At 41.2% G+C, this 288358-nt stretch overlaps 8 protein-coding genes across 9 annotated transcripts; 6 read left to right on the top strand and 2 right to left on the bottom strand.

Moving 5' to 3' along the window:
• Positions 1-2051: 2051 nt before the first annotated feature.
• LOC137272191 (echinoidin-like) lies at positions 2052-6168 on the top strand. Its single transcript, XM_067804544.1, has 5 exons — positions 2052-2136; positions 2720-2808; positions 3535-3625; positions 4873-5098; positions 6097-6168. The coding sequence occupies exons 1-5, from the start codon at positions 2079-2081 to the stop codon at positions 6122-6124; spliced, it is 492 nt and encodes a 163-aa protein (XP_067660645.1). The 5' UTR covers positions 2052-2078; the 3' UTR covers positions 6125-6168.
• A 1063-nt stretch (positions 6169-7231) lies between these two features.
• Positions 7232-16369, top strand: LOC137272190 (neuronal acetylcholine receptor subunit alpha-6-like). The gene is made up of 6 exons (XM_067804543.1): positions 7232-7537; positions 10399-10505; positions 11465-11509; positions 12538-12638; positions 14060-14616; positions 15329-16369. The coding sequence occupies exons 1-6, from the start codon at positions 7486-7488 to the stop codon at positions 15577-15579; spliced, it is 1113 nt and encodes a 370-aa protein (XP_067660644.1). The 5' UTR covers positions 7232-7485; the 3' UTR covers positions 15580-16369.
• Positions 16370-28741: 12372 nt separating this feature from the next.
• LOC137273139 (uncharacterized) lies at positions 28742-57037 on the top strand. The gene is made up of 24 exons (XM_067805610.1): positions 28742-28885; positions 31339-31427; positions 31649-31705; positions 35853-35982; positions 36596-36699; positions 37240-37299; positions 40659-41001; positions 41892-41978; positions 42976-43067; positions 44048-44104; positions 45546-45675; positions 45884-45987; positions 46391-46450; positions 46775-47093; positions 47268-47417; positions 49191-49244; positions 50717-50820; positions 51622-51678; positions 51980-52112; positions 52810-52913; positions 53257-53319; positions 54740-54836; positions 55860-56033; positions 56837-57037. Exons 1-24 carry the CDS (start codon positions 28843-28845, stop codon positions 56986-56988), a joined length of 2763 nt encoding a protein of 920 aa, XP_067661711.1. The 5' UTR covers positions 28742-28842; the 3' UTR covers positions 56989-57037.
• Positions 38952-39646, top strand: LOC137273633 (uncharacterized). Its single transcript, XM_067806400.1, is given in 4 exon segments — positions 38952-39096; positions 39099-39348; positions 39350-39441; positions 39444-39646. Coding segments are annotated over 4 exon segments (690 nt in total).
• An 11488-nt stretch (positions 57038-68525) lies between the features above and the next one.
• Positions 68526-97033, top strand: LOC137273140 (delta-aminolevulinic acid dehydratase-like). 2 transcript variants are annotated; one of them, XR_010956123.1, is made up of 14 exons: positions 68526-68596; positions 68913-69102; positions 69883-69959; positions 71419-71471; positions 71847-72068; positions 75550-75697; positions 86871-87006; positions 89200-89283; positions 90947-91091; positions 91572-91659; positions 92527-92613; positions 93000-93129; positions 94227-94973; positions 95062-97033. XR_010956123.1 is itself a non-coding variant. In XM_067805611.1 (9 exons), the coding sequence occupies exons 1-9, from the start codon at positions 71956-71958 to the stop codon at positions 94280-94282; spliced, it is 987 nt and encodes a 328-aa protein (XP_067661712.1). In that variant the 5' UTR covers positions 71879-71955; the 3' UTR covers positions 94283-97033. The 2 variants fall into 2 exon arrangements, 1 of the variants encoding a protein (XP_067661712.1); XM_067805611.1 differs by lacking the exons at positions 68526-68596; positions 68913-69102; positions 69883-69959; positions 71419-71471 and having other exon boundaries at positions 71879-72068; positions 94227-97033.
• A 1231-nt stretch (positions 97034-98264) lies between these two features.
• On the bottom strand, positions 98265-118962 carry LOC137273141 (parafibromin-like). The gene is made up of 14 exons (XM_067805612.1): positions 118805-118962; positions 118002-118107; positions 117150-117279; positions 116449-116510; positions 116045-116130; positions 108812-109034; positions 107684-107788; positions 103792-103861; positions 103294-103464; positions 102866-102953; positions 101963-102100; positions 101161-101252; positions 100440-100581; positions 98265-100128 (listed from the first exon to the last, which is right to left on the bottom strand). Exons 1-14 carry the CDS (start codon positions 118933-118935, stop codon positions 100092-100094), a joined length of 1581 nt encoding a protein of 526 aa, XP_067661713.1. The 5' UTR covers positions 118936-118962; the 3' UTR covers positions 98265-100091.
• A 168-nt stretch (positions 118963-119130) lies between these two features.
• On the top strand, positions 119131-136562 carry LOC137273144 (6-phosphogluconolactonase-like). Its single transcript, XM_067805614.1, has 5 exons — positions 119131-119280; positions 120282-120482; positions 124936-125078; positions 132851-132991; positions 133524-136562. The coding sequence occupies exons 1-5, from the start codon at positions 119154-119156 to the stop codon at positions 133641-133643; spliced, it is 732 nt and encodes a 243-aa protein (XP_067661715.1). The 5' UTR covers positions 119131-119153; the 3' UTR covers positions 133644-136562.
• Positions 136563-145075: 8513 nt separating this feature from the next.
• LOC137272192 (beta-1,3-galactosyltransferase 5-like) lies at positions 145076-155348 on the bottom strand. The gene is made up of 2 exons (XM_067804545.1): positions 155130-155348; positions 145076-147609 (listed from the first exon to the last, which is right to left on the bottom strand). Exons 1-2 carry the CDS (start codon positions 155302-155304, stop codon positions 146624-146626), a joined length of 1161 nt encoding a protein of 386 aa, XP_067660646.1. The 5' UTR covers positions 155305-155348; the 3' UTR covers positions 145076-146623.
• Between the last annotated feature and the right edge of the window lie 133010 nt (positions 155349-288358).

Below are 288358 nucleotides of genomic sequence, written 5' to 3' on the forward strand. Positions count from 1 at the left end.
CACTGTTACTGGGGTAACCACACTTGCTTGTGGAAACACTGTTACTCGGGTAAACACACCTGGTTGTGGAGACACCGTTACTGGGGTAAACACACCTGGTTGTGGAGACATTGTTACTGGGGTAACCACACCTGGTTGTGGAGATACTGTTACTGTTGTAAACACACCTGGTTGTGGAGATACTGTTACTGTTGTAAACACACCTGGTTGTGGAGACACTGTTACTGGGGTAAACACACCTGGTTGTGGAAACACTGTTACTTGGGTAAACACACCTGCTTGTGGAAACACTGTTACTCGGGTAAACACACCTGGTTGTGGAGACACCATTACTGGGGTAAACACACCTAGTTGTGGAGACATTGTTGCTGGGGTAACCACACCTGGTTGCATCCTCGATGTCTCCAGGGTTACGTTCCGAAAAGTCTCCACTATACCCTGGACGCATCTATGGGTCGGCCCGATAATTTTATTACCTCCCTTTGCTGACTCCGCTTTCTCACAGTAGCCAATCAGAGTGGTCGCCGTTATAACCGAATTTGCCAGTGTCAACAAAGGTAGCAGTTGCAACTGCGAAGGTTTGCTCGCCGTGCAACACACAATTTGCGGAAATCATACATGCAACTTTATAGGTCCGAAACCTTTTTTAAAACATATGCAAGAAACCCATCTAATACCTTCAGAGAACCTACGCATGGTTTGTTTGCCAAGTTTAATCGGTTAGAGAATTTAAAAAGCGAAAGTGAGTTGTGACTGGTTCGCTCAAATTCCCAGCGTAGACACCTGATTGGATAAAAAGCCAGCCAAGGTGAGGTAATAAATTTATCGGGCTGAGCCGTAGATGCATCCAGGGTATAGTGGAGACTTTTCGGAACGTATACCCTGGAGATATCGAGGATGACCTGGTTGTGGAGACATCGTTATTGGGGTAAACACACCTAGCTGTGGAGACACTGTTACTGGGGTAAACACACCTGGTTGTGGAGACGTCGTTACTGTGGTAAACACACCTAGTTGTGGAGACACCGTTACTGTTGTAAACACATCTGGTTGTGGAGACACTGTTACTGGGGTAAACACACCTGGTTGTGGAGATACTGTTACTGGGGTAAACACATCTAGTTGTGGAGATACTGTTACTGTTGTAAACACACCTGGTTGTGGAGATGGTGTTACTGTTGTAAACACACCTGGTTGTGGAGACATCGTTACTGGGGTAAACACACCTAGCTGTGGAGACACTGTTACTGGGGTAAACACACCTGGTTGTGGAGACATCGTTACTGGGGTAACCACACCTGGTTGTGGAGACACTGTTACTGGGGTAAACACACCTGCTTGTTGAAACACTGTTACTGGGGTAAACACACCTGGTTGTGGAGACACCGTTTCTGTTGTAAACACACCTGGTTGTGGAGATACTGTTACTGGGGTTACCACACCTAGTTGTGGAGACACTGCTACTGGGGTAACCACACCTGGTTGTGGAAACACTGTTACTGGGGTAAACACACCTGGTTGTGGAGACATTGTTACTGGGGTAACCACACCTGGTTGTGAAGATACTGTTACTGGGGTTACCACACCTGGTTGTGGAGACACTGCTACTGGGGTAACCACACCTGGTTGTGGAAACACTGTTACTGGGGTAAACACACCTGGTTGTGGAGACACTGTTACTGGGGTAAACACACCTGGTTGTGGAGATACTGTTACTGAGATAAACACACCTGGTTGTGAAGACACTGTTACTGCTGTAAACACACCTGGTTGTGGAAACACTGCTGGTGATGTAATTATGAATGGTTGTGGAGACACTCTTAGTGATGTAACTTCAACTGATTGTGGAGACACTGTTTCTAAGGTAACCACACCTGGGTGTTAAAGATATTGTGAGTGGGGTACCCGTGTCTGGTTGTGGAGACAATGTTACTGGTTTTAGCAGGCCACCACTTGCACTCAGGGCATGCACGGCACTAGCACGTTATCTGTAAGATAAAGAAGATAACCACTCAGAATGTGTTGTTGATATCTTCAAAACATACGACATTTCCCATTCAGCGCCTCTCCATGCAGTCATGGTGTATAAACCGGTTATACTTCGTGTGTTGACAGCAGTCATTGGGCTTATTATTGGTAAGTTCTTCCAGTTCATCATCAATTTCGGATGTTGATGAACATTTCCACGTCACTCTACATTAGGTTTCGTTTTGTAACAAGATAGTGTAAACAACAGTACAACAACCAACCAACCAACCAACCAACCAACCAACCAAACCGGAGATGAAACTGAACTTAGAGTGATAGATATATAGACTGCAATAATGATCACAAAAGCTTAATGGAATAAACTAGCTTTGTTATAAACTGGACAGTGTAATCTACAACAGGAACCAATGTCATATATATACATTGTGAAATGGTCACAAGCAGAAAGCTACTTTAAAAAGTTTACATAGATGTGACTGTTTCCTCAAACAGTTATTGACAAACGTTCCAAGATATAGAATGACAAGAATGGCAAGTGTTTTTCTATGTGTGTGAAGCAACATGGTGACAAATCGTTTTAATGTCAAACATCGTAAACATCATAACTTTTCATCATATATGATAAAAGTCACAGTACTAAGCCTATGTTCGCCAAAGGCTTGTATATATTGCATATGATATTTGTTATTAGAAAACTCACACACCTAGTAAACATGTTTTCTCCTTCAAGTGAACGGCTCCTGTCCCGACTACTGGACGTCGTACGGATCAAGCTGTTACACTCTCATCAAGAACCCGTCAACATGGGCGGGAGCGGATGTGAGACGGACAAAACTTTCATCTTCTCTACTTTGATAGACCCGTGAAGATCCGGAGAAGAATAGCTCTTCAGCAACCCATGCTTGCCATAAAAGGCGACTACTCTTGTCGTGAGAGGCGACTGTGCTTGTCGTAAGAGTCGACTAACGGAATCGGGGGGTCAGACTCTCTGACTTGGTTGACATATGCCATCGGTTCCCAACTGCGCAGATCGATGCTCATCTTGTTGATCACTGGATTGTCTTTCCAGACTAGAGAATATACAAACTTCCGCCATTTTGCTGGAATATTGTTGAGTGCGGCGTAAAACTACACTCACTCACTCTCTCTGCATTGACACGTCAGAAAAATTTTCTGTTTTGCCTCTGAAACGTATAGCAAAACCACTTGCACGTTTTACTGTAATATTGTAATTTTACACCAACAATGTTCACGACCACGACAGGTGAAACGCTTGCACGACATTCGCAAGACGTTGTGAATGAAATAATAATTTCGAAACAAGTCAAACACTTTAGGCACAACACAGTATGTATTTCTCATGCAAAGTCCTCGATCCTCGGTGGACACAGACCATATAACTAAGTCAGGCCTTACTATGGTCTCAGACGGTCTTACATTAGCCTGCCATGTCCTTTCCTTTACATCAGATGTTCCTCCTATACTCAGCTGTAGTCCGTGGTTTATCTATAGTTTGTCAACTCATTCACTGCCTTTTTCTTCCAGGATATTTGCAAAGATTTTGATGCCTTCCTCGTGGAAGTCGACACTAAAGAAGAAAACGAATTTTTGAAAAGTTATCTGAAAAACAAAAGTTGTGAGTAACTGTATGTTGACATACGATGCATCAGGAACTGGCATATGGCGGTGCTTGGTCTTGCGTATAGAGCCTTGGCCACAAGTCAGGCGAAGCTAGGGTACGGTGATCACCGGCAACCTTGGACGGCTGATCATGTGTGACAGCTTCGCCCATGAACCATTCTAGCACTTCAGTTGGGCGATAGGGTAGCCTAACGGTTAAAGAGTTCGCCAGTCACGCTAAAGACCCGGGTTTGATTCCATATATAAGCCCATTTTTGGTGTCCCTCGTCGCGATATTGCTGGGATATTGCTAAGAGCGGCGTAAAATAATACCCACCTCATTCAAGGATTTCAGTCCTGCCCCAACCGAAACACGCGTGATACATGTGGTCTCACCTTAGGCAAGAGAGTTTATTCACAAATGCGTCTGTTCACTCAGCAGTGAATGGGTACCCGGTGGGAGTAGTGGTATGACTGATAACCTTCTAGCGCCTCACAGTCAGCTTGGGTTATAATTCCTCAGAACTGTGACAAGTGCGTAGATATAGACGCTTAATAAATGTACGTTATTATTATATCCACGGTCAAAATAATAAAGATAATTCTGTCTGAGAATCCGGTGACTGATTGAGTAAAAATTCCCATCGTAATGATATGATGACACACACTGAGTAAGTCGCATCTTATGACCAACACAGGTCGAACCCAACTGACCTTGTATTCCTTAAGGGGACGTCCGGTAGCCTGTTGGTCAAATCGGCCGCACGATACGCTGTTCGGGTTCGAGTCCACATTTTGGCGTCTCTCGCCGTGATATTGCTGGAATATTGCTAAAAGCTTCTATGACTTCAACCATTAGACTTTCTGGTGAAGATTACACTTCTATATGCCTCCTTCGTATAGGTGGAATATTGCTATCTACGAGGCACCTTGATATTCCTCTGACAAGTTGTATTGTCACCATTTTAACTTTTTTACCCGTAAACACCCGGGTTAGTACTGGTCTTCAGTAACTTGTCGCAAAAGGCGACTAACAGGATCGAGTGGTCAGGCTCGCTAACTGTAACCGTCCTCACATGTCATCGGTTCACAGTTGCGTAGATCGGTGCTCATCATCATGATCACTAGATTGTCTAGTCCAGACTCGATTTCACAGACCGTCGTCATATAGCCAGAATATTGCTAGGTGCGGCGTAAACAACACACCAAACAATCAAGAATATTGATTTTAGAAACAGATGAAAGTCTGTGTCGTCTTGACAGTGACAGTGAGGGCGGTGTGGCTTGGAGGGAACGACCTTCTCAGCGAGGACCACTGGATGTGGGCACATAGCAAGGAGCCGGTGACGTTCACTGACTGGGCACCCACACAGCCAGATAATGTTGCCAACACAGAGAATTGTCTCGAACTGGCCATAGAAAATAGATTTGGCTACAAGTGGAATGACAACGTTTGTTCCGCGCGTCAGTATTTCATCTGTGAGCAACCGTGAGTAAATCGATTTCGTTTCAAATCAGCTACATGAGAACTATGCATCCCCATGTAGAAAACTATAACTTAGGATATATTCGGAGTCATACGCTCTGTTTTTCGCAGAGAACAGCTATGATTATTCAAAAAGTCTTTTTTCACTTTCTCTATTGTGTTGCCAACAAAGTGTTCACCACCTGAAAGACCTGATGCCACTATGTAAACCTGTGTAGTCCTTAATCTGGTGGCGGATATGTTCCACGTGATCTTTACTCTGACATGTTGCACGGCGTACAAGCTAGACACTGTACCCGATCTCCCTGAATCACATCTCACTGTAACCAGCCTCATTGTAACCAGTCTCAATGCCTCCCATCTCACTGTAACCAGTCTCAATGCCTCACATCTCACTGTAACCAGTCTCAATGCCTCACATCTCACTGTAACCAGTCTCACTGCATCACATCTCACTGAACCAGCTTCAGTATATTCGACTTCACTGCATCACATCTCACTGTAACCAACCTCACTATATTCGAGCCCACCCTATCACATCTCACTGTAACCAGTCTCACTATATTCGACCTCCCTCTGTCACATCTCACTGTAACCAACCTCACTATATTCGAGCCCACTCTATCACATCTCACTGTATCCGAGCAATCTGTATCACGGAACCTAATCTCTCTATATACCTTCCATATCCCATCCATCTGTAACCATTCTCACTGTATCTCACTTTATCTGAAATAACCGCTGTTGACTGGACCAAAGTCCGATGTACGACACCCATTGTTCTGTGTGGTGTTGTACATCTACTTCCGCCAGTACTGGTTATAATGCTCCCGAAGAAAGGCCAGTACAAGAGTCATGACGCACTCTGACGCAGCTCTGCACAAACACTTGAACCTCTTAAAACAGATGACCTCCGTGCTTTTGTTAGTGTCCAGGTTATGAAATACCCCAAAGTCGAGCGTTTAACATGGACTTCATTTGTTTTTATTCCTCCTTTTCAGTGATTCAAGGAATGTTATCATTGGCTAGACTGGTGACAACGTTTAATGAATAAACTAAGTAAACTATTTAAACCTGCTTGTTTTCGATTCGAGCTGGTCCTGGTGGACCTAACGTTAACGGGATCGGGTGGTCAGACTCGGTGATAGGTCAACATGTCATCGTATCCCACATCGATACTGATGATGTTGTGTGGTCCAGACCTGATTATTTACAGACAGTTGGAGTATTGCTGGCTGCGGCGTTAAACAACAATAAACAAACAAAACACCAGTTGATGTCTTGTAGGTTATTAGTCAACCAAACAAGCTTACAAGTTCACCTCTGAAAGACATGTGGAATGGTCACATTATTTTAGCTTTCTGACTTCAGGAAATCAATGGCACTTACAGCAGTGACTATTATGCATTTACCGTTATCTGCTATCTAAATCACGCGTGTGAGTGTGAGTGCGTGTGCGTGTGCGTATGCGTGTGCGTCTGAGTATCTCTGTGCGTGCGTGTGTGTATGCGTGGCTGCTTATATTACTCCTAACTAATGCCGACTGCGTTAACGAAAAGGGATGCAATAGCGCAGTTTAAGGTCCACACTGCAGACAGTGTTTCTGGGATGACAACCACCAGACCGGGTGACACAGAAATATCTGAACGCTTCCATGGGTTTGAGGTATGATAATTTAGGTTTGATATCAATTATTCACTAATGATCCAGTTTAACTCGCACGTCATAGATGGCAGTGATGGTCCGTCCATGAAACATTTGACCGTATACCTATAGAAACTGCCACTTAATGACGTATTGATTCAACATAAACAAACGAAATTCGATATCAGGTAATTACACTTATGCACATTATTCTTAAATACCGAGAGGCAAGAATCAAAATAAATAAACGTTTCAGTTTGTGCCGATCATTATTCCGAAGACTGCGTTAGAGATTGCAATATCAACAGAAGGTGCAAAGTGATATAGTTATGTAGCGTTCATACAATCTTAACCACATCCTGCCTTATCATAATACCCATTGATCCCCTTCATTGATGATCAATATCTCCCAGATCGTGACTGATCACAAGCTCTCAACAAAGCCCATGTTATGTCTTAAGCGTATAGCAGGCGCCATCTGGCGGCGGAAACCTTCACACCGGTAAAACTGTCTACCACTAAAACCACAAGACGTAAAACATATCGATCATGAAGAGGTCTTACAACGTGCGCGACAGCATCGTGTATTCAGTTACAAGAGTCTATATCGTCTCAGACCAATAGAATGTGACTTGATATGATTTTATTGACATAGGTGAGTATATTATCTTGCGTCACGACATTAACGCTCAACCTCCACAAAGTGTTCGCTGCACGTGGAGTGGGGGACGGACGGACTTGCTACAATGTATATAGGGAGAATACACTGGTATTCTGCGTTCATGTTGATAGCATCAGGCAAGTAAAGTCTGTATTTGAGCTCTGAATGGATGTACTTAACGATATTTGACTTTTTTTTTATTTGAACGCCATATACAAGTGTAATCTTGAGATACAAACACAGGAAACTGTGTTGGCGGAGGTGAAATGGGATTCAATATCGCGTTCACATTAACACTCATGAATAGCAATATGAGCCATCCTGTCCTTTTCCCACTTCGTTAGATCGCCAAGTGTGCACTTACATGACCAGGTATTCATATTGTAGTCTTTTCTGCCAGCGTGTTAAACACTTACTAACTTTGATTGTAATGTACGTTACGACATCTTACCCCGCACACAAATGTCACTTTCTGATTGGCTGAGCACTGTTCTATCATTTTCAATGTACCCTACTCACAAGCGAGCTGCATTGCAGTTTACACCGCTGCTCATGGTAACTCATTCGGCACTTACACTGAATCACGCATGATGCACGGAAACTACCGATGTCTTGCGAATGGATGGGAGATAACTCTAAATCTGTTTTTCTTGTGTTGCCTGCGAAATCTAGCGATGGCTACGGGAAAAAAAGCCTCGCATTCCAATAAATAAATTTTCACAAAACGTTCAAATGTAGTTCCTGTGTATATTATGAAGGGGAAGTGCACCACGGCGATTTTACTAAGACAATACCTGAGAAAAAAAAAAAAGCAAGATGCAAGATTCGAAACGTTCGATTCTCACAGGTCGGCTGAAGTGAACGATCCGATACCCATGCTACAAACAGTTCAAAATCGACATTAAATATTGTGTGCAACGCTGTCGAGGACGGAACCAAACAGAATGATGGTATCCGGGTTATATTTGTTCGTGATGTTATATTTGCAGCATGCTCGGTTAAGAGACACGGGATCCTGATATTAATTTGGTAATGGTGTAATATTTGCAGTATACCTGGGACAGTAATGGTTCAGATTATTCTGTTCATTGTGCTATATTTGCTGTATTCTCTAGCAGAGTAGTGGGATCCAGGCTATATGTGTTCATTGTGCTATATTTGCTGTATTCTCTAGCAGAGTAGTGGATCCAGGCTATGTGTGTTCATTGTGCTATATTTGCTGTATTCTCTAGCAGAGTAGTGGGATCCAGGCTATGTGTGTTCATTGTGCTATATTTGCTGTATACTCAAGCAGAGTAGTGGGATCCAGGCTATATGTGTTCATTGTGCTATATTTGCTGTATACTCAAGCAGAGTAGTGGGATTCAGACTATATTTGTTCATTGTGCTATATTTGCTGTATACTCAAACAGAGTAGTGGGATCCAGGCTAGATGTGTTCATTGTGCTATAATTGCTGTATACTCAAGCAGAGTATTGGGATCCAGGCTAGATGTGTTCATTGTACTATATTTGCTGTATACCCAAGCAGAGTAGTGGGATCCAGGCTATGTGTGTTCATTGTGCCATATTTGGTGTATACTCATGCAGAGTAGTGGGATCCAGGCTATATGTGTTCATTGTGCTATATTTGCTGTATTCTCTAGCAGAGTAGTGGATCCAGGCTATGTGTGTTCATTGTGCTATATTTGCTGTATTCTCTAGCAGAGTAGTGGGATCCAGGCTATATGTGTTCATTGTGCTATATTTGCTGTATTCTCTAGCAGAGTAGTGGATCCAGGCTATGTGTGTTCATTGTGCTATATTTGCTGTATACTCAAGCAGAGTAGTGGGATCCAGGCTAGATGTGTTCATTGTGCTATAATTGCTGTATACTCAAGCAGAGTATTGGGATCCAGGCTAGATGTGTTCATTGTACTATATTTGCTGTATACCCAAGCAGAGTAGTGGGATCCAGGCTATGTGTGTTCATTGTGCCATATTTGGTGTATACTCATGCAGAGTAGTGGGATCCAGGCTATATGTGTTCATTGTGCTATATTAATTTTGCTGTATACTCATGCAGAGTAGTGGGATCCAGGCTATATGTGTTCATTGTACTATATTTGCTGTATACTCAAACAGAGTAGTGGGATCCAGGCTATATGTGTTCATTGTGCTATATTTGCTGTATACTCAAACAGAGTAGTGGGATCCAGGCTATATGTGTTCATTGTGCCATATTTGGTGTATACTCAAACAGAGTAGTGGGATCCAGGCTAGATGTGTTCATTGTGCTATATTTGCTGTATACTCAAACAGAGTAGTGGGATCCAGGCTATATGTGTTCATTGTGTCATATTTGGTGTATACTCAAACAGAGTAGTGGGATCCAGGCTATATGTGTTCATTGTGCTATATTTGCTGTATACTCAAACAGAGTAGTGGGATCCAGGCTATATGTGTTCATTGTGCCATATTTGGTGTATACTCAAACAGAGTAGTAGGATTCAGGCTATATTTGTTCATTGTGCTATATTTGCTGTATACTCAAACAGAGTAGTGGGATCCAGGCAATATGTGTTCATTGTGCCATATTTGGTGTATACTCATGCAGAGTAGTGGGATCCAGGCTATATGTGTTTATTGTGCCATGTTTGCTGTATACTCAAGCAGAGTAGTGGGATCCAGACTATATGTGTTCATTGTGCTATATTTGCTGTATACTCAAGCAGAGTAGTGGGATCCAGGCTATATGTGTTCATTGTGCTATATTTGCTGTATTCTCTAGCAGAGTAGTGGGATCCAGGCTATATGTGTTCATTGTGCTATATTTGCTGTATACTCAAGCAGAGTAGTGGGATCCAGGCTATATGTGTTCATTGTGCTATATTTGCTGTATACTCAAGCAGAGTAGTGGGATCCAGGCTATGTGTGTTCATTGTGCCATGTGTACAGTACACATGGGGAAAGAGTAATGAGATCGGGGTGTTAATTCGTCCATCGTGTTATACTTCCAGTATACTCTGGACGACTTCCCGATGGGTACGAGAAAGAAGAAAGGCCCAGAGACACCACCCCGACCTCGATCAACGTCACAATGGTGTTCACGTCTCTGAACTACTTCGTACGTATCCTAAGTTCGAATCCCCGGTAGTTTCTGACACGATGGAAGCTCTGTGGTATTGTACACGGTTGTGAAGAGAGTGTCGTACTTGACGGTGTCAGGGTATTGTGTTTCATTCATAACTCTCGGAGTTATTTTCTCCTTCACGTGATCGTTATGTCATACGTAAAGATGTACATCACTGATTATACCCTCTTGTTGTGCTGTGTGTGCAATACAAATCCCGGTATGTCTTTATTTTGTAAGCCCTGATTCTTCATATTTGCGGGTCTTAGTTCTCTGACAGTGTATTTTTTCCATGTCTCCAGAACGATATAATAATTGATTATTGCAAACTATGTAACACCGTTTTCTCCCTTGGTGAAGAGACTATCGGATGCACCGTTTGCACGCAGTACTAACTGGGTCACAGAGACCTACTTTAGCGAATGGTGACATAAATGTTCTCTTAGAGTCACAAGCGATTGCTCCTTGGATGTAGGCCTGATAGTGACATATGGATGATCGGAATTAGACTTTTAAAAGCGTACCGACGTTTTCGGTGTTTCTTTTAATGTGCATATCCCTTTGTAATACAAACCAATGATAGCTATTTGAATCCATGATAGTTTTATCCTTACTGGAATTTATTTCTGAGATTTCTATGTTCACTTGGCAAGGTAAACTTATGATGATTCACAATCTTAATTTCACTTTTTGTGTTTAAATTGAAATTCACCGGCATTTTTAAACTGCAAACTGGCTGTTACCATGTTCCACTTTCATGATACTTCCCGAAGGACCTGGTAGAATAAGTGTTCAGCAACTCATGTTTGTCGTCAATGGCGCCAGTGTTACAGACCGACGCCATTATATCTGGAATGATGTCGTCTCGGCGTTATACAACAAAGAAACCAAACAAACCTTTACACTACAAACATTATTTATACATGTATACAGACGTACTTCGTTATTTTCAGGATGTGTCCAAGGCGACTTTATCGACGACGTTTCTTCTACACATGGTGAGTGAATGGTTTGGAGTAAGACGGTTGAAAGGTGACAAACCTTGAACACTCACTCACTCACTCGGCAACATCTTGAAGGACGGCTTGTTGTGTTGTAATCATTGCCATATGAGTAACTGACGAATAAAGGTCATCATAGTACACGATAACATTCTGCAACATAAATATTTTGTTAAACATTGCTCCAACCAAGCTTGCAAAGATTTTCTACTTGGCTGAACCGGGTCCACGGTAATATTGTTGACAACGGCCTTTAAATGGTCTAGTATGGACCAGTCAATCCGGCGACTGACACTGTGAAAAACGTCCCTTCCACAACCACAGTCATTGTGAGTGGACACGCTATAAAACCCGGTCGCTTCTGACTTGGTGACTTGGCTGGCACATGTCCTTGTATCACAATCTGTGTGATTGATTGCTGAATCACTGGAACGTTTGCTCCAGCGAGGAGTATGTTTCTGTGCAGACTGCGTCCTGTCACTGGAATATTGAGATGCGGCATGAAAACACACATGGACAAACTGACTGTTCTGAATGCAACTTGTCATCAAACTCATGACTCGTGTATGAGTGAGTGACGTTAGTTTTTAACAATACTCCAGCAATATCACAGCGGGGGACGCCTGGAGTGGGCTTCATAGACACACATACTTTGTAACCATGTAGAGATTTGATGCCGGGTCTTCATTGTAACGAGCTTCAATAGGCCTGACTAATGTATAAGGGATTTGACTTGCGTAATAACTAATGTTCAAGCTCTGACTTATTGTCCACGAATGCTTGCTGCAGTCAAGCCATGCTTAGCTGTTTTAACATAACAAACCCTGTATAAGCTCTCACTACTACACACATTGTATACAAGTATATTTTATATTTAAATGTATTTGAAACGTACACTATTCACAGGGCTAGTTCAGTTGCCAATCCCGCTGAGTACAGCCTGATGGAGACAAGTCCTATCCTTAACACCCCACGGAGTTCAGGTTCAATACACTGTAATGAGTTACTCCCATGTATGTTCCCAGAGTTGGTCAGACAAACGCATGGCGCTAGCTAACGGTACAGAGGATCACCGAGTGTTTTACGCACACGAAGTCTGGACTCCGCCTCTGGTCATCAACAATGCGTAAGTCTAACATATGCCATATTTGGGATTACACTTAGCAAAGTATAAATGGTACTACTTTTTTGGCAGAGTACCTTCCGGGACTCGAACCCGCAGCCTCAGAGTCAAACACCTAATCGCCAGCATACAGATTCAGCCGCCTAGCGCAGTGAGACGCTGTGTAATCACTGCGCAAGTCGTTATTGCGGTAAACGTCCATAAAAGACAGCTATCTGATACTTGACAAACCATACGTTCAAGGATATTATTTTATGTCTCTTCACTCACTTTACTATTATCTGATCGCATGATTTGTACCATGGGGTTGTGGTCCCCTTCATCTTTGAACAATTCTTCCAAGAATTTGCTTTCATATTAAAATCCAAGAGAAAGAAAACCGAGGTGGTAATTTTCCTCCATTATGCAAATTCATGCAGGGAAAGTAGTACAATATTAGTGCCAACATATGCATGTGCGGTTATTGATTGGCCATTACGTTCAGATATGTCGAACACTATTCGACAAGGGTAATTAACCAATCAGATTGCAGCAAACATTCACCATTGGTTTACAATACACAATTAGAATTTCACCTCATAAAGGAAGACGTACATGACTCCCTGTGCTTGGTGCACACTGAACAACAACCACTTTGTGTAAACACATTGTAAGTAATATATACGTTAGGGGAACACACGCTCTCTGCCTCACACCATTCCTCCACCGGATGAGGGATACAGTAAGCATGAGTAAAGATATCCTCCGCAACACTGTGTTCCTCATAATAAGATGGCTCACATTCATACCACCGTCACCGTTATGGGTATCAAAAGATATAATCATATACCCGATGAAAGATCACGTTATTTGTCCTCTTCACGTATATGCATGTTCTTGCATATGTTTGGAGGTGGGATGTCCTTGACACATCAATTAACTTAAAATTCAATTTGAAAAACTATTGATTCATCAATGAAAAAAATGTTTATGATAACAAGATTATGTTTAATAATAAAATGAATGTTTTACATAGTAATATTTAAAAAAATATGAAACAATGTCATCAGAGGGTATCAAAATTATTTAATTCGATATGAAGAGATCATTCGTGTCCAGGTTTACCTCGGGATAAATGCTTTTGTGGCCAAAATATCATGCAGTATGATTAGAAGCAAGATAAAAGGAAATAACTGCGTAACATAAATACGCGCTCGTAACATTACGTCGCACGTGGTATGTGTGCAAACCACACAAGTAAGCTTCTCTTCTCATCAGTATTGTGTAGACTTATTCTTCAGGCGGTCTCCAATACATTAACATGCACTTTCTCGTTTTGGAACGGACCAGTGTTTCTTTTTCTTAACTAAAACCTTTCTGTTTGTGAAACCAGACCAGTGTGTTAAATCATGAATAAAAGTTACAATCCTTTTCCCTCCACACAGGGTCGGCATGTCAGCAAGTGTTCTCCAGGGAGATAGTGTGCCCCTCAAAGTGTTAAAGGACGGAACAGTGATATGGATACCTCGAGTCGCGCCCAGTACAGCATGTGGGTTCGACATTCGATATTTCCCATACGATATTCAGATTTGCTATGTGGAACTCGGGAGCTGGGTACACCCAACTTCAGATGTGACACTGCAAAGTGTCAAGTCACGTGACAAGGAAGTGTCTCTGGATCTGTACACGAGAGACCGACAATGGCACATGATGGAGGAGTACCTATCAGTGAGGTCCCACAATGTGGTGGCGGGTTTGGGCTTCAACTACTCCAGTCTGACATACACCTTCGTCTTTCAGCGTCAGAGACCTTTTTATACATTACTGATGCTGGTGCCGTTTTGCTTCCTGTCTTTCCTGTTGAGTGGAGTGTTTCTCATACCATTCACAAGAGCAGATAAGTTGTTGTATTCCCTGGCCATGCTGCTCTCCCTCAGCGTCTTTCTGTTTCTCCTCTTCAGCATACTGCCTTCGGTTTCAAGTTCGGACGATTTCCATTTGGGTAAGGTCCCCTATATCACTCGTCATCTGTCAGATTTAAAAGCTTCCATTTCTCATTGCAAACAGTTAAATACAAGCCTTCACGTTGATGAACAGCATGGAATATACTGGAAAAAACAACAACTTTATATTGCTGAGTGCTGCGTAAAACTAAACTCACTCACTGAGAAACCTTCAAACCGGAGTTAAACCCTACAAAGTCACCCGTACACGCTTCTCTTTCTTAACCTATGGTGGAACAAATGATCAATATCAGTATGAGTTGATGTATAGTCATCTGGAAACTTACTTTGGTCGCACTTGTAGCTGGTTACTTCAGTATGGTTATGCTACTCAAACGAAGATAAGGACATCCCAGTCATTTACCGATTATCTCAAGAAGTATGACAGTGTGGTCCTTGACATATTTTGAGTATAATATGTTAGTGACAATGTAGCATCTGTTACCGTCAAACCTGAACATACAAACACATGAACATGTACTGGGAAATACCTTGTGAACAAAGCCTAGAGTAGGAAACCATAACACATGTAAATGGGGAATGTGAGGAATCGAACCTGGTTTTGCGTCTTGTCGAGCCAACGCTTTAAGTCTTCCTCGACCACCCATTTCTATACAATGAATATTTATGCATACATCAACTGTCTATCTGTAGTCTTTTTTTCAGACTGGTGTTCCTGGATCAAACACGGTTGATATTGTTTTGTTTCAGGGAACTATATGGTGTCAGTTGTTACCCACGGACTCAGTGTGATTGTGGTGAGCGTCATCCTTCTGAGTGTCCACAAGTACAAGGAGGCAAAGGAGGACAAAGGCAAGCCCAGCAGTTGTACCTCCCTACCAGCCATTGACTTGGTTATGTCTGCCGTGTCGGCTCTCGTCAACGTTGTCCTAGTGGCGTTATACTCTACAAGACTCGCGGACGCGAATTCTGTGGTTTCACATCTTCCACGGGTCTCCTAGAGTAAGTGAGCGAGTGAGTTGGGTTTTACGCCGCTTTATGCAATATTCCACCAATATCTCGGCGAGTGACACCAGAAATGAGCTTCACTCATCGTATACACATGTGGGGAATCGAACCTGCGACTTCAGCGTGACGAGCGAACGCATTAACCACTAGGCCAGCCCACTGACCTGGAACTCCAATAGCAACAGTTACATGATCATTCCAACCACCCTGGAACTCCAAGAGCAACAGTTACATGGCCATTCCGACCACCCTGGAACTCCAAGAGCAACAATTACATGACCATTCCAAGCCAAAAGAATATGTACACTGTCGAGGACAGAAGGCCGTACCGAAATCAGCATGCGCCACATATTTTACTATGAACTAAAGTAACATCCAAATGATGGGACTAGAGTGACTGGTTTCCACATCTACACTTACAAACCATCCCCATGAGAAAAACCCCTGACGTGATTTCTGTATTCACTCATCAGAGAGGTGATGACATAAATACATTCTCTCCTTTATGTGTAACTTACGTTCAAAGTGTGTCCGTACATAAGAATGTGTTGTGTGTGCCGCGCTCTCTCCAATATTTTATTCATATTGTATACACTGTGTTCATGTCACCATGGAGATGGTTCGGTAATCGGAAGAGGTCGTGATTGACAGATGTGTAACCAAGGTCACAGTGAAGATTTCAGGGGAATCCCCTATGTTATTGGAAATATGCATGGTTGATGGTCCACTTATTTGCAGAGAGGGAATGTATGAATGGTATGAATACATATGTCTGTCACTTTCTGATCCTTTTCTTATCTTTGAAGTTCAACGCCACTGTAACGCTTGTATGACGACGGTCCACGAAGAATCGAGTCTGGACTACACAAGCCAATGGCTGACGTACAAGTATTTCTGTGGCATATACTCCTTTCTTACATTGACATACGCATCACATGCAAAGAACACTTGATATTCGTCTTCGATAGCCGCTACATAAATAGGGCAAAATCTTACATGTTTGGCTAGGAACTGTTCATGACCAGTATGAACCATTTTATCTGTCACCCGTGAAGGTCTACCCGGGGTAGAATGGGCATTCAACAATCCATGATTGCCATAAAAGGCGACTGTGCTTGTCGTAGGAGGCGACTAACGGGATCGGGTGGTCAGGCTTGCTGACTTCGCTGGGACATGTCATCGGTTCCCAATTGCGGAGATCGATGCTCATGTTGTTGATCACTGGATTGTCTGGTCCAGACTCGATTTTTTACAGACCGCCGCCATATAGCTGGAATATTGCTAAATGCGGCGTAAAACTTACTCACTCAATTATTATATCTGTCAACCCAAATCTAAATCGAAAACCGGATTTCTATGTTTCTTGCATATAAGATCTACTCACATCAAATCTTGACCTCAGGTCATTCATCCAGTTCTGACGAACCACATCAACAACACTTTCGTGAAGTTCCTCCATGCAAACCTCTCATTATCAACACCTTGGAAAAGCCCATGGCCATCATCATCCAGAGCATACATGATTTAAATGATATCATATTGTAACAGCTCATATGCTTCGTTTTCACAAGTACATCTGTCTATGGCCTTGTGACTTCATTAATTGTTTGTTTTCTCATCCAAAATATCGGACTGTCCTCACAGGTGTCCAGGAGTGACCCGGGGTTGTTGGCTTTCATAAATATTAGTATTGCCGTCAAAATATGTTAACATGGATGGTGTATATAGTTTACCTTATGACATACTGATCTGTGGACCGGTAGTGTCGAAGCTGTGTTACATTTACGTATCATGAGATGAGCTTGTAGTCACAGTGAATACATTTAAGTTGCGGAGGACGTTAGCGATATCAGTGTGTACCAAATTATGTCACCTTGACAGGCACGATCACGGTAGTTACTATCACCGTAGTTTCTGTCATCTAAGTTACTATCACTTTAGTCACGATCACCTTAATTACGATCACCTTAGTTACGGTCACCTTAGTTAATATCACGATGCTTACGATCACCTTAGTTACGATCGCCTTAAATAGGCCACCTTAGTTAACATCACCATGCTTACAATCACCTTCGTTACGATCACCTAAGTTACGGTCACCTTAGTTAATATCACCATGCTTAAGCTCAACTTAGTTACGGTCACCATAGTTACTTTTACCTCAGGTACGATCACTCTCTTGCAGGATAGTCATTGTGTTAAATGTTGTCATTGGCGACTGTACACAAACAAGTAAAGGACTACAGCATGGAGACCCTGTCCATAAATAAAAGTAATGAAAGTAAGTAAATTAAATTAGTTTACCTTTTTTGTCCTCCGAGGAGACTTGATGGATTAGGTAGTCACATGACTTGGTTGACGGTGTGCCCCCTTACCCTAACACTGCCCCAACACTGTTGGATCGTCGATTGTTGTATAGATGACTCATTTAACGTCTGACGGTAATCTTGTGTGTACGTCTTTTTACACTGGTGTTAACTGTAATATATAGACGGCATGTGATCATTTGCGACCAGTCCACCGTGAACCAGCAGGAACAGTGTATGGTTCAATATCACTGGATTGTAACAAAACTACACTGGTACACCGACCAGGTGAGCTACATGTGAACGTCATATCCATGTAATAATATCACTTTGTTACACATATCAATGTCAGGACGTGCATCAACTTTTTTATTCTGTGCTCTTGTATTTGTGGCCTGAACTTTCATAAATTATACATTTGATATACTGAGTTGCTATATTGGTTGTAACTGCATATGCATTGGCAAATCATCAACAAAAGGAAGGATACAGGAAATATATAATTAATAGCACGTATCTTCCATATATATTTACCACATACAGTATATATCACCACATATCACCACATACAGTATATATCACCACATACAGTATATATCACCACATACAGTATGTAACACGCCATATCGACTCTTGACCCTGGCAACAAACTCAATCAATCATGTCTGGTTTCGTTAGTGAGGTGTCAGTCACTGACTAACCTCATACAGAAGACATTTGTATAACTCCCATAACACTCCTTGAATGTTTTACTGAGGCTTTAAAGGCTGGACCCTTGCTCAGTCTGCTGGGATGTTGTTTAAGATAAAGAGAAAGTTGACGTAAATACAAACAAGAACATTTAACGTTGTCTTCACTGTGCTTACTTCATTCTGCATAGGTCACGTGTTGCTGCAAGTCTACAACATTTCCTAATGGCTCTAACGGAATGGCTATCTCTACACGAAAAACTTAATTAAGCACCCCCTGTATTTTATCCACACCAACATAAAACTTTCAACACGTATATAAAAAACGACAATATGATTAGAATCCACGTTGATTTGAAAAACAAGAAAACACGCACCGATTTGCATACAAAATCATGTCTGTACATGCATGTCATGTTTAATGTTGAATTTATTACATTTTGTGAAAGTGAGCATTAAAAACATTTTGCGTGTGTAACACAATTCATGATCAATACCGGGTGTAACGTCCATGTGACTGTATGACAGATAGCACTCTCCTCCTCATACCCCTGTTGACCCCCTGATCCTCTGAAGGGGCAGTCTACACTATAAAGTGTACACGAGTAAAGCAGCTTCCAAATGGGGCAGGTTCTGTACGACGAAAGTCATGTCCTAGATATGCACCAAAGGGTTACGATCAGGGCTCATTCAACCGTGAGATATGTCAAGGGGAGCTCAACTAAGGTCTGGAATCATGGAACACCAGCCACAACTCTAGTTGTGTTGTCAAAATGAAGACCTGACAATAACTATGACCGGAGATGGTGAAACAGGTCTGGCCATTTTAGGTATTGCAATCTTGTCTGGATTAATCAAAGGAGATTCCATCAAGTCTAGATTTAATGTTAAACTAAAGCTATCATCCAGCGTCAGCCGTTCAGGGCAACAGTGCTTCACGTGAGATATATCCCCGTATTGGCCTCAATAACTGAAGATATAACACGTGAGTTTTATAGTTTTCACACACATTCTTAGCGACACACTATGAACTTGGACAATGTTAAGTACGTGGTTTGCAAATTAGGAATTTAAACAGCATTCTATTTTAGATTTTGATGAAACACTTTTGTTCTTGAATTCAGAGTTGTGTGGTCATGTTGACGTACATAAACCGAAATCGATTCTCTATTGACATTAATTCTGCTTTGTTTTTATGGCGATAAGTATGCGGTCTCGCATACATATGCACTCCCTGATGGCTTTACTCCAGCTGTTGTCTTGCCACATTCCAAACGTTGCCAGTCACTTCTCCAGATATTGTCTTGTCCTGTTCCATCCGTTGCCTTGTCCGTCTCCAACTATTTTCTAGTCCTTCGTCAAGTATTTTCTTGTCCTGCTCCAACCGTTATCTTGTCTCCTAAAAACCGTTGTCCTGACCTGCTCCACCTGTTTTCTTGTCCTACTCCAAATGTTGTCCGTTCCTGCTCCAACCGTTGCCAGTCTTGTCCCAACTGTTGAGTTGTCCTGCTCCAACTTTTGTCTTGTCAACTGTTCTTCATAGAAACGCTTTACATTCAGAATGATTCTGAACCATGTTGTCATATTTACGAACATCATCTGTGGGAATATGACGGCGGATAACATGACTTCGTTATCAACCCTGCTGCCTCTTGTACAAACCTCTGGAAGGAAGACACACTATCAACTTGCATTTCATCGTCAGCTAACCACGTGCGTCTGTAAAGGGACTGAACACAGGTCCCACGAGATGGAGAAACACATGACTGCTCCGTATACGTGGACTCAAGGTTAGACGTAAATACAGTTCATGTTTAAACCCTGTTAAGAAATGACCTTTGGCAATTACATTTAGTCATATAATCGGTGTGCGCCTATTTGTACACACCATTTTAAACTTGTTCTGTGCAAGCTGTACGCGTAAGCCTAATCTTAATTACAATGTATATCATCACTATCCGACTTGCAGGGATGGGAGCCAACATATCTATTATTTACAAGATGCATTTGTTTGAATAATTAAGCGATGCATTTTCCTATAAACATACAAAAAGTAGTTAATTCCCACTAAGCTCTTGGAATCATTGCTGTGGTATGCATTGCCATCACTTCATGTAAAATTGTCCTCCAAGCCATGATGATGTAGCCCAAAACCTAATATCTTCACTCAACGATTTCACAAGCATTTTTTCAACAGAGAAAATACTTTTGGAATCATCATATATGCATCTAACTCCACTGTCAGCCACGATCTCTCCACATGTAGAGTATGCTGCTTTGATGTCTGGTTGTCTACAGCTTTAGTGTTAATGAATATATAATTCTTTTCTTTAATGCATACATAACTATTAAATATGGTCTTACATTCACTGGAGGAAGGGGCTTAAACTGACGTCTCTCCTTACTTCAATCCTGATCATTTACTAAGTGATAAAATATGGATAAAACACATTGGACACGTTCTAGCCATGTCAGTATTTATCAAATATGTCGCACAATAACCCCCCAATATGTTTGCCTTTTTATATGGTATTTTTCTTCATATTATTTTTTTCTAAGATTGGTCGACATTTTTTAACATACATGAAATCCTGTTAGTTAAAAATGCCTGTTACAAAAGATTTTTAATCTTATCCATTTTTATATTTATGCGCCCAATTGTATTGAAGACTCTGACACGGACGCCGTTGTTAGGTAGTGGGGAAATCTGGGATCATGTATTTCAGAAATAAATGGAACGTCATATGAAGTATAAAAAGAAGCTGTCACCGATAAACGTGTCATTTAACCTAAAGATGTGTTTGGATCAGAAGTGTGTGATTAACACTGTACTTCAACTATGGTCCTTGACAGTTTAATATGCAGCCTGGTGACACAGGTGAGCTACAGTACATTTTGTTTGCATTTGTTTTTCCCGTAGTCAGTTATCAATCACATGTTGTATACGTGATATGGTTGGGATATGTTTTTTAGTCGTATGTTATAGCCTTTTGACCCATGTCCCGTAATCAGTTCAAGGTTGATGTAACTCTATGAGAGGAGCGTCTGTAAAATTCGCTGATTTCGTTCCCCGAGGAAAATACAAATCAGTGGATCATATGACCCATTCACTTGCCATGTCGTCAGACGAAACAGATCCCGAGCCACTAAGAGTTAGTAGCGCTACGACATTCGTAAGTTTATGGGAAACTGTAGAGTTACAACAGGTCGTAACGATACGAATACTTTGTGGATCGGGACCCGGAAGTAAAGGTTCAAAGAAAGGTTAAATTTCAATTAGCCGAACCTTTTTTAAACGAACCAGTTAGTTAGGCATGGGTTGCTGGAATGTGTGAGGTTAGTTCTACGCCACCTTCAGCAACATACCAGCATATGGGGCACCTAGGATCTCCATTGTCCACAATGCAATATCTCAGACAAATATACGTCCCTCGTGATTTGGTGTTCCGATGGGATTAGGCTTATACTGCAAGGGTAAACTTTCTCTTTTGTTTTATCTCGTTCTCAGACAAAGGGGCACACGCGTTTTATGAATATTTGGCCTTTAACCAGAACTGATGCTTCCTTTTCTGTATTGTACAGTGACCGGTCCGGAACAGAAACCCAAGGAAGCACATGAAACAATGGAACAAGGCGTGAGATATAGTTACAAACGTAGGTGGGAAGTACCTAAATTAAGCAGGTCTTATCGTTTTATATACCCTAAACATGTGAAGCAAGTGCAATGTGATGACCACTATACACAGATTATCAAATGGTGCTGGTGTTTTTAATTCACATTTTGTTTAATGCATTTCAATGTTTGAAAAAATGTTCCCGCAATGAATTCACGAAGAAACAGACTGTGACGTCGCTACCATTAAATGAATAAAATCACTTGAAATGGTATTTAATTTATTTCAGAGTTACCAGTTTTGTTTCAGGAGCTGATCTATCTTTTGATGACAACAGCGCCAGCCGGGGGATCACAGCTTACAATGGGGTAGTAAAGAGATCGTGGAGACGTACAAGATTAGCGACCAATCCACTTCCCTACCTCTTGTGCGTCATGGCCAACAAGGAGCTGAGTGGGCCACAAGCGCTGTACTTTGTCCTTGCCGCTACAATGCCAACACGAACGAGTGGCAATGCAGAAAAGCTCTTCAATGTCGTCTTCTCTCACAAAAATCTTATTACAGTGAATAGTAACATACGATCTTTAATGCGAGCTGATAAAGGTAGTTGTTCAGTATCCCTAACATTGGATAGATTCGGCAAAATATCCTTGGCTGCTAGGAGATGGAAAACCAGGAGGACATTTGCAGGAGGCAAAGATTACAAATTCATTCACGATCCTGTGCCTGCTGTGAAGGCACGAGTCACACAATGGACATTCTATATTGGGTTTTTGGTAGATTTCTTTGGGAAACAGATAACGGCCATTGACGTGTATGAGGCCAAGGCTTATATTTCCTTTAAAGGTTATGACACAAGTAAGCCATTGTCTATCCTTCTCCAGATGCACACTGCCAAAACAGTACAAATTCAGCCTCACTCACATCTTAATATAAGTACCGAACTGGGCATTTTCCTGAACGACTTGTTAGTCTCTAAAAGAAATTATTGATGCACGCATGTGCTGGAGGTGTGGCTCATGATGGAGCAGCTCATGGCATCCCTAGCAGCTCATGGCATCCCTAGCAGCTCATGGTGCCAATCAGCAGCTCACGCTCGACCAACTACAGTCCCCCGACAAACAGCTGGTACACCGCATGGTAAAATATAACTGGTTTGTCTGGAAGAGACTCGACCAATTACAGTCCAGTGTCAAACAGCTGGAACAGTGGTTAATGGAAAACAATTTTCATATTTCCCTCAACGTCTTTATAGCAGTCATTATTTAATGGGTACACGTAGAAAGTAACCACAAATCCCCTTTTTGACCGTTGGAAATCTGTACTGAATTCAGTGACTACCGTAAACTGAAACTCACAAGGAACAGAATATCAAAGAGTGTTGGCGACAGGTGCTCGAGGCGATCCTGCTTCACCGGTAACACACGCACATTGACAGGACAAGTGATCCAAGACAGATGTCGACTTCTCATGTTACTTTACCCTAGAAGGTCCTCCCTAAACGGATGGGCAAAATCAGAAGAGTTTTGTTATGATGTTTAATTTAAACTTCAAGGATATGTAACAGTTACCCGGGTCGCAGACCGTGAAACATGTGACATGGTTAACATCTGTGTTCTAAAACACAGTTATTCCAGCGGCGGTATACGGTCATATTCCAAGGAAGGGTAATGCACAAGTAGTGAATGTAGCAATATACACATTGTGGAGAGATCAACTTTCCCAAGTATAGGGTTAGGAGTAGCACTCAGTGCAAGCGAGATCTCCAAACGACTGCTGCACAGTCGACAAATGTACCAAACTGAACTGCCAAGTTCTCGACAGTTCCATCCTTTGTGATGGTTGGGTTCGTGATGGGTGGAATAGGCAGAACAGTCTCACCATTGTGCGAGCACCTGGGAATCTATAGCATGTTTTCATTTTGTATTGTCATCTAATAATAAAATGTTTAACATTTAATCACTCGTTCTAAATATACATCTGTGCTTATGATAATGCCGAATTGTACGGTGGACTATTCCGTATGATACAGGAATGTTTTTGCTGCTTGCATTGTTAGCTGACGCAAACCCCTTGAACCCCCGTGTTAAACTTTATTTTCAGTTCACCCATGCTTGTCGTATGAGGCGACTAACAGGGTCGGGTTTCAGGTTTGCTGATTTGGTTGACACGTGTCACCGTGTCGCATTTACGTAGATAGATCCTCATGCTGTTTGTCACTGAACTGTTTGGTCCAAGAGAGATGCAACACAGGAGGATACACCACTGTATGATGCAAGACAGGAGGATATACCACTGTATGATGCAAGACAGGAGGATATACCACTGTATGATGCAACACAGGAGGTGATGCAACACAGGAGTATATACCACTGTATGATGCAACACAGGAGTATATACCACTGTATGATGCAACACAGGAGGATATACCACTGTATGATGCAACACATGAAGATATACCACTGTATGATGCAAGACAGGAGGATATACCACTGTATGATGCAACACAGGAGGTGATGCAACACAGGAGTATATACCACTGTATGATGCAACACAGGAGGATATACCACTGTATGATGCAACACATGAAGATATACCACTGTATGATGCAACGCAGGAGTACATACCACTGTATGATGCAACACAGGAGGATATACCACTGTATGATGCAAGACAGGAGGATATACCACTGTATGATGCAAGACAGGAGGATATACCACTGTATGATGCAAGACAGGAGGATATACCACTGTATGATGCAACACAGGAGGTGATGCAACACAGGAGTATATACCACTGTATGATGCAACACAGGAGGATATACCACTGTATGATGCAACACATGAAGATATACCACTGTATGATGCAACACAGGAGGATATACCACTGTATGATGCAACACAGGAGGACATACCACTGTATGATGCAACACAGGAGTAAATACCACTGTATGATGCAACGCAGGAGGATATACCACTGTATGATGCAACACAGGAGTATATACCACTGTATGATGCAACACATGAAGATATACCACTGTATGATGCAACACAGGAGTATATACCACTGTATGATGCAACACAGGAGTATATACCACTGTATGATGCAACACAGGAGTATATACCACTGTATGATGCAACACAGGAGTATATACCACTGTATGATGCAACACAGGAGGATATACCACTGTATGATGCAAGACAGGAGGATATACCACTGTATGATGCAACACAGGAGGATATACCACTGTATGATGCAAGACAGGAGGATATACCACTGTATGATGCAAGACAGGAGGATATACCACTGTATGATGCAAGACAGGAGGATATACCACTGTATGATGCAAGACAGGAGGATATACCACTGTATGATGCAACACAGGAGGATATACCACTGTATGATGCAACACAGGAGGTGATGCAACACAGGAGTATATACCACTGTATGATGCAACACAGGAGTATATACCACTGTATGATGCAACACATGAAGATATACCACTGTATGATGCAACACAGGAGTATATACCACTGTATGATGCAACACAGGAGTATATACCACTGTATGATGCAACACAGGAGTATATACCACTGTATGATGCAAGACAGGAGGATATACCACTGTATGATGCAACACAGGAGGATATACCACTGTATGATGCAACACAGGAGTAAATACCACTGTATGATGCAACGCAGGAGGATATACCACTGTATGATGCAACACAGGAGTATATACCACTGTATGATGCAACACATGAAGATATACCACTGTATGATGCAACACAGGAGTATATACCACTGTATGATGCAACACAGGAGTATATACCACTGTATGATGCAACACAGGAGTATATACCACTGTATGATGCAACACAGGAGTATATACCACTGTATGATGCAAGACAGGAGGATATACCACTGTATGATGCAAGACAGGAGGATATACCACTGTATGATGCAAGACAGGAGGATATACCACTGTATGATGCAAGACAGGAGGATATGCCACTGTATGATGCAAGACAGGAGGATATACCACTGTATGATGCAACACAGGAGGTGATGCAACACAGGAGTATATACCACTGTATGATGCAACACAGGAGTATATACCACTGTATGATGCAACACATGAAGATATACCACTGTATGATGCAACACAGGAGTATATACCACTGTATGATGCAACACAGGAGTATATACCACTGTATGATGCAACACAGGAGTATATACCACTGTATGATGCAACACAGGAGGATATACCACTGTATGAAGCAACACAGGAGTATATACCACTGTATGATGCAACACAGGAGGATATACCACTGTATGATGCAACGCAGGAGGATATACCACTGTATGATGCAAGACAGGAGGATATACCACTGTATGATGCAACACAGGAGGTGATGCAACACAGGAGTATATACCACTGTATGATGCAACACAGGAGGATATACCACTGTATGATGCAACACATGAAGATATACCACTGTATGATGCAACACAGGAGGATATACCACTGTATGATGCAACACAGGAGGATATACCACTGTATGATGCAACACAGGAGGTGATGCAACACAGGAGTATATACCACTGTATGATGCAACACAGGAGGATATACCACTGTATGATGCAACACATGAAGATATACCACTGTATGATGCAACACAGGAGGATATACCACTGTATGATGCAACACAGGAGTATATACCACTGTATGATGCAACACAGGAGTATATACCACTGTATGATGCAACACAGGAGGATATACCACTGTATGAAGCAACACAGGAGTATATACCACTGTATGATGCAACACAGGAGGATATACCACTGTATGATGCAACGCAGGAGGATATACCACTGTATGATGCAAGACAGGAGGATATACCACTGTATGATGCAACACAGGAGGTGATGCAACACAGGAGTATATACCACTGTATGATGCAACACAGGAGGATATACCACTGTATGATGCAACACATGAAGATATACCACTGTATGATGCAACACAGGAGGATATACCACTGTATGATGCAACACAGGAGGATATACCACTGTATGATGCAACACAGGAGTATATACCACTGTATGATGCAACACAGGAGTATATACCACTGTATGATGCAACGCAGGAGGATATACCACGGTATGACGCAGCACAGGAGGATATACCACTGTATGATGCAACACAGGAAGATATACCACTGTATGATGCAACACAGGAAGATATACCACTGCATGATGCAACACATGAAGATATACCACTGTATGATGCAGCACAGGAAGATATACCACTGTATGATGCAACACAGGAAGATATACCACTGTATGATGCAACACATGAAGATATACCACTGTATGATGCAGCACAGGAAGATATACCACTGTATGATGTAACACAGGAAGATATACCACTGTATGATGCAACACAGGAGGATATACCACTGTATGATGCAACACAGGAGGATATACCACTGTATGATGCAGCACAGGAAGATATACCACTGTATGATGCAACACAGGAGGATATACCACTGTATGATGCAACACAGGAGGATATACAACTCTACGATACAACAGAAGAGGGTATATCACTGCAACAGAGGAGGGTTTATCACAGTATGATGCAACACAAGAGAGTATATCCTTTTATCAGTGAGTGAGTGAGTGACTGACTGAGTTTAGATTTAACTCAATATTTCAGCCACACTTTTGACTAAAACTAGTGCTAAATGCACAGTAGATATTCATAATATATGAGACCCTATCAACGAAGGACGGTGAAAGTATTGGAGGATCACAAAATAATTTAGAACAAGCAAGCAAATATCTTTAAAAGTAGAAATCTAATTTTGCACAATACAAGGTAAAACAAGGCCATTTATCGCCATTAACTGAAGGTACATCACCACTAGGGTCCATGGGGACTTACATCACTATTGCTACCTGCATAGACCCCGGCCGGATTTACACAATCCCTTCAGTCACTGGCGATTTGGCTGAGATTTAGCCATGCAATAAAATTACATACATACTAAGATAAAAAACCTGGTAGAATTAAATTTACATAAGATATTTTAGGACATACATATCTTGTCAGGGTGAGAATGATTTTATCACTATATGATGCAACACTCGAGGCCTTGTGGCTGTCTGATGCAACACAAGAAGGAATATCACTGTCTGGTGCAACACACGAGGGTATATCACTGTGTGATGCAACACAAGAGGATATACAACTGTATGATGCAACACGAGTTGGTATATTACTGTGTGGTTCAACATACGAGGATATGGTGCTGTACAGAAGAATATGTGAAGCATAATACAAAACATGAGAGTATGTCATTGTACTGTAAAAAGAGGGAGAGGTGGATACGTCACTGCATTGTACAATGGACAAGGGTGTATATTATTGTATAGGGCCGGGTGGTGGTATGTCACCTAGCTGTGCAAGGGCTGATGGTACATATTACTGTATTGCTCGACAAGTAATGGTATATCTCTCTCTTCGCTGTATGTCAGCTCCAAATGCTAATGCTATCTTTCAAAACATGGTTGTTCCCACGGCCATTTGACCATTAAGACTATCGCCCACGTGCCATAGTTGCCTTTCTGATTCCGTTCACTATGGGATTCGGTGTATTTTTTATTTTTCTGTTCATCGCTGTGGGTAAGTACGATTTTGCCTAATAGTGGTGTGCAGTTTGAGCATCGATCTCACCGAAACAGGTTCTTTGTGTCATGATGGGACTCAGGTGGCATTACTGAGTACTGACAAATGGCCTTTTGTTGTGTTGTGTTGTTAGTTCAAAAGTCCAGACCCTGTCAGCTCACAACCCGTCAGTTCAGAGCCCGTCATTCCTCTACATGATCAAGCAATACCCAGTCAAGACAAGACGCAGTCAAGCCAGACAACGTTAATCTCGACCTCGTCAAACCAACAAAAATATTGTAATACCTGTCATTTGAAAAATGTGAATGAGTATGATTTTACGCCGCTTTTAGCAATATTACAGCAATATCACGACTGAGAACACCAGAAATGGGCTTCACACATTGTACACCTACAGGGAGTCGAACCCATGTCTTCGGCGTGACGAGCGAACGCTTTAACCACTAGGCTACCTCATCGCCCCACCATTGAAAAGCGTATCGTGTAATGCAGTCCTAACTATAACTGATTTCCTGTGTGAATTAATGTAAGTTTCGTGAAAAAACATGTTTCAATATCAACATGGTTAAAAGTTAATTGTCTTCTTAACAAATGGCGATCAAGACAGGAACCATAGTTTATATAGATAGTGCTCAAGACTTAACTACAGAATACATCTATTGCCGAGGTGTGTGGTATGGGTAAGTTAAGTACTACTGAGGAAGCACTAAAAAGGCAAACAAGCGATTTCTAGGATTTAAACTCATCATTCCAAATAAAATGGGTTTATACGGTGATGGGTTTCCCTCTATTTTTCATCCACAGGTAACAGTGATAAACTACTGGTTGCAGTTATTACAATCATCCTAAGATATCCTCACAAATATCGCTGTCAAGTAAACTGGGCATTGTCTATAAAGAAAACAATTAATGAACTGGTTTTGAGTATAAATGGAGACTTTGAATGTCCCGATTAGTATCTGCCTATATGTACTCAAACCGTAATACAGACTTATATAGTCTTATCAATGTCCCAGAAGCTATTAAAGCTTATTAAAGTGAATACTATTATCACAGTGTGTCTAACTCCTACAGACGGGGCGCGTCATGGCAAATAGCTGACTCTACCAATACGAGTTGCATGACATGCTTTATCTATTATGTATTTAAGGAAAATGCCAGTTTGGTGTGCCAAGACCTAGGTGTGTACTATCATATGAGGCATAGTACGGCCTTTCTTCGAAAGCAGGCTTACATTGAACAGGGTGGTTGATAACTGAACCACTGCCAGTTATGGCATGTTTACCACTGGATAGGACTGTCTCCACAAGAGTTTATAATTCGCTTTTTGAAATTTACCACCACCTGTAAACTGAGCTAACACGCAACACAAGAACAGTTTGGACAATAGGAGGGAACATCCGAATGTATGACGCTTGTCACCAGGCGAATGGCGTTCCCATGCACACATGTGTGGTCTGTCTAAGAGTGAGCAATAACCTGAGCGTGGATGGTCTGAGATATGGTCGTTTTAAACGTTTCTGTACCAGACCAGACACCACGATGATCGAATCCACACAGTATACGAGTTTCCCCTGTGTAGTAAACGTCATTTTGTTCGACAGTGAGTGGTATTATTTTCTTGTTACTTCATAGCGGAGCATAATGACGAGTGGTGATTTACATGGCCGAGGAAAGTGCGAGAGCAATCCTCTGGATGCAAACTGAGGACGATTAGCGTCAAAGTAAAACATGATGGCACTGACCGATCATTTTGTACCCTTTTGGGCTATGCGTCTTTCTTTTTCAGAATGAAAGTCGATTCCATCTGTTTCGACTTATGAGTTTATGTTTTAAAATACTGATGTTGCCCTACCCTGCTGGTGTCCTACCTTTTTGGTGGTGTCCCACCTTAATGATGTTGTCCTACCCTACTGTTGTTGTCCTACCTTACTCCTGTTGTCCTACACTGTTGGTGTTGTCCTCCCGTACTCCTGTTGTCCAACACTGCTGGTGTTGTCCTCCCGTACTCCTGTTGTCCTACACTGCTGGTGGTGTTCGCCCGTACTCCTGTTGTCCAACACTGCTGGTGTTGTCCTCCCGTACTCCTGTTGTCCTACACTGCTGGTGGTGTTCGCCCGTACTCTTGTTGTCCAACACTGTTGGTGTTGTCCTACACTGCTAGTGTTGTCATAATTATTTGAAATGTAAATACAAAGACATTTGTCAGTCAGGAGGATGTAATTGTGAATATTAAGTGACTGTTAACTAAACCGCCCTTCATATTTCGTAGGACGATGGCCAGCTTCGAGCAGCTTGATGAACACACGTTCAAAAACGGCTGGAAAAGTGCGAAATGCGTCTTACAGCCTATTAGCTCGCTCGCCCGATCACTCAATCACATGTACAGTAATATTTTAGGCGACAAAATATGCTAAATGTAATGATTGTCTTGTCGTTTCATTACACAGGCTATTGTTTGGAGTGTCCGAAATGTCATTTTGCAAGCAACACCAATGAATGTGTGCGCCATAACGAGACCTGCAGTAACTTCGAAGATGTAAGTAGCCGATATATGTAAAACCAGGACGTTAATAGGTCAAAGCTGTTATACACATGTCCAACTGTCGCCGTGCAATACGGTGGTTCAGCGAAAGTATAATTGTGTGGCTTTGTCGGTTTTGGTATTTATAACGCTTAAACTGCAAATGCGGAAGTCCATTCTTAAATGCACTGAATGTCACTGACGGCCCGACCGGTCGTACCCTTCTCTGCCTGCAGGAGTGTATCGGGATAGTGAACGAGTGGAAGATAACAATGGGATGCGGGACTCAAAAGGTGAGTGAAGCAGTTAGTCTGAAGGTAAGTGAATCAGCTAGTCTGAAAATAACATTAAACAGATCCCATGCTTTGGAAAGGCTCTGCGTATAATTCCAAATTATATGTACATTTAACGCTGGTGTAAAAGCATCTCTTAATCCACAATCTAAGGCACTCCGTACATGTCTTGTTTCTTGTTCCACCAATGGAACTCGGCGATAAATAAATAATATGACGATGGCTTCAAAATCCCCGAGTCTGTGACCAAACAAATTTGTTTTAATTCCTGAGAAAAGGATTGGGTACAACTTATACAACTTATAACACCTTCTCCGTAGTATTTAAATAATATTATTTACATTCATTATACAAGACGGACAGACAATAACAGAAAGATGAGAAAGATTGTGGCAATTGCAATAATTCAGAAAATCTTTTTGATCGACAAATATATGTTTGAACAATTTTAAATATGTTTTGATTGGCATGATCAGTCAGGTCTGCATTGCCATGTATCAGTAACTCAGAGTTTATAGTACCATTGGTAACACTGCGTAAATCAGCCATCATGGCAGATCTCTGTTGAGTATATAGTTGACAGTCAAATAGGTAACGATAAGAATTTTCACAAACATATCCACAAGAACATTTGGGATTATCTGTTATACCAGCACGGAATAGATCGTAATTCAGTTGACTACACATGTAAGGTAGTATTGTAAGGTCCAAAATCAAAGTATTTGGGAGTTGTGTTTTGTGTTACAACAATATTTGATTTTAAAGAATTCAGTGACACGCTTGTTCTAACTTCAACTTGAAATTCATTCCACATTCTAATTGTGGATGGAAAGTACGAATTATACGAAAAGTTTAATCGGGAGAAGGGAGACATCGTCAGAGTTACGAAGATTAAAGTTTCTTTTAGACGCTACCTTCCCAGGAACAAGATCATTGGCGAACGATGGTTCCATATTATGCTGTATAACAAAGGGACAAAACACGTCCTCGTGGAAGTGATGTCGCAGTTACAAATGACTTCGCTACCTACTTCTATGACAAAATTGTGAAATTGCGTCACAGTTTGGGGAGTATGTGTGACGATGTTTCATACAAGGAATACAGTGATCATGATCTTGAAGCCTTCCGATCTGTCAGTGAAACAGATTTTCTAAAGCTCCTCAAATCGTCTAAGCTTACTGCATGCATATTGGATTCAGTTCCAACTGATTTCATGCTTCAAATGCTTGATGTACTTCTGCCATCCATAACCCAAATAGTGAACCTTAGTCTTCTCAGTGGTGAGGTACCTACATCATTCAAAGCCGCTGTGGCGAAACCTCTGATCAAAAAGTCATCTTTAGACCCGCAAGTACTAAAGAATTATAGACCTGTGTCAAATTTAATCTTTCTGTCGAAGATATTGGAGAAAATGGTAAAAACACAGCTACTTGAACATCTTGAAGAAAACGACTTATTGGAGAAAATACAGTCCGCATATCGAGATGGTCATAGCACAGAAACAGCTCTGAGCTATGTCTTGGATAGAAACAGAATGTCTGTTGATTCTGGCAAGGTTGCAATGCTTATCTTATTAGACTTATCAGCAGCGTTCTATACTATCGACCACCAGAAGCCTATCGATCGTCTACAACGCCTGTATGGAATAGGTGGATATGTTCTTTAATGGTTTTGCTCATATCTGACAGGGTAGACACAATCCATTCTTATCAACAAGACAATGTCAGACAAGATGGATCTCTTCTGTGGTGTTCCCCAGGGATCGGTGCTAGGCTCAATGATGTTCACCATGTACACCAGGCCACTGGGACAGCTTGTCCAGGATTATAACACAGATCACCATGTTACGCTGATGACACTCAGCTGTCTGACAGTTATACTTTAAATCAAGATAACCAGAATTTGACATGCCTGAAAATGGAACAGTGTCTTTCAGATGTCGGATCATGGATGATATCAAACAAGTTGGTGCTAAATGGTGATAAAACCTAGGCTATCCTTATTGCTCCGATTTCCCGACTACAGAAATGTCAGGTTCCTAACATCAGGATTGGAGATACAAACATAGCGTTTTCTTCCGTGGTAAAGAATCTTTGGGTCTATCTAGATTCAGGTATCAGCATGGAACAACACATCACTCACGTAAGTCGTTCCTGTCACTTCCATCTCAGGAACATTGGCGCCATCCGCCATCTCTTAACAACTGATGCTGCCACACTGGCAAGAACCCTCATCTTATCCAGACTGAACTATTGCAACAGTCTTTGTGCAGGAATCACTTCTGAACAACTAGACACACTTCAGAAGATCCAGAACAGCCCAGCAAGAATTGTCACTAGAACCAAATCCGGAAGTCACATATCTCCCATACTAAAGTCACTACACTGGCCTCCCATTCGAGAAAGAATAAAATTCAAAACATTGTCTCTTGTATGTTCAGCACTAAACCGTTCATTGCCCTCCTGCATGCAAGAACTTATACCACCCTACACTCCAGCATGGTCTCTCAGATCAGAAGACAAAGGTCTTCTCAGTGTCCCAAAATACAAGTTGAAAACTTTTTGCGGCAGATCTTTCAATGTACACGCAGCTTCCCTCTGGAACTCACTACCTCTTCATGTCAAGTCATCGCCTTCTGTCAAGTCATCACCTCCACATCCATCTTTAAATCAAGATTCAAAACATTCTTGTTCAACCACAACTAAAACTTGCAATACTTCTTTCTGTATAAAGTGTACATATTTACTGTTGCGCAAAGAGCATGTCCTTCAGGTGTGGAGTTATTAATGCGCTCTACAAATGTCCATATATATTTTGTAAAAAAGACAAAGTTTTCGCTTTCTCCTACGCTCTACTAAAGATTCCCAACCAGTTTCATAATACCAATGTTCATGATGTGTATATATGGGTAAACCTGTTACAATTCTTGCTGCTTCTAATTGCAGTTGTTCTAATCTATTGGCTTGGTATTGAGCACACCCACCCCATACCTCTCGCTTCCATATTCGAAATGGGGTCTTATGAACATTACATAAATTCTATTCAATACACAGCGCAGTAATAAAAATTGAGTTTACGTAGAGATGATATCATTTTTGAAGTTGTTTTTGCAATATTATCAATGTGGTCATCTTTTGAAAATGTTAATCCCAAATGTTTATGATTTTCAACGGTTTTGACCCTGACCCCGTTGAAGTAGAGATTGAGTGCCTCAATATTCTTATGCAAGGTGAAAATAATTGCCTCAGTTTTATCAGGATTATATGTTATAAGCCACCGCTTTGCCCAAGCCCGCAGCCTTTCCAAGTATAAATTCTGTCCTCTTTCAGTGAATAGATGATCATGAGAAGATAAGTCTAACGAATCATCAGCAAATAATCGCGTCAAGCAGTCTAAATCATCAGCAATGTCATTGACATAAACAAGAAATACAGAAGGACCGAGGACTGACCCTTGAGGGACACCAGCTTGTAAATACCTCGGCTTGAATAGGGCTCCATTTACCAAGACGCTTTGTGAACGATTACTTATGTAATCAACTAGCCAATTTAAGAATGAACCATTAATTCCGTACTTTTCTAATTTCAACAATAAACCTTTGTGCCACACACGACCAAACAAATCAGTGATCAATAGCATGAGGCACGCCCAGGGTCATGATAACATGATACGAACCAAGTAAAGGAGTCTGACCACCCGCCATATGCATATTGTAGCCAAATAATGCAAAATATGGAATGCATCGTCACGCACGATCTTTAAGTTAAGAGTATACCAACACCTTCGTATCACGATAACAGGAAATATGCTGACATCAACACAATATACACCGTTCCTGTCTGTACCTGAATGGGGAAGCATGTACCAATTCTGACGTACCCTCAACAGTGATGGACCGACAGGTTACTGGCATGTCATGCTGGACATATAAGTCGATGAAACTGGCAGTTTAAGCGGAATGTGTGACATGTGTCATCGATAATGTGTGTCAGACTTATTTAGCACTCACTCACCCATGGCCATCATAGGCGGATCCAGGGCGGGGGTGGGAGGGGGATGCACGGGCACATACACACCCGCCCCACACACCTGCAACCTTCTCCTTTGTGTGCACCCGTCCTTTCTCAAAATATGTATCATGTTTCAGAGGTGCGCATATGAGGCTCTCCAGGCCAACGTGGACTGTCGTGGGACCAGGCCATTCGGCGCCAAGGACAAATGCGTTGTGTGCTGTACCGGAGACACGTGCAACCAGCGACTGGACCATGTGCAGAAAGGTGAAAGGTCACTCCCGGTTCCTTTTGAAAACGACACAAAAAATAACGATACATTCTACGTTACATGTGAACATGCTGGTCAACAACCCATATTTGTTGTTAGAGACGACTAACCTCACTCACCTGGTTACTGCATGCAATTCCGAATGAGGAGAACCAGTCACTGTATTGCCTGGTCCAGGCTGGGTTATTTAGAGACTGGGACCATACAGCTGGATTAGAGCGGGAAGAACAAATCCCCAAATTAAAGGGGCCTTCTTTCACCAAGCACTAATTGTAAGTCATTATGTAACCTTTGTGCAGTCTTAACACTGGTACCGTACAATAAAACCACTTCTTTAGCGTAGGTGTGTGTTTCATATGTGAAAAACTGAAATGTTGAAATCACTTATCTAACAGAGTATCATTCTCAATGAAATTTAGGTTGTGTCCGCTTACTTGCACCTTACCTCATCGCTGACGTTACAGATGAGAAATATATGACACAATGACCGTGAAACATGCTATGTTGAACAGTGATTCACTGGAAAATTGATATTTTATGGATTAAAGATTTGTTTTGACAATCAACACCATCATTCTAGCAGTACTCACTCAATCACTCGTGTTTCAGGCCTGGATCTAGTGCCAGAGGTCCTACACTGTCCAGTTTGCAGTGACGAGACAGACCCACAGAAATGTCTAGACAACATACAACCGTGCCATTCAAGTTCCCTGGTACTGTAAGATGATATGCAACCAACCCTGTCAATAGAGATCCCTATTACTGAACAGATAATATATAGCCCTGGCATTCAAGTTCCCTGGTATTGTAATATAATACACAACACTGTCAATCGAGGTCCCTGGTACTGAACAGATAGTATATAACTGTGTCAATCACGTTCCCTGGTATTGTAAGATAATACACAACACTGTCAATCGAGGTCCCTGGTACTGAACAGATAGTATATAACTGTGTCAATCACGTTCCCTGGTATTGTAATATAATACACAACACTGTCAATCGAGGTCCCTGGTACTGAACAGATAGTATATAACTGTGTCAATCACGTTCCCTGGTATTGTAAGATAATATACAACCCTGACAATCGAGTTTCCTGGTACAGAGCAAATAATATACAAACCTGTCAACCGAATTCCTTGGTACTGTGCAGATAGTTTACAACCATGTCAGTTCATATACTGAACCTCCTCGTGCATATGGACAGGAGGCCTTCTGTACGCTAAACTGTCTTGTTATGCTTCTTCTTACAGACATGTGAAATAATCAAGTTGAAAGGGAAGTACACTTCAAGTTGTGCAATAAACAGCACGGTAAGGATGCCAGACGATGGGTGAAGTAAACAAAACTAAAAGAACATTAACCAGTAAAAAAGACCATAGGAGTAGTAAACACCACAACACAAGCAGTGAGCGATAAGAGCGATGAGAGTAGCAAACAGAGCGATAAGAGTAGCAAACAGAGCGATGAGCGATGAGAGTAGCACTATTAAAGCAGTAAACAGCCCGATGAGAGTAGCAAACAGTACGATAAGAGTAGCAAACAGAGTGATGAGAGTAGCAAACAGAGCGATAAAAGTAGCAAACAGAGCGATGAGAGTAGCAAACAGAGCGATGAGCGATGAGAGTAGCACTATTAAAGCAGTAAACAGCCCGATGAGAGTAGCAAACAGTACGATAAGAGTAGCAAACAGAGTGATGAGAGTAGCAAACAGAGCGATAAAAGTAGCAAACAGAGCGATGAGAGTAGCAAACAGAGCGATAAGAGCGATGAGAGTAGCATTATTAAAGCAGTAAACAGCACGATGAGAGTAGCAAACAGTACGATAAGAGTAGCAAACAGAGCGATTAGAGTAGCAAACAGAGTGATGAGAGTAGCAAACAGAGCGATGAGAGTAGCAGAGCGATAAGAGTAGCAAACAGAGCGATAAGAGTAGCAAACAGAGCGATAAGAGTAGCAAACAGCGCGATAAGAGCGGCAAACAGGGCGATGGGAGCAGCAAACAGAGCGATTAGAGTAGCAAGCAGCATGATGAGAGTAGCAAGCAGCATGATGAGAGTAGCAAACAGAGCGATAAGAGTAGCAAACAGCGCGATAAGAGCGGCAAACAGGGCGATGGGAGCAGCAAACAGAGCGATTAGAGTAGCAAGCAGCATGATGAGAGTAGCAAACAGAGCGATAAGAGTAACAAACAGAGCGATAAGAGCGATGAGATTAGCAAACAAAGCGATCAGAGTAGCAAACAGAACGATAAGAGTAGCAAACAGAGCGATGAGAGTAGCAAACAGAGCGATGAGAGTAGCAAACAGAGCGATAAGAGCGATGAGAGTAGCAAACAGAGCGATAAGAGCGATGAGATTAGCAAACAGAGCGATAAGAGTAGCAAACAGAGCGATGAGAGTAGCAAACAGCATGATGAGAGTAGCAAACAGTGCGATAAGAGTAGCAAACAGAACGATAAGACTAGCAAACAGAGCGATGAGAGTTGCAAACAGAGCGATGAGAGTAGCAAACAGCATGATGAGAGTAGCAAACAGGGCGATGAGAGTAGCAAACAGGGCGATGAGAGTAGCAAACAGAGCGATAAGAGCAGCAAACAGAGCGATAAGAGTAGCAAACAGAGCGATAAGGGTAGCAAACAGAGCGATGAGATGATTACACGATGCCATTTAGAAAATGGTCAAATGCAACATATGTCATATTTGGGATTTCACTTTCTTAGTAAAGTACAAATTCTAGTACTTTTTTCGGTTGAGTCCCATCCCATAGGCCCATAGACTACCAGTTGTCCGACTTTCATTTTTGTGGAAGTCGCGGTGGCTGAGCGGGCTAGGCGGCTGACTTTGTGTGCTGGCGATTAGGTGCCTGACTCTGAGGGTGCGGGTTCGAATCCCGGATGGGACTCAACCGAAAAAAGTACTAGAATTTGTACTTTACTAAGAAAGTGAAATCCCAAATATGACATATGTTGCAGAGCGATGAGAGTAGCAAACAGAGCGATGAGAGTAGCAAACAGAGCGATGAGAGTAGCAAACAGAGCGATAAGAGCGATGAGATTAGCAAACAAAGCGATCAGAGTAGCAAACAGAGCGATGAGAGCAATAAGAATAGCAGAGCGATAAGAGCGATGAGAGTAGCAAACAGAGCGATAAGAGAAACAAACAGAGCGATGAGAGTAGCAAACAGGGCGATGGGAGCAGCAAACAGAGCGCTGAGAGTAGCAAGCAGCATGATGAGAGTAGCAAACAGAGCGATAAGAGAAACAAACAGAGCGATGAGAGTAGCAAACAGGGCGATGAGAGTAGCAAACAGAGCGATTAGAGTAGGAAACAGAGCGATGAGAGTAGCAAACAGAGCGATAAGAAACAAACAGAGCGATGAGAGTAGCAAACAGGGCGATGAGAGTAGCAAACAGGGCGATGAGAGTAGCAAACAGAGCGATGAGAGCGATGAGAATAGCAGAGCGACAAGAGTGATGAGAGTAGCAAACAAAGCGATAAGAGTAGCAAACAGAACGATAAGAGTAGCAAGCAGAGCGATGAGAGTTGCAAACAGAGCGATGATAGTAGCAAACAGCATGATGAGAGTAGCAAACAGAGCGATAAGAACGGATAGCAAGACAATAAGAAGCATAAGCATTTGCCATCACAAAAGGTATAAGAAATCCCCTCAGAACAAGCAAAATGTATTACCGACAAGTCTACAATCTTTAATTATTTCATATTGAGCAAACAAAAGCAAGATACAAAGGTTCACTATAGAGGTTTCATGTACAGTGCAACAGAGTCAAAGCTAAAGTAATGGGTCATAAAAATAATATCAACTCACCAAAATCTTGGTTTGAGAGTGAGAAACAGTTATACTAAATGTAACAGGCAGCGGTCATGTAGGTCGAGAGATGACAAAAGCAGACAGTTTGATGACTCCAGTTATCCGTGTGTGTATTCATCCGTCAACACAACCATCCTTTATATACTCAGTCACTGATTCTTGAATATTCGAACACAAGTGCCACCATCGCGATTAAAGTAGAATTTTCTCGTAGTCTTCCGGAAGTAAAGGGAGGCAACTCTAGAGCACTTCGAATCCTTAAAGGCCTGCAGCTAAAATGCTAATAGCATTCAACATTAACGATGCGAAAGGTGACTGATAATAACTATCACTAAAAACGCTAAACATTGTGACCCAATAGTAATTATCACTTAATCAATAATACAATTTACAAAAAATACACTCTCGTAACACAGATCACTGGTGACTTTAAAAAAACACTTAGGCAATCCAGATTCTCTCATTGTATTAATATCCAACTTCATTGGAGGCAATAGGTGAGTCTTTTTCAACTTGACATTTCCTATTACCTAATGTCTATTCCACAAATCTGATGTTATAGTCTTATCATCAAGTGTTGGTTGTTCCCGAGTCTGCGACATTAATAACCCGCCTGTTTAGGTTAGTGGTCAAGTGAGTCTGTGACATGGACTGTCTCAAGTATCCCGCCTGTGTAGATTGGTGATCGTACTATCAACCACTGGTCTGACTGTTGCGGAATCAAGTAATTCCAGACCCCTTGGCATAATTGGAGGGTACAAAATTACGGGTTTAACAACATGTCCTCACTACATAAAGTATAGCTAATGCTGTGTTCTGTTTGCCACGTGATCTGTTACAGTGTATGCACGACCACAAGCTGCATCCCGGCGTCCCTGACTGCCTGCACGACCCCCGCCCATGCAGCGTGTGTTGTAACGACTTCTCCTGTATCGACTACGTCCTTGGGGTTCCACCAACGGCTCCCTATATCACCCCAGGGATTGTACCAGGGGGAGATAACTCTTCTACCATCAGCACCACCACCACAGCAGCAGCTGTTTCCAACAATCCATTGACAGCTCCGCCGATGACGACATGTAGGGATGACACGTTGTTCCCGTGTCATAAGGCAGTAGGGGCAGCGTGTACTGACCCAGACATCTCCATCAGGTTCTGCCCCCTTTCTTGCGGAGTGTGCCAAGGTACAAGAACATTTCGAAAGCGCAACAAGCAGACAGACAAATATTGTTTCGCAGTTCAAGTCAGTGTAACTAAGCTTAGCCTCAGTACCTTTCGTTACACTCCACCTTATGGGAGGTCGCGTCAGGTAACCTTTCAGACTGACCAATCAGAGCACAGCTTACCAAATCGTGAAAGTGGATATTCGCACATACCTTTTGAACTTTGTATCTTGAAAAGGTTCGTACTCGAACGATTCCGAATGCTATTTAGCGTACGATCACTTCCAGGTCCCACACGGCCCACTTTACAACCATGACAACAGTGAGTAAAGAGTCGCTGAAAATACTGTTTGGGGCAATATTCAAGGATATCATATTGCGGAAATATTAACTAATGATAACCATGTCAACAGAAACCCCAAAGCGTGTATACTGTGTCAGTGACCTCAGTATTTTGTAAGTCCCTCCAATCCCTAGGTAGTAGCTGTTCTCTGATTGGTTAAATCTATTTAACCGTCTCACTTTTGATTTGACAGTCATAGGTCGCTCAAAGGTTACCTGACGCGACCTTCTACTAGGGTTTGTTAGTGGTGGAGTGTAAGGAATAACACTGAGACTAAGTTTACTTAGACTGTAGTTCAAGTGTAATACACTTTTGGATGTCACCAACTACTCACGACCCTTGTAGTTTTGGACTATCTTTGTGAGCAAATATATATTTGTAGATATCATGTCACATGGTTTGTCAGCAGTCTACAAGTACAGGTGGCTCCATCAAAGACGTAACGGCTAAGATGTCTTGAGATTCGCCACCCAGAAGATACTGAATTTCAACTGAAAATCTGCCCAAATCCACCCTACAACAGTCTTATATGGCAGCGTGTGGTATTCATGTTTGTGTGTTTCTGCAGTATCTGCTACACCTGCTGCAATGACGGCTGTGACCACAACGACACAAGGGTCAACCTCTGTGACAAAGACAGCAACTACACTAAGCCGTAAGTTTAGTTACAAGCAGTACAGACAAATATTGTTTCGTATTTCAAGTGTAATACACCGTTGGTAAAATCAAAGTAATGAGCGCTGTCTAGGGCTATTCTTCCCATATCGTACAGGCATATACTGACAGAAACAAACATCATTTTTGTACTCACATGTTCTTTTCCCCTTTCCAGAAGGTAGAATACGGATTATTGGAATATTTCTTTTGAAGACTTATGAATTGGTGGTAGAATCGTGTAGGCAAGTTTAGATCTGCTGAGCTAAGTGATAGTTCTATATTTGTTTGCAATGGAAGGAAACTGGTTTACTGAATGTCAGTGGTGGTGTCTATAGTTTGAAGTAGTATGATCTGTTGAAGGATTATATGCAGTGTGTGGTGGGGAAATCCGGATATTTTGTTTTGCAGAAAATGCACCTGGAACACCATGAGGATCATTAGAAAAATAATGATGGAAGTTTGAGATGTATTACAGATATCACGAGGGTGAACACGGAGGGTGAAACTGACTCTCACCCATTCCAAGAGTGAATCGATGACAGAATTGTCCGCCCAAGTACATTAGCAAGTTTGACATACTGAAAGGATGTTGGTAGATTCCACTGACTCACCATACCAGGCAGCTCTCAGTTACTATGACCCAACGTGGAATTTCTCAATACACAATTATGGTAGTGGGGCTCATTACAGTCAGTACAGCATGACCTCACACGCCTTCTGTAGAAAAGATGTTTGTCGTTTACACATTACATTACATTACATTACATTACATTACATTACATTACATTACATTTCAGTACATTACATTACATTACATTACATTACATTACATTACATTACATTACATTACATGTCAGTACATTTACATTACATTACATTACATTTCAGTACATTACATTACATTACATTACATTACATTACATTACATTACATTACATTACATGATAAAATAGCACTAAGACGGATATCACCAACCTGGATACCTTCTTTTTCAGAACCACGGCACCTTCAGTGCCCTTCATGCGACGACGTCAGCAACATACATGATTGCCTCACATCAACAGAAACCTGTCACCATAGCAATGAGGTAAATATGTTAAGAAAATCTTATCTTTCTTGATTCTTTACACTGACATTTCATTTTTCTTAAAACTTTTGGTCGATACAGAATTAAGCATAAATTTAACAGCGACTGTAAGGGTGTGTTAATATTAGTTTCCCCATCGAATGCTTATGTTTGTTAGATATGAATGGAATAGTAAATGTTTTATAGAAGGATGAATGCAGACACTGCCTGGAGCAATTATAAATAGGAACAAACTGGATGAATCATCATAACATCGACACATAAAAAATTCCCAAAAGGACTACACAAGTAGGATACTTTATTACAACCATACAAGAACTACCAAGAAAGATATTTTAAAAGAATAGCGTGTGACGGGCATCCACTGTTCTTATTGTCCCGTTGCTTAGGTAGAAGAAATTCAGCCAAGGTGAACAGCTGACCAGTCTCCGTGTCTGACAACCTGACATAATTACGCTGTTGGCGTGAAACATCAATTGCTCTGTGTCAGTTCCATTACACCTACTTACAGCCTTATCATTTTATTTTATGGCTGGTTTGGGTCTTTGTTAAAAGAGACAACAGTTCCAAAAAAGAAGCAATAAATAAATAAATAAATAAATAAATAAATAAATAAATAAATAAATAAATAAATAAATAAATAAATAAATAAATAAATAAATAAATAAATAAATAAATAAATAAATAAATAAATAAATAAATAAATAAATAAATAAATAAATAAATAAATAAATAAATAAATAAACTACACATATATTTGGTCATCACTCCATGTCTGAACAGTCTTCAATTTATTTGTTCAGTTCATGTATTCATTATTCGGTGTTTTTGCTATATGGAACACTCTTCGTCAGTCTTTACTATGGTGAGTCATGGTACCCCAGCAATATTATTAATCTTATGAATATTCTACTCACATTTAACAATCAGCCAGAACTTCGAAGGACTTCTTTTTCGCAAAATAACCTTCTTTGTTTCAGGTTTGCCAGGTATCCGTTTCTAAATGGCACATCAAAGCAGGATGCAAAGCTCAGTTGGTATGTATTAGCAATGAATCCTTTATACTTTGTTTTAATTTGAATGCACCAAGGGATACCCCGGGGCTTTAGACTCACAGTAACAGGTGTCCTACAAATCCATATTTGCGTCACAATGTGATTGTCATCTTACAATGCCTGTGTTGAACAAGCAAGATTTCTACTCATGTGCAGAAATAACAGCATGGCCCTGAACATTGCAGGGTGGTGTAAACTTTACACAGAGACTCATAAAGATCTGAGACGTTCTGTAACTCATTTTGCTGTGTAATCTTAGGTGCTTTGCCATGTTATCTATGGTGCTATGCACTGTTATGCAATGCGTTTTGCAATGTTATCTATGGTGCTAGGCAGTGTTATGCAATGCGTTTTGCAATGTTATCTATGGTGCTAGGCAGTGTTATGCAATGCGTTTTGCAATGTTATCTATGGTGCGAGGCAGTGTTATGCAATGCGTTTTGCAATGTTATCTATGGTGCGAGGCAGTGTTATGCAATGCGTTTTGCAATGTTATCTATGGTGCTATGCACTGTTATGCAATGCGTTTTGCAATGTTATCTATGGTGCTAGGCAGTGTTATGCAATGCGTTTTGCCATGTTATCTATGGTGCTAGGCAGTGTTATGCAATGCGTTTTGCAATGTTATCTATGGTGCTAGGCAGTGTTATGCAATGCGTTTTGCAATGTTATCTATGGTGCTAGGCAGTGTTATGCAATGCGTTTTGCCATGTTATCTATGGTGCTAGGCAGTGTTATGCAATGCGTTTTGCAATGTTATCTATGGTGCTAGGCAGTGTTATGCAATGCGTTTTGCCATGTTATCTATGGTGCTAGGCAGTGTTATGCAATGCGTTTTGCAATGTTATCTATGGTGCTAGGCAGTGTTATGCAATGCGTTTTGCAATGTTATCTATGGTGCTAGGCAGTGTTATGCAATGCGTTTTGCCATGTTATCTATGGTGCTAGGCAGTGTTATGCAATGCGTTTTGCAATGTTATCTATGGTGCTAGGCAGTGTTATGCAATGCGTTTTGCAATGTTATCTATGGTGCTAGGCAGTGTTATGCAATGCGTTTTGCCATGTTATCTATGGTGCTAGGCAGTGTTATGCAATGCGTTTTGCAATGTTTTCTATGGTGCTAGGCAGTGTTATGCAATGCGTTTTGCAATGTTATCTATGGTGCTAGGCAGTGTTATGCAATGCGTTTTGCAATGTTATCTATGGTGCTAGGCAGTGTTATGCAATGCGTTTTGCAATGTTATATAACCATTCGAGTAGCACTGACATGCATTTGTGCAAATGACAGCACGTTTGTTAACTGGTGTAGTCTTTGCAAAAGAGACGAGCCTTGTTAACCGGAGTATTCTCTGCAAAGGGTACGACCGGTACATAATGTTTGCAAGGATAGGAGCCTTGTTAACCAGTGTATTGTCCATCCCAGGAATGCACTGCTGACGGCAGCCGCTCCACCATCAACTGCACGGGCGGGGGCGCGTTTGGCCCTTCAGACAAGTGTAGCGTCTGTTGCACCGGTGACGACTGTCGCACCTCACTGATGCAGGTTCAAAAAGGTGAGCAATGCATTGTACAGTTTCAATCATTTGGAAGGCACCTGGTGAATCCCAGGTGAAAGGTAAGCAGTGTCAATGGTAATAATGAAGCTATAATAATACTGTATGTTTCACTGTCGAGGAATACCGTTGTGGTTTCCCACTACCTTAATAATCCAAGCAATAACGTTTGGTTTCAGGAGACTGTTGAGGAGTGTTTTCGTTTCAGGTTTCGACGCTATTCCTCACGTCCTCCATTGTCCGACGTGTCAACAGGAAGCAGATCCTCAGACATGCATGGCAACATTTGGACCCTGCGACAGTCATCATGGGGTGAGTTGGTAGCTTAATATACTAAACAGCAAAACAAACCGCAACTTTTTGTTATCAAGTTTGTAAATAGAAGACATAAACATGAACGCTTACTTTTGTGACACTTAACTGTTTCGAAACCTCTTCTTTCGTTTGCTGTCTCAGTATACATACAGCACAGGAGGCACCAGCTGTCTCAGTATACATACAGTACAGGAGGCACCGGCTGTCTCAGTATACATACAGTGCAGGAGGCACCGGCTGTCTCTGCATCAGGAAGAGACTTCTTACCAGGGGCACGCTAGCCTGATGAGGATTTGTGAGGGGGAGCTGGCGAACTGGCGAAAACAAATTTTTTTTGCAAATAATAAGCCAACATATTTGATTTGAACAGTGAATAATTTCTTACTATTTACAATTTCAGACGTGCAAACTAGTCCTGGAACATGGGTTGTTATCTGCAAAATGTGAGCAAAGTGATCATGTAAGCAATAAAATACTCTGTATATTTCTGAAACCATTTTATCTAGTTTCTTATTTTCCATGGTATTATGCCTATGACCTATGCTGGCCTGAGACCGACAGTATTATTTATTGGATGGTTATATTCCCGACTTGTCTGCGATGACACCCCGGCGGCGTCCGTCGCTCATAATATTAACCACTGGTTTCTCTTGGCCTGTCTCGATTATTTACGGGACATCGTCTTAAAGCCCGTTCATTGGTGTCTGAGGCGCTAAATATATGCTATAAATCTACGTTTGTATTTTTACATGTTTCTCATAATGATGAATTTCTCTGTGTTTAGTGTCTCCATCACGACGATAGAAAACCCGACGTGGTAGACTGCGACAACAAAATGGAGAAATGTATAACCTGCTGCCAAGACTACGCCTGCATCAATCGTACATTAAGCTTTGACACCTCGTCCCTTCCACAAGCACCAGCGACAACAGTAGTGACACCTTTGCCACCTTCAACATTGACCGTCGCGACGACGCCGACACCAGTCGAATCATGCAAAGACAAAGACCTGTTCCCGTGCCATATATCTGCCACTGTAACTGCATGCAATGATGCCCAGTTTGCCAGTGAATTTTGCCCTCTAACCTGTGGTGTCTGCAAAGGTAATCTCCTTTTTCATGAAATTGTTCTTATATTGATAATCTGCATCATGCCTGATACATGAAACGTGCATTAAATAATTATGGCCTCGTTGTGAAGCCCTTAGTCAGAACTCCATTTCATGCATAGCTATCCGAAGTTCGTTCCGATTGGTTATTCGATAATTCTGTCGACAGGTGCGACTACCACAGCCACCACTACACGTGTCCCGAAAGTGAAGTGTAAAGACTCCAGCCTGTATCCCTGTCTGCTGAACGTGGCTAGCACTTGCCCCGACCCAGACCTAGCTCTGTTGTTCTGCCCTTTGACGTGTGGCTTGTGTGAAGGTGAGCGTTTAACGTGCAACTTGTAGCAGGTGAGCTTCGTACCATTTTGTAACATGCGTTTCGTGTGGTGAGGTCACGTAGTCACGTATTCAGGTAGTCACGTAGCATGCACTACTAATCTGGCTTAAATGCAGAGTGTTACATAGGTTACGTTACCTATCAGTGTCCCTACGTACTCCTGTATTCCAGGTACACTGCACCTCAGACATTTACTCTCATGCCTCTGGGAATGGCTTGTCTAGTAGTTAAAGCGTTCTCTCGTCACATCGATGACCCGCGTTCGATTCCCCACATGGGTACAATATGTGAAGCCCATTTTCTGGTACCCCCCGCCGTGATATTGCTGGAATATCGTAAAACTAAACTCACGCACTCACTCCGTGATGTAAATGTGACTGTGTGATCCTGTCATTGACACGCTGACAAACTGACAAACTTGGTCATAAAATGCATATTTTCACCCCGCACCTTGTTTGTGTGTCACCTGCTGGACAACTGAAGGTGTACACGTGTGTGTTTGTCACCTGCTGGAAAACTGAAGGTGTGCAGGTGTTTGTTTGATGGAGACTGAGATGAAACAATAAGAAATGATTATTCCATGTATATGCAGGTGTTTGTTTGATGGAGACTGAGATGAAACAAATAAGAAGTGATTATTCCATGTGTATGCAGGTGTTTGTTTGATGGAGACTGAGATGAAACAAATAAGAAGTGATTATTCCATGTATATGCAGGTGTTTGTTTGATGGAGACTGAGATGAAACAAATAAGAAGTGATTATTCCATGTATATGCAGGTGTTTGTTTGATGGAGACTGAGATGAAACAAATAAGAAATGATTACTCCATGTATATGCAGGTGTTTGTTATTCCATGTATATGCAGGTGTTTGTTTGATGGAGACTGAGATGAAACAAATAAGAAATGGTTATTCCATGTATATGCAGGTGTTTGTTATTCCATGTATATGCAGGTGTTTGTTTGATGGAGACTGAGATGAAACAAATAAGAAAAGATTATTCCATGTATATGCAGGTGTTTGTTATTCCATGTATATGCAGGTGTTTGTTTGATGGAGACTGAGATGAAACAAATAAGAAATGATTACTCCATGTATATGCAGGTGTTTGTTTGATGGAGACTGAGATGAAACAAATAAGAAATGATTACTCCATGTATATGCAGGTGTTTGTTTGATGGAGAGTGGGATGAAACAAATAAGAAATGATTACTCCATGTATATGCAGGTGTTTGTTTGATGGAGACTGAGATGAAACAAATAAGAAATGATTACTCCATGTATATGCAGGTGTTTGTTTGATGGAGACTGAGATGAAACAAATAAGAAATGATTATTCCATGTATATGCAGGTGTTTGTTTGATGGAGAGTGGGATGAAACAAATAAGAAATGTTTATTCCATGTATATGCAGGTGTTTGTTTGATGGAGACTGAGATGAAACAAATAAGAAAGGATTATTCCATGTATATGCAGGTGTTTACGGAAGCAGTAACTCTTCTTAGCCTCGCAAGGCTTGTGATTGTTGCCAATAAATACAGTTTCAAAACTTGTAAACTTTTGTCCCACAGTTCATCAGTTAATGTAAATTAGTCAGTGTATGATTTATCTAATAACTCATGACGTTTTGTTGTGTGTCTATATTGGAGGGAATCAATAATACAGTGTTCAGTGCATTTTACTACTCGTGCAGATTACTAACATTACCGTTATCAGATATACATAATTTATACATTGTTGACAATTCTGTTTTAGCGGGGACTGACATGACGCCATCAGTGACCTTACCTATGGCTACTGAATCAACAGGTGAGTGTAGGCGATGTCGTATGTGTGCATTTACGCAATCTCACTAAGATCGGATCTCTCCAACATGTAACCTACTGTTGTGAAGATGTGAAGACACTTCCGGGAGGTCAGAATCCCGAATACTGACCGCCAAATATGGCTGGCTTGCCGAACCAGTGGCACCCTTTGTAAATGATTATCGATTTCAGTCAGGTTATTCTCTGCAAAAGAAGCAGTCACATAATTATGTGCTCTCGATATATTTTTGGAGTAGATGACACAGGGCTTCGATGTATATGTGTTTGCAGACGGAACTCGAGTTGTTTCCGAGACACGGAGATGAGATATGCTCGTGTAAATGCTTAACTCGGTCGAATCAAGAATTTCCATTGTTTATTGGGTGGTTCAGCTGGTGCTGTCTGAATGTTTACGCAGAAAATCTTTGTATCAGAGAATACGAATGCCAGTCAGTAGAAGATTGTTGTTAAGAATGTTCCACAGTGATGCTGTTGATAGTTTGTACTCAAATTCGATTATCGCGTAAGAAGTGTTATTGACACTATCTAAACTCTATCTCACTATAGAGGACTCGATGTGTGTCAGGGAAGTTAGTGACAAATAAGTGAGTCAGTTAAGAATACTGGTAAAATAACCCTACCCTCATTCTCTTTACAATAAAGAGGCGGCGGGGTAGCCTAGTGGTAAAAGCGTTTGTTCGTCACACAGAAGACTCGGGTTGCAATGTGTAAAGCCCAATTCTGATGCTGTAGTATTGCTATAAGCGGAGTTAACCAGATTCCTTCCCTCACTCATTACACTATACAACTGGTGGGAGTTACAGCATGTTAGCCAACCGGCCCACATGCAGTGTTACAGCATGAACGGCAATGTGCAGCAACAATCAGTCCGGATGTACAATGTGATTAATGGCTTTTTCGTGATTATTTCATACCTTAAATAAAGTTCAAATATCGCATATAAAGTACAAATATCGTAAAATACAATACACATTTCGTAAATATTGTAAAAATATCTTAAATATGCCTATAGTGAGAGAGGTAAATGTAATTTTAGTTTATTGGTATTGGGTACAGGTTGAACTCTGTACTTTCTGTACCTTGTATATCTTTCTACGTTAATTTATAACAGATTCTGACAAGGAATGTTCCATATGTTTGAACGATAGTCTCGATTTCAAGAGGCCTATTTAGCGGTATGATCCATACCGTGTACTTTCGTTAATATTTAAATGCCACTTCTAGAAATTGTATCCGTAAACGATGGGAATATAAGTGAGATGTATGTATACTGAACACCAAAAGAAACGTAACTCTGTCTTTTTTTGTCAAGTTTTTAAATAGAAGACCTAAACATGAACGCTTGCTTTTACGAGATTTCATTTTTCGAAACTTGCGTTTCTTTTACTGCCCAGTATATGTCTGCCGTACAAGTCTGACAAATGGACTGACGACATTTTTGTTTCCCGTGGTCAGTTGTGCCCAGCGGTCAGCCCGGTGTGATGTGTCCAGTCTGCAAGGACGCCGCGAACGCCAAAGAGTGCCTGGGAGTGACACATGTCTGCAAAAGTTTTAACGATGTAAACAGCAGTTTTATCATATAATTGTACTCATTTGGAATGATTCTGGTAAGACATGTAATGTAATGCCTGTTCTGGGATATAACAGGTAACCCCGGACGGTACTGTGACATAGTAGGTAACCCATGATGGTACTAGGACATGATAGGTAACCCATGAAGGTACTGGGACAGGGTAGATAACCCATGACGGTACTGGGACATGATAGGTAACCCATGAAGGTACTGGGACATGATAGGTAACCCATGATGGTACTAGGACATGATGGGTAACCCATGAAGGTACTGGGACAGGGTAGATAACCCATGAAGGTACTGGGACAGGGTAGATAACCCATGAAGGTACTGGGACAGGGGAGGTATCCCAGGACATAACTGGGGTAATGTAGGTGTCCCTGGACGGTATTGGGATATGGAAAGTGAGACAGAGGACACATTCATGCCGAGATGTGTATTTTTACAATCAAACAGCAATGATATAATATAGCGGTGTTGATAAGAAACCGTAAGTGTCAGTTGTCTAACTTCCTAATGAACTCAAATGTATACATTCAAATGTCAGAGGGGCGGTGGGGTAGCCTAGTGGTTAAAGCGTTCGCTCGTCACGCCAAAGACCCAGGTTCGATTACCCACATGGGTACAATGTGTGAGGCCCATTTTTTGGTGTACCCCGCCGTGATACTGCAGGAATATTGCTAAAAGCGGCGTAAAACTCACTCATTCAAATGTCAGTGTGCTCTGGCAGACTGACAGTGCCATGACGATATAGAGAGTCGCGCTGTGCATGCTTTCGTTGTTGCAGGTATGCAAGGTGACGATGACAGATTGGAAGGTTACTGCGGGGTGCTCCCACACAAGGGCAAGTTCAGGTTTTGTTCAGTGTCATCCAAATCAGATATAACTGACCTCGGCAAAGTACTATCAATGTTGGTCACTGGCTTTTTCTGATCCAAACTCGAGTATGTACAGACTGATACCATATTGCTGTGTGTCGCGAAAAACTTTCACTCACTCACTCATTCATTCACTCACTCACTCACTCACTTACCTAATGATCAAAGTGTATATTTTTAATCCCAAATAATGAAAAATCTACACCCAATATTCGAGACAACTATCAATTTCCGGAAGATTGAATATTATGAATACCGTACTTGCAGTACTGCAGATTCCAACGCGATCACCAGAGCACCATCAACTGTACCGGTGGAGAAGCATTCGGTCCCCACGACAGCTGCAGCGTGTGTTGCACAGGGGATGAGTGTCTGAACGACTTGAACATTATTCAGAAAAGTGAGTATTTTGTTGGCAAGTTGGGGGAGTACGAGTATGTATTTGGCTTGTTGCAGTATTCCAATGTTCCAACCTCATCTCTGCGGTTCTGCTTTGTGTGGGAGTAAAGCCCGAAGGAACTGCTGCTGGTCCTTCGGATGGTTGGCTGGTTGTTGTTTAACGTCACACTCAGCAATATTCCAGCTTTATGGCGGCGTCTGTAAGTAATCGACTCTAATCAAGTCTGGACTAGACAATCCAGTGATCAACGTCATGAGCATCGATCTATGCAACTGTGATAAGATGACATGACTGCGTCAACCCGATCCTTTTAGTCGCCAGTTACGAGATGCGTGCATTACTTTGGTGTAACCCATGAGCATAAGTGTAATGCTCACAGACATTTAAACACAGTCTGGGTGAATCGGGATTCGAACCCACCGCCATAGTTTTCTGTTTTCTGGTGTGCCCAAGGAAGGAATCTCTGGACAGAACATTGCGTCTCCTTGGACGACTGAGTAGTTGTCCTCTAATCCATATTATGCGTGTCTCCAGACAGTAAGGGGCGATTCTTTGGACTGCGTGAGACCTAATTGACTGTTGTGTATCCACCATGGGTTAGAATGTAGTGAGAGTTATCGGTCTCTTGGTGGTCTCTCCGTGATTATGATATACACAGCTGGATTAAAAATCAAACAAACAATTATTCGTCTTTCAGACCTTGAGAGCATACCTAACGTCTTGCACTGTCCAGCCTGTACGGATGTAGCAGATCCCCAGCAGTGCCTCCTTAACGCGGTGCCTTGCTCGGCGTCGGCCGTTGTAAGTTGTGTGCCGCATATTCTCCAGGGATAAGCTGTATGTTGACATATATATCTAATTGTTTTAGAATTAATTTCAATTTGCCACGTTTCTTAACTTTGGTTCTCATACAGAAAACAATCACGTTACTATTTGTTGTCCTATAGGACGGAGAACAGAAAGAGTGAGGCGTTGCAAATCGCTGCAGTGTCGCAGTGTTTGTCCCTGCGAGGAGTCGCCTGTTCTAACCCATGGTTCGACCCATATGACCCTTTTCACCACAGCCTTGACCTGCCTCATTCTGACAATAAACTGACGTCACTGAGATGCTAACGTACCTATATTAAGTCTTGTTATCCCACAGAATTGCCTCATCAGGAAAACTCACGGTCTTTATTCCGCGGAGTGTAACGCCGATCAGAACAAGGTGAGAACACAGACTGGAGGTAATCCATCAGTAGCCATCCTTTTCTTATTACACACTGCCGCCAGCCCAGCAATATGGCAACGGCAGGTAAATATTCGAGTGACTGATGTAATAAATACCTACAGCCGACCACTAAACAGTCTCTAGACATTCATGTACCTACTCGGTACATGAATGTACCGATACCTTTCTGGGATAGGACCGGGGGACACCTGAATGGAGGCCACGTCAGATGAAGCTAGAGCGAATTTGGCATCAGTCTAAGTAAACTTATCCTCAGTACTTTTCGTTACACTCCACTACTGAGTCTAACAAAACCTTATGGGAGGTCGCGTCAGGTAACCTTTCAGATTGACCAATCAGAACACAGTTTACCAAATCGCGAACGTGGACATTCGCACATACCTTTTGAACTTTATATCTCGTAAAGGTTCGTACCCGAACGATTCCAAATGCTGTTTAGCGTACGCTCTCTTCCGGGTGATGCACACGGCGTACGTACAACCATGACAACGATGAGTAAACAGTAGCTGAAAATGGTGTTTTGGACAATGTTCAAGGATGTCATAATTGCGGAAATATTAGCTTATGGTAACCATGTCAACAGAAACCCGAAAGCGTATATACTGCAGGTCAAATAATTTTGTTATATGCGGATTTTTTTTTGTGGAGGGATCTGTGTTAGTGACCTGAATATTTTGAAAGTCCCCTCGATCCCTAAATAGTAGCCGTTGTTTGATTGGTTAAATCTATTTAACCGTCTTGCGTTTGATTGGACGGTCATTGATCGCTCAAAGGTTACCTGACGCGACCTTCTACTAGGTTTTGTTAGACTCAGTGGTGGAGTGTAACGAAATACACTGAGACTAAGTTTACTTAGACTGAATCTGGCATCTGAATGAAATCAATATCAAGACGCCTGTGTTTTTCATCCAAACAGATGTCAGCTTTCTTCAACGATTCGACCTTTACCTGGAAAAGTGCAATTCGTAGAAATGTAAACATAATTATAACCGCTGCCTAGTAAATCCACCAGCTGGCGGTGGCAGAACTGCACGCAGTAAGGTATCCCCTCGGAGTAAATATCTCATTACAATAAGATAACTCGAGAGGATGTGGGTGAGAACTGGTCTTCAGGAACCTATGCTTGTCATAAGAGGCGACTAACGGGATTGGGTGGTCAGGTTCGCTCAAATGGTTGGCACATGTAGTCGTATCCCAGTTGCGTAGACCGATGCTGATGTTGTTGATCACTGGATTGTCTCGTCCAAACTCGATTATTTACAGACCGCCGACATATAGCTGGAATATTGCTGGGTGCGGCGTAAAACTAAACTCTCTAGAGATCGGCATAATTAGTCAAAGATACATACCACCAATACATGCTAAGTGACAAGCACCCACTTAATGTCCCTTGCAGTGTAGTGCCGGTAACCCGGTGACCGACTGTCCAGATAACAGCACCCAACCGTGTCAGTCCTGCTGCCTGACTGGAGACTGTGTCATTCAGTCGTTATGTAAGTAGTATACCTTTAACACACAGTCGTTACGCATGTAGTATACCGCAACACACAGTCTGTAGGAAACTAGTATACCATCACAGTCGTGAGGTATGCAGTATACAGTAACACACGGTCGTAGTTAATAGTATACAGTAACACACGGTCGTGGGTAATAGTATACAGTAACACACGGTCGTGGGTAATAGTATACAGTAACACACGGTCGTGGGTAATAGTGTACAGTAACACACGGTCGTGGGTAATAGTATACAGTAACATACGGTCGTGGGTAATAGTATACAGTAACACACGGTCGTGGGTAATAGTATACAGTAACACACGGTCGTGGGTAATAGTGTACAGTAACACACGGTCGTGGGTAATAGTATACAGTAACACACGGTCGTGGGTAATAGTGTACAGTAACACACGGTCGTGGGTAATAGTATGCACGTAGTGGAGTCAAGCGGTAAGAAGAGGTGCATTTCATAATCTTTGGGCGGCTGATGTATACTCTTCAAGTCTATTAGAATTATTTGACAGTGATTACGTAAGCTGTATATTTTCTGTCAACGTTTCAAGAAAAGAAAGTGGACATTTTCTCTTGACAGAAGCAGTTCGATTTTTGTTGGGTTTAATTGCTGATCAAAGTGTAGCAGGACGTGGGGCCATCCCATAGGCGACCTCTTTGCCTTATCAGTTTGCTGAAGAAGGGGGTTACTCTCTTCAGATCAGAAGGTCTGTGGTTCACGAGACTTTCAAATTCTGTTGCCACTACTTTGGCGGCAAGTGTAGGACAGAACGCATTTATATCAAGAACACAAACGATCTGACTACCCTTCTATGTGCCTGTTGGTGACGGATAGAATCTAGCTGAGATTCCAGCTTCATCATGATTATGTTCCCAGGTATATTCTCCGGTATCCTTGATCTGAGCCTTGATACGACCTTTCCAGTAATCATATACAGCGTTATGACTGGAATACTGTTCCATGTCGTGAAGGTGCGTCATCTATTATACATTGGTATCATTTGTAGCCAAGCCGTCGACAACAGACCCTCCCATCACGGTCGGGATAGACTGCAACGATGACCCCACCTTCCCATGTGCCCAGACCGCCGGGTCAGTATGTAGTGATCCCGACTTCTCGGTCCAGACCTGCCCCAGAACATGCGGACACTGTGGGGGATATACCATGTCCTTCACGACAGGTGCGTGTCTCAAGGTGAATGTATCATCTGTGCTGGCTTTACAAGCCATCTCTTGACTCAGATATAGCGCTTGAAAGGGAGTTACAATGTCGTAACAGTCCACGCACCCGGACTTTATCTTATATACATATATCGCACGTACAACACGAAGACTGAGTTTAGTTAGTAAATCAGTAATCTTCCAGCAACATCAGGGCGGCGACCATCAGAACTGTTTTTCTAACCTTGTGGGAATCGACTTGAAACACCAAGTGCTGTATTACAATTTAGGGTAACTGTGACAGTCAACATTGCACATACGAATACTTCACATGAGTCTTTTATCGTTAGGACTAGTGTTTACCTACGGGATTTGCCTAATATAGGACAATATAGCAAAAGTTTACGAATCGCCATGAGTAAATGAGTATTGTTTTACGCCGCTTTAGCAATATTCCAGCAACATCACAGCGGGGGATATCAGAAGTGGGCTTCGCACAATGGACCTATATCGGGAATCGAACCCGCGTGTTTGGCGTGATGAACCAAACCATTAGACGTTGACATTCGAGAGACACTCGGACGCGGGGATGGTGTTGACCCAGAAGGATGGAGATTCACGATCAGTGTTGCCGAAACGCAAGGTGTTCTTAAAGTTTAGCAGAAACATATTTCACACCATTGAAACCTAATTGTCGGCCACGAAAAGTGAACTTGACTGCAAAATACTTGCTAAATGTCTGGTTTGTGCAGCTTATAAACACTCTCGAGTCTCCATACAACTTCTGAAGGTTGTGTGATCCTGAGTTGAATATGTGTTGCAGACGTGACCAACCCCGATTACTCTACGATCCCGCCCCTCACGATCAAGGTCGACTGCCATGACGACCCCACGTTCCCCTGTTCCACCCCTCACATCTGCGACGACGTGGACTTCGCCACACAGACGTGCCCCAAGACGTGTGGACATTGCTAAAGTCAGCTGTGATAAAATAAGCATGTATTAAATGCAACATAATTTTGTACACGCCGGTTTTTGTACTATGTAACATCTATGCTATGACGTTCCCGGGCGCTGCCGTAGCTGATGACCTAGTCTGTGTAAAATGGGGCCACTAGTCAAATATGTTTTTCTGTGAAATTTAAGTAGGTTTTAACTTGCTACAACTCATGGAATATGGTGTGCATATTAGGGAACACTCATTAGGGAACAAGAATAGGGAACACTCCCATGGTCCGTTACAGTCTTATGAAGATGCAGACATCTTTCAAGCATTGTAATGTAACGGAATAAAAATCTGGAATATAATTTTGACTTGTACAAAATGTCATCCAGTACTGACCAGAAATCAGATGAGGAAACAGAACTACGAGAGACATAACATTGTTGGGAATCTGCGTTAACCCTCATTTTACGGTAGCTCTGTAACTGACGATACACTGATTATCATAAACTGTTACAAAACGAACATTATGCATAGATGAAGCAATACAAATAGACGCCATGGAAAAAAGCGAAGTATTGCATTATTAGAAGGTGTCCGATAATGTTAAAAGCGTTCACTTTAGTGTAATTACCAAGGTCAAGACGGTTTGGGAACATAACCTAGCAAATTCATCAGCTGGATTTTGTATAATAAATATTGGATTGTTGATAGGTATTAGTTGTATATGAAAAGAATGCATAGTAGCTGCCAAATGGATCATATCACATTACCTATCTTACATTACGGAGATTACATTTACGTGTATTAAGTATCACAGTCTATGTGTATCATCTGTGACATATTACTGTAATTTCCTGCATCCCGTTGAAGCACTTGTCTCGCTATTGTCGGTTATGTCCAGCATCTTATGTATATTGATATGTGTGGGTCATGTAGATTACATCCTTAAAAACTGAACGATATAAAAGTCTAATTATGCTTATATTTTAAAGGCTCTTGAAGTAATCGACTGTTTTACTTCAACATATGTTCCCAAATACTTCTTCAGCTATTTCACCTCACTTACAAAATGTTAACAAGGTATTTGCGTCTTCTAGATATTCTTAGGAGACATGTACTGGAGACAATGTAAAAATGGTAATCTATTTTAAAAAAAATAATAAATATAAACGCCATTCTTTACTTTCTCTTGAGAGAACGACGTTATAGAATATTTATAAATGTTATTTCAAGAACATTTTCAGGATTCTCTATCGTGGGTTTCATTGTAGAGTGTGGTACTCCGTCTGGCGTCAAGCGTTTTATGATAAAACCAGTCCATATGAACGTCTGTGGATAGTCAGATAAGCACGAAGGCGTGCCATTTAACTTGGCTTGCTATGCCCTTGGTTAATGATTAATATCGAACATGTTTTAAAGGCAAATCTCAACTCCCGAGGCTGCAGTTTAAGTGCGACAACCATATTAATAAATAGCTCCGCTTCACAGACAATAAATAGCTCCGCTTCACAGAGAATTGGTGTCATACACGAGTTTGTTTCCATTTCAAACGATTAGTTTGCCATTACAGGGGGGGTTGTTTCGGTTTCAAATGATATTGTCGCAGTTGTGGTGATTTTTGTTCTGATTTGGTGCATATGAGTTCAGTTTTGGTGATTTGTTCACCGTTTGTACGGTAGGCCTGAACATTCATCCTGATCCACCGGGTGAGGAAAAACTGGCATACATGTAGTTTGTCGACGATCTGACAGTTGTGGGGACCTGCTGATGTAGAGTGTGTCGTTGTAGCCGGTCAAGTTGTCCATGCTGTGGTAACAACTGGTGTTCCCGACGTTGTGATCATTCACTAACTGTCATTTGAAGACGCTGATTTGCTATACACTAAGAGTAGTGATTCAATAAAGTTTTATTAATACCTAAAACCCAATCAAACTTCAGATTTTTAAAACGATCCGACCTCATTTCGTTACCACCACCGTTATGAAATTATGACTTCCACAAAGAAAATCACCACAGAAAACAAATGTACCCTCGGTGATATTAGAATGCGATTGTATATCTTTGCATTCGGAACAGTTATGTTTGTTATCGATTTACAGGACGGTCTCAGTATTCCGAACATTTTCACCATACATATTACTGGCCGGTTACTCGTTACTTATACTATCAAAAATATTAATAGTCTTACTCTTAGATATCTGTTCACAGCACTTACTGAAGTTATTAATTGTTTGAAGATTAAATTAGACCCGCGCAGTCATTTCGTGCGGTGCGGGTAGAGTTAGCTTCCTTACAACCCCTCGCCTCTTCTGATTTGGGAGTCTGATTTTAATATTTACGTGGGGTAACAGATGTCAAGTATACTTTTCTTCGTGTACTGTATTTATTTAAACTTTCGGGGGCAAGAACCAAACGCCATGGTGGAAAGGTTCAATGATAGTGAAACTCTCACAGATAGAAGCGCCATATAATCCGCAACAACCTGTCACAATCTGAGTGCAGAGACAACATTGCGATGGCGTCACGAACTGCCCAAATATGCGATGGCGTCACGAACTGCCCAAATATGCGATGGCGTCACGAGCTGCCCAAATATGCGATGGCGTCACGAACTGCCCAAATATGGTAAGCGGTCGACATGTTCGTTTCAGGTAATGGCACGTGTCATTTTAATGACGCACCATCTAAAAACACAGATCCTGTGTAATATGCAAACTAAAGAGATCGTGCATTTTGTGCACACGAACTTGTGTATATAAATAAAATATCTATATACGTCGAGAATCACTCTCTCATTGTGTCTGTGTCTCATTGTGTGAAGCATTCTTGTTATATCGGAAAAATATATGCCTTTAATGAGATCTTTTATCTTTAAATGCTTGGTAATGAACGCTGTGCATGTACACACTCAATTTATTGTCGTGTTACTTGGCAACGGTAGCATTACCGTGAAAGAGGAATATTGACAACATCTTGAAATTACTCCTTAAGCTCAGACTTGAAATAAGTAACGGAAATATCCGAAACAGACCGAGGTAATAAATAAGCAGACACAACCTGCCGTGTCATAACAGTGACACATTGTGACAGAATATGTCCACAGACAGAAAAATACAACGTAGGTACTTTGCTCCCCATTCAATGTCACAGGAATCCATTCGAATGCAAAACAACATAAAAGCAAAGGAGGCCTTCAAATCACCAGTATACACTGCACCTGTCACACATAGGCATTTCGTGTACACGGACTGGCATATCGTGTCTGTGCTGGATCGTTATGTCAGACTTCGGCATGGCATAACAATGGCCCAGCACTGTAGAGCTATCGTTAGATGGTTGTCCTAAGCATCGGTGATTTTGAAATGGATTAAAATGGCAAATTCCTTTAAATCATACATTTTAAAACTTGGGGTTAAAGGTCTAAATGACATTTCATGTGATTTCTTAGGATTTCATATAAAACAGTGAGTATGCCTTGATGCATCTTATATAAGCACTCAGCGTTTGGGAAGGCTAGTTGACTCGTCACGCCGAAGACCCGGGTTCGATTCCTCACATGGGTACAGTTTGTGAATCCCATTTCTGGTGTCCCCCGCCGTGATATTTCTGGTGTCCCCCGCCGTGATGTTGCTGGACTATTGCTGAAAGCGGCGTAAAACCAAACCCACTCACTCAAACAAGCACGTGCAAGTTATATGACCATGTTGAGATTTACCCTTACAACATCAAGCCAAGTGCCAGATAACCGTCTGAATGGGTCGGATGATCCTACTTTCGTAGTGTGGGCCATAAATTGCTGAAAATGCAGTGTATTGCTGAAAATGCAGAGATTTGACTTATAACTATCAGAGTTCATGCTCCCGCACAAACCGACTGTAAAGTGATTAAATCTTCACTACCTGGTGTATATTAGCGAGCATTATTGGCAGTAACGAGGGACATGTTAGCGGTATTTTCATGTCGTTAATAATGCTTTATACACTTGTAACAAAAGCCTGTCGAAACGTTTATATCCAACAGGCTGTCAGTGTGTTTCAGCTACCCGAGATAATGGTGTGGCTTGTTGTGATGCCGACAGACAAGCGAGGCTGTTAACAATGGCTTAATTATCATGCATGTCGCTCATGCAGTGACGTCCCGGAATAATAAACTGTCGGTGTCGACGCCGTTCAGGGGAAACGCTTGTTGATATCTGATCATGCGAAATATTAAAATTCAATGGACTTTTGTACATCTGCGTTATTAGACTTGATAGTTAGGCCATATCCAATATATTCAATGATAAACGTTTTTAGTCAGATGAAAGATTTTTTTTCAAAACACAAAAACAAAAAAACAAAACAAAAACAAACAAACAAACAAGCAAAAAACATCCGTGTACACTGCAGTTATATTCAAGAGTTTGGATGTCAAGCAATGTTTATCGGGTACGCAGATGCCAATATTTCAGTGTTTTTTCGTTATGTGTTCGCATTATCATGCTTTCCATGTGAAAATCCGTGCTATATATTGTCCAGAGCCGTGTTTCCAAATGTCCAGAGCCGTGTTATGTATTGTCCAGTGCCATGTTGTATACTGTCAAGTGCCGCACGCGTGTTATATATTGTCCAGAGCCGTGTTTCCAAATGTACAGAGCCGTGTTATATACGTATTGTCCAGTGCCATGTTATATACTGTCAAGTGCCGTGCTATATATTGTCCAGAGCCGTGTTATATACTTACCACTGCCGCGTTATATATTGTCCAATGCCGTATTATATATTGTCAAGTGCCATGTTATATATTGCCCAGTGCCATGTTACATATTGTCCAGTACCGTGTTATATGTTTGTCCAGTGCCATGTTATATACTGTCAAATGCCGTGTCATATATTGACCAGTATCGTGTTATATTTTGACCAGTGTCATCTTACACATTGTCCAGTGTCATGTTATATACCGTCCAGTGCCGTGCTATATATTGTCCATAGCCGTGTTTCCAACTGTCCAGAGCCGTGTTATATACTGTCCAGTTGTCGTGACATGTATTGTGCAATGCCGTGTTCTATATGGTCCAAACTTTATTATGTGGAACACAGCGTTTCGAAGTATATACTTTTCATTCACTCACCAAGGAGTAGGTATTGTGTTCACGTTGTGTTCGTCACACTAAACACATTGGCATCCATTTGTGTGCTGGCGATTAGGTGCCTTACTCTGATGGATGTATTCGCATTCCGGATGGGACTCAACTCAAAACCGTACTACAATATGTACTTTACGGAGAAAATGTAACCTCAGATATAACGCGTTACTTTTGACCACCTTCTAGATAGTATTGTGTATTTCAGAGTCAAATTAGAAGCTCTTTTTTTGCCACAAAATAATAATACCATTAATGCGGTTGCAACTAAATTGTTCTTGAAAGTAAGAAGGTGATTCATAAATAGGTTAGTTTCAATGTTTTTTTCTCAATTACATATTCAATAAAATTGCAGATTAATATGGTATCATTGAACGTATGTTCACAGTATACAGAAATATGCAAAATGGCTGACTTGCAGAATAAACGCAGAACTAATTATTTTTCAGACTTTCGATAACTCAAATTTCTAGATACTGTTGACGTGACAGTTTGCCAAAAGGAACGCGCAGTTTAATGTATTGGCGTTGTTTACCTTATCACCATTCCGAAAATACACATGCTAACAAACGCTGGAGATTGTCCACCTGTCTCCCACACACAGTAGAATGCTGTGTAACAAATGTGCTCAACTGTACTTTCTTGGCAGGATGTGCATGGAACCTGTTCGGTTATTCGGTTATTATTCACAAAAAAATGGAAACAAAGAAACAAGCTAATACAACAACAACAACAACAACAACAACAACAAAAACCAAAAAAAACCCCAAAAAACAAACAAACTGTTTTTGATCATTGTTACGAGGTGGTCCTGTGAAGAGGTTAAGGTAAAACGCCCCGAAACAATGGTGAAAAGTCTCTCTAAAATACTGAAACAATGGTGAAAAGGCTCTCTAATACTGAAACAATGGTGAAAGGATCTCTAAAATACTGAAACAATGGTGAAAGGCTCTCTAAAATAATGAAACAATGGTGAAAAGCTCTCTAAAATTCAGCGTTCGCAATGGAGGCGACTGTTGCGACAGCATCGATTTTGTAGTAGCGTGTTGACAAATCAGGACATGCAAAATGCCTTAAACAGAAGAGCTTATGACATACAACGGATATGAGTCATGAGGTAATAGAATAAATCTCCTGAAAGAAATCGGTATAAGGTGAATTGTCTGTAATAGTTTCTCATCACGACTTTTACTGGGATCAAGATAGACACATGACATATTGTGGGTCGGGCTCGAACAGTTTACAGATAGTTTTAGTGTTACGAGAGTGGTGTGCTTTAGTCGAGTGGAACCTCGGTCGTTCCAGTTACGCTCTTCAGGGTCCAATCAGCTGAGCATTGACAGATGGACAAGTTATTGCAAATGTCAGGCCATGAGCTGTGTTAATCCATGTTTGTGGTGAGTGGGTGTGTAGGAAGAAAAGAGTAATGGTGCTCGGACCCCTCAGTCCTGGATTCCGGGAGCGAATATAGTGTTACGCCGCTCTTAGCAATATTCCAGCAATACATGGCGAGGGAAATGAGCTTCATACTCTGTACCCATGAAGGAAATCAAATCCGGGCCTTCGGCGTGACGAGTGAACGCTTCAACTACTAGGCTACGTCACCGCAACTGGTGACGTGCACATGACGTCCCTGGAAACATTAGGTGAGTGAGTATGGTTTTAAGCCGCGTTTTACCTTATCCCAGCAATATCGCGACAGGGACACCGGAAGAGCTCGTTCGCACATGCCGGACATCCACTACAGCGACAATGACCGCCACGAGTACCAGCGTTCGTTCAGACTCATCCCGCGGTGCAGCTTTAATCTGTGGTGACAATCAGACAGTCCTGATGATCCCACTATTAGCGTTCAAGTCTAGTGAGCCAGTCATGTTCACAAGTTCACGTTGTCCGCAGCCATGACATCATGGGCGTCCCTCGTGTTGTACTGCCGAACGAAATAATGGTCTTCCCTGTCTGCTGTCGGCGAAGGAATGGTACCACGACAGAATAAAGAACGTCGTCACTGTAAATCTGGCCGTGCAGGGTGCGTCCGATGATGTTTGAAATCACTGGTTGTCTCAGTCTTCTACTAAAGCACCTCGTCTCTATGGTAACAGTTGCGTATCTCTTGGCTAGTTTGCCTAGGATACTTTCGGTAATTATCCATTGCCTTTGATACATATCTGTACGTGCAATTAACGAATCACTACAAAATGGCTCAACAATGTTATGTTGTCGCAAAACCATTATATGCAAAACCAAAAGTTTTCAGCCAGGAAATCAAGACCGATTTGACAGATCTGAAACATACGACTGAAAACAATGACGTCTTGACAGCACAATCCAGTGGCTGACATCATGAGCATCGACCAACTCAACCAGGGCACGATGACATACAATAACCAGGTCAGCGAACCTGACCACCCAGTCCCGTTAGTCCTCTCTTGAAACCAGTTCTGGTTGCGGGAGAATAGGTTTGACCGTCGCCTTCGACATTAATCCTCTTGTATAGCAAGGTTTTCTGTGAATGTTGGTTGATCAGTGGCGGTGTTACAATGCTACCCAGATGCCATGAAAACAGACAACAGGGCGATAATTGGGACAAACTTTAACGTCTTTGCGACGCAGTCAGCAGATCGCACCTTTCAGTGGTTGAGTCGACACTCTATCAACTACACAGCGGAGACGGTAACATCGTCTTGCCCAGATAAATCAGTGGTTGATATCTGCTGACTATGTCGGAGGGGAACTCGTTAAGAGACAGCTCATAATTAATAGCTGAAGGGATGGTGATAGTCATTGAGAAGCATGTACATTGTGACCCTACCCTGCATGTCGTGTGCAGAATCAAAGTCAGCGACGTTCACAGCAAGGATGCCGATGAATTTTGTTGCTCAGGACAACATTAACGTTCTTTCATGGCCGTCTCTTTCCCCGGATGTGACTCCCATTGGACATTCTGAAACGACATTGGACTTGGGGTTGCTGCAGGTAGACAGCCACTCACACTTTCACAGTTGAAACAGAGACTGGTGTTTGAGTGGAACCATTTTGCGTTGAGGGGTATCTCCATTTGACGAACTGTGGTAAATTTGAACTTAATGCAATTCAATATCAACAGCAACTTTCAGCTGTTACATTGACAGAGTTTTCTGCAGAATAAATGATTAGACAAAAATTTGGTTGTCTGCTCTTTACAAAATTGACAAAAAGCCAGACTTGCGTTCCTACTGCTGTTCAGTATACGTTGGATCGTTGGATGTACAGTGGTACTAGTCACGGCCTTGACCCACGGGGCTGTACGGTGGTCTGTCACAGGGTGACCCACGTGACGTGTAGCGGACACAGCGAGGACAGGAACCTCGAGTTGAGGATGATGAGGACAAGATTTTATTGAAAGTTTGAATTATGTAACTCCACTGTCATTCATTCACTCACATAAGTGCAGGTCACAGAGTGCACGTGTGGCAATGACACGGAAGAAGGCTGTGACGGGACATACAGTGTGTGTGTCTCTCTGTGTGTCTGTGTGTGTCCGTGTGTGTGTGTGTGTCTGTGTTTGTGTATCTGTGTGGGGGGCGGCGCTATTCAAAGGGGTTTATAGGGCGTCCTGGGAAGCATGGTTATGGAAGGGTATGTGGCGTCCTAGGGTGGGATTCTGCTGGTATCGAAGGGCACGGCGGTCAAAGGAAGGTAGGTGTTGGGATCGGATATCAAGGAAGAGGGTTGTCATGGGATAAGCTACATCCAAGTGAGGTTATCATTGGGTTAACGTATAGATAATGGGAAAACAAGGTTGTCATACTGGCGACTCACTCATTCAGTCTTCTTTCAACAATGCGGAATGGGCACACACCCACACAAACGCACACGCACCCACACGCACACACATAAAGTAGGCGAGAGGGGTTAGTATGTTATTGGTCTGATCGCCTTCTTTATTGCAGGATGAGATCTGTACGAGTGACAGAATGCAGTGCATCTATTCATACGCACTCAGGGCTAATGTTACAGTGTGTGAGGCTTGTCTGAGAGGTGACATATGGGGACATTACGAATTTAACAAGGTCAGAAAGTCGGATCTGTAGAAGGAATTAGGTTACCTGAATATGCACATAAAAGTGAGGCCCGGAGATAATATTTGAGTTCAACACGCATATATAGAGAGTAACTAGATGTAACTATTCGTCGCTTTGCATAATTTCCATAGACTTGCATGTTTAATTGGTGCAGCAAGAAAAAATGTCTTGATTTTATTTCGTTTGAACTTGTTCATATCTTCCACGTGTGAATCATCTCAGCTGCCAAGTCTGTCGGTCTCTCTGTGTGTTGTCTCAAGTCTTGCTAGGGATTCATATTTCTGTGTGTTCATATGTTTATTCTGTCCACGGTCTCGTAATGTTACTCGCTCACAAGATGGGCGCAACCCTCCCGGCGTCCGACCAGCAGCGAGGAAGTGTAGGTTCATTTTACTGCGCCAGCGTGCCTCTATTAATCTGCGTCATGGTGTCTCAGTGGACAAAAACTGTAACACCGACATTTGCCAGGGCCCTTATTCTCGAAACGTTCGTATCCCTAGGAATTCTTAACTTTGACCATAGCAGGTGTGTTAAGAATGGGTTTAAGGAGTTCGTAGGGCTACGAACGTTTCGAGAGTACCTAGCCAGGACACACATATACAAGTACGCACGCACACGCACGTACACACAGACAAATGAGTTTCACTCAAAATTTAGTCATTAGAGGAATGTAATGGTTGGTTGGTTGGTTTTATTGCCGCTTAACGCCACACTCGGCATCATTACAGCTATATGGCCGTGGTCTTTACCTAATCGAGTTCGGTCCACACAATCTAGTGATCGACTGTATGAGCATCGATCTAGGCAATCGGGATACGATGACATGTATCAAGTCAGCGAGTCTTACCATCCGATCCAGTTAATCGTCTCCAACGACAAGCAGTGGTTACTGAAAACATTCTAACCCGGTTCTCCACGGTCCGACTCGGGGTCCAGCGAATACTTTAACCACGTGACTGAAATGAATCGGTCGTTGGGGTCCAGTGACCTTGACCTGCCACCATATCCCGACAATGTGCTCATTATGCCAGTCGGGTTGGGGGAAAGCCTTGTGGTGAAGGGGCCGCCTGTCACGCCGTAGACCCGGGTTTAGTTCCCCATATGGTACTATTTGTGAAACCCATTTTTTGTGTGCCCCATCGCGATACTGCTGGAATATTGCGAAAAACGGCGTAAAACTCACGCACTATGTTAACACGTGCCGGATAGTTTCTATTTCACACGTTTTAAGACTCCGACAAAATGTAGACGCCATGAACATCCAGTTAACCTGTGATTGGCACTCATTGTGCCCGGTGATGGTGACGTGGCTTGGCGTTCACGCCCCAGTGACTCGCGCTGTTTATGAAAGGCGACACGAGACGATGAGTGGGCCCGTGAGAATGGGTAGACGCTTTTGATTCAGTTTACTTTACATACGTTCTTGTATTGTTGTGTCACACATGTTCCGTTTGTCTTCAAATGAGAACAGCAAAATATATCAGACCTTGGAATAGTCTGTTAAATATGAATAAAGTCCATTTCATACATTGTACCATATTCAAACAATATCTGTTGTTATTAATAAGACTATCACTTTTCTGGCGAATATAACTGACTTCGAGGGTGTGGGTTCGAATCCAGGATGGGACTCATACCAACAAAAGTACTAGAATCTGTACTTTTACTAAGAAAGTGTAATATGATATATGCTACATTTTCTAATTGCCATTCCCCTTTCCTCTTGATAACGTTACATCAGACCCCTGACAGTTCCACATGGTACCCACTGATTGCTGGCTGTGTGGGATAAATGTACCCACCTCTAGTCTCGGAACACAGGCTCACTTTAAGCTTGAAGATGATGATTTAGTAGACACTTGAAGATGATTATTTAGTAGACACGTGTTGTTTTCAGATCGTTCAGTAACGCAGCCCTAACGTTTACCACTTACCGTTTTGCTCTGTCTGTTTCCAATTGCATGGAAAAGTTGCCATAGTTAGTATGTTGTAAGATAAGATCGTGTTCAAGGTATTTTTTCAAGAGTCTTAGAGACACGTACTTACTTTCTGACTGCGCTTTAACACTTGCACGCCGACTGGATCTGTCTAAAATCTTCTTAATGAACCCTTCTTGGTTTTGATATGCTCCCCACGTGGGTGGCCTGGCTGTTGGAGACGGACAGCATTTTTCAGCTTGTTAGGAGACCTACAAAGAGCTATAGGAGCTCGTTTCAAGTATTCATTAGAGGCATAAAGTGGTCTTCCACTCTCTGCTTCACGTTGAAAGAAATCAAAAATGTCAGAAATCAAGTGTTTCCCATCAGTTGAGTCGTGCAGCTTGTCAGTCACAACAACAGCGGACTGCATGTTGCACGTGCATGTTTACACTGTTTCTCAGTCATGGATGGCCACGTGTTGGCACATAGCTACATGGCAGTTTCATGAACAACTTTTTCTTTCCATTGATGGGTAAGAGTATAACAAACGGCAGATAATTTTGGGTACAGGACATTCATTGTCGTGAGTTATTTTGCAAATCCTCATTCTCGCTTGGAGACACGCGGACTAAAGTGCTTATGTCAGTTAACTATCCCACCACTACCAACCGCTACATGCAGGTAGCTGTCGATTTGTGAGGATGTTTATCAAACATGACCGCTGTACTTGATAAGGTGTACAATAGTTTTTGTCTCGAGTAGAGGAGTGATATGTAATGCTGTCAAAGAATTATCAATTTTCTATTACGCACCGACCGGACTCTAATGCGATGAAAATATATCCCCAGGTCCTCATACCTCATAGGGCACCTGTCAGTATGTACTCATCATCACTGAGCAAGCAGCACTTACTTACATGAGAAGTACGAGGTACTACATGATCCTGCACCAGCCTGGTCTTCAGGGAACCTGGTCTTCAGGGAACCAGGCTGGACGTTGTACAGGCTTTGACAAAACCAACTTCCGAGTATTAAAATGGTAACTGTGACATGTTTTACTCTGAATAAAACAAAACATAACTGAATCTGAATTTGGATAACAATTTACTTGCAGTCTAAGAGGAATACAAAGAACATGAATATGAACAGATCCGCAGAGCTACCCAATCAATCTGACTGTTACTCAGTTCTCAAATAATGATTGTTGTGATTGTATGAACCGCCATTGCCGACCATATCAGAACCTGGAGCTCCTTTCCCCAAGCAACCTTAACTAAGGTTAACGTTAACCCCCATTCTTTAACACTGCACTAAGTCTAAGGTAACCTTGTTACCTTGTGTAGTGTTAAAGAATGGGAGTTAAGGTTAACCTGGGTAAAGGTTGCCTTGTGAAAGGAGCCCGGATACGGATAGTCGACTAACACCAGCCATCCAGCGTCGAATCCACTGATCAACAGCATGAGCATCTCTCTGTACGTAACTGAGACATTATTACATGTGCCAAGCTACAAGTCTGCAAGCCTGACCCGTGCCAGGCAAAACGTCTGGCGATGTCAAAGGTTAAGTTTGGAATAAACTACTACATGTGTCTTATAGTAATTGACCAACAACCCCCTCACGTGGTGGAACGCACCTCACTGATAAAGTGGGAAATGTCAAGAAGACACATTTTCAAAATACATGTTTTCTATATTGTCTGCATCCATACTTTTTCCCGTGAGTCTTCATAACATGTTTCTTTATAGGCTGACTTAATATCATTCTGAACCTGATTTAAGATATTTCATGACATGTATACAATTTCCCTTTGCATTGAAAGTCAGCTTTGACCAGGCAACGTGGTCCCAACCCATTTGTGCATAGTGTGGACCCCGGTCTTTACAGGTGAGAAACAAGGTAAGACATATTTGTCACAGCTGATATTGTTGTTGTGTTTCAAGCCACATCACTGGGGCTGGTGTATGATTGCCTAATTCAGTGGCTTGATCATTCACTTGCGAGCCTGACAATCGGATCCCCGTTATTAGCAGCTTACGAAAAACATCGATGAGGAACATCGCTTCTAACCCGGATCTCCAGGGGATTTATGAATCGATATGCTGTCAATCTAGGCCACAGGTATACAGCGACACGGAGACTGAATCACTCATTCGCAGCAAGTGCTACAGCTGGCCTACAAGCACGCAGCCAGCACGGAGTTAAATGCGTGTTTTATGTAAGGGGTTAAAAACTGGGCCTAGCACGGCGGGTGCAAGATACGGGTATGTGGAATGATATGACTGGCCAAATTATGGATTTGTGGAGTGATATGTCTGGACGGTGACACGAGTATTTGGTCCAAAAGTGGGGTGACTCACATACCTCCCACCCCATCTGCATGTCAGGTTGTACTGACAAATAGTTATATTAGGGTACATGTTGTAATGAAAGGATAATCGGAAATATGAACAGTCTTTCGGATTAGGTAGAGCAAAAAAGCCAATCTTTCGTGTCAGACACACGCTTAGACGTTGAGGAAAGCCAGTGGCGGATCTCCACACTGAAATTCAAGTCTCACTAACTCAACAACGCAACAACTACTTTAACTCAGCAAGCCAAAAAGGTGCGTCAGGTAAATTGACTGCCGATTTAAGTAGCTGCAAACTTATTCGACAGAATAGTTTACCAATCTTGACATACGGAGCTGATACACTGGGCTTCAACATGTTCAACACAAAGAAAACATTCAGGAGAAATATTTCAAGAAAATTACATTCGTACCTAAAAATGCACGCAATGCTGCCGTTCTTGGAGACTGTGGAAGAAATATTGTATGTATGGAATGAGGTTACTCACATTCTGGAGCAGACGTATATAATGTTATATAAACGGATTTTATTTCAGTATGGATTTGGATATACACATGCATCATGCAGGAGTTCGGCAACAAAACACTCTTTCTATCAGAAATAAAACAACGCACCATCGGCGCAAATATTCAACAGTGGCAAGCACACATGCAAAAAATAAAAAATAAAAAAAAATAATAAAATAAATAGAAACAAAGAAGAAAAAAACCTCTAAACTATCTTCATATGCTACCTACAAATCGGTTTTGAATGTCGAACAATATCTAACTCTTATCAACTTAAGTGTACATACCGTAAAGCTCTATCAGGAATTAGATGCGAATGTCACAACTTAAGGATTGAACTTGGATGAAGAATCAATATATAAGTATATATGAAGAAAGCTGATTATGCACACACTGTAGCCTCTACGGAATAGATGTAGTTGAAAATGAATTCCGTTTCTTACTTATATGCAAAAAAATATATATTCAGCTTACATACTATGAAGTATCCTTCTGTTGCAGCATTTATTAATCCTGTTAATTCAACGTCTCCAAAAACATTGCTAAATTTATAGGTAAGTGTAATTTTCTAGCATTTAAATCAATGATGCTGTTATCATGCAATGCAATGTGTGTTACTGTAGTGCCTTGTGTAATTTATTTATCGTGTATATATTTATGTATAACAAAATGTCTATATGCAATTGGTGTAAGTCCAGTGAGCCTGTGGCCTTTGACTTGAATGAATAAACTCAGAGAATGCATACGTTTTCATGTCCTGACGGAATTAAACATGAAAAACATAAAATAAACCTGCATTTTTAACAGGGTCTCTTTTCACATGCATATAATTGCATGCAGAGAGAAATGTCAAACTTTTTGGCTACTTTCGATATCCAGAAATAGCAATTGTTTACAAGTTGTGTCTAAAGGTGTTGACTCGTGTGTAGAGTGAGCCCCGCCCACTGACACCTTGCCCGCTGATTGGCTGAAGGGACTCCGATAACTGGACCTGGGAACACCGTATTGACAGTCGCTCGTGTGTGAACGAACAGGACGATGGCGGACCACACAGTTCTACATGGGGGTTATCATCACCCCATACTGAGGAGCTGGAACTCAGCGAATACTACCATTACATCAGAGAACTTGGTATACCCCCTGTTCATTGTGTGAGTACAACTAATATGTCGCATATCTCAGCTACACACGTGCAGCGCTGACGGAGGTTTGGACTTTGAGTTCGCGTTTCTCGATCAGCGATGTTTTTTTTCTGGCTAGCTGTGTGTTGTGTCTGATACTCAGTTACACTCATACGAATGTCGGAATGACAAACGCTTAGCAGATCTAGATTCAGGGGTCATACAGTTATGCCCAACAGACGTTCTGTACCGGTGTCGACACACATTGTAACCTGTGAGATCTTGTCATACGTCCGCGTTTCTGAACCTGGATTGCCAAGTTTAATGTTACTATGTCCAACAAATTTTACAGCTTTACAGGTCAACTTCAATCTAACATGCTTAAAATACTGATATACTATAAAATAAACTTAAACCTGCATAGGTGGAGATATGTATTATGTAATGTGATAAACACATGAAAAATGATAGTTAAAATCTGTTTACTGAGTACTGAAGATGCATTCGCCTGACATCTAACGGACTTTTCATAACATAACAACGTGTGGCAAAGATTGCTGACCACAGCTATTACTGCTACCTAGTACAAGTACCTATGCTTAAAACTGATGACACTCTTACCTCCTCAGAAAGAAATGGGTGACACCTCCCTCCTATAAAAATCAACATAACCCCTCTTTGTCCTATATCATGAATGGACCTCAGTGTAAAGTATGTAGAATATGTTTTATAGCTGCACTTAAATGAAATCCAGCTACATGACAGTAGTCATTATATATTGTCCCATTCTCTACACTGTCATTTAAGCCCTTCTGGAGAGGGGAAGCCATAGATGAGGCAAGAGTAGTTTTTCGTATTTCACTGTGGCTCATGTACAACTTGAATGCACCGTAAGTGGCCTACAGAAACAAACTGATCAAGTTGAAATCTATTCTGATGAATGGAACATGGCAGTTAATCAGAGTAAAACAAAGATCATTGTTTTTAACAATGACAAAACTTTCAAAAGGAGAGAAATGGGATTCACAAAGGCGAACAACTATAAACTACAAGCTTATATAAATTTCTTGGAGTCTGTTTTTCTAACCATCTTTCTTGGAATAACCACACAGGCATCTGTGCAAGCCCTCAAGGCTTTGATAAACATAGAAATCTCAACATCTTGGGGGAAACATCATACAAAACATTCTTTAAAATATTTGATACTAAAGTAAGCCCAGTATATGCCGATATGGATCAGAAATACGGGGTCTGAAAAATTATGAAGCTATAGAAATAGTCCAGTTATATGCATGTAAAAAGTACCTTGGCATGAAATCTAATACATATAGCACTATGGTGTATGGCAAGTGTGGCAGATTTCTGTTATGCATATATTCAACTATCAAAGTTTTAAAGTTCTGGTTACGTTTGTTAAAAATACCATGTCATAGATTTCCTAAGAAATGTTATAATATGATGATGATATATGAATTAAACGGGAAAAGAAATTGGGTGACTAATGCAAGAGAATTTTTGTTCAAAATGGGATATGGTTATGTTTGGAATAGTCAGAACACCCAGCCAGAAAACTATTCATTACGTCACTGACCCAAAGAATGAAAGACATCTATCAACAAACTTGGCTTGAATCAATCTATCTATCCTAGAAATGTCTGTATTATAAACATTGGAAATCTGAACTATGCAAAGAATATTATTTATCAAAAATCACTGTAAAGAAATTCTGTGTAGCTTTATCTTGTTTTCGCTGCTCATCGTATGAGTTGTTAGTTGAAACTGGTCGTTATATAAATAATCCTCGTAACCGCAGAATTTGCAACCTCTGTAACGATAATGTTGTACAAGACGAATACCATTTTCCTTTCATATGTCCCGCCTATGAAAACCATAGAAAGAAATATCTAGCATCCTACTATTGCGCTCATCCAAATGAAATAAAGATGACCATGTTATTAACAAGTGAAAACACTATTGCATTACAGAACCTGTCAATGTATATCTATTTTGCATTTATACAAAGAAAATCTACTTTAAATTTGTAATTTGTAAATATTACACATATGCTTTTCTGCTGCTCAGTTGTAGATGTCGTGTATATAAAAATGTACCATAGACCTGTGGCCTCTTAAGTACTGAATAAAGATTGATTGATTAACTTGAATGCAGCAATCTCTTTCTTTAAAACATCCCTATTTCGGCCTGAATGTTATCCCATTTTTAACCTGACATCCCGCTTGGGACTAGAGAGTAAATGACTGTTGACAGCTAGAGTCCTGCTGTATCACGATATTCTGTCACTAATCAACATCAAAACTTGTGGTTGATATCATGAGCCACAGTCCATACCATCAAGCTATCATGATGAAGGATACATGGGTAGCTTAGTGGTTAAAGCATTCGTTCGTCACACCGAAGACCCAGGTTGGATTCCCCAGATGGATACAATGTGTAAAATTATTTCTGGTGTCTCATGGCATGATATTGTTAGAATATTGCTAAAAGTAGCATAAAACAGTACTCACTCACTCACAGGATTTAAGTTTTCATTTGATGTATAAAAGTTGCTGATCTTGTTCGTTCCTCATAAACTGCTACATCATATTCTATACTTTTTATTACTCCTATATCATCAGTCCCTGTGACCCTGTGAAGATGCGGGGTACAATGGGTCTTCCCATGCTTGCCTAATAAAGGGCGAATATGCTTGTTGTAAGAGACAACTATCGGGATCGGGTGGTCAGACTCGCTGACTTGGCTGACACATATCATCACTTCCCAGTTGTGCAGATCGATGCTCATGCTGATGATCACTGGATTGTCTAGTCCAGACTCAATTGTTTACAGACAGCCTCCATATTGCTGCAATATTTCTGATTGTTGCATAAAACTAAACTGACCCACTCGCTAACTCACTCGCTCCCTGTGCTGGCCATGTGTGTGTTGGTCTATGCTGGTTACCGGTAGTATTTGGCACACAGTAATCAGACGAAAAGCTGCTGTGATTGTATGGTGCACTACAAGGTCATGTAGGCAATGCTTGGACATTATCATAACATAGCGCTAACAAAACAGGCACTGACTGATGCTGTAGTCAAGATGATGAATGATACTATTTGTTGAGACATGCATGCAAGTATGTTGTTAACATTTCAATTTACAAGTCAGGAAACTTCAACAGTTGTTGTCTTGATTTGACAAACATAACAAAAAGAAGCATAGATTTATGTTTCATTTTTTAGGAATATCTAGGGAGATTAGTCTCCCTAGCCCATTGATAATTGCTGATACAAGTAAGATTGATGGACTGACTTACGATTCAATCAATAATTTGTTCAGTGTGTGTGACCGGATTGATAGCTTGTCCCTGCACTGAAGTGGAGTGGGTTGCTGCCCATAATATTGATCACTGGATTGTCAGGTCCAGACTGCAGTATTTACAGGCATCATATCTCTGTACTAATGTTAGAGCAGTGAACAGACAAGCAAATAATCTTATTATTGTTTTCAGCGATGAAGAAGATGCAGTCCAGGAGATCACGAGCATGCCTGGTCAGTTTCGTTACGGGATCCATCGACTAAAAGAGGCACTGCAACCCCTGGTGGAGAAAGGGTTAAAGACAGTGTTACTGTTTGGAGTGCCAGGGAAGATATACAAGGTAGGTGGTGATGTTTCATGTTGCTCGGCAGGACTGAAATATAATGGTAGATAAGTCAGTATCTAGAACCAAAATCAATTTTCTGGTAAACTGTATTAATGTTACATGTACATGAGTTAGCTGCTGCTGTGCTGATGTGACATAAAGCAACATTCACACTGACTTTGTCAGTGGATATCTTCTGTTGAAGAAACATCAGTGTGTGAGTTTCATTATTTCTTTTCACCATGAAATACAGCTACGAAACCACTTGCTGCATGTGAGTGACACAGGTTCGAGTTGTATGCATAGAGATACCTACCAGTTCATCAGTTCCTCAAATGTTTGATCAATGTTTAAATGAAAACCAGGGCTTGATTGACAGCTACTGTTCATCTCATGAATTAAGATGAAATTATTTCATCAGACCAGGGAAGAAATGTTATAATGTTCTCAATCATCAATACCATAACTGAAGTGATGTATTTTTATATATTGAGCTACAGGTGTAAACCTGTTGTTGTGTGTGCAACAATGTTATTATCGAAAGGTGTGGTGAGTGCTGACAGGCTTCATATATCTAAACCCAGAATAAAATCTGTAGTAATTTTCAAATCATCAAGGAGAGGTGTAGAATTAAAATGTCTACTGTTGGTGAAAGCATAGAAACATTCATTCAGGCAACTCTGCTTGTACAGTGTTCCCAGAAATTATTGAGAAAATCTTTGTTTTTTTTCTAATGATGCTAAGATTGGAAAAAGGGCTTTCACTATGCACTAAGCATACTAAATAAGGGAGACAACTCTTGAAGGCTTAGAAGGCAGCTCATTACGTCAAGAGTTATCTCCCTTGTCTGAGCTGACGGCTTCCTGTGTTGACATGGCAGAATTTGCAGCAAGAGAGAAAAGAAAGCTCATTCTAGATGATTTTGAAAGGGGTGAGGCTGATGCTAAAGTGTTAGCTTGTAGACATGGTATTCCTCTGTCTACAGTATACAGAACTTTGAAGAATATACAAACAGGAACCGGGATAGAGCACAAAGCAGGGGCAGGTCGGCCTAGGAAATTCAGTGTTGTGGATCGCCGAAGACTTGGGCAGATTGTGAGTAGGGGCAAATTGAAAAGTGTTGAGAACATCAGAAATGAAATGATTAGCAGAGAAAGTCCTCAGGTATGCAATGAAACAGTTAGGCAGGAATTACAGAGACTTAATTGGGTGAAAAAACGTGGAATTCCATCGCCGTTGATGAAAGATGCACAAAAGGAAAAACGTTTAAACTGGTGTCGGGCTCATGAAAATCAAGATTGGGATAATGTTTTCTTTTCGGATGAAAGTTCCCTAATTGTGTGGAAATTTGGACCAAAGATACTGTCAAACCTATCTACCAGCGACCAAAACATAGCCCGAAGTTTCACATGTGGGGTGGCATATCAGCTGGCGGAGTGACGCCATTGTGTGTTTTCACGGGAAACTTGACAAAAGAAAGATACGTTGACATTCTAAATGGTCACCTTCTTCCGACAGCACAAACATTATATGGAGATGATTGGATTTTCAGCATGATAATGACCCAAAACACACTGCGCGCTACACAAAACAGTGGTTGTCGGGCGAAAATGTTCAAGTTTTAGACTGGCCCAGTTACAGCCCAGACCTAAACCCAATTGAGAATGTGTGGGGAGTCATGAAGAACAGAATAAACCAAAAGGGACTGAGAAATATTGAAGATATGAAGGCCGAGGTGGTCCAATATTGGGACACCCTGTCACACGATTACCTACAAACTTTGATGGGTAGTGTGCCTAGGCGTATTCAGGCATGCATTGCTGAGCAAGGAGGTCTAACAAATAGTCCAGTAACACTGGCAAAAGGGGTAGAACAAATTGCAATAAAAACAATTTCTGCTGGAACATGCCACTAAGTTGTGTACTTTCAACATATCAAAAGTATAGAAAAGTATCATGAACGATTTTGTTCGAAAAAGTTATTTTTTGTAATGCCAAAACGCGCACATTTGATACGAAAAATCAGATGGCCGGTGTTATTCGCTGTGTTGCCGTAGATTGCGTCACGTAAACAAGATGGCGAACGAACGTACCGTCGCTGGCAGTCCAGCGCAATCTGGGTAATTATTTTCAAACATGTACAAGTTAACTGACATGACTGATGTCTGATATATTCATAGGTTGCATATATTAACCGTCAAGGCGGAGAACTATTGAAGTAGTTGATACTGGACGATAGTTCACTTAGAGCTGTTGACCCCATTCAACGTTGCCAGTCGAAATGTCGAAACACACAAAAACAAGCAGTGAGACATAACTGGCATGGTATTATTTTTCTAATCGATAGAAAAGTAAAAACAATAACAACAACAACACCCGAACACTATAATATTTATCAAGACAACCGAAATAATCTCAAATGTTACCATAAACTGAATCTGTTTGGATTTTCAAACTATGGAAACCAATTAGGACCATTACTTTTTTCAAAATCACCTGTCTTTAGACCGGTTTCATGCAGTTTGGGGGGGGGGTAGTACATGAGAAATGCTCTAGAGTACTGAGGGCTCTCTTTTACATTTTTCCAAAACAATAAACAAGCTTCACTTGTGAGTCCTGGCCAGTAATGCAAAACACTTTTTGCAGATGTTACAATGACCTAAATGTGTGTGTCCTCTGTGGAGACCTGCTTGGAAATGGAAAACCTACATCAAAACTCAGTGAAAAAGGAAGCACAAGCATCAACAGAGCAAGTGCTCTGCGCGAAGAAAGCACACAAACAAGAGAAGGACAATATATACACCAGGAGTGCAGACGCAAACACATCAATAAATTCAGTATTGCTGCCTCTAATAAAAGAAAATTTACGGAAAATGAGGATCAAGACCAAGAAAATCAAACACGATCTTTAAGGTCGCAAGAAAAAGAGTTCAGCTTCCAAACAGATTGCTTGTTTTGTGGAGAGACTGTAAAAACAGATGGGAAGACTCACAGATCTAATGTGATTCCGGTTAGGACCGAAAAGCAGTTCCAGGAAACTATAAAAAATATTTGCTTGAAAAGAGGTGATGAATGGTCTACAAAAGTTCTTGCAAGAATTGAGTATGCTGGCGATTGTTTTGCAGTGGATGCGGTTTACCACAACTCATGCAGTGTGAATTTCAGGACAAACAGAAAGTTGCCTCAAGCTGTAGACAGTTATTCCCCAACACCTCGAAAGAAGCCACGCCAGGGAAGACCGGAGGATCCTGTGAAACTTGCTGCATTCTTGCAAGTTGCTGACTACATTGAAGCAAATGATGATGAACAGGTTACAGTAACAAATCTAGTTTCAAAAATGGCTTCTTATTTGAACTCTAATGAAGAACCCTACAGTGTAAAATACATGAAACGAAAACTGTGTGAACATTTTGGTTATAAAATAATCATTGCTGAAGCAGATGGAAAACCAGATGTTGTAACCTTCCGACACAATGCTTCATCTATTCTGTATGATTTCTACAAGACCCCCCAAAAGTCAGATCCAGATGGAGAGAAGATGCGCCTGATTAGAGCAACTGCTGACCTCCTGAAATGTGACATAAAAGCCATAAGCGGAAACCATCCAACTTATCCTAGCATTGATGATATCAAGTCAACTGAAATTCAACTTGAATACCTACCACAATCCCTTCGACTTCTGTTGACTCACCTATTTAATGGAAAAGGCTCTGAAGTTAAAGTTGCTTCCATTGGGCAAGCTGTCATACAAGCAACTCGGCCGAGATCATTGGTACCACCACTTCAAATTGGACTTGGTGTCCAAATGCATCACCACTTTGCATCACGATTCTTGATAGACTCGCTTCATCAACATGGGTTCTGCTCATCATATACAGAGGTTAAGCGGTTTGAAGCCAATGCAGCAGCAACAGGAAGTCCTGAAGTCTCACACCCCGAACTTGGGTCATCCCTGCAATTCGTTGCCGATAACATCGACCACAACGTGCACACTTTAGACGGTAATAACACATTCCATGGAATGGGCATAATTTCAACAGCCACACCAGGGAGAAACACCATCAAGCCAATCACAAGAGGCAATCCAAGCATAAAAGACATTGTAGCAGTTGGCCGAATTGGAATGCATTTCTACAAATCCGACTGGAATGGACTGGCATGTACAGTTTATGAAGAACTTTCATCTTGTAATCGTGAAGAGTCTTCTGACCCAACATCAGCATTGGACATTCTCTGGAAGATCATGTGGCCACTTAAGTCTCCGAGACCCTCCTGGTCAGGTTATATGCAGTCAGTTCACAGAGGAGATCACGCTGGGATATCAACTGTCACCTTCTTGCCTATGATTGATATGAATCCTGGTGACATGTCATGTATATATTCCACACTGAAGTATGTTGGGGCTCAAGCAAGACAACAAAATGTAACACCTGTTATCACCTTTGATCAACCACTTTGGTGGAAGGCAACTACCATTGTATCAAGTGCAACTGCAGATAAAGATCTCCAAGCATTTGTTCTAAGACTTGGATCCTTTCATACAGAAATGTCCTTCCTGGGTTGTATTGGTCACCTTATGTTGGGTTCTGGACTTTGTGAGGTCTTGGAGACAGTGTATGCTCCTAATGCAGTTCCACACATGATGACAGGTAAAGCTGTTTCCCGAGCCATCAGAGGCCACTTTCTTGTGGACACAGCTCTCAATGCACTCCTCTTAGGCCAGGCGTTTGAATATCCTTGGATTTGCAAGTGTGATGAACATATTGATTCAGAACGTACTCCTCAGAATAGATGGTGCAGCACAAAGGACGTGACCAACAACGATCTCAAACATGCAGTATATCTATTTGAACACCTTCTAGGAGGGCAATTATCAACTGAGGACATTTGTCAAGACATTGTCCTAAAGAGAGTAAAGTCTAGACTGGATGAGTACAAGACACAGTTAAAAGATAGAAGAACATCAAAGTTATGGCTGCAATACACAGAGATGATAGACATTTTGCGAAGGTTCATAAAGGCTGAAAGAACTGGTAATTGGGATCTCCATCTTGAATCTCTCAGGGAAATGATTCCTTACTTTGCAGCTTCTGGACATTCTCTTTATGCCAAGTCGAGTCGTTTGTATCTCCAAAAGATGTTGGCTTTGGAAAATACTCATGAAGAAGTCTACAGAGATTTCAAGAGAGGACTCCATGTTGTTCGTCGTAGCGACCGTTTGTGGGCTGGCTTGCCAACAGACCTAGAAATAGAGCAGATGCTCATGCGTAGCATCAAAACTAATGGAGGTTTGACTCGGGGTAAAGGCATTGGAGAAATTCAACGTCTTACATGGGTCTTGTCCATGCCAGCATGTGCTAGTATGAACGTTGCCATGCAGACATTCACTGGAATCTCGTACAGCACTAATGAGCAACACAAGGATGCTACCGGGGCTCGAATGGACAAGGACAACAAGGACATTCTGACAGTGTTATCGTTCTTAGAAGAGAGGAATCCTTTCAGTGATGACACTAGTCTCCGCAATATTGCAACCGGAGAAATAGCTGACAAACCTGTAAATGTTGAGAATGCCAAATATGTTGGACAGAAGATACTTGACAAAATGACTGGAGTGTCCGTTCAAGATTATGTCTTCAAAAAGAAAGACCAAGTTTGTACACTTCACTCTAAGGCATCTGTACAGTTTGAGGGTGATAAAGTACACGTTGATCCTAAACTTCTGTTCCAAAGAATTGTAACCAGTGCAAGGAACATGGGCGAAAATCTGGCATCAGTGCTGGAGTTTGAACTGTGCAACATTCCTCCTGCACTCTTTGAACCATCAGGTCTTCCTCTACCAGCCAACAAAGCTGCACTTGCTGACTCGTTGTGGACTTTATTACAAAATCCTGATTGGCAACCTCCAATACACACGGTCCAGCGAGAATATGTTCTTGATGGTGGAGCTCTACTTCAACGTGTAGTTTGGCCTCGAGGATGCACTTACGACACCATCCTTCAGCTCTACATGGAATATGTCCGTAACAGGTATGGAACGGCGACCATTGTGTTTGATGGATATGAAGCTGGACCAACAATAAAGGATATAGCTCACCTTAGACGGGGGGATGCTGGAGTAGAAGTTAAGTGTGAAAAGAACCTGTTACTCAATTCTAAAAAGGAAGACTTCCTGGCCAACCAATCTAACAAACAGAGGTTCATCAATCTCCTTGGTACAGCCTTACAGGAACAGGGATGTAGAGTGAAACACGCACGTAGTGATGCAGACCTAGAAATTGTCATGACAGCTGTGGAACTTGCAAAGGAACACACGACTGTTGTAATTGGTGAGGACACAGACCTGCTGGTACTTCTATGCTACCACGCTAGTTTATCAGAAGAGTCATCAGAAATCTACTATATGACAGAGGCAAAGAGTAACAGTAAAAAGAAAAGGAAAGTCTGGCAAATAAAGGAAACAAAGCGGAAGGTAGGAGAAGTCATCTGCAGTAACATCTTGTTCATCCATGCTTTTACAGGATGCGACACTACAAGTAGAGTGTTTGGAATTGGAAAATCGTCGGCGGTAAAAGAACTGGTCTCTGACATGTCCTTTCGTCAACAGGCATCTGCATTCAGTGTGGCTACAGAGAGAGAAGATATCATAAAAGCTGGTGAAAGAGTTTTCGTGAAATTGTTCAATGATGACACAGACATGGGTCTGGACAAATGTCCGCTTTTGTGAAAAAGTGGCAGCATATTCAACATTCGTCGAGCCGAAACAATTGCCTCCAACTGCAGCTGCAGCAAAATATCATTCAATGCGTGTCTACTATCAAGTTCAGGAGTGGATGGGACAGAGGTCGTCGGACATGTTGCCTGAGAACTGGGGATGGGAACTACGAAATGGTCGTCTATATCCCATTCTCACAGATCTGCCACCAGCCCCCGATCACCTGCTTAGAATTATCAGATGTAACTGTAAGACTGACTGCGGCTCAGCACGGTGCAGCTGTAAGAAACATGGTCTGGAATGCTCTCCAGGATGTGGTGAATGTAGGGGAGTCAGCTGCAGCAACTCAATGCGTGTTGAAGATGACATCTAATATAATATTAGAGTCGCACGATGCATCACTATTGGCTTCATATCATCATGTGAGGTTAGTTTAAAAACATTTAATTCCGTTCACTAACTACATCCTGTCTTATCAAAGTTGTGACGTGACTGTACCTTCTGCATTTTCTGACAATGTTATTATACTGATTTACGTTCGGGTAATATTGTAAATACGGTAAATACTTACACACGTTTAGTTCATACTGTCTGGTGTTCAACATACACATAAAATGAAATGATGATTAGAAATCCCTCGGTAACAGACACATGAATCAACCTGCTGTTATAAGTATACACAGAATTATGGTCTTGTTGCTAATGTATTTATGTTAAATACGGTAAATTGGAAGTTTTATATTACAAGTGTGTGTGTGTATATATGTATATATCACAAATAGGCTGTGCACTTAAATTTAATTTCAGTGACAAATGCCCTTTTTCGTGACAAATCTCTGTATAGTGTGCTCATTCAATCGTCTTGTGATGAACAAACATGCACGTGCGTTTTGGCAGGAAAAATGCAATTTTCGTTCATTATACAGTCCTATACTTTTTGTATCTTAAAATACACATTATATGGATTACAAAACAGAAGAGTCAGCTTTTATTGCAATTTGTTCTAGGTTGAGCTGTATATGAGCTAGGATGACTGGACTAAAAGTACTAAAACAAGACTGAGACTGTAAAAGGATGATGTTTTAACATGTTTATGTAAGTAAAACGCCAGAAGTTAATAAACGTAATGAGTTACATGACGCAACATGATTCTCAATAATTTCTGGGAATACTATATATTGGACTCCTTCTTCAAATACTGGAGTATATGTCGTTATACATGTTGTACACCTGTCCATCAATAGTTTCACAGTTGTGTACAGTGTGTGAATTAGGTTTGTTGCTCTGTCGATCTGAAATTGTGTGTTCACGAAGTTGGGATGTTACGATTGCCAGGATTGAAGTTTCTATCAAATGGATAATGATAATTTATGTGGTTTGTAGTTACAATCAGTATTTTTCTGTACACAGTCTTGTGCACTTGTGGCTGGTAGGTTTCTGATTGGTTGAAATACACAGTATTTTTATAGCTATGTGCAGTTGATATTTTCACCCTCAGGTGCAAGGTACCCATAAATATAGCTGGGGTTGTGTCTGAGAATATAGTTGTGAAGTTGTCTATTTAATAATGTCTATTTCTGTGCAACTTTCAACGTGGTGATGTCAACTACAATTCTCATTGGATAGTTAACCCGGTATCAACTAATCAAGTTTCGCCTTATTCCATCACTTCAGACTGCTCAAGTTGGAGTCAAATATCGAATCAAAATAATGATCATGGTTATCGAAAATCAAAACTAAGGTGTCAGATTAAATATTCAATGAATCGAACTGAATCGTTCCAGTTGAAGTAAACAATGCCTTTGTTGAGAACACTACACAGACCCTGTCCACGCTGTTGTCAGTAGGCAACCTAGCTATATAGATCATAATAATCGTTAATTGAATATCAATTGATAATTGATGAATAGTGTTGTAGTAGTAAAATCTATTTTCTGTCAGAGGTGAGTGGTGACATATGAAGGCTTCGATTACCAGTATAGGACCATGCTTAACATGATTTAGAAGCTGTCCACGAATAAATATCTAACTTTATGCATTGTCTGAGACACTTCAAACTTTATTTCATCTTAATAATTAATACATGATATTATCAATGATGCACGTTTCATATTGATAATCGTTTTTCACATAGACAATATTGATGATTATCAATCCTTTTAGACAGCTCAAGGCAATAGCACACCACTAGTGAGCATAGGGGTTTTTGGGTTGTGAAGTGTTACTCGCACCAAGGAGCCACATAATACCAGAAAGTATTGTTGAATGATGTTTACATTTTGATGATGTCGACCTGCTGGGGTCCAACAAATTACCAAGCTGAAAATAGTCCCAGTCATTAACGTCCCTGCCAGAAACTTTGTAATTATTTACAGGTATACTAAACAAACGTTTCTCGACTGAGCAGACCATGAATCAACTGTACTGCATGCATGCAGGGTCTGCTGCAATCATGTCTGTAGCCGTCTGCTACACGTCAACATTTCTGTAATGTAAACATTGGACACACAGTACAGGTAGATAGGTTGCCTGCAGTGCATCAGGTCACATGCCTTTGTGAATTCATTAATTAACCCCAACATAATGAGGGGTGATGTTGGGTTTGAATGTAATGTTTGATCCTTTCATCCTTGGTGTCTGAACCAAACACGTTTCTATTTGTTTTGCCAAAGTGGGAAGACTTCCATCTTATCAGATTGCCCTCCCAGAAGATACTGACATAGACCCTATGACTGTTGACGCCTCTTGTATCACTGACAAACACTTTCAGCACATTAGATGTACGTGTAACCAAACTTCATTTCCCAAATTATTGTCTTGGTGTTTGGTCTGTTATGTATGGAGCAGAATATATGATGACAATAAGAAAAAAAATTAAAATTGAAAAAAAAAACAGAGTTAAGAGAAACACGTACATCCATACTGAAACAACAAATACAAGAGAAGTTGTTATCCATAAATAATGTACAAAGAGATGTTGTGTTTTGTAAATACATGCTCTCTACATTTCCATTCAATCCAAACAAGTATTTAGATGGTGAACTACTGCATGGCTGGAATCTGTCATTCGTCCAAGTACGAAACAGAACTTGAAACTGTATTGATCTGAGTTTGCACTGGTGTCTGTCTGACCTAGTCATCCATGAAAAATGGATCCAGTTTGTTTGCAAATCAAAGATAGTGACACAGTGAATAATTTGCCATGACAAAAGGTGTAAGAAATCCCCTCAAAACCAGCAAAATATGACACTGAGAAGTCTGAAATTTTCTGTAATTTGTATTGAGCAAAACCAAAGGCCAGGTATAAATATTCACTATATAGGTTTAATCTACAATGCAAATGAGTCAAATCTAAAGTAATGGGTCACAAATATAACATCAACTCACCAAGAGAGTGAGAAACAGTAATACAGAATGTAACATGGCTAGCTGTCAGGCAGAAGTTGTGCAGGTCAAGCATTGATGGAGGCAAGCAGTTTGATGTACTCCAAGGCAACATGACAACCAGCCTTTATATACTGATTCATGAAGATTCGGGCTGTTTGCTACCATCGCCATCAACCTAGAATTTCCTCATAGTCTCCCGGAAGTATGCACAACTAATCAAAACAAGTACTCAAAGGAAGGTACCTTAAAGTCTGCTGCCAAAGTACAAAAAGCACTGAACATTTATGATATGAAATGTGACCCATAATAATTGTCACTCAAAACTTTAAACAGTGTGACCCAAATAATAATTATCACTTAATCAGTGATAGAATTTACAGAAAATACACTCTCATAACAATGTAATAACCTGTCATTTATACAATTATCATACCAGCCTGTATGTGGAATTACATAATGTAACAGAGACCGAACTCAGGTGCACAAGCCATCAATCGGTAGTATTCTGTTTATGGTGTATAGCCTGATAGGTGTTAAGTTCAAATTTCATGTGGTCTTTGAAAAAAGCTGTGTTTTGAATATTGTCATTACCAGACAGGCAGGCAGACACATAGGTGTGAATAAAACAGCTATTGAGATTTGCCAGTGGCAGAGACAGCTTGTCACAATCAAAATATGTTTCCAATTAGACATGTATTAAAACATTTCATTTGTCCATCGGAGCAATTATTAGCAATTAAATTAGTATTTCTAATGCTGCACTTTCTTGGAAACTTGGTTTGCAAATCTGTATGTATGGGACCAGTGTGTATTTATTACTGTAGAACCAAGATGCTTGTAATCACAAGAAACAACTGCAATTTCATGGGCTTTTCTTCATCGTGTTAAGGTGAATTTGCATTTTTGATAATTTGTTTCTGCAAGTTCATACCAAAAGGTATCAGAATCTGCAAAGTTGGGTTTTGCATTGCATGTGACCTTTAAAGTTCATCCCATCTCACCTCCATTATTGACTGGTCCTGGTGATACAACTAGAATAGATCCGAGCTGGTCACAAAACAACATGTACACCTGTTTGTTGTTTCAGGACAATGAGGGTTCGGGGGCAGACCTGCCAACGACGCCGGTGCTGCTTGCTATAGGATTGCTGCGGAAGTGGTTCCCCCATCTCCTGATAGCCTGTGATGTGTGTCTGTGCCCCTACACTTGTCATGGTCATTGTGGTGAGTAGGACAGTACAAACTGGACAACTGAGTTAAACTTGAACCAGCACAAGCCCGCTAGGACCTGAGTACCTGGGGCTCTCATCCACATCACACCTACATACATAACTCTATGACAAAGTTGATGATGTGGAGCTTTCATAAACATATTTTCACCCACATAAATGTGGGAAGCACATGGACAAAGATAGACAGACTCAATAGTTTTCAGAGCAATGTCAGTGGCAAAGAAAGAGAAACTCTAGCTGACAGCTGCTCACTGTCTGGTTGGGATAAGATATCAGGCTCAGGTCAAATTTTATGAGCATTCTTCAGGTTGTCACACTTAAACTCCCTGAAGTCCTCTTGACAAAACAGCATCACTTGTTTCTCTGCTTGGTTGTGATGTGATGCATTTGTGTATGATTGAAGGACTGACATGCAAGATTCTGAACATTATAACACCTCACTTCCCATGTAGGGAGACATGGTCATCAGAGGAAATGAGAATGGATTTATTTTGAGAAATATCTGAGAAAGGTAATCTTGTATATAACAACTGAATTCATTTCATACACCCACATAGCATGCATGGTTGGTCAGACATATCTATCAACAATCAACTGTGTACAACACCTCCTGTATCGATGACACCCATCTGTTGTCTGGCAGTAGAACCACCAGATGTTGCCTTCACTGCCACGCCTAACTCAGGAAATTAGTTGTTAATGAGATAAAGCACAGTTTGCCTGTGCATTCTTCCAGTGTGTGGCAGATGTTTTCAGTTTATGATCATGTGAAGATGTCCATGATCTGTTCCTGTGATTTCCTTTAAGCAGAACATTTGATTTGGTAAACATTTCCTATGACTGTTATATAAACACAAACAATGATTTCAGGATCTGGAATTTATTTGTTTTTCAGTTATTTATCGTCTGTATTAAACCTAATTTAAAGTCAAGTTATCTGATATTATTTGTATATTTGCATGTTTTTGTTTGTTACTCTTCTGAAACCTCATCGAGTGTGCAGCTGCAACATAACTCGGTTCATCCCATGCTGTGTTTCCATGTTTGATGAAATTGTCACTGTCTCAGTTAGTGTATCACATATGCTTGTATTGTTACAGAAATATGTTGCATGCCAAATAACATACACTGAAAATTTATTCATGAATACTTTTTGGACATCATTGAGGACCTGATGGAAAGAAATTTGAACATCACGAGGTTGTTGTCAAATGAAATGTTCAGGGTTATCAAACAACCAGTTTCACTGGATAATACTGTATATGAGAGAATATTCAACATTCAGTGTCACACCATACTCAGTTGTTGTAAGATAGTTGGAGCATGGACAGGTAGCTGAAGCAGGCAGCTTAAATGTGAATTGCTTCATGGAAGCACAATGATGTTATGCATATAACTTCTTGTGTGCTGTCTGATCACATATACAATTCACCATCGATATACAGTACATGTTTTCAAAGTGATTCACATTTAGTTCCCCATTTCAACTACCTGAGATCATTTATGAGTTTATTGAAAGATTCACATATATTCTTCACCATTTGCTACACCAAGGAAAATTCACATTTTATTGCTTTATATATATCCCCTGTGCGACACTAACATCAAATGCAAGAAATAATAATTAAAAAAATAATGAATAATCAATTAAGTAGAAAACTTAATGACTGAATACTCAATGAGTTGGGGTAACCTAGTAGTTAAAGCTCATCATACCAAATACCCAGGGTATAATGTGTGAAGCCCCTTTTTGGTGTCCTCTACCAAATACCCAGGGTATAATGTGTGAAGCCCCTTTTTGGTGTCCTCTACCTTGATATTGCAGGAATGTTGCTGAAAGTTTCATAAAGACACTCACTCGCTCGCTCGCTCGCTCGCTCACCTGTCCTGCATCACAATCATGTTCAGTCTTTGTCATCGGATATCTTATGATGAAAAAGCGTCAGTATGTGTGTTTCAAACCGCTTGCTGCATGTGAGTCACCACAGCTCAGAGTTGTAGGCATAAGAATACGTGAACAGTTTATCAGCTCATCACTCACCAATACTGGGATACTCAGTTACATCAAATATTTAATTAATTTCTAAATTCAGTAACCATACATACTTTATCACACAGATACATCTGATAAGACAGAATATTGTCTTTCTTATTCCCTCCAACCCTATGTTTGCCAATCATACAGGTATTCTGAGGGAGGATGGTAGTCTAGACAACACAGCCAGTATTGCTCGCCTGGCCAAGATTGCTGTCAACTATGCCAAAGCAGGTATGTTGAAATTGTTTGGTGTTTATTCATTTTTGTATTTGTTGCTGGTTAATGCCACATTCAGTAAAATTCCAGCTAGATTGTGACTGTCTGTAAATAAATGAGTGTGAACCAGATGATCCACTCATCGACTTTATTATGAAGCCTTTTTGATGATGAAACCAGTTGGATTGGTCAGCAGGCGACACTGGTACTGTACTGATTATAAACTAATAATATTGGAGGTGTGATGGCTTATTGCCAATAACCCACATAATATATGGGTGTAATTCTACAGAGGTATCATCTTTAAGGAGTTTCTGTCTATGACAGAAGATATGAAAAAGAGACAATAAAATGTAGAAACGACATTTCAGTATGACATATTTTAACAAGTACTAGCCAAGTATTGATCACAGTGTGCACTGACACGAACCTGTACACAGACGATATCTGCATATGTAATCAGGCTGATGTCTATTTCTACCTTAGTCTTTTCAGTAGTTTGTATTTCTCTGAAAGTGAACTTAACTAAGAATTCATGGAAAACAGTACTGGTGTAGGTCATCAAAAACAAGATGGATGCCCCCATAACAAGGCCAGGTCAAGTGATTAACACGCATTGCAAGCAGGTATAATGCTGCTGACTTCCAAATAATGATACATTTATATATATGCTTTAATGATAAATAGGCATTAGACATTCAACAGTCAATCCATCAACATGGGTTTATAACCTGGCCTTTAAACTGCAATGAAATCACAATGTATGGTAAGTCTAACATGCTTATTTTATGAGTACAGTGAAGCCTTGTTAATCTGGATGGTTGTGTATTGCAGCAAATTGCGAATCATCCGGACTACTAAATCAAGACCCACGTTTCAGCAAGAGTTGCTTCCCTTAACTATTGCAAAAAAGACATGACTCTGGATAAATCAAATACGCATTTAATGTATGTAAAGCTTATAAAATGATAAACTCTGCACACAGTAAGCAAACAGCTCTGTGTTTCAAGAATGGCGCTTCTTTTTCGACATTACACCCCCTCACCCCTCCTTAGATTTTTACATTGCAAATTTACATCGATCTCAGAAATGGTGAAAATGAAACCAAAAACACGGAAATTCGCAGATTCGCGGAAAATTCTTATGTCTGAGAACGGTTACGGTTTGTGAACATGATTTACAGTGGCCGGACAGTGAAGCAATTTACTGTTTATTTTGCTGATTGGTTGCAGCTATTTAGAGTCTGGATCCAGAAACCAAATTTCCGGATTATCGAGGCAAATTATATAGGCACTGATTGGTACCAAGCTGAAATTATCCGGGAGGCGGGACATCCGGATTATCAGCGTCCAGACTAACGAGGCTTCACTGTACATGAAACTGGTTAACAGAATTCAACTTGAAAAGGCACTGACTTTATCATAACTTTTGACCCTTTCAGCATAAGTAATTGAGTATAAAAAACAGAACTAGGTATTGAAAACCTTGATCAGCTTTGATTACTAAGTGGTTGTAAGTTTTAAGCATAAAAACCATCACAGTATCATTCAATCAACAGGTGACACCTATGTTGTGCATTCAGTTTCCTGATTGTCATTTAGTGGAGTGGAAGTGCTACAGTTCTTCGGTAGCAGTCTCTGTGTGCCAGGAATACCTATTGCTCTTCTTGTATTGCCAGGGTGCCAAGTCATAGCTCCCTCTGACATGATGGATGGACGGATTGGTGCCATCAAGAAGGGCCTGAGAGAGGCAGGTCTTGACAACAGGGTGGCTGTGATGAGCTACAGCGCCAAGTTTGCCTCCAGCTTCTATGGTCCATTCAGGTGAAGATCTTCATCATTTTACACCAGCAGTATGATGACAGTAAGACTGTGATATGTACTTTGTTCCACAAACAGATCTTAGCTGTACCTCCTGTTCTGTTACATTGATTTGTGGCAGCCATGATGGTAACAGTGGCGTATAAGACCCAGACTTCTACTGTCTGATGTTACTGCTGACCTTCCTATATTCTAACTAGATTGTTAGCATAGCTGCGTCCAGGTTTGAGCTTCTCAGTATTATAATAACACTACACTTTCTCAAGGTGTATTAAGCTACTGAATTGGGACATAAATCTTCAAAAATGGTTGCTATGTCAATGTTGGATGTTTATACATTGTCCGTACAATCACAAGGTGAGAGATGGCTTGTTTGATACATTTTATATCTCTCAGAAGGGAACATTTTACATTTTGTTAGTTTCAATATTCAGAACATTTTGAAAATGTCTTTTGTACTATAGTGATTCCTTTCTATCACAGAGATGCTGCAAAGAGTGCACCATCCTTCGGAGACAGGAAGTGCTACCAGCTGCCCCCGGGATCCATCGGACTGGCAGAGCGGGCTGTGGTAGGTAGTCCAGGCACTTTGCTCACCTTCATTCACAATCACATTCATACAATCTCCTCAAAGTTATATCCTCCACACTCTCTCACTCAGCACCCACCATATCCCCCTGAATTTTGACATCCAAGAGGTGCGTTAGTCTTGAGACAGTCTTGGCAGTTTTCCTCATTGGATAAAGATGGCACTCAGACATGGCCTGATGCTAAATATCACGAAAATCATGTGTGGTTTGAATACTTTAATCTCCAGTCCAAATGATGGTGATTTTTTTTGTTTTTTGAGTTCTAGAAATCAAATTCACTACTCTAGATACTTCAACTACACATTCTGAGAATTTAGATGACACTATACTAATTTGTCAGCATGATTTTCACCCGAAAAGCACTATGGATTTTCTTAATTTTTTGTAAAATGTTTCCTTGTTAGAAAGACAAATGACGAATATGGTAAACTTGAATTGTATGACAGAAGACTTTCCTTTTTCGTTTCTGTTGTCGTGGAATATGCTAAAATGTCAATGTAGAAGTTGTAGGAAATGTTGAAGGGGCTGCTAAACACCATTCAGATTTTGTAGTATTGGCGTACATTTTCTATATCAAAGATGGCTTGATCAATCGATCTCTTGATTGGTTGGGAGGAGTGACAGTTGGGTAGCCTAGTGGTTAAAGTGTTTACTCATTATACTGAACACCTGGATTTGATTCTCCACATTGGAATAATATGTGAAGACTATTTCTGGTGTTCCCTGCTGTGATATTGTTTGAATATTGCTAAATGAGGCTTAAAACTAAATTCACTCACTTGCTTATCTAGAAGGAAACACCCTTGTGTGCCTGTAACAGGATGCATATGATGACTCCATTGTTTCAGGATCGAGATGTGGCGGAGGGGGCAGACATGTTGATGGTCAAGCCAGGGATACCATACCTGGATGTCGTCAGGATGACCAAACAGAAGGTATGGAAAGCATGTTTTTTTATACTTTTTCGTTTTGTTGCATTTTTCAACATTTCATACCAGCAGTTAACAATGATGATCCAGTATACATGATGGACAATGGTGCCTTTTGTTGTTTACAGATATATGGCATTTATATTTTTCATGATTTCCATGGAAACAATTCAATCTTAGTCTAAGAAACATCAAGTAACCATCAGATGATTTGTCCTTTCAAATATGTAGGGGCCGGGGGGATATGTCAACTTCTGGTGACACTTGTTTGCAGTTGGTAAGAAAGTCACATCATATCACTTTGTGTGATCAAACAAGCAAAACCGACTTTGTTAGTGGTAGTTAAGCATCACACTGTCTGCGTGTATGAGAAGATTGAGTGTTTGTTTCAGTACCCCACGCATCCGCTGGCTATCTACCATGTGTCCGGAGAGTACGCTATGTTATATCACGGGGCTGCTGCTGGAGCATTTGATCTGAAGGCCATTGTCCTGGAATCTCTCCAGAGTATGAGACGAGCAGGTACGTGTATACAATGCTTCAGGACTTGGTCATTTGGCTAGAGATCCCTCAAAGATTTCTTGTTAACTCCTTTCAGAAGTTTGTGTATTTTTCTGTAGACCCTCCTAAATGTTATTCCTTTAAAGTACATAAGATCATTGAACTTGAAACTTGTTTGTGTGTACCTTTGAAAAGAAAGTTAATGAGTCCAATATTGAAATACTTTAACTTTTCACCACACCCATTTTAAGTATTTCTATGCCCCGAATTGTATTATTTCCCCCCAAAAGATCGGTACCACCAAAGTGTGTAGTATTTTCATGAGGGTGTTGGATTGCCCGGGTTTGCATCTTGTGTTCATATAAAATGTGAACGGGTACTTAGGACTCATTAATATACAGAGTCATGCAAAAAGTGTTCAGACAGTTGTTGTAACACTTCCATGGCAATTTAGTAGCAAAGATAATTTTCATGAATCTAATTTTAGTAAGATCCCAGTCAAATTTCGTACATTTATGAGGAATCGTCTCATGAACAAACACATAATCTGTTATATATCAAATTACAACAATGTAATCAACATATGTGCAGTGCAGTGAACTCCTTAACATGGTGGCCTATGTGACTGTGCATAGTGGAACCATATGTAAGTTGATAGATATGATGTTATTAGTTTTATAGTTATCAGGAAATTGAATTGAAATTACGTGCACAGAGCAAAGATGATTTTAAATTTGTCTGTCAAATTTTACCAAGATATCTTCTAAACTCACTTCATGAACATTATTGACACTACCCTGAAATAACAAGGAACTCTGTGAAAAGTACATCAAGTGTGTGAATAGCTAAGTACATCAAATGTGTGAATAGCTAAGTACGTCAAGTGTGTGAATAGCTAAGTACATCAAATGTGTGAATAGCTTAGTCATTACGAGTAAATGCATGGCAATCAAATAAAATGAGTTTTATCATTCATGTCTTGAACCCAGAAATCTTATACCTGAGCCTGAAAGGCTTGAAAATATGATCCAGACTAACATGTGACAGCCTCCACCTCACTGTATAGGTAAATGACTGTGATGCAATAGCGTGAGATAAAATGGAAATTTCATCTGCAGGAGCCGACATCATCATCACATATTATGTGCCACAACTTCTTGACTGGCTGAAGTAACGAGCATCGATGGACAACAAGGCACTACGTTAACCAAAACACTGAGACAGAACAGACACAGTTCCTCAGATCTCATGCTCACAGTCCATAAAATCGGCTGCTTGAGCATGGGGTCACAGGCTTTGGGTTTGTTCTGTTACTTAGGAAAGTATATAATAAGAAATGCTTCTGGAGGCTTTTGCTGATTATATTTTCATTTCAGACAATGTCTGAACTTGAGTGAGGGTTAACAAACAATAACATCATAATTTTCATAAAATGAGCTGAGTGAGAAAGCAGTCAACTAAGTGTGATTGACAGCTCATGGCAGCAGTTTTTGTAGATATTTCAGTAACTCAGGTTAATATATTTTGAACTGAAATGGCTTTCTAGCAACAGATTGGGTATGTGAACTATTTCATCACATCACATTTGATGAGGTTCCCTGCGAGATTTCTGTACATATGTACCTAGTTACCTCCCTTTGTACTGTCATGGAGGAGGGCATTGTGCAGGGAGAATGCATGATTATGTTTGACTTCTTGTACATTTTTCAGGACGAATACAGGTAAAAGCAATAGTGCACACAGTTAACATGTGAATGATTTGTGCAACATGTGCATGTCGTTTTTAATGTCTATACCTTCATGGGTGCAGATATATATTCAAGTCAAATGTTATAGAAACAGCAGTGGTGGATATATCCACTGAGGTGTGTCTCGCTTAGAAACAGCAGTGGTGGATATATCCACTGAGGTGTGTCTCGCTTAGAAACAGCAGTGGTGGATATATCCACTGAGGTGTGTCTCACTTAGAAACAGCAGTGGTGGATATATCCACTGAGGTGTGTCTCACTTTGAAACAGCAGTGGTGGATATATCCACTGAGGTGTGTCTCACTTAGAAACAGCAGTGGTGGATATATCCACTGAGGTGTGTCTCGCTTAGAAACAGCAGTGGTGGATATATCCACTGAGGTGTGTCTCACTTAGAAACAGCATGAGAAAAACATATGGGTGTAGACACGCTGGTATAGGAGGTATCAGATGAACTTAGTTATCGTAATATACCAGGCTAGCTACTGACATGACTTCAACATAAAAACATTGTGGGAACTGCATCATTCTCGCACATGGTTTTTGATGTTTCATTGTTAGCAGACATGTTACTGTGAGATTCAACATCCCTGTCCCCATCATTTCCTTCATCTTCACCGAGTGCTGTTCTTCTAGTTGGCCAAAAAAAGCACACAACCCTCTTCCGTACGAGGAGTTTATGCAAGCTATGTGTTCCTCTTGCCAAGCTTCGGTTTGTGTATGATTTGATTTACTTCATCATAAACACTGTCCATCGGTCTGTGTATTTGGATTATTGCTAATGGTGTCCCTTGGCCTGTGGTAATCACTATGCTTCCAGTGATGTATCGGCCCCTGTAATTGCTCGGCCCCTGTAATTGCTGTTTCCATTCATGTGTCCTGTGATAACAGATAAGTAAAATTTACATCCTTTGTTCCTTCTCTGCTGGTTTTACATTTTCAATGGCTACATAAGAGTGATGCTTTGTCTTGCACAAATATGCCCTGTACCCAAGTCTAAGTCTAACCCAGGCTCAGTTTCAGTGTGATGTGGTCCTTGATTCAAGTAACACCTTCCTTCAGAGATCATGAACAAGATCTTAGTTTGCTTTGACAGTGTAGACAATTCTGTCTATATACTGAATGCAGAGATTTCCTGGTGCTTCAGCCGTAGGATTAATTTGACTGAAATACTGTGCTAGGGCTAAGGATGGGGAATATGTCTGACACGGCAGCAGTGAGGGACACTGTTGTACTGCAGATAGAGTTGCACATGCTGTACTGTAATAGTTTCCTGAGTAGAGTGAGTGACACTGAGCTTTTCTGTTGATGGCTACCGATGTACTGATGTAATGTGATTGGCTGAGAAGTAGCACAAAATGGGATTTATGTCCCAGAAGAATCCAGAGTGTTGTTGTGTAAAGGGATCTTGGCACTAAGGTGGTCACAACTCCCATACCTGAACATGATGACAGTCTCCATACTAAGGTTTCTTTATACACCAGCACTCTGGACTATTCACTGTGTCATAACTTTTCATCATAATTCATTCCCTGCATTCCTTATCCAGATAAACATTTTTCTTGGATATATGTGTACAGAGTTTGATATGATTAATCAAATTAAGTTAAATAACTTATCAGTGGTGTTTTCCCACATTCTGCTGGCCAGTTGGTGTGGAAGGATGTGACAACAAGGATGTGACAACCATTTCAGGTCACTTCATGACCTCTGAAACTGACATCTTATCTGTCTCACGTGTGTGGGAGTTCACATTTGAAACCAGCAAATATCACTGGTTCAGGCTATAAAAATCAATAACAAATGAAAACAAAATCAAAATGAACAAATAAGTTATCACTTGTGACATCTATGCCATTTGTTTCACATTCATGTCAGTTAAAAAATGAGGTCAGATGGGAACTGTTAATATCATTGGTGCTATTGCACAAAGTGATCCCAGCGCTGATTGTAACTCGCATATACCTAAACAAATACTAACAACCATTAAAGTGCTAAGGTTATTTTGTGAAATGGCACCCAGATTTTGTGATTCTAAAATCTGACCAGATCAGATGTGTGTTATTTTGTGTGAGTATTTTGTTATACAAATGTCTGTATATAACCTGTATGGGAGTTGTGAGATGGTGACTTGAGGTAGGAAAGTACAATCCAGAAATAAATCAAATGAACTTTCATTCAGATTATGTTGTCTGTTCCTTTGTTGAGGACTGTCAAAAAGCAGCTTTGTCACCGAAAGTGGTAAATAACGTGTGTGAACCAGACAAACTGATGGTTCATATCATCAATGACTTCAAAAGCTGTGCAGAGCATAGTGACCACCTTTCGCCAACTGTTGTAAACAGGAGGATCTGTTCCTATGACAATGAATGTTACTCTTCATTGTTACACTGTTTTTCATGGCTAATGTGGCAGCAGTGAGAGCAGAAAGACTACATGAAGTCCACAAACAGTGAGTCAGTTACCTAACATTCTTACGGTTCATAACAGCAGCCTGCTCAACAATGGAAACAAGCATAAGACACTGTCTTTACAACCATCGCAACAACATGATACACTGCCTTTACAATAGCAACAATCATTACACATTGCCTTTACAACCACAGCAACAATCATTACACACTGCCTTTACAACCACAGCAACAATCACTACACACTGCCTTTACAACCACAGCAACAATCACTACACACTGCCTTTACAACCACTGCAACAATCATTACACACTTCCTTTACAACCACAGCAACAATCATTACACACTGCCTTTACAACCACTGCAACAATCATTACACACTGCCTTTACAACCACAGCAACAATCATTACACACTGCCTTTATAACCACTGCAACAATCACTACACACTGCCTTTACAACCACAGCAACAATCACTACACACTGCCTTTACAACCACTGCAACAATCATTACACACTTCCTTTACAACCACAGCAACAATCATTACACACTGCCTTTACAACCACTGCAACAATCATTACACACTTCCTTTACAACCACAGCAACAATCATTACACACTGCCTTTATAACCACTGCAACAATCACTACACACTGCCTTTACAACCACAGCAACAATCACTACACACTGCCTTTACAACCACAGCAACAATCACTACACACTGCCTTTACAACCACTGCAACAATCATTACACACTTCCTTTACAACCACAGCAACAATCATTACACACTGCCTTTACAACCACAGCAACAATCATTACACACTTCCTTTACAACCACAGCAACAATCATTACACACTGCCTTTGCAACCACTGCAACAATCATTACACACTGCCTTTACAACCACTGCAACAATCATTACAAACTGCCTTTACAACTGTCTCTTCACTGTGGATTGCTAGTGGACATTTCAATATGAAAAAATAATAAATTCCAGTTACAAATGCATATTTATTGCATTTTTTTGTTCTGTACAGTGTTTGATATCAATGTATCACTGTAAAAGGGATGCTGTTCTGTCAAACATGGAACAGCAAACACAGCACTGGTTCATTGGACCTTATTTCTATAGTTGTACAAAACATCTTCACATGATTGTGTTGAAATGCTCAACTCTGCGCTATGTACATATATACACAAGTATTATGTAACAAAATGGTGAATGTCAGTGCATCTCAATTAAGGGTTATGTGGTTCTCCAGTGGACCAATATACATCTGCCAGATTCTGAAGGATTTAGTTAAATTGAGTAAATGTATTTAAGACCACTTTGGACAGTGAGAGTCAGCTTCACATGAGAATGCCTGAAGCAATGCAGTTCTTAGAATGCTAGCCGTCAGAAAACAAATTTAGAAACATAATCCGTGCAAATTTTGGGTTTGATCCCATGGTAACAGGATTCTATCACATGAGACATGTTTGCCCAAAGAAAGGCAGAACCTCCCACAAATGTGCACATCTTTCTTTCTGGACAAAATAACCAAATTACTTTGAGATGTAGCTTCTCTGGCAACAAAATATGGAGAACCATATAACTATCAATCATACAGATGCCTGCAGTGAGGAATAATGAACATGACACTTTGTACATAAGGTAACTTGTACTATTCACTTGCAAATCTTTACATAAATGTACTATTTACATTATAAACAATGACAAACAATGAACACAAGCATTGTCTTCAGCAATCAAAGAAAAAGGATATGATAAAACAATTACTTTTCATAGCAAGCATTGTGGCCAAACGATCCACAGCGATCATCTTTATGGTGACAACAGGAGCACATTAGCCCAATTATTGGAGGTCACTAACTCAAGAACTCCTTCAGCAGCCAATTAATTATTTTTTTCTCCAGTGAGCACAGCGATATCAGGCTAGTTCCTGGAATTCATTCAGACTAGTATACCCACAGCCGACATAGAGCTATTCTGTCCACAGTGAGCACTGACTATCTCCATGGTGACAACAGCTATAGCAGGTTGGTTCTTGGAGGTCGTTCATACTAGTATTCAAGCTATGTCATCATTTCCAAACCTAAAATACAAGAAACTCACTCCCTCTGTAATTTGACCAAAGACCTTCCTGCAAGTCATTCATCCCAGAATGGGCCTTAGCCCTAAGCTAATGAATGGGTTCTACATATCTATTGCAATTCAATGGAAAGATATGGAAACATATATATGGAAGCTGTACTATGTGCCCATTTGTGCTGCAGTTATTTCAGAAAGAAGATATCACCACCAGCATAAAATGCTGGCACCATCTGAATAAAAAAATTCCAATAATATTCACCTTAAACAATACACCCACCGAAAAAGACCCTTTGCTTCATTCTTAATCCTGAACCCTGACATGTACTGGCGTTGGTGTGGTAGGTCCATACTGATGGTACTAGACTGAAAGCCTCCAGTGTGAACATTCTCAGATTGTTGTCCTTCTGGGCCAGCTTCTTGTGGAAGAGGTCCAAACACATGAAAGTCTTTGATGGTGGTGAAATCAACAAGTATTGGTAAGGTGCTGACAGCCCAGTGATGAAATAAGACTTGAAACCATGATGACCGGGTCCTGATATGACTATGGGAGACCACTCTGCATAGCAAATGTCAATGCCACTGACAACAAGGCTGACAGTGTACCCTCCTGTTCAATTTGGGGGTAAGAACATGCTGCAGTATTTGTTACGTTCACAGCTTGTGAATATGTTCCTCCACAGACAATGCTGGAACACTGTGCAAATCATGATGAGGCTACAGATCTGGAGATTAGAATCGCAAGTGGGCTTTGTTCTTGATCAAGTATCTGAAATGAGAAATGGTTGCATAATTCTGTATGAAATCGGATATAATTAATAGCTTCAGAAAAGTTTTCTGTCCCCCAAATAAATTGTACATAGCAAATACTGTACAGTTTTGTTCATCATTTAATGCTGAACTCAATATTCCAGCCAGAACTTAGAACTTAGAAGATTTCTCATAGCTCTCCTAAGCCTACGATCTCGTAACTTTTGTCATAACATTCCTACCCCTATACTGTAACAATGACTCATAACAGTCGTGCTATGAGAGCTTAGCGATCCTTTGTACCACCTTTTATCTATAGGATATACTTACTTGTCAAGACGCTCCCAGAATTGCTGCAAGTTAGCACGGTCAAGATGCCGCTTGTTTCGGTCAAGACTAATAACGTGCACGTTCCACTTTGCTACATTGTTGTCCAAGGGCAGCTCAGACCACTTAAGATGATAGGCCTTGACTGGAGACAGAAGCAGTAAATATTATTGGTAAATTTTTGTCATATTTATGTTTGTTATTTGGAGCCACAACCATCAGTATTCCAGCTAGGTAACTACTAGATGGCCTGTATGCCGAGGGATTATGTCACAATCACTGGCACACAATCAACTGGGTCAATAAGTGAGTATGAATTTATGCCACTTACAGCAATATTCCAGCAATATCACCCCAGGGAACACTGGGAATGGGCTTCACACATTGTAGCCATGTGAGGAATCGATCCTGGTCTATAACCACTTTTCTGACCATTATCCTGGATCACCAAGTAGGACCCCCACATTCACTCACTCACCCTGTACAATGATTTCATGAAGGACATGTTCACTTCCCACATGGTAGGTGACAATTTGTCATAATGATAATTGACACTGATATCATACATGACTATCAATCATCAGACAAAATATGTATGATCACTTCCAACAGGTAAACATGTTACAATCTCCTTTTTGTTACATCACCTAAAAACTACTGCAATTAGTTTTTCAGACTTAAAACAAGTGTCCATCATGGTCCACCGACAAAACAACAGACTCACTTTTTGAGAATATTTCCACAGGGTTGCCATTCCATGGCCATCCCTTGAACTGCCAGGCTGGACCCTGCACAAACACAGCTACCACACGATCCCTGAAACACAGGTATACTATATACATGATCCCTGAAACATGGGTATACCATATACATGATCCCTGAAACATGGGTATACTATATACATGATCCCTGAAACATGGGTATACTATATACATGATCCCTGAAACATGGGTATACTATATACATGATCCCTGAAACATGGGTATACTATATACATGATCCCTGAAACATGGGTATACTATATACATGATCCCTGAAACATGGGTATACTATATATACGATCCCTTAAACATGGGGACACTATATACACGATCCCTGAAACACAGATATACTATATACATGATCCCTGAAACATGGGTATACGATATACGATCCCTGAAACATGGGTATACTATATACATGATCCCTGAAATATGGGTATACTATATACATGATCCCTGAAACATGGGTATACTATATACATGATCCCTGAAACACAGGTATACTATATAAACGATCCCAGAAACACAGGTATACCATATACATGATCCCTGAACACACATACACTGTATAAAACACTTGAAACACAGGTACGCTGAGAGCAAGACCCCTGAAATGATGTTCTGAGTCTAAACTGGTGCTCATAGCAGTTTAACCATGTACTTCTCTTAGATTTCAAACCAAACACCCATTGAAGTCAAATTGAAGAAAATGAGTTTGAGTCTATGGCCAGTGATCCTATATGGCAGTGTTGGTGGTCACCTTACCAGTCATCTGGGGAGAGTTTAAGTGGATTGTCAATGATCCTGTAGGGCACAGTAAGTCCACCTTCCTTCCGTCTCTGGATGAGCACCTCGTTGTCTCGTTTGGCTCCTTGGGACTTTTTCTGCTCTGTGCTAATAAATCTGCAAACACATGGAATGTTGATTAGGAAACTACCCTATGGTTTACGCTAAACTTTGCTGGTTTTGGTTTTTCGTCCTGCCATTTTACAACGTTATTATGATCAAACACTCTGAGCTGGCATGGGTATGACCAGTACAGTCAAGGTCCCTTAATCCAAATACTCCACTTCCACTCTAGAGAGATCTTATCAGGATTACAGTGCTTATGCTTCATTAAAGGTCACATGCACCATAAAACACAAGTCAGATTTACTGACACCTATATGTCTGCCTGCCTGTGTGCTAATGACAATATGCAATAAACAACTTCAATCATTGACCACATGCAATTTGAGTGAGTGAGTGAATGAATGAATGAGTGAGTTTAGGTTTACGCCTCACTCAGCAATATTCCATCAAAATGGAGGCAGTCTGTAAATAATCAAGTATGGACCAGACAATCCAGTAATCAACAACATGAGCATCGATCTGCACAATTGGGAACCGATGGCATGTGTCAACCAAGTCAGCCAGCCTGACCACCCGATCCCTTTAGTAGCCTCTTACGACAAGCATGGTAACCTTTCATGGCAAGCATGGGTTGCTGAAGTCCTATTCTACCCCAGGACCTTCATGGGTCCACATGCAATTTGAAATTAACATCTACTGGGCTTATAAGAGTGGCTAAACATATCAGGAAATGAACCAGTGCCCAATGAAAAGGCTTATTCTGGCACCAAGTACATAAAACTGCCAGCATCCATGGATGACAGTGACCTGACTCACCTAAGATCTTGCAGGATATCTTTGGAATTAAGCATTGTGATGATGGAGGTTGCTGCTGCTGGGATGATGATGATTGGTGTGCGTGATCCTGGTAAACAAGCAGCGTATTCAACAAGGATTGATAACAACAAATACTGCGCATAACTCCTCCATGTGTCCTCAGGATAAACATTTAAACAGAGTCAACATCAAAACATCAGCATATCCTACATTTCAACTAAATGTTTGTGATGTATGAGGATGAACGGTAGAATGTAGATCACTGTTCTGAAACTGATTATCACTAACATCGTTACAGGCATTTGATAATGGACAATATTCTGTATGACTGTCAAATTTGCAGGCACATCCATTACAAATGATCAATAACCTTGCACAAATATCAGATATCAACCTATCAAAACCAGTGTTATTTTCTAACAAAGTACCTTTCTTCTGGTTTGGTGGTGGTCGTGCCTGTGAGATGGGCCGAGACATGGGCTGTGGCTGTGGTGTTGGTTGAGGTGTATGTGTTTTCCGTGATGACGCTCCCTCTGTTACGGACTTCAGAGTCAGTCCGTGGAAAGTTCTCATTGTGTCAATCTTGAAGCCCTCCGTTTCTGAAATAAGTCAAATCAAAAATGACCATGAGTAAGACAGCTCAGACATTTTCAGAGTGAGACACACTGACATGGTGTAGTTAACTTTAAATTGAAATGACAACAGCCAAACTCAGAAATTGACATTGCTGTGTTTGGTAATCAACTTCTAAAACTAATACAGCATTGCAAGAAGATATAATTGAAAAGATGTTAAGGAACATCTGATTCTTTCATTTTATTGTAGTTAATCTCTGAGCAACTGATAGCTATACACTTCTATCACCTAAGGAGACTTTCTGTCAAAATGTGAGATGTAGGCACTGCCACAAGTCACGTGAAACATACCATCTTTACGTCTGAATCTCTCCTGGTCGTATCTGCTGTAGCCAGTGGTGGGGACAGGCTTAGCAGCCTCCTGAAAATCAAAGACATATGTCTATAGCACATCACATATATCATCTCTTTAATCACTGGTATTGTGGGACTGACTTGTTCATTTACACACACACAGATCTAAAAACAAGAAGATATGAGTACCTCATTAACTATTTTTGTACATCATGTATTCAGATATAAGCAATTTGAACAAACCTGCAGAGGTTTCTGATTCTTTGAAAAGGTACTCATAAGCAATAAAAGGGCCATTTCTAAATCGTACGACAGTTGTGGCCACATTTTTCCATAAAACATTTACAAAACAAAAAACTTGTTTTTGTCTTGTGAGACCACCCCCACAGGGCCCTACCAGGTCCATCACAGCAAAAGGCAGGTAACTCAAAGTGTGAACCCGTACCTTACCTTTCATGCTTTTCAGTTCTTTTTCAAAAGAGATCCACCTTGGGGTACTTATAAGCATAAGACAAACTCCAAAGACATAGAGTCGGTAGTGGTGTTCTGTCTGGCAAAACAAACACTTCCTACAGCAGAACTTCCCAAACGACTGAGATGGTGAAAGACACAAGCACCCTGTCACATGACCACTGCTGTGTGGGTGTGGTTAGGGTGTACACACACCGGTAATACCTGAATGTTGAACCCACTGCACTAGAGCAGAAACTGCCACGCCTCCTGAATGACTGTTGGTAACACTGTACCGCCTTGCTTCAGAATATAGGTCATCACCATCTTGTTGTCCATTTCTAGACAAACCACATGGCCACCGAGCTATGAAGCTGATGACCTAAAGTGAAAATCTCCTGGATTCTTGTTGTATCTGGTTAGCATGGAGTTGCTTATGGTGACCCTTGTTTGCTTCATTTCATCTCTAAGCATTCTTGGCACCCATCTTGGCACCCATCAATGTTTTCCTGATGAGTGCTTGTTGTTGGGTGACCTGGATGGGGGTCATCTTCAAGACTCTCTCTACCCTGCTTAAGTTCATTGGCCCATTGTTTGATGGTAGCAGATGAAGGGGAAGACATCCCATAAACTGCTGAAGCCTTTCTTCAATGTTCTTCGCTGAGTTTCCTTCAAGAACTAAAAACTTAATTACTGCTCTATACTCAACTGTATTCATTTTCACTGCCGTGAGGGGGGTCTCTTTCTGTCAATGTGAGCTGTTCAATAACTTCTGAGAGTAGGATACCAAAACTTATATATCACATCAGCTACATCCCAAGGTTCAATGTCGTACCATAGGCTGTGACATCTGGGTATGAAAAATGCTCAATGCTCAAAACTTATTGACATCCCCTCGTACGTCCACTGTTGCAGTAATGTTGCCCAGCAGACGAAGCCAAACACGAGCTGACAAAGTGGGGCATGCAGGGAACTGCAAGGTCACCTCCTGGACTGTGGTTATACAGTCATGATACAGAGAGACTAACCCTCTCTTGGTCTCAAACCGCACTCCCAGGAAAATCAAATCCTGTGTTAGAACAAGTACTTGAGATTAACTACCCAACCTAGCCCGGTGTGAATGCCATCACTGAAAGAGTGGCATCTCGTCTCAAGTGTGTCATCAGTGCTCTGAGTAACCAGTCATAGGTTATGGGTGGCAACGCCGACCCTGTGCCCTTGTGCCTTGCGCTGGAATCAACATGGGTTTGGTGAGCACCCTTGGGGCCATGAGATGCTGAAGGGGAGTACACAAAACTGATAGCACTTCCCGTCAAAAGAAAACTGAAGGTATTGACAAAAGTCGGGGAGCATTGGAACATGGAGGTATGTGTCTTTGAGGTTGATTGACGTTAGCCAATCCCCTGCCTCTACAGAGGAGATCACTGAACACAATGTCTCCATCTTGAAAGACAGAACTTCTATTTGTCTGTTCAGACCCTTGAGATTTAGGATGGGTCTGAACCCTCCACCCTTTTTGGTGACAAGGAAATGAGTCAAGTAAAAGCCTGCTTCTTCCTGTCCCTCTGGGACCACCTCGATGGCTTCCTTGTCAAGTAATGACTGCACGGATAATGTCCATTTTCTCCTAAGAAGACAGTACCAGAGTGCAATGAATTCAGGAGAAGGCGGGTGGACCATCTGTCCACTGCAGCATGGGGCCCTCCCTGAGCATGGACAGGACCCCAGGGATTCGATGTGACCTTTATCCACTCCTGAAGGTAGATGGAAAGATGGCCATCTACAAGGAAGCAAGCACAAAGATGATGTATGTCAGAAGTAGGGAACACAACCGTGTCTTGATCTGGCTTGACTTGGGGCAAACGAGGAATTAAGCAGGGGAAGTGCCTGAGATCCCAGTTTTAACAACAAGGCAAGCAGAGCCTGGTGAATAGCAGGAGAGTAGCAAGCAACTGGTAACAACAAACGCCTAAGTCTGATGATAGCACTCATCATCTGGCAAGTGCTAATGGAGTCCCTCGCCAGATGAGAATGCACCTCCATAAGTTGGCCAGACAGTACTTGGGATGAAGACTCATCCTAACTCGGGTTGACTTCAGTTAGCTGTTGCTGCAGTGCTGACATGTAAGCCAAGTGAATGTTGAGTCACCTCTGGCAAGTCAACACACGAAAGTGTACCTAGGAGGAGAGGGTTAATGACATCACTAACGAGAGAGGGCAGAAAGGGTAGCCAATTTTCAGCGACTGTATTTGGAGCAAATGCTTTGCCCGGAAGTCTAAATTCTGAGAGGTCTGGGCTGTCAGTGGGCACAGCCACCCGAGACAGAACAAAGGAGACGCTGCAGAAACAGTAACATTGGTATGTGATGGTTGTGGGGAAGGGGTGGCAACTGAATCAGTATGCTTTGCCTGTTTGCCCCCAGCTTCAGAAGCAGCTGAAGTGGTGGGAGCAGCACACAAATCTTGTGCTTGGTGGAATGTTTATTAGAAGGGGGTCCTGACCCCAAATATCACCCCCTGCCTGAGGCAGGTTAGTGTAGAATAGCATATCGGCATGACAGCTTTTGCGTGTCTTATCCAAGAATGCCTGGCAAAGCAGACACCCCTGATCATCATGCACAAAGGAATCTTAGACACACAATCCTGTCGATCTTGCAGTGGTGAAAACCACATTACAGTAGACAGAGTGTTTAAACTGCAACAAAACAGAAACAGGCTGTATTAAAAAAAACTCTACTGCACATAAAGCACAAATGTAGTATCAAGTACAAAAACACATGCAGGGGTGATATTAAATATCTATAAAAAGGACTAGCGATTAAAAAATATAACACTAGACTTCATGTATACATGATACAAGTGAAAACACTGAACAACCTAGCTAGACGTGATGCACAGTTTGTTATGAAACCCATACCCATGCTAATGATTCAAATACATATGCTGGTGGGGCCCTGTTGGGGAGGTCTCACATTACAAAAATGAGTTTTTGTTTTGTAAACAACTAACTGAAAAGCATGGTTACAACTGTCATAGGATCTTAAAATGGCCTTTTAATGCTTATGAACACCCAAAGGAGGATATCTTTTGAAAAGAAATAAGCCTTGTGGTTGTCAAAACAGCATTGCTTGCTGGGGACCACAGGCAAGTTTAGTACCACAAGCGCCCACGCTATTGCTTACCCTGAGCGCTTGGTTACATTAGACCATTTGTCACCAACTCTAGATATTCTGAGACAAGCCAAATAGCTTCTTGTCTTTTTGTTGGAGGTTTACAGAAAGCGGAAAGTGGTCATGAATAACGTGAAACTTGGTCGCCACTTTGGTGCAGGTTCCTGAACGGGCACAGGCCTTCAGGATTGAGTGCTAACTCGCGGTTCTGAACACGCCTCAGTTGTAACTCAGATTGCAGGTAACATCAATCGTCAACAGCTACTTACCACTGCTGGTGTGTGTTGTACGACTGTGTTGTTCTGCTGCCTCTGTGACCCTTCCTCCCGAGCCTTGATAGATTGGAGAATGCTGAAGATGTTCTTAGCAAAATGCTGAAATATAAACAACTCTCATCGGTAAGTGTATCAACCAAATGTGCTCATTAGGACTTCTCATTTCTATGTATTACTTTGAACATATTACCATATGACTTAAAGAAGATATCTATATGCACACAAGAAGACACAGGCATCAATATCCCCCACATTACCTCCAATTTCAGTCGAAGTCAAACTTGTTAAAGGTGAAGGATCAAAATTTTATGGATGATCAACTTCTTTATTTTCACAATGGTGACATTTCGGTATGGATTCTTATAATGTTTTCAAGCATGAGAATAAGAATCCATACCAAAACGTTGCCATTTTCTCAATAAAGAAGTTGATCATTCATAAAATTTGTTCCTTCACATTTAGCTCAGCAACTTCTACAATGCCTCTAAAACAGTCAAACTTGTTGCCACGGAAACGCCAAAGATATTTTATTGGGAATTCCAAAACCATCAAAAGGCAACACTACACCACTAGACCAATCTATGTGTCAATTTTGGTGAAGAAATATTGAACAGTTTTAGAGTTCTGCTCCGGAAAAGATAAATGTGCACCGACGGAGGGACACATGATGTGCATTTTAATAACCACCCCGCTAAACGTTGATGGGATAATAATGTGTGCGTGTGGGTGTGTGTGTGTCTGTCTGTGTAGATTTTGCAAGCTAATCCAGTGAGGGAGTAAGTATGGTCTTACGTCGCATTTTGGAATATTCCAACCAGATCACAATGGGGCACACATGATTGATAAAATGGCTACGTTGTCACAAAATGCATACACATGCTTTCTTGGTGGTTAACTGGGATGCACACTGCATCACTGCATCGGTAACTGCATCAGTGACAAACCAAGACTGGAACTTAGTGGAAGACCACCTCCTTTTTGTCGGGGTCTTACATGTTATCCGCACATATGACCATGTCGCTTCATGACTTAAGCACCTCCCACCTCCTCTTTAAAATTCTGAAAATGTCTACTCATGCTTTATGAAAAAAATGCATCCATGCATGATGATTAATTGCTCACCTTGCCAGCACTCTGCAGAATGGTGGTCCTGGTCCTCCACAGCCTCTCCCTGTTGACGATGTCACGGGTCACGTCCACCTCAGCGTCAACGAAGCTCCTCTGCTCCAGTGCCCCCACCTGTATGTCATCATCTCCCTTGATCTTGGTTCTCTTGATGGCCAAACGTTTGGCTTTGATGGCAGCAATCTTCTCTAGTGGCATGGCCTCATGGAGAGAGGATGTGCTGGGAAGGACATCAGACAGTACACACACTAGACACAACTCTACATGTATTTGATAGTAATGATACAGGCATGATGTCAAACATTGATTTGGTGCTGAGCGGGCTTTGTTAATACCGTTTGTTTGGTTCTGCATCAATTTCGGCAACATTTCCAGCAATCCCAGGGTTGTCGACACCAGATATACACTTCACACATTGTACCCATGTGGAGAACAGAACCTGGCCAAGGTACGTAACTCAGCACATAAAATCGAACAAACCTGTAGAGGTTGCAGATTCTTTGAATAGAGTCCTCCTTGGGGTACTTATAAGCATTTAAATGTTCTTTAAATTCTCGCGACAGTTGTAACTATATTTTTTCAATAAAATATATACAAAACAAAAAACATCGTTTTTGTCTTGTGAGACCACCCCTACAGGGCCCCTGGCCCCATGACAGCCAAGAGCAGGTAACTCTTCAGACTATAGCCTCCAGCAAAACACTTCCGTTCTGTAAGCAATACAGACAGAATGTGGGGAGGTGGGTGGCCTTACCCCAAGGAGGACTCTGTTCAAAGAATCTGCAACCTCTACAGGTTTGTTCGATTCTTTTTCATAGAGATCCTCCTTGGGGTACTTATAAGCATAAGACAGACTCCAAAAGACTGATCTTAGGGAGAGGCATTCTGTCTGCTCATAAACCTGACATAAGATGATAACCTTTATTACATTTACTGAAAGTAACAAGGAATCAAACTTACCTGGTCACGTGACCTTCTATGCCTTGCGGCGGGGGTGCGGACCAGGGCCAGGCTATTACATGGTCTAACCCTACATTTCTATGAGAAAGTCGTAGGGTGCTTATAAAAAATGCCCCCCCCCCCCCCCGCCCCTCCTTTTTTCACAAAAAACGGGAGTCAAGACAGGCGACTGATATATCAAGGTCCATTCTCGTGCACTGGCCAAGGTGCTAGGGAAGACCTGAAACAGTCTAGACCGGTAAAGCAAAAAATACCACCACCATAATAGAGCCCACCACCGGGATAAAAGATGGAAAGTATACAGTAAGACACCACCACCAGTCTACTTGTTGCAGCTACAATGTCAAATGATCGTTCGTCAAATGATCGTTCGTCAAATGCAAGGGTAGCTCAATCGGCTAGGGCACACGTGGCCTGCCCACTGGTGAGAACTGACTGGCCAAACCGAGCACGCTCGCTTGACAGTCTTTCTAACTGGTAATGACGGATGAACGTGCTCGGTCGGCTCCAAATAGCCGCGGAGCAGATCTCCTCAATGGGCAAGGCAGACGCATATGCCTTAGACGTCGCCACAGCCCTAACCGAATGAGCTTTCAAACACTCAGGGGGCGTACGACCTTTCGAGGTGTATCCCATACAAATGGCAGAGACAAGCCACCTAGATATGGTCTGCTTGTTCGCCGGAAGGCCAGCCTTGCCGCCACCATAACAGCAGAACAATTGATCATTCTTCCGAATGTCTTTTGTTCGTTTGATATAAGCCTTAAGGGTCTTACGGACATCTAAGACGTGAGCACGTCGAAGAGAGGTACCGGACGGCGAAGGCTGCGTGAAAGCGGGAAGCTCAATAGGCGCCGTAACGTGAAAGGTGCTATCTCTCTTAGGACGGTAAGTATCTGGCAATCGAATGCTCACTCTGTCTTTGTGAAACACCGTTAATTCAGGGTTGGTGGACATAGCGTGTATGTCGCCTACCCGCCTGCCAGAGGTTACCGCCACAAGAAAAGCAGTCTTCCATGTCAACAGCTGGAGGGACAGAGCCGACAGGTTGTGAAAAAGAGGACCGGACAGCCAATCAAGAACGACTGGCAAGTCCCACGGGGGACTAATCCGCCGGAGAGACGGACGGATTCTGTCCACGCCTGCAAGAAAGCGCTGAACTAGAGGGTGCTGCCCCAATAATGCACCATCGACAGGAATGTGGAAGGCAGAGATTGACGTGGAGTAACCTCTAACTGTAGAAGCGGCCAGATTAGATTGCAGGAACTCCAACAGAGATACTAGATCTGCAGAAAAGGGATCGAGAATCCCCCTGTCGACACACCAGCGCGCATAACAGGCCCATCCATCCTCATATTGAACGTTCGTCGAATCCCTCCACGAAGCCAGAATTGTGTCTGCAACTGGTGCAGGAATTTCTCTCGCATGGAGGCGACTCCGGACAGCGGCCAAGCCACCCACTGAATCCTGGGATTGGGGTGTGGCGCTCTGTTCTGGGATAGTAAGTCCGGTCGAAAGGGTAACAGTACAGGAGGCTGAGCCAGAAACCTGAGAATTACCGGAAACCAGCTTTGAGCTGACCAAAGCGGTGCTAGAAGCACAAGTAGCCGAGCCGGTTGTGCGGTCAGCTGCGAGAGGACTCGTGAGATCAGAGGCACTGGCGGGAATGCCCAAAGTACTCTGTCTGTCCAATCGAGCAGAAAGGCGTCGTTGGCTATCGCTCTCGGATCCGGTATCCTTGAGCAAAACACAGGAATCTGGTTCGTCGCCCCAGAGGCAAACAGATCTACCTGGAACGACCCGAACAACTGGGAAATAATCCCGAATATCCCCCGATGCAGCATCCACTCGTGTGGGGCTAGTATACATCTCGATAGCGCGTCTGCGCGGACGTTGTCTATGCCCGGGAGCACCCGAATGTCGAACTGGTCGCACCAAGTCAGAAATTGCCATGCCTCCTGAAGGAGGGACGGAGACACTGAGCCACCTTGCTTCAGGATATACGTCATAGCGGTCTGGTTGTCCATCTCTAGGCGAACCACTTGACCCCGAACTGACTCCACGAAGCTCTCGAACACCCGGCGGACTGCTCTCAATTCCAACACATTGATGTGTAGGGTAACATGGTCCTCGGCCCAACGGCCCGAGACCGATAGTTCGCCCAGGACGCCCCCCCCCAGCCTGTGAGGGAGGCGTCCGTCTGAATCGAGAGGGAAGGTGTCGGTGTCTCTAAGGGGATCCCCCTGGACAGATTTCCGACTTCCGTCCACCACCGCAGGTGAGGAATCAACCAAGCGGGAGTCTCGAGAATAGTCTCGTAGCTCTCCGAATGGGACCACAACTGGGCTAATGCCTGTTGAATGGGTCGCATCCTCAACCTCGCACGCCAGACCACGTCCACTGTAGCCGCCATAGTGCCCAGCAAATGAAGCCAAGTTCTTGCTGTGGCTCTGGGGAACTCGAGAAACTGAAATACAGTTCTCTGAACTTTGACGATGTGGTCTGGGGCTAGGGAAACAATCCCCTGAGCCGTATTGAACCGTGCCCCCAAGAACACCAGATCCTGCGTAGGGGTCAGGTCTGATTTCTTGAGATTGATGATCCAGCCGAGCTTCAACAGGATGTCCATCACTTGTTGTGTGGCATCGTGTGATAACAGGAGCCCGAGGGCCCTCAAAAGCCAATCGTCCAGGTACGGATGACACCATCTGCCCTGTGACCTGGCTAGCTGAGCCGGAATCAACATAAGTTTGGTGAACACCCTCGGCGCCGTGGAGATGCCGAAGGGTAGAACCCGAAACTGATAACACTTCCCGTCGAACGAAAACCGAAGGTATTTCTTGAACTCGGAGTGTATCGGAACATGGAGGTAAGCCGTGACGTGAGCCAATCCCCTGTCTCTACGGAAGAGATCACTGACCGCAGTGTCTCCATCCTGAAGGACGGAACCTCTATGAACTTGTTCAGCCCTTTGAGATTCAAGATCGGTCTGAACCCTCCGTCCTTCTTGGTCACAAGGAAGTACGTGGAATAAAACCCGTCTTCTTGTTGACCTTCCGGAACCATCTCGATGGCAGCCTTGTCCAGTAACGACTGGACCTCGGCACGGAGGACCTCTGCTCTTTCCCGGGAGAACGTGTGCTGAATCCCTGAGAAGCATGGAGGGTCTCGCTTCCACTGTGGCATATGGCCATCACTGACTGTGGACAGGACCCAGGGATTTGAAGTAGCAGCCTGCCATTCCGAAAGGAATAGTGACAGCCTGCCGCCTACAGGGACTTCTGGCACAAGGCAATGTACCCCCACCGTCGACAGTTCTCCGCCTGCTTGTGTGGGGGACACCAAAGGCTCCGGGCAAAAGTTTAACGGGAAGCCGGGGCCGGCTTCCCTTTGCCCCGAAAAGGCTGCTGTTGCTGCGACTGCTGCAACGCAGGCCCCTTACCTTTGCCTTTCGCCCTCTTGCTACGTTTGTGCTGCAGTGGAGCAGTCCACTTAGCACTTTCCTTCGCCGGCGCTGAAGGGTAAGCTGAAGCAAGAGTGGGAGGCCGTTGGCGAGACGAGGAGGGTTGCTCTAACAAGGGCCTAGAGTCCTTGAAAGTGCTAACAGCCTCCGCGGCCTCCCGCACAACCTGTAATGCCCCAGGGAAGAGGGAAGATCCCAACCTGTAGGGCAGAGCCAGGAGTGCCTGTTGGGTAGCGGGAGAGTACCTGGCTACGGATAGCCATAGCCGACGCAACCCCATGACGGCCCCCACCATCTGGCTGGCACAGCACCTGATGCTGTCCCTCGCCAGATGAGAGTGCACGTCCGTAAGCTGCCGACCCAACATTGCCGACGGAGAGTCGTCAGCAGTGCTCCCATGATCCAACAGCTGCCCCTGCAAAGCAGAAAGGTAAGCTGAATGGACCACTACTCTCAGCTGCTGGGCCGCACACCTATATTGCTCCTCAAAGGAACGATAGGCGGACCTTAGCACTGGAGTGGCCGTGGAGAAGGGTGGCAGCCGCCGGCCCTGCCTGGCCGAGGCCAAGGAAGAGGAGGAGGACCCCCCAGGGTGACCAAGGCGTACACACGTACTCGTCCACCACTGGCGGTTCGAATAGCGAATCCTCATCCAGTTGATACCGGCGGCTAATCCCCGGGAGATCAAAGCGCGACCGGGTACCCGAAAGGAGCGGATTCACTACCTCCCCGACCAGCGATGGGAGCAGACGCAACCTCGCCTCGGCGACCTTAGTAGGCACGAACGCCTCCCCGGGGAGCCGAAACTCCAAGGGGTCGGGCTCCGACACAGGAATATCTTTTCTCGGCAATCTTTTCCTCTAACCTGTCTGAGGGACGAACCGAACGAGTATGTGACCTCCGACTCGCACTCCTCCCCAATCCCCTCCTCCTCAATATCCATCTCCTCATGCTCCTCGGACAGGGAACCTTCACCGTAAAGAGAACCTGTCGAGGGCGCTACCGAGACGGAACTCACAGGAGCAGAGAGACTAAGAAGGGCCGAGCCGCTAGGTTCGCCCCTGCCAGAGCCCGAACTAGGTCGCCTGGGCAACTGGGGCAAGCCCGCCACCGGAGGGTGACCCGAGAGCCCAGGAAATGGATAGGATGTCGATGCCCCCAGCGGCTGGGCAGCACTATGCTGCCTGCCCACCGTGGCATCAGGCGCGCTGACCGAGGTCAAGCCGCCGACACCGGGCGTCGTTGCCCCACTTGCCCCACGGGACAAGCTGGGGTCGACTGCCCTAGGCACATCCGCCTGAACGCCCGAAGCGCAGGACGGCTGCGCAGAGGGAGGAGCGTTCTCCGAGCCTAAGCCCGGGCCGCGGCCTCCCTCCACTGAACCACCATGGCCGCTCAATGAAGATCGGGCGTCCAGTTCCTTTCGGAAACCGGACAGCGCCGAATCTATCATTGATTGTACCGAAGACATCTGTTGCTGAAACAAGGCATTAATTGAATCAACAGAGATTAATGGTGTTTGCGAAGTAGGGGTAGGTGCTGAGGATACAACGGCAGAAGAAGGGGAAGGGTCCCTAGACACCCTGGCCTTCTTAACCGACCCCTCCGAAGAAGAGGCTGCGCCTTTCTTTTTGTGGGAGCGCTTAGATGGAGGGTCCTGAGCCCAGATCCCCCCCCCCGCCTTCAGTAGGTTGTAATAGAACAAGAAGTCTGTGTGTCTAGACTTTCTGGTCTAAGGGGTAAACCCCGCGCACACATCACAAGACTGATCGTCGTGATGACATTCCACTAGGCATCTTAGACATACATCATGCAGGTCTTTAGCCGGAATGGAGGATTTGCATGTTGAGCAGGATTTAAACTGCAAGGCAACAAATAACCTCCTAGTGTTGCATAATAAACAACAATAAAACAAGACGCGCATGGGCGCAAAGCTAAAACTAAAACTACATACATAGTTAAGGTAAAAGCTAAGTGCCACGATACCATAGTTTACGACATATTTTTATAAAAAATAGTAGTAAATATGGAGATAACAAGAATAAAGTACATAAAAGCATAGCTACACAAGCTTACTTTTTTAAAAAAGACCGCCATAAAACTAAAAAGTTTTGGCGGGAAAAAAGGTTTGCCTTCCACTATTACGCTAACCACGTGGCTACCAACAGGGACGGCAAAAGTTACAACAGTTTGACAAGTAAACTGTAAAAAAGGATTCCTAATGCGCCCATGCGTCTAATAAAGAAACCATACATACACTTTGAGTCTCTGAGGTACTCATCTTAGTACTTGTCTTTGTCTTTGTAGCAAGAATCTCTGAGAACGCTGAAGCACGTCTGCATAGGCGGGCGACAGAAAAGGAAGTGTTTTGCTGGAGGCTATAGTCTGAAGAGTTACCTGCTCTTGGCTGTCATGGGGCCAGGGGCCCTGTAGGGGTGGTCTCACAAGACAAAAACGATGTTTTTTGTTTTGTATATATTTTATTGAAAAAATATAGTTACAACTGTTGCGAGAATTTAAAGAACATTTAAATGCTTATAAGTACCCCAAGGAGGATCTCTATGAAAAAGAATAGCAGTTCCATAAATCAATGGGTCACCAGTGACCTGTGAGGATAATTTAAGCTTAAAACCATGACTACTTTCAAGGGAAATCTTTTAGCTTACAGTTTCAAATTTTTTGACAGATATCTACATAGATGGACCTGCAACTACAATATGACAGAAACAGAACAATTCCACCTCATAATATCCCACAGGGTAAAAAGGACTTATCTAGCTGATGGTAATATGAGACAGTTTCCCTACCCAAGGCGAGCTGGCAGCACCGATGTGTCTCTTGGCCCATCGATCTTTGTGATCCAGTTCTTCTTGGCCTGCTGAACTTGTTCTTCCTGAAAGAAGCAATTTTTACTGATCAAATTTCATCAGACTCCTAGTAACATGAGGAGATAGTGGTATTTGCTAACCCAAGCCTGTGAGGGAACTCACTGGATGGTCAGTCTCACTGACTTTGATGATGCATGTCAATGTATCCACAAACATGGATGCTCATGACATCAATCATTGGACCATCTTGGCCACAACTACATAACTGGCATATTGCTTGGTACAGCGTTAATGAACAAATTTTGTTATGAAATAAACCAAGTGAACAAATGCTGCTTTAGCCTAATCTCAATTCAGGGCACACAGAAGGAAAGCCAGTTTACCTCTAATCTTGCTTTCTTTCGTTTTTCAGGATCATCGCCTGCATCATCCGCTGTTCGCTTAACTGCAACACACAAACATAGAGTCACAATTATTTTGAAAATATACATGTGACTTAGACTCCTGATAAAAGCATGTGCCTAGACTTTTTTACTCTCACTAAGCACAAAGATAGTCGAAAGTTAATGTTTATGTATGGCACTTATGTCGATCTTGGCACTAAGAGAGCTTCAAATATCTATGCCCTGGGCTATATCACAGCAGCCAATGCCAAGCATAGTTACCTCACACAAAAACTTATCACACAGCTGCCAATAGGTGCCATGTTCTGCAAGTTTGCAATTGCTTCTCTGTGAAAAGTACAGATGTGACACACAGAGGTACTGCACGTCAGTGTGTTTGCAGATGACAGGGAATTCGAGATGGAAACTGACCATATCAGGGCACACATTGCTTACTTGTGCCATGGAATATTGTCACTACAAAATTACCACACATATTGCATCATGATATTGCATACTATCACAACAACTGTCCCATTCATACAGTAACTATGTAATACATTACCGAACAGACAAAGTGCCCTCCACAGAGTGTGTTTGTGTTTCACAACCATTTTATAGGTTACAATGTTGAAAAGTGGGTCAGTGACAGTAAATGAACCAGAAATACAGGACATGTTCTGTGAACACATTCCCCATACCTTGCGTGGGTCGTTGAGATATTTCTAGAGGAGCACTTTTGTCGATACTGGCTGAAGCTGTCGTTTCTCCATTGAGGTATGCCAGGAGATCCTTCCTGTCTGGACGTCGGACGACATGAACGCTGTGAGCCTGGAATAATCGGGTGATAATTGTGTAAGGAAAATGCCTTGTAGCTACATGTCTTTGAAGCTAGGGAACTCCAGCTAAACATAATGGACATAAGATAACAGTTTCAAATTTTTAGAGAAATTAATGTCAGGTTACCAGGGTCCCAAGAACACCAACATTTACGTAATTCCCGTGGAAACCAAAACAGCATTGCTATGTTCAATGAAAAAATACAGAAAACAGAAATAAGTACGGGCCACTAGAGCACAGATGGGGGATGTGTGTGTAGTGAATGAGTGAGCTTAGTGTTATGAGACACTCAGCAACATTCCATCTATGTGGCAGCAGTCTGTAAATAATCGAGTCTCGACTAAACAATCCCCTGAACAACAGCATGGTCATCTATCTACACAGTTGAGAACAGATGGCATGTGTCAACCAAACCAGTGACCCTGGCCATCTGATCTCGTCAGCTGCCCCTTACAACAAGCATGGGCTGCTGAAGATCAATTCTAACCTGATCTTCACAGGTCAGGGATGTGAGTGGAAAGGGTGATTGCTGAATTGATCACGTATGTCTTTCAAATAAGTGCCTCCCAAAAACAGATTTCACTAACCACAGGTTGAGAGGCATTTATTTCAAGAGCTGCTGTCATGGCAACAGACTCTGCATATCTGATGTGGATCGATTTCAGGTATGTGTGACCTAGGATCTGAATGAACACCTGTGTAAAGTCACTTACCACAGCTTCTCTGACATATAAGGGATGCTGCAGGTGGACATTTTTGAGGAGGAACAGAATGGAGTCCAGAGTGTAGTACTCCTTGGTGATGCCATCCTTCCCTGTACTGAAATTACAGATATGATTAGGGTGTCAGTTACAGACTGCAATGATTACACTCAACACAGTTTCTTTACACTTGCTCTGTATTTTTGTAGCATTACCTGATGCTTAAACACACAACACATAATTTTTTCTTCGTGCCTTTACCACATTACTACAGTGTATTACAATAATTACCGTGGCTATGCTGGTACTAAACATGCTCAAGTGACAAAAGTTATTCAGTTATATCATGTATGTTGTCAGCCCACTCCTAGTGTTCTCAAAATAACTGAGAAGACAATATTCAGTTGATCTTATCATCATGATTACTGACAAACAACTGAACACTGTGACAGTAGTGAACACTACCACAAGACTTACTCCCAGTATGTTGAAGTTGCAAAACTAGATAGAAGATTCCCCTGGCTTACTGAACATCACAATAAAACCACGGTAAACATATCTAATCACTAACTTGTAGGTTCTAAGCAAATAAACATGCGACCGACCCTACAACATGATGAATATGAGTATGTGACACTGACAGTAGTCATTATATCTGCACATGGGTTGAAACTTACAGACACTATATGCTACATTTTTTTACCTGTACAGGTTTTTCGGAGTTTGTTTAATTTCAAACCACGTTTATGCAAGTTAGGCGAAAACGAAACATATTTCACTAACTACAACTGGACATAAGACTAGCCTTCACTTACCCCCAAACTGTGTAATTTGTTTTGACATTCTTTGGCCATGCAAATTCTCCAAAGATAATTTGGTCATCCTTTTCAATGATCTCCTTTTTCTGTATGTTGTATTGTCGAAGAAGACTAAGCACGTCCGCCATTTTGAGTTACAATTGCAGACCGGAAGTTCTGAAATATCCTACATGAATAGTAACTAGAAAGCGAAGTGGGGTATTTTGAATGGTAAAAGCAACGTATTGATTTAACAATGCTTGATATTGGCAATGTTTATGTTTAAAAGCTAAAAACTGTACATTCACATCTTTCCTTGTGTTTTGACAACAATGTTTGGGCTTGAAGCCTTTAGAGAGTACTAAAAATGGCTGCCCCCACAGTACTAGTTTTCGAGAATGATTCTTCCGTGTCTGAAAATTTGTGCAAGTTTGTTATAGATAAAGCCAATGACGCAATCAAACGGAAGAATGTTTTTACGGTGGGAGTTTCAGGTAGAAGCTATTTGAATATACTCCTGACTCTGTACACAATGATTACAATCGTGCCTCGCACCGGCATTGACACGTAAGGCAGATAACTCTTCTTGGAAATGCGGCGAAGCCTAGCCCTAGACCAATATCTCTCATGATATGTAATAAGGAGTATTGCTCCAAGCAAATTTGGCTCATTTCATAATGAAACAGGCATGTGAACTCTAAAGCCACCACATGCCTAAATCTAAACACCAGTTAAGAAGATAATTTAGGAAAGTTATAAAGTGAAACTTCAAACATTTTAAAGAAGATATCTAAGAGTCCTGTCTCGCCTGAGAAAAATAGTAAAGAAGAAAAGGTTTCTGCACTTTTCACCAGTTTTAATAATTTTTTTGCCATTGTTACCACCCCAAACTTGTAATAATTTTTCTCTATTTTTTTTTATCATATTTTGTCATATTTTGTTTTTGTATTTTATTCGGTTTTTTTTGTAAGTTTAGAGAGATCTGAACCCATGCTTGCCATAAAAGGTAACTATGCTTGTCGTAAGAGGTGATTAACAGGATTGGATGGCCAGACTTGGTTGACCAAGGTCTCCGGATCCCATTTTTGGAGATTGATGCTTATGCTGTTGATCACTGGGTTGGCTGGTCCACACTTGATTATTTTCACACCGCTGCCTTATGACTGGAATATTGCTGAATGAGGCGTAAAACTAAATTCGCTCAATTAATTCAAAACTAATGGAAAATGTGAAACAATGTAAACATACTACCTCTATTTCCATGGATTCACTGCAGTTCAATGAGCAGCATTTAGTTAAATGTAAACAATTAATAGCTGGTGAAGACAGTTTCCATCCAAGTGTTTCAAACATTGGTACTATGGTATTATGAAGTTGAGACGTCAAAATGTCAAGGTGTTATTAAGCATTTTGATGTGTTTTGTATAAGTAATATTTGGAAATGGATGATCTGTAGGACTCACCTGATTCATGCTGCTCTGTTCGTCTGTTTAAGGTGGAAGCCTGGCCAAATATTTATGCAACAATTTACCAAACCACAACACTGACTGGTCTAAATGGCGGATGTTCTTCTGTGATGAGCGCTACGTGGATTATAATGATCCTGATTGTACTTACAAAGTTTACAAAGATAATCTGCTGCCTAATGTTCCTCTGACAGAGGACAACATCTTTCCAATCAATCCTGATATTCCAGGTGTGTACTTCCTTGAGTTACATGAACACAAATGTCAGAAACATTTCAATTCTTTTTCAGAAGTCCTCCTAGGGGTACATATAAGCATATTCAAATCCATCAAAAATCTCAAGACAGTTGTAATTATATTTCATAATAAAATATTTACAAAACAGAATACTCGTTTTGTCTCCAGCGAAGAGCAGGTAACTCTAGCCTTTTGTTTGTATGGTTCCTTTTCTTTTGCATGGATGCTTGATGGAATTCACAGGTTGATTATTTCATTCATGAATTGTTGTAACTTAGTCATGTGTTTATGTCTGTGGCCATGTGCCAGGCAAAATGGCAGACCACATGGTTTACATTCATCTTCCTCTTAGAGAGAAAAAGGTGTCACTTTGTGCTCTGACAGCAATGTTGTTTGTGTATTTTTATATATTTTGTACTAGGGTTATAATATTAACATGTACTTGCATATCTGCTGTGTATTATGTTGTATTATGTGAACACTAAAAGGTTCCCTTTTTCTCTGCTTGTTCATATCTACATGTTCACCAGGTTAAATTGTTTAGCTATTTGGCAAATTGTTATCGCCTGTGCGTTTTCTCTGCTATATATGTGTTTACGTATATGTTTCTGTAACAACAGCGGCCTTTGTTGGTCCTGTGTGTTACAGTTCTGGACGTTCATATCAGGTGGCGCTACATTAACCTCAAGACACTTACCTTGTGGAGGAACATCATGATGATCAATCATGTGAAAGAGCCATACATTCACCCCTCAAGTCCAGGACAGCTGATATGCTGTTTTATACAAATCCTCTGCAGGCAGTGGGGAGGACAAGTACATATGGGGTAAACAACCACCCTCAGAAAAGTCCACAGGCAAAAAGAGTGCCTCTTCTCCTGCTGGTGGGGGAAAGGGCAGAAAAACACCCCTTCTTCCCTTACCCCTTCTCTTACCCCTTCTTCCCTTACCCCTTCTTCTCCTACCCCTTCTTCTCTTACCCCTTCTTCTCCTACCCCTTCTTCCCTTACCCCTTCTTCTCCTACCCCTTCTTCCCTTACCCCTTCTTCCCTTACCCCTTCTTCTCCTACCCCTTCTTCCCTTACCCCTTCTTCTCCTACCCCTTCTTCTCCTACCCCTTCTTCCCTTATCCCTTATCCCTTCTTCCCTTACCCCTTCTTCTCCTACCCCTTCCTCTCCTACCCCTTCTCCCTCTGCACCAAACCCTGTTGCACCTGCTCCATTAGCTTTAGATGATTTGTTGTCCATGTTGCAGCAACAGATGACCTCAGTGCGGTCACTCATCTCAGACGTGATATCCAGTCTCTGATAGGAGATCGGTATCCATTCGGTGGTTGGTCATCTGCCGGGGGCGCCCCTTCCTCCGGGTTGGGTGCTGTCTTCTTGGGAGTGCCTCTCCCGAGCTTCGGCTCTGGTGTTGGTCTCTCTGTTGGTTCAGCTGCATCTGATCCAAGTTCTGGCTCCATTGCAGTCCAGCCGTTCTGGTCTTGCACTTGCAACCAGCGACACAGCTGCAGGTAACCTCCCAGCACCTCAGGATCCCTGCTTCGGCAGGTGATACCTTGGGATCCCTTCCTGGCGACATGTTTGCTCCTTGTAAGGCTGTGGAGACCCAGCTGTGCATCTAACCTTCACCAACCTTGAGAAGATACTAACCCTGTCGGGTAGCAGGTCACGGCTTGATCTCATCCATCACTACTTGATAGGGAAGGAAGCGCTGTTTGGTCCTACAAGTGGTTGATTAGTGCATCTATGCCTTAATCCCCCAAGGGAGTTCTTCTGGCACAGCTTTCACCTCTTCTACTTCACAGTAAGCAGTTCTCCAAAGCCCTTGGTGATCTCGGCATGAGCAGTTGTTACACTGCCGACCATCGACGTTCATTGTCTCTCACCTGATGTCCATATGGGTGGCTGACTGACTCGCTTCCTTTGGAAATGAGAGAAAGTCACTTCCTGTCCACACTCAGGAATTGCCATATGCCACAATGGAAGTCAGGCCTTCGTCCTTTCTTGGGGATTCGATGCACTCTGGTGCCGAATTCTCAGAAGGTGGAGATACTCCTTGGCGAGGTCCTGTTGTTGCTGGACAAGGCAGCCATCGATTTGGTTCTGAGGGACCAGGAAATTAGGGGTTTCTACTCCACTTATTTAACCAAAAAGGATAGAGGGTTCAGACCCATTCCGAACGTAATGGGTCTGAAAGATTTGATCAAGGTGCTGTCTTTCAAGATGGAGACACTGCGCTCATTTTCTCATCTGTAAAGGCAGTTGATCACATCAACTGACCTCAAAGACACACTCCTCCATGTACTGATGCACCCTAAGTTTCAGAGATACCTCAGGTTTTCCTTCGATTCGAAGTGCTATCAGTTTCGTGTGCTCCCCTTTGGCATCTCCACAGTGCTGATGGTGTTCGGGGTGGTGGGGTAGCCTAGTGGTTAAAGCGTTCGCTCGTCACGCCGAAGACCCGGGTTCGATTCCCCACATGGGTACAATGTGTGAGACCCATTTTCTGGTGTCCTCGGCAGTGATATCGCTGGAACATTGCTAAACGTGGCAATAAACCAAACTCACTCACTAATGGTGTTCACCAAACTCATCCCAGTCCCAGCCCAGATTGCCAGGGCACAGGGCAACATTTGTTACCTGTGCCTGGACGACTGGCTCCACAGAGCGCTCAGCACCCACTTGAGTGAGGAATCCACAGAGTCAGTCCCAGCCCAGATGGATGGATACTTTAACCAAGTTGAGACGGATTATCAACCTCAAGACATTAGACCTGTGAAGGGTAGAATAGGCCTTCAGCAACCCATGCTTGCCATGAAAGGCGAATATGCTTGTCGTAAGAGGCAACTAATGGGTGGTCAGAATTGGTTGACGCGTCTTCAGTTCCCAATTGTACAGATCAATACTCATTCTCTTGATCACTGGATTGTTGGGTCAAGACTTGATTATTTACAGACTGCCGTCATATAGGTGGAATGTTGTTGAGTGTGGAATGCATTTCCTTCAGTCCATGGAGTTGTTTTGCAATTCCTTCAGTCCCCCAGGGCCTCAACTCAAACTTGGCTTCTGCTGCTAGGCAAACGATGGTGGACATAGTTTGGCATGCAAATCTGAGGATGAGACCAGTTCAGCAAGTGTTAGCACAGCTGTGGTGTCACTTCGAGAGTTACAAGAAAGATCTGGTAACTCAGGAGTGGTCAGTTCTTCATTTGTGTTGGTGGACTGCGATTAGTTCAGTGTGTGGGTTGAGCCTGTTATCTCCCAGGGGTTGATAATGTGCATGCAGATCCGCTCTCACATCATCTGTTGGCACCCCATGAGTGGTTGATCAACCGGGAGATATTGGGGATCATTTCCTAGTTTGGGTTGTTCCAGGTGGATTTTTCTAGCAGGCAGTGACAGACTGCGTCCAGTTGTCTGGTTGATGAGTCCTCCATGGGACTTATCTATTGTATGAGATTGGATGTCCAGTGCTCTCTTTTACAATTTGGCAAATTCATCTCTTCAGCTTTTAAGTTGGAAACAGCATTTTTGGTGGCGTGACATCAGATAGAGAGTCAGTGAGTTCCATGCTATGTCACTAGATCCGGAGCCTACCGTGTTTAATAAGGATCAGGTGAGCATTCACTTACCAGATTCTTACCACCGAAAAACGATCATGCGTTTCATGTTACAGTACCTATCGATCTACCCACCTTCACCCTTCCTACTTCATCTGGTAACACACCACAGTGCTCATATGTTGGAGGTACGCAAGACCCTTGAAGCTTATATTAGAAGGACGGTGTTGCTACACAAGAATAAACAGTTGTTTTTTAGGTATGGTGGGGACAAAGCTGGCCATCCAGTAAATACACAGATCTTATCAAGGTGGATTTTGTCAGCTAATTGTATGGTTTATACACAGGGGGTGTATCACTTAGAAACTGTTAGAAAGACATATTGGTGTATAGACCTTCGCCCAACACCATATTAATGGAAAGGGATGTAACGTCGAAACACAATCTGTTTCGTCAAATTATGCGAGTGTATTCATGCCCTTTTTGTTTTTATGTGAGTGTATTCGTACCCTGTTTGTTTCATGTGAGTGTATTCCTACCCTGTTTGTTTCATGTGAGTGTATTCCTACACTGTTTGTTTATGTGACTGTGTTACTACCCTGTTTGTTTCATGCGAGCGTATTCGTACCCTGTTTGTTTCATGTATGCGTATTTGTACCCTGTTTGTTTCATGTGAGCGTATTTGTACTCTGTTTGTTTATGTGAGTGTATTGGTAGCCTGTTTGTTTCATGTGAGTGTATTCCTACCCTGTTTGTTTCATGTGAGTGTATTCCTACCCAGTGTGTTTCATGTGAGTGTATTCCTACCCTGTTTGTTTCATGTGAGCGTATTTGTACCCTGTTTGTTTCATGTGAGAGTATTCCTACCCTGTTTGTTTCAGTGGAGGAGGCTGCTGCAGACTATGTGAAAAAGATCCGGACTGTGTTGCCTGGTGATGGTTTCCCGCGCTTTGATTTACTTCTTCTTGGAATGGGACCTGATGGACACACATGCTCTCTTTTCCCCGGTCACAAACTGCTTGATGTAAGTGTTAGGCAACACCAATATACATACCTAAACACATACATCACATTCGTGCTTCTTTCCCACTTATGCTGACAACCTTAATATGTTGTCCACTCACTCACTCACTCACTCGTTCCCTCACTCGTATACACTTGTGTTTGTATGCAATCAAATTATTTAGATTGTGAGCAGTTACCTGCACAGTGTTTACAATCATCGAATCATCAACATGTGTAAATGTATTTGTGGAATGTTTTTTGCTCCTTCATAAGGAAGTTCTCCTTTCATACCCCTGAAGGTGATTCTATATATTATCTATTTTGACATGTTCTAGGCTATAGTACTTGGTATGTTACTATTTATGGGATATGTACTACATGTATGTAGACTGTTGGGACTATGTAGACAATCTTCACAGTCTGACATTTTGTTTATAGTCCAGAGAACATGATATTGTCAGCAGTGATATAAATTGGTACCATTGTCCATATAATCAGTATTGTCAGTATGGTCAATATAGTCCACAGAGTCCATAGAATACATGAAAGGGTCAGGGTTAGATAGTGACAACCCACACATCATGCTTTTTCCAGATAATTGTAATTTTTCCTTGTCCTGACTCATGCTTATTGCTTATCTCCTCTTCCCTGGCGAAGGTAGTGGAATACCTGAAATCCTTTGAAGTTCCCTTCTGAAAGAAGCAGATGTGAAATACACTCACCCACGTGTAGCCTCCCCTTTTCCTGTGCAAACGGTCAGCTGACCAACCATGCTTGTTACTCTCTCCTTATCACCCGATGAGGGCGGCTGGAGTTACCTAGAGTCTCCACTACGGCGATAAGTTTTTCAACTATTTCGGTCCTTTAACTATATTTATGTCATATGCGGTATTTGGTTTATGTATATGTATCAAAATTTGTTTATTTGTGATTATTGTGTGTTGATATAGCACGTATTTCGTCAACCGAGACTTAGTCTGCTTTTAGTTTCTCCGGCGTGTAAGCCCTTATTTTCATTCACTATTTGCTGTGAATTTTACAGAAATTTATCTGTGTCAGAATGTATTTTATAAATTCTTTCTTTTCACAGGCGTGCGAGGGACAGACAATGTTGACTTTCATTAGTCATGTCTAATCGGAAGATTTAGCTTCGAGTAACTGTTTTTTTCATTAACTGCTGAATTTCATTCCAGTTACCAGTCAGGCGTGTCCCTGGGGTTATACCTTGGGTCCAGTGAATCGTCCCCTAGACCACAGAAGAGTACTCCATCAGGAATGGGGCCATCGCAGCATAAGAAGTCTAGATCACCATTGTTGTAGAAGACGAAGTTGTCTGCAACGAAGTCATCACAGAATCAACATTCTTCGACGAAGAAGTCCTGAGTGACGAGATCCTGGTGACAACAGGGACAACATATCTACGAGGAGCCACCGTTGATGCTACTGCACTTCGAGCAAGGTAGACTTCGTCAGCAGCCTTGGTCATCGCAGTAGACATCTCTACGAGTCAGTCGTCACTGGACTCAACGCAACTGTTCGACGCAGACGCCTTCATGCTACATGACCTTGGAAAGGTCCTTGGAAAGGTCATGTTGAAGAAGAACGAAGAATACAATTTTCAACTACATCGACTGCTGCTACTAGATCGGCCATGACTACATCGTCACCGCTCCAGGTCGTCAGACAACGCAGACTTCGTCAGCAGCCCCATCTCTACGGGTCAGTCGGAACTGCACTCAATGCAGCCGTTCGACTCTGAAGCATTCATGAAACATGAGGAGGCATATGCACGCGTCTGCTCAGGAGGATTGTCACCGTCGTCCTTATCATCCCATTGCAGTCCGGAGAGAGATCCACCTACATCAAGTGAGTGCACCCACACGGGCGAGTGCACTCGCGTGGGTGGGTGGTCTCACAGGTCTACTTGTCAATGAAGATCTTCATCAGTCTCCCCAGCTCGTTGAAGGCACCGTTAGCACTCATCGTCCCCTTCAGACCTGGACTCACATAAGCAGGATCATCGGCATCCATTGAATGCGTCACACTCACTGAAGGATGAAGACAGATACTACTGATCGTCATCTCCAGAGGAAGCACTCTTTTTGGACTCGGAAGTCACATTGTAAATCACAAATAGTCTGGACTTAGTCTTACCATCCAAGGATTCCAACGAACCCAACACTTACAAGATGAAGAAGGAAGACATGCGTTGACATTTCAGGCGATAGCTCCGATATCAACGATTTCTGAGAAGTTATCTTTGACATTCAAGTTCGCATCCAAGTTTCAGCAACAACATATGTCACCTTTCAACGTTCATCACTTCCCTCTTCACCATGTGGAGCCCTCCATCAGAGCACCAGATGTAGACGAGGCATACAAGATCATCAGCAGTCCCCGCAACGATCTTACAAGATAGACGACATTCAGACGGGCTCGATATGGAGGAGTCAATGAAATCTCAAGTTCAGCAATCCTGCGAACGAGGAAGAGTGAATAATCCTGTCAAGTTTAGTCAATCAGAAGAATTATCAGCAGTTTACGTCTGAACACCTTGTATCAACTACTGCAGGACTGAATCTACTTCCTCGACAAGATTGAAGAGGTAGCAAGGATGATCGCCCAGGACTTCAGAGAAGTCATGATGATCAAGTCCATCGACACCTTGACAACGATGCTCAAGCAGACAAGTCAGCATTTCACTAAGTCCAAGTTCTATAGAGTCCAGAGAACGAGAGATAAGAAGTTTAATTCCCGGAGTGTCCAGGAGCTAAACATTGGAGATCAAGGTCGGAACGACTGGAGTTTTCCACCCTCAGCAGTTCCCATTCAACCGTCTCCAGTGGGTGAATGTCTTCAACTCGACTGGAAGACACGGGGAATTCTCAACAATGAATATGTCATGAAGATTCTTCGGGATGACTGCAACATACCACTGCAAACTATACCTCCGATCTCAAAAGATGACGGTATTATCTTCGGTGGGAAAATTCCGACACATCTACCTGGAAGACAATTTGTCTACATCAGCTTCAAGCGGCGGAAGTTTTTCCTCGCGTTTTACTCATCTAGAGACGTGCTCGCCAAACAGCATGGTTACGAGCAAGACTAAATACTAGGGTATCACTGTTTGAACAAGATTTCACGATGATCGGTTATCTGCTACACCGGTGACGTCACGTCTACAATCTGATTGGTCCAAGAGAGACAATGCCTTGCAAAGAAAGCCAGTGACGTTACATCTTCAATCTGATTGGTCCTCAAGACGAAGCCCTGTGCAGAAATTGATGTTATTATTCCAGTGTTAGGAGGTCGTCTACATTTGACTTACAGTCTTTCAACGATGGCTATCGGGAGGCTTGCAGCAGTGAATGGCAGTTTCTGATCGGACAGCCAGCTATAAATAGACTTCCTTGGAATCTCAACTCCTTCATAATGAACAGCGTTGATGATCTGAAGACGAAGAATGATGCCTCTTCACGGCATACAAGCTCATCATGAGAGAAGTCAACTCAGTCTACAGTTGGACTTCACTATCAGGCTACTAACTCAGCTTGGATGACTTGAGAATCTAACTCCTCGGGATTTGATTCATCACTACGTTGAGATACATCGCTGTCCCAGGATCGGTGGTTGAAGTTCAAGCCGATGATTAGAACAAGTTCTGCTCTCTCTGTTATCACTATGTCAGTGATAATATCTACTCAGTCTGCTCACGTCACCTACTACTACTAGGGGTTTCTGAGTCATGGTTTCATGTCCTGACCGGTTTAGGATGCTGGACATCTTGAGACCATACCTGGTATGGTAGATTCGCCAGTCAATGTTTGCGAAGGAACTTACATATTAGAACCGACATTCAACAACCTTCTTTAGGTAGACACGTTTCTCCAAGGATGGAGTGCCCATCTAAACAATGAGGTTGCAGCAGGATTCTGGAAGAAGGAAGATCGAGCTCTTCACATCAACCAGTTGGAGATGAAAGTGGTGATGCATGTTATCCATCATTGGTCGACAACTCTGAGAGACAAGCTACTGATGATCCAGACGGAAAACTCAACCGTTGCTTTCTACGTAAACAAGGGTCAACGAGACCTCCATATCTACGAAGGGATGTCAATAAGTTTTGAGCCTTGCATAGAAAAACACAAAATATTGGTATGAACCACATTTATTTTTCAACATAATCCCCTTGTGAGTCAAGTCTCGACTCAAGACACTTGTTCCATCTTTTCTGCCAGGCGCTGATGCCATCTTTGTAGAAGGCGCCATTTTGGTCCTCAAACCAAGCCTCAGTAGCAGCAATAAGCTCGTTATCATCCTGAAATCTACGACCACGCAAGTGTTTCTTGAGATTTGGGAACAGATGGTAATCACTTGGCGCCAGGTCTGGAGAGTAGGGGGGATGCGGCAAGATTTCGTACCTGCATTCCTGGACAGCAGCGGCTGCAACGCGAAAGGTGTGCACTGGAGCATTGTCTTGATGTAGAAGAATACCACGTCTGATCTTGCCCCGCCGCTTCTCCTTGATTGACTGTCGCACTTGGCTCAACAAGTTAGCGTAATATTCCCCATTCATTGTTCTTCCTTTTGGTAAGTAATCTATGTGGATGACGCCTTTGCTATCCCAGAAGACTTAGTCGCCATTACCTTCTGCACTGATCTGGAGGCTTTGAACTTTTTGGTCCTGGGAGTTTCCATTCCATGGATTCTTGTTTGCTCTCAGGGTCATAGTGGTGGATCCAGGTTTCATCACAGGTTACTAGCCTAAAGTGAAAATCTTCTGGATTCTTGTTGTATCTGGTTAGCATGGAGTTGCTTATGGTGACCCTTGTTTGCTTCATTTCATCTCTAAGCATTCTTGGCACCCATCTTGTGCACACCTTAGACATGACGAGATGTTCATGAAGAATTGTCTCGATGGATGAAATGCTTGTGGTCTCCTCTAACTCGTGGAGTGTGATTCGATGATTTTCCAGCACAAGTCTATGCACTCTGTCAATGTTTTCCTGACTAGTGCTTGTTGTTGGGCAACCTGGATGGGGGTCATCTTCAAGACTCTCTCTGCCATGCTGAAGTTCATTGACCCATCGTTTGATGGTAGCAGATGAAGGGGAAGACTTCCCATAAACTGCTGAAAGCCTTTCTTCAATGTTCTTCGCCGAGTTTCCTTCAAGAACTAAATACTTAATTACTGCTCTATACTCAATTTTATTCATTTTCATTGCCGTGAGGGGGGTCTCTTTCTGTCAATGTGAGCTGTTCAATAACTTCTGAGAGTAGGATACCAAAACTTATATATCACATCAGCTACACGCCAAGGTTCAATGTCGTACCATAGGCAGTGACACCTGGGTATGAAAAATGCTCAATGCTCAAAACTTATTGACATCTCCTTGTAATACACCTGAAGTTTCTACTCTTCAACATGGTCGATAGTCTGAATCTCCAAATAAAAGTATCTCACATACCAGGAGCCTGCAAAATCATGGCAGATGCGTTATCTCGCCCTCTTTGTCTGTCACCAACATGCTGTATATGCTGTATCAGTCAGATCACTACAAATAGACTTATTTACAACAAGTCTTCTTGTGGGACGGACCAAACGCATTCACGTTTCCCCCTCCAGTGCTGCTACCAAGAGTGATCAAGACAATCGGACAGCTGCCAGGTCAACCGGACAGACAGTTTCGCATACCGGCCTTGCCTTCAGTACTTGGACCTAATGACTACTGAGAAACCTGAAGGCAACATGTCCGCAGATAGCAGAATATTTATGTCATTTATGACATTCCAGAGGTCTGAAAGGCTCTACATTTTCTACATACTTGGCAGCTCTCAGCTCAGTCATTACCATGGAAACAGGAACCAAGCTGCCTAAAGTATCCGAGCTACTTGCCTTCCTATACTCCTTCAAGTTGGAAGATCAACAGCATGGAATCTGAGGCATCGTACTTCAACATATCACAAGTGATGCGTACGAACCACTTGATCATATCTCATTGGAACTGCTAGTTCAGAAGACGCTGTTTTTTACTTGCCTTAGCTACAGCTGCACGCCTGTCAGAAATTCATGCTCTAGACTTCAGCCACACAAGCTTTGATGCAAATCATCTGCAGACAGCTCATCCAGGTCTACGATGGGATTTTATTGCCAAAAATCAAGTGCCAGGTCAACTGGATAGACCGTTCCACAGACTGGCATTATCTTCAATCCTGGAACCTCATGATACACAAGATTTATCATTATGTCCAGTCAGAGCATCATACGTACCACGCCTAGAACACAACTTTTCAAGCGCCTGTTTATCTCTATATCCACTGAGACACCTACGGAAGTATCCTGCAACACTATGTCAGTGTAGATCAGAGCTGTTATATTGAGAGCCTATAAAGCAGCAGGATTTGAACCTCCATGAGCCTCCAACCCACACGATGTCAGAGCCTTGGCCTCTACACTGGTGCTACATGGGAATTGCTCACTATCAACTTTAATGGAGGGCTGCTTATGGAAGTGAAACACAGTGTTTGCCAACCATTATCTACCAGACATAGCCATGGAGAACGTCTCTGGCATTCATCAGTTTGGGCCTCTTGTCGTTTCTCAGCAACACACTGTCCCCTGAAGGCGCTGAGTTCACTCACTCATTTTATCAGGTGACTTGTGGAAGCCAGACGCTTTGTGGAGTATAATGGTGGAAAGTCCATGCACACTTCTTAAACAGACTAGCATGAGTGATTAGGACCCTGTACTCATATTGAAGATACTTGTGCATGAAGAGGGGTCACAACTAGTCTTGATTACAATATCTTGACATTTAGTTGCATCAGAAACTAGCAGGATGCTAGTTACTTTTGATGTCACCACATTCCAGTCAACGAAGCCTTCTGCTGACAAGTTCAACCGGATGTGATCCCCCTAGAATATATAATGAATATTAGAAGAATAGGACTGAATTATCGGGAATATTATTGGACTTAATTTTGACAGTCAGCAGAATCCAGCGTGGCCTGACCCACAGCCGTTTCCGTTAGATTCTGTATGCAATAAGCATGAGTCAGGATAAGGAAAAACATGTAATTTTCTGAATAAAATTGATATTCTATACTTATTCTGACTCTTGACAAAAGCGTGCATGCTGCCCCGCACAGGCATGCTGAATTCCTATATTTGTGTGTCGGGTGATATACAAGGAGATAGTAACAAGCATGGTTGGTCAGCTGACCGTTTGCACAGGAAAATGGGAGGCACGTGGGTGAGTGTATTTTACGCCTGCTTCTTTTAGAAGGGAACTTCAAGGGATTTCAGGTATTCCACTACCTTCACCAGGGAAGAGGAGATAAGCAATTAAGCTTGAGTCAGGATAAGTATAAAATATAAATTTTATTCAGAATATTACATTTTAGTGGTCTCCAAGGTGCAGTATTACATTGTATGCATGAGTTATCTCCTCCCAACACATTCACATATTGTCTACATAGTTATAAATTGTTGATATTGTCAATATAGTCAGTATTGTTCATCTAGTCCATATTGTGCAGAGTCCATAGAGAATATGTTGTGGACATATAGTTATAAACTGTGAAATTATCATTTGAAGGGAGAGTATGTACTCCATGGACTGGATGGAATATATTGACTACATAAACAATATGAAGTATATGGACAATATTACCTCTTTATAACTATGTGCAGTATGGGGGATATGTAACAATATCACTTGAACTGTGGTAAAAGCAGTGTTTGTGGTGTTACTATAGGTGACACATGCTGTCATGTTCTTCCTCCAGGAGGCCAGCCTGATTATTGCACCCATCACTGACTCCCCCAAGCCTCCTCCTGCTCGAGTCACCATGACATATCCCGTGCTGAACAATGCTGCCTGTGCAGTGTTTGCATCCTGTGGTGAAGGCAAGGCAGACATGGTAAAGGTGAGCTATATCACAAGTCACAGCTCACCTAGAACAGCAGAATCCACAAAATGCAGCAGACAAATGAACAGTCAGCATTTGTAAACTTCCTTGTGTTAAAGTGCAAACAATGCTACATTCATAACTGGTAGATTATCAGCACTATTACTTAAATTGCTTGATTTATATTAATGATAATACTTTGCAAAGAGGTTTTGTTTGTCAAGACAGATTAAAGGGGAAGCCTAGTGGTCAAATGTTGAAGACCGGGGTTCGATTCCCCACATGGGTACAATGTGTTAATCCCATTTCTGCTGTCCATCGCCATGATTTGAAACTAAAAGCGGTGATATCAAAACACTCACCATATAGTTCCACGGCTTTCATCTCAGCTCGCTCCCTCCCTCCCTCCCTCCCTCCCACTCACTCACTCACCCACCCACTCACTCACTCACTCACTCACTCACTCACTCACTCACTCACTCACTCACTCACTCACTCACTCACTCACTCACTCACTCACTCACTCACTCACTCACACCTGATATTTCAGAGAGTCCTGGAACCGGCCGGTGGTGACCTGCTCCCGGCTGCCCGGGTCAAGCCCTCCAATGGGGATGTCGTGTGGTTTCTGGATGCAGGAGCAGCCTCCAAGCTTAACAGTAGGCAATAATCTCACCGTGCGATGGGGTAGCCTACAGGTCAAAGTGTTGGCTTGTCATGTCCAAAGACCTGGTTTGATGCCTTGCTGAGTAAAACATGTAAAGCCTATTTGTGGCACTGCCTATCAGTCTATTGCTTTAGCCTTACCAAGAGCAGGGATTTGTTGGACAGGAAATACAGCATCACCCCACACACAAATTTGGAAATTGAGCACAAATAATAAAGAGTGTTTGCACACCAAAAATCTACATCGCACATTAGAAACTTGTCGATTCCACATGTGTTTAATGCTTCAGGATCTGCTAAATCTATCACTTTATTGATATATTTTGTTGCAATGGAACCCCGTTCATTAACCATAGGTGCCATCAATTAGAGTCCCTCAGATCTCAGAATATATAATCCTGGTAAAAGTGGCAGTAACTCCTACTTACTCACTAACTCACTCACTCACTCACAGCCATATATAGACATACATACTACTGAGACAAACAGAGGAAACTGGGCAGAAGGTTGTAGATGGAAATGGTTGTCACATAATTCAGCTGTGAAACACTCTGGTGAGGTGGAAATTAGGATGGATATGAGAACCAAATCCGTCTGAAAAGAATTTTTGAATGTTTTAACTTTGTTTTTTATTTCTTGTTGGATGGAATGCCTGATTTGTTTATGCCATTGATGGACAGACGTCTGTGACTGTAGCAGTGCATGTGGGTTGTACACCGTACAGTGTATGTGGTTATACACCGTACAGTGTATGTGGTTGTACACCGTACAGTGTATGTGGTTGTACACCGTACAGTGTATGTGGTTGTACACAGTACAGTGTATGTGATTGTATGATGTATAGATAGATACAATGTGTAGCAGTACCACTGAATGACTGAGCATTAGTTACCAATGGTGTTAAACTGTGAGGCACACATGTGACTGGTAATGATTCTTGGTTTGTCATGGTCCTGGTTCTTTTGGGATTCCTGCAGCATGACTTCACTTACATACTGTTCACCTCACAACTCACTCACTCACCAACATCTGTTCAGTATCACTCAAAGATGTATGGATATATGTGATATACATGTATAGGACCATTCTGGGTTTGTGGGGTTTTTTGAGAGGAGATAGGAGAGGATTCTTTTCACCTTAGAACGAATATTACACTTACGAAACATACTAATGGGCTATTTGAAAAAGGTAACAAAGACTTTTCGGGATGCCATGTTATCAGTTGTTAGTGTGTAAAATCTGAAGTAAATTTTACAAAGAATTTTTGGAATTATGCTTTTGGCGGATTATTTCATAATAACAACTCAACTGAACACATACATTTACATGCAGACATAGACACACACGCAAAAGAACACAGTATCAGTTTGGTATGAGTTTGAATCTCAGTGTGCAGCTCAGATGTATCCAGGGGGGACGCCAGAAGCCAGTCATCATGACTTCATATCCAGGATGCCTTGATGACGTTTCTAGGATGTGAGCACCATGCCAAATCTGTATCATTAATGACACCTGCATTACATTAGACTTTCTTCATTACCAGCACAACATGAATGTCTTCCACGAGAACTGAAGTCTGATACTCTCCCACTTCATGAAACTGGTTTGACAGACTAGCATTTGGTCTCTGCTTGACATTTGGGAAGCAATGACATTAACAGGACCAAGTGATTCCTAGTCACTATACAGTGCCTGACTGGAGACAGTACAGTTTATACCTGTAAAAGATCATTATTACTCACTAATACAAGCAACCCCACACACATCTAAATTTGAACAGGACATTACCCCTCTGTAGCCAGACCAGAAGTTCAGTATGGGAATGACATGTACAGTGTGACATGGTCGTTTTTGTTAATGGTTGTCAGGTGTGTCTGCATGTTTTATTTTCTCAAAATAAGTCTGAAATATGATAAAGTGCTGTGTGAAAGCTAAGATTAGTGCTATATTTTTATATTTTGGATATCGATTTGTTTTTAATTTTATGGCAAATTTTATTATTCAGTTATTATTCACTGATTAGTTGCTTATTTTGTGCACTCATTAGTTCGTAATGTATTGGGATATTGTAAGCAGATATAAGTCAAGAAGGTTTTAGTGACAGTTACTGTAGATGTGAAGTCCGGGATCACAGAGGATGAATCAGAGATAATATACCAGATATGTTTATTTAAATACCAAGATTTAAACCAACAAAAATAGGTTGTATGAAATGTTTCAGATATCAGTATCTCAGTCTAAAAGATGTTGCTCGGAGTTTCTTCCCTTAGCAGTTTCAGGATCCAGGTTTTTCCAAAGTGGCAAATGTTACCAACCTTCATCATTACTTTGATTGGCATTCTAAAAGTTGAGGAGCTGAAGAATGAGGACAATTGCTATGGATAATCTCTATATATTCTGTATAGATGATGTTTTGACATAGATTCCCCAACATCAGATCAGGCTTTCCCCAAACTCACTCAAACATCCCAAATATGCCCTGTGAAAGTTGTACTATGCCCACCTGTATCTGAACAAACTTTGAGTTACATGCATTATATTATCCAGCGCCAACAGTCCTAGGACTCAGGGTGTCTTTGCTTGTTGTTAAGATGCCATGTGTAAGGTCCCACGGGGGAGGGGGTCTTTGCTTATCCGTTGGACATGGGTAATATCTCAGATTCCTATTCTTGTTTTGTGAGCTCAACACCCCTGAGGGTTTCAACAGCTGGTGAACTGTGACATTTTGCACCACTTAGAAGTTAATTGTTACACCAAACTGACTCTTACTGTTTTTCTGATAAAAAGATTATTTTAGAGGAACAGTTTGTGGTTCCTGATATGACCATGTGCTTTTTAATGTAATTTATTCTTGTTGGTTTGTTTTTGGATTATTTTCTATCACATTATTCATGATTATTTCAAAATAAATATGAAGTAGTTATGTGCCTTGTTTGGACTCATGATGTTAAACAGATGTGTCTCTTTTCATGTTTAGCTGAGAATCATTTATGGACAGGGGGTGAGGGTGCCGCCTAATGACTTATAAGTGTTGACACCCAGCAGGTAAAGCCGAGCTTCAGTCTCCACATGGACACATCAGTATAGGACTAGGTACAATGCAGCTGGCCTATTGTCACTTTGCCAGTAGAAGTGATGTGATGGTCAATCTGCCCAAACTCATTGGTCTTCAGTAAAACATGCTTGTGATAGGATTGGTCTGAGTTGCAGACTTGGTTGACATGTCATGCCTACATCGATTCTCATGCTGTTGATCACTGAATCGTCTGGTCCAGATTCAATCATTAAACAGACTGCTGTGATATAGATAGAATATTGCTGAGTGTGGTGTTCAACAAAAACCAACCACCTCTAGTTGATGGTAATGGATCCGTCCGGCCATGATGATTACGGATAGAAGCTATAAAAATGAGAAAATACAGAGTTAGAAATGTTGTCTTTTTCAAAATTCATATTTTTAAACTTATCCTATCTCACATTAAGCATCTCTCTTCCTCTCTTCGACCCAGTGTGGAAACGTGCTGTCAGCTAAGTTGAATCAAATCTTCTTGGCCTCTGACCACCCGACCTATGCCCCTGCAATACATGCCTGTCAATCATCCTGCACGCCCAGCCAACCACGTGATGTTCTTTACATGTCATTCTCCTCTTGGAGCTCCAAGTAATCTGCGACGCGGGGAAGGAAGAGTGGGCATCCATTGTGTGAGATAGGACAAGTATATAAATGTACAATTTATAGTTAAAATTTCCAATTTTTTAAACATATCCTATCTCACGTTATGCATTATCCCACAGTTGGCTGGAGGGCCACAGATTACCCTCTGACACACTGCACAGGTTAGGATGCATTCCACAAGGAGGCCAAGAATAGCATCAACTCCTGAGATGCTACTCCGTGCTTGTGATGGGTTGCTTCGGAAACCCCTTGGCTTACACGGCACAAAAACTCTAGGGAGTGGGCGCTAGCGAGGAAATGGGGTTTCACCCGCAACTTTTGCAAAGCATAACGACACAGTTTGGCAAGGTTTGGCCCCGTGATTTATCAGGAGACCCCAGTGATCTGGCGCGTCCCTGCTTCGAAACTACCTCCCAGAGACACACGCTGGACGGCTGTGAAAGGAGTAGTAGCCTGGATGCATAACGTGAGATGGGATGAGTAAGATTCAAAAGTAAGTAAGTTAAGATTCTTTAATACTAGCATAGTTTATCGTTCCCGTTCTTGCAATTGTAATATACCAGGTAGTAATATGAAACACACAGTCTTTAACTTTTTCTGAGTAGTGTATTATTGAAATAATAATGAATGCAACCGATGTAAACCAATAGATATTTTTTAGGTTTATGTCATGTCATGATGAAGCTGCCAGTAGACTTAAAGGGGACATGTACAGGAAGGGTACTCACTCTAGTTTCATTCCTCATGTGTTAAATGTGTGAATACCTGTGAAGATACTTAATAGAAAAGGTCTTCAGCAACCCATGCAAAACTAAAGTCACGCCCTGAAATGTCTGAATGTCATTTCTGGTGTTCAGAATCCTGATTGTACTGAATTATTGCTAAACCCTGGGTTAAACTAAACTTTCTTAGGTCGGTATCATACCTCTTCTTGGGAAGTTCGCACATCTGGCCCAGCTATATTCTTTTTTGCCCATGCTTCTATAACAGTGACACATTCAGGACTTTCATGTGAAGCTTTGTTTAAGGCAAGACTCAGCAATCTTCCAGTTATATGGTAGCAGTCTGTATTATTTTAGTCTGCAGTAAACAATCCAGTGATCAACATCATGAGAATCGATCAACGCATTTGGGACGCAATGACATGTGTGAACGAGGTCAGCAAGCCTGACCTCCCTACTCTGTTAGTCAAGTCACTCTCACAACAAGCATGGGTTGCTGAAGACCATTTGTAGCCCAGATCTTCATGACGTTCGAGATCAGGTGGTCTGACTTGCTGATTGGTCATCGCATCCCAAAGCCAAAGATTGATGTTCATGATGTTTATCACCAGACTGGATGACCACCTGAATATTGCACATTGCGACCTTAAACAACAAACAAACTCACTTCTTTAGAAAAATATTTGATGTACAGAATATTAGTGACCTAGCTCAGTCAAAATTTGTGGCTCAAGCTGACTATGTCCCAGTGAGTGGGCGACAGCTGTTGGTTTAGTTTAGATATAGATTATACCCTAAACATGCATCAGGTACGATGTCCTTAGAAACTGTAGACCCAGGCTGAACAATCAAATAGTGGGAGTTGTCAGCTATCCTCTGTATCACCATCACATGGAGGAATGTAACATGTGTGCCTCTTATGCCAATATACAAACAATGCTGTTTTGTATATCATGAAAAGATGAAGGTTAGGCAAATACATGGTTGGTATTTTATGTCCACAGGTTTGGTGATGAACACATGTTTACTAGTGAACCAATGTTTGAGCACTGACTATTTCTGCTTGTGATTTTTTGTTTGTTTTATGGGTATCTATATAAGGCTATATAGTGAATCCGGCATGCATGCTCAAAGCGCTTCTTAGATGTTCCCTTCATCACCTGACCATTCATGGGTTTGATGGTTTATCGACTTACTGATAACAGTAGGGCCTATGGTTTGCTTCTTTCCATGATGGTAGCAAGGAGAGAATGGATCGCTGCTGGCCGAGAAAGAGGAATGGAACATCTCTCTTTCCTAAACTACAAACAGAGCAAAGATACCTTCAGAAACGCATTGAGAGACGCCTCTGATAAGTTTGAAAGCGAACACTTTGATACATTAAACAAGCTCTATGATACAGACCAAAGTTCATTTTGGTCTCTATTACGTGCAAACAACAAAAAACTTCAAGTTGGAGTCATTGTCAAAGGAGACAAGCTTCTCAATACCCATAAAGAGGTGTGCGACGCCATTGCTGACCACATGGAATCTGTATTCTGTTCAAATCTGGATGACAGGTTTGACAACGTCTTTGAAGAAGAGATAAGGGAGAAGGTTAGGAATCTCAGACACGAGATCCACTCTACTAATTATGAACTGAAGGGACTTATGACATCAAGCAATGAGATAGAGAGCATATGTAGAAAATTTAAAAAGAACAAGGCTGCAGGCATCAATGGAATCTCATAAGAGCACTTGAAATATGGAGGTCCCTACTTGCAAACTTTTCTTTCAGAGCTCTTTTACAGGATTCTTATTACAGGATACATACCACAGCCATGGAAAAGGGGAATAATTGTTCCTATCTATAAAGGCCATAACAAAGAGAGAACATCTCCAGATTCATATAGAGGCATAACCTTGCTGTCAGTAATATCAAAACTGTTTGAAATGGTAATTACCAAAAGAATTCCACAATTCAATGACTGTAAGACATTTCCAGATCACAGCAGTGCGGATATCAAAAGGGACTATCCTCAATACAGACCTACTTCATAGTACAGGAAACAATTTATCATTACCTGGAGAGAGTAAATCTAAAAAGGAAGACTGTAACATAATCCTCTATGGAAAAGAAATACCAATCTCAAACTCACTCAAACGTGTTGGTGCGACTCTTAACTCTAAATTCGATTCCTGGGACACGACGGTCAGTGCAAGTTCCATAATGAAATCCACAACGATGATGCTGATGGAGTCTGGCTGCCACTACAAAGGCTTGAATCCCATCACCAGTGCAAACCTTGTAAGAACTGTAAGCATCCCATAGGCCCTATTCGGCTCAGAGCTGTGGTGTAACCTCACCAAAGGCGAGAAAACTGGCTGCTCCGCACTTCATCAGATCCAGAGCTGAAGCACTTTCTAAATATTCATCCTTCCATCGATCCTCATCCGGCCAGGAAGATTGCAAAGACCGTGCCGAGACTGAAGAAGTAGTGCACATTCCTAGTGCAAATGTGTTCTGCGTGGCGCCCAGAAAAAGTCACTGGTACCTGTTCTGACTATGCGTGTGAGTACAACGACTGGTTAACTCATATTGTATGTTGTTGTGCTGCAAACGAATCTGCAACATCGCCAGTATCAATCCAGTTGAACTGAGTGTCAGTCTTCAAACAAGATCCGACGCAGACATAGTATCCTGCATCCTATCCTGCCACAGCCACCCGTCCCCTTCAAGTACCAGTGTGTGCTAACAGTGTCCGCCACTTTAATGACCCTTAAATCGGGAGGAACAAACTCTCCATAACCAAGTTTAATTGTTCTCCTTGTCGCTCCTGTAATCTCGCAATTGGGATATGATGACAGCGTTTCGCGTTATTGTTTTTCTCTGGTCATTCAATTATAAAGCAAGTCAAGCACACACATATAAACCGGTTCTTTGGCTGGCTGGGTGTAGCATATGATTCTAAACAGAATAATGCAGACAGTGCCGTGTAGATTTACAGGAACACTGATCCAGAGCAATGATTACCTAGGACCGACTGTTGCTTTCATTGTTTTTTGCCCGTGACTATCCGGATGATATCCCAGAAATCTTGACTGGGTTGCACAGCTGGTAGTATCCTTACATTGATAACCAAAGATGAAATACAGTTTTGTCTTGGAATTAAGTGGAAACTATAGTTATCTTTTTACCCATTAATATTTCCACCTTAATTGTCATGATAGCAAATGAAAACAGTTTAACCACATTTGCCTGTGGTGAAATATATTAGAATTGAAAGAAAACATCAATATACGTCTTTCTCTGTTGTGTTTGCTGTATAGGAATATAGGCCTAGAATAACTGATTTAGTGTTATTGTTATAGTAATAATACTCAGTATCTATATACACGATATATACCGTGTCCATGGCGCTTGACTCACATGGGATAACTCCATGGTGAAATAAACTGAAGTGGCATGATTCTGTTGACTGCCACAATCCTAGCATAGTTCATTATTATGTTTTGATGGGCTTTGAAGCAAACGATCTGTTTTATTGAATTTATAAAATGATTGTAATATGTTGACTTTGTGAATGTTGTCTGTCTCGCATCCAAAACGTTCACGGCGAAAAAAATGAAGTGGAATTATTCTATTGACTGCTGCAACAAATCAATATCAATAAAAAGACAACACAAGTACCCAAATTATAGCCGACTAAATCAATACCAATGATATCCATCTATTACCTTGTTCGAGGATACCTGCAGCTGACAAAAACAACTGTTAAATGTCAGGTCTCCGTTTCTCAACTAAGAAGTTGAGGTTTTTCACAGTGGTATGCCTCTTGGTATCCTCTCAGTTCTAAGGCGGCCAGTTATAATGAAGAGCTTAAAACAACAAACCTTTCAGCTTAATTAGCTAAGTACTTACCCCTTCCTTTAAATAGATAATGAAATAATCATTGTAGAATGATAAAATAACATAAAATAATCAACTCTTCTCCTGCATGGTGGTGCACATTCAAGTCGAGCTCAGCAAGCTCGACCCTGTTCAGTTTTCTTCATTTAATGTACCGAGAGATGTTGGGATGACGGTGTGGCTCAGTGCTGTTTGGACTATTGTGGAATCCTTCCAAGTTGGTTTTAGTGCTTGGGCCTTTCTGTCTTGCTGCGGTTCCACAGAGGTAACGGAAAGCTTGCATTTTAGTCGCTTCAAGTGAGGACCATGTAGTCTTTTAATACCTCGATGCGCTGAGAATTGAGAATCAGGAGAAGGCTGCATCAGATCCAGCCATTTGTCCTGGACTTTATCTTCCGGAAGTAAAGCCATACCGTCCAGCTGCTCTCCTGATGGTTGCCCTCCTGGCATGTATTTGAATGTCAGTGATCTTGTGTCTTCGTCCACAGGGACTCTGTGTAGTGGAAATAGCAACTTTGATGATGGAACAAGAAAATTCTCTATCAGTGTCCTCTACATCAAAGTCAGTGTGTATTCTCCAACACCTTTGCCTGAGTTTAGTTTTACGCCTCCAGGAGTATTTTTGTAACACCACGACTGGGGACAGCAGATATGGGCTTCACACCCACTGTACCCATTAGGCTCCCTTCAGGAGATTAGCGAGGGCGCGTAACTCTAGCTCTGTTTGTGCTGTACAGATAGCACTGTAGAGGTATTTGTTGAGTCCTTCTCTGCGATGTGACATATTCTACTTGACCTAAACCATTCATGCTGATATTTCACCAAGGTTTAGTGGAATTATTATATATCTACCTTCAATTTGTGAAAAAGTGCGCAACCAAATTAGATTACATGTACTTGACTTTTAATGAAATTAACAAAGCATTTTAACAAGCATTTAAGGAATCTGATGTGAAATCAGAAGACTTACACCACATACTACAAACACTTTACGTTGTAACAGAATATCACCAACGACATGAACAGATCAACTACGGGCAATAGTATAGTGTGTAGCGGTCAGAAATGTTTTCCGGCCTAAACGTGGCAGGGTATGCTATTACGTTATTGCACTGTTTGAAGAACTTATACTTATCTGTGTTGAAAAGAGTTATGATGGAATATAAGAAATATTAGAGGTCTGTTTTGTGCCAAGTATTATTCCTTGTTATCTACATTGTTTCAAGAAGGTTTTGTTTACAAATGTACAACATATCGGTAGGAATAAAAGAATATTCTTTCTGTGTGGTGTATTATACTATATCACTGATGTATCTCCGATACCACGAAAATATTAGTAACGAATTGTGTGATACCCAGCGGAATCAACTCAGCCTTGAGATCGATTGAGGGAACACCTTTATCTGTAAATGAGGAGTGAATTTTCTCTGAATCGGTCATAACCCTTTATTTGCTGGTTGTGTTGAATAGACAGTGAATCTTCCCCGATGCCTTCAGAATTTAAATTGTGGAAAAGGTCATGAAGCTACATAATATATTGCAATGGAGGCGACTCGTTATTTGTAACATATGTTATATTGCAATTAGGCTTTCTTTGTAAAGTACAGATTCTGGTATTTTTTGTTGGGTTGAATCCCATACCTGATCTGAACCCACATTCATAGTGTCAGGAACCTAATCGCCAGTACCCACGCAGTCAGCCACCTAACCCGCTCAGCCACCGGTTCCAAGGACCTGGCCGTCCAGGTGTGGGGCCTGACGGTTCTGTGTATAGTATAATTTTTTAATTATTGTCCAATAAGTAACTAACATAACCATTGTTAATTTGCACAAGAATGAACAATAGATCATCGTACTGGCGGTTAATCCTACGAAGAAAAAACGTTTTGCACAGGCATCTTCAGGACAGAATGTGGGGCGTAGTCAGTGTACGAGTGAAATTCTACATACATAAACACAGCCTTTGGACGAATCTGTTACACTGCGTGAAAGCCACATTAGCAGAGTTGAAAATGGTATGGCTCAACCGGCAATGGTTGAGTGATCGTGTGAATGTGGCCCTCCCGGCAATCGGCATGGTTGAGAGATCGTGTGAATGTGGCCCTCCCGGCAATGGGCATGGTTGAGTGATCGTGTGAATGTGGACCTCCCGGCAATGGGCATGGTTGAGTGATCGTGTGAATGTGGACCTCCCGGCAATGGGCATGGTTGAGTGATCGTGTGAATGTTGTCCTCCTGGCAATGGGCATGGTTGAGTGATCGTGTGAATGTGGCCCTCCCGGCAATGGGCATGGTTGAGTGATCATGTGAATGTGGCCCTCCCGGCAATGGGCATGGTTGAGTGATCGTGTGAATGTGGACCTCCCGGCAATGGGCATGGTTGAGTGATCGTGTGAATGTGGACCTCCCGGCAATGGGCATGGTTGAGTGATCGTGTGAATGTTGTCCTCCTGGCAATGGGCATGGTTGAGTGATCGTGTGAATGTGGACCTCCCGGCAATGGGCATGGTTGAGTGATCGTGTGAATGTTGTCCTCCTGGCAATGGGCATGGTTGAGTGATCGTTTGAATGTGGCCCTCCCGGCAATGGGCATGGTTGAGTGATCGTGTGAATGTTGTCCTCCTGGCAATGGGCATGGTTGAGTGATCGTTTGAATGTGGCCCTCCCGGCAATGGGCATGGTTGAGTGATCGTGTGAATGTGGCCCTCCCGGCAATGGGCATGGTTGAGTGATCGTGTGAATGTGGCCCTCCCGGCAATGGGCATGGTTGAGTGATCGTGTGAATGTGGCCCTCCCGGCAATGGGCATGGTTGAGTGATCGTTTGAATATGGACCTCCCGGCAATGGACATGGTTGAGTGATCGTTTGAATATGGACCTCCCGGCAATGGGCATGGTTGAGTGATCGTGTGAATGTGGACCTTCCGGCAATGCTTATCCATATTACCACAAGTAATGTTTATCAAATTAGCTGCCATAAGTAGGTACTCAAACACCTCTTTCCAATCGTTTATGATTATACAACTAATTATGTGACTGACGCAAATTAACTTATGGGAGGGTCACAGGAATTCAGTGTGAAGTTTAGCAAATCTCTCCGTTTCATAGATGTTTTTTTAAGCAAACAATATGACTAGATTTTCCAAAATCTGTATTTTGCCGCCATTGTGATGATGACATTTTTATTCGAAGTTGAAACGTCACAATAAATTTGATGCAAAATACCAGGCATACAAACCAAGGTGCTCAACATGAAGACATACATACATACAAAAATACAAATACAACTTTCTTAAGAGCAAAAGCTCTGGCCCATTAGAATGTATCATTTTATTCCAGAACAGATTCTAATCATAGGAATTAAGGTAATAGAATCTACAATAAAAGCAGAGAGTGCAAGATGAAGGAACAAAATAAACATAAAAAGATTTATGTTAACTCAAAACTTTAACGAGAATAAAGAAATCGTCCACTATATGTCAACTAAACAAACTAAGGACAAGTCACTAAGATAATTTTTGTTTTTAAACTATTGTGGAGAATGGGTGACGCTTATTTGACGAAAACGGTAATGATTCCCTTGGCTTTATCGGCTTTTTCGGCGCCAAGCATGTTAATGTGGCTTTCCCAGAAGGACACCGATAAAAGTAATGAATAAATTAATGTGGTCTGGTTAAGCCTTTAATCAATATTTGTGTTTTTCACTCAGCTTATATTACAATTACATAACACGTAATACGTTTGCCACACCAGACCTATATTTATAATGCTGGGGTTTTACTCCAGACGCGAGAAATGCTACATGGGAACCTGTCAGGTAATCTGAGTGTGTTACCACTGTTAAAACCTGTTATAAAGTGAAAAAAACTTATTCACAAACTGACCATCAAGTGAATGATGACAAGTAAACAGATGTAGTGTTATTCAACCAAACACGGGTTACACCAAGGGACCAGTACTTTCTGTATCGCGTGCAACTTTAATTACCTAAATACATTAGGGGGGTTGGCGCTGTTTTCAAGGTAACGAGCAGATCTTCATTGTTGCATAAGGTATGCACATATGTTCAAGCATTTGCTGTGTAACTGCCTCGGTAACATTTTAGATTATCCTAGCAATGGCCAAGTGGGATTGATTTGTGCGTTTATATCACACCGCTCGTCACGCAGATGACCCTGATTCGATTCCATACACGGGTACAATATATGAATTATATTTCTGGTATCCCCCGCCGTAATATTACTGGATTATTACTATAAGCGGCGTAAAATTAGACTCACTCACTCACCGATGGGCATCCACCGTTCCTATTGTCTCATTCAGGTTGAAGAAATTCTGCCAAGGTGCACCGTAGCCTAGGCCTCATATCCGTCATGGTCGCGAGCCGACGTAGTTAGATCGTAGACGTGAAACATGAATTGCTGTAAATCAGTGTCCCTTTAATATCGCAACTGATTGTAACGAGATCACTAAACAACATCAAGTGAGTGAGTGACTATGGGTTTACGCTTGTTTTAGCATTGTAATGGTGGGGGACACCAGACATGGGTTTCACACATTGTACTCAAGTGGGAAATCGAACTGGGATCTTCTACGTGGCAAGCTACCACTTTAACCACTGGGCTACCCCACATCCTCACTAAACAAATTATCGTGTTAAATTTGAATATATGAGAAAAATAATTAGTGCTGTTGAACTCAAGCGTCGTTATTCTGTTTTATCTCCTCCCAGTGTTTAAACGGTTTGTCTCCACAGTTGTTCCACCTGTCCAATACTAGCACAGACCTTCGCAAAGAGTTCACATCCACAGACGATCTGTGTTGAAGGCAGTCGTACATTACATCTTCAATATCCTTCAGATGAAGATCTGTGGAGGCCCCTAACACTGCGCTCACATAAACATCATCCATGTCCATTTGTCGGTAATTTTTAGAAGCTTCATACAGGGTCGCCCAAACCTTTGGCGTTGTTACATAAGCGAATCCTAAACAAAATGGCGGAAATTTCTTAAATGGGTACTGATACCACGGCGTATACCATTTTGAGGACGGTTTACGAACTGGTATCTCATTTTCCAAAACTTTACAGAACATCACATTAGGTAAGGGCTTCCTCAAACTTGACAAGTAATCCACTAGGCGGTATGGATTCAGGAACGTGTCATCGTCCAGCTTCCCAATAAAGTCAGACTGGCAGTTATTCAAGAACCAGTCCATAGCCATGATGTGCTTCTGGTTGATAAATGCGTAATTATCGTGCACGTTACCTTGCACGATGTCGTTGTGATTTTCAAACTCCCTGGTGATCTTCAGCTGAAGGGTTGACTCAGCCACTCTACCAAGCACAAACACCAGACCTATTGACACGCCATGGAAACGTCGGACGGACCCGTAGCTGTCCCGGATCACCTGTCTGCGTTTGGCATTTGACGGTCCTGATTGTACAAGAATGAATATGTCGAAGTTTTGGTGGGAGCACACTGTAGGCGACAGGTTGTATTCGTAACGATGCAGATTTATGTAGGGGTCCCTGTACTCTTCCGGTCGCAGCTTGCAGTACCATCGCAGTGCGTCTTTCAACGACATCGTCGTCCACCAGAAGTGTACCAGGTAATACCCAAAGCACACAGTGACCAATATCAATAGTTCCCTGAAATACCGGCCAGTCATTCTGCTGAGGTAAGCTGCAACATAAATATTTATAGTCAAGGCCACATTTAATCGGTGTGTAAACTTACTTGAGTGAGTGAGGATGGTTGTACGTTGCTTCTAGCAGTATTCCAGCAATATGATTGCGGGGGACACCTGAAATTGTGCCCGTGTGGGTCGTCGGCGTGACAAGCGAACGCCCTCACCACTAGGCTACCCCAACGCCCCGTATGAAGGATTGATTCGTATGTGTTAATTTTGAACCAGTGGCTTCAGCATGCTGCAGTTATAGTGGAATATATATATTTCAAAAACTGTACTTGTGTTGGGACATTGCTAACAGCGGAGTAAAACTAAACTCACACACTCATTGTTTTCTTTACTAGTACAACAAGTTTAAGGGTTTGTCATGCATTGTAAATAGTCCAGCTGTGTAATGGAGCTTGGACCAGTCAATCCTGTGATCATCATCGTGAGGGTTGATGGGGCAGTGTAACATGAAGTCGACCAAGTATCAACATGAAGGACAGTTACTGAGGAAATGTTTCTTATAGTGAAGGATCTGCATGAGTGGAGTATGAAGCGGGAGAGGCCAATGTACAAAGGCCAAGTGAAAGTAAAAATCTGAAAACATAGATCATATGAGCCCTATCCCAGAATATACATAGTACCCACAGATCATAATCCATTGCTTATATTTGGCAGAGACCATTGCAGAGGGTCATCATGGTACGTATGAAACAATTGAATGTTCGCAAGTGAGTCGAGAAGTAGCAAGGTCAGCCCATAGAAACATTAACATAACTAATTGTGGATATAGGAGTGTTCCACTGCAGAGCTTGTGACTCTATTAAAGGTAGAGGTTGATTAACTGCATGCTATTAATGTTCGCTGGGTTTTAAGATACGGAGACCTTGACGGTCGTACTTGGGTGTTGTTGCTTCAGCTTCTCAGTTACAGAGGTGACTTGATGTCAATTCAAGGAAAGGAACATGTAAGAATAGGACAAAGAGCAAAGGCCTGACATCTACTGCTGTGTGGCGGGGTTATTCACTTTAAAGCAGTGGGGTAAATGAACAGCGGTATCGGCTTATTTGTCCCTGGTGTACAGGAAGACATTATTCATTTTGAAATTAGCGGCATAGAGTGATCGAATCCACCATGTTTGCCCTTCAGCCTCAATAGGCTTGCACCAACACGATATATCGCGCCACGATCACTCGAGCACTTGATACCACACCAATAAAGATGACCACAAATAAGGGAGGGTTATGTTTCCGTACTTGTTCCTCTCACCATATCAGTGTCCCTGTTACATGGTATTAGGGGTTTCTTCAACCACGTATAATCAACGTCGCTCACCCCAAGTATTGTACTGGGGGAAAGACATAAAGGAACAAATCCCTTGACTCCCGAAATACCAGCACAGGTCAGGTTTATATTATTATGCAATGATTATGACACTGTCCAAGAACAAGGCTATATTTTATATAGTATACATCTGTATGTATTCATGCTTATTTCTGTCATAAATAACGTAATAAATGCATTTGGCAACGTTAAAAATAACTTCAATATTTTCACTTTTCAGCATTCTGACAATTTTAAAAATACTTGTATTTTCAAGGAAAGTAAAGGATAAACAATGCTGACGTATTTCCTGACCAATACATTAGTCAAGGAATATGTTCCTTTAAGTTTTTCGCTGTAGGTTGCTTATTAGTCGCACAGGCTCGTGACTGGTCACGTTCAAACGCGGACTGAAATGCACTGATCTTGCCGGTCGTAGAGAGGTCCTGAAGAGGTCTTGGAACTTTCGTGATGAGCTCGGCACAAGTGGACTTGCGAGCGCCAAAACAAGGCGATCTCATTGCGAAAGCGAGTCCATCGAATTACGAATCAAAATTACGAGTCCATTGAGACTTGTGCGATCAGGTTACATCCTTTTTGCGATGTCATTGCGATTTTGGACTGTCCCCATGCGATACGCGATCGACGGCGATGACCTAGGCGGTTATAAGGACCGATACCACACAAATTTATCGATAGGCAGGGCTCAGGATGTCGACCTTTGGCCAAATCATCACGGATGAGTGAAGAGAAAAGGTCTTCGTCCTGGGCGTTTCGACATTTTAGCAGTTGGATTGTAGAGACAATGGCAGGTCTGCGTGTTGTTAGAAGAGTATAATCCGGGTTATTCGGATGAGAGCGTACCTAATGAGAAAACGAGCCAAGACTGTGTTGTATTTCAATCTCATTTCACAGAATGTATGTACATTAAAATATAAAACATAACATAAAATACATAGCTGAACAATTTTACAAAATACAAAAATTACATATTATTAATGTTTATGAAAGATGTAAAAGATGACACGCTGAATCAGCAAATTGCCTAACACTCATTGTTCGATTTTGGAGATGGTGTCTTAGATCTCGAAGTCGACGTTCCAGGTCTTTTTTCTTTTCAATTGGTTGCCTTAGCTCTCCGGCATATTGTGTCGACTTGTGTTCCGTGTTCACTTACTCCCTAGAGAGGAACCGGATGAGTTTAAATATGTTGGGGTGAGCCTTGCCGTTGGTGCGTTTAAGGCAGGAATGCCAACCTTCAAGGTGGTTATTTGTTTGTGAACCCTCATCCTCATGGTTGTTCCAATGTGATATGTGGAGGTCCCCTTCTACCCTGGTGATGTAGTCCGCTAGGTCTTGGCAGCGTTTATCTTCAGGCATGTTTTCAATTGTGTTCAGCCATAGGTCCTCAACCTTAAAATAAATTGTTATAATGAATGATTTGGCAAATGTGACGACATCGATGAAATGTATATCATTTAGAATATTTGATATTATTAGTTATTCATATTATTGAATTACAGCCTAAATATAACGAAACAAAACGAGCAATTATATACCTCTTGAGGAGGCACCAAAGGCAAGTTAGCACACCTGACACAAGTTCTCCTATAGGACAAACTGAGTATAATGACATAATGTTATTACTTATGAGTTTGATAATCATCATGTTGATACAAAAAATTAATATACCTGTATTTTTGTGGATTCAGCTGAAGACCTCTAGTGACAGCTGCGTTAGGCAACAACCTCAACATTCGCTTGTAGGTTTCCTCTTTTTTTGTCGGGCAAGAAGACGAAGATGAAAACTAATGACAGCATGTTCCCGTCAACCAAGGCATGGTATAGAGCTGATGGAATATTGTTGGTGTGACATAGAACGCTCCATCTCGTGTGTCGATGTGTGGTGTCGGACTCGCAAAGATAACGCAGGTTATCATTTTTGGCAAATCCAAGGATTCTCTGGTCGTCGCCATCATCAATGACTAGAAAAGGATCCCCGCAACATCTGGTCTAGTAGCTGTCCGGGATGACCAGGTCCTGTCGTCGGAGGGACAGAGGAGGTAGAACTGCACGTCTGGCTCGGTAGAGGAGGTTCCGTGCACCTGGGTAAGATGGCATGGAAGAAATCAGAGCCTTGGTTTCGCCTTTCCAGGCGCCATCTCTCATCTCAATAAGGCCTTCTTCGTAAAGGGACGTCATCGGGGTGAGAGTCGATGATGCCTTCATCATCATCTTTTCCAATGATCCCTTCACCTTAAAACCAACAGAAATGTAATCTGTTATATATGTAAATGTATATATACATTATGTTAATGTGTAGAAATATATAGGTATCTTCGACATCTTACATGCCACGCTGTCTTACTGAGTATGATCAAGAATATACATGGCTGCAAGAAATAAATACCTCAATATCCATTTGGACGTTAGGATGACTGTGGTTATCTTTCACCATGGTGACAATGTTATTCACGGTTGATATTGTTGCATTGCAATCCTTCACTGTGCCGTCTCGTTCCCTTTTGTTGATTCTATATTTGAATCCAGCGACACATAAATAATGGCCACCACGAGATGTCGGAATAAACTTCTGTCCAAGCTGAGCATTAGCTATTTCGAAATCGAATGTTCACTAGGTAGATTTTAAGGGTTTTACGTCGGCTTTTGTGGGGTGGGAGGGGGGAAGGGGGAAGTGTGTGGATAGAGCGTGGCAAGACAGTTAGGCTGTCTGCTTGATAAGGGGAGACCTATGAATAAAGAAATAAAGAAAAGGGATGAAAAATGTGTGTGTGTGTGTGTGTGGGGGGGGGGGGGGGGGGGTTGGTTGGTGGGTGGGTGTGTGTGGCGGGGATTTGATGTGTGTGTGTGTTGGGGGGTGGGGAGTAATAGGTGGATATTGTTTTGGAATTTAGGTGGAATGTTGTTATGTAGTTGTATTATGTTTGCTTGTTTTGCCGTGCATTGTGCAAATGTATGGTTGATGTCTTCTTGTGTGTTGAAGTGGGTGCATAATGTATGTCTGTTTTGTTTATATAGTGTGTGGTTGAGGTTTGTGATGTCTGTGATAAGTCTGTTTATGGCTGTATGAATGTATTTGTTGTTTGAGAATGTGGGTATATTTGTGATTGGTGATGTTATGATAGATTTGACCCATGTAGAATTGTTAGTGTTTATGTGATGTTGGAAGTTTGTGTGTTTAATGTTTGATTTAATGAGTTGCTGGAGTGAGTGGAGGACCGGAGCGGCGTAGTCCAGTCTCGACAAAATAAGAGTTATACATATGTTTAGTAGTGTGTGTTTGTCGCCACCCCAGTTTGTGCCGCTGATGGCTCTCATTAAGTTGAAGTCTTTTTGTCTGGAGTTGACCAAATTATGAATGTGGGAAGTCCATGTTAGGTGTTGGTCGAAGGTTACGCCTAAAAATTTTGCTTCCTTTTTGAATTCAAGTTTTTGGTTGTTAAGGTGTAGTTTGGGTGTAAAATTTTCCATATATTTATTCTTGAAAAGTATGCCCACGGTTGTTTTGACATTTATATGGAACCCCTATTTTGGGCCCAATTTTGAATATGGTTTAAACTTTTTTGGCATTTGTTTGTAGCATGTTTGATCGAGGTGGAGGAAGTCCAAAAGGAAATGTCGTCGGCGAATTTTGCTCTTGAAATTTCAGGCCAAGAGTCAGGAAAAATGTCATTAATCATGAAGTTGAAAAGTGTGGGAGATAATATGCTACCCTGGGGTGTCCCGTTATCTAATGGAAAGTGGTCCGAAATGGTGTTGTGGGATTTGAACGTAAATTGTCTGTTATTAAGGAAAGAGTGAATGACATGGGACATGCTCTCCAACAGGAGGGGCATGTATAACCAGGACATTTAGAATTGAAAATCTTAAAATACATTTGACAAATATTTAAACAAAACTTCAAGTCAGGTTAGGAAGGGTCAATGTCCTGGGAAAATGCATTGACCAAGTTACCGAATTTTTTTTATTGATTCACTTTTCTTGGGGGATTTGCAATTCCTCTGAACTGACATAAACTAGGACCTTGTGATTCTACATGATTAGGCGAATGGACATTCGGATACTAATGGTCAGTTTGTCAATAAAAGGGACACACAAGGGTTCTGAAATAATTTGTTTTAGTATCTTGTGGCACCTACCAGTCGGAAATATTATTTGATATTTTTGTCAGATATGTCAATGTTTGGTTGATGGATGGCTTAAAGTTGATTAACGAAGATATTTTATACTGGAAGAATTTGATGGTACCAATAAAGTCTCGGGAAGGAACTAATGAAAGTAACTAATTATTAAGATTGGGTACGAGTCATTTTTGTATGACGTAGGACATTATTTTGGTGTGAGGAGCCTAAATTGTCATGACTTCTATTTTGTTAGTTGTCCGGTGACTGGTGCGCGATTCTGGGCCCCACCGTTGTCTTGAGAGGTTCTCTCTGTATACTGAGAGAATTGCTCAGATGAACTTATAGTATCAGAAGTTGTACAAGAAACCAACAAGTTCTTCCAGGACATTGCAAACTAATGTTGTGCTTAGACCAGAGTCTATGAAATATTTGAGGACCTTTGTTTGTGAGAAACTATTCCAAAAATAAAAGGACTTGAACGCCAAACTGGACTTATCCTTGAGTATACCGTCTGACTACATCATCCCCAGACAAAGAGTGGAGGAAATACAGATTGCCTAGGGAGAAGGGTATAAGACCCCGACACCCTCAGGTAACAGATAACCAACCCACACGATACCCACTCACAAACTTACAATCACCCACAGCCATCGACAATCACCACACCAAAACTTACACAAGCTGGTACATGGGAGGTACACGACGACACCTGGGGCAGTGACCATTGCCCCATCAAAATAACAGTACACTCACACATCCCCACTCCCACATCACCCACCAACACCCCACCCACTACCACCACAGACATCAGATTCAACTTACACAAAGCAGACTGGCACAAATTCAACACATTATGTAAACAAATTAACATTACCACCATACAAGACCCCGGCATTAATATCTTTAATGAAAACTACACCAACATTATTCTAAACATAACAGAAAAATGCATCTTTCGGCTTAACCCTGCACGAAAAACAGTCCCCTGGGGGACCTCTGACATAAACAAAGGCAAGAAAAAAGGCCCGTAAGCAATCTAAAAGGGACCGTTCAAAATTAACTTTGGCAAGAAATCAAACTAAAGATTTAATCAGGGAAGCAAAATCCAATCACTGGAAAAAATTCTGCTCCACCCTCAGGTTCCCCGATCAAAACTCTCGACACTGGAACAAATTTAGAGCCATAAAGGGTATTTTTAAAAAAATCTATTTCACCTAACTTTCCGGAACTACCCACAAACAAAGCTAAGGCAAACAAGTTTGCTGCCCACTTTTCGGCCACCAGTAGCTCCACCAACTACCCACCCGCTTTTCAAGACATTATTAAGTCACACCCAAACTCCAAAGCGGATCGCGAGTTGACGTTTTGAGGCTAATAAAAAATCCAAAGGTAGACTTCGTGAGCCGACACCAGGCATTTCTCGGGCACAACTCGGTCGCTCGCCCTGTGTGAAGATGGTATTACGGACGTATGTCATCATACACAGTAGTGCGGGTATTAATTCCGTCTTTGTAATACAATGTCGACTAAAGGTCAGTTTATGGATTTCAGAATATGCTCGTTGTCAGCTCAGTATTCAGCTGTAGAGTCTGAACGTAGTGTATCGATATAATATCTTGCATCCTGGACTCAGAATTTCACGGCCACCTGTCTTCCTACATGGACATAGTGTATTTCATAGATGAAAGTCTCCTAATCCCCGATTAATAGCAAATAGTTGTGTGTTTGATTACGAGATTGACTCTGTGGCGTTTGTCTAGGCATAGAACCTGTCAGTTACAAGTCACATATAATTCTACCATGCAGTGGTTGTGCCGACCTCTTTATATGGATGTGAAATAGGAGGGTCTCTTTCGACATCTAATACTCCATCGTGTCTGACACCACACGAGGCATTATCTAGAATAATTACATTATCTAAAATAAATACGTTTTCTGAAATATCAGTAGGTTAGTGTAATTGTTGTTTTCAATAAAAGAACAAAATCATTTCTACAATGGTGTTAAGTCTCCGATGTACGTGTGCTATCTAGATCACATGTAAATCACGCAACACTCACTGAGACGCATCCCGCCTGAGGATTGGCACTCCTGTGCAGTGGCTTGAAGGCATGCGTTGTAACTCTCTGTAACACTCGGAGTTACATTACCTGCAGCAACGCTACACCTCACCATGAGCGACTGCTGTATTTGCGATGAATCAGGAAGTTTACTTGTTGAAAGCCACGAAGTCATATCTGCTGTGAATATACCTAACGGGTTAACAACGTGTGCAGCGTCACTATGTAGCGATCGATATCCAGTCAGGGGAGAAGCCGAAACAGAATAGAATACAAATGAACCAATAGAAAGAAGGATAACAAAGGTAGAGACACTTTTTTCATAATTTGAGAAATGTGACGTCAAATGTTGACTTTTTGAAGGTGAAAACTTCCGAAATAATAATATATAAAAAACACATTTATGCAAAGCGCACGTCTGTAAAAAATCTCATAGACGAATTATCCTACGTCATCTTGCACTAGTAATTGTATGTTTTTTTTAACAACGTGTTGATGTCGAAATAACAATGGAAAGGACCCCGGCCACAGTCAATACCGGAAGCGAAACTTTCGCTTGTGATGAAGCAACCAGAGCCTGCCAGCTGAGATCACAGGACCTCGTGTCATTGCGAGGAGTACAGATTTGTTTCGAAAAAAATATTATAATTTTGATATGATCCCCGACTTGAAACACTTCACAATACACCATATCTACGAAGTCATCTCACAATTTTATATTTATAAAAATATTATTCCTTTCTGGCTGAGATCGTATTTGTCAACAAGAGTGGATATATCATATTTGGTGCGAAATAGGTGAGTGACAACATATTTCATACTTGCGATATGATATATCTTGAACTACTGAACGAATATAGGACATTTATCCCCGCCGATCAATCTTATTTGAACACTTACGTATTTGGTGTAAACAAATAGCGTGCACACGAGTTATTTTTTGGGGTAATTGACATGGACATGAAATACTACTGACAGTGAGTGACATTACGTGTGATTGAGTTACTGTTAATATACACAAGTTTGTAGCATTTGACAGTCGACCATAACGACATTTTATGTTGTACTGTCTCCATTTTCAGTTGCATTTCAGTTACAAAATCTCCTTAGATATTATTATGAGATATTATTGTTGCTGAAATTACAATATCATAGATAATTAATCACGTACTGCCTTACGATTAAGGCCAATACATTATCACGGTCTAATTAGTGCCATATTGTTAATACAAGAAAAAATAGAGACAAGGGCTGACCAAATGAAGAGAAGAAAGAGAACAAGCCAGGCTACATCTGTGTTGCAGAGTGACACAGGCTGGTGGCAAGTGGTATTTCAGATTTGCACGATTAACATGCAACTTGCCCTTTATGCTGTTGTTAGGATTTCTTTGAGACATTTATACCTGCTATGTATTGACAATTTGTGATAGAGTTGAAAGAAGAAGACCAGGTTCCACTCTTTCAAAGAAAATGTTTCCCCATGTGTTGTACAGTTACCTTTGCCAGAATGGGTACATTAGCCCAAGCACCATGAAATAACTTGCAACTGTAACTTCTGTTTGCTGGGAACTATTTGCTTAAGCATATATGCTCACATCCTAAATAGACCCAGACCCTCACCTCTAAATATCAGATATGATGTCAATTAATCATGCATGAGATATTGGAAATAATATAAAAGGGATTAACTAAGGTTTGTTTATGTTACTGGGTCCAAGTTTAGTTTTCAACCCCGTGATGGATTATGTTATAGCAGTAGAACTTTATGCAATTTGTTGAGGTACTATGTTGTCTGTAGAAATTTTATCAGGTTGCTCCTGTCTTATGAAAGGAGCAAGAAGTCCTTATTTTACTTGCTTGTTACGTTTTTTGACTCCATAAACTTTTGTTAACATGTTTGAATACAAATGATTTTTTATGTGTGGAAAACAAAGTGTATTTGGATAGCGTATCCCTTGCCCTAGCCCCACATATAATTTCATGTTAGTTGTACAGGTAGAACTCTAGATAATCTTCTCAAATACATTTACATACGTTTGTATCTCATGACCTTCAGATTTCAAGGTCGAACATATATTTTGATAAAATTGTAAAATAATCTTTTTTAATTTTACTGTCATGTTTTGGGGATGGAAAGCTATGTTGTACTATGACAATGACTACGTATAGAGTGGAAGCTGTATAACCCGGCACTCATCGGGGCTGAAAAAATTGCCCAGTTTAGACAATGTGCCAGAATGTAGAGCTAATGGTAAATGTACACGTCACGGACTGGACCGAGATTTTTCGCTGGTGTTATAACTTGCCGGATTGGACAGATGCCTATTTTGTAAGATTCCACTGTACTTATATTGATGATGTTTACTCATATGTAGTCATGAATTAATAATGAAAACTTTGTATAAAAACAATACAAAAAGTTTTGAAGGCGATTCATATGGTGCTACTCTTAGAGGGTCAGATGCACTAAATATGTGACTGCCATCACCAAAATGGATAGCCAGGATACCGGTACAGAGCTAGAATACTCAAACATATTTTTCGAAGTGCAGAAATATTTTTTAAATGTTCCTAACCATCATATTCTCATGGTCAGTATATTGTAAATCGTAAACCATTTTAATAAAATATTTTGGTATGAAAATTGAAGTGTTTTGTTGTTATTGAAACTTCATTCTAGTAACACACCAAATGTGGTTGAAAAAATCCTATAAATGAAAATGATTTTGTTACGTTTGATAATTTGCCGTGACAAAAGGTATAAGATATCCCCAATGAACCAGCAAAATTTACCATTGGCAAATCTAAAATATGCAGTTATGTGTACTAACCAAAGGGCAAAATACAAAGATTCAAAACAGAGGTTTCTAGTACAATGCAGCTTTGTCAAATCTAAATTCATGGGTCACAAATATAACATCAATTCTCCAGTCTTGTTTTTCAGTTAAATAGTTATACTAAATGTAGCAAGCGGTCTTGAATGTAGGTTGAACGTTGACGAAGAGGCAGACAGATGTAGAATGATGACACGGCTCCAGTATAACTCCGATTGTAAGGCCGTGTGTGTGTGTGTGTGTGTGTGTGTGTGTGTGTGTGTGTGTGTGTGTGAGAGAGTGTGTATGTGCGTGCGTGTGTGTGTGTGTGTGTGTGTGTGTGTCCGTCTGTCAACACAACAACCAGCCTTATATGTACACAGTCAGTGATTCTTGAGCATTCCAGCGAAGTTTAGAACATTTGCGATCAGCCTCGTGTTTACCAACAGTCAAAATACACGCCAAAGGGAGGCAACTTAGTGCTACCTTAAAGGCTTGTCGCTAAACCACTATATACCGAGATAGTTATTATGTGACCCATAATAATTGTCAGTCAAGGCTCTAAACATTGTGACCCAATAATAACTATTACTTAATCAAAAATAATGCAAATTACAGAAAACACTCCCACGTAACAACTGATTATGCCTGCTATGTGACCAGTGGACATTTGGTTTGAACACACGTCGACCGACAATGTACGAAGTGCGATCTCTGATGTGGTCTGGTTGCGTTATGCTTCAACACCAAAGAAAACCAATACGTTGCGCTGTAATCAAAACTTGAATATAAACGGGTGTAAAGTCCAAAAAGGTTGTAACTGGTGGTTTAAACATATTCGCAAAGCAGAAATCTGAATCTGCGAACAAGCCGTAACCCATTTATGCACTTTGTCCCTTATTGGGCATTTGTTTTTGTTCAAGATGAAGACTTGCAGCATAAATGAGAATGAAGCTGAGTGGATTGTTTACTGGTTTAATCATTCACATTACTTGTAAAGTCACGTCCCTTTAAGCATGGTGATCTTCAGTGGCAAGGCAGTCCCTCTGTGATATTTGAGGCCAGGTGATCTTTTCCTAGGTCCCAATTATAACTATGTATTTCTTTATTCACACAGAAACATACAATTAAAATGGTTTGCAACAGTAAGGATGTTATACATCCGTTTTCGCATGTACATAACAACATGGCTGACAAAACAATTTCATAGTCCTTTGCAACTTCACATATTCGTTCAATATGGTTCAACAATGCAATCAGGCCACAAACTGCCGGAGGAAAGCCGTGAAGTAGTTTTATCCTACTGTGCATACTGTGAATAAAGTGACAATCTTAAATGGCAAGGCACGATGCACGATGCACGATGCACGATGCACGATGCACGATGCACGATGCACAGAATAAGCGTCATTCTCGGAGACATTATGCTTCCAAAATAGATTCACGCACACCTATTACAAAGGTGTGGATCATGGTTCAATGAATAAAGGGCAACGGTTCAAAACGTGCCGTTGAAGGACTGTGATAATTTATTAACTGATAGAGCTGACATCGCCATCATCAGTGAGACTCTCGCCAAGCATTCATCTTCATTCAGTTATTTCCCTGAGTTTCAGAAACATCAGAAACAACGCGCAGTTCACAACTTTGAAAAACATTTGTGATGTACTTGGAGTAAAAAGTAAAAAGTAAAAAGTACTATTTAATCAACGCAAAGTAAATAAATCATTATATTTTCGCTTCCGTCTGTGATAATGACCCACCTGTGTGGTGTTCTCTCTGTCATAGTGACCCACCTGAGGGGGGTTTTCTCTGTCATAGTGACCCACCTGAGGGGGGTTCTCTCTGTCATAGTGACCCACCTGTGTGGGATTCTCTTTGTCATAGTGACCCACTTCTGTGGGGTTCTCTCTGTCATAGTGACCCACCTGTGTGGGGTTCTTTGTCATAGTGACCCACCTGTGTGGGGTTCTCTCTGTCATAGTGACCCACCTGTGTGGGGTTCTTTCTGTCATAGTGACCCGCCTGTGTGGGGTTCTCTTTGTCATAGTGACCCACCTGTGTGGGGCTCTCTCTGTCATAGTGACCCACCTGTGTGGGGTTCTCTTTGTCATGGTGAGCCACCTCGCCTTTAGAGCTTAGTTTCACAGGTCCTATCATATCAATCGATCCTGTACTGTTACTGATGACCTGGGGTGTAATGCTGACAATCGTCAATGGTTTTGGTTTAAAATGTCCTAGTTATATTCCATGTTTATTGGACATGAATGTAGTTTTTGTTTTGATGGGATATTTCTTTTTAACAACACATGCGTCCTCTCTTAAGGCACCTTGATTCACCCAGTAATGGAGGTTCAGGGATCATATTCGTATTTAATTGTCCTCACTCATATAGTTAACGTATCACGAATAGTAACATATATAAGACACATTTCAATTCGAAACGTATTTGGAAATGATTTATAGTCCCAGGTTTTGGGCGTAACTGAACAATATTGTGGTCACGGGAAAGGTGTGTCATGTAGTATACAGGAGCATTCAATGTCTGTAGGCTCATAATACGAAATAGCATCTATTGTATGCCTGTAATGTGTGGGCTGTGTTTAATATCGATAACCGGATCACATATGTCATTAGGAACTTAGCTATTGTGGTTAAAAATTATATTCAGATTATGCTTCTCAAATATTGCAAAGTTTCAAGTTTTCATGATATCCAAAAATGATGAATTCAATAAGGATAAAATATCCCACTATACACTGAATATGTAGCCCATAGAGAACCACAACTGCATGACGAATAGACAGAGGCATGCAAACAGGGATACGAGCCGCTTGAAGACCTGTCTCTGGAACTTTGTGCACGAACACATTCTAACACAATCTGACTCTATAAAATCAACTAAAGTACAACATTTCCCACAACAGAATTACCATTTACAAATCATTTGAATTGATAATGCACAGGCAAAGTGTATCTACCCCCCGCGGAACACATCAACCCTCCATTCCGCACCAAATGTCACCTACTTGAAAATATCTGTGCACACATGAGCATAAGTCATGGTAATACAAATGACAGCAATAAATACTTAAAATTGTGGTCAGTTTTAATTACTGGATGGATGTGCTTTCAAAAACATTAATTTGACAGGATGAAACAATCGAAAATATTCTGTGTTTTTATTCTTTAGTTTTAACTGAATTAAATATTCAGTTTAGCATATTTTCAAACAGTATATACTTCACTCTCCAGTTTCTCTAACCCCTTTCTCTCAGCTTACAATCACCCTGAGCACTGCCACACAATAGCCAGCCCAAGCGCGCCACTTAGCGTCCCTTTGTCATAAACCTTGTCGGCTTACTAGCTGTCCCCTGTTTAAGTCAGCAGACCCAGGTCCACATACTTGGTGGGTTCACTGTGTTTTATGCATTATGTAATGATTACTTGATAATCAATGTATGATATTAGTTTGTTTCTCCATGTGATATGATGTGTACATAGATATTTGTGTTCTATGTATGAATTAAAGTATACTAGTATATGGAATCTGCTATCAGTTAAGTGTTGAGGCAATGTGTATGAAATGGTTCAGCAACGATAATATTCTGTAAATGGTTATATATATACACAGATTGTATTAATGACTGATGTTATCTATCAGCATATACTTACGTTGTAACTAAAGGATGTTTTAATTGTTTCAGATTTTTTCTACATGAGTATAAATAAAGGCCATATTGCGAACACCACCGTGTCTGTTCACACATTGAGACAGTTCCGGTTTCATTAACATCTTACACTATTTCATCCAATCACAGCTGTCAGAGGCCTGCGTCCGTTTGAGTTGTTTACGGTTGTCGATCGGGGGAGCATACGATCCTGATATAGCGTTCAGTGGAACGTGTTCTTGCAGAATTACGTGTCCGCCGGATGGAATGCTTCCGGAGTAACCTCCCTTGTTTCATTCGCCCACTTCACTAGAAGTGCTTTTATGTTACGAAAATTCTAACAATAACGACGACAGATACAAAAAAAACTCCAACAGATTAATGGTGATATAAGGCAATGTGGCATTTTAAAAAAAAAACAAACAAACTACATATTCCTTTTCCGTCAAAGTGTTTGCTTATATAAGCTGTGACGCACGTGCGATGAACGAAAGCGTTGTTGCTAAAATGTTAGAGCAAGTAACGTGGTTAATTTATTTCAACACATCACGAGCATCTGAAGACACCAAGTTTGCATTCATCAATATTTACTTTATTAAGGCAAACTGTAACACTGCACTATTGTCTTCTGACTTAAAGCTTAAAATATCTCCTTATCTCTGATAAGGACAAATTTCATGGACGAACGGCTTTTTGGATGAATAAGTCCTTTATTCAACGAACGTCTTTATGACAAAGATACATGAATCTGTATCGAAACGTCGCTTCACCTGCAAAAAGTTGTTTGTCCTTATCTGATGCACCAACTTCTAAAAATGCGATTCAAAGAGTTATCCCCTGTGTGCAAATATCAACGACGAACGAATGAACGCTACCCCATGGTTCAAGCAGATAGTGTGTGATGATAGATACAGGTTTACCGATGTCTACATATAAGACTATTTGGCGGATAGAACTATGTCTGTTTGTTTTGACTCTGTTCATTCTCACTCTGCTGACTTGACGTGTGGTGTTCCACAGGGATCGGCCCTTGGCCTCCATTTACACACAACCGCGAGGAATCCTGATACGAAAACATTCCCTTCTCTTCAACAGATATGCAAATGACCAACAGCTGCACATCAGCATTGAACCCCTCAACATTCAAAATGCGATCTCCGAACTTTAACTGTACATCCACAGCGTTCAATCGCGACTGTCAGCTAACTTTCTTAAACTGACCAATGACAAGATTGAGTTCATAATCCTCTGTTTCCCTCACCAACGTGCGACAGTAGCAAGCCTAACTCTTTCGATGGGAACGTCATCTATTGATCCAAGAAGTACTGTCAGAAGTCGTGGGATTGAGATGAACAGACAACTGTCTGATCGAGTGCAGGCCAATAAAACAGCTGCATCAACGCTGTATAGTGTTAGAAATGCTTTTATATGTATCAGATACCCCTGGGGGGCATATATACCCCTGTAGGCACATAATTTGCCCTGCCTCTGGAGCAAGGGCAAATATACCATCTAGCGTATATTTACCCTCGGGTGTACATACGTTTACACGACAGAAAATACCTACATGGAGGCAAATATACTCACGGGACACATATACTCGGGGGTATTTAGGTGCATGTAAACACGGCTCTTAAAGCCGTTTGAACTTTGCTATGTTGTTTCTGATTCCCAACCCATCCAGTTACAATCCATTCACGCCATGTTCAAACTACGTTAGAATTACCAGTGACATAGTATTGGCCCGTGTGCCATATTCAGTTCTTATATGTCAGTTTAGTAACCCTTCTAGAAATATAACTCTGGTTCCTGAAAAAAACACACCACTAAATGTATGGTTTCAAATCGCGGACCAGTCATCGCCAATGGGGACAGATCTGTATTGTAGTGATTGTGATTGTGATTGTGATTGTGATTGTTCGGATCCAACCATCTCTAAAGAACAGCACGTTCAAGTTGATATGTATGGAGACATTGTGCATTATGGAGAAATAGAACTTCTGCTGTCAACATTCCACTTCCTTGCTCCAGACTGCTCTTGTAAACATGACAATAGAAATGTAATAGCGCCTGTAATGTGTTTTAAGTGTTTACAACCATAAACAAAATGCCCCTTAAATCAGCTCGATTGTTGGAAAACTCAATCTCTGCCTTTTACTCATATATGCATCATAACGTAAGCTGCACGGTGCTCAGTTATCCCATTTCTCAAGGTTAAGTAGAGTAGCCGTGTTCCGCACCTCTCTAGAGGATTAGTAATAATGAACAGACAATAGTATTATTTCAAACGGCTGATCAGTCCTCTAGCTATGCAGTGTATGCCCTGGCATCGTGTAGACTGTCTTTCATAGCTATTTTTGTAACGTACGTTACGTTTGAGATTACACTTTCTCTATAAAGTACAGATTCTAGTTCCCATGTTTATCCAGTCCCATCCGGACTTCCAAGTCACAGCCTCTGAGTCAGACACCCAATCGCCAGAACACGGTCAGCCGTCTAACCCCACATCCACCGCGCCTTCCACCACATATCCTTTGATGTGTTGACGATCGTTGAAGCGCTCGTAATATCCCCGTGTTCGCAACGGTTGCTGGTGGCGAAAGCGACACCACCGCCACTCACCAAGCTTGTAGAACGAGAACCATGCTAGTCCTTGACAGCACAGCTACATAACTGGTTCGGCGAAATTAAAGTTATCTGTGAAAATGTTGGGAATATAAATCTTTCACTTTGCATCTGACTCAACTATCAACATATAAAAACACAGCTGAGAAACCACAATATGCAAAAGCAGTCAATATGCAAGCCGACTGTGTGTAGGGTGACAAGACCATCAGACCTTCAATACACAACACAGGGTCAGCAACAGGACCATCAGACCTTCAATACAGAACACAGGAAAAGCAACAAGACCACCAGACCTTCAGTACATACAGACAGCATTAAGATCATCAGACCTTCAATAAACAACACAGGATCAGCAACAAGACCATTGTACGTTCAATCCATGCAGCCAGCATTAAGATCATCAGGCCTTTAATACACAATACATGACCAGTAACAAGACCATCAGACCTTCAGTACATACAGACAGCAATAAGATCATCAGACCTTCAATAAACAACACAGGATCAGCAACAAGATCATCAGACCCTCAACACACAACACAGGACCAGTAGCAAGGCCATCAGACCCTCAATACATACAAACAGCAGTAAGATCCTCAGACCTTCAATAAACACCACAGGGTAAGCAACAAGATCCTCAGACCTTCAATAAACAACACAGGGTAAGCAAAAAGACCACCAGACCTTCAATACACAACACAGGACCGGCAGCAAGACCATCTGATCGCCAATACATACAGACAGTAATAAGATCATCAGACCTTCAATAAACAACACAGGATCAGCAACAAGACCATCAGACCTTCAATACAGATGTCATAACCAGATAGACAGCTAACATTCGACCAGTACACAACAGACCAGATAAATCACCAACAAACGACCTCGCAACATTTCACTAACGCACGGACCTCGTTAACGACATGGGCTACTTTACATCACAGGGATCAATTTTTTTTTTATCACCGGTAGACAGTTTCACTCGAATTCAACGATATATATATTATATTTTTTTATTACTTTTGAGACTGGACGCAGAAATGTTAAGCTCATGACGTTTATAACACAGACAGGATACAACCGGCGGCTGTAGACACCAACAGACACTGCTACTGACCCGCTCGTTTATAAGTCAGACAGGATACAACCGGCGGCTGTAGACACCAGCAGACACTGCTGCTGACCCGCCCGTTTATAAGTCAGACAGGATACAACCGGCGACTGTAGACACCAGCAGACACTGCTGCTGACCCGCTCGTTTTGTTCACTTGGATCTCGGTATTTGATACGGATATGGCAGCTGTCTCGTTACTACCACGCTCATCACGTCTTCCCTGACGGCGGGGTACTCGTGTAACGGGTTTCCAAGTTGCCACACAGTCCCCAAGGTAAACATACCCGCCAAAGACAAGGGGAATTTCGAGTTATCGTTCTTAATGGCGTGGATTCTCGCTCATAACCTCAATCACTGGTCCATCTGTTCCACATTCTACAAAAACAGACTATCGTCTTAAAAACAACAAACCATCGGTTACAGTTGAAAGTTCGGGAGCACAGCTCTCTTTCACCCATACACTTGTAGACCCGTGGTGGGGTACCCGAATAGCCAAATGGTTAAAGAGTTCAGTCGTCACGCCGAATACCCGGGTTTGGAAATGCATATTGGTGCAGTGTGTGAAACCAATTTCTGGTGTCACCCACCGTGATATAGCTGGCTTATTGCGAAAAGCGGAGTGATCCAATATTCGGTCTCAAGTAGACTACGTTTCTGTTTTTTTCATGACGGATCTTCTACAGGTAATTTAGAAATAATAATATCGACATCAAGACTCTTTCCTTAAAATAACTCCAGTTGTGATCTTGTATGTGGATGCGGGTGCGTGTTTGCTCAAACAAAGTCGTTTTATGCTACCGTTTGAGAATGTAACACTCAAACCCTTTCTGTCGAGCTCATAATTATCTCTCATCCTCCTAATCAGTACCGTTTCGAAATAACACACCTGGGATTTGGATATCGTCTCGTGTTACAAAAGCTAATTTCTATATAAATATGATATGTACACATCGACTGTCTGTTCCCTCATGACACATAAAAGGATCTGAAACAGACCTTTTCTATTAAATTATAACAAATCTAACACAAAAAGACACATACAGTCACAAACGGAACAGGATACTCCTCTCAACACAAAGTGTTCACAGATGTAACACGATACTCCTCTCCGCTTACAGATCACAGATGGATCCAAGGACGGTGGTCAGGTTTGCAGTGCCATCGTCACGTGATCCAGTCTCCGATATTCCAGGATATCTGATAGGTATTTGCACCATCAATCTAAATATGAGAGCTGTAATCCTCTCTGATCTTTCCTCCTGTCTTCAGGCACTTCAAATCTATCTTCAGAGGAAGGTGAAGAAACCTTGGGTAACACAGAGGATGATGAAACTGGAGGTGAAGAAACCTTGGGTAACACAAAGGATGATGATACTGGGGGTGAAGAAACCTATAGCTGGTGCTATAGATGAAATTGCCCTGGGTAACACAGAGGATGATGAAACTGGAGGTGAAGGAACCTTGGGTAACACAAAGGCTGATACTGGGGGTGAAGAAACCTATAGCTGGTGCTATAGATGAAATTGCCCTGGGTAACACAAAGGCTGATACTGGGGGTGAAGAAACCTATAGCTGGTGCTATAGATGAAATTGCCCTGGGTAACACAAAGGCTGATACTGGGGGTGAAGAAACCTATAGCTGGTGCTATAGATGAAATTGCCCTGGGTAACACAAAGGATGATGATACTGGAGGTGAAGGAACCTTGGGTAAAACAAAGGCTGATACTGGGGGTGAAGAAACCTATAGCTGGTGCTATAGATGAAATTGCCCTGGGTAACACAAAGGATGATGATACTGGAGGTGAAGGAACCTTGGGTAACACAAAGGCTGATACTGGGGGTGAAGAAACCTATAGTTGGTGCTATAGATGAAATTGCCCTGGGTAACACAAAGGATGATGATACTGGAGGTGAAGGAACCTTGGGTAACACAAAGGCTGATACTGGGGGTGAAGAAACCTATAGCTCGTGCTATAGATGAAATTGCCCTGGGTAACACAAAGGATGATGATACTGGAGGTGAAGGAACCTTGGGTAACACAAAGGCTGATACTGGGGGTGAAGAAACCTATAGCTCGTGCTATAGATGAAATTGCCCTGGGTAACACAAAGGATGATGATACTGGAGGTGAAGGAACCTTGGGTAACACAAAGGCTGATACTGGGGGTGAAGAAACCTATAGCTGGTGCTATAGATGAAATTGCCCTGGGTAACACAAAGGATGATGATACTGGAGGTGAAGGAACCTTGGGTAACACAAAGGCTGATACTGGGGGTGAAGAAACCTATAGCTGGTGCTATAGATGAAATTGCCCTGGGTAACACAAAGGATGATGATACTGGAGGTGAAGGAACCTTGGGTAACACAAAGGCTGATACTGGGGGTGAAGAAACCTATAGCTGGTGCTATAGATGAAATTGCCCTGGGTAACACAAAGGATGATGATACTGGGGGTGAAGGAACCTTGGGTAACACAAAGGCTGATACTGGGGCTGAAGAAACCTATAGCTGGTGCTATAGATGAAATTGCCCTGGGTAACACAAAGGATGATGATACTGGAGGTGAAGGAACCTTGGGTAACACAAAGGCTGATACTGGGGGTGAAGAAACCTATAGCTCGTGCTATAGATGAAATTGCCCTGGGTAACACAAAGGATGATGATACTGGAGGTGAAGGAACCTTGGGTAACACAAAGGCTGATACTGGGGGTGAAGAAACCTATAGCTGGTGCTATAGATGAAATTGCCCTGGGTAACACAAAGGATGATGATACTGGAGGTGAAGGAACCTTGGGTAACACAAAGGCTGATACTGGGGGTGAAGAAACCTATAGCTCGTGCTATAGATGAAATTGCCCTGGGTAACACAAAGGATGATGATACTGGAGGTGAAGGAACCTTGGGTAACACAAAGGCTGATACTGGGGGTGAAGAAACCTATAGCTCGTGCTATAGATGAAATGGCCCTGGGTAACACAAAGGATGATGATACTGGAGGTGAAGGAACCTTGGGTAACACAAAGGCTGATGGAGGTGAAGAAACCTTGGGTAACACAGAGGATGATGAAACTGGAGGTGAAGAAACCTTGGGTAACACAGAGGATGGTGATACTGGAGGTGAAGAAACCTTGGGTAACACAAAGGATGGTGATACTGGAGGTGAAGAAACCTTGGGTAACACAAAGGCTGATACTGGAGGTGAAGAAACCTTGGGTAACACAAAGGATGATGATACTGGAGGTGAAGAAACCTTGGGTAACACAAAGGCTGATACTGGAGGTGAAGAAACCTTGGGTAACACAAAGGCTGATACTGGAGTCTCAGCTTGCAAACCATTCAGACGCTATTTTCGTGGGAGTATGTTCTCCAGATCTTGTATAGCGACTTAGTTTCTCTGTACACAAGAAAAAAATACAAACACCATCAATAGATGAATGTCGGCTGTTGATGCATGCAATGTTCTGTCCTCCGATCACATTAACAGTCACCTCTAAAATGGCTTCTCTGTGACAACAGAAGACCAGCAAGAACAGAACTGGGACTGTGTCAAGGTATCTGGTGTAGGGTCAAACACCGTTTTCAAACAAGTGATCAGTACCCACACCAAAACGTCACTCTCACTGTTGTTACGGACTCCAGATATTTGTATTCTTCGCAAGCATACAACATTAAATCTAAAATATATTCTATAGATATGCTCTTCTTATGAAACATACGCGTGAGTGTTTCGATATTGGGAACCATAATAAACATCCAGAATTCAGCAACTCATTCGTGTCGTAAAAGGCGACTAACGGGATCGGGTGGTCAGGCTTGGTTGGCATGTCATCAGATCCCAATTGCGCACATCGATGACCATGCTGCTAATCACTGGACTGTCTGGTTCAGACTCAGTAATATAAAGACCTTCGCCATATATTGCTGACTTCGGGGCTAAACAATAAAACAACCAGTGGACCATTAAATAACAGTAAAACATCTAACACATATTAAGACTTAGTGCTTGAGTGGCTACAGAATACCTCCATAACCCAGACACAGGTACACCCGTCCTAGTTTACAGTCATAGCTCTGAGTGACACCACAGGGAAGGGATAAGATGGACGTGCTGGCTTAATGCTGGACGGAATGTTCTACCCACTTGGTATAAACATGTGAAAATATCGTATTTTGATGCATTCTTCGGACGATACCACCACCCCTTCGAAACAGAGCAACATCGATATCGAGCTGACCAACACCGGGCAGCCCGGAATTTGAACCCTTAAAGGTCACATGCAACCAAAAAATCAAACATAATTAAAATACAATTATCAATTATTGATGACATATAATATACATTGCTGCTTGTAAAAAATAAATAAACAAAATTATAAGCGTGCAATCGCGATTCAAAAGTGCAATATTTTGTACTTGGGCGTACTTCCCTCGAAGCAAGTCTTCGGGAGACCGAACCCAGTCATAGCGGGTGGGGGTGCACTCAAGTGTAACGACGGCTTCCGATTGGCCGGTTCATTTGCTGATACCCTGAGGGCTCATCGTGTGTACATAAAAATTATCAGTTTGATGGGCATTTTAGAAGTATTGCGAGTCACAAGAAAGTAACATTCTTTATGAATAACAACTTCTTTTATTGTACTTGCTGCGTCGTTTCAGTATGGATTCATATACTGTTGTCAAACAAAATCATATACACTAGAAGAAGTTGTTATCCATAAAGAATGTATATAGAGATGTTGGGTTTTGTAGATACATGTTCTCCGAATTTGTGTTCGATTCAATAAAAAAAACATCTCTGAAGAGATGGTGAACTACTGCGTGGCTGGAAACTGTCATTCGTCCAAGTATAAAGCAGGACTTGAAACTGACAAGAGTTTCCGTCAGACCCAGACATCCGAGAAAAATGGATGTACACGTAGTTTGTTTGCAACGCACAGACATAAAACACGTCATGTGTACAAGTATCACACCTCTCTAATTACATAATGTGGCAGAGACAGGACTCGGGTGCACGAGTCACAAATCAATTTATCTTGTTTATGGCGTATGGCCTGATAGGCGTTAAGTTCAAATTGTGTGTGGTCAATGGTTGAAGCTGTGTATTGTCGTTAGCAGACAGACAGGCAGACATATTGGTGTCAATAAACCAGACATTGAGCTTACTCTGTGACAGAGGCTGCTTACCACAATCAACAAGTTTTTTTATGTAACAAGTAGATTATTTGTTTGTGTACACAACCAAAACTTCTGCTCACAGCCTCATACTCCGGGCTTGCATACTGTTTCAAGCTCCGCGAACCTATTCACTGCGCATGCGTTATGGGCGCAAAGCAGCACAACTGTTGAATCCACTCCCCCCCCCACCCCCCACCCCAGCGCTGTGGGAAATTTAGTGAATCGTTTGAACTCCGATTTCGCGGGCTTTTTTTCATCGCGTGTTTTCAACTTTATAGGCTGAATTGGCATTTTTGATGATTTGTTTCGGTAATTGCATACCGAAAGGTATCAGAATTTGCAAAGTTGTATTTTACGTTGCATGTGGCATTTAAAGATTCTGGAGAGCGCAAGGGAGAGAGCAACGAGAGCACCCCCAGTCCGCCGCTCCTAAATGAGGATGGTATTAACTGATAATTGTGTTGCTGACATAGAGATAGTGATGATGCAATGATGTATTGTCCAACTTTCGGCGCCATATGTTAACGAATTCCGAGCTAAAATCTATCAGTAATAGCAGTATATGATAGTTGACAACATACTTGAACCAAATCTATTTGCACCTAACTTTACGGTATGACGTACGCGTTTGAGCCAGTGATTACCAGAAGGCGACCTCATTACCAGAATACGCTCGTCCAATAATGTAGTGCCACGAGTATTGTAGCATAGTCAATATTCCAATCATATTTGTACATAGCCATCTTAGTTGATTGATCACTGCCAGCTTCCCAAACTCGTTTGAATCATCGGTTGTCGTTTTAGTCAGTTTATCCAACGTTACATGATAAATAAACATGGTAGACACAACACAAGTGACCGTAAACAGCGAACAAGTGAAGTTGCTTGAATGTATTTTAAGGATTTGGGATTTTAATCATGTCTCCGATTTTAATTCTGAGCCACAACACCCTACCTTTAAGTTTATAGGCCCAACAAGAACACCCGCTGATCTTTAGCACATGGGTGACTGATGAAACACTTGAGAATCCGTCTCAGTTTAACACAAAACGAACAACCACATGTACAATCGTTTGCAATGAGGATAATCTGAAATAATGAAATTGTAATATTGCACTTACAGTAATCCCTTTAGGCTTACTGTGAAAATAATCCAGGTTTAACCATGTCCTCGATGTTTTCATTACTTGCGAGAGCGCATATCTGAAATGCGTGACTCCACACCATTTACCTCCCCTTGTTTTACCTGACTGCGTATTTAAGAACTTCTATGGAAACTCCACTATTCAAGTCTGACTTTTCCTATCTCAATATCAACATAAGTTGTGTGGGTAAAACGTTGTTCGTCCAGGCCACACTGAAACGCCGGTGTTGTTTACAGTAGCACCTTTGAAAATCAAACATTAATAAACAACTACGTTCATCTGTACACCACGAGATAAGTGGCACCTTTGAAGATAAGACAGAAATAAACAACCACGCTAGTCTTTACGTCAAGATGTGAGAGGCATCTTTGAAAAATCAAACAGAAATTAACAAACACACCCATCTACGAATGTTAAAACCGGGTTGACACTGAGTTCCCTTTGTTTAGTTGTGTCTCAGGAACACCTTCCTTTGTGGTCATGTACTGATGATATATCGTTGTGATTTGTCATAGAGCATCTCCATGGAATCAGTGACATTACGTTTTTCATCAGTGTTACAGCTCGGTTCCAATTAAGATAATTGTGCAAAGTGATACTTTTGCTATGCCCAAAGGCGCAGTTGTTACTACTATTTGTACAGGAGAAGAAGAAGGTTTCAACTTGCACTGCAAACAGTGCATTTCAGACGCTTGTCACTGATTGTTTATTGTTGTACCATACTCAGATATCAGGGTATGTTCCTATCACAGTATGTTTTTACATGGAATACCCTTGGTTGCTGGGCGGTTCTTTAAGATGCAGGAGAGAAGTTCATTTCCGGTGTCCTCAGTCATGATATAGCTGAAATATTGCTATACTCGACGTAAAACTAAACTCACTCACTTTAAGGGGCTGGATATGTACAAGGGATGGGACACCTGGTGCCTGCAAAGAGAAACCCAACAGATATTTTTTTCTTCATTATCATAAGTCACGATGTTACTAGCTTGGTACCTTGGTTTGGTTCACCCTCTCACTGAACCGGTGAAGATTCGGGTTGGTTCATTTTTTGCATGCCGTATGAGGTTAAACTCCCTGACATGGTTGACTCATGTCATCCTCTTCCATTAGCTCATGGTGTTGATCACAGAAGTGTCTGGTATAGACTCGATTATTTACAGATGGCTGTCATATAGCTGGAAACTTGCTGACTGTGGCATAAAACAACAACCAATTTTGAAGCTCAATAATCTACGTTTAAAACGAACTCGCATAGAACGAAGTCATGGACATACCGAACAGTTTCTGTCCCATCCACGTTATGTTTTGGTCCAGATGTGCAGAACGAAGTATGGCTCAACCGTCTAATATGAGGGATCCGTTTGAGTACGGCCTATTTGCATGTTGCTGCAATCCCCAGCTCTGAATGTGAATGAACAGAAAGCCAAATTAAACCTATTTGTGCACATAAGTAAGTCCTAAAGTAAGAAAATTTAAAACTACTACTAGTTTGTGATCTACCTTCAATTTTTGGCAACGTGTCCCATGATTTTATAGTGCACTGTCATTTGTAATTAGAACATTTCAGATTTACATAGTAGTTTTATTTTCATATATATGATGTTCTAGTTGTTTTTACTATCCTTTGCGTCACGATATGGCCGAAATATTGTCCATCATATGTCTTTATGCCTGGGGCGTATGTTTATCAATCAATGCCCTTCGCTGATGACTCCGGAGTTGAAACTAGATTTACCCAAGAATCACTTCAAAGAAGATGCCGTTAAGAAAAACTAACAAACAAAACAAAAATGTCATCTAATAAACAATGATCACTTCACACACTATTACAAATCACTGAAGTATCACAGTGGCAGTAAAACAGAGCTACAGAATCAATTAAAAAGCAGCATAAAATAAGAGAAATGATTACGGCAAAAGCGACTGAGGAGATAAGATTCACCGTACTGCATCAAAGGTCAGGCCTCTGAAATAGGCTAAATCTCTACGGTAAGAATACTCTCCACATGTGGCTGGTCTTAATTAAACCAATGTGGTGGAAAGGCGTAGTGTAGTACCCTGCAGTATCTTCCAGAACTATGTCTAAATATAGTACTTCACTGTGTCTCACTGACTTTCAACATATACAATGTATTGGAACAGTGTCTGACAAAGCATAAAATTTTCACTCCACACCATCACATGTTGATGATTTAACAATAGCGAGAGGAGGACAAAACCTTAGTGTCGACCAAATCTAGTCATGATGTTCCGGAAGGTCCAAAGCCGTAATTTTTAACAAGAAACAACCCTCCTGTTATTATCAACATAACCACAACCATCAACGATACTCAACAATCAACATTAACATCATCACCATCATCATCAACATCATCATCATCATCATCATCATCATCATCATCATCATCATCATCATCATCATCATCATCGTTACGTAGACAGGTAAGGTGGTATGAATATTGTTAGCCGCCGTATTGTTTCAACAATCCTGAGCAGTCATCATTTATAATCACTATCATCACCATCACCTTGTATCGACAGGTAAGGTAGTTGAATTGATATCAGTCCTGCTGCTTGAGGCAGGCCTCATATCAGTGTCAACAGAGACCATCTATTATATGGTCTCTGGTGTCAATTATTATTCGCTGAAAAATATAATTGCTTTCTGAAGACAATCCTCAATCGTACCAATCGTAGCATGTCAAAATCCTAGTCGTGTTACCCTTTAATTGAACTCAGCACCTTGAACCTGTGTAACTGTTTCCCTGGAGGGCTGACTCACTGGCGCTGATCTCAGTTAACGTCTGCTGGAGGATATGTTAGAATTTATGCGCGTTAACTGGGAGGATTCTCAGTCAGCAATCGTCGCCATTTGCCCCTTCCCGTAAACTGTGAGGTGATCCGCGCAATACTGACAAAAGCTGTAACCAGTCCGGTGAGACAGTGTACTCGTATCCTGATCTTCGTTTGGGCATACGCTCTATCTTGTGTCGAAATGACACATTTCCCTCTGAGACGGAAACCAGTCAATGCGTGCGGAATCACAGCAGCAGTTACGAACATCTCCATCAGTACGGTGGGGTTACATCAGTTTCACATGAAATGCATCTACTTTACTCATATGGGCTTTGTTTTGTTTGGGATAATCAAGACGTAAGGGATAATGGTTTTGTCATCAGTGATTTTTAAAAAGAACTAAAGACTTCAACATTCCCACAATTTTCTAAGATTAATGAGATCCAAAGATTTGTACGCATCTATAAAGTCTACTTTATCCACAGAAGCACATTTACTGTACGTACATGACAAATGTGTTACCATTGTTAAGACTAGGGGAAAGCAGATGATGACAAATATTGGTAGAGGAGAGGTTATTGTTAGAAACATGTGAATTTGTACATTTTGTCGTATTATTGTCTTTGAGGGTGAATTTCATTTAATGTTTAATTGTCATATTTGTTAGGATTTGAAAGAGAGATTCTTTCAAGCATCCAGTATAAACATACATACGCTCATGTATACACTCAATTCCGAAGATTTATTGACCTCGAGACATTTTTAATTGTTTACTATACATGTCAAAGAAGCTTGTCTTTACGATCTTCATGTATTATGACAGCATACGTTTCATCTCTACAGTTTTGGTACATGAGCCTGTCGCCTCTGTGATGAATAAATGTCGCCTTCTTCTGACCATATCTCGTTTGACAAAACGACCGTAGTGAAGTAAGACGATCATAACTCCTATACTTTAACATTAGCTTGCGACTGTGCCAGCGACACTGCTTTGACGGACAGGGCCTAGATTTTCGAATCTCTCTTAGCGCTAACATAGTTTTAAGTTAATGTTAATATATGGCACTTACGACTATATTACCCCTTAGAAAAACCTGGGCCCCGTATCAGGATGTAATGGCGGAGTCCGCATGACTGACCGTGTCGTGATAATGTCAGGCCATTATGCCAGGTATGACACGATGAGCCAGATCTCAACAGTGCTGTCAACATAGATATACCAAGCGTATCTGTGAAATATTGGAATTGTTGAATCCACGTCATTCGAATCAATCATTGGCGGATGTGAAGTGAAGATATAAATGGAAAAAAGGCAATATAAGCGACCAAATCGTTGATTGAATCAGGCCACATAATACCGTGCTTAACCGTTATAGCTTTCTTTGATAATGTTACAATGATATTAAATTTTGTTCCTAAAGGTCTGTATCAAGCTGATTTTAATGACTGCCAGATGAAAACGTTGTCAGTTCAAACCGTTGGTAACGCAAGGAGAACAACAACTATCAAATGTCTTGTGGGTAATATATAACATGTCTAACACAGCATTCTGGGTCTTCCAGACTTGATATCTAACGTTTCAATATTTTCGGAGTAGAATACTTGTCGTTCATTTATTTATGATATTTTGACATTAACAAGACACAGTTATATCTTCAACGTCGGATCCTCGCGCAGTTCAACAACGGTAACAATCAAGCCAAAACATTGATTACACAACTGTCTCGTGTCCTGCTGACTTGGCTCCGTCCTTTTGCGCAACTTTGTACACTAGCAAGTTAAGAATTTGGAGACCAACTCATCCAGCTGTGTATATGAATATTAATCAGCATTATTTGATATATCTAATCGCTTGTGTATTGCAAGACTACGCTCCTTCTAACCCTTGTAAACATGTCGTGCAACATGCTCTGACAAACGGAATTGTGAAAATCGTGGGAATCTCAAAAACGAGGCTCGGCCGGTAGAAACGTTAAGCGGTCTGACTTGATGTGATATCAATCACATTGTACGTCACAAAAATACACCCAGTGATCGCCAAGAACTCATAACAGCGGGTAACCAGTGAGCCAGATGAATTGTGAATCATTGTACGACCTCTTCTAACAGGGACAGTCTGTGACGCCTTAGTGAAGGACATGCTGCCTACATCGCAACATCAAATAAAGAAATACGATTTTATCAAGCTGTAGAATTAAGATTCATTTATAAACACCATTTTCTTATGAAACAAGGAATTGGAATTCAGTGTAACCATACTTAAATGTAGTGTCTCTTTTCACTTTCACACGAGGAAATTAGGATCGGATGAAAAGTACATCATTGGCTGAATTCTTCCCATTTGTTGGTAACACAAGTAGTATAACAATTATTAAATAGCTTAAATGAGCAATATGCAATATCTGTAACATGATATAAAGCATCTTCCATTGTGAAAAACTACAGCACTTGATATCTTTTAAAGCACTGAGCGAGTGTTTCTGTTAATTCTTCTTAAACATTTGAGGAATTAGAAATAGCTCTCACGGAACGGAACTGACACCAGAAATAGTGGAGAGTGAAACACACCTGAAAAACATGCAGTCAGAGACCTTAAAGATCGATTACAACGTGTTTGATCTGTCATTACCTGTCCTGTTGTTCCTGGAATATATCCGGGGTGTTCTCAGTCAGCTCAAAATATTGTTTAGAGGATTAAGAGATTATGGCTTGGGGATTATAGTCTGTCACTGAAATGTGTCATCAACCAACAGGACGACGACTTGGTGCTGCACCTGCCGTCCTTCCCGAGCGTCAGCAGTGCCATGTACCGTCATCGACAACAGAACATCCCACCACTGCCCAGGTCAAGAGTTGATGTGGACCTCCCAGATCAACGGACGACGACCCAAGATGGGAGTCGATTCCTGCTGTTCCTGCTGGAAGACAAGATCCTAGCCTTCTGCTCCGACGAGGCTCTTGAGGCTCTGCAGTCTGCGGACAAGATCTATATGAATGGAACCTTCTCCTCCTGCCCTCCACTGTGGAATCAGGTATACATCATTCATGCTATGAATGAATCCACCATGGTGACACTGGTGTACGCACTGCTACCTGATCGCCAGAGAGTAACCTACACCAGACTGTTAGACCTCCTCAAAACCAAGCTTCAAGAGACACTAAAGAGGAGCAACTTCGACGTCAGAAGAAAACACCACGTTTTAACTCAGTTTTGTGTTTTTGTTTGTATGATAGCACTCATGACATGGGTGATCTCATTCTTGTTCGAGGGGACAGCCTATTAATCAGTGGTGCAACCAACCATAACGAGTGTTGTTATAAGGGGTTATAAGACTTCTACCTTTTGGGAGGATACCACCTAATTAGGGTCAGCTCAAGATCCCTTAGCTCTAAATTGGTGAGCTACAATCACATGCTGAGTGAACTGTGTTTACTGAGTGTCATGAATAGTTGAGGGTTTTGAGTGAACTCTGGTTTACGAATATTAATTTGATTAAAACCAATTTAATGGTCCATAAAAAGGCGTGACATCATCAGTCAACATGTCAAAATGGCACACGCCAACGTTCAGGTACGGTTCTATACAACCTCTAATGGTGGCCGTATGTTAGTTCATGCTGGTTTCGAGTACACCAAGAAGAATGGCTACAAAGATACTATCTACTGGAGGTGTAATCAACACACACATGTTGAGTGAACATGCAACATTAAACACCAAGAATGACCTCCCAGTCAAGTTTGGAAGAAATAATCATCAGTCTGACCACCATACTCCAGACATTCAGTCTTTGCTTCAATGAGTGAAGAGAGAGAAGGAGTGACGTTGCAGAGAAGGAGTGACATCCAGTGAGCTGATGCAGAAGATTCCACCTCTGTATTCTGCGAAATCACCCCTCTACCGAGAACGACAGAAGCTGATGCCTCTTCCTACCAGACGTGAAGACATCAACCTAGAAGGACCTTGGCGCCTGACCCCATCCGGAGAAAACTTTGTTCTCAAAGAAGATGGCAACGACAAGATCATCGTATTTGCCACAAGTGACAACATCTGAGTGCTGCTGACACCTGGTTCTACGATGGTACCTTCCAGTCAGCCCCATCCCTGTTCTGCCATCTCTACACCATCCACGCTATGCTTCCTGAGTCAACCTACAATAAACTGTTTAATGTTATCCGTGAAGAACTTCCTCCCAATAGTGTACCATATTATGTGTTTATGGGCTTTGAAGCGGCAGCTAGAAATAGTGTGAAATCTGTATTCCCAGCAACAATAGTTAAGGGCTGCTGCTTTTACTACACTCAGTGTTTGTGGCCTAAAGTCCAATCTTGTGGCCTTCAGACCCAGTACCAGTCTGATCTAGAGGTATACAGAAATTGTAAGAAGAGCGGCAGCTCTACCGCTTGTTGCAGCTGAATCTATTGATGATGTCTGATTTGAGACATTAGACTTTGAACCAACCCATGTAGACTCTGTTCGCAAATTTGCTGACTACGTGACCGAGCAGTGGGTAGAAGGCCTACCACGTGTATGCTGGAACCACTACACCAACGACGGCCCCAGAACTACCAACCACGTAAAGGGATGGCACAGTAAATTAAATAAACTTGTTGGCTATCCCTATCCAAACCTTTATAGACTTCTGATTGTGTTAAAAAGAGAGCAATCTCTTTTTGACATTAGATTTGTCCAGCTCCATGCTAACGGCATTTCCAGGCCAAAAAGGAAAGCCTGCCGTGAACTCGAACATGGGCTACAGACACTGAAAGATCGCTTCAGAAATGGCCATGGAGACACCATACTCTATGCTGACGCCGTATCAAAACTTGTCCATCTAGATGTCCATTGCAATGTAAATATTACATATATTGTCTCTTAATAATGAAACTGTATGATGACTTAATGTATGAGGCAATATTTTGTCAATGCCATATACATGTGGAATGAAATATCATGATTTATGTGATGAAGTGATCTATATCCTTTACTGCCTTTTTAGTGCTATGGTTCTGTTAGGGAGCGGTCCTGTACTACCTACAAGTGTCTAAATAGACTATAACTAATCCTCCCATTGAATTCCCAAATTAGTCCCTTCAGTGACGGTCATGTGCCCATTACAGTTTTGAGCTGGCTGTGATCAAACCATATATCCAGCGGAGTTGGTGACACTACTTAGGAATTGGAAGGGATTAGTGTGAAAGACATGAATTCGAATTATACGATCAGTTACATGGCGAATGACCTGTTATGACGCGTACACCCACGAAGGTGTATGTCCACAATGGTGAAATAAATAAAACTAACCTTTGACGCCTATTATCAACCTTCAAGATAAGCACTTCAACACAAAGTATCTTGCCACTAACGACCCCGGTCTATGCCTGGTACTTACCACCGGTGTGTACGTCCAGTAAGGATGCGAAAATGTCATATGTCAAACTTATCAAAAAGTACCAGAAAGGTAGCTTCATCTGAATTCAAGAGCAGATTGGATGGACCAGCGAGAACCGGCAACATCTTAAAAAGTACAGAAACACAAGCACAATCAGTGAGTGAATTTATGTTTATGCGACACTCGGCAATCACCCAGCTATATGGTTTCGGTCTGCAAGTAATCGAATCTGGACCAGAAAACTCAGTGATCAACAGCACTGGCATGGATCTACGCAACTGGGATAAGATGGCACGTGTCAAAGATGCAAACGTGTCTGACAACCCGATCCTGTTAGCCGCCTCTTACAAGCATGGGTTACGAAAGACCATTTCTAACCCGGAGTATACCAGCATAAGTCACTCTAGGAACAGGGAAGGACGAACACTGACTAGTCACCCTGTTTCTAAGATGATTCAGTCGAACTCCAGTATCTTCCGTTTTCAGGCTCGGTGGAACTGATCGCCCTATTCTACACTGATGTTGTTCAAAGTGTTTGGTCGTTTGTGGTGAGTCTGAGAGAGTGATATCACAGCTGGGTACACTAGAAATGAGCTTCACACATTGAACTGATTGAGCGACAATAGTTTTATGCCGCTTTTATCAATATTCCAGCAATATCACGACGGGGGACACCAGAAATTGGGGAATAGGACAAAAGCTTATGGATGTTAACTTCTTCTATATTGTTTATTATTGTGTTGACAATAGAGAAGAAGTTGACATCTACAACAATTTGTCTTATTCCTGAATACCAAGTTCTACATGCCTCTCCAGAACCTAACCAGAAATTGGCTTCACACATTGTGCCCATGCGGGGAATCGAACCACTAGGCTACCCCAACATCCTACAAAACAGTTTCCGAGAAGACCTAAATACTTGGAGAAACATTTCTGAATTTGTTGATACTTTTAGTAAGATATTTTAAATGTGTTTAACTTAGATAACATGTTTCACTAGACTTTGTATAACTGATGATTTGGAATTGTGTGGGTGTTCAACGCTTAATATTGACAACCTTTGTGGATAGAAACACCTTTTATTTCGTATGAGGAACGATTTCCATGACTGCTTGACAGCGATGCAAACATTTGTAAACATAGACCCCAGTACGTCTGTTACACAGAGATCAAACGAGAGAGTACAAAACCTTTGACCTGTCCAATCAGAGCCACATTACGAGAATCGGAAGTGGGAAGGTCCGAATGGGTTTTCTGACCATACAACCTCTAAAAGGGTTAACGCAGGACTTTCGAATTCGGTAAACCATTTGCTTTGTTAAAATAATGTTCAAGCGGAGTCTAAATTGCTATTCGACATTTTGAAACTAGTACCGGGAGATGCTTTCTGAATGGTTGATGTACACTCCCTCAATTTTGACTTCATTCGTTGGTCAAAGTTTACAAAAGGTCGTTCCGACACAACCTTGTGGGATATCCTCGGATATCAGGAGCAGCGTTAGCGAGCACCGACATCTGGTTTTAATGAGATCGTCATAGGTCGTGACAATCTCCACATGTCAATGTCTGCCTGTCAATCAAGATGTAATAGCTGTCGCCTGTGTTGCGTGTAATAATGCGATTATGTGCGCTGAAAGAAATGATTTTTTTGAAATACCTAGATCAGCGAGCGTTACCAAATGACAGCCAATCAATGCATAAGTACAACTGTTTCGCTTGGATTCCAGTGGTAGTCAGTCTACACAGACAGACGCCGCCACGGCTGGGATAGCAAGGCACGTATAATAACACGGGATATCCATTAATATTTGTAAGAGGTAGCTATCATCAGATGGGCAGGTGCGTCTATGTACACTTATATGTACATTAATAACGGTATAGATCCAGGCAGACATCATACAGACATTGCAACGTCGGGGACAGCAAGTAATACATTTTACAATACAGTTCTAAACATAATATACAGTTGCACTAATGGAACATATAGTCAGTACTTTGGAGATAGTGGTGTCTTGTGGAAATGTACGATAATGCAGTTATCCTCTTCTATATGAATATGAAATTGCTAAAATATTTTGCTTTTGACAATAAAGTCGTAAAGTGACAGAGGGATTTTCATGTTTGTGGAACTGCTGACTGAACTACGGCCATACAGTATTGGTGTCAGGTCATACTCATGTATGTAGGTCATTGTAGGAGTACATGGTCTATCTGATGTTATCGTGTATGAGATGCCTTGCACCGAAACCTTATATAATTAGACAAATATGTCACCATACACTGCGACTGCTCAGTCCTTTTGTTTTAAAAATCTGGGTAATATCATCAATAAATTACATATTTAATTACTACTTCTGGAACCAGACTAGCAGGAAGATGGAGTGTAGAAGTGGTTTCGGGTAGTGGGCATCCAGATGGCGCTGTTACCATGGTAACTCGTTCCTGTGAGAGGAGGTTATTGTGTCCTCTTGCTATAGTTCTGAACTAAGAACAGACTCTGTGATAAGAGCCTAACTTGTCATTCACACGGGGAACACACGCTGCTATCTTCAACGTCGGATCCTGGCGCCGTCCTGTAACGGTAACAATCAAGTCAAAACATTGAATACGCACTTGTCACGTTTTCTTCTGACTGGGTTCCGCTCAGTAGAAATGACCAGTCCAGAATGTTGAGACCAACTCAATGAGCTAGATATGTAGACATTATTCAGTATTATTCTGTACATCTAATCACTTGTATATAGCAACGCTACACCCTAATTCGAATCCTTGCAAACATGTCGTGGAGTGTACTCCGTTGTACAGCGTGCTCTGACAAACGGAAATATGGAAATCGTGGAAATCTCAAAAAGAGACTGGGTCGCTAGAAAGAATTGGCGGTCTTTTATGACCTTGACATTATATCAATCACACAGTAGGTTGCAAAACTACACTTAATGACTGCAAAAGAACACCTAACAGGTGTAACCAGTGACATTTGCATCAAGGTAACGTACACTGATATAATGATATGGTATTGATAATGATATGAATATGGGGATATATTTAGTTAGTGATGCTAGGGAAATGATTTTAACTAGTCCAAAATTATTTATGCAATAATAATCATTATGCAGAACACAAACATTTAGGCCTCTTTAAGAAAAAGACACAAACTGGACTGCACAGATTAATTCTGTACTTGATAAAGTTCCATCAGTGACAAACTATTGAAGGAGTTACAAGTCATGAAAAATCATTTTACCCAACACTACTGAACTTTGGAATTCTATGCTCGAAGAACTCAGACATATATAATCACTAAGTCAGTTGAAGAATGGAATTACATCATATTGTAATACTTTGAATTCATTTGGAGTTGACATCAACTTTGGAAACGGGGTCTGTGAAATAATCCATTGTTGACTCTGATTAGAATATAGTGATTCTAAAACCCATAAAGTAAGTAGATTTATCTCAGGTAACCCATCATGTTCTATTTATATGTACCAACCATGATGCTACCAGAAACTATTTAGTTTATTTCAAACATGGATATAACATAAATGATGCTCTGTATGGTAATCTCGAATTACCCAGATCTATAAATCACGATATTATCAAATCAATACATAACTTAATGACCACCTCAAGAAGATTTAATCACTCTTACGTTTTCGTCTGGTTCTGTAATTAATTTGAAAATACCATTTTCTTATGAAGCAATGAATTCGAACTCAGTGTAGCCGTAGTTGTCTGTACTGTCTCTTTTCACTTACCCGCGAGAAAATTCGGATCGGTTGAAATGTAGGTCATTGTCTGTACTGAGACGGTTATTGAGACTCATGTCTGATATGGTTAATGAGACTCGTGGTTCGGTTTGTGACGCTGCGTCTGCACTGCGAAAGTCGACCTTTTTATGGACAGTTACCGGTCCTAACCGATGTACATGTACTCTAGTTATTAGTTAGGAAATACACCAAGTATATACCGCAGTGTTAACTTCCTGAAATACATCTTGTTTGTTTGTGTATAGGAAAACTGAGACGAAGGTATACATTAAAAGTCGGAAATAATTTGGACATTAGCTTATACAATTTGCGTTTTACGCCACCCGGTCATCACGTGCATGAAGCTGCTTTCAGTATGTGTCCCTGTCTGTGTTGGGCGGGTGGACTGAGTCCAGGTGATACACCCATACTTACCTATGGTAATCATACGCGGCTGAGTTTTCAAACTGATGAGGGTCGATGTGTACAGATGTTTCAATACTCAACTACAATGGCCTCACAGAACGCAATAGTCGCATTAAAACACTACCTGGCTGAACATGAGAAAATAATCACTGATTGTACTCCCCAGGCGTGACGGTGTCCGCCCGGGAAAGCCACATTTAACAAATACCAATTGCCGCTAACGCCACATTTCAAGTACAAGCCTCGCTGCTGCAAAACACACGAAAGTCGCAATGAGTAAGGGAATAAATGCCGCATTTTTTTATTTTTTAAAGCGTCATCAATTGATCACAATTTGTTAAAAATGCATTTTTGCATTTTAAAAATATTTTTATATGTACATGGACACTACCTTGGTTTGTATGAATGGCATATCGCATCAACAGAGAAATTTGGACAAGAATTTGCCATCAAATTTATTGTGACATTTCAACTTTAAATCAAAATGTCATTTGCAGCGGCGGCAAAAATACTGATTTTGGAAAATCTATTCATAAATCTGACGTGACAATGATTCTTTATGTGATATAAGATACATATGTCATAAATTTGGCATGAATTTGGTGTGCCAATAATTCTTTGTGTGACATAAGATACATACATGTGTTAACATGTGAAGATCCGGGTTAGAAATGATTTCAGTAAACTGTGGTAGTCGTAAGATGCGACTAACGGGATCGGGTGGACTCACTGACTTGGTTAAACAAATGTCATCGTATCAAAGTAGCGAAGATCGATGCTGGTGCTCATTGAATTGTCTGTCAACACTCGATTATATACACACCTCCACCATACAGTGACAGTATTGCAGAGTGCTGCTTAAAACTACACTCACTCACTCATTAGTGCCACCTGTTAGCAAACATATACTTATTGTTGATGCGCTGTTAACAGGCACGATACCATGAAAAACGGGTGTTCGAATCTAAACTTTACGCTGATTATGCTTTGGAAGGTAAACCTATCGTCCAAGCTTATTAAATAACTCGCCTGGGGATTACTCAGGAACATCGCAAATCCGACTGACAATATTTTTGTCTTTCTTCAAATTTGGGATAAAATTTGAAAATGATACAGAAATACAGAATAATTTCAGAAACTTTTTCTACGATTCCTGTGATTAAAGACCATTAAAATACGACGTGAAACTGCTTGGTAATCGATGGCTCTACAAATCTTAGTCTCAATGTGCCAGCCTGTTAGCTTGGCGAATCACAACATGGAAACCTCGCCTTTATCTCCCAAGACATCTTTCCATTTATTGACGACAACTGTCGGCGATGTTAGTCCCCAGGGACCCACAAACAAAATGACACATCTGTCATCTGTCTTTTAGTGCATGGGCAGCAGACTTCCGGAATTGATGACCTACTTCCGGTTAAGATTACTTCCGCCTCGCTGATCTGCGTTGCTTGTGTAAAATGGCTGCGTCGTCTGTAAAAGGCTAACGTTTTAATCACCGAGAGTCGCAGGGACTGTACTGGAACTGCTATAGAATTGGTCAGTTAATCTTTCAGAATTATTAAGGGGATGGTCAGCGTCCATAACGGCTCGCAGAACACAATGATGGGCTCGATATATCTCACCGTCCTGTCTTTAGGGGTCTGATTGTATAGCAGATACCCGAATAGAAAATCTGCCTTTGAGATGTTCCCCAATGCTTAGCAGTATCCTGATGCGTTATTTTACGAAAATATTGAGATGAATAATCTCACAAAATGCAACGTGGTTACAGTTATTGAAAGATTTATTCATTTCCGAGCAGAACGGTGACATGAAGTCAGCGCTTCTTGCTCTTAACGACATTCAGGTGGTGCAGGCATAAGGAGAAGGTCATTGGCAGAAATATTTGGAACCATTTCAGGCTTTCATGTCGTTAGATTGTTTGAACTTATAGTGTTGACAGAACTTATTAGGATATCTTGAGCTCCAGTCTGAAAATTATATCTAAGCGTTATCATAACTGAACACACTTTGAGAAAGTCGTGTACTTATGTTAATCTTCATCTTTCTACAAAGTCATGTTAAGATACGTCGGTATTATTTTCTAATAGATTATGAATTTTTGTTCCGACATTAAACATGTAAATAATATTTTGCAACTCGGGACATGTTCATCGATCAGTGACAGTTTTCTCTCGTGGGTCTTAGTTTCCACTTCCCATGATTTTAAGCGGCATATGTCAGTAACTATTCAATATCACTGTGCGGAATACTAGCAATGGGCACACACTGAACCAATATGCGGAGTCGAACCGAATGAGAATGCTTTAGCATTTAGATATCAAATATCTGTAAATGGACCCAAACTATAAATGGTGTTGAGTGGGTTGTTATGGATTAGCATTGTATTCGTTGACTTTCTTTCGTCAATTAACGTTTTCATAACGTTTGCAATTCTTTTTGGTGACATCCAATTTTCTGATATCATGCTCCCTTCCCCCTCCCCTCGCATCCACAACATATACACTGTAAGAGTCAGTGCCCTGCTCGTTTCTGATTAAACATTCGAGTCACGTTCTGGTTTAGAATTACACTACATATGATGAGCTTCAGGCATTTAAGCGAATTCATTCATTTGGAAGACACGCTTTCAGCTAACGTTTGAAATAGATGCTGAAATTAAAAGTTAATGTTCATTAAATTGGAGTAATGTGCTTATCACCTGACAGCAATATGAGAGTCTTTGCGTCATGTATTACCGGTCATCTCAAGCTGAGCTTGTGTTTCCGAGCTGTTCGAGGAGACTACGTCCCTCAAGCCCAATTACACAAATATCGGTGGAAATACAAATATTTAATCTTGGAAGCAGCAAAACAGCCGTAGGCTTCCCTCAGACATAGTCATGATTGCTAACTGAAAAAATGCAAAAAGTGAAAATAATAAATCCGATAAATCGTTATAACTGGCATCGGGCAAATATGGCATTTTCAACAAAGGTGCTCGTCAAAGTCAGAGTTTTACACTGTCGCAGAGAAAATGACGAGTGTTGAAGACGAGAATGAAGTGTTGTCTAAACACTAGAAAAACGTTATTGGAAGTTTTCGATTTTACTCTGTATGAAAAAAGGACTGATTGGACCGTCTCCATCTATTGATTTAGTCATGGATGAGGTCGGTGGACATAGAGGAGTATGTAATGTACGAGATCCGCAGTGCGGTGTTCACGTCACTCCGACTTCATGTCGTCGTTGTGGAGACCGCGAGAGCGTTAATGGTGGGCGTGGCTCGACTTTTGACTGAGTGTTTGAGTGGTTAAGCGAGCGAGTGGTTGAGTGAGTAGACGAGCGAGCAAGCGAATCGTTAGTAATAGGGGAGTGAATGAGTGAGTGTTGAAGAAACCTTAATTGGTCGAGCAGTCCATGAAGATGAACGTTAGACATACAGCAACCGGTGCTCGCCGTTTGAGACGCCTAATGGACTTGGATTTTCTCTCACACTGACATACAGCAACCGGTGCTCGCCGTTTGAGACGCCTAATGGACTTGGATTTTCTCTCACACTGACATACAGCAACCGGTGCTCGCCGTTTGAGACGCCTAATGGACTTGGATTTTCTCTCACACTGACATACAGCAACCGGTGCTCGCCGTTTGAGACGCCTAATGGACTTGGATTTTCTCTCACACTGACATACAGCAACCGGTGCTCGCCGTTTGAGACGCCTAATGGACTTGGATTTTCTCTCACACTGACATACAGCAACCGGTGCTCGCCGTTTGAGACGCCTAATGGACTTGGATTTTCTCTCACACTGACATACAGCAACCGGTGCTCGCCGTTTGAGACGCCTAATGGACTTGGATTTTCTCTCACACTGACATACAGCAACCGGTGCTCGCCGTTTGAGACGCCTAATGGACTTGGATTTTCTCTCACACTGACATACAGCAACCGGTGCTCGCCGTTTGAGACGCCTAATGGACTTGGATTTTCTCTCACACTGACATACAGCAACCGGTGCTCGCCGTTTGAGACGCCTAATGGACTTGGATTTTCTCTCACACTGACATACAGCAACCGGTGCTCGCCGTTTGAGACGCCTAATGGACTTGGATTTTCTCTCACACTGACATACAGCAACCGGTGCTCGCCGTTTGAGACGCCTAATGGACTTGGATTTTCTCTCACACTGACATACAGCAACCGGTGCTCGCCGTTTGAGACGCCTAATGGACTTGGATTTTCTCTCACACTGACATACAGCAACCGGTGCTCGCCGTTTGAGACGCCTAATGGACTAGGATTTTCTCTCACACTGACATACAGCAACCGGTGCTCGCCGTTTGAGACGCCTAATGGACTTGGATTTTCTCTCACACTGACATACAGCAACCGGTGCTCGCCGTTTGAGACGCCTAATGGACTTGGATTTTCTCTCACACTGACATACAGCAACCGGTGCTCGCCGTTTGAGACGCCTAATGGACTTGGATTTTCTCTCACACTGACATACAGCAACCGGTGCTCGCCGTTTGAGACGCCTAATGGACTTGGATTTTCTCTCACACTGACATACAGCAACCGGTGCTCGCCGTTTGAGACGCCTAATGGACTTGGATTTTCTCTCACACTGACATACAGCAACCGGTGCTCGCCGTTTGAGACGCCTAATGGACTTGGATTTTCTCTCACACTGACATACAGCAACCGGTGCTCGCCGTTTGAGACGCCTAATGGACTAGGATTTTCTCTCACACTGACATACAGCAACCGGTGCTCGCCGTTTGAGACGCCTAATGGACTTGGATTTTCTCTCACACTGACATACAGCAACCGGTGCTCGCCGTTTGAGACGCCTAATGGACTTGGATTTTCTCTCACACTGACATACAGCAACCGGTGCTCGCCGTTTGAGACGCCTAATGGACTTGGATTTTCTCTCACACTGACACAGCTGGGGCATCTCGACGTGCGACTTTTAACATTTAAAACACAAACACGAATATTGCACCACCTGACCAAGAATTCAGACGGGGCGAACCTGAGATTAAACCCACTCCCCCATAAGGACCTGAACCTGATCAGCCTCATTACATGTGTCGTACAAAGTCTTGCATGTGTCGTTTTACGAAACAAAACCCTTATAGCTAACATTACGTTAGGTCTATGTTGAGGTATGGGTGTTACGGTCACCTTAGCGCCAAGACCGTTGTCTAGAACGATACCAAAATCGCCAAGATTGACATTTTTTTGATAATCAGCATCACTAAACCCCATATTACACGCACTCACGCACGCATTCACACAAACACGCTGATAAGTTAGGCCCCGTTTCTCCTTCTGCGTCTTCGTCATGAGAAACAATCACGGATATTTTACGCGAAGAAGTTGGGATAGAACAGTAGAAACGGTTTGTAAATGTCATCACTTGCGGTCGGAGGTTCATGTTCGCGCCACTTGATATGTTGCAAATATGCAGCATGCCGTTTTACAGACATGGTCTAGGTTTAAAGAGGTGCAGGAGGTGCATTGGATCCAAGACAAAGAAAGCTACGTTTGTGCTACCAGACATGGAGGTTTATTCTCAGCACGACACACTTGAATGTACATCATATCCAACATGATGTGTCACATCTTTATATTTCTAGTTTGTATTTAAATGTTTGTTTAGAAGATTTGTTTGCGTCCAACAGCATCCCCCATCCGCATGTGCCCGTCAAGGACTGGTCATGTTACTGTCTAGTATGGACCTCATTACTGTCCAGCATCGGCCTTTTACTGTCTAATATCGATCTTGTTACTGTCTAGCATAGGCCTCGTTACTGTCTAGCTTCGGCCTTGTTACCGTCTAGTATCGATCTTGTTACTGTCTAGCTTCGGCCTTGATACTGTCTAGTATCGGCCTTGTTACTGTCTAGTATCGGCCTTGTTACTGTCTAGCTTCGGCCTTGCTACTGTCTAGTATCGGCCTTGTTACTATCTAGTATCGGCCTTGTTACTATCTAGTATCGGCCTTGTTACTGTCTAGCTTCGGCCTTGTTACTGTCTAGTATCGGCCTTGTTACTGTCTAGCATCGGCCTTGTTACTATCTAGTATCGGCCTTGTTACTATCTAGTATCGGCCTTGTCACTGTCTAGTATCGGCCTTGTTACTATCTAGTATCGGCCTTGTTACTGTCTAGTATCGGCCTTGCTACTGTCTAGTATCGGCCTTGTTACTATCTAGTATCGGCCTTGTTACTATCTAGTATCGGCCTTGTTACTGTCTAGTATCGGCCTTGTTACTATCTAGCTTCGGCCTTGTTACTGTCTAGTATCGGCCTTGTTACTGTCTAGCATCGGCCTTGTTACTATCTAGTATCGGCCTTGTTACTGTCTAGCATCGGCCTTGTTACTATCTAGTATCGGCCTTGTTACTATCTAGTATCGGCCTTGTTACTGTCTAGTATCGGCCTTGTTACTGTCTAGTATCGGCCTTGTTACTATCTAGTATCGGCCTTGTTACTGTCTAGTATCGGCCTTGTTACTGTCTAGCATAGGCCTCGTTACTGTCTAGCTTCGGCCTTGTTATCGTCTAGTATCGATCTTGTTACTGTCTAGCTTCGGCCTTGATACTGTCTAGTATCGGCCTTGTTACTGTCTAGTATCGGCCTTGTTACTGTCTAGTATCGGCCTTGTTACTATCTAGTATCGGCCTTGTTACTATCTAGTATCGGCCTTGTCACTGTCTAGTATCGGCCTTGTTACTATCTAGTATCGGCCTTGTTACTGTCTAGTATCGGCCTTGCTACTGTCTAGTATCGGCCTTGTTACTATCTAGTATCGGCCTTGTTACTGTCTAGCTTCGGCCTTGTTACTGTCTAGCTTCGGCCTTGTTACTATCTAGTATCGGCCTTGTTACTATCAAGTATCGGCCTTGTTACTGTCTAGTATCGGCCTTGTTACTGTCTAGCTTCGGCCTTGTTACTGTCTAGTATCGGCCTTGTTACTATCTAGTATCGGTCTTGCTACTGTCTATTATCGGCCTTGTTACTATCTAGTATCGGCCTTGTTACTGTCTAGTATCGGCCTTGTTACTATCTAGTATCGGCCTTGTTACTGTCTAGTATCGGCCTTGTTACTATCTAGTATCGGCCTTGTTACTGTCTAGCTTCGGCCTTGTTACTGTCTAGCATCGGCCTTGTTACTATCTAGTATCGGCCTTGTTACTATCAAGTATCGGCCTTGTTACTGTCTAGTATCGGCCTTGTTACTGTCTAGTATCGGCCTTGTTACTCTCTAGTATCGGCCTTGTTACTATCTAGTATCGGCCTTGTTACTGTCTAGCTTCGGCCTTGTTACTGTCTAGCATCGGTCTTGTTACTGTCTAGTATCGGCCTTGTTACTGTCTAGTATCGGCCTTGTTACTATCTAGTATCGGCCTTGTTACTGTCTAGTATCGGCGTTGTTACTATCTAGTATCGGCCTTGTTACTGTCTAGCTTCGGCCTTGTTACTGTCTAGTATCGGCCTTGTTACTATCTAGTATCGGCCTTGTTACTGTCTAGTATCGGCCTTGTTACTATCTAGTATCGGCCTTGTTACCGTCTAGTATCGGCCTTGTTGCTATCTAGTATCGGCCTTGTTGCTATCTAGTATCGGCCTTGTTACTATCTAGTATCGGCCTTGTTACTGTCTAGTATCGGCCTTGTTACTGTCTAGTATCGGCCTTGCTACTGTCTAGTATCGGCCTTGTTACTATCTAGTATCGGCCTTGTTACTATCAAGTATCGGCCTTGTTACTATCTAGTATAGGCCTTGTTGCTATCTAGTATCGGCCTTGTTACCGTCTAGTATCGGCCTTGTTACTGTCTAGTATCGGCCTTGTTACTGTCTAGTATCGGCCTTGTTACTGTCTAGTATCGGCCTTGTTACCGTCTAGTATCGGCCTTGTTACTGTCTAGTATCGGCCTTGTTACTATCTAGTGTCGGCCTTGTTACTGTCTAGCTTCGGCCTTGTTACTATCTAGTATCGGCCTTGTTACTCTCTAGTATCGGCCTTGTTACTATCAAGTATCGGCCTTGTTGTCTTGCAAGGGCCTTGCTACGATCATGTTACTATGAAGCATTGTCAAGGTTGTTCTTGTGTTGTGAGGGGTTTGTCGCTTTCCCTCTTTTTCTGACACACAGCAGTCACTAAATGAGAGATACATTCAAGCCTAAGTGATTGCATGACTTCTAATTCAGTTTCAACAAAGGGTTAAGTGATGTCAAATCTTCGTGAATCCACTGAATCTTGAGTCGCATCTCATCACCAGTCCAACACGGACTGATTACTGTCTCACCCCACTTCCTTCACCAACACACTTGAACAGGAAATGACCAGGACTTGACAGAGCACTGCCTGGTAGGGAAAGTAAACCATTGTCTGTGATTGAAAACAAGCCATTGTCCGTGACTGACAGCAAAACATTGTAAGTGAAAGGAAAACAATGTCTGTGAGTGAAAGCAGAGCACCCCCTGACAGTGTGAGGTAAAACAAACAACTGTCTGTGAGTTAAAAGGGGACTTTGCTTGACATTGAAAGCAAACCATTGCATGTGAGTGAAGGCAAACCACTGTCTGCGAGTGAAAGTAAAACATTGTAAGTGAAGCGAAAATATTGTATGTGAGTGAAGGCAAACCATTGTCTGCGAGTGAAAGCAAAACACTGTACATGAAAGGAAAACATTGTATGTGAGTGAAAGCAAACAATTTTCTGTGAGTGACAGTAACCATTGTCTGTGATTCTACTTAATAGTGCAAGCAGTTATTGTCTCATTGTAATAGATGAAGAAGACAACCTGACAGTGAAAGCAAACCATTGTCGGTTGAGTGAAAGTAAACCATTGTCTGTCAGTGAATGAAGGGCTCTTCTCGACAGTGCAAGCATCCATTGTCTCAGCGTAAAAGAAGAAAATTAAATGACAGTGAAAACAAATCACTGCATGTGACGGAAAGTCAACCATTGCCTGTGAGTGAAAGCAAACCGTTATTTGTGAGTGAATGTCGGGCGCTGCCTTTCAGTGAGAGCATATTTTAAGAGTTACAGTAAACATGTCTAAATGTGAAAGCATCCATTGTCTGAGTGAATGAAGAGTTCGATGATAGTAGAACACTGCCTTATAGTATTGCAGAGCAATTTCTGATATCGCAAATAGAGCGATGACCATACAGTGACAGCCGACAACGTCATGATAGTGGAAACAGAAACAAGATCACTTCATATATCAGATTGTGTGTGTGTATTTTCCAAATGTTAGAAAAAGTTAAGACGTTCTTTCGCTTGTAACGACATTAACCACGGTATTTAAAGAATCTGAACATGACCTAACTCTGGCCTTGTTTGCTGCTAATGCGTGTCGACAGAACAATTCGAAACCGATTCCACACTGGGGCATCATTTCTAGTCGCTATTAAATTAAAACTATAAAGTAGTTGTAATTGTCAGAAGGGATCTGTTTGCACGTCTCCCATGGCAACGTTGGCGCTGTCAGAGACAGGCAAAAACACAGAGTTATTGTCCACAAATATTTACACTTATGTCTCCCGCTGTGTCTCAAAACAGGCTAACCTTGAGTGGAAACATTGCCGACCTTTGACGACAACTCCGTTGGCATAGTATTTTTATCCCACAATATTCTATCAATAACAATGGCTCCGTATTTACTTGTGACAAACCTTCCATATGTCTAAAGGGTCCGTATGGGTCCACTGTTGTAAACCTGTTTCAGTAGTAGCCACTATAGTGTAGCGGTTGTCTTTTACCGCCCTTTCTCCTCGTATTGCTCTGTGTTGTTGTTTAGCTGTTTCGTGTACATTAAAATGCCGTAATTACAATCTTGTATTTTCTGTCCATTTTCGGGTATGATTCTGTTTGATATTCACGCCTGTCTAATAATGGTATGGCGTCTGTCCTGATTTGCGCTCGTGTCTGTCCAATATTGGCCTAAAGTCTTTCTAAACTCAATCTCGAAACACATTCTCACGGTGAGGTTAAAATACAACAAAAGGCGTAGCAGTCACTTCTCACATTTTAACATTTATTGTGTCTTTGCATTAAACGGATAAGGTTTTGTATATGTTTCAGGTCATAACATGACCTTTCGTTTATCAGTGTATAACTGCTTGCATACAGTCGTGACATGACATACAAGATGTGAAAAAGGACGTGAGTAAGTTAGTTGTACGTGACAAGAGTAACAGTTTCTCTTGAAGCAATGGCCAGGCTCCGATTTCTCGAAACAAAATTAAGTCTGAGTTTTGCCTTAAGGTTTTCACTCAAATTTGAGAAAACGCAGTTAAATGCATTTCCCGGAATAAACTGAAGTCGATACTTAAATCAAACATCTCAAACACGGACAATTTAATTTTAGTAGAGGGGTTATGTGAATTGTTTGGGCTCTTGGATTTTAGAAATGCATTGAAATTCAGCCTTTTAAAATTGTCAAATTCAGTTTGAAAGTTTGTGAAATCGGAAATTTGAATGGAGACATATGGTCCAGATGATAATCGTCAAGTTGAGGACTGACGGTACCATTACATCAGTAAGTCCAGCAGCAAGACTTAGCAAGGTACAGCCTCCGACTGTATGTCCACCCTCCCCGTCACACACACACACACACGCACTCACGCACTCACGCACGCATGCACACACACACACATGCGAGACGTGACCCAGCTTACTTTCGGTACCAGAGTTCCGGTGGCAAGCGTCTATTTAAGAATCATTTCTGTTTCCAAAATGCGCAACCGCCATATATAACTTTATTAGACAGGAAGAAGTCTAATAGTATACATTCATGCTTAGCTGTCACAGCTGTTTACTAATTTGGGGGCTGTTATTTCTGCAAAGACTGTCTTTTCGAACAGGTATGAGATGTTGTTTGTTACCGGATGTACCGGGGTCTGTGACCCTATTCTGACAGTGTTCTCAGTGGAATATAGAATCTGTAACAAACTGAATGCAGCGCCTATGGGCGTGCCCCTGTGGGAAATCTCTACCGTGCTAAATGTCTATCACTCTGTGCCTGCCTGTAAAGTATAGCCCGGGACCGTCGCACAAAGAGCGTCTGAAAACTACGGAAGGGAAGCTCCGAGCTTATTTGGTCCTGCTCGGGCTTTTCCGTTGGAGAGGTTTCCCTGTCTGTAAACATGTGCTCTTATTCTAGACAGTCTATTCTATAAGAAGAAGCTGTCATCCATGAAGTTTCATTTTCGTCTCACCTTCTAGAACCTTCCCATCATACAATCATCAAGACGCCTGGTTGACTGATCGGTGCTTGCGTGCAGAGTGTATTCACCAAATTGTGTTTTTATGGTCGTAATTTTACTAGAATAGACTGAATATATCTACATGTATCTAGCCCCTTCGTCCAAAGCAATATTCTTTACAAAGGTTTAGTCGATAATAAGTTTGACTAATCGCTCATTTTTTTGTGGAATACAATTGTGGAACTCATGAACAAGACCTACCCACGTGCCTTATCTCAGCTGGACTATGAGATTTGAAACCTATGAGAAACACCTGAAAAACAGTTTACCTGATGAGATGACACACGAACGCGAGTTATAATTGTTTGAACCGTGACATTTATTCCGGTGTTATTCCGTTTCAAAGACTACTGACATGGAATGTGTTTCAGATATATGGGATTACCCTTCATAAATGTTATTACGGAGGGAAACATAACTCAGACAACCTAATATTACGATATTTCATAATATTATCCTTCATTTGTAGCAGCGAAAACGTGACAGATACGATAGATGCGAGAATCATTTGCAGCTGTGCTCCTGTTTGTTGAAAGCTGAAATACAATATGTATGTTAAATTATCTCTTGTGCTGATGTATCTCTAGTGTCATATTTTATTACTCGCGACAGTTTTAGCGAATTCTCTGAACGTAGTTATGAGTTTGCTGGTAGATGATGTGAAGTTGACCAATAGCTTTGTCCTCTCAGGTCGTCAATGCACTAATAAAATGAATATGCCTGTATGTATAAAATATTTACATGCAGAATTATATGCAGAATTACTACATGACTACTAACGAGATGTATGAGTGTAATATATTTTCTGTTTTTGTTTTTGCTGGACATTGCTTGTGCGATGTATTACCTGCAGCACTCAGTGTAACGATTTGGGATGTGACAATTGCTTCAAGAGAACATGTAGAAACACAAGTGTTACTAGCATATATAATCATTTAGTTAACGAAATGATCATACGTCATCCTTTCAAAACAGCAATGTTGAAATCTGAGTATTGCAGAAGTTAAAACATAGCCGGACCTTTATCTTGGACTTGTTTATTGTCCGCAGACACTTTACATGACGCCGCAGCGCAGAATTTAACCTGACACTTGACATTATTTAAATTCAGTTAAACAATTTTGAATCCAAAATAAGTATCTTGGCTGTTCGTATTAAGTCAATGTATAACGAACTATGTAACGAAAATAGGATACACAAAAGCTGAAAATTATTCCAAAATCATATAACGTCATATAAGTTTACACGCCTCGTTGCACTAAAAATGTTTATTAGTGTAAGAAATATTCATCCACTACCTACAAAATTTCTTGGTGCCTTGTACCTCCATAAGCCAATCATCATAATAACATCAGCCATAAACAAAACTACCGCAGGGACGACTTAAAATCCGGATCATTACAGGGCAGAAGAAAAACAAACCTCGCATCAGTCTGCTGGTGGAAAGCAAATTAAATGTTATTCTAAATTGTGAGTAAGGGTACTTTGTGACACCTTTCGTTGCATTCTAGCGTAATGAAGAAATGAGTTCGAGGAAAGGATATTTTGTTGGCTACACTCTGCTACTGTGAACGTTGTCAAAACAAACAAGGTGGCTGCTGACGCTGGTGTGAGCGTTGTCAACGTTTGAGTACAAAGTGAGAGGGCAGTGAGAGTCTGGTTACCATTGTTGGTTTGTGTAATAACTTATCTGTAATGTTGCTGTTGCTAACCTCTGGTATGAGGATGATGATGTGTGTGTGTGTGTGTGTGTGTGTGTGTGTGTGTGTGTGTGTGTGTGTGTGTGTTTATCATTTTCTTGAATTTTGCTACAAGTAGACTTCTGCGCTTGGACTTGAATATATGATGTGCGAGAGGGTCGTTGCTCAACTGAACATACGTGTTTTGACATGTGATATGACTTGTATCTGACGTGTGATATGACTTGTATCTGACGTGTGATATGACTTGTATCTGACGTGTGATATGACGTGTATGTGACGTGTGATATGACTTGCTCCCCTTTCTTCATATCCTAAATATATTGAGTCCATCATGGCCTATTGTTTCCTTCATCAGTCCCCACGCATGTTAAGATCTGCTCAACACTTTCCTCGCTTTCTTCACCCAAAGTCTTTTGTTTCATTACATACCTGAGAACTTCCTCTATTAATCATGTCAATACTGATATGTTCAGTTGTCTCTTACTCACAATCTGCCCAAATCGCTGGCGATCCATGTGTCTGTCTCGTGCTCAATGTTTTCAGATCTTTACCATAAAGGTATTATTTCTCCCCTTGAAAAAGAAACTAACAGGTGTTGATTTGGAGAACAGCAAGGAAAATGTCAGGTAGTTGCAGACGACAGCCGATTCTGCATCAAACAATTTCTACGTATTACAGATTGTTTCTTCGTGAATTTCGAGGACATGCTTGCCTAATTTGCGGACACCTGGTGTCAACATAGTTTTCTAGAGATCCATTGATATCACTTTTATGATCATTTTGCCTGTACACTGAGTCTAGCAGAATCTGTTTCTTTGTTTTAAACACGACTGACATTAAAGATTTCCCGATCACATATAACGGTATGCAGCTGACAGTTTCAGTATCACTCGGTTTAAACGTATTATTTCATGAAAAATGCAACGACAGAATTTTCATGATTTTCACACACACACACACACACACACACACACACACACACACACACACGCACACGCACACGCACACGCACGCACACACACACGCATACACACACACTGCAACTACCTGAAATTTCCCTTGCTGTTCTCCCAATCAACACCTGTTAGTTTCCTTTTCAAGGGGAAGTGCTCATATTACTGCCAATCATGTTACTATACTTTCAAACAAAATCTTTTCCAGGGGGCTACATAGTCTGTTAGTCTCAGCAGCCCAGCAACATGGTTCCGTCTGTCCTGTGGATTAATCACTGGAATTATATGAAACGTCTGTAGTTGTTTCCAATAGCTCGGGCTCACATAACATGGTCGTAATCTGTTATCTCAAGAACGTTTAGTGTGAGATCAAAGACTTTCATATGTACAATTTCAAATAATAAAGGGAGGAAGCTGGTGCATATGGAACAGCACGGTAAGAGAAAGATGATATCTAATGGAAACTGATGTTAAAATATGCAGTCAGGAAATTAAAATCATGATGGTTTTATACATTTATGTCGCTTGCAGTCAGGATTCATGGCACTAAGGCTTCTTATAATAATTATTATAGATTGTAGTATATGGTTTGCTCAGCTAAATCGCCTAGTTTCAATTAAAGATAGATGGACCGATTTTAATATATTTGATTGAGTTTGTGGATTCAAGGAGGACGTTCCGTATAAGATTGTTTCTAATGGAAAGCTATTCATATAAGAAAATTCATTCACTCTTACAGTATCAAATCTGGGACATACTAAGAAATAATGACGTGCATCTTCAGTAGGGTAACCACACTGGCAATCCGCTCTCTATGGTATGTCTGTTGTATGTGCCTTGAGATCGCTACATCCTAACATTAAGCGACAGTGGAGGATTTGGCAAACTCTTGTACCTATGTTTGAATCGATATGAATAACTTTAGCTCTGGGACTTAAGGCGGATTTGAATTCATTGACATCTGCTTAATAGTTTGCAGTAAAGCGTTCCATAAACTTACATCGTCCTGTAGAAATGAATTGTGATATAGAGCAGTGCGGCAAGCAATAGTTTGCAACTGTGATGCGTTACGTAACGGATAGGTACTGACTTGAGAGGCAAAGGAAGAGACGAGTTTATTTAGATGGTGGGGTAACCTGTAATGATACATTTTGAAAAAAAGTGACTACTTCAGCTATTCTTCTTCTTTCGCAGAGTGAAACAAAGGATGGTTCAGCGTAGATTTTACCGTGACTTGTGCCGCGAACAGTTCCACATATCGTACGTAACGCGTCTTAGTGCAGGTTGTGTATTGGGACAATTGTCATTAATATGGCTACAGTAATCAAAGATCGGAAGAAGAAACGATGTATACATACGATTCAGGGTGTTTCTTGTTAGTCGATATTTAAGGCTTCTTATCAAGGCAGTTTATCATCGGGCTGACTCTCTTAACGATGTCGTTTATATGAATATCCCATGACCTTTTGTACAATCGTTTTGAAGAGTTATACCTAAATGTTAATGGCTCGAAATTTCCTCTACTTGAACAGCGTTACAAAATGAGCTTGGATGATGATTTGATCTTGACTTCCTACTGAATACAAATGTTTTAGTTTTCGAAGGGTTAAAATCGACTTTCCAGGGTTTTGCCCACTTTGCTATTTAAAGTAGATCATTATTCACATTAAGCACTGCTACGTAAGGATCACAATTATTACATAAACAGAAGTACCATCGGCAAATAATCGTATATTACTGTCAGTGCCTTCAGCAATGTCATTTATGTTTCAGTATCACTCATATTGTATAATTTACAATCGTCCATATTGTGACTAGACAAGAAATCAGAAATACGTTCAGCAATGCCATTATTTGCGTGATCAGGGTTTAGAAGATGAAAATATTCATGCCCCGTTTCTGTTGAAACAGGTTTTGAATTATCGTAACGATATCTTTTGATTTCTTTCCAATACCGGGTACAATTTTTATCGTTCTTTGCATCAATTACGTTATTTTCACATTGAGTTTTCTACTCACCCCACAGTTTAAGAACTGGGTTTTCTTTAACTGCAAGGTGTTTTCTACAAGGCACATTGTTATTTGTTTTGTAATTTATGACCGCTAACCCAGCTTACCTTGTTTATAGCCTGTATCGAACTGCTTGGGTTGACATTTGTATCTTTGTTGTATATAGTCTGCCTTATTATGCTTTGAACAATATGAGTTCACATCATTAGATTTAAAACACTCAGTGTTTCTCTCCACACAAACCCGTCCACGTGCTCTACACCCTCCTGGGTGAGATGCGCGGGAGTAAGAAGTCACGTGATATACCTGTGTCAGAGGTTATATTTTTATATGGAGTTGAGCTTTGGGGATGGGATAACGCAGGCGAATTGAAAAGGTCCGTTCACGTTATTGTAAGTATGTATTGCAGATTGAACAGGAATCAGGAACCAGGATTTTTATTCTCATAAACCATAAAAACATATAGAGAGAACATATGAATTATATCTTTTGATGAATATGCAGTCCTATTATGGCTTATATATATATGTGAATATACTATAAATGTGTAACTAAAACAGGGATATTACAATTTTTGTTAAAACCAAAGAGTGATAGTCAGATTTCATAAGGGAAATACATTTATCAATATGGGGGTTATTACAATTGAGTGAGTGAGTTTTAATTTTACGCCGCACTCAGCAATATTCCAGCTATATGGCGGCGGTCTGTAAATAATCGAGTCTGGACCAGACAATCCAGTGATCAACAACATGAGCATCGATCTGCGTACTTGGGAACCGATGACATGTGTCAACCAAGTCAGCTAGCCTGACCACCCGATCCCGTTAGTCGCCTCTTACGACAAGCTGAGACGCCTTTAATAGCAAGCATGGGTTGCTGAAGGCCTATTCTACCCCGGAACCTTCACGGGTCGGGTTATTACAAAAATAACTAGGGGGTATATATTTTCTTACATCGCCTAGAGCTCTGCATGATAGGAGAATGACATTCGTCACATGCAACTTGGCGGTTTTAAAATGTACATATTCTGTTTTAAAACAGAGGCCGATTTGGAGTATGCTTATATATTTATTAATCAAAAAAGAATGGAATACATATTCACATGGCGGGCCACATTCTCGGGCAATAACGTCCAACCGCTACCCGGAACTGGTAGACATTGGGTGGGGTCGACTGTGGGGTCTCAGTCTAGTGTGTGTCTCAGTCTAGTGTGTGTCTCAATCTAGTGTGTGTCTCAGTCTAGCGTATGTCTCAGTCTAGTGTGTGTATCAGTCTATTGCGCAAAACGCGTACGGTGATAATGCAGACTGTTCCAATACGACAGTTTTAAAAGAAGATACTATTCCTGACTTCTGACGGCAGAGTATTCCATTGCCTAACATTTCTTTGACACAGGACCCTTTAAACGCATGTGTCCGAACAACATTCCTGAGATTATATCTGGATTCGTTTCGTCAGCTTGGTAATCGACACTGATTATTCTCAGGTGTAAACTCTTCATGATGTATATATATAGGGTTTTATCCACGATATGTCGTTGACAGTACATTCTGACATGTGCTTTGTACTGAAGAACCACACCTGATGGATAGATCATGGATGGAGCCGTGGTTCTCCGCTTCCCACAGACACGTGTTCCTGCAGGTAGTGAAATCTATCAGTGGTTCTATAACTAAAAAATCGACAAGACACATAATGACATGAAATCCCAATCTATCAGTGGTTCTATAACTAAGAACCGACAAGACACATAATGACATGAAATCCCAATCTATCAGTGGTTCTATAACTAAGAATCGACAAGACACATAATGACATGGAATCCCAATCTATCAGTGGTTCTATAACTAAGAATCGACAAGACACATAATGACAAGAGGACGACGTACGTTTCTGTTTCCTCGAACGGATGTGCCAGTCAATATTTGTTATTCTGCGCATTTTCAACATCGAAGACGTCTGCTGAAATTTCAGACATACATTCTGTATTTGGTAATATACGGCCTTATGGCCCATTTTACAGATAAATGTCGCATAATAATTTTATCACTTTCCATGTTGTTTTTTTTATGGACATGTTTGATATCACCGGAGTCTTGTGCAATCTAAACAAAAGAATACAAAAGAAGTAAAATTCAAACATCTAACATTTGAAACCCAATTACAACTGGCCTTACCATTATCATCAAGAGTTTTTAATAAATTATGACATGAATGAAGACATCGTTGTCGTTCCCATGTTTAGTAATTTACACCGCTATTTGACCACTCAAATGAAAAGAGAATAACGCCTTGTATCGTCTAAAATGGCCTTATTTGAAGGTAAATTCTCAACCCGTAAAGTGTTTAAATAATGATGACTGGACATTCTCAATTGCCTGATTACTTTTAGAGCTCCATATCTTTGCACCATATAAGAAAATCGGAGCAATCTTACCACAGAAAACAGAGCATGCTGTAGAGAAGGGACCATATAATAATTGTTTGGAGAAATGTATATCCTGGAATAACAGCTTTAGAGGTTTGACATGCTAATTGTTTACAAGATACTGACTATGATAATCTAGAAGATATAACTAACCCTAAATATGTATAATATGTCTTAATGTCTAAAGGAATTAGTCAGTGCTGTCAGTATTAAAAGAATTCATATTTCTTTGAGCGTATCTGGCAGGATACTATTGTTATCTGTAAATATAATAACAGAATTAAACTTCATCAACTTCGCACCATTGCTCCACAGAGGAGTCATCAGTGTCCAGACGAATGAGAACTGGATTAACTGTTTGCTCCTTCAAGCCATCTTTGAGCCAGTACTCTTTCTTCACCTTCTTGACATGTTCAACACATGCGTGCCAGCATGTCAATGTCACATAAAGCTGTGTTGACAATGTGCTTGGCATCACTCAACTTGAATGATTGATTTTTCCGGACCACTGTACCTTTAAGGCCTCCCCAGATAAAAAGTTCGATTGAGTTGAGATCACATTGGTACGGTGGTAATCCCATGACCTTATGGCCGTATTGGCGTAGCATGTTGTCAATGATATATGTAGTTGGAGGTTTGTTAGTTTTAGTGGCCTTAATTGAAAACTGTATATTGTTATTTGTAAGCCATTGTTGCATATCTGACTTCTTTGTATTGGAAGTTGGACACCTATTGTTTGTATCTCGAACACTGTGATAGGGAGGGTTGTCCTTGACAACTAGATTTTTGTCAGGCAAAGCTGGCAAAAAACGGTTCGCACCCATCCTCTCTTACCTGCTTAATTTCTTTCAGATAGCTACACCTTATTTTCACAATATCAGATCTCTCACACATTACACGTTTCTCGTTTGCTACCTTCTTGTACTTGCGTCCAAATTTGAGCAGTAGTTTGCTTAGCATAAACCTAGAAACATTAATGTCGTCATGTGTTTTAACTTTCTTGTGGACAGGTGATCATTTCTAGCAAATAGCTGGCGAATGACATCTCTGATGACACTGATGTCAAAAGAATCTATAGCTAACTTTGAATGCCTACCGTTTTTGTACAAGGTTTTGTTGAAATGTTTTTGGTTTATTTCTCACAATTTTGAGCCTCTTGTTCTTTTTCATGCCAAGAGCAAACGTTGTACGTTTAATGTAATCCGACACGGCTTCCTTTTTTTGAAAAACATAAAGCTTTCTAATTAAACGTTTAGCATCATCTGAATAAGCTTCATGCTGACATCTTGAAACAGTCAATGTGAATGATCTCACATCATATAGGGGCCAAGAAAACCTACATCAGCAGGATGTATCGCATCATGGAGGGGCCACGAAAACCTGATTATCACATCACTTTCAATGGATGTTCGCTATGAATGTCCCCTGTTGTCAGTATAAAGTCGTCGTGTGATATCCTCGCCACAGGACAGCCCACTTGACTGGTGCTGGTGCTTCTAATTTTTTTCGAATGTAATATATTCCTACCTGCCTGGGCGTCAGCTGACCTTGTGTCAGATTCCTGATCAACTCGGAATCACAGGTTGTAATCACTGAAAGGTATCTGAGGTGGTTTCATTGATTTACCGAGTGCTGATAGAGGTGAAGCATCAGCCATTATATACTCTTAAAAATACGAAACTTGACACTGGAAAGGTTTGAAGCAATTATAAGCATACCGTAACTAAACGCGAAACAGCTTGTCAAGTTTCTTTCTAAAGAGTACATTACCAAACTATCAACACTTGCACAATACACAAGATCACGTCGTCTTTACTATAACAACGTTTAGTATGAAGTTCAGTGGTGTCCAGATAATAGGATATATTTTAGAGCAACTAAACACACGGCCATTCGACAGTAAAAGTACAGTATAACAATCTCACGGCCATCCTGGGCGTCGTGGTTGCCCGCTGGCTAAAGCGTTCGCTTGTCATACTGAAGACCCGGGTTTGATTCCACATATGAGCACAATGTGTGAGGCCCACTTCTGGGGCTCCCTTGATGTTGCAGGAATATTAGAGGAGTCAACATTTATTGTCCAAAACGTGTTAACACCCACTTATGTAGCTGGAGTTAATAAGCAAGGAAATCATCTGGTAACCTTGGGTCAGTGTTGAGAGTTCACATTCTGTCGGTCTCTACTTCAACACACGGGTACTGCTTGTCGGCAACCAGTCAGTGGACATTGAAAATATTTCAGGGCAATGACCTGTTATATTTTCATACTTAGCAATGTGATACATATCTCAGAGAACATGACCAGCTATCTAATATATAGTGTCTTTCGTGAAACAGTAATGTACTACGTCAACGACAAAACAGTTTGTAAGTGGTAGTTTAGCAATGTATGACAAACATTTCACTCGAATGAGTCACTGCCAAAGAAAAACGTCATTTACTCACGTCGAGGCAGCTGGCAGTACGACCGTCACGTTAGGAATAAGGCAAAATAGCTGTCACCAGGTTGAATGAGACTAGCTTCAAAGTGCCTCTACACCTGAGAATTACTTTTGCAAAGGGTGGACATATCTAGACTTTGGACATAGTATAACTGCTCTTGCACAATTATTCTGGATCCATTGAAGTCTTGAAATTAGCACTTGCGGAGCCACGGCAAGTGTTACAACAGTCTAATCAAAACATTACAAGTGACAAAACAATAATGATAACAGTGAATTTATATAACGCATTTAATCCATGCATGCTCTAAGCACACATATGCGTGGGTATAGACTCATTTTGGAAAAGTAGTTTTGAATAGGTAGGTTTTTAGCTGAGATTGGAAGGATGCAAGAGTTGACGACTGTCTGAGATAGAGAGGGAGTTTGTTCCATTCCTTTAATCTGATGCATTAAAGGCAAAGGAACGTTGTCTCATAGTTCAGAGATTTCACAGATGGAACTGTCAACAAGAGCTTTTTTTCTGAACGCAGAGATCGAGCTGGTTTGTACTCTGTGATCACACAGATATTGTGGAGCGTCTTCGAACAGGCATCGATACACACGATACAAGATCTTATAGCTGATTCTCTGTCGGATGTGCAGCCAGTGTAGCTGATGTAAGATGGGGGTGATGTGTTCGTACTTCCTGTAGCTGGAGATTAGGATTAGCGTTGATTATTTTATACGGTGAATAATTTGCCGTGATGAAAGGTAGAAGAAATCCGCTGTGAAACAGGAAAATATAACACTGACAAATCTAAAATATTCAAAACTATGTACTGACCAAAGAGCAAGGTATAATGATTCACAGTAGAGGTTTCTAGCACAATGCAGCTGAATCGCATCTAAAGTAATAGCTCACAAATATAATATCAAATCACCAAAGTCTTGCTTTTCAGTGAGAAACAGTTCTACTAAATCTTTCACAGCGAGATTTCTTGAATGTAGCGCTGATTAAGAGGCAGACAGATGTAGGTAGGCCGAATGATGACACAACTCCAGTATTACTCTGAGTGTAAATATGTGTGTAACTCCAGCATTATTCCGAGTGTAAATCTCTTTCTCTCTCTCTCTCCCTCTCTCACACTCTCTCTCTCTCTGTGTGTGTGTGTGTGTGTGTCGTCAATCAATACAACAACCAGCCTCTATGTACACAGTCACTGAATCCTGAGCATTCCAGGGAAGTATGGAACCTTCGCTTTCGGCCTCGTGTTTACCAAAATCCAAAACACACACCTAACAGAAGAGTGCTTAAAGAGAGGTAACTCTAAAACGCTACCTTAATACTTTTACCGATGATACGAAATGTGACCCATGCTAACTGTCACTCAAACCTCTAAACATTTTGACCCAGTAATAACTATCACTTAATCAACAACAATACAAATTGCAGAAAATACACTCTCCAAACACTTTGGTCAGATAATTTCTTATTGCTCTATCTTATTTCTCAGCTGAAGGGAATAGACTCGCACTAGATTATTGACTTGTTCTTCAAGATCCAGCTCAGGATCAAGTCGTAAGTCTTTCACCGATGATGACAGCGAAATAAGACTGCTTCCAGCCTTAAGAGAGTGAAAATTACTTCGTGACTTGTTGGACTTTGGGCCTACACGCACACATTCCGTTTTGTCATAACTGAGCTTGAGTATATTTTGGAGCATCCATTTCTTGGGAACATTGTGTTATCTTGGTTGCTTCAGATGCTGACTTGATGGTTCAGGATCAAAGATGCTGACAGAGGATGTGCACCAATTATTTTGCAAATATGAATATTTATATTAAACATTAAATATTAGTATTAATAAATGTGAGCGTGAACGTGTCGTTGTCATGCTGCTAGCAGGAACGTCAGTGAGTGACGTTGCAGGGACAATTAATAACAGGTACAGTCGTCGTGCTGCTTAGGATTTACGGACTCGATTGCGCAAAGTGGCAGCAGTGCTGATCGCCCTAGGTGATTACCTGTTACATCACAAGCGGAGGACTGTCAAATTGTTTTACGTCAAAACTTCAAAGTGACTTTTAATAACAGATGTATGGGCAACATGTGATTTCGATTTGGTATTGTTTCACACCTAACAAAGTGATGTTCAGACCTAGCTAGCATGCTTGCATCCCTTCTCCGGCCTCTACATTGTAGGATAAGTTAACGTTTCAAAATACCCTTAGATATTCCTATCATGTTGTCACACTATACCTTCATGCAGCGTCCACATAAAGAAACCTCGAAACGACTCTAATTCATAAATACACGATCATTTCAGGGAGTCGTGAGTGTTGTCAGAGTCGTGACTCCAAAGACGCAGCTGATGAACACAGCTCGCAGACATATAGTACTATATCTTTTCATGACCACGTGATTCCACCATCACCACCTGCACGGCTACGCTGACGTTATTCCGTCACGTTTCAAGCTATGTCAAGCCAAGTATACGCACACCAATGTAATGTCGTCATGTTTAAAATCACTATCACATCGTTCTATCCACATGCTGTGCTTTTGAATTAGTCTAACCATGTCATCAATATGAACCCTGTGAGATGCAAGCACCTCATGACGTCCTCTGGTTGTTCACGACCATGTGTTATAGGTACAACACGTGTTACGTGACTGCTGGTTAGGTATATATTCTTGGCACTGACAACATGATCAGCAAAGAAGAGAATGACTTAACAGTGATTATGAAGGGAATTCAGTTGTGTTTTACATTCACTTTGATAGGATCATGTTTCCCACCAGAAGAGCGGCTCACGGTATTTTAATGGAGCCGTGAGAACTTAACTTCGGATATCGTGACGCTATCCCGTTTCGTGAAAGAAATATCACGATTTGTAACCTTATAATGTAGCTCAAATATCTGTCACCGGAACGGATGTCATACAAAGCCACTATTTCACTATTTGATACGTTTAAGTGTATGAGTGGAAATGAGTATGTGCGTTTATGTGTGTATAAGCGCGTGCATCTATATGTTTGTAAACGTTTGTGTGTATAAGTGCGTGCATCTATATGTTTGTAAACGTTTGTGTGTATAAGCGCGTGCATCTATATGTTTGTAAACGTTTGTGTGTATAAGGGCGTGCATCTATATGTTTGTAAACGTTTGTGTGTATAAGGGCGTGCATCTATATGTTTGTAAACGTTTGTGTGTATAAGCGCGTGCATCTATATGTTTGTAAACGTTTGTGTGTATAAGCGCGTGCATCTATATGTTTGTAAACGTTTGTGTGTATAAGGGCGTGCATCTATATGTTTGTAAACGTTTTTGTGTATAAGCGCGTGCATCTATATGTTTGTAAACGTTTGTGTGTATAAGGGCGTGCATCTATATGTTTGTAAACGTTTGTGTGTATAAGGGCGTGCATCTATATGTTTGTAAACGTTTGTGTGTATAAGGGCGTGCATCTATATGTTTGTAAACGTTTGTGTGTATAAGTGCGTGCATCGGTATGTTTGTAAACGTTTGTGTGTATAAGCGCGTGCATCTGTATGTTTGTAAACGTTTGTGTGTATAAGCGCGTGCATCTATATGTTTGTAAACGTTTGTGTGTATAAGCGCGTGCATCTATATGTTTGTAAACGTTTTTGTGTATAAGCGCGTGCATCTATATGTTTGTAAACGTTTGTGTGTATAAGGGCGTGCATCTATATGTTTGTAAACGTTTGTGTGTATAAGGGCGTGCATCTATATGTTTGTAAACGTTTGTGTGTATAAGGGCGTGCATCTATATGTTTGTAAACGTTTGTGTGTATAAGTGCGTGCATCGGTATGTTTGTAAACGTTTGTGTGTATAAGCGCGTGCATCTGTATGTTTGTAAACGTTTGTGTGTATAAGCGCGTGCATCTATATGTTTGTAAACGTTTGTGTGTATAAGGGCGTGCATCTATATGTTTGTAAACGTTTGTGTGTATAAGGGCGTGCATCTATATGTTTGTAAACGTTTGTGTGTATAAGCGCGTGCATCTATATGTTTGTAAACGTTTGTGTGTATAAGCGCGTGCATCTATATGTTTGTAAACGTTTGTGTGTATAAGCGCGTGCATCTGTATGTTTGTAAACGTTTGTGTGTATAAGTGCGTGCATCTATATGTTTACGGTTGTATATATCAACATGTATTATTATACCCTTAAAGACCCTTAAAGACCCGGGTTTTAATTGGTCTTCAGTAACCCATGTTTTAAAAGGCGACGAACGGAATGAGGTGGTCAGACTGACTGACATGGTTGACACGTGCCATTGTATTCCACTTGCGTAGATCGACGCTCATGCTGTTGACCACTGGATTTTCTGGTCCAGACTCGATTATTTACAGACTGCACCCATGTAGCTGGAATACTACAAGTTGAAGGGAATTCGAAGTAGATCGCTTCAAGTTCACCGCCTTTACTGTTGAATCAAGATAAAATAGTATACTTGAGTTTCTTCCATGGACATATCGCAGAATATACTATTTGCTAACATTTATGTATCATATTAACAAAGGTGAGAATAATGCCAATACCGGTATATGATACCACAGTCACGTTTTTCCTTGCCAATTATCTCATCAAAATTCTGTCTTTCTGAGAGATGATACGCTGGTGTTGGAAGGTCTGTTTACATTATGCAGAAGTGAAAACATTCCTTGCATAGTGAAAACAATAACCATCAATTATTTCCACATCATTTTGTTCAGGGAATAGAGAATGTGCAACATTCATTTTTTGCAACACATTTAGCAAATTCGACTCTCTACTCTTGGTGCAAATGATTTGAGTAAAACTACAACTGGAAGAGGACTGTTAAACAAAGCAGCAAAGTCTAAATCACGGGGAAGGGAATAGTTTTAAAATGTCACGATCGTTTTCCAAGAAAACATACACTCCCATTTCAGACTTCAAACAAAACTACCAGCGATTAATGTTCATTGCTTATATTTCCTTTCCTCCCATGCTCATCCACATACTATCCTCGTGCAGTCTGTAAAAAAAGAAATGGCGACATGGCATGTCTATTTCTTGTCCTGTCTATAATGATTTCTCTCATGCACTACTGGAATAAAGTAGCTGTACATTATTTAATGGCCAGTCGTTTTTTTAATACAGAAAGATCATAACATGATTTAAGGTGTATTCATTGATCACTGTTTAAATAATAAAAAGGATATTATCAAAATCTGTTAGATTTGACACTAGGCATCTTGGTACAATCGTGGTGTCAAAAGATACCAACGAAGATATTTGCAAAAATACGAAATCTTGTATTCCGTACTTCCTTAAAAACTAACATTTTGAAATCCCGGGGTAGCTTTATTATTCAGCATATTGTGAAATGAGTATAATCTATGGACAAAGACTGATAAATGCAACACTTTGTAATATAAATGAATTTTACACTCACTGACCTTTGCCTCCAATTAGTACCAAAATTAGGCGTTCCTGAGCTTTGCAAACAGCAGGATCGTTTTCAGCACGAAAAGTACCCCAGAATGTGTGTTTTGTTCGTTTTTACTAAAAAAATGCCTCATGCACTGACATTTCTGAGAAATCTGACAAGTCCACAAGATTATGTGCTCCCTCAATCAGTTCAGTACAGCCCAAAGACTGATTGGATGTAAGCCATGAATGGTCCGAGTAGTCAAACTTTCAGATGGGTCAGCCGAATGTGGTTGTCTTGCTCCAGTGACATCGCGCGTAAAAGGCTTGTCCGATACAAATCTCCCGTGTTCCCATTATGTTGAACACGTCTCCACGGAGATGAGGTCGAGTGTCAATAGACACAAAAATGTCTGGACACTTCATTTTAGGCCATTCCGGTCCCCAGCATACCCACGATATGGTTTTCCGTGATCCGTCGCATGACATAGGCCCAGTTTAACGTGTTATCCGCAACATTCTGAGACTACAGGACCTTCCTCTAATTTCAGTATCAGCTTGTGAACTTCAGGTGTCAAAAACACGCAAAATGTTCAAAGTGCACTTGCCATTCCCGGTACGCAACATCACATTTCATGTGAAGTATTTTATTACATGTGTATTTAGGGGTGTTTTATAAGGTTTTGAATAACTTTGATCTTATGCACAGTTACTTTGGATGTTTGGTTGGTTGGATTGTATAGCTGGACAATATTTCAGCTATATGGCTGCGCTCTGTAAGCATTTGAGTCTGAACCAGACAATCCTATGATCAACAGCATGACCATCGATCTCCGCAACTGGGATACGATGACATATGTCAACCAAGTCAGCGTGTATGACCACCCGAGTCGCCTATAAACAAAAAGCGTGGGTTGCTGAAGGTCAATTCTACACCGGATCTTCACCGGTTCGGCTATTTGGACCAGTCCTGACGTTTGGTGGTGTCATCACCTTTGGTCTCTGGGATAGCATGCTGCAGCCCTTGCAGTCCCCGGGTACCTGTTAACACAATCATAACAGAATAATAACATAACAATAACGTCAATGTGCCTAGGGAGATCTTTGGATTATGACAATTTCCAGGTGCAATACTATGGATTATAGGACGCAAAAGGAATGCAGTGAAGGTGAATTTTGTCTCATAAATATATATTCTTAGTCTCATTACATTTTCATCTGTTAAATTTCAAATCATGGAATCATGCAATAGCAAGGTGAGACATATGTATATACGATTATCAAAATGAAATACAATGGTATTTAGCAATAACAGAATTTAAAATCACCAAAAGCATGTACCCATGAAACAGTAGTGTAAAATGTGCTTCATTGGAGCAAACTGTGAACATTAAAGTTCAGGTCAGTTTTGACAGTGAAGCAGTGTTCCGTAGCGCGTATAACGATCATGAGTACGAATGCAAGCTTCTACACGTCTTTGCATTGACCAAATCAGCCTTTAAAGTTGCTGTTGTGGAATGTTCTGCCACACTCTCTGTAAGGCCTGTTCCAATTCATCCAGAGTCTCGGGGATAAAACGGATACCGTAAATACGACTCCCGATAGTGCCCTAAGCATATTCAGTGGGATTAAGATCAGGTGACCTTGAAGGTCAATCCATATGTGTGATGTTGATGATCTAAACAACATCAATACAGCTCTTTTTTCGGGCATTATCAGCCATAAAAATGAAGCTAGGACCCGCTTGTTGTACCAGAAGAAAGCTTACAGGTAGGTGTTAACCGATCAGACTGCAAGTGGGAAATATGGAGCACATTCATGCCGCATATTTTGCATGTTGTTTCTGAGGGTGGTTGCTTTGGGTGATGTTATCAATATTGTCACATTCATGCCGCATATTTTGCATGTTGTTTCTGAGGGTGGTTGCTTTTGGTGATGTTATCAATACTGTCACATTCATGCCGCATATTTTGCATGTTGTTTCTGAGGGTGGTTGCTTTTGGTGATGTTATCAATACTGTCACATTCATGCCGCATATTTTGCATGTTGTTTCTGAGGGTGGTTGTTTTTGGTGATGTTATCAATATTGTCACATTCATGCCGCATATTTTGCATGTTGTTTCTGAGGGTGGTTGTTTTTGGTGATGTTATCAATATTGTCACATTAATCAATTTGACAGTCACTAAACGTTATGTATTCTTTGATTATTTACCTTTCAGTAACATGCAAGCAAACGTCGCTATATGATAAAGATATTACACTGAAAATACTTGTTGCTTAATGTTTATTAAAAAGTAATGATAGGCAAACTGGCGGAACGTATTTTCTGTTTGGACTGGAGGAAATTGGAACATTAAACATAAAAATTAAAACGTTTTGCAATGTCCCTAACTTCTTGACATTTTAAAGTTTAGAAAACTTGATATCAGTCTTTGGGTGACTATTTATAGAGTCTCTTTACTTCAGAATGGATTTGTACAGCTGAAGAAATATCAAACTGACCAAGATTGCTATGATTGTGCACTATTTACAGTATGTGCTTATCACATGCGAGCATAAATCGCCAGGAAATTTAGATAACAAAATGCTTAGTCATTCTTCTCGGAATCAAACGTGAAGGAGGGGAGACGTAAAACACATCACAAAAACACCTACGAAACACCTACGTCAAGCTGTATCTAAGTTTGGCTTATCCGTGAAATGGTAAATGTACAAAAATGTATCTGTCAGTCACAAATATGTGTGTGAAGTCTTGTTGATCTACTCAAAGTTACCGACAAACGTCACTAACATGCCAATAAAATCGTCCATTTTGTAATAACTGTTGTCAGTTTTATCGGTATGAGTATAATCGAATTCAAATCTCAGCGTGATGCCACGGGCAGTAATGCATTTTTAATAAGGCAAGATGAAGATAAATCATTGCCTTTCACTAACAAGGATAACCGTCCTGTCACGATTGTCAAACGATCAAAATGTTAGAATTAATTTAATGCTATTGACAACTGCCATTTATGTAAATTAAGGACAAACGGTTGAAGTCGCCTCACAAATAAAACTACGCATATTGAACATCATGTGATAGAAGCCTGTTTCCACCCGTCAGTCATTCCCTGCAATTGGTTATTATCACCAATAATTGAGTTCCCTCAAACTGCTGAGGTGTGATGATCGCGTGGGGATTAAGAAACTAATGTAATACGTCCCCTCATTATTGCAAAGTCACGTGGTCAGGTCATGTCACGCGCTCAGTGACTCGGGGGCGAGAGCGCGGTCTTTGAGATGCAATTTCCGGTTAAGGACTAACGGGGTACTGCCAGAAGGATAATTAATAGTTAGGAGTGGTTTTGTTGAAAGAACACGACAAGAATATAGAAATATGAAAGTTTTTCACTTCAAATCAACCGTTTATAAGGATTTGTGAACAGTTCTAAAAGTGCTGAAATATTGTTTAGCAACAGCTGTGAGGAAATGAGGCTGTTAACAATGTCCCTGTGTTTACACATCAAGTGTCTCCAGTCTCATATTTCATAACAATCAGCAATGTCTAGACATCTGTAAAGACACGCAGCATGAAGCAAACATGTATTCATCCATTCGATTTTGATCTGTTTGTGGATAGTCGTAATTTAGTTTAGATTAATAGTAGTATATGATACGATCTCATAACCGTTGTTCTGACGTTGTGGCATTAAATTCCAAAATTTAATTTTTTTTTTCATTGAAGTAGATGTGACGTTTCGGTGACGAAGCGAACATCGTTGTGAAACAAACGCTTGTTTCTCCTCACCATACCAGCTTCTAAATGCCACTGAAAGAAGTTGTGTTTAATTCTTTTGAAATGTTCATAGACATCACCCTGTAGATGCCCGCTTCCCTTCTTAAGTAACCAGTCTCATTCCGCTTTGGTGTAGCAGGCCTCTAGCGGACACACGACAGCTGCTGGCCAACTGCAGAAACACGGTTTACGTGTTTGGATACTTTTTGTCTATTTTGCACATCAAAATATCGACCAGCAGAAATGAGTATATTTGGCACATAAAATATTTGGTGGACTGAGTTCAAGTCAACAATGTATTGTAAAACTGGTGAAAGATGTTGTTGTTTCGTGTTTTATGAATACATAGTGCTACGTGTTCACATTCTGTATGTCTGACAACGATTCTCTTTGCGTTCGGTATATCTGCCAACATCTGCTAACCTTTGGCATGACAGGCAGATTATTTAACGTTTGACATGACAGACCTAACCCTTACCTTTCTCATGACATACGGGTTAGTTAACGTTTGGGATGACATGCAGGTTACTTAACGTTTCTCGTGACATACAAATTAGTTCACGTTTGGCATGCCACACATAACCCTCACGTTTGTCATTATACAAATGCTGCGTGAGGCCGTTCCACATGACATTTGTGTTTTGTTTGAGCGGCATTCCAGAAGTGTTTGCTATGGAGATGATAAGACTTCAGGGATGGTCAACGTCTTTATTTTGACAATGTTCGGTATGGGTTCTTATGTGCTTGAAAATAGTATAAGAATCTATACCGAGAAGTCGCTACTGTCAAAAGGAAGAACTTGATCTTCCATAAAGTCTTGTCATCTCAACATTTATGCTATCTACCTCCGATATCACATTGACAACATCTTTAGGAACCCATCTCTGTGCATAATGCTTGGCAAACATAAATTATTTTAGGTAAACGTGAACACTTATTCTCATCTTTGGGGGTGTCAGTTTAAACTTTTGCTAACATATCAATACAACCTGGTTAGGATGGGCCTATCCACTCACGACATGACCAACACAAAGAATTACGACATAATTGTTTTGATAACTTTGAAATACTCTGAAGATGATCGATCGTCGCAACAGAATGGTTTGTAGTTGTCATGGTAACCTCCAGTAGTATATATCAGTTGTAAATATAGTTTCTTATGTAATTTAATGAACTTGAAGTAACTTTTTAATATCTATGTCTAATTGTGGACATTACTGGAGAAACTTGGAATGTGACAGTCATTGAAATATATTTCACTGAACTTATTAAAGATCAAACATTTGGTGTCTCTTTTGTCTATTGTATTTGGACACGTTTATGTAGGATTCCTATTTTTGGACACGTTTTTGTAGGATTCCTATTTTTGGACACGTTTTTGTAGGATTCCTATTTTTGGACACGCCGTAGAACAGTGTCATATTTGGACATAATCTTAAAGTGTCATATATTGATGCATAGATACTGTCATAAGTGGGTGCAATGTTAACTCTGTAAACATATTTGTACATATTGGATATTATATCCTCCTTGGACTAATACTGTAAAAAAGAAAATTACGAAAAAGTAACTGTTGTCATTTGACTACGCATTTACCAGCTTCCTGTGTTTTCCAATACCTACTGAAAACAATGCCGATCTGTAATATACGATTTGTGTGTGAAATTGCTTGAAATGTGCAAAAAGCATGACGTATTTCAGATAAATAGCCAGCAAGTGAAGGGCAGACACCGGGACTGTTAATCTGTTCTCTCAACGTAGTGATAAGAAGGGCAGAAGTCAGGTAAATACAAACACCCCTTGGGGACAATGACAGTTGGGAGCTGTAGATATGCTTCGTCGTCAGCTATATGGCTGCATGAAAACCAAGTTCCATTGATAGGCAACTTCTTTAATTTGAAGAGTGCGACGTTTCTGCGTTGGTACTGACATCGTTACCATGTGATGAAGTGATCCATGGAACCCTGTGTTCTTTCATATTTCCAAATTCTAAAATGTCTGTTAATGAAGATATATGGCTGCAGTCTGTAAACAATCGAGTATGGTCCAGACAATCCACTGATCAGCATTATCAATCCTGGCCTCGTTTCACAAAGCTTTCCTAACCTTAAGATGTCGTAATTTCCGTAATCACGTTTTCGCATTAAACTGCCTTAGTACCGTCACTCTATTTCGCCCTGTCATAGCCATACCTTTACGGTGGTTTAAGTAATTAATGTTATAATACAATTGTAGACTACAACATATTTTACTATAACACAAAGGCAAAGACTGCAGCAACCAATGCAACGATGGTGATATTCACCTCGCTGCTACAGTTATTCAGCCTGTAAGAAAGTGGCGACCAGAGAGTAAAATGGAATAACCATCCTCAAAGACAATGCTGGTTTTCTAGTTACTTGAGATGGAATGTGATATGACAGGCAACAAGCCCCTAGAACTTGGAACAAGGAATAGGACTGTCACATAACAGTGTAGTGTACACAACGAGTGTACAATATGAAGTGTACATCCCGAGTGTGCATTATCAAGAATACACCACGACTGCAGAACGTTAAGTACACAGCACGAATATACAATATGAAATATACGTCACGACTCTACAATATCAGCTATGCACAATATTAACTATACTTCAAGTTTTACGAGAGTGTGTTTCCAGTAGTGTGATTAAGTTGTGTGTGTGAATTGTGGGCCACCTTTCATATCACAAATCTTTAACGGCAATGGTATTTTTCTTCTTGCTAGCGCTCCCTTGGCAATCTATTGTTTACTTCCTGTTCTAAGTGAATGGCAAAATAACCACGCTGTGCTCGAATGTTCCCAACACTGTGTCGGTATATATAAAGGCTAGTTGTTGTCTTGAGGGACACACACGGACTTACACTCAGGAATTGTGTGCCTCTGCCTATCACTGACTGTTAGTCAACAACATCATCTGAATCGTCTGACCTAGAAGATTGACACTTTGTGCTTGAATGCTCTCTCAGTGAAAACAAGCTGCAGTTAATACATCTGATTTCACTGTAAAATACCAAGATTCTGGTGAGTTAATATTTGATACTTGATATATTGATACCTCAGATCCGGGGCTCAATTGCATTCTGCTAGAAATCTGTATTGTGATTCATTGTGACTTGCTGATTGCTTTCTCAATATATCATTGAATATTTTACACTCGTCTGTGTTATATTTTGCTGGTTCAAAGGGGATCTCTTATACATTTGGTCAAGGCAGTTTATTAACAGTAACACATGTGTGCACAATAGTAACTACACATCATGTGTGCACAATAGTAACTACACATCATGTGTGCACAAGAGTGACTACACATTATTTTGGCACAATATTAACTACACAGTATGTGTACACAATATTAACTATAGATTACGTGTGTACAATATTAACTATGCATCATGTGTGAACAATGTTAATTATATATCATGTGTGAACAATATTAATTATAAATCATGCGTGAAGAGTAGTAACTATACATAATGACTATCAAACATTAATGTACAAAGACACATACATACACTGTCTCGCGTTCATTATCTAGTATGCATAATAGATCTTCACAATGTAGTGTATGTGACAAGTGCAGATACATCAGTTATAACGTAACTGAGCAATATAGCCACGTCAAAGTAGCATGTTGATTAACAGCTTAGTACATTGCTCTTGTTATGTCTTATCATTTCCACCCTTGAACATCCGGGTTAGAATTGATCTTCAATAACCCATGCTTGTCGTAAGAGGCGACTAACGGGATCGGGTGGTCAGGCTCGCTGTCTGGGTTGCCACATGTCATCGTATGTTCATAAATCGATGTTCATGCCCCTGATCACTGGATTATCTGGTCCAGACTGGATTATTTACAGGCTACAACCATATAGCTGGAACACTGCGGAGTGTGGCGTAAAACTAAACTCGCTCACTCACTCTTATGATTTCGGCCATTTTAATGTCCTGTAAGAGTACATCCACCATTTTATAACATCAGAATACAATACCACGTGTACATTTTGGTGTGGTGGGGTATGGAACCAAATAGGAACTTTTAAATGTGTACTGTGGCAATTCCGTCTGGCATCATCGGTTCGACTAGCACCAACGACATATACTGAGTTTCGGGGCATTACTTGTATTTGAGACGCTAGTTTCCTGATTTTTCTTCATGGAGAGAAACTGCCGCATTCTAGATGCTTTTGTAAGTTTCATATTGTTGATCAGTTATTGATTTGTTTTGTTACAAAATATTTTAAAATATTGCTCAACTGTTTCAAATACGATTCAGAATCTCTTGTTTTCTCATAAACATTGTCTTTTCAATCTCCCTAGTGCTAATTATGTCATAGGTTATATTGCCGTTTAATTTGGACCTTCAGAGGGCTTTTTTTTCAAATGACACCGAAACGAAATTCCAGATACTTGGTTGTCATGTTTTCTTGGGAAAATCGTCAGCTGCGCATAAAAACTGACTGATTAACAAGGACCAGCAGCTAACAAACCTCGCACAGACAACACGGAATTGTTATATGGTAATGAAGGAGATATGCCCATGTACACTCCTAATGACCATCATTGTCTCATTTTCTTCCGCAGTTCGTCCGGCGTGATATCAGTAAGATATATGATTTATGTATTCGAGGACACTCAGCCCCGCCCACCACCCTCGTCCCTGCCGCTCCAAATACACACACATACACCACCCCACATTCCTCATTATAGATACAACTTTCCCATTGTTGGAAATTAGAATTTTTCTTGATTTCTCATAGATGATATTTCAAACCTGATGATTAATATCACATACTAAGTGTGTGCGCATGCATTCGTGTTTAGGTAGGCAGGTAGGTAGGTGTCTTCCCGGGGGAAAATTGAACAATATATTTATCTAACCGAACACTTCAACGTTAATTTCGAACTGTTCGAGGTACGGGTATCAGATCGAACACTTCAGCCAACCTGTGTAAATCAAACGATTTCAATCTTGTTTCTTTCTATTTTTTCCGCAGTCACCGTGGTGTAATACTCCTTCGTAGTATTCAAAGGGACTACATTTGAACGTTTTTGTCAAAATTTATTTTTTTGGAATGCGAGATAAATCTTTTTGTAGGCATCACTAGATTTGCATCCGCAAAACATCGGTAATTTCCGTGCATCATGCTGTGCCTCAGTGTTCCGAATGAGTTGCCATTGGCAGCGGGGTATGTTGCAGTAGGGAAGGGAGTGGAGGAGTATGTATGTATGTATGTATGTATGTATGTATGTATGTATGTATGTATGTATGTATGTATGTATGTATGTATGTATGTATGTATGTATGTATGTATGTATGTATGTATGTATGTATGTATGTATGTATGTATGTATGTATGCGTGTGTGTGCGTGTGTGTGTGTGTGTGTGTGTGTGTGTGTGTGTGTGTGTGTGTGTGTGTAGAGAGAGAGATAGATATTCTTTGTTTCCTCCAGTGATTAAGGATACGATGTGCTGTGATATATTTTCATACAGATCAGAAGCAGTGGAATGCAGATAGTTACATAAAATGTACAAAGAAGTGCCTTGCATTATCATCAAGGGATATACAGTATCTGCTGGAAGTCCACCGAGCGAGAGTCAATTCTTTGTCATTGTTCTGAAGACTGAAATCGTATTCACATCTCCCATGTCTCATCCTATCAGTCCTACTGAACGTCATGGAGTCTCATCCTCTCTGTCCTACTGAACGTCATGGAGTCTCATCCTCTCTGTCCTTCTGAACGTCATGGAGTCTCTCCGTCCCTGTCCTACTGAACGTCATGAAGTCTCATCCTGTCTGTCCTTCTGAACGTCATGAAGTCTCATCCTCTCTGTCCTTCTGAACGTCATGGAGTCTCTCCGTCCCTGTCCTACTGAACGTCATGAAGTCTCGTCCTCTCTGTCCTTCTGAACGTCATGAAGTCTCATCCTCTCTGTCCTTCTGAACGTCATGGAGTCTCTCCGTCCCTGTCCTACTGAACGTCATGAAGTCTCGTCCTCTCTGTCCTTCTGAACGTCATGAAGTCTCATCCTCTCTGTCCTTCTGAACGTCATGAAGTCTCATCCTCTCTGTCCTTCTGAACGTCATGGAGTCTCTCCGTCCCTGTCCTACTGAACGTCATGGAGTCTCATCCTCTCTGTCCTTCTGAACGTCATGGGGTCTCATCCTCTCTGTCCTTCTGAACGTCATGGAGTCTCATCCTCTCTGTCCTTCTGAACGCCATGGAGTCTCATCCTCTCTGTCCTTCTGAACGTCATGAAGTCTCATCCTCTCTGTCCTTCTGAACGTCATGGAGTCTCTCCGTCCCTGTCCTACTGAACGTCATGGAGTCTCATCCTGTCTGTCCTTCTGAACGTCATGGAGTCTCACCCTGTCTGTTCTACTGAACGTCTTGGAGTCTCACGCTGTCTGTCCTACTGAACGTCATGGAGTCTCATCCTGTCTGTTCTACTGAACGTCTTGGAGTCTCACCCTGTCTGTCCTACTGAACGTCATGGAGTCTCATAATCGTAAGTGCCCCTCTAATATCAGAATTATGATCATCCTCTCTGTCCTTCTGAACGTCATGAAGTCTCATCCTCTCTGTCCTTCTGAACGTCATGAAGTCTCGTCCTCTCTGTCCTTCTGAACGTCATGAAGTCTCGTCCTCTCTGTCCTTCTAAAAGTCATGGAGTCTCGTCCTCTCTGTCCTTCTGAACGTCATGAAGTCTCGTCCTCTCTGTCCTTCTGAACGTCATGAAGTCTCGTCCTCTCTGTCCTTCTGAACGCCATGGAGTCTCGTCCTCTCTGTCCTTCTGAACGTTATGGAGTCTCATCCTCTCTGTCCTTCTGAACGTCATGGAGTCTCGTCCTCTCTGTCCTTGTGAACGCCATGGAGTCTCGTCCTCTCTGTCCTTCTGAACGTCATGGAGTCTCGTCCTCTCTGTCCTTCTGAACGCCATGGGGTCTCATCCTCTCTGTCCTTCTGAACGCCATGGGGTCTCATCCTCTCTGTCCTTCTGAACGTCATGGAGTCTCATCCTCTCTGTCCTTCTGAACGCCATGGAGTCTCATCCTCTCTGTCCTTCTGAACGTCATGAAGTCTCATCCTCTCTGTCCTTCTGAACGTCATGGAGTCTCATCCTCTCTGTCCTTCTGAACGTCATGAAGTCTCATCCTCTCTGTCCTTCTGAACGCCATGGAGTCTCATCCTCTCTGTCCTTCTGAACGTCATGAAGTCTCGTCCTCTCTGTCCTTCTGAACGTCATGGGGTCTTATCCTCTCTGTCCTTCTGAACGCCATGGGGTCTCATCCTCTCTGTCCTTCTGAACGCCATGGAGTCTCGTCCTCTCTGTCCTTCTGAACGCCATGGGGTCTCATCCTCTCTGTCCTTCTGAACGTCATGAAGTCTCGTCCTCTCTGTCCTTCTGAACGTCATGAAGTCTCATCCTCTCTGTCCTTCTGAACGTCATGGGGTCTCATCCTCTCTGTCCTTCTGAACGCCATGGAGTCTCGTCCTCTCTGTCCTCCTGAACGCCATGGGGTCTCATCCTCTCTGTCCTTCTGAACGCCATGGGGTCTCATCCTCTCTGTCCTTCTGAACGCCATGGGGTCTCATCCTCTCTGTCCTTCTGAACGCCATGGGGTCTCATCCTCTCTGTCCTTCTGAACGTCATGGAGTCTCGTCCTCTCTGTCCTTCTGAACGTCATGGAGTCTCGTCCTCTCTGTCCTTCTGAACGTCATGGAGTCTCGTCCTCTCTGTCCTTCTGAACGCCATGGGGTCTCATCCTCTCTGTCCTTCTGAACGCCATGGGGTCTCACCCTGTCTGTCCTACTGAACGTCATGAAGTCTCATCCTCTCTGTCCTTCTGAACGTCATGAAGTCTCGTCCTCTCTGTCCTTCTGAACGTCATGGGGTCTCATCCTCTCTGTCCTTCTGAACGTCATGGAGTCTCGTCCTCTCTGTCCTTCTGAACGCCATGGGGTCTCATCCTCTCTGTCCTACTGAACGTCATGAAGTCTCGTCCTCTCTGTCCTTCTGAACGTCATGAAGTCTCATCCTCTCTGTCCTTCTGAACGTCATGAAGTCTCGTCCTCTCTGTCCTACTGAACGTCATGAAGTCTCATCCTCTCTGTCCTTCTGAACGCCATGGGGTCTCATCCTCTCTGTCCTTCTGAACGTCATGGATTCCCATCCTCCCTGTCCTACTGAACGTCATGGAGGACAAGGATTCTCATCCTCCCTGTCCTACTGAACGCTATGGGGTCTCATCCTCTCTGTCCTTCTTAACGTCATGAGGTCTCATCCTCCTTGTCCTACTGAACGTCACGGAGTCTCATAATCGTAAGTGTCCCTCTAACATCAGAATTGTGATGACAGAGGTCGGAATGGATCTTGGCCTGCTGACTTGACTAACACATGTCACTGAATCCCATTTGCTTAGAAAGATGCTCATGATGTCAATCACTGGACTGTCTGGTCCAGACTCGATTATCATTCAGATGGTTTATTGATGAGTAGTGTATTAGACAACAAAGTTAGAAAAAAACATGCGACATTGTGATGATACGATAAGTGACACGACAGTACGGCACGCAATGAAGAATTGAAAATAAAAGTTTCCCTTTGATCGTTACATCTAATTTCCATGCATCAAATATACACTAAATCCTTTGTTTTGATCTCATGGCTATAATAACAGCACAAGTACAAAAAACTTGGGAATTGTTTGAAGTTCGCCTTCCATTTTACAAAGTGCCAATCTTCTAGAAGTCGTAACATCACGTCACACTGGCCGACATATTATATCATCCACGCCTATATGATCACCTGTCAGTGACATATCGGGTCAACGCTACATGTCTGTTGTCCCTTTACGGGACGGTGTTAGTGGATAAGGAACACCCGTTGTTGTAGTCCACTGGTGTTTGTGACGGAGACATTAGATCAAGAAGCACCCCCTGTTCTTGGTGGAAACAGAGGGTTTAATCTTTTCAGGGTTTAGTGACAACGTATTTCGCGCATGTGTGTAATCAAGTATCACGTGACACCAAAACGTAGTAACGCCGTATCTCTCGGACTCGAGACACAGTCGTCGCGGTTTCGAGCGGTAGACTTTTCCTCTGGCTTAATCCGATTAATTACTCGTCGTAGTGCAGCTCGTTGACATGGACGTCCATGGAGTAGTGTCATCTACTCCTGCTGAACAAACAGCACTCTGCATCAGCTGATACACTTGATGTTCAGGGATGATCGTTTGTCCTGATGTCATCAATACGGAGGCATGGAAGCACTATTCGGAAAGTAACACACACTACAGGGGATCATTATCCCAGAGGACACATATGTGGAGAACTCTTTCATGTTCTTTGGTGTGGCTAGTGATTTCATGTTTAGGAAATGCATCGGGGCTGCATTGTGTACTTTTCACCCGGGTTTTTATTGTTGAAAGATACAAAGGTGCAGTCAATACACTCAAAGCCTCTAATGTATTTTTGTTTGCTGCCGTTGTGTTAGTAATGCTCCTGTCAACAAGCGCATGCGCATTTCAACACAAATGTCCTTAAATTCCACTCATGGTGTCGGTCATTGATTCAAGATCAACACGTCACAGACAGAGATGTGTGAGTCACACATGTGCATGTTTTCAAGCTGTGGTAAATTGTCGGCACTTATTCTTTCGGTTTGTGTTTGTAACTTATCAAGATTGGAAAATCAATTTGTATAGCCAAAATAGCTTTTGTGTGTCATCATGTGTCATGCGTCGGTCTGTGTAGAGGAAGTTTCCGTCACCTCGCTCTCCAGTTCTTCAGTCAATGAATTATTTACCAATATATACTGGGAGGGTATGGTGTTATCGACGTGTGAGTCCTATCGAAATTGATAAATCCACTGAAAATATCTGTTAAATTTCCTCTGTGCCTTTCGACATATAATTCAGAGAAAAAAACATAACCAATATGAGAAGATCGCTCACGAAAAGATTCGCATCCCATGTATCAAGTTAGTATGACTCCGCATGTTATCAGTACCGAATGTTTGGTACCGTCCTATCTATAGGTAAAAAGCCTTCGCACGTCGCACTGATAATCCAGTGTCTCTTCCCCAATGTGTAAAGTACATTTCTGGTTTTCCCTCTTGCCAACCCCAACCCTCCACGTGATATTGCTTCCTCCCTCACTCCACACTCATTCACTCACTCACTCACCTATTCATGACTGATATTAGGAAGTACCCCGGATCACAGCCAAAGACGCGCATTTCGGACAACAAAGCTGACGCATAAGGCTGCAGTGTAGTGGGGACTTCACATTTACCAGTGAAAGGTTGAATCGGTTCAAACTATCTTCTTGGTAGAATAAAGCTTGTCGAAAGCGAAATCCGCATGAAAAACGCAAATGTTGCTTCACCACGTGGTGTGACAAAAGAGATTATTTCAACTTTTAGATAGTCAACTATCTCTTTAAGTCGAGCAATATCCCAGCACCTCAAGCCTTTGAGTTTTTGCATTTACAACACTTGACGCACAATCGAACATCTTTCCACGCAAGTTTCAAAGTGTGTTATAGGACCCTCAGAGGTGGTACAGTCTGAGTCACAGAATTCAATGCCTCAGTAAACCTATGCACACATGTAGGATTCCTAAAAACGATGCCCCACACAATCGCCATTTCTTTTATTTCATCTCATGTTCTTGAGCATATATTCAGGTAAATTGTAAATTCACATTTTTGCATGTGTTTTTGTAACGGGTGTCAACAGGGAGGTAATACATGCTCACCTTTCCAAAATAGTATCTCGCCATTTATGGAACCAAAAGTTACAGAACCCTCCCTAAATTACAAATAATCCCTGAAATTACAAATAACCCCTCGTCTCTAACCACACCTTGAGTTTGGGGGTAGACGGGTGGTTAAGGCGTTCGCTCGTCACGCCGAAGACTCGGGTTCGATGCCCCACATTGAAACAATGTGTGAAGCACATTTCTAAAGAACTGTCGGAAATAGAATAGAATTTTTTTCATGTTTATCTCTACAATTCATGTAGCTGATATGCGAAATTGTGAAATATCTGTGAAAGTAAGTTCCGCCTAACTACAGTTCCAGTGGTAGGGAGATAGGAAACGTGAAAAGGGACTTTCCTGAAAAGAGATTAGTGCAGAAATGAACAATGCGATTTTTTTTCAAAGTCCAAAGCGACATAGTTGGAACAGACCATGGCTTTATGCAAATTCGTGTGCAATGATATTGTATTACAAAGGACATTTTTTAAATGCCCACTTTGAAATGTGACTTAGCACCATTATAAACGATAGCTGTTGTAAAACTAATAACTTTCATGCTGAAACTATTAAGGATACAGCTACCATGGAGTCTCTCTATCACTATAAAAAGAAACAGGTAGGAGGGGCCGTCTCAAAGCAAAACGATGGTTGCGGTCTGGCTCGGGGATAGAGATATCAGCTAAGATAATACCACAGGGGAATTAACGAAGGGAAGTATATAACAATATACAGTCATGTCGCTTTTCGTGTGGCCATGCCACCTATATATTTTGAGACATGTAATACGATGTGTTTCTGTGGGTGTCAGTTATGATGCTCTTTTACATATCTTAACATAAACTTCATTAATGAAAGACAAGTAAGATATTGATGAGCCATATTCAACTCACATGAAAAAGCACAAATTCTCCTTAAGATGACCCTTGCGCCAGTAGGCAGCGCAGGCATTTCATGCCAGGTGAATCCACTTTCCGTCGTCATACCAGGCTCAGCGACCTAACTGCCATCTATAGCCTGAGCTATTGTTTTTGTAAGTTTTCCCCGATTTTACGAGTAAACAAGATTGTTTGGATCTCTTTTTACACATCCCACTAAATGCCCAGTTAGGCAGTGAGTTATCTCGACATGTCCTATCTGCAGTTGTGTAAATTTGAGAGATACATGGTAACAGCCTAAAAACAGGTTTTTTGTTTGTTTGTTTGGTTTGGTTTGTTTTGGTTTTTCTACTTCCGACACTACTTTAATGTCCCGCGCCGTGATACTGCTAGAATATTACTTAAAGCGGCTTAAAACAAGCTCACTCACTTACTCAGTAACTCACCCGAGTTTGTAGCTACATCTATAGCAACCAGACTCACTGATACAAATGCCCACTGTTCACGGAATAAAATGGTCCTTGTTGCGTTGCATAGCCATGAAAATTTTAAAAAGACAAAGTAATTTTGTAAGAATTGAACTAGAGTTCGTTCTGAAATAACCCAAAAATTCTTTGAATCGTTCACTCATGGATCTCTGATATTCACTACAAAAGAGGAATGTAGATGATTTCATTCTGTAGAGTAAAACCAGTACGGTTTGGCCTTTTTATCTCAGTAAAATCACTGGCCTTATATGTATCATTATTTGAAATCCGGGATGGGGTTGATGAGATTATTGGGCATGTGTAGCAAAATGACGTTTCCAAGACAACACGCTGACACAGCTAACACTGGCACGAAACAAGACCGTTGTGTCCACAGATACAGAAGTAACAGGTTTGTCACACACTCGGTTTAGATGTTTCTCCGGATTTAGCCGAGCACCTGCTGTCACGAAAAGTAAAAGAAGACACCCAGAAGTGAAAACACTTCTTTAATCAGTTTCTACATGGACTTGAGATGGATACAGAAGACTTTTATCCCGGACGCCGTGCAACCAGGCCTTCAGTTCACAAACAACCTAGATGTCGGTACAAAAAGTAGACGCCAGTACGCCAACAACTAGACTCCACTACACAGGCAACCTAGACGTCGTCACAGACAAACAGCCTAGACGCAAGTACATAAAAAAAATAGACGTCAGTACACAAACAACCCAGATGTCAGTGCACAAACAACCTCGACGCAAGTACACAACCTAGACGTCTAGACGTCCGTACACGAAGAACTTAGACGTCAGTACACCAACAACCTAGACGGCAGTACACAAACATCCTCCACGTCAGTACGCAAGCAAACTAGATGTCAGTACACAAACAACCTAGATACCAGTACACAAACAAAATAGACGCCAGTACACCAACAACCTAGACGGCAGTACACAAACAACCTAGACGGCAGTACACAAACAACCTGAACACCAGTACATAAACAAAATAGACGCCGGTACACAGGCAACCTAAACGTCGTCAGTACACAAACAACCTAGACGTCGATACACCAACAACCTAGACGGCAGTACGCAACCAGCCTTGACGCCAGTACACAAACAACCTGGTCACCAGTGAAAAAAGACCCCTAGACGCTAGTACACAAACAACCTAGACGTCGATACACCAACAACCTAGACGGCAGTACGCAACCAGCCTTGACGCCAGTACACAAACAACCTGGTCACCAGTGAAAAAAGACCCCTAGACGCTAGTACACAAACAACCTAGACGTCGATACACCAACAACCTAGACGGCAGTACGCAACCAGCCTTGACGCCAGTACACAAACAACCTGGTCACCAGTGAAAAAAAACAACCCTAGACGCTAGTACACAAACGACCTAGACGTCGTCAGTACACAAACAACCTAGAAGCAAGTACACAACCAATACGTTGGTACACAAAGGACCTAGACGTCAGTACACAAACAACATAGGCCCCAGTACACAAATAGCCCCGTTCACATTACCCCTTGCTATCTTGACTGGGATAGATTTGACACAAAAAGTTGAGTGTTCCAAGATTGTAGTACATTGCGTTTTAGCCACATCATCTGGACAGGTAAACTCATGCACCTTGTTCCTTCCATGTCTGGTTTAAAGTTAAGAGTTTAATAGAAAGCGTTAAGCTAGCTGAGGGCGATGTCATTAACATACGTTTCCTAAACGGCAAACTCAGAATGTGAGCATAATGCTACTTTGTACCAATGTCGCATGACAGATTATGTATTGATCAACTCGGTAAAAGGAAGCATATTTCGGGACACCAAGGGAATTATGCCTGTTTAAAACTCTCGCTGTTTTCAATGGTTGGTAATCGATTCAAATCCCATTCGGACGTGCGACACCGTCAGTCGGCATCAAGGCACAACGTGAGAAGAATTGCAAAGCTGACCTGCAAAAATACAGCAATCACCTTTCCCAAAGGAAAACGAAAAGTTGAGAACTTTACTTAATTAGTGGCATACTTTAAATCTGTTTAAATCTTAGATTTTAAGTTGAGAGTTGAACATGAGGTCCACGAATTCACTGGGATCTATACTTCTGACTTCCATATGGAAATGGGTAAGACAATGATTCTATAAACGGTTTGTAGCTGTGAGTTCGAGGCACTTTGTCAACACTTAAACCACTGGAGGAAATTATGTCCATTATTCTTGGAAGTTTTATTAGCATAACTGATTAACGGACCATGGGCAATTATTTTTGTTCGAAAACAATAAAATTGTTCTTATTTGAATAATATTCATCATGTCTAATATTACGAGGTCAAGGTGTAAGCTGTTTAATCACCCTCGCTACGGTAGATATTTAAATCAACCCTGAGAGTCCATAATCTTGGCAAAGTTTATTTCAATAGCTACCTTGTAATGGTGAATAGTATACATAGTCTTGTCCGTGTGTGGCTGGAGATGGAATATATCAACTTGAGCCAAGTAAAGTGTATTTAATATCAAGCTGACATTGTTGAAATTATATTTGTGAGATAAGCGATAAGATAATATAAGATAGTACTTTATTATCCCGAGGGAAATTTTGGTTGCATAATGAAACACGCAGATCACAACCAAACATGGAATCAGAACATATCACAAAAGTAAGATACGACAATGTAATGATGACATGAAAATACCGCTAGTGTAAAAAGGTTTGTAGAATGAATATGAAGATTAACGTGTAGTTAAATAATGAATGTCGGCCTGTACAAAAGAATGGTGGAACCTATATGTATTAGCATTGGGCATGCGCAGACGACACCCTGGTGAAATAAATTCAAAAGCATTTACAATTTTCTTCACTTTTTGACAATGTCATGCTCGTAAAATAAACCGAGAGATATTACTGAATCTGTGTCAGTGATTTTGCTTGCTGTGTTAATAATTTTGTAGAATTTAGTTTTCCGCTGAACAGACAGGTTACCAAAACAAACGTATATTTTACAATGTATCACAAGAGTACAATCAATTCCAAAGTTGTTTAAATGTTGTAAGAAATCCAATCTCTGCTGCATTTATCCACACTGGCATTTCAAGTTAGCTTATAGTCAATAGTAGTGTCTTATACTTGTATTTATTCACAATACCAATTTCTGACAATCTTCTGAAATCTATAGTCATTTCTTTTGTTTTCTTAGCACATAAAATCAAAACCTTATCTTTAAATTAATTTGTAAAATTCAAAAGCTGCGTTGTGACCATATCTGACAATGAAACCGTCAACTGCTGTACTGATACCATCATTGGTATAAATAGTAAACAATATGAGTGACAGAACACATCCTTGTCCTCCAGTGGACAGGTTGGTAAGGGAGGAACTGATGTCAGTGACACACTGAGGTCTGTCAGTCATGGAGGGATCTATCCATCCGATCAGATTGCTGCCAGTTTTGACAGACTTAAATGTGACGGAACGGTGTTGAATGAGGTAACGACTCATATTCTCGCATATTATCCAGTTTTGTTAAATGTTTAAAGATGAGAAGTCAGGGAAACATCGTCTGTCCCCCGTCTTTGTCAGTAAGGAAACTAGTCTTCAACCTTGCGCATAAGAAACGTTTTGAACAACATGTTCCAGGCACTTTGTGCTACCGATGTTAAAGCAACTGGCGATAGTCATTTAACACTTTTGGACGTTGCATCTTCGGAAATAGTAAAATGTGAGATGGTTTCCATATAGTAGGCCATCCCATGGTGGACGTAGCTGATCTCACACAAGCCATATCGTCCCTCAGTTTTGAATGCAAAAACTAAAGTGCTGTAAAAAAATACGATACTTTTCGGTTCCCAGGAGAGCAATCTACTGTTGATACTGGGGTCCAGGAGAACAATCTACTGTTGATACTGGGGTCCAGGAGAACAATCTACTGTTGATACTGGGGTCCAGGAGAACAATCTACTGTTGATACTAGGGTCGAGGAGAACAATCTACTGTTGATACTGGGGTCCAGGAGAACAATCTACTGTTGATAGTGGGGCCCAGGAGAACAATCTACTGTTGATACTGGGGTCCAGGAGAACAATCTACTGTTGATACTGGGGTCCAGGAGAACAATCTACTGTTGATACTGGGGTCCAGGAGAACAATCTACTGTTGATACTGGGGCCCAGGAGAACAATCTACTGTTGATACTAGGGTCCAGGAGAACAATCTACTGTTGATGCTGGGTCCCGGAGGTTCACACATTGACAAATATTACAATACTTGACACGGCGATTATTTGTAGACATTCGTTATGCTGACACAAAATAATTGAACACTGAAGCGGTTCTTGGAGTCCAGTGTTGCCCAGATAAATATTGGAAGAAATGCGATCAGTATTTCTAAAGCACTAAGGTATGGACACTTGTCTTCGGGTCACTATCTGATTCTGTTTCCTTCTATTTTTGCCCGACCAGCGAATGTTTAGGTTGGGACAGATCTTTTGCATCGGTCATCTGGTGGTCAGGTTCGCTGACTTGTTGACACATTTGTGTTAGTCGAAGCTCATGCTGTCGATCACTGGATTGTCCGGTCAAGACTGGATTTTTTACAGACAGCTGCTACATGGCTGGAATATTGCAGCGAGCGGCTTAAAACAACACTCAAACAATCAGGCAAAGTCAAAGTCAGCCCGAATTATCCTGCAAAATGTCATTACGAAACCAAGTATTAAAAGAGTGTTCAGTTTGTAAATCCAAGTGAGTGTGATAGTCAATTTCCACTTGCATATGTTCAGTTATTACATTTCTCTAGCCTTTGAAATGGGAAATTTGTCACTGTTATTGATTTTCTTGATGTTAGAAAGAATGTAAACTGTAAAATGTCTCATGGTGAGAATATGCTGGTGGGTCTGTTTGATGCATATGTACGCTTTCCACCCGTTGATGACACTTATAACACAACACTTTGCACAATATATACATTAGTTGTAGTCAGATCTCTGTGTGTAAAGGTAACGAGAGTCCACATGATATGTGGAAATGATAACTGGGACAAATTCAACATGTGATAAAAAAAAAACAAACCAAAACAACCCGACAGCTGTGTGTTCACGAAACTCCCGGTGTTTTCATTTTTCATTCATTCAGCTTGGTTCCCTGAAATTCTCAATACAGCCGTCTCATCGGAACACGAAAATATGGCGTGGGAGCAGCATTCGCACCTTAAAGGAAGATGCTGGTGTGTTCACGTTCAGGTTAACTGTCGTTTCATCGAGATCTAACACTTCTGAAGAGTTTTGACATCTCATCATCGTAATGCAAACGTATATAATGAGGTAGCTGAAACTTGGTTGGAGTCTGAGAGCAATACATTATGTGAAACCGCTTACTTTTGAGGCTGGTCTTCGACATCCGGGTCCTCTCGCTTGGTGTATATATATACAGCACATCCTGACCAAGCTGGTTGACATCCCGTATGGGTCTCAAACCTCAATAGCACCATAATGTGTATATTGTAAAGCAGACGCTGTCACACAAATCGACTTTCTCTCTCCCTCCCAAGATCCCACATAGACCGTAACTTACACACACTCTGTCACACACATCACACACCGCCACACAAACATAGTTCGTACCATACACTTTCTCTCTCCCTCCCAAGATCCCACATAGACCGTAACTTACACACTCTCTGTCACACACAACACACACCGCCACACAAACATAGTTCGTACCATACACTTTCTCTCTCCCTCCCAAGATCCCACATAGACCGTAACTTACACACTCTCTGTCACACACAACACACACCGCCACACAAACATAGTTCGTACCATACACTTTCTCTCTCCCTCCCAAGATCCCACATAGACCGTAACTTACACACTCTCTGTCACACACAACACACACCGCCACACAAACATAGTCCGTACCATACACTTTCTCTCTCCCTCCCAAGATCCCACATAGACCGTAACTTACACACTCTCTGTCACACACATCACACCCCGCCACACAAACATACACTTTCTCTCCCTCCCTAGTCAGTCTTTTCTCTGCAACGTAACAAACACCGTCTCACAGAACACACACCGCCACACAGCCACAGTCCGTAACACTTTCTCTCTCCCTCAGTCAATTCTCTCCCTCTCTCTAGCCACATGTTTATCTCATACGTAACACACACAGTCATGCACATAGTCCGTAACATACACTCTCTCCCTAACCATCTGTTTATCTCAAACGTAACACACAGTCGCGCAAACAGTCCCTAACATACAGTCACATGTGTCGATGAAACACAACCTCTCCGTCCGCAACACATTTGCAAACAAGGACAACGCAACGTGACAATGACAAATATTGATCCAAAATATTGAATATTCAATTTAAGATTACCAGAATTTTATCAAATTACTATAGAACAAATTTCAATTTCCTATTCATTTCAATTTGTTCATAATGTCATATATAACTGACATATTTCCGACGGCGAAAATCCTATGTCTGACATATTTAATGACACAATTGCAGACATGGCTTCTGTCAGTGCCACAAAGAGGTCCTCATCGCGTCGAGGCTGGGAGTAGGGACCAGTTTGTGTGACATGCATACTTTTGGAATGTTTTTGATAAGTGCAAGTGGTTGTACACATTATTTAGATAAAGATGAAATGCACTGGGGATTAAGTGCATTAGAAGATGTATTGCCTCTTGTGATGACGATATTGTGCCATGTAAACACCGTAAAAGTGCTGAGGGTGAAGTTCCCATTGTTTATATTTGTAAGTGCTATGAGATAGATATGACACGCCTTTATGAATGACCAGCTTCGTTATTTTAACAAAGGCGACGCTTCGGTGTAGGTTGAAAACGGTATAAGAACCTATATAGCAACGTCATCATAAACTGAAAAGTTGATCATCTATACGGTTGTGCCAGCAACTTCTAGAATGCCACTCAAACAAAGCAATGATGATATGCGATCTCTTTCGATCACAAACAATCACTATATTGTGCAATGGCTTCTGTGGCCTTTATGCAAAAATGTTCCCTTCTTCTCCATACCATTCGGTTAAGTAATTCCGCGCATAAATCACAGTCTGAGTACGTAATCTTTCGATCTGGAGCTTCAGGGAAAAATCGAGAAAAATTAGAAATGAGAATGTTCGTTTTTAATAGATCAAACGTGTTCAATAATTAGATCAGTTGTGTGTGTGTGATGTGTATGTGTCTGTACATGTGTGTGTGTTTGTGTTTGTTTACCCAAGATGCAGGCAGGAAGAGCATAAAATACCAATAAAGACTGAATGCTTGTCTCGACTTCGGCTTGGGTGTAGTGAACTACATGGAGATCAGTTTATCTGATATATATATATATCTGACAGTCCTGAATGTAACTGCGAGCATCATACCGAAGATGAGCTTCTTCATCTGTCGGCGTCAAGTAATCACGTTCCGCATTGTTCCAGCGCTCGAAACTGCTCGAGTTGGTGTCGAAATTACGTTCTGGCTGCGTGGCAATAATTTAAATATGTATTCAGATATGGAATCGAAATAGTGATAATGGTTATCGAAAATCTAAACTAGATTTTCGATGACCCAAACCGAATGGTTCCAGGCCCACTGAAGCGACGGCATATAGACAGCGAAATCCAATTTCGAAGCACAGTGACATTCCCCGGTTCAATTGCACAGAATATCCTCATATCCAACAGTTACTACAACTATACCTTTCCACACTTCGCTATGTTATCTCAGCATCTGTACATTGGAATCGATGGAGGTAGTAAAAGTTTTGAACTCGACTTCAAAGATGGCTGTAACACCCAGCTGACTGTTCACCTGTTGCCAGTTACTGGGTGCGCCTTGTGCTCACGTGGCTGGGAGGTCCGTCCGAGATGGATATTGTTGGAGGAAGAGGACCACTGGAGGTGTTTCTGTGGTAAACCATGCTGTGACAGGCCTTACACCGGACACGTTCCGGTTTAAAGATTCAACCGACAAGGATCATTAGGCAGACGAAAACACTCAGTTAGGAAAATCTTATAACATTTCTATTTGCAAATAGTTCCATCTTTGATGAATATGAAACACACACCATTGAAACCGAACTTCACTTCCAGTTGCTCCTAATTGTCAATGTAATATGGAAGCGTGTTTTGGACATTATGGTGTCTTATTGTGAAATAACTGGATGAACCATAGATACCATTTATCAGTGTGGAAACAACTGATAGTCGTCAGTATGCTTATTTTACAGAAGCAAAAGAAAACGAATTCCATCATTCTAACGATAGGGCATTCCTTTGAGGGATGAAGTCATGGATAGTTCCAGAGATAGTCAGGCCTTCCTTTAAGTGAACGAGCACTATATCTTCCATTCGAGGTTCTTCAGATGCATTTAAATATATAAGACGAGTGTCTGGATGGCAACTAATTTGTTGTATAGTGCGGCATTTCTGGCCTGCTTCTTGTCCAGTCTTAGGTGATTGAAGACAGGTGTAGACAATATGTTACATATGCCAGGTTTACAGGAAGCCAGAGATGAGCATGTATGTACAACCAATCAATCAATGAATGGGGTTAGATAAAAAAGAAGTCACAAAACAATGATAATTGGAATACGGTAAAGCCAGTTGACACAAACAATAATGAGATGTGAACACAGCAGAGGGACATACAGCTACTTCAGGGACAATAGAGTGTGATGCGGTTTCTGTGATGGTTCAGGTACACTTCCATATTTTTGGATCTCTGGGGTTAATCTCCTGATGTTGATAACTTCTATTATTTTCCGTTTTCGCCATGTGCTCCATTCGTTATGACAGTGCTTGAACTGTCGCTAAACTGAACTTGCTTTTACCATAAATGCTTATAAATTAAGCCCTTGTAATTCGTTCTTGAAGGCTTGTTGTTTACGAGAGCTTGATTTTGGTAAATGTTTTGGCGAATATCTGCCATTCTTTATGCATACGTACATAATTCAAAAAGGGTCTTTATTTAGTTTTGTAAGAAATTCAAGGGACAAAGTAGTATTTGTGGTGGCCCATTCTCAAACCCCACTCTATTGTTCCTATTTTAAATTATATCTCCATATAAGGCGATATCATCCATATTTATTGTCATCAATGCTTCAAAATATGTTTTTGTCGATACTTGAAATGTAGCTCTTTGTCCTAGTTGCAGGAGAATACAGTTCGTAAGGACAATACCAGTTCCAAACCATACTTAAAGACAGGATATCATTACCAGGCTGTGCTGCTACACAGAAATTTACCGTATACCAAAACTTGCGTAAAGGCTCAAGTAGAAGTAAGAAATAAATTCTAACCAAAGGTTCAATTTCACTAAACGTAGACATAGAGATTAACGGCCAACCGTACAATCGACGATAAAAATGAATGCGTATTAGATGATCCAGCTAGAACTAAGAAACCTGTCGTACCGGGAAGCGGCTGACTACCGATGTACCTCAATAACTCAATCCAGGGTGATAATACATCCCTGTTACTAGACCCAAATCAAGAAATGATAGAACGCACCAACCCTTCGTGTAAGTAAAAGATACAAGTTTTGATATGAAGAATGTGAAGACGTCGACATGAGGAAAGGTTAGAATAAACAATGTTATGAAATTTATGAAGCTAGATATCATCTTATATTTATCAATCCATCCCAATTCCCAGACCATACATGCAATCAATCACCGATAGTGTGAAATCACTGTTTCTTATAGGCTTTATGAGCAAGTTGTCTCAGCTATGTTCATACCAAATACATCACTAAAACACCTCCGCATAAATATTGATTTTTGTTCTTGTTAGTCTATATTGCTTAATAATCACTGCAAACGTTTACACATAGTGACTCTAATATTGCCTCATACGTGGTAGGGGCTAGTAGAAAAATCTAGCGTAGTCACCTGACTGCATTCACTCTAATGGTTGTTTTTATCCTGTCGATGAAAACTCGGCACTGTCATGAAGTTTGTGTCTATTTGAAATGGTTTAGTATCGGGCCTGTTTTGAAAGAACGACTTCATCTGAACTCCGTACCCAGCTGTTTACCCTGGAGCCCTGCTTCGGTGGAAGTGAATTAAAACCAACAAGCATGGAAATTGATTAGACTGGTTTGGAATGTGCAAGACTATGACCTCGACTAAATTGACACGGCCGCAAGCAGAGCGACCGGGAGGGGACATTTAATTCAAAGCCATTTCACGAAACGATTCACACACGAAACAAATAAACCTTTCCATATCTAATGGCTTCCTTCATCCGGGCTTCGGATGACGAGCGCTCTGCACGCGCCCACGTCGTGTCCCGGATGTGACGTTGTACGGGGGTTGGAGTTTTTCTTTTGAACCTGGGTGAGGACTTATATTTGGCACGTGTGGCATATCTGTCTCTTGAACACGCTCGGCAGCGGAGAGGCTTCACATAAACAGGTGAGTTTAGTATGAGCCATATTGATTTTTTTCGTGGCTTAAAGTCTTAAGCTGGATTTTGTCAAATGCTATTTTTTAGGGTTTTACACGTTTTACTTTTACCCCCACCGCACCCCGATGAAAAGATATTTCAAATACACTTCAGAATACTTGAAAGAAATAGTTGCATTGTGATAGAGTACTGTAGGCATGAGTTGTCAGCTGTCCAAGGTTTCTTTTGCTTCTTGACAAGGTATACACACGAGTGTCTTATCGTTTAACATGAAAAAAAACGAAAATGATATCGTTTGTTATTTAACTTTATGTTTGAGTTAGGTAGGCTTCTGTGGAGTCATAAAGTCGGAACATTTGTTTTAAGTTTGTGAATGTACAGTTTAGAATAAAAAGAAAAACCCCACGCTATAGTTGATACAACGTTCCTTAATTACAGTGACCCTGATACAATTAGGTTCTTGTGCTGACATGTATGCTGTTATGGACAGGTGTAAGACAATTGTCCATACTATCAGCTAAAGATTATTAAATTTAAAGAATTTTGCACAAAAGGAAGTTGATACTTTCAGCTAAATGATACTAAAACATTTTTTGACAAAAGGAATGCATGGTTCAATATTGTGTGTGTTGTTCCAACGTCGATCCACACCGCAGTGTTTATGTATTCATATCAGTACATCGTGGTATACAGAGATGCATATGTTTCAACTCTTCTTCCCGTTCTGTGAAAATGTTACTATATCCTTTCTTAATGAAGTTAATGTTCCTGTACCTTGAGACAGTTCCATATAATCTGGCTCTTCGCGATCTTACATCCTTGAGCACTGGTTGTTAATACCTAATGATAGAACCGCTCAGTGGCGTAGTGAATAGAGCATCCAATCCAGTAGCGTAAGATCGGTGTTCGGATCCCTGATCGAGTTATACCAAAATCCCTTAAGGTTGGAACTTTTTGTGACCCTACCTCGCTTTCGGCACCCAGGGTTTAAAACTTCAATTACACGACACGGAGTTAAGGGTGTTTGAATGGCGTATCCATGTTAACCCATAGAATATGTCGAGCACGCACGTGCATATTAGTAAAGGTCCGCGAAGCCAGTCATAAATTCTTGCTTGTGTGGACAGTACAGCCTCATATCCTTTAATACTGCAACTAAGACCAGTTATCATCAGCACAATCAATAGCACATTTTTCTAAGACATTGGTCAGTATCTCTATAATGTAATTATGCTTCATTACATTTTTCACCACATTGGCTCTATATTAATTCTGTTTTCATGAATTAATAAATGTTTATTAAGACCAAAGGTCAATCGCTTTTACATTCAGTAATAATTTAGCATGCGCCTAATATTTCTCACCTGTTTCATGTTGCCACCATATTTTGAACATCGGTCGCTCGTTCAGGAAAAACTAAAACATTTAAACTTAATAAAGACAAAAATACCTTCTGAAAATAATATTCTTGATTCTCATTTATTGTAATTCTTTTTACAATATCTCGCTTTCTTTGGACTGGTGGCAGCGAATGATTAAAACATATCAGACAGCTGAACATTTTATGTGACGAGTCGGTACGTTCTAGGTTCGTGTCGCCCATGTTGGAATGAAAGCAGTTTCCTTTGTCGGGGGTGTCGGCAAGTTATACAAGTTTAATTTGGTCCGGTTATCCATATGAAGCACCTTCTTATATTGAAATACTAGATATCAGAACTGAATCGGGATATTTAATAGTTAGTGTTGCTTGTAAACATGAGGATTGTTTCGTTATTTACGTAACTCATAATCTGACAGCGGTGCAAGTTTCAAACGTTTCTGACTGATACAATATCTGAAATAGTTATGGCTATGTGATGTTTGTGAGGATCAGTTTTATACTTATTCCCCCGTGGGGCTACGCTATTCTGCAAAACCTGCTGTCCTCTGTTCAACTGAAGTCGTACGTCATGCTGAAAACATGCAAGTACTTTACGTCCCCAGAGTCACGTGGAGTCGGATTTGGCAGATACTTGAGTAATTAAATATCCAACTTTATCCTTGTGTCAGTTTCTTCACACAAAGAATTTAGCAGACTTTTGGCTCACACAGAGCTAAAGCAGTTTACCTGCTCATTCGTCTACTTCCGTATGAAGCATTCGCATCATTTGGGGTAAAACTGATTGTGCTAAAATATTGTTACTGGCCCTCCTTTCACAAAACACCAAGGTGATTGTAAGTCACTAAGGTAACCTTTGTGCTGTGTTAAAGGGTGGGAGTTAGCTTAAACCTTAGTAAAGCTTGTCCGTGAAAGGAGCGTTGGTCTCAGGAACTCCGGAGCTGCATGCATAGTTACCTATCATATGTTCCTTGAAATGCGTCAGAATTCAGTTGCAAACTTTCCAAACACAGCTGTGATATTGGTGTGTTCACATGATGGATGTTTTTCCATGACAATCGCAAGCCTATGGTAAAGCACAGAGTTAAGACAGGCTGTAACATTACGAACACTTTGTAGATCTGGGCCCAGGGACTCCAGTCGTTAAGCCTGGTCTTAACACATGGTTAACGAACGCTTCAATAACGTTGTAGTGTATCACAATGCATTCGCTAAACAATCCTTAAGAGTTCGTTAGGCGTCTGTTAAGAGAGCGTAGCGCGGCATATAGACATCTTAAGGCTAGGTTAAAGCCAATGGAATTCCCCGTGAACGTTCCTCTGTTTTATTTGAAATTGTTGTGACATGCATAACTTTGTATGAATATCACAGGTTTGAAAAAAACGTTTCAGCTATGATAACCGTATCTTGAAATCATGACAAATGAAAACTTCTGAAAGCAGATTGTTTTATCAGCAAAGTTTACACAGACTATTCATGTGTTGTTTGATTACACGTTGCTCGTTTCTGTTGAACCTTCATTTCATTGTGTTTGGTTGAAATCAGCTTTGATTTTCTGTTTTTCAACTTGTGTTTTGGTAAAATGAAAATACCCATTGGCCTGACTGAACAATGATATTGAGACATCACGGACTCATCTTGAAGCTTCAGTTTTGAAGACCTTGACCTTGTACGTCTGTACGAGGGACAACCAACTCTCAGTTGCATAGCAAGGAACTGCTGTCACAACTTGAAGTGATATACTTCGAGCAATTGGCCGACATGTAGGACGTACAACATCATATATGATTAAATCACACATTTACAAAGTGTGGGGTGTGTTGAGTCTGGATCTCGCTTCTTTTGCATCAACAAGTCGCGGAACACATGGCTGACATTATATGGATTCTTCGTTTGCTCCCATTTCTCCAAAACAGATGAATTGTCATTCTAATGCGTTGTCATTCTAATGCGTTGTTACGCATTAGAATCCAGTTAAAGTTTTCTTAAAAGTTGGTAAGGGCTACACTCTGAACACAGTCGCTAACCTGTCTTGTCAAAACTGGTATAACTTTAAGGATTGGTTCGAGTTGCACAACGATAAAATAAAATATGCTTAACGATTGTCTTTCAAAAGACTATTTAACAACTGCTTCGAGTTACGTGTCACAGATCTGTCGTCTATTGTTGCAGTCTCATAACATAAGCTAGACATATACAATTAGTGTCAAACACAATTCTCATTTATTTGTAGTTTATATATTTAGACTTTGGCTATCGCGCCATATGTGATATATAGCAGTTGTAACTTGAGTTTGATCACTTTGTGATGTTCATGTGCGTATTTTCTGTGTCTCTGGTTACCCGTTCTCTGATCAGTCATTATTCTTAAGTGGGATTATAAATATGACAAATTTGGAAGAACCACTAAATATATATTTCCCTATTTAACAGTCAGAAGTGTCAAACACCAACGTATCAACACAATTCCTCGTTCCGTACTGTCATTATCTTTTTTCATTTCCTAATTGTCAGTTAAGCTGTTGACACAGAGTGCACATTCACTGTGAATTTAGTTTTACGGAGCTTTTAGGCAATATAACAGAAAGTCACGGCTGGTGAATCCAGAAATGAGCTTTACACATTGTACATACGTGTGGAATCAAACCCAGGTCTTCGGCGAACGCTTTAGCTACACGGCTAATTAACCCACCGAACCGAATACTGTGAGAAGAGACGTTAAGCCAAACTCCTTCACCATCAACAAGTAGACGCCAACAGAAATTGAAAAACACGCAACCGACTCAAAAAATGTGATTATTAACAAACTATCTGTGGCGCACGTATGGAAGATAATTGTAGTTACAGTGTTTTCAGATAACACACACGAGCTTGGTCATGCTGGGCCACAAAACGTATTCGTAGCTTTAATTCCGTTTATTCAAGGAACAAATCAAAGGCGTGTCGATAGTGGTGCGTCCAATATCTCTCCGTGCCCAAACTGGGAGTTGTGTTCTTGGTATCATGCCGTCCTGCTCCTATTGAAGTAATCACCATTAATGAATCCTCGGGTTATGCATGTGGCGTGGAGCCGTACAACTTGACAAAAACAATTTTCTTCATACACATGCAAAAGCCTATTTTCAGTTTATAATAATTCCATGTCAATTTGTCTTTTTCGTATATTTCGGGTTGTTCATCGTAACTATAGAAATCTCAAACAAACTCTTCGTCACACTTTGATTAACTGAAATATTAACATAAAATACAATTTTATTTTTAAAAAGTTAGGTTAATAGTGAATGTGTGTGGAGTCATTTCTGGTGTTCCCCGCCATGGTTTTGCTGGAATATTGCTAAAAGTGACGTAGAACTAAACTCACTCACTTATAGTGAATGCTAATCACCCTTGTGGCTTCCAGTAAACATAAGAAACACAATCGCCATACGTACTGACAATTCTTGTGTAGATCTGTGTTTCTTTTACATGGCTGAAATCTGTATAAGGCGTTCGAATCCCAGGCCCGACCTGATACCGATTGACTGTGGTCACTGGGTTTGGTACACCCCTGTTGTTTAAATGGTACATCATCTCATGTGATGTTCCTGTGTCATCTTAGGCTTAATTTCAACTGAGTGGGTAAATGCCTACAGCTATTGTTATTCAAGGTTGTCGTATCAACAACGGAGAACACGGATTGATAGGGTCATGCTCAAAGCGTTACGACCAGATTTATTATTAACCCGAATAATCAAAGCCGCCCGTGAGGCGCTAGAAGGTTGATAATCACTTGACTTATCCCACCGGGTACCCACTGTCTGCTCGATGAACAGAGGCAATTTTAACAACACCCACTTGCCTAGGGTGAGACCAAATGTATCATATGAGCTTCGTTGTAGGGCAGGACTGAAGTCCTATAGGTTGTTCAGCTTGACCTGATCAAGTGAATACTAATGCAGTGAAGGGGTGCGTCTTTGTCAGGTGATTGTTAACATGTCCGAACAGCTGAGACAGGGTCTGCGTTTGACATCTCAGTGTTGAGACATCGTCAGCAATGTGCTAACCTTCTTTAAACAATTAGCTGCAAATGGTTTAATGTTTGAAATTCCTATTCGGGCGTTTAGGTAGCGAGCTCCCCTATGTAATGAACTCGACCAGCCGTTTGACCTCCCGGGTGATGCATATGTAGAGTAGCTCTGGTCAAGCTGAACAACCTGTAGAAACTCTCAGGAGGCAAACTGCCAAACACGGTTACCCGTCCAAGATCTCTCCGAGTTCCATATTACTTCATCTGGTTTGTAAACTGTGCTCTATGCCAAGAACCACACATCCACATCTCGAGATATCACTCGGAGTGCCAATCAGGTCCCACACATGGTCCCACTCAGGGTACCGCTCAGGTACCACACAGGTAACACTCATGGTACCACTCAGGTTCCCATTCGGGGTATCTCTCAGGTACCGCTCAGATACCACTCAGGTACCACTCAGGGTCCCACTCAGGGTCCCACTCAGGTACCACTTATGGCCTACTCAGGTCCCACTCAGGTTACACTCATGTAACACTTACGGTACCACTCAGGGTCCCGCCAAGGTAACACTCAGGGTCCCGCTCAGGTAACATTCAGGTAACACTCAGGTAACACTCAGGTAACACTCATGTTCCCACTCAGGATCCCACTCAGAGTCCCACACAGGGTCTCACTCAGGTACCGCTCATGTTCCACTCAGGGTGCCACTCAGCTCCCACTCAGGGCCCACTCAGCTCCCACTCAAAGCTTACAATTATTTATAACATGTAACCAACAAATGATCTAAATTTGTAATCTATTGAATGTTCCTATGAGTAGAAGGGGCGGTGTGTATCACGCTCACACCACTTTCATCAGATCGTTTTAATCTTGCACGATATTTCACATATTTAATGGTGCAGAATCAACTATAATTCCTTATTCAAATTGCATTCTACCAACAGTTCATTAAATACTGTATTTCGATTTGTCATTCAGGGTGCATAATCTGATAAACCTGATTTTCTAAACACAGTGTGCATTTTTGTCCCAACAGCGTGGTTATCATGGAGATAAACATAACGTGTTGAAAAATGAAAGGTACATTATGAAATTACAGTAGCTCTAAAAAGATTTATTTAAACCCCATGCTACATGCTCAGTTTAAATCAAATTTGGAGCTATTGTGTTTCCGCTATATAACCTCTGACATCTCCAGCGCAGGATGTTCATCTCCTGTATACATATAAATTCTTCTCTCAGAGGGGCGGTGGGGTAGCATAGTGGTTAAAGCGTTGGCTCGTCACACCGAAGACCTGGGTTCGATTCCCCACATGGGTGCAGTTTGTGAATCCCATTTCTGGTGTCCCCCACCGTGATATTGCTGGTGTCCCCCCGCCGTGATATTGCTGGTGTCCCCCACCGTGATATTGCTGGTGTCCCCCGCCGTGATATTGCTGGTGTCCCCCGCCGTGATATTGCTGGGCTATTGCTGGACGCGGCGTAAACCCAAACATAGGTACTTCTTTCAGACACAGCTTCCGGTTGATCTTGTACGTCAGCGAACACTCGTCCACAAGACGTGCTCTTTAAGGCGAATGGCGATCTCTGGAATGTAGATAGACCTTCTCAGAGATGTCTGTACTCATATTACCTGATGTCATCTGCCTGGGAAGGAATAACTTTCCAATTTGTGTTCATTTACAACATTGAATATCAAGCATTGGGGTAACAACGTTGAATATCAAGCATTGGGGTAACAACGTTGAATATCAAGCATTGGGGTAACAACGTTGAATATCAAGCATTGGGGTAACAACGTTGAATATCAAGCATGTAACGCACAATAAATACCTGAATGCTAGGGTCCAGACTAAAAATCCAGACTAAAAATCTAAAATCAAGAATCTCATGATCACCCGCGTGTCTTGGATTCTTTGATATAAAACGTATCCATACCAATCAAAAAAAGGTCTTCTTTGTCGGTTTGTGAAAAGTCAACAGCTAATTGTCTGGAATTTGTAAAAAGGCCTAACCAGCTTCAGTTAATGGATGACATTAGAACTGCCATCTGTTTTTTCTCAGCGCTGTCCACAAACACTTTATTGTAGCCATATCACAAATGCTTTACTTGCAGGTGTCTCAGGGGAGTACATTATTTTTGTGCACACGATTGGTCGTTTAAAATAAGTTGCTAAAAAATCTAACAAAATATACTTTATAAGTACCTAGTATTTTTACATCTTGGTCGTCCCCCACCAAAAACACAATGTTTGGTTTGAATGTCCCGAGAGTGTCACTTCGTGGAAATAGAAAAAACTACATGTTGTTTCTTCAAAGTGAGCGTCATCAGATACTGTGACTTATATTACTACACGTACGTTGCCAAATTCTCCGTGATAGCGTATTCCTAATTGTACATGTATGGAGTTATATTTTAAAGTGTTCTTATTTCCTGATACACCACAGTGCGTTTGATTTCATTTGAGATCGAGGAATTGCTCACAAGCAAAAAATCTAATGACTGAAAAAAGTAAAGACATTTTGAACAGTCACATGAAATCGATAGATCAAATTTCACTACACTCGCATGTTTAGTACCTGACCGTCCTACTAGCAAGTGGTCCGTACAAAACAACGAAAGGTGATAACAAAATAATGATTGTTTTATTATTTATTCGCGTGTCCAAGATTATGAGACAAACCGTCAGATCTGTCTGTGACTGTGCAAACATTGGTTTGACGTTAGAATCTATGTCGAAACAAATCGACATACAAAGTCGCCTATACAAATTACAACAATCATCCTAATTTTCTCAACTTCTAGAATGCCAGTTGAAGAAATACAAATAGATTAATCTGGGTCAACGCAAGATCCTAATTCCGTATATGAAGCCGAACGTTCTTCATTCTGTGTTGTCGTTTAAAAGGTAGTGTGGTCAAGTACTGAAGTAGTCATCAAGTAGTGGTTTGCTTTAGTACCTTGTGTGGACGTCGTCAAATCTCACGCAGGTCACCAGTTTCAGAAAGAAAAACGTCTTCTCAGTTTATCGCACCTCTGGACCTTCTCCTTAAATGGTAAGTGGCGGTGGGGTAGCCTGGTACTTAAAGCGTTATCTCGTCACGCCAAAGACAAGAGTTCGATTCCCCACGTGGGTGCAATGTGTGGACAGCATTCCTGGTGTCCCTCGCCGTAATATTTATAGACCGTTGCTAAGGCGACGTAAAGAAGCCTTCACTTACCCATTCTATGTACACGTTCTGAAGAATCATCAGATACCCGAAAGATTGTATTACTCTTCAGTATTTTTGTTGCTGAAGAGAAAGTGACGTGTTTATTCTGATAGGCGATGTGCTCTATCACGTATATCACTGAGTCGTGCCAATCCAAATCATCCTTCAAAATGTCAGTGACATTTGTTCCACCCAACTTTCATCTTTATTGCGGCCGTCAAACAGCAACTTACGTCGGTTTAACAGGCCTATTGCATTATCAAGCTATGAATCGAGTTATGTTTCTACTTTCTTTTCTTTTTCAAGACAATGTTTTCCTCCTGAATTCAATATTTTGTTGAACTCGTATGTACATATTAGAGTCAGATTGTGAAATCGTCATTTCGTGAAATGACTCAAACTTTCAGTCATATCGTGAAATGACTAAGAGGATCAGCCATTTCATTCATTTTGTATTGCATGATGTAAAACCGGGTCGTATTGATATGGTCTTACATCCATTTCAGAAATGACATCAGAAACACATTTTATTGTTTTAGACGAAATGGGTGGAAATGCGTTTTTGCCTGTTTATTCCTCACAGAGGCATAGAGACTTGCATCAGTGTGCCGTACGTTAGTAATGGCGACAATAAACCTTGATGGATGAGGAGAGTAATAACAGTTCAAACTCCATCAGTTTGCAGTGCATCAGTGCATCAGACAACTGTAAACATGAGTGATGCGGATGAGACTGGTATTAGAATCATACAATTGCTGTGAAGATTCGGACGGTTGTCGAGGTCACTGCCGCTGTACTTAACTAATGGTTAACTAATCATCAAGATCTGGGATTACCAAGTCATTGTTTCTTTGATTACCCGCTTTACTTTTTGTTTGATCGATGACGATCTTTTAATCTGCTGTAGAATATTCACTGGACTTTGTCAGGGTCATGCACAGATACTGCACTGTTTTCGCTTACGACGTGTGATGAAAGAATAGCCTTTGACATTTCAGATAATGCCCTTAGTTTTTGTTGCGAACCTGCTTGCACTGAAAACAGTTATATTAAGAATATAGAGTATCTCTCTCTCTCTCTCTCTCTCTCTCTCTCTCTCTCTGTGTGTGTGTGTGTGTGTGTGTGTGTTTACAACAGAAGAGCTATCGAGTTCAGGCACCGCAAAATACGTCGTATGCCTACTGTCATGTACTTTTTCACAGATACACAGCGTCCGCGTATGTGTGGCAGTCAGGGTTCGGAGTGCGCAAAATGTTCTGGTCTTGTTAACCGATCGCCACATTAAACTACATGGATATGTTGGTTATTTCATTCAGTTTCAAGGCCATGCTTGTCATCACATGAGGTAGTGTTTGTCGGATGATCTGACAGAGAAACTGAGTTCAACATACATAGTATGAGAGAGGTTTGAGTACATTTATTCGCCATGTGCAATCGTCAAGAAGTCCACATACCTGATGTAACTCAAATGTTTTGTACTTCAGTGATGTTTTCAGCATATGCTGAACAGCACAAGGGACTCTGGTTTCTTGTGAAGCGTTTAAAAGGAAGATATAAACATGAACGCTTACCTTTGTGAGATTTCATTTTGTTTAACGTTAAGTTTCTTTTGCTTTTCAGTATATTTTGGTTGGGGGCTGGGTATCCACGTTGTTAAGGCACAGGAGGGTTTCATTCCCTACATGGGTACAATGCGTGAAGCTCGTTTTAGTGTCTCACATTTGTTTGAAACCTATTTCTGGTGTCCCCCGCCTCAATATTGCAGGAATATTGCCAAATGTGACGTAAAACCATTCTCGAGGAGTATAATACTTTATGGATAACAACTTATTTATTTCTATGATGCGATGTTTTGGTATAACTTCTTATATCGTTTTCAAGCAATAGTAAAACAATACAGCACAGGACAGGGTTTTATACATGTAACAGGAATGAAGTAAGACAACATATGGGAATGCATCAAACGGATTAACAATAACAACAGTGGGATTGGTAATAATACAATAACAAAGGGATGAGGCCAATGTTGAGGAGGCGAAACAAGGTATAAATAGCAGATGGAGTAGGTAATAATGCAAAAACAATGTGAGGAAGCCAGAGTAAAACAAGGTATACATAGCAGATGGAGTAGGTAATAATGCAAAAACAGTGGGAGGAAGCCAGAGTAAAGCAAGGTATACATAGCATATGGGGTGGGCAGTAATACAATGATAATATGAGGAAGCCTGGGTATACATAGTATGTGGGGTGAAGCCAAGCTTTACATAGCAGATAGGGTTTAATTGGCAATGATGACTGGAGTGCCTCTGTTCTGTTGGTTTTTTTTCAGTTTATTGTAGGCGGAGGGTGGTCACTGTTCACTGGAGGATTGTGTCGCCGGATCTGGAATGTTCTGCCAGTTTTCTTTTGATAAAGTCCTGGATATTTTTTTGATAATAGTACCACACTGCCCCATTCAATATTGTGACCAGGACAGTTGATTATGTGTTCAGGGATGAGTTTCGGTTTTCTGTGTGTGTGTGTGTGTGTGTGTGTGTGTGTGTGTGTGTGTGTGTGTGTGTGTGTGTGTGTGTGTTTCTATGGTTGTGTTTGTGTCTGTGTGTATCATGGATCGATATAAATATATACACTGTCGACCACCTGCTCGAATTGGCACTGACTGTTGTTCACAACTCTACCTGAAGGTGAAGGTGTCTGCACCCTTTCCCGACTTTGCATAGCAACCAAAGCAACGCCCACCTGTTTCAACAGTTGCTTGCTGTTTAGTAACGCCATCTACTGAAGTGATAATTTTTTAACAGTACATTTGAAGCGCTTCGTGTAAGACGTTTAATCAAACGGACTGTACGCGAGTGTAATGCCGATGAAATAAAGACGAAGTAATCAAGTCGAGTCTAGGATTCAAACTCACGATTAGCATATCAAAGTAGAAGCAAGGGAGGTAATTTTACATAGCGTGAAATGACATACAGAAGGTAGACAAGCTTCATCTAGTAGGCAATAGGTTGAGAGACTGACCGACACATGGGTGGACAGGATTACGGGAACACACAGAGAAGGAATTGACATGGATACTTATATATCATAAGACCTATACAACACAGCTACTTCCTGACAGTAGTTTATCCATTTATTCCCTATATCCCGCTACTGATAGATTACAGGGCCTGGAATAGCAGAACGAGAGATTTGAATTGCGCCCTCCATTTTCAACAAATCACTTCACATTGACGCCAACTTTAACTACTTCTTACACTTGACTTATATATGTAACAATTCTTTTCCTCTAAAGTCATCTGTGATTATTCTTATCTGTGATGATATATTTAAATGTCATTTAGTTACGGTTAAGAATTTGCCGTGACAAAAGATTTAAGAAACCCCATGTGAACCAGCGAAACAGAACTAAGACAAGTCTAAAACATTCAAATATTATGATTATCAAAGAGAGCAAGTTATACAAAGTCACAAGTCAATTTCACAATACCGATTTCAAATACAATGCAAATGAAACAAAATCTAAGACAATGGGTCACACAATATAATATAGCAAAGTCTTGGTGCGAGAGAGAAACAGTTATGCAGAATGTAACACAGCGAGAGGTCAGGCAGCAGTAGATCAGGCGTTGACAGATGCACAAAGATATTACTCCAGTTAAACTCAATGTCCCCGTCTCAACACGACTTATATAATTTATATAATTATGCATTCCGTCCTTTCCCGAAAGTTCGGGCACATACGACCATCGCCAACACTGTAGAAATCTCTAGCAGTCTCCCGGAAGTAGCAAATAGAAAACCAAGGGCAGATAATTTCCGGACAGCCTGCTACCAAAATCTTTAAAATGCTGACATCTAATATAAAGAATGTGACCCATCATAATTATTATTCCAGACACTAAACGTTGTGACCCAATAATAATTATTACTTAATTAATAACAAAATATACAGAAAATACACACACGTAACAATATATTTCCATTAATAAAACCCATTAAAATATTAACTGAAACGCGACATCATCATTTTCAAACCATAAAGTGAGAATGAATATTGCCAACGATACGATATATTTTATCGGCAAAATCAATTCTCATTCAAAATTGAAAGACATAATAAAATTAAACAGGTGCAGCAAACAGCACAGCAAAGATCTCAGTGAACGTGCTTGTCATATATCTTCTTCAACTACAACATTATCAAAACAACTACGTTGGTGAATGTAACACATGAGCACATTGATTGGAGATTACTAGTCATGCAGTCATATAGTTTTACGAATCGTGATACAGATTGTGGTTTCCTGGTGTGATGCGTCAAAATGGAGAGTTTAATTCAAATTTGCCGTTGACTGATTGCATACTGTGGATGGGCGATATGGATGACGTCATCAGCGTGTATGCATGTAGGAGATGTTCGCCTTTTTTCCAGAAATATCGACGCTGCTATTCACACCTCTATATTGGCCTGATTGATTCTCGACACAAACTGAACACGTGACTTCCGGCTTATCCTATACGTAAATAATATATACTTTGCAAAACTGAAAACTTGACGATCAGGTTTATTTTGACTAGGTTTTCAACATTAGGTTAAGACAATACTCTCAGCTGTATACTGTGCATGGGACATCTTGCCATCAAGAGATCACAAAAAAACAAGTCTCACCGAAACTTAACAACGGCAACGTTCACAATGGCAAAGTACCGTCCAAAATGAAGTTGACAGAGTGGAGATTAATTCGACTGAGTAATGGTTGTCTCTAATGATGGAGTCGCAAAGCAAACCCCACACCTTTACGGTTCCACTACCAAATCTATCCACTTCACGGACGTAGATTTGAGGTGACGTTAACCTTCCTGCGGTATACAGTCTGGCTCTGTCGCTGGCAAGACTGAATGTGAATCGAGATTCGTCGCTGAAGACAATCGAATTTCACTGTCTTTGAGTAAGAACTTATGTGTCTTGTGGTCCACACCAGTCGGTTGCAGCAATGAAGAGGCGTTAAAATTGGTCCATTGTGGGGTCATCGAGAGGGAAGTTCAGCGACATACAAGCGATTTCTGACAGTTTGTGCATTTACCCCTCCACCAAACACTTCCTTTCATGTGGACGTGTGACGTCCCGGAGTGACGTCACAAGTGTTTCTCCCGGGCCTCAGGCGGTCGGCTACAGTTCCGGTTTGATGCATTCTCATCTTTTGACCAAACATTGTTTGTCGTAAGCAATTAAATGGTCTTGAAACAGCGACCACAGACTGACCAGCATCAAGCCTCCCCTTAACGATATCCTGCTATTACGCAGATATGCAGTTCGCCTTTCAATGAACAGATAAGCTACAGCCTGTTAATGAAAAAGTCCACATAAGAACACAAGAAAAAAAATGAAACTATAGATTTACTTTGAGGATGGCCGAAAAGACATTAATTTGAATTTTGATTGCTGCAATAAAAACAGTTGACATAGATGCTGGTCTAAAGCATTCTCACTGTTTACTACTGTTTAATAACGTTTGAATTTATTTAATAAAACAGAAAAAGAAAAATGTCAAAATTTATCAGTGCAAAGTTTTCACTGTTGCTAAGTATATTTTCACAATCATTGCGAGTGACGATAAAGAAACAAAACCAAACAGAACGACTACTACTCTTCCCCGCCCTCATCTACTCTGCCCCGCTCTCATCTACTCTGCCCCGCTCTCATCTACTCTGCTCCGCCCTCATCTACTCTGCCCCGCCCTCATCTCATTCATAGTCATGTTGAACAAAATGATAACTAAATTATGTCTGTCGACTGATAATTGCAAAATATGGCATCCCTTTTATCGCCCAATGCTTGAGATTAATCAACTTCCTCTTTTACCTTAAGGGACATACGAGATCTCTTTGTGGTGAAGTAGCCGATGACATGTTCGTCCGCTTCACAAGTCACACGACAGAATCACATTACCAACTTCGTCGCTTGTGTCATACGTTTAGTATGCTTGAAAACTCGGCAGTTTCGTCCGAGCACAATCTGCCGTGAACTTAGTCTCTGTCTGCAGTTACAATATAACACATGTTTCATTTTGGATTACACTTTCCCAGTCTAGTACAGTTGTTGGGTTGACTCACATCCGGAATTTGAGCCTACACACTCAGTGTCAAGTACACAACGTCAGCTGTCTAACCCAATCACCCGTCGCGGGTCTCACTATTGCTCTGAACCTTTGGGTTCGAATCCCGCGAATCAACCCAACAAAAGTACTAGAATGTGTGTTCCACTGAGAAAGTCTAATCACCAATATAACATATGTTACATCTGACCACTTTCTAAATGGAATTGCGTATTCTTACATATGCAATGACGATGATGCTCAGTGTATCCATGCAATGTTCATGGGTCTAACAGATATGTAACACCCCTGACGTCTTACAGGCGGGCTTTATGCTCAGTTTCGTGCTGAAGAGAAATCCCATGAATGAAAATACTGCAATAACGTCTCGTGAGCCGGTTAAACATTCTGTAATTGACTGTCAGGGCCCCATTTAGATCACACCAAATATATGAAGCGCATATCTCGATAAAGAAAAAAAATCATTATCTCAGTACACACTTTGGGACCCTAACGTCTATTACTGGAAGGTATTATGACCTATACAATGTCTCAATATACTGATAAAATGCCTCTGAAATAGCAGCTGCCAGTCCTGATTGCCATAGTATGAAAAGCCGACGCCAATGAATCTTGGGCATCACTTCAAAAGTTTGGTTGACGCATCTGTTATGGACGACTGTGAAACCGCTACTGCGTGAAATGAATTCATCCAAGCCTTTGACCTTGGAATTCCCAAAGTGCACCTCATGGCCACCGAGTTGTAACGACAACAATTGACAGTTACCTCCCCTTTCTTTTGTGTTCGGTCATATTTGAGTTATGCCTGTTCAGTAAGTTTACAATTACCCACTCACCCTGGGGACAGTGGGTGGAAGGTGGGTTTACAGAGAGCAGCCAGTGCGGCAGACAACTTGAAGGTTTTGTCTCTCGTATGAGGTACATGGTTTTCTACTGAGTGGGCGTGTCTTGTCCACGTGGGACACCCAAGGGAATTCATGGGTCAAGGGGAGAAAATTACCAGACCATTTTGTATGTCGTGAGAACTGACTTTGATGGAATGATGCATACTGTGTCATATAATTCCCATGAAAGGACTGTGTGTTTGTTTTAGTTATTGTTGTATGCCAATAGTGTTCGCCAATATTCAATATGTAAGTGTTTGAATATGGTTGTAAGCCGCTTTTAACAGTATTCCAGCAATATAAAGGCGGGGACACAAGGCTTCACAAATCATACCAATGTACCCATGTACCCATGTAGGGTTCGCGGACGCTTTACCCACTAGGCTACCCGCCGCTCCTTTATTATGTATGTGTGTTGGCCTATGAATGATATAATGATAAACAGACCGTGCTGTCTTGGTATGACACGTGATGAACCAGACACACATTAAAAGTATGTATGTATGTATGTCTTTATATATGGCTGCAAATATACATTTATGAATAAAAAGGAAATGCAATATTGAAGTATAATCTGTCGAAGCACACCACACTGGAGAGGGAGCAGATGATTAGTGCTGCTGTGCTGTGCAGTTAACTGTGATTATCAATGGATATATCACATGAGGACATATTGATTAAATCAGCACTGACAGATAGGGGTAAACAGGTGATTGGTAAAGGCAATGTACAAATAAAATCTAGCTAAATGTTCAATGGGCAGAAGGTGGCCCAGATTAATTGAATCAACACGACAACATAACAAGTTAGAACATACAGTAAAGCAACTGATTCAGTATTCCTTGAGTTTGAGTGAAATGAAACATTGTCAAAAACAACGAAAAACAAGAGTGCTGAATCAGACGTTGTGTGATTTCTTCTTCTTCTTCTTCTTCTTCTTCTTCTTCTTTCCACAAATTTTGTACCAGCTCTCCTGACCTACTGACCTAACTACAGGAGCGATTTCGATGAAACTTTCAGGTATGATAGCATGTATGATGAAACGTATACAATGATCCAAACTTCCGGCTTCCGGTAAGGGCAGATAACCCAAACTGTGAAAATCTTTCGACCTGAATTTCTCCAAAACTATAAGAGATGAATAAACCAAATTTTGACTCAATGTAGACAACATGTTGATCTAGCGACAGTGCACACTTCCTGCTTTTCCAAGGAAATAATCGATTCTTTAACAGGCGATAGCTTCGTTGTTCTTGGGTCTACAGTCAAAACAGTTAGCACGCTGGAAATGTCAGGATCTAATTAATCTTTCCAGTATTTTGTTTATTTGAATGTGCCTTCTTGTTTGCTTTTCTACAGTTTGTGAATTTTGTGTCGTATCAGCAGCATTGAATCGGTGCCAAATTAATCTCCTAAACATTATAATGGACGGTCAGGGTGGCGCCCAAAGAAACTGTTCAAGCAAAGGTAGCCACGGAGTGTGTATGGGGGAAGTCTGAAGATCGTCAGTATTGAGCTTGAGGCAATCGTAGTTATAATGTTATTATTACTCGCCCTTTGTTACAGTGGACAGTCGAGTATAAACATCGCATCTCGCATGTCCAGTATATAAATCATCTACACCAACCCATGCTGGTGGCTAAAAGATCTTTGTCACAGATCACGCGGGGCCCTCGAGAAAATTATGAGTTCCTATCCCGACTCGACCCGGTTATATTTTTTTTACATAGTTTGGGGATTTTAGAAATATTTCGACAAAGGCTGTCCTGAAATAGACACAATAGCAATACCATTCTTGTCTGTTACATCTTAATGTTGTTTTTGACTTACCATATTCAGCAGAGGGTGCAGCAATCTATTAACAAAATTTGACAAAGATCTATTTAACTTGGATGTCATTAAAATACATCATCAAAAGGTTGTAAGGATGATCTGTCATGAAATATGTGTAATGTCGCTTGCACTACCCATATCAAATACATTATCATGGAAAAACAGTTTCTCCCTTGCACGCAGGTACACACACGTACGCGCACGCGTACGTGCATGCTCGTCACTTTACAAGTGTTTCATGAAGGCTTTAGAAACTTCGGTAGACACTTCGTGGCGTTATGTCAACCTTTGAGACTTGCAGGCATTATGTCAACTTATGAGAGTTATAGATGTTATGTCAACCTTTGAGAGTTGTAGGTATTATAGCAAACTTTGAGACTTGCAGGCATTATGTCAACCTTTGAGAGTTCTGGGTATTATAGCAAACTTTGAGACATGCAGGCATTATGTCAACCTTTGAGAGTTGCAGGTGTCATGGCAAACTTTGAAACTTGCAGGCATTATGCCAACCTTTGAGAGTTGTAGGTATTATAGCAAACTTTGAGACTTGTAGGTGTTATGTCAAACTTTGAGATTTGTAGGTGTTATGTCACCTTTTTAGCGTAGTAGGTATTATGTCAACCTTTTGGGGTTGTTGGCAATATGTCAACCTTTGAGACTTGTAGGCATTATTTCAACCTATGAGACTTGTAGGTATAATGCCAAACTTTGAGACCTGTAGGCATTATGGCAAACTTTGAGACTTGTATGTATCATGTCAAACGTTTGGACTTGTTGGCATTATGTTAACCTTTTGGACTCGTTGGCATTATGTCTGCCTTTGGGGCTTTATGTTAACTTTGGAACTTGTAGGCTTTTGTCAACATTTTACGAATCTTTGAGGCTTGTAGGCATACCTGTTTTGTTTTGTATATATAAACCAGAAATCAGTCCTTACTAGAATTTTGTGTGGAATCAGCAAAAAAAGTAACAGGGTTAAGTTGGGGCTCATTCAATCGAGAGATAGGTCCGGGGCCTATAACCATAATTCATTCGGTAATATATACATACACAAATCACTGCAATGGAATTATGATAGTAGTATAAAATAGAGGCAATGTTGATTATCAGTCTAGACACAGGCTCAGTATAAGTCATTACACTATGCTCAGTCTAATGAACCTTAGTGGAAGGTCAGGTTAGATAACATTCTCAACTGACCAATCAGAACTCAGCTTACCAAATCGCGATAGTTGATATTCGCACATAGCTATTAAACTTTTACGCAAACAACGCATTTTTTCAATATTCATGGATGTCAGCTTGTGGAAATGTTTCTAAGTCCGCATACTTGGCATGCTGTTACTTGCCAATCTCGTCGCTGTCAAAAGGGATACGTTGGCTTTATCGAAAAGGACAAGATCAGGCATTATGATTATCATATGATTATCAAATTAGCTATCACATAGATATCATGAAACATGTTGTCTTAATTACAATAGCAGTTGTTAGACGAGACAGTTCATCCCCTAGGTGAATCCCATCTGTAACCCTCGATGCTCACTACTTCCCCTGGAAATTCAGATTACAGAAATAAAACCAGTTTAACTATGACAGCTTCCGGCGCACTGACGTTTTTAATATTCCCTCTCTTGTAACCTCCGAACGCAAGGTCCACACTGCCCCTTCGTCCCATATCCAATGCAAGATTATTATATTATTAGTTCTTTCAAGCGGGATCATTTGCGTCACAATTTGCTTATATATGTCCCTTGTGATTGAGATAAAAACAAGACCACTGCCAATGGTGATATCCACTGGGCTGTATCGTCCCCCTTACGACTCTCTTATTGATTAGTGTTTCAACAGATCTGCTGCATGACATCTGTTGTATCGAAAACTGCCTCTGTTCCGACTCTTTAACGTCACGACGGAACAGGAGGGTGTCTTGTTGCTTCGTATCTTGTCACGTGGACGGATGAGGAAGGAAGTTCGTCATCTGCCGGAAACCGTTTCGAACGAATGTCGTGATCTCACGTAATACGTTACGACTTTAAAGAAGTCTGACGGGAATATTAACTGGTCTTGTGTCTGACTTTGCAACATTACTTTTTGTTGTTGTGTTGCTCGGTAGGCATCACTGGCGTATTTGTACATGAATACCCAGCATGAAATATAACTTGTTAAAAGAATGAGTGAGTGAGTGAGAGAGTTTTACGTCGCACTTAGCAATATTCCAGCTATATGGCGGTGGTCTGTAAATAATCGAGTCTGGACCAGACAATCCAGTGATCAACAACATGAGCATCGATCTGCGCAATTGGGAACCGATGACATGTGTCAACCAAGTCAGCTAGTCTGACCACCCGATCCCGTTAGTCGCCTCTTACGACAAGCATGGTCACCTGTTATGGCAAGCATGGGTTACTGAAGGCCTATTCCACCCCAGGACCTTCACGGGTTGTTTAATAGAATAAATGCAAAATATTAAATATTAGCATTAATGCTTAATACCGGTAATAATAACATGTACATTATGCTTTACATTCATTTACAAATGAATAATTCAAATAATATTCAATATGCTAAAGATGGCACTTCAAACTAGAGTGGAATACATTGAAAGGCAGTATAATATAGAGGCAGAGATTATAGCTAATGATACCGTCGATCGTTTACCCGCGAGACAGCAATGGTGAAGCTGACAAAATGGGGTGAGGTTGAGCAGCCACGGTGACAAATAACGCAGTCTCGATTCGGCACATCTTACACAGTCCATTCAGTGTAATGTACATGTATCTTAACTCTCATATCTTCTACGAGTCTACACATAATTAAACATCTTTGATAGAATGGGTTAGTTTCAGTGAGGAAATATAGTAAAACGTGTAACACTATTCCAATTTGTGTAAAGATCCTCACATAGGTTGTACTTCCCATGTGCTGTAATCGAACCGTATGGTGATCAAACGATACAGCCCATTTGATATATGAATATTTTTCATTAAATACAGCACAAGTGTCCTCGTGCACGTGCTTTAACTATAATAGTTCTGAGCGAAAGTGGGCTTTATTACACTATACATGGTGGTAGAACGAACTGTATTACTTTTCTATGATGCTAAATATAATACTTTCTAGGGATAATTGCGATAAGTCTATGGCAGAAAACAAACGGCGGTGTCGGTGACCTAAATTAAGAATCCTCTCCCAGGGCTAACTGACACGCTGTTCTACTGACGTGTCTGCCCCGTACGTTAAGACGAATTCCAGTACTGGTGTCCTCCAAGGTCCCCTAAATTTTCCCTACAAGCTACCAAAGTATTATTATTATGATTAGGTAATGTGGGTCGTTGAACAGTCCATTTTACTGAATGGAGGGAGGAAATGACAAGACATATCTTAATACAAGTAGTTTGATGCATAATTCCAATGTTTAAGCAAACCAAATCATAGTCTAATATAAGGCAAAATGTTATGGATGTCAACTTCTTCTTTATTGTTTTCACGCTCCTGGGATATTCCTTGTCCCCATTTCGCCAGGTGGATGGAATGGGCAATGAATAGACCATAAACGTGAAAACAATAAAGAAGAAGTTGGCATCCATAAGATTTTGTCGTATGTTAGAATACCGACTTCTACATACCTCTCAAGAACCTCAAATCATAGTCGTAAGTGCCATGCATTAACATTAAGCCACGTCTGTCTTAGCACTAAGAGAGGTTCGAAAATCTAGGCCCATTACACTACACTGACTTCGGTCCGGCATGTCCACCTGAGAATGACAGAGGCATTTCCAGCTGACCATCAAAGACCGTCTCCAGCACATATATCGCCTCCATATCATACGAGTCTTACGATCTTCGGAATACATGAAAGACTTTGTTTAAGTGCAAGGTTGACAGCTCATATCAACCGCTGTAACATTTGCACAGAAAGAATATGATTCCTGTTTTCGAATCTTTGTGTTTCATATTTTCATTTATATGCCCGGCATTATTATGGTTTACATGAAGTGAAAGGGATGTCGTATTACATTTCAATAGTTGTGTAGGTGGTAAATATTACGCTGTTCGCTTGTGACACCGACGACCCGTGTTCGATACCCTACATAGGTACAATGAGTGATGCCCATTTCTGGTTTTGGCTTAAGGTGACGGAACAAATTTTATGGATGATCAACTGAGCAGAGATGAGCTGCACCCAAAGCCAGACTCTTAGTGTGCTCACGTGACACTGTGTTCTATAACACTGCCCAACACCTGACGAAAGTGTTAGCCCCTCTTGGCAAAACTGCGGACTCCTACATCTCAGATTCTGCTGAATTCTGTGAAAAATTAAGAACTGTCACTGATCCAGGAAAAATTGTAGGCCATGACGTTGTTGATCTCTTCACCATTGTTCCCATTAATGAAACCCTGCACATTCTCCGTAACCGCCTTGATACCTTTGACACCCCTCTTGACATAAACCTTTCTACTGACTCCATCCTGCAGCTCATCTCTAATTCCGTCACCTCAACTTACTTCACCTGTGGTGATGCACTGTAAGAGCAAATCCATGGCCTTCCCATGGGATCCCCTCTCTCTCATATCCTTTCTAAAATCTACATGACTTCCTTTGAACAACAAGCCCTCAGCACCTCACTAATCAAACCAACCTGCTGGTTCAGGAAGGTTGATGACACCTTTGTTATTCTCCCTCACGACAATGATCCATCTGAACTTCTCCAACATCTTAACCAACAACACTCCCGCATCCAATTTACTATTGAAACTGGAAACAACTCACAACTACCCTTTCTTGACGTCCTTGTCATCCGCCATACTGACAACAGTATTCAAACCTCTGTCTATAGCAAACCTACCCACACTGACCATTACCTCCACTTTGATTCTAATCACCCCTCAGAACTAAAACCGGCGTTATCTGCACCCTCACCCGTCGTGCTGTAACGTTATCCTCTCTCCCCACTAAACCTGAACTAAATCATCTCAGGCACGTCTTTACCAAACTCAACAACTACCCTATTAAACTTGTCGACCGCATCATCAACTCCACTATCAACCCCACACCTAAACCCCAAACCACTAAATCTGGCTCAGCTCCTGTTCGCATCTCACTTCCTTACATTGGCAAAACATCACACCGCATTAGCCGTCTACTCAAGCAGCAAGCAGGCATCGACACATACTTCACCACAGCCACACCCATCAAAACCATCATCAGGGCAAATGGTAGGAAACATCCCACAACAAAACAAAAGCCTAAGGGTGTGGTATACAACATCAGCTGCAACTGTGGCAGCAACTACATTGAGGAAACATCCAGACCACTAAACATTCGCATCAAAGAACACAAGACATCAACAAACAAAACGGACAAAAAATCAGCCATTTCGGAACACATTACGAAATTTCCTGACCACAAAATCAATTAGGACACTATCAAAACACTCTCCAGCAGCAAACCTGAGTACAAGCAGAGAAAATTGGCTGAAGCTATTCACATCCGCAGACACAAACCTTCTATAAACATGGATCAGGGTATATTTCTACCTAACCAATTCGACACTTTAATCAGGAAATATTAATCTCTGGCTTCCGTCACTAATCCTCTATTAATTGGTCTCCTCAAAGCTGTAATCCCCCATCCCCACCCCCACCCCTGGCTTCACACTAATTACAGGTTATGTCAACAACTCAAGTTATATCCTTTGATGTTTTTGTTATCTCGTCTCTCAATTATGTTGTTGTTATTGTTAATCTCCACAGCTATATCTCATGTGCCTGTATATAAACTGTTACACCTTGTCCTCCCATATGCTTTAAAACGGTATAAGAATCCATACCAAAACGTTGCTATTGTGAAAATAAAGAAGTTGATCATCCGTAAAATATGTTCCGTCACCTTCAGCTCAGCATCTTCTAAAATACCTCTAAAACAGGTTATTTGGCTTGAGACGCATATCTCAGTGTAAACTGGATAGACTGCTTCAGTCCGACATAAAGTGTTTTCGATGATTCTTTAAGAAAGTGAGACACGACACCGCCAGTGTGACAGTCTCCTTATTCATTTGTCACGATATGTGACCTTGTGATTTCATTCGATTAGAATGATAACTTCACATCTTACAACTTACGTGAGCGAAGCCGTATAATCGGTCCATCACCGGAAAATGGAGAAATCTAATATGGCTTATCCGTCACCTTGGCAACCACCGGAAATGGTCCAAGGCGAATGAATACGTTCAAAAACCCCCAGCACCCACTCAACACTTCAAGTGCGCATGCCTGGACACTATTTGAAAACGAGGCACTAACAGCTACATTCACTCATCAGCCTATCTTGTGAGGCGATCTTGTTGATGCAACAGACCTGACGAGAGAGAAGTCTCTTTCGAGTGTTGGTAGAATTAATAGCATACGCGCAAAGTTCTTGGTAATGTGAAGGGTTTACTGCAATTTACTGAATAGGTTCTAGACTGGACACATTTGAACTGTTGCAACAAAGGTATGTAACACATTTATTTTTTCTTATAGATGTATTGATACATATGAACTGTTACCACAAGGGTATGTAACATATTTAATATTTGTTATAGATTTATTGACACATTATACCATATACCAACAAAGGTATGTAACTTGTTTAATTTCTCTGATATATTGTAACCAACTGAAAACAACATTATCGAAGTCAAATTAAAATACTCACTGCCTTTTTTTCTAATTCTGTATAATATCCAGTATCTTTCGCTTTAATTTGCCATTAATAGGTTCTAATTATAAGTAAGTCTTCTTCAAATGATCTTTCGGTTTACTATCCATTTGAAACAACTTATCCATTTGGAACTCTTCATTCCATGTCCCAAATCTGCCTCTTAATCCCAACCAGAGATATGTATCTAGTTTACAACAGAAGGGCTTACTTCAGCTAGAGAGTTCATTCATTGATGCTTTTTCTGGACAAGACAATCTAGAAGAAAATATAGATATGGGGAAAGACGTATGTAATGATGCTACTCTCTTCTTGTGTAGGATTTCCATAAGTATTTCTACGCAGGCACCGCAATATACGTCGTATGACTACTGTCATGTACTTTACACAGATACACAGCGTCCGAGTACATGTGGCAGTCAGGGTTCGGAGTTAGCAAAGTGTTCTGGTCTTGGTGACCGATCTCCACATTAAACTACACGGATGTGTTGGTTATTTCATTCAGTTTCAAGGCCATGCTTTGTCATCAGATGAGGAAGTGTTTTTCGGATGATCTGACAGAGAAACTGAGTTCAACATACATAGTATGAGAGAGGTTTGAGTACATTTATTCGCCATGTGCAATCGTCAAGAAGTCCACATACCTGATGTAACTCAAATGTTTTGCACTTCAGTGATGTTTTCAGCATATGCTGAACAGCACAAGGGACTCTGGTTTCTTGTGAAGCGTTTAAAAGGAAGATATAAACATGAACGCTTACCTTTGTGAGATTTCATTTTGTTTAACGTTAAGTTTCTTTTGCTTTTCAGTATATTTTGGTGGGGGCTGGGTATCCACGTTGTTAAGGCACAGGAGGGTTTCATTCCCTACATGGGTACAATGCGTGAAGCTCGTTTTAGTGTCTCACATTTGTTTGAAACCTATTTCTGGTGTCCCCCGCCTCAATATTGCAGGAATATTGCCAAATGTGACGTAAAACCATTCTCGAGGAGTATAATACTTTATGGATAACAACTTATTTATTTCTATGATGCGATGTTTTGGTATAACTTCTTATATCGTTTTCAAGCAATAGTAAAACAATACAGCACAGGACAGGGTTTTATACATGTAACAGGAATGAAGTAAGACAAAATAAGGGAATGCATCAAACGGATTAACAACAACAACAGTGGGATTGGTAATAATACAATAACAAAGGGATGAGGCCAATGTTGAGGAGGCGAAACAAGGTATACATATCAGATGGAGTAGGCAATAATGCAAAAACAATGTGAGGAAGCCAGAGTAAAACAAGGTATACATAGCAGATCGGGTGGGCAGTAATACAATGATAATAGGAGAAAGTCAGGATATGCATAGCATGTGGGGTGAAGCCAAGGTAATACATGGCATATGGGATTAATTGGCAATGATGGCTGGAGTGCTCTGTTCTGTTGTTTTTATCAGTTCATTGTAGGCGGAGGGAATGATGTATCCTTGGTCTCTGTTCGCTGAATGCTTCTGTCAGTTTTCGTTTGGTGAAATCCTAGAGGTTTTTTTGTAGTATTCCCACACTGTCCCATTCAATATTGTGACCAGGACAGCTGATTATGTGTTCAGAGATGATTTTCGGTCAGGTTTCATGGTTAATGCCTGGTGTTCTTTAATCTAAGGTTTATTGGGCGGGAAGTTTCGCCAACATAGGAATCACACAGTCACCGCCAATCTTGGAGGTACTCCTTTGGGTTTTGGATGTTTGGAGGTGTTCCTGCCATTGGCTTGGAGCAGAGGTTTCGGTGGGATAGAGCTGGTGGAAAGGGTTTCAATGCCGGCTTGTCGTTTGAGGAGACAGCTGATGTGGCAGGAGGTCTTTCCTATGAAGAGGAGAGAGATGCGGATGGGTGCTGGCTCGGCAATGGTTGTGTCTGGTTTTCTTGTTGGATGGAAAGTGGTGCTGGCGATTTTGTCAACTAGCTTGGGTGGGTAGTGGTTGAACTGAGTGAAGACATGGCGAAAGTGCTGGATTTCTGCTGTGGGGTCGGTAGAGCAAGGATTGATGGCGCGTGTGGTGAGGGTGGAGCTGTTTCTCAGGGGGTGGTTGGAGCATTAGTGTATGTACTGATCGGAGTGGGTTGGCTTTCTGTAGACACTGGTTTGGATGATGACGGGCGGGGTTCCATTTGCGAGGACATCTAGAAGTTGGCCATTGGTCTCTTTTTCTGTGGTGAGGTTGATGCGAGGATGATGTTGGTTGAGGTAATGCAGGAAGGTTTCAGGATCCATCATCAAAAAAAACATTCTCACTCACTCATAGAAATCATAGAAACACGTGGAGCTTATCATTCATGGAACAACTATTTGCATGATGTCTTAATATATGCTAAATATAGCTAGCCCCGAGTACACAGCAACTGCAAATGAGATTTTCTGTCGTCTTCTCTTCTCGTCTATACTTACATACCCCTTACTAGACACATTCAACTACCTTTACATCTTTGAAGAAATGCATGAAGTCCAGTGATCTATGGTGCCGCGATTAGGTGTAAAGACCTACGGCGCTTAGGCGTGACACGTATGAACGTGGTTTCCAAACAGCTTCATACTGATACGACTGTCTGGTTTGTGACACACTTCGGTAGGATTCATTGTGGTTTAAATTGCCCTGGTTGTGCATTTACTCTTCATTCCAGATGCCTGATGGCATGACAAATCCATATTTGGAATGGTTATTCGTTCTGAATGAATATCAACAAATTTCCGCCAGGTATTTCCTTTATATCAACTTTTGAGGTGTATAAAGGCGTCCCACAGGTTACAGTGTTACCTTGTTTCATTTTGATCAGTTAAGGAACTTAGGTGTTTATATAGCGAATCTCACCAAAGTGTCTACTGATATCAAATATGTCAGCACAGGTTGATATATTGATATGTCTGCCTTTATCAACGAGCGTTTCACGGCATTGTGCAAAATCTACTGTCAAAGCGATATCTCTTAGGTGATATCATCTGATCTCACACAAGCGATATCTCCCGTGGAACACAGTTTTGGATGGTAAATGGTATTAATCCTTTTCTTAAGACCGATAACGCTGGTGTTCATCGTGCTTAGACAGACAAATGGGTAGAGTTTCTCAAAGTCTGGGTGTGGGTTTGGTAGAATGTTTAAACATTTATCGACTGTTTTCATAATTAGATGTATAAAGTTTTGGCAGTTAAATGCCAGTTCAAGTCTCTTCTTTGGCGGGTGCTACTGTTTAATTCTGGGCCCCTTGATGAATAGTCTTCGTCCACTCTACAAATGCAAGTTTCTGTTTTAATTAGAGAAACCAGGATCGATTCTTCTCTGATCTCTGCGCACAGCACATCGGACTTTGGATGTGTGTGATGTGTTTATGTGTATGTTACTTTACAGTTTGAACTAAGACTTTCTGCAGACAAGTATGGTACGAATCTTTCAGCACCAATATGTCAACAATGTTACCAACATGACTACAAAGTATGTGTCATATTTGCCAAAGTTATGTGATCGGGCAGCGATCACTCATTGGACAAGAGCTACGTAATATGGTTCAACAGACAGAAAGGCCACATACCGCTGTGGACCCTTCAGGTAAACCACGATGTTTTGCGTCAACAGGCTCACATAATTTATATTTTTACGCCGCTTTCAGCAATATTCCAGCAATATCATGACAGGGGACAACGGAAATAGCTTTGCACATTGAACACAGAATCTCCGAGCGAACATTTAACCGCGGGACGGCCTGACCGCCTACCCAGTTACCCACATGTAAATGGCTATGAATAGAGTTACGGATAAGTCCCACAGTAGCCTGCTAGGATATTTTACGACACAATTGTGGTCGAGTTGCAGTGAAACCGTACCGATGAATTTGACTTTAAACCAAAGAGTTAATCGAATAAAGCAAAAATAAGATGGCGAATCCTCATAACTTTTACCTTGCCAACTGAACATTTCAGTCTCAGAATTATATTCAACTTTGGATCAAAGTTGTTTAACAAACGATCAGAGTTTCAAATCGCAGTATTTATGTGTACCACAAAGGTGTATGCACATTAAACGAAATACCGAGAACAAGTAGGGTGGGACCAAGTTAACGTTCAGCACGTACCGCACGTGCATTTGTTTCACTGTCCCAACTACTGCGCATACCTCGTCTCCGTTGACAATATCTCTGCGTGTCATGTACGAAGATCATACTTTGTTCCTTATACTTATCCCTCTACAAAGTCTGTATCGAAGTCTGTGCTAATTGTCAAACTATCGCTGTTATTAACATAACAAACTTAGCTGCGATAAATTCATTATCCAGTGGGTTTTTTTTAGCTACCCTTATGTTGGCGAAAAAATCGTTGGATACATATCTAGACCCGGCAAGATAACCCATATCTTCCCTCTGAGTGGAGGTAATTACAGATATCTGACCCCTCAATTGTGTGTGTGACGTCATGGCACGTACCAGGATAGAATAATCACATCATATACACATGTACGTTGAATAATGAATTTCATATGGTCGAGGCCTGTTTGTAAACTATAAACGTTGGGTTATTTAAATGGCGGATTCTTGCTTGGTTGGAATTAAGTGATATGCCTTGCGGTGATAATCTCGATATATTGCAACTTCTTTATTACAAATTCTCTTTATTGAATGTTGTGATAGTGCCAGAAAACAGATGCGGTGGTAACGAATAGGCCATAGGGTAGGTACACCAGACCCGGAACAACACGAGTGATATGGCTATCCAAATCAACAATTCGACAGAAGATCACCCCGTCTTTAAGTAGACGATAACACACACGTACGTGTAGGAGTATAGGTATCATCTGAATAAATGTGCATTTCATCTACGTAAAATGAAAGTATCATTTAGATGTAAGTATCTACTATCTGCTATTTTAATGTGACACTAATATGTCTAGACCTCTGGATATTTTGAGAAACGAAAGTCAAGACAGAAAAGAGGATTGGCATAAATGATGTCTTTAAAAGGTCTGTCGGTAATCTGGTTGCATCAGCGGTTATTCAGAAGAATATTTCAAGAACGCATATAACAATATCAGTGTTGGAAATCGGCGAGGGATGAGCGGTTAAATGGCGTACCGCGTGTAACGCATGTGCAATATTTGTTATTACACCTTCTGAGAAAAGTAGAGATTTGAGTAATTTTAGGGTTGAGTCTCGTCCTTGATTCGAACCCACACATCAATTAAGTTCTGGACTTGCTGCAACTTGTAAACACTTTTGCAGAAACAAGCCGCTAGTTATCAATTGTGGTTGTCTGTTCATAACAAGGGACAGAACTCTTGACGGTCGTACTGCCAGCTGTCCCGATGTGAGGAAATAATGTTCTTATTTGGCAATGCTTCAACGTTTCTCATCCATAGCTGACATAGCACCACGTGCCAACTGTTAACGTATCACAACAATGCAAAAGATTAGTTGAAGTTTTTAACACACGGGAGCTTGTGTTCACAGGTACCGTGACATGGGGGACATTGAGGTGGGTCAGTGGTTACAAGGTCCACTCGCCACTCTTCGGGTTCGAACACGACCCGGGTTTGATTTCCCACATGGGCACAGTTTTTGAAGCCCATTTCTTCAATGACGTAGCTGAAAATAAGATTATTTTCGGTTATTCGTTTCATCAACACAACATTCTATTTCATGTCGGCCTTGGAAAACAGTTGTCGATAATATAGGGTTTTTTTTGTTTGTCGGATCCTGAAATATGATGCATATTTAATCTCAAAATCTGGACCTCTTATTCATATTACTTTATACAGTCACTAGTGTATTTTCTGGAAATGGTCCGTCTCATTTTTACCTTATACTATTTACAAATGTCAAATTAGGTTTACTTTGAAATGAAACATCTTTGGAAACAGAACGAATTAAGCAAGGAACTTCAAAATGCAAAGTTAAGCGTTATAAATCATTACTAATTGACAAATATCTTTGATAACGTGATCCCGGGAATCATCAATGACGAATGTCCCTTAAACGTGAAACTACGAACAGATAACAAACTGCAACTTTACTTTAAACAACTTCTTTGAGTTGCACTATTTAGGTCTGTAACCTCCATTGGCTTGTAGATGTGACCACTTGTTACTCCTTTCATACCGGCTTCTAGATGTGACCACTTGTTACCGCCTTTTACTCTGGCTTCTACATGCCCCTTGCCATCACATTGTATATATCCCAATTATGCTTTCGTCATTAGTTAAGTACACACACACACACACACACACACACACACACACACACACACACACATATATATATATATATATATATATATATATATATATATATAAACCTTGACAACGATACAAGAATTACAGATTATATGTGTGAAAGCCATATCTATCTATGTATGTATCTATCTATCTATCTCTGTATACCTTCTCTTACATTCAACATATATGCATAGATCATGATCACTGAAAACGGTTACTTTTTTAAAAGTGGTGTAATGAGTGGAGAATATCATTATATATATTAATCTTGACAACGATACAAGAATCTGTATCGAAACGTCCAATCATCTGAATAAAGAAGTTGTTAACCCTTAAAGCGTGTCGTTATATTTTACTTTAAACAGATGTCCATATACGGTTCATCATGCTCGGTCACCGTAGTGACTAATTCTCTCTGCTTCACGTAGGACGTCATCGGTTTATCACATCTTTCGTTGCTATAGGAATAACTGTTGTTTTACACGAGTAGCAGCCATTTGTTTTCTCTCCACTCTGAGGACAACAGTTGTTTTAAGGAAGCGCTTTGATATGGTAAGTAGGTAGTACTTTTGTTAAACGTTAACATGCGCTATTTGGTTTTTAGAAACAACCCCCCAAAAGAGGTTCGTATTAGTTGTGAAAGCAAATAGTACTCATTCACTATTTCTTTGTGCAGTTTTAGAGACATTTAAGTACCACCTATTTGTCTTTCCCACGGTACCTTGAGGACAGCTGCAGTTGTACCTCCAAGGGCCTATGGTCCAGTTTACCTATAGAGAATCACGGAGTGAGAAAGCAGGTGATAGTGAGTGAGTGACTGAGATTGTTTTACGCTGCTTTTAGTAATATCATGGCGGGGTACACAAGAAATTGGCATCGCGCGTTGTACCCTTTTGGGGACTGGAACCCTGGTTTTCCGCGTGAGGTGCGGAAGCTTCAACCATTGGGCTACCATACTGCTCCAGGTTTATAATGAAGACTTGTTACTTGTTACATATAACGTGATAAATGGTTTAAGATGCTAGCATTTGATGGTTGCATACTAAATGTGTGGATTGTTAGATATTCATAAAATTGTAAAGGAATGTAGAAACGCCGCAATGCTGATATTACAGGTAAGCAAGAAATGATATTGAAATGTCTATGTGGCTTAAACGTATTTTTATTTCAAACTGTGTTGAAATCTGGATAGGCGAACAGGCCAAGAAGCTTATATTAACGCCGCCCCAGTACATTAAAGTGCTCCAATAGGTGGAGATATAGTTGAAGTAGTTCGACGATAAAGATCAGTAGTAGGACCAAACAACTGTTGCTAGGTGTCGGTTATGCTTAGTAACCAAGTAAGTTGCTGCAGAAGATCGTGTTACATCTACAATCTCTTACATTCAACATACCTGTATATGCGTTATTCAATGCACCATATAAAGTTGTTTTAAAATCATATCCATGAGTATAAAAACACATAGTTGACCTTCCTTAGATTCGTATAGTTCTGGCAATTAAAGAGATAGTGGAGAACGTCTCCGTTATCATGACCGCATGAACACTTGGATGTTTCCGATATGTGCCACTTATATCTGTCCGCGTTTAGATCACTACAGCAGAGCTTGAGGCGGCAGTGGATGATTTGACAAAATCTCGTTCCTACATTCAAATCAAAGTAGTTATGTGTTTCTGTTGGGTTTATCATTGTTTTAAACTGACTGAGGGAAACAGCATTAATAAATCCATCAGGCAATGAATTCCACGACATAATGGCACTTGGTAAAAATGACTGTGAATATCTTTGTGTTGTATAGTTAATAATTTGAGTAGAACTACTATTCCTAAGGTTATAGTTGCTTTGTTCAGATGCTCTACCTGGTACAAGATTCTTCAAATAGTCTGGAGTCAGACAATAATGCATTTTATAAAACGTTATGAGCTTAGAGCGGTGTCGTCTTTCTTTCACTGCCCTATAATTGGTTTCCCTGTATAGTTTATCATGACTTGTGCCAAGAAACGTGTCGCATATGGATCTTAAGGCGTCTAAATGCAAGTTCTCCAGTAGGTTTGCCTGTTCAATCGTACAATTATCCCAGACATGACTGCAGTAATCAATAAGTGGTAAGATAAAGGAATTAGATAAGGTGTTTAGAGGTTTCCTAGATAAACGGTATTTCAAACTTCTCAAACAATTGAAAATTGGACTAATTTTCTTTATCATGGCGCCTATTTGAACTTTCCAAAACAAATCGCTTTTAAGTGTAATACCTAAATGTTTATGGTTGTCAGCTTCTTTAATAACTTCGCAAATTCATTAATAAGTTCGGCCTGACAATATTTTGCTTTTTGCGAGTGAATGTTAGACTCTTAGTCTTACTAGGATTAAAACTCACTTTTTAGTCCAATCTGAAATTTTTGCCAAATCTCTGTTTGTAATTGCGGCTGCTGTGACTTGGTCATCTATTATGGTATATATCGATGTATCATCTGCAAAAAGGCGAATGTTGCTCTCTATACCGTCAACAATGTCATGAATATAAATGGTACACAGAAGCTAAAACGGAATCTTGGGGAACACCAGCTTCCACTGTTTTAATATCTGAACTGTAACCGTTTATTACCACTCTTTGCATACTGCTATGCAGATAACTTTCAAACCATTCTAAGAGAGTACCCCTTATACCGTAAGCATGAAGTTTATGAATAATGCCCCGGTGCCAACCTCTGTCAAAAGCTTTGCTTATGTCACAAAATACGGCTGTAATTTCCTTTCCTTGGTCTACTGCACCAGCGATATAGTTATAAAGATACGTTAACTGATTTACTGTAGAATCCAGATTGTAAGCATGACAGAGTATTGTTATCTCTGAAGAAGTTGAAGACATATTCAAAAACGCATTTTTCAAACACTTTAGCGACACAGCTAGTTAGCGTAAGAGGCCTATAATTTGAACACACGTGTTCATCACCTTTGTTATGAAGCGGTATTACAGAGGCTAATCTCCAAGATGAAAGGAAAGTTTTATTGTGAATGGAGAGGTTAAACAACTTCGTTAACAACGGCGTTAGAGAGACAGAGTTTAATTTTAACACAATATTTCCAATACCATCGGGCCCCGTGGCTAGGTTGCAATATACAGATATTACATAATCTGTCATTTCTAGTCTCTACAATATACCTGCCAGTTTCTGTTCGTAGTTTATGTATCCATGAAGATCAGGGGTAGAATAGGTCTTCAGCAACCAATGCTCCACAACAAAGGCGACTGTGCATGTCACGAGAGGCGACTAACGGGATCGGGTGGTCAGACTCGCTGACTTGTTCGACACATGTCATCGGTTCCCAGTTGCGCAGATGGATGGTCATGCTGTTGATCATTGGATTATTTGGTCCAGACTTGACTATTTACAGAACGCTGCCATATGTGGAATGTTGCTGACTGCAGCGTAAAACTAAACTCACTCACTCACTCACTCGTAGTTTATGAGACCCCTATCTAAACTGAGTAAGGGTACGTCTGTGTTTGAAATAGCTGACTCTGAAGATATATCATTCAACAACAAATATGGGTTAAAACAACGAGTATCCAAATGTTTATGTGTGCATTACTAATGCAGGATGCCAGTCTGGTTGACACTAAACTTTGAGTCTACCTACAAATTCATCTGTAAATAACGTTTCGTTTCGAACCATCCGTTCTCTCCAAACAAGTCCGAATCCATAGGCTTGTAACGTATGCTTTATCCAAGGTTTGAGATACGCACTTTTCGTAAACCCAGAGGACAATCCAAACATGCTGAAAAGTATTATTTTATTTGACTCATGCTTTAACTCTTGCATAGGGAGCTTGGATTGAGTTTAGCATTTTACAGCTTATTCCCCTTAGCCTAAAACTGTCCCACAATTTTGCCCTATTCACGATGTCAAAAGTTTTTGAAAAGTCAATGAAACATGCATAACATTTACGTCTAGACTATCCCGGAGTGTTCCCGGTACAGGATAGGTCCCATTACCACATGCTTGTCCCTCCCGTGGTGTTTCCGGTACAAAATAGATCCCAGTACCAACTGCTTGTCTCTCCAGTGGTGTTTCCGGTACAGGATAGATCCCAGTGCTACCTGCTTGTCTCTTACGTGGTGAGGAAGGATGCCAATCTTGGGATGAACCGCTTCTTTATTACAGTGGGACTCACGGTTCGCTTTCGGCTCCAAAGATTTGGGTGTGACATCGTGGGGTCTGTCTATCGTGTAACACGTGTATGGCTAACCGACACATACTGTGCAACTATAATTTATGAGGACCCGTGAACATCCGGATTAGAACTGATCTTCAGTAACCCATGCTTGTCGTAAGAGACGCCTAACGGTATCGGGTGGTCAGGGTCGCTGACTTGATGCGTAATATCACTACGGAATATACACATTTACACAAGATCTTTCGCTCTTCATCTGTACCGATTTACAGGAGTTATGTATCTCTTTGATTTCAGAACATGTCTCGACATTTGATACTAGTATTGTGTCTCTGATTTCAGAACATGTCTCGACATTTGATACTAGTATAGTGTCTCTGATTTCAGAACATGGCTCGACATTTGATACTAGTATTGTGTCTCTGATTTCAGAACATGGCTCGACATTTGATACTAGTATTGTGTCTCTGATTTCAGAACATGGCTCGACATTTGATACTAGTATTGTGTCTCTGATTTCAGAACATGTCTCGACATTTGATACTAGTATTGTGTCTTTGATTTCAGAACATGTCTCGACATTTGATACTAGTATCGTGTCTCTGATTTCAGAACATGTCTCGACATTTGATACTAGTATTGTGTCTCTAATTTCAGAACATGGCTCGACATTTGATACTAGTATTGTGTCTCTGATTTCAGAACATGGCTCGACATTTGATACTAGTATAGTGTCTCTGATTTCAGAACATTTCTCTACTTGTGATACTAACAATTCTTTTTGATTTCAGAACATGTCTCGACTTGTGGTACTTGCATCTTGTCTCTGCGTATGCCTCGTTTTGGCAACAGCGCAAGAGAACGAAATTAATTCCTGGATGAAACTGAAGATGGCGCTGCTCAGACGAAATCAGGAGACAGCCACAAAACAAATGATTGGGGAACTCGTGAAGGATATTCTTAGCGAAAAGAGCAGTGTTGGAGAGGCAGTTTCCCATGAGGGGAACTCTCTGGGACTTTCAAAGAAATCAAATGGATGGAGATCTTTCGGACTCCCCATTCAAACAAGATTTGCTGCATTCGGCTCTAAACTTATGCCCAGCAGGGAAGGAGGGGATCATGGGTCCACGTTGCTAAGATACGGAAGGAGCGCCTGAGCTGCGGCCCTGTGATAAACAGCGCTAAAGATGATGATAACGTATACAGCTCCACTCCCACTCACACTTGGACGTCGCGCAGGGGAGACAACCGTCTTTCAACACAGGTGGACCTTTAGTAGCAGTCAGCATTAGTTCGAAATCACTGTAAACATGCACGTGAGAAGGGATTCTGAAACTGTGCTGAGACACTTATACTTCATCCATGGTCTTGCCGGGATAACTGTTGCGTTTTTATTCTGTTTTGTATGCTGTGTAGTGTTTGAAGAAAGTGTCATACTTTTCTCGCATGTTTTATTTCAGGGCCCAAGAGTATGTTTCGCTTCGAAATTTCGTAATTGGTTCTCCATTATATTTTAGACTTAAACGCTGTCTAGCAAGGTCTGATAGGCAGTGGATTTCGGTGACAATGTTAGCCATCTCACGTTACTTGTATCTGAACACTGGACAATAGGTTTGCACGGATAATTGTATATTCTAGCACACAAAAATAACAAATATTTAAAACCACTTTCTGGGAGTATTTTCTTTTAAGAGTCAGCTGATTATACATACACGTATCTAAAGCCTAACAATGCTCAAACATAAGTAAACAAAAGAGTAGTGCGTAACATCTGTCTTCATGTAAATAGCAAAAGACATGGCCGCTTGGCGATGCGGGTTTCAAGATTCAGTTTATTGAAAGAACATCCTCAAATATTCCCTGATGGTAACTTAATTGCCAGCATGCTTACGTCAACAAAAAGCAAGCGTCAACGCACTCTGCTGCAAAGCGCAAGGGATGCTAGGCATCGGCCATAGTCTCCGTTTAAAACGTCTTGTAAAATCCTGACAAGTCTTGGTGGAGTAGATATATTTGTTAAATGTGATTACTTCTAAGATTTCTGGGTTTTTTTTGTTGTGTTCTTTTGTGTTATATATAGTCTGTGTTGCATCAATATTTATCTACACGAACATCTCGCACTTACAGAAATATTTAATCTAAATTCAGAGTTACTATAATTGCACGATACTGAGTACATAATGTTAAAGCCATAAAATATATGAAACATCAGAGAATCCTGTAAGCTGCAGAATTACAATGTCTGTTATACCTGTCTCCGCAATGTTGTTGCGCGTGCGCATTCATGTCAATAACAATAAAGTGAGTCAACCTCGTACGTGTTCTGTTGTTGTTGTTTGTCTACGGAAACAGATGTTTTTCACTGGATGTACACAAACATGATGGAGTATGGGTCATACAAACCAGTGACTGATATTAGTAGGTCGGTAACCACGGTAACAAGACACTAGATATTAAACGGGGTAATGGCAGACAGGTAACGGTATGGTTACGGTATGTGACACTTTTTGAGGTTCAACTGGACAAATGTCAGATCTGAAAAATGTACTGATAACTTAAAAGTTCAAAGTGTCGGGCCCTCGTGTCATTTCGAGGAATAAAGACATTATTTTTTAAATATAAAAATTTTGAGATGACCCCCAACTTGAAGTGTTTCAATATCTTTAACCCTTGCAATGACACGGGGGCCTGTAGTTCCAAGCTTTTTGCAATGCGATTTAGCAATAGCCCAGCAACATCACGGCGGGGAACACCAGAAAGGACTTCACACATTGTACCCATGTGGAGAATCGAACACGGTCTTCGGCGTTACGAGCGAACGCTTTGGCCACTAGGCCACCCTACTATTTCCGTTATTTAACAAATACGGGGGTTGGTGAAACTGTTTGTTGCTCACGTTGAGTGTACTGCCGAGAAACATATCCACTTGTGCCACCGATATAACGAATTGTGACAAATTAATCTGTACGAACTGTACGATCAGCAATCTCCATATTCTATTCATCGTCTGCACTAGTTCTTCCTATCTTCCATTCGGTGAGTGAGTGAGTGAGTTTAGTTTTACGCAATATTCCAGCTATATGTCTATCCAACTAATCGAGTCTGGGCCAGGCAATCCAGTGATCAGCAACATGAACATCGATCTACGCAGTTGGGATAAATTACGTGTCAACCAAGTCAGAGAGCCTGACCACCCAATACTGCTAGTCGCCTTACGACAAGGATCAGTTACCGAAGACCAATTCTAACTCCTCACGAGTCTCTTACACTCAGCGGCATATTCCAGTACAAGTAACTATGGGAGTGTATGAGTGAGTTTCGGACAAACAATTTACCATTTGGCTACCCTCACTGGCCCGGCAAAATTTTGATGTTTCCAAGTAGTAAATATTCATAAATTCGACTTGTATAAGCTGAATGATCATGGGCTATAACCCTTATGCCATTTGTTCATGACACATAATATTTTGTTTAGATTTCAAGCATTTCTTGACATGTATTTCGGCGAGAATCTGAAAAGCCGAGAAATCGACCACTTTCGACGTCTTTAAAACATAATAAATTGTATTCATTTCACGCATTATGCATTTTTAGGCTAAATGAGGTTATGTAGCCGCTGTGTCAAGATGTTAGCGTCTCTTAGAACATACAAACTAATATATTAATGAAAACAAAACTGTACGCGCCAATGGTAGTTGCTTCATCTCTGTGGTTTCTTCTCACTGTCTTGGCAGTTGCAGGTATCGAATTCTGATTCCTTTATTCTATTGTACGACACCTTTACAACAAAAGGATGATCTGTTCGTTTGCTTTCCCTCATGAGTGGAGGATTCCATTGTTATTATTGCGAAGAGAACACATTATTAAACATTTGTGTAAGCACCCTCCACATACTGTCATCAAGGTTTGCCCACGAATGCCTGGTATTGACAGTCAAAACATAAAACTTCAAACTAAAGACTTCTACAACATAATGCCCTAAAAAGTCAAAATATGTGGCAAGCCATGTCCACCAGAACGATTTACATTGACACTGGGGGTTGAAGATGAAAGCCCACCGTCAATAAAGGAACACTAGAAGTGGCTGAGAAACAGCTGTTGAACTTTGCGGCAATGTAAAAATGACGTCACGATGTTATGACCTGACGTTGTGATGTGTCATGTTACGTCCACAGAATAACGCTGTGACAACGTGTAATTGTTAACTGGGTTGGCACCTGGATGAAGTTCAACCGTTTTTAACACAAGAGGAATACTGCCTTTGGGTAGTACTGCTTTCCCGTTGATTGAAGATGTAATACATTGGCATTCAGTTGAAACAACACATCAAATGAGATACACAGATGAGATTTTAAAAATCTGGAGAATTGGTTAGAAGGTATTTCACCGAAAATGTCTCCATTTTTTGAGTGGGATTACAAACACTTGGAAGAATATGATGAAGGTGACTTAAGTCACTGGACTGATTCGAAGATTAACTTTGCACTACATTTTGGATAAGGTTGAAAACACATTATCCACACAGATAGCCCCGTAATATGTAGTGAAGTTCTTGCTAAGATTTCAGAAAATGTCAGTGACATAATACTGCTTTAAACGTTTGCGTAGATGGAAAAATAGAAACACTGGAGCAAATATGTCAATCAATACACTGTTGCATGCTTCAAACCAAGATCCTACCTCAGTTGATAAAGAACCGGAAACCAAGCTTCCACGGATAAAGTGAGATGCTTTCAAGACTCCACAGATCGTTGGTCATTCTGCGTTCGTTGTGTGTCCTCTCGGATGGTGGCCGCACGGACGGAAGACAAGAGTCGGCGGTAAAGTTGAAGACAGCGGCAGCCATGTTTATTATGGTTGTACAATAAAGGTCGGACTGGTACAAGTTGACGATAATTACGTGACATAACGCATATCGGGGCCGAGTGGCCAGTGTTCTGTCACACGCACAGGCAGTGGTCCGATTCTTCACCGTCGACGTAGTCGCTTCTGTCGATGATCTGGGTCCGTCTCCCAATTGGGTTGAGTTGGACTTTACGTCACGTTTTCATTTATTACCGTTCTAAGTCCATGGTCCAAAAGCTTTGGTCTCAAGAGCATGTATTTTCATTTCACTACCATTTTGAAAGCAGAAAATGTCATAGCATCAAATACAAAAAGCAAGCTATTCGTGACTCTCTTTATAAAACTACAATTTTACAGGTCAACTTCCCTCAGGTAATTTACAATCAGATGCCCGCTCACACGGAAAAACAGATCTTTCAGATTTATCACAACACAATGGGAGTTCCTTGCAGTCAAGAGCCTACGCTCTGGTGAACACTTCTGGTGACATCGTCGTAAAACTACCTCATCACGTCTTCACTGACAACCCAAGTGGGTATAACCAATTGTTGGCTTCATATTATGAAGTTTATTTCTTCCTACCTGGGTGTCCCACCTTTATTGCACAAGGTCCTGAGTATAACTTTTGATAGTGGGTTTCAAGTGACTGTAAGGCATCAGCAGTGGAGATAAGGGCTCGTCAAGAGCTGCTTCAGGTGCAGCATCGACTTTGTGTTACCTGGCAACCATCATAGGACAATTCGCCAGTAGAAAGATCGAGTGGTTGTGGTGTTTAATGTAGGTCACAGCTGTGAAGATAGTTTTGGCATCAGCAGTGAAGATGGGACTGTTGTCTGGGATTCTAGATGAGACAGTCTTGGATCCAGTGACTGTAGCACTGGCAATTTGGCCATCATTCTTGGATCCGTCTGTGAATATGGATCTATAGCTGTTATACTTGGAACGTAGCTGGGTGTATTCCTGTTGGAACACCAAAGGGTTTGTTTCTGACTTTTTGAGTTTGGTGAGGATAAGATCACTTTCTGCCAAGGTGGTAAGGTGCTATAAAATCGAGCTCAATTATAGCTGCAGATATGTGTGGTTTACCTCTGATTCTAAGTGCTAGAACCAGATTTGGCACTTTAGAGAAGAAATGTTTACTATAAAAACACAATTGTATGCTGATATGACTCATTTGAATGCTGTTTAGTAATGTACGTTTAATGCACGTTCAACCGATGGATCGTTAGCCTCCGCATTTTGACTATCTACCGGAGAGGTGATAAAGAATCCAAGACAGAGCCTAAGGCCTTGATGGTGGATAGAATCTATTTTTTTTCTAGACTGCTTTTGCAGGTTCCACCATAGACAATGGAACCGTAATTGAGTTTAGAGACAACCAATAAGCCATACTGATGACGGAGGGTAGTCTGATCCCCTCCCCACTCTGTATTTGAAACGACTTTTAGTAGGTTGAGGGCCTCCAAACACTATGAAGAATGGCAAGAATGTCAAGTGACGATCGAATACGATTCCCAGCACTTTGGCCTCTTCTATAACCTAGATAGACGTACCATCTAACGAAAGGTCTGGGTTCTTGTGTGGTTTGTGTTTACGGCAAAAGTGAATACAATTTGTTTTGGTCTTCAGAAACTTAAGGCCATTGACATTAGCCCATTTTCGGATTTTATTAAGGTATAGTTGTAGCTACCTTTCTGTTGCATGCATATTTTTACCACGGCATGAAAGTTTGAAATCATCTACGAAAAGGGACCCATCAACACAACTGTTTCAAACGTTGGTGAGGCTGCTGTTTTTGATGCTGGAAAGGGTGGCAGACAGGATGCTGCCTTGAGATACCCCCTCGTGTTGGTGGTAATAGTCAGACAATATGGAACCCACTCGTACTTGAAATTTCCTGTTGTTGAAAAACTGGGATAATAACTGAGGTAATCTGCCTCTCAGTCCAAATTCATGTGAATCGTTCAAGATAATACGTTTCCACGTTGTACCATACCCTTTTTCTAAGACAAAAACGAAATATACAGCATGTTGTTTGTTGACTATGGAATTTTTAATAAATGATTCCGGACACATTAGCTGGAAACTGGTACTTTCAGAAACCACATTAGAGGTTGCTATTAGGAGATTATTGGTCTCCAAGTACCAGATTAATCGATTGTTGACCATGTGTTCCATGGTTTTACAAGCATAGCTAGTTAGTAATATAGAAGGGTAGTTTGAGGGATCAGTATGACCCCGGCCAGACTTTGGTATAGGGATGTTGATGGCATTGTGCCAAGGGTGCAGGGAATTTTCCGGTTGTCCAAATGTCATCAAATATATTGAGTAACGTTTCCAGGCTTGAATCAGTGAGGTGTTTCAGAAAAATTGTACTGAATATCTGCTGCAGTGCCGTGAGCTTCCCCCAGGGCAGTACGAAATTCATGGAGAGAACACAGATTTGGGATTATTTGCCATTAATCTTTTGTATCATGTTCCACACCACCTTGGACATGGGATTTGATTTTGGACATATATGTCCTCCATGACCTGTATTTAGTTTGCTTAAAGGTATGTCTGGTCCAGGCGTCAGTTATTTTAACAGCATTCAGGTCATTTCTGTTTAATACAAATTACTGAAAATTTCAGACTTCTCAGTGTTATATTTTGCTGGTTCCGAGGGGATTTCATATACCTTTTGTCATTGCAAATTATTCACCGTAACAATTAAATTGGTGGCTCATCCGGGTTCGAATTCATTTGATATTAGAGACCATTTTGTGAAATTTATTCCAATTTTTGCACGTTTGCAACAAGTTAATTGTGGAACCATCAAAATGGTGTTTAAACTTGGGAAGTTTCTGAAGTCCCCTGACCCTGAGACTGTCAGTGAACTGCGTAAATCAGGTTTATGGCAAATTCCTTCAAATTCCTTCACAACTTGATGCCAAACCTGCAAATGAGGAAATCTCAGATTTTGAAAGTTGGTTTGAATCACTTTACTGATGAGGGAGTTTTTGGACATGAAGTTTTAGGAATGGTTGAGGAGGAACGTTCAGACCAGTTGGAAATGAAAAAAAAGAACTGAAAAGGTTGGAAATGGAACAAGAAATGAGAAAGTTTGAAATGGAGAAAGAAATGGAAAGAGATAGAATTGAGAAAATTGGAAGCTGACAAAGAAATTGCACTGAAAAACCCTTCTCAGCCCTTAGATTCTTCCTCGTTTGATATTGCAAGGCATGCTAGGCTGGTACCCCCTTTTAATGAGAAAGAAGTAGACAAATATTTTTTACATTTTGAAAAAGTTGCTGAAAATCGCAAGTGGCCAAAGGAGTCATGGACTATTCTATTTCAAGCTGTTTTGAAGGGTAAAGCTCAGGATGCTTATTCAGCCTTGTCGGTACAGAAAAGCTCAGATTATGATCTTGTCAAGAGTACACTTTTAAAGGTTATGAGTTAGTGCTCATCATCAGAAGTTCAGAAATGCTCACAAGAGGGACAATGAGAGTTTTGTAGAGTTTGCTAGAGAAGAGGAGACGTTGTTTGATAGGTGTTATGGGTCTAAGGAGGTCACAGATTTTGATGGTTTGAGACAGTTAGTGTTGATGGAAGATTTCAAGCAGAGTGTTCATTCTGATCTTAAGATTTATTTGGATGAACAAAAGCTTGATGACTTACATAAGGCAGCAATGTTGGCAGATGATTATAGTTTGACTCACAAGAGTTCTCTTACGTCTCCGGGTAATGAAAAGTTTTTTGGCCAAAAGAGCTGTTGCCTGGGTAAGACTTCAGGACATGCAGGTTACAGTGGAGGAAGACTGAGTGAGTGAGTTTAGTTTTACACAGCACTCAGCAATATTCCAGCTATATGATGGTGCTCTGTAAATAGTCCAGTCTGGACCAGACAATCCAGTGATCGACAACATGAGCATCGATCTGCACAATTGGGAAGTCAGGAAGCATTCAGTGAAGTTAGAAAAGGTTCTAGTGGCCTGCAGTCACATTCTTTTCAGTCGAAACCTAAGACTACCACTGGTTCTGATCCTGTTTGTGCATATTGTAAAAAGTCACGTCAATTGTTTTCTGCATGTTACAAACTCCGATTTAGAAATTATGCTGCAGGTTCCCCAAATGCTTTTGTGTCCATCGTATCTAAGCCTTTCATTCCAGGTGGTTCTGAGGATAGTTTTGTTTGTGAGAGTCACTCTCCAGATTCTGCAGTTTTTACCCCTTTTACTAAGGGTTCTGTGTCACATATGGGAGAAAATTCTATCCAACGGCAAAACAGGTTGTGTCATGTTACTATGATTAAGAAATATCATGACAGGTTAGAAAATAAACATGTCAAATGTATTGCCACTCTCTCCACAGTTACTGATTGTACTAAAGACAATGTTGAACATGTTGACATTGTTAGCAATGTAAAGTTTGATGACCTTAGTTTCACCATAGTTAAGAAATTCTGATGTGTTAGCTAGCCTTGATGAGAAACTATCACAATTATCCCCTGAACAGAAAGTTCAGATGTCAGATTTGATTTATGAGTTCTCTCTCTTATTTGACGATGTGCCTGGTCGAACTGATGTTGTTAGTCATGATATAGATGAAGGCGATGCTGTGCCTGTAAAAAACCACCAATATCAGATGAATCCAGTGAAACGTGAAATTCTGCGGAAGGAAGTGAAATACATGCTGGACAATGAAATTATTGATTCCAGTGACAGTCCGTGGAAAGCTATCAATGCACTCTCACGAACTGATTTGTATCTTATTCTGAGAGTGGACGATTTCATTGATCGCATTGGTCAAGCTAGATATATAAGTAAGTTTGACTTACTGAAAGGATTCTGGCAGATTCCATTCACAGATGGTGCAAAGAAAATGTCAGCACTCGCTACACTAGATGGACTATGTCAATACAAAGTGATGCGGTTTGGTTTGCGAAGAATGGACCACCGACGTTCCAGAGACTCGTCAACAATCTGACGTCTTGTCTTGACAGTGTTGAGGCTTACATGGATGATGTCATCCATTACGACAGGGAGTGGGAAGTCCATCTGAAAAGAACATGTGCTCTCTTCGAAAGACTGTCTGAAGCAAAACTGACTGTGGATTTAGCCAGGTGTGAATTTGGGAAGGCACAAGTTGAATTTTTCGGGCATGTTGCAGGGCACGGCCAGGTACAGCCAGTTCATATTAAAGTTCAAGTTAAGCGATAGTACATTTTCCAGTACCTAAAGTTGAAGCAGTTGTAAATTTACCAGTACCTAAGTCTAAGACAGACCTCATGAGACTCTCGGTTGTGGCTGGCGATTACAGAAAGTTTTGTCCAAATTTCTCAGACGTTGTATCACCACTTACCAACCCTTGGGGGGAAAAGGTAAAATTTCAGCAGGATAGCAGTTGTAAGACTACATTTAAAAAGGTCAAAGCCATACTCATGAGTTCTGCAGTATTTCAGGCACCAAATTTTGAGAAAGCAGTTAAACTGCAAATTGATTACAGTGATGTGGGTGCAGGTGCTGTCCTGATTCACGAGGATGATTCAGGAACTGAACATCCAGTTTGTTGACAAGCACCGAAGACATTATTCTACCATTGAGATTGAGACATTAGGTCGTTGGTTAGCTTTACAGCATTTTGAAGTGTACCTAGGTACCACTACTTTGCAAAATATTTACTGATCACAATCCTTGACTTCTCTTCGTGAAATGAAGAACAAGAACCAAAGACGTATGGGGTGGAGTTTGATCTTGCAAGCCAATGTTTGCGCTCAACAACGTTCCAGGTTGTGAATGTATTATGACTTGATGATGCTGTATGTATGTATTTGCATTATACCATTGTAATTCTGCAAGATGTTTCACATGTCATGTGATTATGCTTGTTATCTTCCTATGATTGTTGCAGAAAGGTTCTGCGAAACATAGTCTCTGAGTAATCATGTCAGTCAGGTTTTACACATAGGGACATAGTTACGCCACGTTGTGCAAGCTGTCACTGACCTAGCGCATCTACATACGTAAACTAAAATCCGCGGGGGGTGTTACAGGGCCTTTCAGACTCGTGCAAAAAGTATTCGTCACTTGACGTCATTTCCGTTGACTTTTATGTTATTTCAGTGGGTTTTTTTTCAATTTTCAAGAAGTGAGTTTAGGATGAATCTTTGTCAAATTTGACAGGCAACTTCGAAATCATCACTGCCCTGCGCATGCACTTTCATTTCAATTCTCCGACTACTATTTACTTAATGGCACATAAAGTGTATCAACCAAATAACAAAATCAGTCACATAAGCCACCATGTTAAAGGAGCTCACAGCACTGTACATGTGTTGATTTTTCTTAACATGAATACTTTCTTGCAAATATTGACAAGATAAAATCACAAAATCTCTTTAAGTCATGTTTTTTTCTCCTTTCTCCATTGGTCACCAACATATTTGTGTGAGGTTCCAAAGAGGTTTACATTGCTGTCTACAGGAAAAAGCTCAGCATAAACTGAACGGCTATTTGTCATGATGAATAACGCAAGTGACATTCAATGTTAACAAACAGCATCCAACTATAAAACAACAAAGGTCATCAAAGGATTCACCAATATGCGCTCATGTCAACTCCTGGTTTACTACGTGCCATGAGTAAACAATACCCGCCTTTTAATGAAAACATAGCCATAGATGTAAAACCACGACTAATGACCTGCCTAAAGACGACCCTTCGACAGATAGACACTTGCTGTTCATGCAACCTAGTCCAAGTGATTTTGTAGTTTGTTTCATGTCACAGTTTTATCAGTCACGCGGTGATTTACGTATGATTATCACGGGCATGTCCTTAGTAACAGTATCATAGTCATAGTCACCGGAAGAAGTAAACAACCTAAGGTCTCGTCATACCCAAGTGTAACATATTCGTCACTTGACGTCATTGCCACAGGCATACACGTTACTTTATCCAGAAGATAACTTTATGTGAATTCCAGGTTCAATTCTGAAAATTAATAAATGTGATGAATTAGATATGAGTTATTTGTGTGTAAATAATGATGACAATTTCCACACACTGATTGATGTCAATAGCTCTGAATAGATGTCTCACAAGTGTACCCTGTCTCACAAGTGTACCCTGTCTCACAAGTGTACCCTGTCTCACAAGTGTACTCTGTAATATGAGCCTGATTATAACAACCCCATTTTGCATTTGTTTATTGTGTGGCATGTTCAGTTAAAAATAACAACCGCAAACTTGGATTATAAATATGTTGATATCAACCTTTTCTTTGTATATCATGCATGTGTTATGTACTTTTTACAGTTGGAACCAATTCACATGCTTAACGGGAGAAAGGGGAAAGAACAGACGTTTTACCACAATTGCCTTGGGGATAACCAGCAACAAAAACTGAAACCGATCTGTAGATTTCCTTCCATTCTGGTGGTCAAGTTATACACTGCCTATGAAGAAACAGCTAGTAATGCATACACATGAGCATTGATTTAGCACCACCCATTTCCATGCTATAAGATTGTGTTTAACACAACACACCGGTCATTCATGATATGGAAACCAAACACATGGTTATAAGTACGTTACCTGAACCATCTATAGCGTCAATCCATCAACTACCAACACTGCTGCTACTTTTGGCTGTAATCTATTGACGGTCATATTTGGGCGCTAAAAACGTTATCAATAATGATGTCCAAAGCCATGGTAACACAGACAATGTCTGTGGTCAAACGTACTCAAAGTTCTCCAAATACATTCACTGTTCAATCCTAACCCAACAGTAATGGTGAAATCAGTATCCTCCCCATGCTCGGATAACTGCTGCAACCCTCCTCCTCATGCTGGAAATCAAACGCCCAATGCGCATCATTGGAATCCTCTGACATTCCTCATGGTCATCACGTCTTCCTGATCGTGGACGTTCCTTGACGTAACCAGTGGCCGCATGTTTCATGGTACAAGGCGACTAAGGACGGTGTGATTGACATTCAACCTGAACCCTATGGTGCGACAGGACAACCCAGCTTCATGCATACCAATAATCTGCCATCTGGTATTTTTCAGAAAACCTACGCCTCGGCATGTCCAAAAAAGTTCAATTTCAGCACTGTTCACTTATTGATGCGTCGATAAGAAAGCAATGAGAATACTTCGTTCTATCTTTTTATACCTCTAAGTTGCTTGTACCATGACAGAACTTTAGCATGAAAAGCATGCATTTGAGTCAGCACGTAAATTTCAAGCTAACTGCATGTGTATTTAGATATAACTGGTTGACTTCTCTGTTTTGATCCCTTTTTGTTACAATCGACAATTATTTTTGGTAGTGCTCAGTTAATGCTCATGTGTATATATACAGTTAAAAATACAACAAAGTCCTATACATCATACTTTGGACACTTGCTTGAACAGGATGTGCTTAACACCTGTAAGGTGTTGCAGAACTTCTTGTGACATCTTGGGACTCTAAGATGCTACAGTGACAGATACTTGAGTGACCAGGAAAATATTCCGATTCATAATGTTTCAGGCTGAAAAAAATTCTGAGTAGTTCTTGAAACCTGTTTATTGTTTTTTTTAAAGTGTGGATAAAGCAAACAAATTAAATGGTTGAAAGTTTATTTACCAAACCTGAGTAGAAACATAAGGATTCAAACTCAGTGATTAGTGACACGTATCCAAACATAAGGATTCAAACTCAGTGATTAGTGACACGTATCCAACATGCATGCACGTGCCACGTTCCAGACGTCAGTGGTTTCGTCCTTGAGATATTGATACATTGTTGCATTCCGGGAAAGAGAAACGTAAAGCTTTACCCCTGCCCTTGCGATCGTTGAAAAAATTAAATGTGGTGCCGAAATCATGTCAGCACACCCTTGTTTTGCTGGAGAAAAGTTGTTTTTACACGTCAGGTTTAACATTTTCACTAGTGACGGACGTCAAAGTGCCTGTAGACGCGTGGGCGAACGTTATGCACAGGCCTGTGTCTTGCAGAGGAATAGTTTTGGTGGTGGTTCCATGATCATTTGGAGTGCAATTTCTCACAATTTCAAAATTTCTCACAAGTTTTGTTTAAACCCAGATGACCTGCCATAGGTCTTTCATGAGCCAATGAAAGTAGATGCTTTCGAAATGCTTTCGGTACCACTATTCGATGATACAGTTTCCATTCATCCTCCGCAGGAACATCCGGCCACCTATGTTTCCTCGGCAATGTCATTCAACTCAATTCTCAAAAGAATTTCAAATGAAAACTGTCAAATGAAATCTACCCGGGACAAGCCCCCAATTTTAACATTACTTGTATGTCATAGGATACAGTGGTATGATCTTTGAGAGCAGCAGTGCGTCCGGATCGGATAATCGACACAGTTCGTCACAGGGCTCTTGTGTTTGGGGTTTTTTCGGAGTGGTAAAGCATACACCGAGTATTGTGATCAATGGAGGCAGGATGGGTCCCTCCTCCTTTTGGATTTTTTAATACAACGTAGAAAACATATTTTATATGCATAAACTATAAGTCGCATTTCTTTTTAAATTGTAACTACATAACTTAATATGATTTACGTTGTATCATTAGTTAATATAACAAAATATATGTCTGTCACTTGATTGCCATGATGTGAATTTGACGCTTGTTTGACGGGTTGAGGATGAGACTGACGGACGTTATCTGCGTGTGAGGTGCCAGCTCACCAGGTGCCAGCTCACCAGGTGCCAGTTTAATCGCCGATGGTGGTCCAGGCAAATCATAACAACCTTTTTTAGACAACTGTGTGACAATCAGATATGACTGTTATCGTAGTTATGGTGACCATACTTTCTGACATTGTTAATGTTCCTGCTTTTGTGTATTTCTCTCAAAGAAATGTGCTACATTTCAAAACCCCGTATTTTGTTAAGAACGTGTAGTGTTTTCGTACTCATCAAACCCCGTGAAATCATGCTTGCCATTAGAGGCGACTAACGGGATTGGATGGTCACACTGAATAACCTGACTGACACATCGTATCTTAAAAGTGTAGATCGAGGCTCGTGCTTTTGATCAGTGGATTTTCTGATCCAAACCTTTTTCCAGAGCGCCGCCATTTAGCTGGGCTATTGCTCCATCATATTAAAAATATTGATGGTGTTTTACTAATGTTCTTGTATATGCTTCATTCCTTGAACCATGGGACATGTCACCAAACACATTATTCGTAGATTTACTTCTGCATGTCAATCATGAAATGTTAAGAGTTAATTAAATCACAATTTCTCTTGTGCTGCATGTGTAATATATTTTGTTACGGTTAAATATTTTCCATGACAAACGGTATTAGAAATCCCCTCAGAACCAGCAAAATATAACACTGACAAGTCTAAAATTTTCAGTAATATGTATTGAGCAAACAAGAGCAAGGTACAAAGATATACAATTTCCCTCTGGTGAAAAAGAAATCAATGATGTGTGACGGTGACATGTGCCACGGTGTGAAGTTACCATGTGAGAGTCATAGTCTGGTAGGCTGGGTCAGTTTACTTTAACGCAGCTCATTGCAATATTCCAGCAATGTCAAGGTGATGGACACCAGAAATGGGCTCCATATTGTACCATACTTGCACAGAAATAGAACATACCTGGAACTGCCAGGGAGCCTATATAGAAGGGGAGAAGAAACTCCTCGAAAACCGCTGAACGTATGTCTCGGCTCGTTACGTAACCAGTGTAGCCAATATGGTGGCAGCGTAGTATTTAAGAATGAGCCCGGGTTATTTTCAACAGCTGATTAAGTTCGCTGAGTGTTATAACAACTAAAATCCAACATGTAGAAGATAGGTTAATTATTTTGTCACTTCAGTTTAAGACAAATAATTGGTATTAGTGTCCGTATTAGGACAGTAGATTTGTAGTAATGTTCCAAGTTGGTAAGTTATAGCTCACTGGCTTCTATTCTCGATTCACAGCGAAGATAGACTAAATTGTGCCGATAAAAACTTCTTTCACATATTCGTTTAATTTTTAGGAGAACATACCTTTAGATGAAAGGTATTTGCGAGTAATAGTGACAGTTTTATGACTTAAACATTGTTAGGGTGTAATTGAGGTGTGTGACAAATATGACATTTCGCCATTGAAATGCTATACGCCGTTGTTTGAGTATTCCTATTTACTTCCTCGAACACATCTTTCACATACACATTTAATTCATATGAGGGGAATATACTATCAGGTGAAATGTGTTTTCAAGTAATAGTGATAGTTTCATAATCTGATACAGAAAAAGAATGTTAGGGTGTATTTGAGGTGTGTGAAATTTTTATGACTTATATTGCCGATCTGATCTGATTCGCCATTGATGCTTGAGGGTTATAGTTCCATAACTTCTTTCTTTCTTGTTGATCTTATTATCTGACAAAACTGGAAAGGTGTTTTAGAACGCTTTGTGAGAGTTTTACACTTTATTTTTGAGGGCAGTGTGACAGTGTCAGTTAACAGTTTCTTAATGTCCATTCAATTCCCCACACGCAATAAGATATCTGAATTAATTATTAATGTAAGCAGATTTTTTTAAAAGGACAGCTGGTGTTAACACGTGTTCTCGAGATAGTTTTGCGTTCTTTAACATGTTTTGGGAGGGAAGGTCACGGTGTATCATTTATTCTTTCATTCATTCACATATGTACTTCTTTCTTTTATTCTTTTTCTTTATTTCGTTCATTCATTCGCATAATTCTTGCTCTTAATTCTTACTATAATTCATTCATTCATTGTAAAATTCCGACTGATACAATAAACTGGCTGAAGTTCTGTTAAACCTGGGACACTCTACAGCGTATATACTCTATATAGTCTCCCTGGTTAAACATAACTGAAGTTGCACTGGGAACGAGCCAAGTCACCGTGGAGCCTGACGAGGCACACGTTAATTAGTACAAAAGAAAGAAAAGAAAAGAAAAAAAAGCAAACGAGTGACCTATCCCTGTTGTAGAGTATGACTGGTACTACTGACACAAGCACTCTCATTAGTTGTTGCGAAACGTGATTGAAACAACTCCATAAAATTAAAACAGCAGCCAAATTGAAATTCCTTCCACAACTGGAAGAGTTGTGTCCGTAGTGTCTCAGGTGTTCGTGTTTTCGGTTGCTGCCAACCCCAAGCAAGCTATGACTTTGAGTCTGGCTAGATGAAAACACTGCATAGACGAACTGATAGACGGGCAAAAACGTGCAGAGGATTTATTCTAACGCCATCAGTCAGTAAGATTACAGGAGCGTACATGCAATAACTTCAAACATAACCGTTTGATTTATTTGGTCGTGCCAGTGTCTATGATTACTCAAACTTCCTTGAAATTGTTATCAAAACAAAACATTTGAATT

The sequence above is a fragment of the Haliotis asinina genome, chromosome 2, assembly GCF_037392515.1.
Source record: "Haliotis asinina isolate JCU_RB_2024 chromosome 2, JCU_Hal_asi_v2, whole genome shotgun sequence".
Classification (NCBI taxonomy): Eukaryota; Metazoa; Mollusca; class Gastropoda; order Lepetellida; family Haliotidae; genus Haliotis; species Haliotis asinina.

Coding starts and splice junctions, on each gene's coding strand:
- LOC137272191 (XM_067804544.1), top strand. CDS start 2,079: ATGGTGTATAAACCGGTTATACTTCGTGTGTTGACAGCAGTCATTGGG. Junction 2,809..3,534: donor CAACATGGGCGGGAGCGGAT/GTGAGACGGACA, acceptor TTTTTCTTCCAG/GATATTTGCAAAGATTTTGA. Junction 5,099..6,096: donor TATTTCATCTGTGAGCAACC/GTGAGTAAATCG, acceptor CCTCCTTTTCAG/TGATTCAAGGAATGTTATCA.
- LOC137272190 (XM_067804543.1), top strand. CDS start 7,486: ATGTATATAGGGAGAATACACTGGTATTCTGCGTTCATGTTGATAGCA. Junction 12,639..14,059: donor CCTCTGGTCATCAACAATGC/GTAAGTCTAACA, acceptor CCCTCCACACAG/GGTCGGCATGTCAGCAAGTG. Junction 14,617..15,328: donor TTCGGACGATTTCCATTTGG/GTAAGGTCCCCT, acceptor GTTTTGTTTCAG/GGAACTATATGGTGTCAGTT.
- LOC137273139 (XM_067805610.1), top strand. CDS start 28,843: ATGGGATTCGGTGTATTTTTTATTTTTCTGTTCATCGCTGTGG. Junction 44,105..45,545: donor CAGGATGCAAAGCTCAGTTG/GTATGTATTAGC, acceptor TGTCCATCCCAG/GAATGCACTGCTGACGGCAG. Junction 51,679..51,979: donor CGGGGTGCTCCCACACAAGG/GCAAGTTCAGGT, acceptor CCGTACTTGCAG/TACTGCAGATTCCAACGCGA.
- LOC137273140 (XM_067805611.1), top strand. CDS start 71,956: ATGGCGGACCACACAGTTCTACATGGGGGTTATCATCACCCCATACTG. Junction 89,284..90,946: donor TGTCAACTATGCCAAAGCAG/GTATGTTGAAAT, acceptor TTGTATTGCCAG/GGTGCCAAGTCATAGCTCCC. Junction 91,092..91,571: donor AGCTTCTATGGTCCATTCAG/GTGAAGATCTTC, acceptor TTTCTATCACAG/AGATGCTGCAAAGAGTGCAC.
- LOC137273141 (XM_067805612.1), bottom strand. CDS start 118,935: ATGGCGGACGTGCTTAGTCTTCTTCGACAATACAACATACAGAAAAAG. Junction 116,511..117,149: donor ATCTCAACGACCCACGCAAG/GTATGGGGAATG, acceptor TGTGTGTTGCAG/TTAAGCGAACAGCGGATGAT. Junction 100,582..101,160: donor TGTGGAAATATTCTCAAAAA/GTGAGTCTGTTG, acceptor TTCTGTCTCCAG/TCAAGGCCTATCATCTTAAG.
- LOC137273144 (XM_067805614.1), top strand. CDS start 119,154: ATGGCTGCCCCCACAGTACTAGTTTTCGAGAATGATTCTTCCGTGTCT. Junction 119,281..120,281: donor TTTTACGGTGGGAGTTTCAG/GTAGAAGCTATT, acceptor CGTCTGTTTAAG/GTGGAAGCCTGGCCAAATAT. Junction 125,079..132,850: donor CCGGTCACAAACTGCTTGAT/GTAAGTGTTAGG, acceptor TTCTTCCTCCAG/GAGGCCAGCCTGATTATTGC.
- LOC137272192 (XM_067804545.1), bottom strand. CDS start 155,304: ATGACTTCGTGGCTTTCAACAAGTAAACTTCCTGATTCATCGCAAATA. Junction 147,610..155,129: donor CTCAGGCGGGATGCGTCTCA/GTGAGTGTTGCG, acceptor TTTATGTTGCAG/CTTACCTCAGCAGAATGACT.